The 232,449-nt window shown below is 40.2% G+C and overlaps 11 protein-coding genes and 1 long non-coding RNA gene across 32 annotated transcripts; 5 read left to right on the top strand and 7 right to left on the bottom strand.

The window, feature by feature from the left end:
- The first annotated feature begins 1,043 nt into the window (after window positions 1-1,043).
- LOC131462248 (Na(+)/H(+) exchange regulatory cofactor NHE-RF3-like) lies at window positions 1,044-11,619 on the top strand. The gene is made up of 11 exons (XM_058633300.1): window positions 1,044-1,303; window positions 3,158-3,185; window positions 5,408-5,469; window positions 5,567-5,778; window positions 6,409-6,480; window positions 6,904-7,036; window positions 7,302-7,438; window positions 7,537-7,744; window positions 9,802-9,998; window positions 10,081-10,233; window positions 11,171-11,619. The coding sequence occupies exons 1-11, from the start codon at window positions 1,288-1,290 to the stop codon at window positions 11,201-11,203; spliced, it is 1,251 nt and encodes a 416-aa protein (XP_058489283.1). The 5' UTR covers window positions 1,044-1,287; the 3' UTR covers window positions 11,204-11,619.
- A 3,737-nt stretch (window positions 11,620-15,356) lies between these two features.
- nlk2 (nemo-like kinase, type 2) lies at window positions 15,357-39,067 on the bottom strand. Its single transcript, XM_058633298.1, has 11 exons — window positions 36,401-39,067; window positions 31,319-31,448; window positions 28,183-28,238; window positions 27,553-27,659; window positions 25,928-26,013; window positions 24,574-24,783; window positions 22,924-23,025; window positions 22,458-22,544; window positions 22,019-22,217; window positions 21,047-21,140; window positions 15,357-18,975 (listed from the first exon to the last, which is right to left on the bottom strand). Exons 1-11 carry the CDS (start codon window positions 36,946-36,948, stop codon window positions 18,921-18,923), a joined length of 1,674 nt encoding a protein of 557 aa, XP_058489281.1. The 5' UTR covers window positions 36,949-39,067; the 3' UTR covers window positions 15,357-18,920.
- A 6,985-nt stretch (window positions 39,068-46,052) lies between these two features.
- On the bottom strand, window positions 46,053-47,730 carry LOC131462249 (uncharacterized). Of its 2 annotated transcripts, XR_009240864.1 has the most exons (3): window positions 47,579-47,730; window positions 46,633-47,397; window positions 46,053-46,347 (listed from the first exon to the last, which is right to left on the bottom strand). It is a non-coding gene; the product is annotated as an uncharacterized LOC131462249 (long non-coding RNA). The 2 variants fall into 2 exon arrangements; XR_009240863.1 differs by having other exon boundaries at window positions 46,053-47,397.
- Window positions 47,731-48,419: 689 nt separating this feature from the next.
- Window positions 48,420-107,800, top strand: nf1a (neurofibromin 1a). 7 transcript variants are annotated; one of them, XR_009240851.1, is made up of 58 exons: window positions 48,420-48,666; window positions 52,880-53,023; window positions 54,154-54,237; window positions 54,916-55,106; window positions 55,814-55,920; window positions 56,627-56,694; window positions 57,396-57,471; window positions 58,606-58,763; window positions 58,875-59,048; window positions 59,475-59,603; window positions 59,744-59,818; window positions 59,911-60,042; window positions 61,184-61,321; window positions 61,519-61,632; window positions 62,571-62,650; window positions 64,006-64,129; window positions 64,314-64,560; window positions 65,109-65,182; window positions 65,276-65,359; window positions 65,894-66,283; window positions 66,821-66,960; window positions 67,338-67,460; window positions 67,584-67,667; window positions 67,755-67,871; window positions 68,394-68,575; window positions 68,662-68,873; window positions 69,042-69,203; window positions 69,292-69,389; window positions 70,195-70,330; window positions 72,114-72,176; window positions 74,379-74,537; window positions 76,009-76,106; window positions 76,341-76,487; window positions 76,604-76,750; window positions 77,406-77,516; window positions 91,706-92,138; window positions 92,265-92,605; window positions 93,265-93,467; window positions 93,962-94,155; window positions 94,233-94,373; window positions 95,941-96,220; window positions 96,324-96,538; window positions 97,330-97,391; window positions 97,486-97,627; window positions 97,784-97,885; window positions 98,462-98,602; window positions 98,789-98,915; window positions 99,459-99,590; window positions 100,145-100,280; window positions 100,954-101,111; window positions 101,222-101,344; window positions 101,424-101,542; window positions 101,641-101,741; window positions 101,985-102,127; window positions 102,219-102,265; window positions 103,935-104,151; window positions 105,008-105,176; window positions 106,800-106,926. XR_009240851.1 is itself a non-coding variant. In XM_058632989.1 (57 exons), the coding sequence occupies exons 1-57, from the start codon at window positions 48,607-48,609 to the stop codon at window positions 106,940-106,942; spliced, it is 8,325 nt and encodes a 2,774-aa protein (XP_058488972.1). In that variant the 5' UTR covers window positions 48,420-48,606; the 3' UTR covers window positions 106,943-107,800. The 7 variants fall into 7 exon arrangements, 6 of the variants coding, with proteins under 6 accessions (XP_058488972.1, XP_058488970.1, XP_058488971.1 ...); XM_058632989.1 differs by lacking the exon at window positions 105,008-105,176 and having other exon boundaries at window positions 65,897-66,283; window positions 106,800-107,800; XM_058632987.1 differs by lacking the exon at window positions 105,008-105,176 and having other exon boundaries at window positions 65,897-66,283; window positions 103,935-104,180; window positions 106,800-107,800.
- omgb (oligodendrocyte myelin glycoprotein b) lies at window positions 79,254-84,162 on the bottom strand. Its single transcript, XM_058632993.1, has 3 exons — window positions 83,715-84,162; window positions 81,684-81,890; window positions 79,254-80,563 (listed from the first exon to the last, which is right to left on the bottom strand). The coding sequence occupies exons 1-3, from the start codon at window positions 83,720-83,722 to the stop codon at window positions 79,585-79,587; spliced, it is 1,194 nt and encodes a 397-aa protein (XP_058488976.1). The 5' UTR covers window positions 83,723-84,162; the 3' UTR covers window positions 79,254-79,584.
- Window positions 87,050-88,793, bottom strand: LOC131462080 (protein EVI2B). 2 transcript variants are annotated; one of them, XM_058632994.1, is made up of 2 exons: window positions 88,669-88,793; window positions 87,050-88,180 (listed from the first exon to the last, which is right to left on the bottom strand). In XM_058632994.1, the coding sequence occupies exon 2, from the start codon at window positions 88,134-88,136 to the stop codon at window positions 87,063-87,065; it is 1,074 nt and encodes a 357-aa protein (XP_058488977.1). In that variant the 5' UTR covers window positions 88,137-88,180; window positions 88,669-88,793; the 3' UTR covers window positions 87,050-87,062. The 2 variants fall into 2 exon arrangements, with proteins under 2 accessions (XP_058488977.1, XP_058488978.1); XM_058632995.1 differs by having other exon boundaries at window positions 87,050-88,177.
- Window positions 89,572-95,049, bottom strand: LOC131462081 (uncharacterized). 4 transcript variants are annotated; one of them, XM_058632998.1, is made up of 3 exons: window positions 94,583-95,049; window positions 91,468-91,566; window positions 89,572-91,038 (listed from the first exon to the last, which is right to left on the bottom strand). In XM_058632998.1, the coding sequence occupies exon 3, from the start codon at window positions 91,030-91,032 to the stop codon at window positions 90,379-90,381; it is 654 nt and encodes a 217-aa protein (XP_058488981.1). In that variant the 5' UTR covers window positions 91,033-91,038; window positions 91,468-91,566; window positions 94,583-95,049; the 3' UTR covers window positions 89,572-90,378. The 4 variants fall into 4 exon arrangements, with proteins under 4 accessions (XP_058488981.1, XP_058488980.1, XP_058488982.1 ...); XM_058632997.1 differs by having other exon boundaries at window positions 94,587-95,049; XM_058632999.1 differs by having other exon boundaries at window positions 94,591-95,049.
- A 3,883-nt stretch (window positions 107,801-111,683) lies between the features above and the next one.
- On the top strand, window positions 111,684-113,859 carry lyrm9 (LYR motif containing 9). 5 transcript variants are annotated; one of them, XM_058634171.1, is made up of 5 exons: window positions 111,684-111,755; window positions 111,883-111,949; window positions 112,942-113,075; window positions 113,467-113,559; window positions 113,643-113,859. In XM_058634171.1, the coding sequence occupies exons 3-5, from the start codon at window positions 112,950-112,952 to the stop codon at window positions 113,655-113,657; spliced, it is 234 nt and encodes a 77-aa protein (XP_058490154.1). In that variant the 5' UTR covers window positions 111,684-111,755; window positions 111,883-111,949; window positions 112,942-112,949; the 3' UTR covers window positions 113,658-113,859. The 5 variants fall into 5 exon arrangements, with proteins under 5 accessions (XP_058490154.1, XP_058490157.1, XP_058490156.1 ...); XM_058634174.1 differs by having other exon boundaries at window positions 111,688-111,755; window positions 112,945-113,075; XM_058634172.1 differs by having other exon boundaries at window positions 111,711-111,810.
- Window positions 113,860-114,143: 284 nt separating this feature from the next.
- ift20 (intraflagellar transport 20 homolog (Chlamydomonas)) lies at window positions 114,144-117,788 on the bottom strand. Its single transcript, XM_058634169.1, has 5 exons — window positions 117,645-117,788; window positions 116,376-116,513; window positions 116,206-116,291; window positions 115,786-115,889; window positions 114,144-115,499 (listed from the first exon to the last, which is right to left on the bottom strand). Exons 2-5 carry the CDS (start codon window positions 116,500-116,502, stop codon window positions 115,418-115,420), a joined length of 399 nt encoding a protein of 132 aa, XP_058490152.1. The 5' UTR covers window positions 116,503-116,513; window positions 117,645-117,788; the 3' UTR covers window positions 114,144-115,417.
- A 1,120-nt stretch (window positions 117,789-118,908) lies between these two features.
- tnfaip1 (tumor necrosis factor, alpha-induced protein 1 (endothelial)) lies at window positions 118,909-127,075 on the top strand. Its single transcript, XM_058634168.1, has 7 exons — window positions 118,909-119,074; window positions 120,383-120,756; window positions 123,145-123,314; window positions 123,705-123,788; window positions 124,624-124,676; window positions 124,801-124,996; window positions 125,538-127,075. Exons 2-7 carry the CDS (start codon window positions 120,510-120,512, stop codon window positions 125,760-125,762), a joined length of 975 nt encoding a protein of 324 aa, XP_058490151.1. The 5' UTR covers window positions 118,909-119,074; window positions 120,383-120,509; the 3' UTR covers window positions 125,763-127,075.
- Window positions 127,076-128,400: 1,325 nt separating this feature from the next.
- sgsm2 (small G protein signaling modulator 2) lies at window positions 128,401-193,450 on the top strand. Of its 4 annotated transcripts, none has more exons than XM_058633863.1 (24): window positions 128,401-128,638; window positions 142,575-142,650; window positions 159,319-159,487; window positions 163,817-163,984; window positions 165,390-165,457; window positions 167,471-167,619; window positions 167,735-167,869; window positions 168,119-168,240; window positions 168,410-168,477; window positions 168,949-169,112; window positions 169,513-169,645; window positions 169,850-169,987; window positions 174,082-174,256; window positions 176,698-176,762; window positions 180,949-181,094; window positions 183,417-183,545; window positions 183,624-183,806; window positions 184,535-184,921; window positions 185,921-186,045; window positions 186,811-186,893; window positions 188,081-188,190; window positions 188,284-188,380; window positions 188,984-189,151; window positions 189,700-193,450. In XM_058633863.1, the coding sequence occupies exons 1-24, from the start codon at window positions 128,579-128,581 to the stop codon at window positions 189,786-189,788; spliced, it is 3,207 nt and encodes a 1,068-aa protein (XP_058489846.1). In that variant the 5' UTR covers window positions 128,401-128,578; the 3' UTR covers window positions 189,789-193,450. The 4 variants fall into 4 exon arrangements, with proteins under 4 accessions (XP_058489846.1, XP_058489844.1, XP_058489845.1 ...); XM_058633861.1 differs by having other exon boundaries at window positions 168,116-168,240; XM_058633862.1 differs by having other exon boundaries at window positions 128,402-128,638; window positions 168,116-168,240; window positions 169,853-169,987.
- Window positions 193,451-194,639: 1,189 nt separating this feature from the next.
- On the bottom strand, window positions 194,640-232,011 carry tpst1 (tyrosylprotein sulfotransferase 1). Of its 3 annotated transcripts, none has more exons than XM_058634068.1 (6): window positions 231,811-232,011; window positions 219,398-220,433; window positions 210,062-210,260; window positions 196,362-196,412; window positions 195,752-195,818; window positions 194,640-195,095 (listed from the first exon to the last, which is right to left on the bottom strand). In XM_058634068.1, the coding sequence occupies exons 2-5, from the start codon at window positions 220,252-220,254 to the stop codon at window positions 195,783-195,785; spliced, it is 1,143 nt and encodes a 380-aa protein (XP_058490051.1). In that variant the 5' UTR covers window positions 220,255-220,433; window positions 231,811-232,011; the 3' UTR covers window positions 194,640-195,095; window positions 195,752-195,782. The 3 variants fall into 3 exon arrangements, with proteins under 3 accessions (XP_058490051.1, XP_058490050.1, XP_058490052.1); XM_058634067.1 differs by having other exon boundaries at window positions 231,807-232,010; XM_058634069.1 differs by lacking the exon at window positions 196,362-196,412 and having other exon boundaries at window positions 231,807-232,009.
- Window positions 232,012-232,449: the final 438 nt, after the last annotated feature.

Genomic DNA, 232,449 nt, shown 5'->3' with positions numbered 1-232,449 from the left:
AAACAGCCAGTTATTCTGTTTCTCTGATCTGTTGTTGATTTTGAAGCTTCTTGTACAGAAAATATTTTGACTCTAAACTCTGGTCCTAAATGTCTTCTAGTTTTGTCCTTGTTTCATCGATGTCCACTGTTTATTTTTGACTTAAAGCAGCAACAACAGCCACAATTTAGGCAAAACAGAACATGACTGACAGCATTTTAAACTAGGAAGAGATATTAGTAATACATTTTGACTAAAATGTGGACTTGACGGTGTTGCTGAATGATGATAAGTCAGGTAATGCACCTCATTAACTCACTCTGATGTATGGGGGCTAAAACTGCCAAAATTAAAACAAAAAACAAAGTAATTAAATACAGGAGTAAATAGGAAAATGCATGCAGTTCAGTGATTAAAAAAGAGGCTATTTCTGTGTTTCTGCATTTAGTTGTGCACTGCTCACACTCATTTATTAATTTATGCATGTATTTCAACAAGTATTTACATCAAGGCACTTTACATCATAATAAGGTGGATGTAGCTGAGCTTTAGAGACAATTGAATAAAATAGAACTTTATTGTTGCAGCACCAATTAAAAACAGTTTATCCATCTATCCATCCAACCTTTATCCTCCACATGAGGGTCCCCTGTCAGGTATGATAGTTTTGCTTGACTGAGCTGTTTTCAGATGAAGGACGAGATATGCCAATAAAGTTACGTTGTTTCTTTCCACAAAGGCCAAACAGAGGCAGGATAATAATAATAATAACAACAACAAATATCACCAAACGTGACACCAAATATAGAAATATAAATGAGGGCAGAAACACATAGTCTACATATATAAATTCATGCTGAACTATATCAATGAATGAATGAATAAATTACAATATACAGTCACCAAACTTTGTAATTGTAATTTACAAAATGTATGTTGTGATTAACTCATGGACATTTTGTTAATATCTGCATATTTATATTCATAAATGTACATTGAGTGCCCGCTCCTGGGGTTAAAGGGTTAAGTTGTACTACTATAATTATCATGAGTTGTCTTTGCTTTGCGACACCATGTGCTGTTCAGTGTTGACTGAAGCTCCGGCATAACAGTGCAGGCATCCATCACTGTTGTGTGACACTCAGCACACAGTTTCAGGCACAGAGTAAATGTTTAACCGAGGGAGCTGCGGAGTAAGGAATCACCTCCTCACCTGCTGACACACTCTTTTATTGTCTGTATGTGAGCTGTGAACCTCTGTCCACGTCCGCGTCTCTGTCAGAGCAGGAACTCGCACTCAGGGACTCCATGAGCTCGTCCACAGGTAAGACTCTTTTAAACGCACCACTTGCCATGATTTGACTAATCAAAATGTTAAAGTGTCACATTGCTCTGTGTCACCTGTGGACAAGTCTGCTTGGCTGTGGTGTCGTTACTTTACTGGAAGGTGTGTCTGTTCTACAGAGTATTTGACTTTGGTCTGAAAACAAGTGGAGTCCACTTGTCTCTCTATAGTTAAGCACAGTTCTTGGGTAGTTACTTGTTATTCTTAACTGTAGACCTGTGGAGCGATGACTGGGTTCTGTGTCTCTTACACACACCCACTGACACACACACTCACACACAGTAAACAGCCTTGGGATTAGTCATCTCATTTAAATAGTTTTTGGTCCACAGAACTGTTGCTGGCTGTTGGTTTATTTTTCCAAGAGAGAGTTTCTGGTATTGATTTATCTATCTTGACTTACTTGTTGCTGTGGTGGAGTATTTTCTCCAGCACAGTAGCTAAAGTTGACACGAAAGGTCCCACACAAAGTATTATTATACTAAATGTACTGAATATGAAGGCAATCTTTGACACAGTTGGCAGATTCGTAAGTGGAGCATTGTACCAAAGCACAAATATCTGCCAATACATTTCTTCCTTGGGACATAACCTACATTTCCAGAAAGTTTCATCACAATCTATTTAGCAGAGGTGGAAAGTAATGAATTACTTTTACTCGCGTTACTGTAATTGAGAAGGTTTTTTGTCTACTTCACATTCATTACTGAGTAAAAAAATGAATGATGAGGACAGGTGAATAAATGATGAGGACAGGTGAATAAATGATGAGGACAGGTGAATAAATGGTGAGGACAAGTGAATGAATGATGAGGACAAGTGAATGAATGATGACGCCAAGTGAATAAATGATGAGGACAAGTGAATGAATGATGAGGACATGTGAATGATGAGGACAGGTGAATGATGAGGACATGTAAATGATGAGGACAAGTGAATGAATGATGAGGACAGGTGAATAAATGATGAGGACAGGAGAATAAATGATGAGGACAAGTGAATGAATGATGAGGACAGGTGAATGATGAGGACATGTAAATGATGAGGACAGGTGAATGATGAGGACAAGTGAATGAATGATGAGGACATGTGAATGATGAGGACATGTAAATGATGAGGACAGGTGAATAAATGATGAGGACAGGAGAATAAATGATGAGGACAAGTGAATGAATGATGAGGACAGGTGAATGATGAGGACATGTAAATGATGAGGACAGGTGAATGATGAGGACAAGTGAATGAATGATGAGGACAGGTGAATGAAGGTTTTAAAAACAATTAATGTGAGATTTGTGTCCCCTTGTCCTTTTTGTACAACACAAGAAAGAAACTTGTAACTAAGTAACTTTCACTAAAAATTCACTAGTAAATTTTAAACAAGCTACATTTTTACTTTAAGTTGAGTACATTTTTAGACCAGTACTTTTACTTGTACGTCAGTAAAATTTCATCAATATAGTGGTACTTTTACTGCAGTACTCTTTCCACCTCTGCTATTAAGTGATTTTGGAGCATGAGTTCTGTGTATCCTCTCAAAGGAATCATGCAATAATCTTCATATTGTGTGCACACTGTAAATGAACCACCTAGCATCACAACAGGCTGCTCAGAGTCAGACTTCAGCAGCATCTCTGTCCACACACACAGGAGGTTCTGGTGCTTCTTGGTCAGGTTTAAGTACCTTTTTTAAGGGTGGTTGAGTTAGTAAATTATGATCAACATTTACAACAAAGGCTCAGCTGCTCTTTGTACTCCTGGTCCTGATGACAGAACAAGGCAACAGCTGAGTGCAGCCGCACTTTCTCACTGTGTCACTGTCGTTTTCCACAGGCTGTCAGGATGCCGTTGAATTTCCACGGTAAGTTCAGCGTTAAACACAATGTCTCGACACTAGTTGTTGCTTTTAAACACGACCCAGTGCTTTTTAAAAGGACCAGGTCTGTGTTTCAGACATTCAGTTATTCAAACATTCAACTTAATTCATCCTGAAGTGCAATGCTTTATACTAAAAACTAAGTGGTTTTGATTGTATTGTATTTTGTACTTTTTTTTTATGATGACTGGTCCTTTGCCTGGCTATAATCAAATTTCCCAAATTGGATAATGAAGTGGGATAGGGTAAGGGTTAATGGCTCATAAAGAACACAGGGAAAAAGTTCAGCATGTTTATTGCTGACACTGTTTGAGTGCAGTGAGAGACTAGTGGAAAGCTCACATGAGGTCAAAAGACAATCCAGGGTCAGAAAAGAAGGAGAGCAAACCTTAAATACATAAGGAGACAAAAAGACACAGGTGCAGGACATTAGGGCGAAACAAGCAACAGAATGTGGGCAATGACACCAGACTACCAGAGATGAAACAGAAATCCTTACAAACATGCTGTGTCCATAGGTTCTTTTTTCTTTATTCCTTATCAGTGAAATTCAGTAAGCATGTGGCGGTAGTTTCACACGAGTGACACAAAACACAACGTCTAGATCAAATGACCACTGAGTGTCTAGTCTGGTCACAAAAAGGAAAAAGGAAGTGTTCAGTAGAGTTTAAAATAACATCACAATGTTCCGTCATGGTGTCACAATAAGGATATTTGTGAAGACACAGAATTTAAAAATGAAAGTCTTTGTTTTGATATGGAATGATATAAAGGTCAACATATTTATGATGCAAAATGGATCAGTAAATTTAAAAAAGCAACTGAGTTTAAGACCTCTGGTCTCGATGAATCAGTCATATGTTGACAGCTATATAGTGGTGGTGACATAACTCAGAGAGCGTGAAGCAGATAAAGATTGACTGTGAGTCATCAGATGTTCAGGACTCCTTATCTCTGCTGATACTGTCCGAGACCTTCAGGAACCTTAAAGGTGATGCACGTAATATCTGTGCAAAAATAACCTTTAGCATTTTAAACAGCTACTGAACTCCCACTTAGAAACAATGCATGAGTTGCCAGATTAGTGAATTACGTAAATAAGATGCTGGTGATGCACTGGACTCTTGAAAAACACAACTGTCCCCCCCGCAGTTTTTTATTTTTATAAAAATGAAACGTTTCAATGTACATGTGTTAAATATCCACAGACAGAAGTGAAGACAGAGCTAACCTTAGCCAGGAGGAAAGTCTGTTGTCAGCTTCCTCTCTACTTCCAGTGTTGCAGACATTTTTGAGAAGGGCACATGGGCTTTTTCATTCTGGTATAGTTTAATATTCCTAAGGCAGCTGGCAGCTCGCTGTCCTCTGCTTACTCTGCTGGTATCTGGTATAGTTGAAGTGCTAATAGCTGTGTTTTTGGGTGGGGCAACAGACCAAAGCACAGATTTTTGTGACCCGCAAATAACAAATCATGGTCATTTTATGACTTAATATAATGCAATAAGGAAAAGGTTCTTAAACAATGTTTTTTAAACACAGTGTAACACTCTGTCGCTTGAAAATTCTGGACAGATTTCAAGACTTTTTTTTACATGCAAAGTTCTTGAAATTACAGAGCCCCAGACATGACCTGGGGCATGAAAGCTCAAATTTGTGGCCACAAAATAGGTATAACCCTCACCCTGTGCATGAAATTTGGATTTGTGTAATAATTTGTTAATAATGATATCTTTGTAACTCATTCCCATATCTCTGTCTATCGTGCAGCTTCAGCCCTCAGCCTATGGCAAGTTGTTTGAGACAGGATTTCCATTAGCGTTATCTGCAGTGTTATTCTTACGAGTCAAAACTACACTGACAGATACAGACAGTCAAAATGACATCACTTTCTCAGTTCTATATCATATCTACCATGTTATTATGACTAGTCAATAGTTCAAGTTCGAGATCTCTTTAATTCACCTCATTTGATGATATCTACACTGTCCTTTTAGATATCTTGAATTAAGTTTCAGATATCTCGAACTGGACTTGTGACTAGTGATTATATCTGTAATGGTAACTCCAGATGGTCAAACTTGGTGATTAAAATACTGACACTCGTGTTGATCATCTACAACACTAATACAATGCAGCACCGACTTCAAACCACTGGTTTGGTTCTGTAATAAGTTTATTATAACACATTTAATTTCTCCTTCCTTCAGTTTTACCTTCAATCCAAAGGAGGGGATTGATAATCCAGCTCTGGTCATCTCTGACGACCCTGGTGACGTTTCATACGCACGCCTTCACATACACGACTTTCCAAACCCTCTCTCTCTTCAAATCAGCTGATGGCTTGTACCCTCTGCTCTGTTGTGTAGAGCCGGATCAGAGTGCCGTGCCCAGACTGTGTCATCTGAAGCGTCTGGAGGGACAGAGCTTTGGCTTCTACCTGCGAACAGACCACAGCAGCCGCGGCTTTGAGGTCAGAGACGTGGACTCATGGAGTCCTGCAGAACGCAGCGGCCTCAGAGACGGAGACAGACTGCTGGAGGTCAACGACGAATATGTGGCCAACATGGACTTCAGCACAGTGAGTGTCCAACATTTAGCAGATCATTTTGTGTCCACAGTGAGAACAATGTACAAAAATAATAACTCCTGCAGTCACAATAGGGTCCTTCACACTGTATATCCTTGGTTCACTACTAGGAAGCACACCTGATTCAAATGTTGCAGAAGCCTGATAACGAGCTGTATCTTAATCAGGTGTGGTGGAGCAGGGCAGCATCTAAAACATGCAGGGCCTGAGGACCAGGGTTGGGAAACACTGTATTAGTACATATACAGAACTTAAACATGGAGTTGCTCCCCTTTCTCAGCTATAAGAGCTTCCACTCTTATTGGAAGACTTTCCTCGAGATGTGAGCATTTATAAGACCTGGGCATTAATGATGAAAGACTGAATTCTGAATCTAAATACCACCTGAATAATAAGACACAATATAGACAATAATCAATACAGATAGCACAATGTTTCTCAATGCACAATGTCACTTTAAAACTGCATCATTTGTCACTGCCACTGATCACGTTAATTCACTTTCATTTTACAGTCTCAGAGCGACTCAGGGTTGCATTTCACTGTAGGTTATATGAGTGTAACGACGCATGTGACAAATAAAATCTTGAATTCTCTCGTGTGTCTGTGTTTCCCTGACAGGTGGTGAGGAGGATCCAGTCGTGTGGCTTCCACCTGTTTCTCCTGGTGCTGAGGAGAGACGAGTATGAGCAGGTACTGTCTGTATGAGGATGAACAAACATGTCACGGGCAGCACTACCTTTTTCCTCAGCTCACATGGTGGTATAAAAACAAAAGCTTCTTCTTGGAAAACACTTCTTCTTACTGATATTTAGTGGCAGACAGTGATAACCAGGCTACCACTGTCATTCCCACTGACAGTGACGGCTGCAATAATCTCAAACATAGAAGTTAGGGCAGGTTCCAAGACTGAAACGGTTACACAAAGTCTTTCACCATCTACAGTTCATATTATTGCAAAAAATGCAATTTCAACTTATGTATAAAGGAAGCCATATATCAATTTGTTGCAGAATAGTCTTTTCTTAGTCCTTTGTCTAATAATAATGTGGTTTGTATTATTGTATAATTATCATACATTATTATATATTGTCAGTATTTGTATTAATATTCCAGGCCGTGTCTGTGGGTGAGGACCTGAAGATGCTGGCCAGGCTCTCCAAAGGGGACGGCTGGTCCAGACCGAGACTGTGTCACATCAGCAGACACCCAGAGCATGGTCTGGGGATGAGCATCGTTTCAGTGGAGGGTACGGCGGACACACTGTCTGACACGATGTGGATAACTCATTGAAAGCTTCCCTGTGGGCTGAAGGATATGTAATGACACTCCATTAATAATTCACCTCCCGCCACAGAATGTAACCATATTACTGATTTACAAGAGTGTACTGAGACAACACAAGACCAAAATTGTACTGAAATAGCAAACTAAAGGATTAAGTTGAGTTAAGTAATTATTTATTGTTGTGATGATGATGATGATGATGATGATGATGATTGGTGTGTCCCCAGGTCAGAAAGGTCACTACATAGTGCATACAGTTCCTGATGGTCCAGCAGAGACAGCTGGTGTCTGCAATTGGGACAGACTGATCTGGTTCAATGGAGTCCTGGTGTCAATGCTCCCAAACTCCACTCTCAGCAAATGTGTACGAGTCCAGTCTCCACATGTCACCTGTCTGCTTTGTTAATCTGAACACGTGTGTGTGTGTGTGTGTGTGACTCCTGCAGTGTTTTTGCTCCTCAGGTGAAGAAGAGTGGGAACGCAGTGACTGTGCTGGTCACTGACAGAGAAAGTGAGGCTTACTATGTCCGGAGGAAGATACCCATCCTGCCTGTGGTGGCTGAATGCAGCAGTCTCCCCTACGCTGCCAAGACCATGCACCTGAAGAAAGGAGACGATGGCTACGGCTTCCTGCTGAGACAGGAGCGGCTCGTAGGCCAGACTCAAACAGGTGAGTCTGACGAACACTGATGAAGACATGACAAACACCTGGTGGAGCTACATTGGAGTAGCATTGGCGGAATAACATTGGCACAACAGCACAGCAATCTGAGAACACGATTAACTACATCAATACTACGTCCAGCATCCTGCCAGGAACCAAGAGATAAACTTTAAACCTTGTGTCAGTCAATAATGCAATAAAATGTTATATTTATACACCGCAAACACAGACACCCATGTTCTTCATTTATTTGTCTGGTTATGCTTAACTCTAGCCTCGCCTATACTACCTATTAACTATTAACCATTTGAGCACTAAACGGTGGAATTATGTTACGCTGAAAGCTCCAGTGTAGGACTTATATCATCCACTGTGGACTTCTGAATAATAACCAGAAGTAAGTAAGTAGCATGACTTGGCCTAACTGCATCCAAAAAATGTGGAGCTGTGTGGTGAAGGTAACAGCAGAAGATGTGACACATCTGAGTTAAGTAAAGTAAAGTTTTTTTTTTTTTTTAGTAGTAGAATCCACTGGCATTTTCATCCATAGTCCAACTTCCATCAGTCATAATATAAAATGCTGCACAAAAACAAAACACTCTTGTTATGAGAAACACAGAGAGAGCCATGGAGCTCTGATCAGCATAGTGTGGCAATGGCTTGGATATAAAAGACATTTGCATGTATTTAAAAGTTACACTCTACAGCTTTAAATCACTGTTCCTCTGTACAGTAGAACCAAATCCTGGTCCCCAACCACAGACACTGTGGGTGGGTTTTAGTATTTGTATATATAGTATTTTTAAGTTTATACAGAATGTCACTTAAAAACTGTAGAATTCATAATGCACATAACGTTTGATAATGTATGTTAATTGGGATACGTGTTGGTAAGAACGAAAGCCTTTTCCACAGACAGACATAGAGCAGTTAATGCTGCACAAAGACAAGGGTCAATGTCGGCATTGTGCATGATGTCACTGGTGTTATCGCAAGTTCAACGTCGTTCGAACACAACAGATGTGTCATAAAGATAAACTAAAGAAAGCACTGACTACTCTCACTCACGCAGTTATACTGCTCACAAACAGACAAACATGGCCAACATTCACCAGACAGTCATTTAATTACATGTTCATTATTATTAATTCTATCAGAGTCCCTGTCACGTCCATGTACATGTTAATAATAATGATAAACTTTATTGGTAAAGCACCTTTCATACAAGGATTGCAGGTCAAAGGGCTTCACAGTCAAAGGAAAATACAATTTAAAAAGCAAATAGATGCAAATAAAACAGTAGAATGCAACACAGAGTGGTATAAAAAGGAGCTAGTTGAGTTTTAAGTCTTCTTTTAAAATGTTAATGTTAAATGTTGTCATTAGAATCTGATTGTATCTCCGTTTTGGTACTTTTCTACACTGTCATAAGTGACATTTAAATGGATTTTATCGAATTAAACATGTAGAACTGAAAGACTTTGGTTAACATAACAACAGGAATATACCAGCCTTTGCATGCAGCTGTTAAATGAACAGGAGATAGTGGTAAGAATGAGGGGAAACAATACCTCGTTATCCTATAGATTCTGCCTTCATCCATGTTAAGATTTCAAATGTTACAAATGTTAGCTGGACTAAAAAGCAGGTTTTATAAAAAGGTATTAGGACCAGGCAGTAATATACTGTACATTATTAAAGCACAGTGTTTTATCCTATTTTAAACTAGGAAGTCCCTGGAGATATAAATCTCTTTTACGAGGCAGACAGATTATAAATTACAGTTTAAAAAACATAAAACTGAGAAGACAGACAATAAAAGTGTCAAGCAAACTTGAGATGCAAGGACGTGTATATACAACATCACTTCAAAAACCCTAAGCTATCACTTTAAGGCAGGGTTTCTCAATCCTGGTCCTGGAGACCTTCATCCCTGCATGTTCTCTTGACGGGCAGCAGGTCTCCAGGACCAGGATTGAGATACCACACTTTAAGGAACCAGTCTTACATTGATTTTTTTTTCCTCTTTTGCTCTCTCCTTTTTTTAACTGGCTGTGACTCAGTTCATTTGCTGAGGGAGGTGGATGAGGGAAGTCCAGCTGAGGGTGTAGGCATGGAGGACGGAGATCTACTGCTGGCCGTCAACGGAGAACCTGTGGAGTCTTTGGAGCATGAGGATATCGTCCAGAAGATTAGACGGAGCGGTGATGAAGTCATCCTCGCTGCTATATCCATACCAGGAAGAGACTTTTATAGAATGGTACATACATTGACAGACTCAGTGTACACATGCAGTATATTGTCTCAGGACTTGACTTTCATTGCTCTCTGTTCTCCTGCAGTTAGGCATTTCTCCCCTGATGTTCTCTGAAGTACATGCATCACAGGATGATAAGGGGTCCACTGTCTCTTCTTGCACCAAGAACCAGAGGAATGCTCCTCACACAAATGGACATGGAAGCTCAGCTTTGCACTCAGGACCTTTAATTACACAGGTATGATGACATTCGTTCATTTCAACACCACAGCCATCACATGTATACCTGTACCTTCAAGTGGTAGGGCCCTAGTTTGAATCCGGGGTTCAGCCGAGGGCCTTTCTGTGTGGAGTTTGCATGTTGTCCCTGTGTGTCCGTGGGTTTTCTCCAGGTTTCGTTCCACAGTCCAAAAGCATGCAGAGGTTAATTGGACTCTCTAAATTGACCGTAGGTGTGAATGTGTGAGTGAATGGTTGTCTCCATGTTAGCCTTGTATTGGCCTTGGCCTGGTCCACTATGTTCCCCATCTTTTGCTCAATATCAGCTGGGTTTGGCTCCAGCTCCCCATGACCCTCATGTAGTGGATGAAGCGGTGATGTAAACATGCTGCTGATAATCTGCTCTTTGTTGAACAGAATCACAATCTTGTTTATTGCCAAGTAAGTTTTCACACACACAGACTTTGTCTTGTTGTTTTTGGAGCATACCAATTAGTAAGAAAGTGCAATTGTGAGGCAATTTTAAGAGTAATATATATTTTGAAAAAAATACAATTAAAAAATTATCTGATTTTATTCCCCCTTAAAAAAAACCTATTAGTTTCGATTAAGTTACTAACATGGAAAACTCTCATACCTTTATTTAATTCTACATTTTATAATCTTGTTAGAAATGTTCTTATATATTCTTCCTGTTTGTTAATGATGTATCTGTTTATATCACTCTATGTTAACATATTGACATTTAGAAATAAATTGATTTAAGAACAACTGTATATAAAAGTGTTCTCGCGCTCCAACACACCTGATTCAAATCAATGGGTCGTTATCAGGCTTCTGCAGAGCTTGCTGACGAGCTGATCATCAGAATGAGATGCAGAGTTTAAGTTATGTAGCCTATTGTTCCAAAAAATACCCCATTGTTTTACGATCGTTGTGACTTTTGTGTCTTTCAGTTGCCAAAGAGAACAAGTGATGCCTTCTTGTGATGTGAATGAACACGACAAAAATCACCCAAACCAGCAGTAAACAAAAAAAAGGAAATGAGTAAAGGTTGTCACACACAAAACCATCACGTTGTAACTGGAGCATTTTTATAACTATAATGATTGTTTTTCTGTTAATTATATAAATGTTATTGTGTGTAGATTTCCTCTCATATCCTGTATGCTCAAACTGTGAAATATTTGACTTCATGTATGTATATATATAGCTTTATATAGTGTTGACCACAACTCAAACATATAGAAAGATTGTAATGTAAATAATTGCATATGTGTAATCTGATTAACTGTAACATGAACCTCTGCCTGAATGTTTCAATTCATATAATGAAAAAAAATGTATGACCAGTTCAAATATTCATTAATGTTATACATTTTCTATAATAAACTATTTGTATGTATGAATGTCACTTTTATGTGATTACTTTATATATATGTATAATATTTGCTATGAAAGTCTTCTCTATTGTGTTTATGAATCAAAGTTGTAATGGCGTGTAGGGCTGCAACAGTTATTCGATTATTAATCGTCAGCCATTTTGATAATCAAGTGTTTTTTCAATAATTAAAACAAGCTTTCTGATTTCTCAGCTTCATTCAAACTGAATATTCGAGAACATCATCCTTTCCAGGTCTGTGAAAACACTGATCAGAATTTTCTGATTAATCGGAAATATTATCAACTCAGGTCAGTTGCAGCCCTAATGACGTGTGGTCATGGACTGTGTGAGGCTGTCATAACAGAGAATTAAGGACCACAAATTCTGGCTTTCTTTAAATGTCACATTTAATGTTTTCATCACTATTTTCCAGCTGGAACCTTTTTGTATAGACCTCACACCTTCTAAGACAACTGTTACCTAGTCATTAGCTTTGATTTACAGTGGCAGAATGCAGAGTTCAATTGATACATTTATATACTGCAACGTTTATTCAAATTACAATGCATCTGATTAAAACATCAAATACACAGACATGGTTTAGTACAGCAAATTATATGAATCCAAATAGTTCCAGTAGTTGTTGACTTGAGTTAGTCTCTCACACAACACAACGTTTCTCAGTTGTTACTCTACATTTTTTTTTTCCAAAAATGAGCATCATTTCATTCAAGTACTTCATTTCAACAAATAAAATAAAATAAAATAAAATAAAACATACAGGAAACAACTACGTCTATACAAAGAGTAGATGCTGGTGATGTGGAGGGAAAGTGATGTGCACCACTGCAAGCTGTGTTCATTCCTGAGAAAAGTCCCGTTTAGTTGCCAATCAACAATCATCTGTTAATTTCTTCTTTTCTAGATTTGCTGTTCAGAGATGGTCCATAAGGTTTGATAGCACAAAGTGTCACATAAGACTAATATATGACTTTTAACCATGTTGCCTTAGGAGTAGGACTGAGAGAGCTCAGTGCACTGAAACCTAAGAGATAACTAAAGTTGCAATGTTGTAGAATGACTTTTGATATTTGAACAGAACCTTAAATGCTCCTCCACCCCTACCATCATTCGAGTTAAGGGAAGTTCAGATGTAGCATCTTTTGTAAGAGATTATTTTGATTTATTATACGGACCACACAGTGGCGCACGTGGCTAGCACTGCTGCCTCACAGCATGAAGGTTGCTGGTTTGTATCCCGGTCCAGGCTTTTCTGTGTGGAGTTTACATGGGTGCTCGCCGGGTTCTCCGGTTTCCTACCACAGTCCAAAAGCATGCAGAGGTTAATTGGACACTGTAAGTTGACCATAGTGTGTGAGTGAATGGTTGTTTGTCTCCGTGTGTGACTGACGACCTATCCACAGTGTAACCCCGTCTTTTTGCCCTATGTCAGCTGGGATTGGAACCAGCGCCCCCTGCGACCTTCAAGCGGTAGAAGATAAATGAATGGAGGATATGCATGCTCACAAATAGTGTTCACTAATTGCAATGCTTTTCTTCACGTGACAAGAATTAACCAATCAGCAGCACAAGATCTGGGTCCATGTGATGTCAATTTTGTTAGTCCACGTTAACTGTGCGCACGACTGCTCATGCTACCATGCTGCACAACGCTTTCCGGTCCAGTTGGTGGCGCACTCGTAATCGTTTTTGGTGAAAAAAACTACATTACGTAAGGAAGTCCGCAGGTACCTAAGAAATTGCTGCTTCTGGAATTATATGTGAGATGGAGTAGACGAACGCGGGACCTCATTTTAGTATGAACAGAACTGTGGGTATGTAAAGTATAACCCGACCCTAAACGCGTAGGTCTTGATTGCTTGGTGATGTCAGAAGAAAAGAAAAAGAAGCTACATCTGAATAGCACCTTACACTCACAATATGAACAACACTCATGTCAGGATCTTTTTTTATTCCTTCAAAAATAGCGCCAATAATCTCTAAATAGGTTATTTGGCTGACATTTATGTCTTTCCTTCTTGCTCTGTGAATGTTCTGTTTTGTTTTGCAGTGCACTGACCTCACGGAGCCACTGGAATCGACCATTGGCACCATCTTTTTAGAAAATGTACTCCAATGACAGAAGGAGCCACAGTCCTAACCCTTTTTTCATTAGTAAACCAGTGTCCTCAGATATGAAACTAAAGTTTTAAGTTAAAATCTGTGTTAAATAGCTCTATATTGGGACAACTCTGATCGCTCAGTGAAGGAAAACAGCCAAAAACAATCTTAACTGAAAAAGCTATTCAGAAGATTTGAAAGGATTTGGTTTCAAGTCTTTAGTCTGATTATCTACTACTGAACACTTTCAACTTTTCCAACCCAATAAGAACCAATAAAACGTACATGTTTTTGTATGAATTTGGATTTGTTGACACTGTGCTTTGAACACAACCACTGTGGTGGGAGCAGTGACTTGCCCTCCCCATCAGGTCCTACTCTATCAAAGGCTGAAAAGTGACTAACAGTCAGGAAACTCTTGGCTATAGGGCTATGTAGTACAAACTTGTGATGATTCGAATGATTTACGCTTGGTTAGTGCAGGAGAGGTCGGTGGGAGAGGGTGGGAGTGGTGTGGATGGAATATATATATATGTTGTTTTGTTTTTTTTAATTATTATTTCAGTATAAAAGCTTGAATTCAAGTGTTTTCAATTCACCCCCCCAAGGGAAATCAGAAAAGTATGGAGGTAAACAAAGCCAAGTCAATTAGGCCAAGAGGTAGAGACCAACATGGTGAATGTTTTATATACATATTCACACAGTGTTGCAGTGATGAAATCATTAACACCAACGATGAGAGAGAAAAAGGTTTATCCTTAGATCAACACGTCTGCTGTATAGACAAGATACAGTTAACATGACTGTGTGTTCTTTGAGTTGTTGTCCTCTACACGCCCTAGTTGCAAGTTAAAAATCAAGAAAAATATATACATTTGTATGCAATTTCTAAAAAATAAAATTAAACTTCACCGCCTTATAAATGTGCAGGCTAATACAATTTCTATACAGTGGTATAGTTGTTATAGGTCGGGTGTGTTGATCTGCTTCTCTATTTCACATATGTACAGAATCATACTTTGAGGTGTGAGAAGAATGGCATGCTATAGGACACAAGAGGAATAGAAAACAATTCTAAAAAATATATTAAATATTTGACTTCAAAGCTCTTTCTTTACAGACGGTGTACATGTACGAGGAAGAGCGGGGGGGTGGGCGATACTGGGGGGGGGGGGGGGGGCACTTAAGTGCTGGATTACCATTTAGAAAAAAAACCCACCGAGATGAGACCATATCATAATTTGTACACCATTCATTTGCTACTTCTTTCTGTTTTATGATGATCTGAGTCGGTGGTTCACGCCAAAGCGCACACAGAACTGAAGACTGAACACAGCCGAAGAGTGATATTGCTGGTTTAGTTTAGTTTTTATTTCACCCTGGTTTTAAATCTGTTTTCTCGATGATATTCTGTTCAGAACAGGTTCTGTCATTCTGTCTCGTTTTACCTCACACAGAGAAGAACAAGGAGAGCAGTTGAGGAAAAAGGCAGACTCAAAGGGGAAGACTAACCGTCGCCTTCTGTCAGCTTCCACAGCCACACACTCTCTCTCTCTCTCTCTCATATATATATATATATACACATATATACAAATATATATATATATATATATATATATATTTGTATATATGTGTATATATATATATATATATATATGTATAGGATATACTCATTTCTTTGAAACACCTGGACAACAGCTGTCACTGCAACAAAGCAAATCCTCACCACGTCATAACATAAGAGTTCTGCACTGGGTCACTTATAACTAGGGCTGAACGATTTGGGGAAAGTATCTAATAGTGACTGCAATTGGCCATTACCACTAAACACCATCAAAACATTAAGTAACGCAACGTAGCCGCCTCCATGGAAGAGGAAGGTCAGGAAAAGCTGCTACACCATTAACTACTCTATAAGTTTGAGACATTTATATGTATATATATATATATATATATATATATATATTCCTAAATTTGCCAATTATGTTGTGTTCGTTTGTTCAGCTCTAGATACAGTATAAGTGCGGATGCCGGACAGGTAACGCTACACTGGACGCAGAAGCATTGCAACGTCCACTGCGTCGCTCTCTCTCTCGCTCGCTGCTTGTGCTTGTGCATGTGCAGGTCTGCTCATCTCCTCCTCACTATAAATAACAAACGTGTGTGTGTGTGTGTGTGTGTTCTATGAAGCAAAATTGAGTATACATTTGATGTAATGGTCATAAACACCGCATAGATACAGTTCATACAGTGAATGGAGGAAGATAAGATACACAATTTTCCATTCATCAGAATTTGACCATTTATATCACATATGATAGAATTTTGGAAAAGATGTCGGGGGGGGGGGGGGGGGGGGGGTTGAGTGCTACTATATAAATTTAAGTTGTTATTATTATTGTTATTAGGTGATCAAAGCAGGTGCTTCAGCATGGCACTCATAAAAAACATGATTTGTTAGTATGGTTACTGTATGAGGGGCTTTGCTGCATTTGCACATACAGTGTGGCTCCGGCCTGGACCTTCACAAACGGTTGTCTAAAATGTAAAAGATGTATTTATATAAATAAATTTTGATGGGTATGGGGAAGAACAGTCTGAATACAGACATGCAGTGGGTTGAAAAGTAAGTTTTTGTCTGGATAAATTATGAATTTAAATGCGATTACATGACACCCGGTCAGAAGTTATTGTGAAAGCTTATGACGCAGCTATATTGTGGTTAAAATGTGTGTGTGACGCCGGTCACAGTCCAGATTCGACTTGATTGAGGGTTTGCAAGTTTGTAAAACCTAAGCGGTGCAGGAATTGGTGTCATAGTCAGAAGGTTCCTGGAAAGAAACTAACTCCTATCCCTCATCAGTCTGAACACACCTGTGCTGTTTATCGCTCCAAAGTCAGACTGAGCTTTTTAAACAAACTTTCGATCCCACGTGTGACTTGGACATGTACTCCACATGTCCCAGCTACTCTGGCAAGTCTCCACTTGTTCAAAATGACTAAAATCCCCTTAAAATGTGTGGAACATGACTCAAACCTTGTCATTTATTAGCTTTTCAACTGTAAAACATTGGGAATAAGACCAAAATATCCACTTGAGAGGTTTACCGTGTCATTCTTCTGCTTTGCACAATGAATTGGCGAGCTACAAAGTGTCAAACCGCTATGACGTCGCACTATTTACATCACCATCCAGTCCACACGCCCACTGTGGAAACACAAGCCAGATCGGGGTAAAACCATTCCAAATTGAACTGTAACCGCCTGGTGAGAATGAGTTTTTAGTGGAGCCAATGGATGGATCTAGTTACTGACGATTTCCATGTTCTCCCGACTCTTTGGATTAACGTTTGCTTAGTTTGGCTTTGGAACAGAAATATTTAAGCAAACAAGGGAGTGGCACTGCGGAGGTCACTGTTAGTTTTCCGGCACTTTTGATATTAAGTTAAAGAGTTGCGCAACTAAACTTTAATTGAAGTTTTTGCTCGGTCAAAAGGTTTCAGTCGTCACTATAGTAACCAAACATTATCCTCCAGCCTCTGTATGTACTGTATGTCTGTGCTACTTTGACTTCATTTTGATAACGATAACAGATTTGAATTTATTTATACTGAGAGGACAATGAGAGTGTACGGAACAGAGGTGGCTGTGTGTGTGTGTGTGTGTGTGTGTGTGTGTGTCAGTTTAAACCATAAACGGAGCAAAAAGAGAGAATATGTGTTGGTCCTCATGAAGACTGTGACTAACATTGAGTGGAAATTCAATAGGTAAAGAGGAGAGTGATGAGCGACACTTATCTGCTTAAAATATGTCATTTCGATTGCTTGGAGAATAAATTAGGTTTAAGTCAGTGCATTCTGGAGATTTGGTCAAGATTTGAATCATCTTGTTTGGAAGCAGGATGTAGTATAAGTATAAGGATAACTTCTGATCTGGTTTCCTGCTCTCGTAAACCTTCACAATTCATGTCGGCCACAGCTGAACTGTTAAACCTTTACTTCCAGGAATATACAAACTCAACAACTTAAAGCCATAAACAAGAGGATTCTGCATTATTTCCAAAACAGACACAAAGCATTTGTTGGCATTTCCAAGGGAAAACCTGACTCTTCTTTTACATATTGAGACCGGTTTCTACTTCAGTTCATAAATATTGCGGGGCCTTATGTAGAAACACTTGCATACATTTGTCACTGAAACCATGCAGAAAATGTACTTGCTCTAATACAGTCCCATGTATGTACGTGGACATACACGGAGTTACGTTGCATTACAGTCATCTAAACGTCTTTTTTCATACTTCATTCTGCATCAAGTGCATCTTTTTTTTTGAACTTCCAGTGTTTTTGTTAAAAGTGAGTAACCACTTGGTCCAGGTCTGCTTCTTCAAGCCAGACCACTTGGAACAGGCAGTGTCATCAGATGACACACTCAACCTTTGTCATGTGACCTGACGTGTCCCTCTGAGCATAAATATGTCAAATATGTGCAACTAAAATGTGCAGATGTGCACACAATTTGAATTTTTTGAGCTTCATTTATAAATCAGGCTAATTGTCATTGGCAAATGAACAGTTAAATGAGTGAAAACATGGCCAAATGTGCAGGGAAATACTGTTAACATTTTGCTTTCAATAAGTTAAAATATCTTTATAAAATAGGGAAACTTTCAATAATAAAATATTGTGTTTAACACAATTACAATCGATTGTCTGAACAAGACGCATAAGTTGGGCTAAACTGACCAATGTGGAGATGAAGGTGGACATAGCAAAGCGGACAAGTCTACCTGTATGTTTAATGAGAGAAGAAAACTTTAAATAAACATCTTTTCTTATATGTATTATTATATAGAAAACACAAATGTACTTCATATTATAGACGTGTTAAATCTAAGCTACCTGGAAGTGAGCACATGGGTTTGTTTCACACATTCTGATTTGGTCTTCAGAGCTTTTCTTTCATCATTTGCACACCAAACCGTCTACGACACACCATAAAGCAGTTACCAGTGGACTTGTCCTTGTTTGGGTCACACGTGGGCCAAACACGCGGCACATGTGCGAGTCCTGCTCTCCAGTGAAATGCTACACAGATTATAGGAGGACGCTGAGATGCTCTCTTGTTCCCAGTTTAGCAGCGTGTCAGTTGGGACAGATGATGTCATGCAGCAGCAGCAGCAGCAGCAGCAGCAGCAGCAGCTATTCCCACACCAGCGGAGACGGAGGCATTTCAGACGGCTGAGCCACTGTGGAGCTGTTCAACAACTTCATGTTAGCCTTTCATGCATCTGCTTACTATAGACACGTGAATCGCTGTTACATACATGTCACGCTTCCACAAATAAAATGCAATCATCCCAACTCAATGTTGAGGTTCTTCGACGTGGGGCTGAGATTCACCAAAAACAAAATCTACACCTGTTAACTTAGTGACACCCAAAGATTTCTGTTGCTGAACCTGAAGAGTGTACACCACACTCTCTCCCTGCACCAAAGAGAGAATCAGCGATTTCTCCACGTCTGTACATACTCCACAAGAACAGAGAAATGTGTTCTCTCTCCCAGGGCTGCGAGGAAAGAATGACGTCATTATTTTCTTGCAGCCCTCGTTTGGGAGTTCTTGCCGCTTGTTCTTGCGTGTTGTCCGACAACTATTGAGTGATTGGCCAGAAATTGGTTAATGCAGAGATGTTGTCATTCCCTATGAGAACTTCCCAGGCACTTGGGTTTCTCGTCAAGTATGAAATGTCCTGGCCAGATCTAACTTTTTCTCTGTTCTTGCAGAGTACGCACAGGCCTTTACTTCCACTGCTGCCTAAATCGGTAAGATTAAATGTGCTATTTTGTGACCAGTCACCAGTAATCCGACAACGCCTCTGTCCCCTGAGAGCTAAAACCACTGATTTTCTTAATGGAATTTGGTGTGGGAAAATGAACGATGAGCAAACCTCTATTTCCAGACAGAAAAGTCTTACAGTGACTTAAAGCAGCAAACATATTCTTAAGATCTCATGGACTGTGGTTCCTCAATCCTGGTCCTGGGCACCCACAGCCCTGCATGTTTTAGATGCATTTAAATCAGGTGTGTTAGCAACATCTAAAACATGCAGGGCAGTGGGTCTCCAGGACCAGGATTGAGAAACGCTGCCATAGACTGAAGCAGGCATAGATTTAATTCCGTGAGTCTTTTGTTAAGTGGCTAAAAAAATCTGTTTTTCTCATGCTGGCAGCCATGTTACGAGTGAGAGCCAGTGTCTGGTTCCCAGAAATGGCAGCGCCCTCGGCAGTGAGCTCACCTAAGTGAGTGTTGATAATGTCTCAACAGCTCATGCAACGTTATCACTTTGAAATGTTTCAAACCACATCCAAACTCTTAAAGATTCCTGGTGGGAGTTTTAACTGGGCATAGATATTAGTGATGACAAAATATAAACAGAGCCGCTACAGCTGGCAGCAGAAGAAACGTTCCCAAATAACACGAGCCACATTTCGACCACAAGTAGCAGGAACCTGGAGTACTATGAATTCTTTGAAAGTATGAAATGCTTGCATTTCCGTTATTAATTGAACTCTCTAAATTACCCGGGGGTGAGAGTGAATAATTGTTTGTCTCTATATGTTGGCCTTGCGATGGACTGGTGACCCTCATGTGGAGGATAAAGCGGTAGACAATGAGGTATACATGTTCTCCCATTGCCAGTGGAGATCTTTCTCCAGTCAATAGTGTTCAAAGAAAAAAAAAAAACAGTGTGGTGGTGATGATGATGATTACACTTTTATATCTTTTACTTCAGTGCTTCTTTGCCATGCAAAAAAAAAGTTGCAGACACTGTGACAAGACTGCCAAAAGCAAGTAGTAGGAGCAAAATCCCTCAAGTGACATGGAAGACATGCGTCTATTGTGATTACCATCACAAAAAAAAAGTGATGATAATGGTGAAAATAAAGGAGTTTCAAATTAAACTGAAGCAACAAAGCAAATTCAAATACTAGACATTTAACACGCAACGCAAACTCCTTTCCCAAAAGGTTTTTGAACTTTCAGAAAGTACTACTCCTGCAAACAGTGAACTTTTTGGTGGTAAAACATATAACAAGCACCTCCATTTAGATTCTGGTCCCTCTGGTGGAAACACACACAGTTCCTGTGCCCATGGTCGAAATGCAGCTACTATTATTATTATTATCAGAAAGTAACAACATTACACCTTACCAACATGTATGTCTTGTCACCACACACATACATATTAAACATATACATCATTATCAAGTATACGACCTTTGATACTGTTGTATTATGAATAAAAAGAAAAAGACTCTCTAACCTGATAAAGCTTTTGAAAGCAGCCGACTGAGGGTTAATGCAGAGTGGCACTCGACTCCCCTTCTGCTGCTCCAGAATGAACTGATGGATGATCTCTGTGAGGGAAACAGCACAGAGCAGCAGCAGCAACAACATTAGAGACTTGTTCACTCGATTTTTCACATTTATGGAAGCTAAAATGTATCTTTACGACTGCCATTATCAAACATTTGTGTCAACTGACTTGACTCGCGTGCATCCGAGCAGCAAAGAGTAATCTGCACTGTGAGCAGCAGTTCCTCATCTCAACTGACCTTCACTTAATGAGCCTAATAAGCTTTAGAGGTTCCCTGTAGTGTTTTCAGTCTACTGCTAATGCTTTTTTTTAAAGGACTCCCTCCTGTTTTGTTTGTATCATGCACATACATGAGGATCCATGATCCTTGTTGATGGTTTCCCATGATCAGTGACCTCACAGAGCACACGCTGTTTTGTGCTGCTTTAAAAATCCCATGTAAAACTGTAAAACACAGGGGATTTTGACAAAGGAAAAACGGCAACAAACTCATGAGGACATGAATTAAATTTGTAACAGTTCCATTTTCATTTGTGCTTATATGACCTTAAATGTTTCATAAGCACCATAAAACTGTAAAAACTGCAGAATTAGACAGGTTTTTTATTTGTATCCCACCTGACATAGATATAGTTAGTATATGCTGTACTCTGCATGTATCATTACATTGCAGGGAAACCCTTGAATGAACGTTGTCAGCACAGGTGTAAATGTCAATTTACGCACAGATATGATATTAAAAATGTATATAGTATATATGGAGTTACATACACAATCTTGTAGGATTTGTGTTTACAACTGGTTTTATTTCTATTTTATTTTCCCCCAAAACAACAGAAAACACTGATGTACAACAGATATTTCACAGTGTTGCTTTAACACAGGAACACGGTAAACGTGAGCAGCAGACAAACTCACCTTTGACCTGTCTGACAGAGCTCAGGTTCTTCTCAAAGCCATCGTCGAACTTGAGATTCGTGACAGGCTCAAAGTCACTGGTGTAAACCCGGCCGGAGGACGTGGTGTAGCAGCACTTGCACATGCACGTGTGGTAGCGCAGTCGACCCTCGTCCAGGTACGGGTGAGCCAGGGCGTCCTTCGCTGAAATCCTTTTTGACTGGAGAGCGCACGCACAAACACACACACACACACATGTAAGCAGGCGGAGTTTCCTCACACCACAAACAACATTTATCTGAAAATGAACATTTCTCGCTCTGTATTTCCAGATGTGTGCTATTTTATACATGTGATGAAAACATCAACCAACCCTAAACTTTAGCCCATTGTTTACATTTTGGTCTGTCTTTTATTTTAAGCGTATATTAAATATTATATTATATTTAGAATGACTGACCGGATCGAATACGAGCATCCTGCAGAGGAGGTGGACAGCTTCGTGGGTTGCTTGGCTGGAAAGAGTGTAGAGAACAGGAAGCGATGGCTGCAGACAAAACAAACAACAGATGGTCAATGGATCTGTATTTAAAAGGCACTGTTCTAGTCTGTTCTAAATGACCACTCATTCACCCACTCACACACATTTATTTCATACAGTCCATCTACAGAGCCTGGTCACACATGATATGCAAATCCCTTCTACTCTGTACAAAGGAGGTGGCGGTAAATAAAAATAAAACCACACTGACTTTGCCAAAGCAAATCTGCATCAAGTTTACTTTTCATGTGAAGTTCAACTTTGGCAAAGTCACAGCCAAGACATAGACTCAAATAAACAAACGTTTGAACAAGTCAAGCTTTCGTTAAATGTTGACGATTATGGATCCATTTTTTCATCACACAAATCTGAAGAGAGTGTTTACCTGTTTGTGAGGTCCTCTAAGAATGTGTGCACGAGCACCTTCACATGCTGTCCTCATTGCCTCCATTGAGGGAGTTCCCAGCAGGTCAGTGATTAAATCAAGCTACGAAACACACAGACAAAAGCAATTTAATGATATAAAGCTAATTACATTTAAAGGCTGGATAAAAAAAACTTTTGATTGTCCCACCGATTTCAAAATAGACTGTCCAGCAGAGGGAGCTGTGAGTGCAGCTCGGCCTCAGATCCACTTTGGAGTATTAATAAATGATGTCATGACTTTTGTGTGTTTTGGTTTTTTTTTAATAGTGGAATAAATATCTTCAAAGGCACGGAATATTTGTTTGAATTTTCATCCAAACCAATCTATTTATAAATCACATTTTAAAAAAACAGTATTGGACCAAAGTGCTGCACAGTAATATTTAAATAAATAAATAAAAACATTACCTAGGACAATAACATCTCACCCAGATAGTGAAGAACAGCAGACTCACACTGTCTCGAATGCAAAGGAAAACAGGTGGGTCTTTCAAAGAGATTTAAAATTAGAAAGTAAATGGACCTGCCTAATGTGCAATGGGAGGGCTGCAACTGCAAAAGCCCCTCTGAGCTTCAGCTGCGGTTTAGGAACAACAAAGACCAAACTGCAGAAGAACATTATGGCAGCAGCAAGTCAGAGAGGTAGAGCGGAGCAAGGCCATTTAGACATTTATACACGTCTGTGTGTCCTTGTTAAAACGGCGAATGGCAGCATTATGGACGAGCTGAAAGCGAGAAAGGGAGGCCTGGCTAACCCCAGCATAAAGGACAGTACAATAGTCACAGTTGTGATATCGGCTGAACCTATTTAGTGTTGCCTGACTGGGATTTGAATGGATCGGAGTGCAGTCCTTGTTTATACTTTAAATATAAAGCCCATACTGTAAATATTCTGGAAACTGTCAAAAATGTACATTCTATTTATAACTTTTTGTAGTCGTATTGTTAATATCTTTCTATATTGTACTTTCTTGGAAATGCATGTTTATTATCTATAATCTGTCTGCTGTGACAATGTTAATTTCCCCACTGTGGGACCGATAAAGGTCTTATCTTAAAGAGAAAAAAGCTACAAGGAGCATTGTGCGGGCCCTCGCAGCCACCGTGCTGCCAGCAGGTGGCGCTATGCCTATTTTCATGCGTTGGTGATTTCTGGCCAGGTCTCTTATGTCACATATACTGTAAAGTTTTGAGCCGATTGATGGTGAAGTTACGGCTCACTTCCTGTTTTGTCCGTTCTGATGTTTTTTGAATCTGCAAGACTGTGTTTTTCATGTTTAAGATAATCATACTCCCAAGAGTTTGTTCATTTAAAACCTGCAAATCGCCAAGATGGACGCCAAATTCAAAATAGCTGACGTCCTGTTGAGTCGAGGCCATGGTTCCACATGTTTCCACCAAGTTTCATGAACTTAGTTTCAACTTTGGGGGCGCTATTGAGTCATTTTGCACCACTTTTATGCATTCCCCTTACTTAATAAAACATTTTCATCAGTCCACTAGGTCCTTGCACCACTGTGTGAGTGTTCAGGCCCTAAAAACACTGAGGTGTGTAAAACTGTTCCAACTGCCTTCAGACCAGGTTATTAGTGGTCAAAGCTGGCTTTACCTGCTGAATGGGACTTTGGGCTTGAAAGAGGATGCGTCTGCCCAGCAGCTCGGCGAAGATGCAGCCCACAGACCAGATGTCGATGGAGTTGTGGTAGTGGCGACTTCCCATGAGTATCTCCGGAGCCCGGTAGTACTGTGTCACAACTTCCTGAGTCATGTGTCGTGACTCGTCCGACTCCTCCACTCGAGCCAGACCAAAGTCACAGATCTGAAAGACATTTTTCTCAGATTTCACAAATACTTTGACACCGTCTTCTCATCTTCTTTTTAAATGTGACACGTCTAAGAAAACATCTCCATCTTGCTTAAAATAAAGCGACTGTGTTACATCATAGCTCCCACACAGGCTATACTGGGAAGTTCACCCATGGATATCAACAGCCTACATTTACTCTGTCCCACACAAACAAAGGTGAAAGTCAGAATTTACACGGTTGTATTTTTGAGTAGCGGAAATGTCTCATCATGACTGAGTCACAGTATATGTAGAGACTTTAAAGTTTAATTTTCACGCTGAAAATAGGTCTTAATCGACTGAACTACACAGTTACAAGTATTCCTCGTGTGGGATTTGAACATAAAGAATTTAGCCACTGTGTCAGTGAATGTGACAGAATGTGACACAGTTTACAATTACAGGTGAAGAAGCTAAATCAGCCTTTTTGGATTGTTTGTCATCCAAAAATGATATGTTGAATGGAGAGCTGGGTTCCAAGTCAGACTCAGGCATGATTAGTGCCAGACCTGTTCGAGTTAGACATCAATTAAAGCTGCAGTGTGTAACTTTTGGTGATTTACCGTTACTTGTATGCTGGGTCAAGCAAACCTTTTAAGTCCTGACCGAGGGAGCATTTGTTTGTATACAGCACCCATGCAGGTTGCGGGTGGGAACGAGAAGCCTTTATCATGTCAAACTGCTGAACGAGTGAGTTTTTTGAGCAGGAGAATTAACTTTGTGGGCACGTCTTTGTGTTTTCAGTCCGATTCCAACCTGTTTGTAGCCGTCTTGCTTTACTAGTGCAAGAGGTGGCCTCTGTCTGTCTGTCTTGACATAAAATTAATCACTTCGTTATCAGCCATTTAAGATATTTGAATAGCATTCACGGGAGAGCTGCACAGCACAACTCACTGCTAACCAGACATGGACTGTTTGTCTGGTTAGCCCCATATGAGAAATAATATGAATGAAGACTCTGATATGAGCGACAAATCCAAATCCACCAATAAGGCTTTCGGTGTCAACATAGCAAACACTAGTAACCACCAAGCTCCCAGCAGAACTAACAGGCTTCAGTTACCTCTGAGATTGAAGATTGAGTCTCTAACACACACACACACACACACACACACACCTTGAGCACACAGTTGCTGTTGACCAGGAGGTTGCCAGGTTTGATGTCTCTGTGTAGAATGCCAGCAGAATGAAGGTATTTCAGTCCTGGTGGTTGTCATGGTGGATGAGTAAGAGACGAAACAAGGGGAGATTACATCAGACATCACTTGTGCAACAAACAGGTTCAGTGATTTTACTGGTGATTACAGACCAGCGGGCAGACATTAGACTACAGCTGTTATTAATGACGGTCCAGAACAGTGCAGTCAGTGTGGTGTGTGTGTGCATGTGTGTGTGTGTGTGTGTGTGTGCCAACACGGGGGTGAAGACGTATGAGGTGAGGCAAATTGAAATTATAATATATACTCAATAACGACAAGTCTATTAATTGGGCATAAGCTAGATCCTCTTGATCATGGCAATCGATGTCAATCGGCACTAATTGACAAAGTTCAGTTGATGGAACTGATGTTAGGTCTATGGCTTCAAGGGATAATTCAAGTTTTCTGAAGTGTGGTCGATTGAGGAACGGACATAATCAGCATCTTACAACCAGCTGACAGTGATGTGCACATATCCTGTGTCTGAGAAAACATGGCTGCCAAAGAGACACCAGGTAGGACGGATTTTACCAAATAAAATTCACACCAGCTGAAGTGTATATGAATGTGCTGCCACATTGTCTCTCCAACCAGGCAACCACACCAAAGTCCATAGAGAAAATCAAAGATTTGACATCACAGCACAGGGATTTGCTGATCCACTGCAGCCTCCATCAGCACATTCAAATTAGATTCATTTTAGATTATTACATTTCTTGATGTTTTCACTTGATGCTCCAACAAAGGTTTTAACTGAACACCTCCAACCGGCTTTTACTGTCACCCTGACTGATTTATTCTTACATTCACTTGGTTCATTTTCTCCATGTCTGTACGTATGTTTCTATGTTCACACGGAGACAGTGACTGACTACCAATCACACTGTCTGCCACAAAAGAAAAGTCTAGAGGTGAGCGACACAAGCAAAGTGTCAAGATATGGGGCGTACAAAGCATAATTAGACCTGAGAATGTGTCAGTTACTTCATATAATTACATTCAATAATGTAAAATCCTTCATCTGTAAAGATCCTGAATTATCCCTATAAGAATAGGCTTGTTAAATACCAGTTGGTGCAACTGGCCCCAGGTGACTTGGACCAGAAATATCTATGAGGTTTAAACAGGGTGAGAAAGCTTATTTGACATTTACAACTCAGAACATATTTATTTAAAAGGTCGCCCTATATTTAACAACCACAATTTGTGCCGCCACCACAAGTAAATTCATTTTTAAACACACATCTGACAAATAGTCTTCTGCTAATGAAAAGAAATGAAGGTTCAGTTCACAGTTTGAATCCTATTTTTTCTGCAGGGCTGAATATTACATGTAAAATTCAGTCAATTTACAATTGTGTGCATGGTTCATTTGTTCACAAGTGATCTGATTACAAGTGTCCACAAGGAGACATTCATGACACATTAATGCGTCACGCTGACACCAGGTTTGGACAGGACATTGGTTGTTGTAAAAAAAAAAAGACCATTTCATGGACTTCAGTAAATAAATAAATGGAACATAAATGGGAAAAAAACATACCCCGTAGAATCTGATACAGAAAGACTTTGGCATGATCTGAGCTCAGAGGCTGCGGTGATACGATGATCTTATGGAGGTCACTTTGCATGAGTTCAGTCACCACGTAGCTGACCAACGGAAATTAAGGATAAACACATGGCAAAGCACACCAGCATCATGACAAAAAACACAGGAAGGTAAAAGCACCGACAGAAGTGTGGGTGACTGTGACTCAGGAGGTAAAAGCAGCTGCCAACTCATCACAGGGCTGGCACGTCAATCCCAGGCTCCTCCAGTCCCTATATAGAGACGCCAAACCCAACACTGTCAATGATGATGCACTGACCACATCTAAACATGTGAGATAAGGTACCTGGACATAACAGCAACAGCCTTGTCAGTGCAGTCAGTCCCTTACTCTGGCTCTAATCGCCATCTTATTGGAAGCTTTTCAGCCAAATCAGCATAATAGATGGGCAGCAGAGGCCAGCAGCAATTAGTGAAAGAGTAATCCTTGAGTGAATTACAGCACACAAAGGCAAACAAATGTAAATGTTACCCTGGTCACCTCTAGAAGACAACGTTTTAAAAAGAAAGGATTATGATAAATTACTACTGGAATCCTTTTTATCAAGCACTGATAAAGGATACATTTCCTCAAAGTAGTCGATGTGTGGAGGTTGTAGTATGTCCAGAGCAGAGAGAACCTGAGGAGGAAGGTAAAGCCATAGTCAGTGATTCTCCTTCATACTTTTCCTTGTGCCATGTGCAAGCATCATTCATGAAAGACTTCATTCACCTATTTTCTCCTATTTAAAATGTTCTTTCTGACATGAACATGAACATTCACGGTTACAAAGTTACTGTACTTGAAGGACAAAATTCACATATCTGTACTTTACTTTGTTATTTATATTTCTAGTAACTTTTACTCCACTAAATTTCCTCTAACTGTCTTTGTTGTTGTTTCTAGTCTTGATGAGGCATGGGGTTAAGTGGCTCAAGGTGGCTACTTATTGTAAGTCGCTTTGGATAAAAGCGTCTGCTAAATGACATGTAATGTAATGTAATGTAATGATATGTAATGTAATGATATGTCAAGGACACATAGACTCGCAGAGCCAGGAATTGAACCCACAACCTTCCCCCAACCACTGAGCTACCATTGGTCTATCCGAGCTCCTCACTTGTAGTAGTGAGATCATTTTATATCAGAAAATCACTTTTGACACTACAAGTACAGAAAATGTCATATACTTTAAGACTTTTACTTAAGTAATATTAAGATAAAAAATTACTTCCTTTTTAGGCACTTTATACAAGACTGCTAATGGAATGTAATACACGCATTGCAATTTTGAATAAATACATCAGGAATCATTATTAGTGAGAATCATTTAAACAGAATATTGAGAGCCAGGATACTTTACAGGAAGCGACTTAACCCCGCCTCCACCTCGCTGAATGCATGCGTGCTCTCCCGCAGCAGGGGATACAAATCCTGTCGGGGATAACACCTTTGCACGACAATTTGCAATGCCAAGCTTTGGAGAATATCTTTGTAACTCAATCCTGACCCAAAATAAAACTCTCACACTATCTCTGTCTATCATCCCGCACTTTACTTGTGCAGCTCTCAAGGTAATTCATTAGAATGTTATTAATATTATGTGGCATCACTCACACAGTGTGCACATTGTACAGGACATGCTGTACTTTATGGACTATTTAATACTCTTGCTCTCTAACAATAACCTGCTGTAAATGTGAAATTGTTTGTAGAGCTGAAACAATTACTCGATTACTAAATGAATCGTTAACTATTTTGACAATCGATTCATCGGTTTGAAGCTGTTTTCGTGATTAAAACAAGATTTCCGATTGTTTCAGCTTCTTAAATGTGAATATGTTCTCCTTTATTTGCTCCATATATCTCCACAGAAATCATTTAAACTGAATCAATTTGGTTTGTAGACAAAACAGGACATTCGAGAACGTCATCATTTCCAGGTTTGACAAGCACTGATCAACGTTTTCTGACATAAATAATCCACAGTAATAAAATAAAAGTAATCGTTAGTTGCAGCCTGAATGTCATAATCAGAGTTCAGTATATGTTCATACATTGGCCTCATGTAAGATTTTCATTTTCTTATCTTAAAATTTTCTTTGCCATTCAGCAAATGTGTCTACCTTCAGTAAAGTGTGGAAATAACGTGTATAAACATGAAGAATGTGTTCACAAGGATAAGTTTGCTCATAGACGACAGGTGGCCCTCTGGTGGACACACAAGAGAATACACATTTCAGTCACTTCTACATTGGCTTCAACTGCCAGCCCCAGAAACTACATTCATTTTAACATACAGTCTACGATTGTGTGTCTCATGTGAAAGGAAATGATCTGGACTAACTGCAATGATGAGCAATATGACATATTCAGTGTCAGTGGTAAACCTGACACTTCACATGGATAGGATGACAACTTCCTGAGTGGTTTTCTTTGTGTGAACGCTGCTGCCTCACACTGGATGTGTGTGACGCACGCCTTGGTCTCAGTGCATCTCTGTTATTTTATAATCTGGACAAACATGTTAACTAATGAGACCGTTCACGCTGCCCGCGTGAAATGAGCGGAGCCAAGCAGCTATTTTTGGGAATAGACCCATCACCTATTATTCACACCCACATGAGTCACAGCAAAAATTGAAAATGATCTTTTATCACAGTTTCAGCATTTATATCTATATCAAATGTCTTGTTCATGTTTCAAAGTAAAAGCACAGGGGCATTTCAGTTCCTTGATTCTCAGTCGTACCTTACAGACAGACTTTCTCATATATACTTCCTATTACACACAACTCAATTTATAGACCACTTTACCCCATCAACACATATTTACATATTTACAGTATTTTGCAATGCCTCAACACAACAATGTGTCTGGCTTTAAACGCGACCATTTCCATTCACCGTCCTGATTAAACTGCTGTTCTTTATCCTTATATTTATGTATTTCAAATTTGCATTTTGTATGTTCTTTTAAACTGATTTATGTTTTTACTTTAATTCATCTGTTAGACTGCTCCATAACTTAACCCCCGAGATTGAAACACACATGCTTTTTAAAGTTGAGTAAAAGTCCAAGTATCTTACCAGAAAATGACTTTGGTAGAAGTTGAAGTCACTTTTTTTAATATTACTTATGTAAAACGCTAAAAAGGTATATGACAAAAAGTTTTACATGTAAAAGTATTAAAAATGCAAGGAGTTAGCCATGATAGCTCAGTGGTAGGGTGCATTGTCTTTCAACTGGAAGGTTGTGGGTTCAATTCTTGGCTCTGCTAGTCTATATGTGTGGATGGGGATGAATGATCTTATAAAGAGCTTTACAGATGCAGACCACTTCCAACTCTTCTTCTTCTAGTAGTAGTGAGTAAAAGTACAAGTTGCTAGAAATACAAATAAAGTACAGATACGTGAATTTTGTACTTAAGTATAGTAACAAAGTATTTGTACTTTGTTACATTACAACACTGCTGACTCTTTAAGTGGGTATCTAAAAGTATATTTTATTGATTTCAATGTTAAACTCCATGTTGCCTTTGTTAGGTGAGCAGGAGACGTGCACCCAGTCTGAACACAAGACTCCCAGCAGACGCAGCAGACGCAGCACTGCTGCCGTCACACACACACACACACACATCCAGGGCTCAGGACTCACGGAACTTCACGTCACGTGAGAAGCGAGTGTACAGATGTGTTGGCAACACTGCCGCGTACTTACGTTCTCATGTTTGAAGAAACACAGCATCTTCAGCTCCCGAAACACCCTCTTACAAGATACAAGGTTTTGGAAGACATTGGGCATCTTTTTGAGAGCAACTCGCTTTCCATCTCTCGGGTCTGTCACTGACCTAGATGAAGAGCACAGACATCAGAAGTCAGATAGAGATAGAGGGACTTTCATGTAGCACTGGAGCTGTTCACTGTGTTCACTGTGTTCACTGTTATTACAGTGTGTATAAACGAACTTTAGCCCACACTAACATATGTGGTTAGATAGGCAGAATAGAATGTCAGGGACACAGGTATGCCCTATGTCAGCTGCACATCAAGTGGATGGAGATGAATGAATGAAACAAAAATAAATATATAGTAGGGTAAGAACTCAGCTGCACTTTTTCTGTGTCCGATACATAACCTTGCATTTCTTCTGATACAGACTTCTTTGTACCTCTTTTAGACACCTTGGCTGTCAAAAAGATATTTGGGCTGTTGCATTTACGACCTACCTACAGTATAACCGGCCATTTTTTTTTGTATTTATTTATTGTTTAATGTGGGAGCTCTTTCACGTGTCTTTTTGTAGAGCTGTCCCTTTCATTTTACCTTGAGTGATTAACTGAACTTTCGAACAAAACAACTCACTAGTCTTTGAAGATACACAGTCTCTGTAATAGATTACTAGTGATGACAATGTCCATCAGATCAAGTCTGATCCCCATGTGTTTTGTGTACTCAACCCATTTTAACCACATCCTCTTAAATGTTTCCGTTTTACATATTTCGTAAATTATTTTAAGGCAGTCTTAAGTTACAAACAAAAAAGTAATATTTTCATTAAGTATTTCTCAACCTTAGTCTTAATAATCTGCGTTACCGTACCCATATACATTGTCAAAGCATCAAATCTCTTCTGAGCTAACTTGAGTTAAGAGTTCTGTAAGCCTTTATGTAATCTTGATATTATTTTACATCCGTTCCCTTTCTCTGACATTTGAAGAACCAAACGATTACTCCATTAATCAAGAAAATAATTGGCAGATTAATCGACTATGGAAATAATCGTGAGTTGCAGCCCTAATCCCAAGCAATGAAGCTGCATATCAACTAAGTGCAGTTGAGCTCGCCACAGTAAGGTGTGGAGGGGGAAACCCCTATTTCTGCTCATGGGTGGGTTAGACTGAATGGCAATAGTTTCATCAGGTATGTAAAGCATGGCATCATGCAAGTGTGACACAGTGACACACACCAATAAATTCAACAAAGAGGAACGTTTAAGCTCTCTGTCTGTCATAATGCATCTCTGGTGACCCATGGACAGCCTGCAGTATTTCTAACTCTGACCTTTAGGTGCTTGACCACCATAGGTATCCCAACAGAAGGATACAAAGGGTGGGATGGTAGTTATTTTGCAATTTTATTAACAAATACATAGTTAAAACTGATTAATTTTGGTTTGAGAACACTAAGGATGGGGGGGGGGGGGGGGGGGGGGGGGATCGAGTGACAATGAAATATCGCAATATTTTCTTTTTCGGCATGTAATTTTTTTTTTTACTAATGTTCCAAATAAACATTAAAGTTTCTGTGGCTTAGCATAAAGAAATATCAATTGACATTTTAGTCCACTAAGTGTTGCTAAGTGCTCACTCTAACTAGAGCTGTTGTGTGAGAAAATCGCAAAATATGATTTTACGTATGTACGTAGTACATCGCAATGTCGTGATAATATCGCGCCATGATTTAAATATCGTGATAATATCGTATGGTGGTGCCTCTGGTGATTCCCACCCTTAGTGACCACAATAATTGGGAACATTTGGGAACATCATCATTTTGAGAACTGACCAACATTTTTCAACATTGTCCAACATTTTGTGGACCAAACACTTGATTAATCAAGAAAATAATGAACAGATGAATCATCTATGAAAACAATCATTAGTTGCAGCTCTAAATAATAGTTGTATAGCTTTCCAAATTGAACCACTGTGCAATTAGTGCTTTAGTACCATAGAAACCACTGGAACCTGTATAAAAATGTACTGTTTTCAAATCAAGAGTCCATTCATACACTTCCCCGTCATATGTTAAGCTCTGAGTTCAGGATGTCTTTTACGTGACTTCCTATGTTGCAATAGGGTTTACAAAAGTGTCAGGATGATAGCAACTAGGGCTGAACGATTTTGAATAAATATCTAATTGGGATTATTTTGACAGTAAATGCGATTGCGATGAGAGCTGCAACTGACGATTATTTTATTTTCGAAATCTGTCATGAATATGTCAAATATTGTCTCGATTAATCGAGCAATCGCTTGGTCCATAAAATGTTTTCATTGGAATAAATACATGATTACTGTGTGATATTTATGCAGATTGGTGAGACACAAGGATATTATCTTCAGTCAGTAGAATAAGACGTGTATAGATCAAGACAATAATTATCCTGAAATTATATTTTGACACACATTTTGGCTTTAACAAAGTAGAAAGTAGAAAATTGCAGTAGGCTGTATTGAAATTAACTCTAGAACTGTACTTCCAAAGAAATCCCCTCTCCCTTTGAACATGAAAGAAACAGTTTTCATGCTCTTATGGCATGAACGACACAAGCACCATATCACTATCACATTTGTTTTGGTCCAACAGTCCAACACTTGGTAGTTGAGCATGAATTGGATGAAAATAAAAGAGTTTGACGAGGAAAATGTGACGATAATATTAGCCTGTGCTGGGCTTTGTCCGAGTAGCTCGTCTGGTGATTAGAGAGGGAACGGTAAAGTGTCGGAACGGCAGCACGAGAGCCGCGCGAAGAACACAGCAGGTTTTAAGTAAGAGCATTTCAACTCCAAACACCAAAGCCCTTCGACTAAAACCTTCAGTGAACCGCTTCAAATTGGATCAGTGAAGAGACACAGATGGCAGAGCACTAAGCTCAGTCTCACAGACGGACGCTATGGTTTATATGGATAAACTGAGGGTTTCCTTCTGTCAATTTCTAGCTTTTGTAATTGTTCCGTTGTTTATTGCCTCAGTTTTTCCGTTGTACTGTAAGTGTAAGTGACTGTAAATCATGAACGTTTATAATACAAAAGCAGCTTTTCTGCCACGTTGAGTTACATTTCCAAAGCGCTGATTCCATCGTCATCCTCATTAACTACACTTGTGTCATACACAACACTCTGTTATCATTTTGTAGACTGTTGTGCTGGTATTTAATAGTTTGTGTTAGTGGTTATTCAGTTACTTGTGATGACTTTTAGTTTTGTCATTGTTTCTAAAAAAGTTATGAATGTAAGTAGGTTTTCACAGTAATTCCAGTAAGACACCTTATTGCATATTACTTTCACACTCTAGTTTTTATAGACAGTCTACTTAAAACAAACGAAGCAGGCAAAATGCCTGTTTCCTTAGAATGGTGTCATTAAGCAGTGACTCAGAGGAGGAGTCACTTTTTTTTGGTGCCCAGAGGAAGTGTAGAGGTGTCATTTTCTCTGAGATCAATTCATTTACATTCAACTGAAAGGTTATTATGGAAAACTGATCAATAATGACAAAACACCCTGCCTAGTGTACCTTTATTTGTGGTTTTAAACGTCTCTAGGGACCGATGACAGCAAACACTTAAGATTTCACACATCTGAAGCTAAACATTCCGAGTCATTACGTATTATGTGTTTTATTACTGCAGCAAGACTTGTTTTGAAAAACTGGAAGAACGCCACAACCCCAGAACTCAGTGAATGGGTGACATGACTGAAACTGCTTCTGTGAATATTCAATAGCGAGAGTGAATAATGTACCAGGGGGACACATAAACATGTCAGGCATCATTTCTTGCTGTACCTCAGCGGCACAGCGCACTTAAGGACTGTGAGAGAATCTATTTCAGATAATAATTTAAGTTTCCTCCCATTCTGAGTCTGTATCTTTGACTATAAACTATTTATATATAAATGAGAAAATCAACAGAAAACTCAAACCACAAAAAAGTGAGTGATAATCAAGTGTCTTAGCACGATATACAAACATGTTATGACCATTTTATTAATACAAATATCAGTCAACTACATGGCAGGGACTCATTTGTGCACGTGGACATGGTCAAGAAGACCCGCTGGAGTTCAAAACAAGCATCAGAATGAGGAGGAAAGGGGATTCAAGTGACTTTGAATATGGCATAGTTGTCGGAGCCAGACAGCTGGTCTGAGTATTTCAGAAATGATCTACTTATCTACAGGGATTCTCATGCACAAACACCTCAACCAACAGTAAGTCAACCATCCAGTCACTATAGGAGAAGGAGACCATCTCTGAATGCACAACCGTGTTTAAAAATGCAAAGGAAAACTAACTGCACATTTTGAAGTCTTGAGTTTTGCTATTTGACTGCCGTCATAACAGTTTTTACACCCAGAAGTTTGAAGACTTGCAACCAGGCACCTGTTGGATCGCAGTCATATTTGCTTTGCTGTGTCACCTATGTCCGCCTAACGCTGAACATAATTTACAAAACTCACACCAGGTTAGGTTAGCAGGCAATTAAAGAAGACCAGACACTAACAGCGGAGACCACTATCTCCTCGGGAAAATGTTTGCTGACATTATAAATCAAGTGAGAAGTAGAAGCTCATTTCCACACCATCGCACTTCTTGGGCCTTAACTTTTAAAACCAAAAGACTACGTCTATTTTTAGACAGTCTATGTTTGAACTGCGAAGCAGAAAAACACAAGTTATAAGTCACAATATACCTTAAGAAGTGAAGAAAATCATATAATTGCAATAGTTATTAACTCTGCCAAGAGGATTGTGTTTTCAGCTCCTTGTCTCTGTTTGTCTGAGAGCAGCATAACTCAAAATGTGTGTGGGAATGTAGGTGATGGCCCGAAGAAAAACAATGGTGAGGTTTTTGGTGGGGATCTGGATATTGATCCAGGTTCAGGGATTTTTTTAAATAGAACTGTTAACCCTGTGGGATAGGGGAGTGCACTGTCTCTGTGGGAAACTGATATTATATTATATATATATTATTCTAGCTGATATTGAATTATTTCCTGGCACTAAAGCAGTGCACTTACCAGACAACACCAAACGCTCCGTAGCCGATGGGCCTGTCCGGCTCTATGTCCAGCTGCGGCTGCTGCAGGTGGTGTGTGTGTTGATGCTGCTGCTGCTGCTGCTGCTGATGCTGCTGCTGCTGCTGCTGCTGGTGGTGATGATGGTGATGATGGTGATGGGCTTTGACAGCAGCGGTGGCTTGAACCTGCGCAGGAGCAGCAGCAGCCGCCGGCCCCGGGGCTTGTCCCGGGGCGGGGGAGGGAAAGTAGGGCTGCTGCTGGCCCGGGTTGAGCATCACTGCTGCGGCTGCAGCGGCGGCAGCAGCAGCCGTGGATGTGTGCTGCTGTTGCTGCTGGTCCGTGTGCACGGCGGCGATGGCGGCGGAGCCCGGATGCTGCTGCAGGTGATGCTGGCCTGTGTGGTGATGGTGGTGCATGTGTGGGGCTGGGAGGTGCTGAAGCTGGTGGTGATGCGGGTGTGGGTGATGGACAGCCACGGCCGAGGAGCCACCATTGTAAGCGGCCATCATTTTTGGAACATTTGCAGCCACTGTGCTGCAAAGAGCCATTCACTGATGCTCACACAGCCCCAGTCAGTGTCTGCTGCTGCTGCTGCTGCTGCTGGAAGTGATGCTAATGACTAAGCTCAACACTCAGGAAACTTGGAGACAACATAGTTACAGAAAACACTCACAATGTCTATGTGGTGCAGCTGCTGCTATTTCCTTAAAGAAGCCACTATATCATAACACCAACAAGAATGTGACTACAGCTGCAATGACCAATAGATTATTGATCGATTACTGAATTAATTGCTAAACTATTTTGACAATCATGTGAGGAAATTTGTTTTTATGAAATAAAACCTAAAACTTTATCTCCATTTGAGGATGTTGTCATTTTGACGTTTGGGAGACAATGATTATCACTTTCTGACATGTTTGTGGATGAAGCAATAAATCATTAAATCTAAACAACAAGGAATATCAGCAAATGAGTTGCAGGCCTTAAATGTGACCCACTTGCTTTGCCTAAAGATGATGATGATGATGATGATGATCCAAAACAAACTAAAATAACAACCTGCACCCCCTTCAGAAATGAAAGCCAGTTGCCCCTAAATGCTCCTCATGATACCGGAGGCGCCCTCCTCCTTCCTTCTGATAGAAGTGTGATGTGGGGCTTGTCACATGGGAGGAGGCAACATCTTTTTTGATATGGTCCAAGCTGGCACACACTGCTGCTGCTGCTGCTGCCGCCACCTCTAACACCTCCAACACCACCAGCTCCAGCAGCAACGGGGCTGGAAATCTCATCCAAAGTGAATTGTCCCTGTCAGTCAGCCGTGTGCTCTGTAAACAAGGCTAATCTCCGGGGCCGTAATTACCACTGCTGCTGCTGCTGCTGATCCGCTGCAGAGTGAGGAGGTGTTTCCAGCTCAGGCCACAGTACAGCAGGCAGAGGCGGGCACACAGGGAGGCCCAGGCCGCGGCAGGTCCACTGCGCTCACATATTACTCCAGCTGCGATCCTCCAGAACACAAACCAGCCATCACTGACACACAGAGGCGGCGAGAGAAGAGCTCACACACACGAAGGCTGACACACAACTTCTAATCCCCATGGACAGAGTCTGTGTCCTCCTGCAGATCACTTCCACGGGAGGAGGAAGAGACGGAACAAGAAGAAGAAAGCAACAAAGTTAAATCCTTTCGATGCGGAATAATCTGTGCCAGGAGGACCAGAGGAGGAGGTGGTGGTGATGGACCTGACAGCTCGGAGCTAGCAGAGAGAGAGAGAGCGAGAGCGAGAGAGAGAGAGAGCCGTGCGCCGCATCAACACAGCCAGGCCTGCGGGGTTGAACTCACCGCTGCGCGTCACTTTGTGTCCCACCACTTTCCCCCTGTCTGCTGCTAACGCTAATGCTAACGCCGCCGCCGCTGCTGCTGCTCCCTCCCCGATTCGATCAAACTATCGATCACAAGGCATCGATGAGCAGAGGATCCAACATGGTGAACAAATCGCGAGCTACTCGGAAGTGAGATTATGCGCGACGGACAGCCAATCAGCGCGCGCCCTGCGCTGACATCACGGTCAATCTGTGTGATTGTCACCGCGCGCGGCCAGTGTTGCTGCTGCTGCTGCTGCTCCCTGTGCGCACGCACACGTTGTATTTGTCATTATTATAATCCATTACATGATGATCATTATGAGTACTTCATGTTATTATAATAACTGGTACATTCTATATTCACAACCAAATATATATAATTACAGGTTCCTCCACAAGTTGCATCTATTCTACTAATTATTTAATCTGTGATGGTAAATCCAGTGTTTACAGTTTATCTATTTATATGATTTCTTGAGATTAAACTATTTTTAGTCCAATTTGGAATTTATCAACGGGGTTGCCAACAAACAACTATCACACACAGAATATATTACTTGATCATTATGAGTATTTGCTAATTGTATTATAATTTCTGGTCAATTCTGTCTTCACAAGCACATAATTGCAGGTTTACTTCTATTCTACTAATTCCTTAATCCAGATGTCTCAAACTCACATGCTGCCCCCCAGTTGATATTCTGTGGTCCTACACTTACTTTAAAGTTATAATGAAAATTGGCCTGTCAACAATATTTCGTAATAATAATAATAATAACAATAACAATACTACATTAGGTTACATTCATCACATTATTAAAATATGTTATTATATACAAGCTTGTCTAGTGTTTAATTACAACTGCCTACATGTTATTATCGATAAGAAGAAAGACCATTTAGATTGTATTTTATTCCTGATTGTTTTTTTATTTATAGATTCATTTTTGCATCATCATCATTATCATCATTGTGTTGTTTTTTGTGAACTATATCTCAAAACAAACACTTTTAATTTGCAATATCATGATGGATTATCAAGATACAATGTTAATGTAAAATCACTGAATAGTTAATTTTTCCCCAAACTGTTTTTCAATTGACCAGCCCTTCTTTATTTTTATTTCAGTTATTTATTTATCTTTCTCTTATATTCTTTAATAACTGTGATCACTGATACATTTATTCTCATGCTTTCAGTGCTTCAATCTTGGACTTAATTTGTAGTGACCTCTAGTGACAAGACTGCGAATTGTAACAGAGAAATGCTGCCCATGCTCAGTCCTCACTTTCCTAAACACTTCAGGCAACGATACAGTGGACCGGCAGGTGTAGAAACATGGTCGTGTAAGATGGTGGCCTTTGTAAAGCAAGCCCCTTGTCTTAAGTACATTTAACATACTAACTGTAAGGATACAAAAACCAAACATTTTCAATTTTAAAGTGATAACAAACTTTCTTATTGGTGTGTGTGGTGTAGTGTGGTCAGTTTGTCAGTTAAAAACAAAGACAATATATTTCAACACGACTAACAATGAAGTCCGACAGATCTAAAACAACTGACTGTGTCTCTTTCTCTTTCTCTGTCTCTAAACGTCATTCAGGAATACTGACATGTAAGATTTGTTTAAAGTGACAGTTATAAAGTAAAGTCTGGTGGGCCAAATCTCAACTCCTCCTTGAGATTTGATGATGTTGTTGATGATTTGCTATAGAAGACTACATTGTTATAAGTCAGCTGAACATGTTTGAATCTTCACCAACCTCTATAGGTGTGAAGACAGTATACTGCTAAACAATATATTCAAAATTCAGGTATTGTCACAGCTTCACCTTAGTGTACTCCATGAAATTGAACGAATCCCCCTTACATTTGGTCAGGGAGGCCTAAAGACCATAACCAAACTTCAATATGAAGATTGTGAATTTTTGTCAACTGGTTCTCCCGTGATGATACGGCAAATTTCAATCCTTCACCACAAACAAATTACACACTCAAACTTTAAAGTCAATTGTCCAGATATTCTGTACAGAAGTACAATGCCTATTGTAATATGGTAGTAGGAGCAGGAGTTGGAGCCCTGGAGATTGGGAGGTTTAATCATGTATACTGTGTATATAATATATAAATATAATATAATACAAATAATCTGTAACTTTTGCAATACAGTTAAATGTCTTGAAATATCAGATTAATCAATATTGAACCTTTTGGGTGCTTCATAATCCGTGTATAATGACAGGTGTAGTCAGTGTCAAATGTAAATTTAATTCCAAAGGCACCCAAGAGTGTTAGCTGAAGGCAGGTCCCAATTGGGCTTGACTTGTACAACTGACTGTTTGAATTCCTCACTCACCAAGGCAAGGAAGAGTTGTGTAAATAATAATGTTTTGCACATTTATTTCCACTTGCCGTACATACAGGTTACATTTCCATTATTTACTTAATTACTCCATTATTATATCCAAGCCTCTCTCGGATCAACAACACATAGAAATAGTCCCTTGATGTTCCAGGTTGTGATTGACGATTTATAGATTTAACAGTTACATAATGCTCCAAAAAAAACAACACTTTTTAGACCAACCCCGGACACGTCCCAACGGACACGTCCCAGATGCAAATTAGCACATTATTTTCTCGAGAAAATCTACCTATCCCTCTATCATCGCTATCAAATGCATCAAGGGTCCACGGTACCTTTTATCTAATAACTTATAAGTATTTCCTCTTTACTCTCTTAATTAGGGCCAGTAATTTGGGTAAAATATTAAATTGAGATTTGCAATTGCAATATACAGTATATATATATCTATATATATATATATATATAGATATATATATACACATATACTGTTATGTATATATATATATACATATACACACATATATATATAAGTCATGCTTCAGTTCAGTATTTGCTGTGTTGACATATACTATTAAAATGGCAACTAAAACAAAATGTATCTCAAATTTGTTTTCAAAAATGTTTTTTTAAACAATTCTCATTGTTATTATTATTAATAGTGTTATTATTATTACCACTACTATTACTATGTTTTATTTTGGAGGGCTAGGCCGGAAATGTCCATGTTGTCTTCACAGTGGTTTCTCAGCAGCTCGCACACTGACTGCCACGTCGAGCTACGGAGGAAAAGCGGCGTTCTGACCGACTTGGTCCCGTGAGGAGACCGGGACGTCACCGTGAGAAGAGTCGAGGAGCTGTCTGAAACACTCTGACTCCATCTGTAAGACAACTTTCCATGCCTATGTCACTTCTTACTGACCCTTCAACAGTGGTAATGTCGGCGCTGTACTGTAGCTCACCTGCGTCTCTTAAGTTAGTACGTGCTAACTAACGCAAAGATTCCACCGGATACACGAGCGTAACATCCACCAACTTGTTTAGCAGCGTAGTTTTGGACGTGAAAGTCCAGCCACGAGGCTCTCTAATAATGTCTGTCCAGATTTGACTGGTCCCCCAGTAAAGTCAGCCACTGCCTTATTTGAGCGGGTGTTGGGTTACACACAGGCTGTCGTTCGGCAGCAGTAACAACTTAGCCTGTAAATTAACTTTATCATGGTTGAGCAGATTAAAGGAGCGGTCAGCAGTTTGTGGAAGTCAGGTCAGGTGGTGCTTCACCCTCTTCCTGTGTAGCTAAGACCATAGTTTCACACCTAATCAAAATGGTTATGGTTTATGATATTATTGAGGTAATTGTAAAAAATAAAATGGCTGTAATGTCTGGTATACATTGCATGATTTTGGGCAGTTCCAGGCTGAAGGTAATTACAACTGTTGTCATTTCTTTGGTAGTGACTACTAAACAGTCCTACCTTCATACCATGAAAGGTTCAAAGATGACTGTTATGTCTGAGAACACTTCCTGACAGTGTCAAACATATTGGTGACTTCATAAAGTTTACAGCAATGTGCTAACATTACAAAATACAATTAACTTCCTGTGTGTTGGGGGAGGAGCTTTGACCAATGGACTGACAAGAGTGGTTTAGACTTCTATTGCTAATTGAGCTGTGGATGTTGATGTCACTCAACCAAGGTAACACCTCTGACCGCCTCCCTGGCAGGAAACAACACGGTTCATCTCACAGATGTATATAATATATTTCCTCAGATAAATCAGGCAGTTTGTTTTCATCATAAAAGTGAAGATTGCAGGTAGCTTTTGTGCCATAACAGTCAGAGACAACCGACCTAGTGTTCACTGACTGTCCAGTGACAACAATGCTATTTTTAGCTGGTACACTCAGGAGTTGAATGTTCATCACAAAGCCAGATATCGTCCATTAGTTTCCCTCCAGGCTCTTGTAAACTTTCAGTAAGATGAATGGAAGCTAATGAAGAAGTTGAAAATGTCAGGATACTGCAGGTCTGTAAAAGTGTGTACAGGTGACCACGCCCCTGTGCTGCTCCTCACTGCTCCTTAGTTTCACAATGATCTGACAGTATGTTTTTAAACTTCTCAGGGCCCATGTACTTTGTAGCCGCCACCACCACCACCACAATACTAAGGCCTGATTTGTTATTTTGTTTTATGTTACAGCTGCATGTGCAGTTTGATTAATGTAGCCCCTCTAGAATTTTCTCTGTCTCCTGTCACTTGAGCAGTCACACCCAGACACAATTACGAACACCGCAACAGGAAACATCTGTGCAGTCAGACTGGTTTAAAAGCATCAATTGGTCTTCACATTTGCATATAGAGCGAGACAGAAGTGAGATGTGCCCACAAGTAGTCAAAGGAGAAACATCTGCGATTTATTCCCCATGACATAAAAATCAACATTTTATTGTCTTAATCACATATATGTGACATGAAATGCCACCTAAATAATCGTGTCCAATCTAATAATATTAAAAAAGGGCGGTTCATCCAGCATTCCTATTGGATTTTAGAAGTTGTTCTTGAATCTGCTTTGGGAAGTTTTGATGACTCATATCCTACTTGGATATTACTGGGAGTACATTTATTTTCATCCAATTAAGTGCTGTATGATTCTTTTGATGCCCTGCCCCACACCAATTTGACATACCATCCAGATACATGAGCTCCATAATAGGTATGAGCCTGTGTTTCTCCAGCCTCTTCAGCAGCTCCCCAACAACACACATCACGGGATGTGTTGGTAAAGCCCTGGCTCAGGCTTGTGTTTTGACTGAGAACAGTACCTAGTACCTAGTTGGTAGGTGGAGTGTGAGCTGTGTCTGATGACTGCGTCAGCAAGATACACGTAGTGTGACGTCATACTGGATGTACTGGTCTTGCTCCGCCTTCACTTTACTGTATTTTACTCTGGTACCCCAAAGGAAGAGTGGCACAAATGTTATGTAGGGGCTGGTTATTTAGGTACTATTCCTCATAGAAACACAAAAACATACTTACCATACTGTGCCAAATCGAATCGTTCCACTCAATGGAAACACGGCTTAAGGGAAGAGTTGCTTTGCAGCTGTTTTCATCATGGCTTGAAATCCAACTCATTGTGGTGTTTCTCTTTTGTCAGGTTTCTTTGAGCAAGCTGCTGCAGAGGCATCATGAGGCAACTCAAAGGCAAACCCAAAAAAGAAACCTCCAAGGACAAAAAGGAGCGTAAGCAAGCCATGCAGGAGGCACGCCAGCAGGTGGCCACAATTGTCCTGCCCACACTGGCTGTGGTGGTGCTGCTCATCGTGCTCTTTGTTTATGTGGCCACCAGGCCTGATGCTATCGAGTAGACCCTGTTGATCTACTGAAGAGACATGGACTACTCGAGGACTTTGACAAATTGACAGCGGCTTCACCTAAAAGACCATGTGGCACTCTCTTAACGGGGCGTTGGCCAGTGACAGCCCACCATTCGTCTTAATTAAAGCCTCCTCCAAAGAAGATGACCATTGTCATTAGTATCATCAGCAGACTCATGTGGATGTCTCTCAATTATGCAATATGTGACGTACCAAAGGACTTGTGTTCAACTTGCCAAGTGTGTCCAGAAGTAAACAGTCCTCATCAGTTGTGTCATGTCCTAGTGTGACTAGGTGCTGTTGTTGTACATACAGTATATCAGGTCACTGCAACATGATCCTGGTGTCAGACTAAAAATATGAATAACGTGCATGGAGACAATGTTAGAAGAATCCAGTTTTTCCTGACGAGCCAGCTTTTTGAATTCAACACTCAAGTATTTCATTGAATGTCACTGAAGACTCTGTCCATGCATGATTTAGCTGCATTTCTTCACATTGTATTTTGAAAAATGCCACTTCAGGGGGCTTTCATCGTCCTACTTGTGCTCACACAAAGTCTGCTGGCTGCTGAGATATTATCTTTCCATACCCAATGCTGTGTAAAGTATGTCAACCTTTGCCTATTGTTTCATGGAATGGGTTCGTACAGTTAGGGCTGGGTGATATGGCCAAAAACATTGCTGTAATAGAAATGTTCTATTTTCTAATCGATATTGACAATTATCTTCACGTTTATTGCCAGATATCTTTTTCATGTGATTGTAATTTTGGACAAAAACGACAAAAGCTTCACACATTTGAGGTCAAATTAAAAGGAAAACACTATTAAGGAAAATGTATTTTTGCTACAATTTTACTACATAATTACCCAGCCCTATGCACACACCCTATGAACACCTGCAGTTCTTCATCCGTATTGTCACTGTTGCCTTAAATTATTGTAAACCATACCTTTGAGTCTTTCATGACATCTGTGCAGAAGGAAGTGCCTTACCAGATTTTCAGCTGTTTATTCAGTTCACTTTATTTTTTATTAAAAAACAATGGAAGTTTGGTTCATTTCAGTTTTAGAATTCTTAAATTTCCTCACATTCTTTTGATATAGTGTCAACAAAACTGTACCCCACTGCATATAAATGAAATGTATTTGTATAGTATATCACCACACTAATCTTTACAACCACACAACAAACAGTGGTTCGTATTCTTGCCCAAGAACACACTGACTAGAGGAGCTCAGGATCGAACCGCCAACTTCCTGGTCGAGTGGACGACCACTCTACCTCCTGACTTTGAGTTTCTGTGTTTCTTCAGATTCATGTGTGCTGCAGTTTGCTCTGTGAAGAATGTGAATCAATAGAAACTGATGGGTGTCGGAAGAAAACCGTGTCGCTGAAAAGTCCAACATGCAATAACTGAGGGACGCTGTCATTGCCGTGGTTGCATGTCAGACCAAAACAAATGTGAGGATGACATCTAATGCTCATGTCCTGCTGTATTAAAATAAAAACGTGCCCACTTTTACTCACTGGGGGAGTCACAGCTTTCAGACAACCCTAACCCTAACCCCCAACAGTGAATCTAAAGTGGGAGTTTTTCAAATTCACAGACCTCACTTGCATCCAGGCGCTGATGGATGATATCAACTGCCAGTTATATTTGTGTCCACTCATATCTATTTTCCTCTCAATGGGAACATGACTCATCACTCTTTACCCACATAGGAACATCATTTACAAAACTGACATCATGCCCTACAAACGAAAGAAAACCTGGGACTGAGACCATTAATTCCTTAGGAAAAAGCTTACTGATGTTATAAATCAAGTGAGAAGTAGATTCATTTTCTCCAGATATTACTTTACTTTCTCTTACTTTTTTGTAACCAGCAGAGTCGCCCCCTTGTGGCCATCTGCTATGTTCTCGGATTCAAAACTTCATACAACTACATGTTAAAAAAAACTGAGCTATCACTTTAATTTACTAATGAGAAAAAGTATCAGGCAATGAAACAAAAACTTAAAAAAAAAAACTCGGAAAATCATGCTGTAATTTATTATGATCCACAGACAATGTGATTTGTAGCATTTACTGGTTAATAATTATTGATAATAGAAGTTTTCCTCGGTCTTCACTTTGTGTGGTTGGTTGTTTCCAACAGTGTGACACCTTGAGTGAAGTCTACAGCCTCTGACTTAACGATATAAACAATAAAAATCCCTCGGAAATGAAAACATTACGATGATCCTGATCCGATTTGACGCATGCCATCCAAGCGCGCGGACAAGCGGCTGCAGTTGTCTCCGTTGGCGGCGGAAGTAAAGACCACTGCATTTCAAAATAAAACCAGAAACACGTAATCTCACACACACCAAAGAAGATTATCACTGAGTTCAAATGTGTTAATGCACACGTCACTGCTGTAATAGCTTTAAAGGCAGGGCTTTGTATGATAATGTAAACTGTTTGAAATACAAGTCAACTTTAACCTTTTAAAAGGTGCCAATATGATCTACCATTTACAGTCATTACAAACATTTGTTGAAGGGAATTGTGCTTGTAATCGGGGGGTTGCTGGTTCATTACTCATTACAATCACCATTACTCTCTTACTGGTCTGTAGCCTGGATGAATGGGATGAATGGGATGAATGGGATGGGTTGCATCAGGAAAAAAATCTCTACCGAATCAAATATGTGGGTCCTCCGCTGTGGCGATCTCTAATGAAGGAGAAGCTGAAAGCAAAAAAGGTTAATGGACATGGGAAATATTAAACAAGCAGCAGTAACAAATAAATACATACATGAAATCAATAAACAATAAAATATAATTTTAAAAAAGAGAAATTAAGGAAATTAATAGAAACACTGATACTGTGCACAAATTCCTTGTAATCATGATTTATATCGTGAACTGTGTAGCAATGGGTTGTCATCCTTAAAGGTCCAGGTTGTAACATTCAGCAGTGTTTATTGACAGAAGTTTGTTTGGATAAGCACATAAAATAATATTTTTTCATAGCCTTCAAATTACCATTTTCTATGTACTTTTGTCACGGGTCCTGCTTTATGGAGTGTGCCACTCACTTTTTTGAAGTGGAAGTTTGAAATGCAAACAGAAAACAAGGCAATCAGAGATAGCAGACTTCACCCCATTCATGCAACATGCCTCTGTCGGCCTCTGTTGGTCATATTGGCAAGTGCAAGTTTGGAAGCACAAACAGACAGACACACTGAGCCACTAAAAACAATACTTCACTCCCACTCTGTGGGGTTGGTTTCATGAGGATGAGCAGAGGTGTCCTCAGTTGGTTGCAATCTCCAGCAGAGATCTCAAACTTGCGGTCGACGGGCCACATCCAGTTCTCCAGTTTATTTCCTGTGGCCCACCACTTAATATGAAGTTATAATGAGTTATTTCTGTATGTTTAATTTTAATTTTTAATTTTATGTTATAAATACATTTTTATATTTACATGTTGTTCAATATTGTCTTGAAATTCTGTGGAATATCATCAAAAATATTGCAATGTGTTTGATATAATTGTCATATTGCTCACCCTTACTGAACAGTTGCTTTTTCCCAAAAAGTTGGACTTTCTTGACTGACCACGTCCTGCCAGACTCAATGCTCATTGGCCTCCAGGTCATTTGAGTTTGCAACCCCTGATCTACAGTCTGACCCAGAAAGTAAAAAAATGTATTGAACAGCCACCAGGGGGCGATTCCTCTGGTTGCAAAAATAAATCTAAATTTAAATGGAAGTCTATGGGAAAATTACAAGACTTCTCACTTGATTTACAGCATCAGTACACATTTTTCCTGAGGAGTTAATGGTCTCAATGTCTAGTTCTGGGGGTTCTTCAATAGCATATGATGTCCATTCTGTAAATGATGTTCACAATTAGAGAAGAATAAATGATAAAGTGAGTGGACACCAGTGTGATTGACAGCTAGCATTGTCCAAAAGATGAAGTATGTGAATTTTAATTGTAAAATCTGACAAATCGCAAAAATCTCAAGGCTTCTTAACAGGAATTCAGATAGTAATGGGTGATGTCACTACCGGCTGCTACTTAATCTTACCACTAGATGTCACTAATTCTTACATATGGATCTCGCAAAAGCGGTATTTATCGTCCTGATTAATCATTAATTTATATAACATTATAATGTTGAATGAAAATATTAAATTTGGAGCACATGCTTTGTGTTCATAGCTTTTCCGTCACAGGTAGATAACATTTTGAAAGGCACAGAATGGGGGTTTGACTAAAAAGTAAAAAATACCAACTATTTTAATCTGTGAGGATTGTTTTTGAAGATTTTCCCAGGAAGCTGTGCAGCTCTGTCACCAGAGCCAGCTTGACTGTGATGTCCAACACCGCCCACCAGTTTCTCTGAAGAAGACTTCCGGTGGTGTGTCATGGCGGTGGCATGGTGAATCTAACAGAAAAGGAAAAATACTCGGCCCTGTGCTCTTCTCCTGACTAGCCAGGGCACATTTTCATGCGGAAATAAGAGTGTCAGCTGCGGCCTCGCACCTTGGATTAGTCAGCGCTGCGCTGCGGTGTCCCTCCGCCCGGCCATGGCGGCTCATAAACCCGTGGAGTGGGTCCAGGCCGTGATTACTAGATTTGATGAGCAGGTAAGACTGGCACATTCAGGGGCTGGGTGTAGCTGCTGCTCAGCTCTCACTGGTCGCTGTTGACGATACATTGGCTCAGATACGGCCCTCGTTATTAAAAGGATTCAGGGGAGCGCTTGTTTTGCCGGCGGTAACAGCTCAAATATCTGTGTGCTGTTTGTCTCAGCTGCAGAACAGTGAGGAGCGCTTTTAGCTGTCGCTGCCTGCACCGTCAAATAACACACTTATCCCACATTTGATCCGGGCGTTGTAGGGACAGAGACGTCAGTTCATATAAACACACTGCACTGGCTCATGTTAGTAGGATTTAAACCTGCACATACACACGTACACACACACTTCTCTCTCTATTACACGGTGTCTCTCTGTGTATGTGTGTGTGTTTGTATATATATATATATGTGTGTGTGTGTGTGTGTTCAATTCCGCAGCTGATGTCTCTTTCACGGCAGCTAGGAAGCTAACATTAGCAGGCCTAGCTGTCCAATGTAAACAAATAAGACGTGAGTTAGTTGGCGTCATGGGAAGGTTAGTGGAGCGGCCACCCGGACACAGTCACAAGGGGTTCAGAAGGTCAGGGAGCCGGGGCCCGTTGTTGTGGCTCTAGGGCCAGAGCCCCTGTTAGCATTTCTTAATGAAAGTAGCAGTGCTTGTATGTGTGTGTGTGTGTGTGTGTGTGTTTGTTTTTTGCCACCTCTGTAGCACATTTTCATTTCTTAACTACAATCTTTAGCTATAGCACTAAGCATGGTCACAATGAGGTAGAACCTAATATCTGAAATGATGAAGTTTAAAGGTAAGATTCGAGGTTAAAGTTGGGATTAAACATTACCTGGTAATGGTCAAGGTTGGGGACAAGGTTTTGGTTAAACTGTCCAAATGAATGGAGGCCAATACAGATTCCTAAAAGAATAGCTGTTAACGCTAAAGGACATTTGCTTGTATAAATAAACATTGTCAGGACCTGTACTCCCCTTGGAGTACCAAAGCCCATTTTAGGTTAAGTTAATGTTCAGGTTAGACATGAACTGGTTATGGTTAGTTGTGGTGAAGAATAAAGGTTTGGTTATTGGAATCAGTTTGGTGTCCTATAGCAAACCTGTGTCTTTCAAATCCATTAAGCCCATGCATATACTGTAGGTTTATTTATATACTGTATCATATCCTGTAGGTTTAGTCATATACTGAATGGGTAGTTATATATGGTTTCATATCCTGTAGGTTTAGTCATATACTGTATCATATACTGTATGTTTAGTCGTATACTGTTTCATATCTTGTAGGTTTAGTCATATACTGTATCATATACTGTAGATCTCTTGGTGAGCTACAGACATGAGTTCAGATGATCTCATATGGTAAAGAAAATGTTGTTCTTCCTGTTACTTTGTCATTTTCTTGATAGGTGACATTTCCCGTGATTTTTCTTTACTGCGCATACGTCCTGGATGGATTTATTTATGATAATTATCATATATCGACAGTGTCAGAACGTGTTCAGAGTTATTGCATTCATACTGTAGAGTTTCTGTTGCGTGGCAGTCAGGTATTGCTGTAAAAGTGCTAGGTGCTCGCTCTTAATTAAGGATAATGACACTGCATGTAAATTGAGTCGGAACAAGGTAGTAAATTAACACACTTGATTATAAGGCCCCCTTCTACTGTATTTTGTAATGTCCTGTCAGGTTTTGTGCATTAATTTCTATGTATTTTGTGTATTTGTTCTGTTCTCCTCACGTGATGTAATGAAGGTGTATTGTTGGTATGTTCCATTTTTTTCTGCTAAGAGAGAAATCCATCTGGCAGTTTGTGGTGTTGGGTCAAAAGTCTTTGTTTCTGATGTAAGTTGTCACAGATCCTGGATTGTAGTCAGGGTTTAGCAGCTAAGCTTGGATTATTGCAGTCAGAAGAAAGTGGCTTTAGTCGTTAAACCCACTTTTTGGTTATTGTTATCCAAGCCAAGTAATCCCTCATGAAAATGACCCAAACCAGTCCAGTTAAGATGGAACTGAGGTGTTCATTCAACCCATCGCTCCCATAAATAAGTGATAAGTATTGTTTGTCTTTAAATGTGTTGTGTGATTGGACTTGTCTTTTCAACTGTAGAATAAACCAGTGATAAAGCAAAGTTTATTCAACGTGATTATTCGTTGAATATTTTAATTATCACGCGCATACACACACGCGCACCTGCACACGCACACACCGGTGAGAGTGCACACACCTGCAGGCCAAAGATACACATAAATTGATTGACGATTATTAATCGGTTCTAGTGTTTTTTTTAAAAGAATTAAAACATGTTTTCAGATTGTTCAGCTTCTTAAATGTGGATATTTTCTGCTTTATTTTCTCCATATAACAAACAAATCATTAAAACATGTAAGACATGTGAGAACATCATCATTTCCAGGTTTGAGAAACACTGATCAAGATTTTTAAACATTTTCTGACATTTTGAAGACCAAATAAGTACTCGAAAAGAAAAAGAAAAAAGAAAATAATCGACAGATTAACTGATAATCGTTAGTAGTAGCCCTTAGTAGAAAAGAGCCACTCAACAGAGTATGTGAATATACAACAGGGCATGTTCCACATGTTTGCTCTCTCTTTGGGGGAAAACAAAGAATTAATACTCCAGCCAAGCCAACCCGATACACTTAAAATTATGTTTCTACATCACACATGATTTTAGCGGTGGGAAATTCTCCTGCAAACCACAACAAACTCAAACAAATTCAAAATTCCTTTTACGATGGACTCCCAGTCTACTGAATACTGTGGTGTTCTCAAGCAATAATATTTGATATAATATTTAATCTAAAGTTTATCTCAATTAATGTCACAATTTTTAGTTTGTACTGAACCTCTGAGAAACAGTAGTCAATCAACCCACACAAAATGGGGAACCACTACCAGTTTGGTTGGGGTCATCACTGGTCGTCTCACCCTGTTGGTGACAACAGAAAGTTATATATTTCTTTACAAAATGGATTTGATAAAAATAGGCCTGCAACTGATGACTTTGTACATAATCAATCAATTGTTAAATAATCAAAAAATGTTGATCAGTGTTTTTCAAACCTGGAAATGATGATGTTCTCTAATGTCTTGTTTTGTTCAAAAAACGGTTAAGTTTTTATGATTTTTTTTGTTATATGGAGCAAAGAAACCAGAACCACTGAAAAATCTTGTTTTAATTATGAAAAAAAATCATAATTAATATCATTGTTGTGTCATTATATCATCAAATAATCGAGTAATAGGTTCAGCTCTAGATAAAAACAGTGAAGCAAGTGTCAAAAGTAGCCAAGTCAGGAATTGAACAGAACAAAGAGAATTATAGGTACAATCATAGGTAATTTTTGAAATATCTTAGTTGCTTTTTTGATACAGTGTCAGAAAAATAGTAACATTACCGCCTACTTTATTGACGTAGTCTTGACACAGACGTTATGACGATCAGTGTCACGGCAGCAATCTGTTCTTTCACAGCTGACTTTGAAAGAGGTTAAAGGTGAAAATGAAACGTATGAAAGTTTAAACTCTGTAACAACACATTCATGACATTTCACATGACTCACTTGGGGGGGGGAAAAAACGACAAACTCCTACTTGCTTTGGGAAAGGAATCAGTCGTGCATATTTTATTGACACATTTTGACCTTAAAGTAGGAATGACGGACCTGGAATCAGGGTGAGCTTAACGGGTTATGTTCTACATCAATTAGAGTCACTATTGGATCTGTGCTAACAGTAAAAGTTGTGGGTTTGGGACCTGTCATGTACTCACTAATATCAGTATTGGATACAGACTGTCCTACATTAAGGTGAAGCCACCAACTGGAAGGTCTTCGGTTAAGTTTAATAAACACATTACGGACATAAGAAAATGCCATGCGTTGTGTTCACCACTTGTGACATGTTAAGAAATAACAGCAGACTATGCTGTCTGTGTCAAACACTGTAGACACAGTGTAGAACTGACTGCATTACACAAATCTATAATGGACACATCTTTTGAAGGCTTGGTCCAAACTTTGTTCGATGTGCAATTCGAGATCTGTAAAATAAACAAACGAGTGAATTGTTTTGCACAACTCTTTATTGCAGTTATCATAAATGTATTCTTCAATTTTTTTTTCGGTTTTACACTTTGTGTGTGATTGTTATGAAGTGCTTCATCAACATCTTCCTTTGTCCTTTCCCTCAGCTTCCCATCAAAGTTGGTCACCAGAACACTCACACCAAAGTCAGCACAGAGCACAACAAGGAATGTCTGATCAACATCTCCAAATACAAGTTCTCCCTCGTCATCAGTGGTCTCACTACAATCCTCAAAAATGTCAACAACATGGTGAGTGGGCTTCTTCCTCTTTTACTTTGCTTAGAGGTAGATTCTTTGTCTTTACATTCATTACTCATTAGTACTGGTACACAGTCTCTACACGGTGTTGTTTTGTTCCACCGTCTGTGTTGAGAAAGTGCATCTTTGTGACCACTCACAGTTTTTACACTGTAGTTTTACTCCTTACCCATTCACATATGCAACACTTTTTCTATCCCAAGTCTTTCGCATCAATTTGGGGTTCAATGTCTTGCCAAAGGACACACTCAGTGCGTTTGCATCCGCAGTTTATTTGAGCGTAATCCGACTAATACAGGCAATTGGACAACTTCCCGTGTCTTGAGTATTCATGCGCAGGAGAAAATCGATTTAGTGTGCGACTGACTCCGCCTCCATAGGATCTCTCTATAAGCTAGTGCATATTCAATCAGTTTTCTGTTGACGTTTATGTCACAGAAAAACAAATGGTGACAGTGAGATGTATCATGCCGTGGTTCTGAATGTTTCCAACCTGCTGTACATGTTAATCGTGATACAACATAGACGGAGCACGGCTCTTGTGGTCTGCAGCTTATATGTCGTCTCCTTCTACTTCCGCGTCAAAGACCAGGGAGGAAATGTTGGTGCATGCATCGAATGTCAAGTCTGACTCCAGTCCAACTAAGAGTATACATGCAGGAGTAATGAGACTATGAATTGCATTATCCAGTTATGTTGGTCCGATTGAGACAAGCTCGATTATAGTCGGACTAACGTATTTACATGACATTAAAAAAACCAAATCCAACTAAAATCAATGAGTCATTGAGTCGTGACAGATCAGAACCTATCAGGAAGCCAATGCAAACTTCCAGGAAGTGTGGATTATATCATAACTGTTGCAGTTCTGAACATTTTAAATCAGGGCATTAGCTGATATTGTCTGACATGGGCAACTCTTGATTTTGTTTCCAATACAATTGAATCGAAATGTTAAATCTGTTGATATTTAGTGGGTTATTTTTTTTTTTTTAAATAGGAAAACCTGAGTCCATGTCCAGAATCAACTTTGACTGAGTGTGAATGAGTTCAGTTCGAAGTGATTGCAGATCTTCTCCAATGTTGAGTTACTGATGTTAAGACTGTAATTCTTTTCACAGCGGATATTTGGAGAAGCTTCTGAGAAGAACCTCTACCTCTCCCAGCTCATCATCCTAGACACACTGGAGAAGTGCCTGGCTGGGGTGAGTCTCACCCAGTCTGAAACACATTTAACAATTGATCTGATCTCTTGACGTTAGGAGTCGGTTGTTATGTCCCATCCTTTTGCCGTCAGTGTAATCTAACCATTAAATTATTAAGTATCTATGCTGCTGTGTTTTTCCTCAACCAGACACTAATCTCTGGTAATGTACTTATCATCCATCAATCACACTCTCCCAATCCCTGGTAGGATCCCCAGATTTATTTTCAGGCATTTGGTAGTAGTTATTTCTAGTTTCCACATTACCAGATGGAAGCCAAGTAGCTGCCTGAGGTTGGTCTTACTGCCCTGCCTTTTCCCTGTTATGCCAAACAATTGTTGCAGACTGTATTTGTGAGGAGAATCTATTTATCTATATATATATCTATCTATCTATCTATCTATCTATCTATTATATATATATATATATATATATATATATATATATAGTTAAAAATAACCGTCAGTATCATATTGGGCCTCATGCAAGAATCATTTGAGTGAACAGCTTTGTTCTTGAGTTGCGTGTACGTATGAATGATTTAGGAGAACCATTCCACACCTGCATTCCTCGCCATCACTTTTAGTTTGTTGCACATTGATGGAGTCCCTTCTCATTTCCAGTGTGATTCAGAGGTCATTGTCCTGACTGTCTCCTCCTCATCTGCACTTTTCTCAGCAATCAAAGGACTGCTTGCGTCTGGATGAGACCATGCTGGTTAAACAGCTGCTGCCGGAGATCTGCCATTTCATCTACACGTACCGTGACGGCCACCAGCACGCCGCTGAGCTCCGAGCCTCAGCCTCAGCTGTCCTTTTCTCTCTGAGCTGCAACAACTTCAATGCCGTCTTCAGCCGCATCTCCACCAGGTAGCTCTTGCAGTAGGACTCAGAGCAACTTGTGGTTTTCTCTGCGAGAACATCATCCAAATCATATTTTTTTCTCAAATCTGTGATGTCTTCTACAGCAGTCGTGTCTACCTCTGAAGTGACAATTTTAGTTGTAGACTAGAGCTGCAACTGCTGTTAACATAAATTACCTCAAATGACAATGTTTACCTATGTTAACGGTGGACTCACGGGTACACGTCATTTTAAAAAAACATTGTCAATGGGGGAGAAAACCCTTGTCAGCCCTTGTTGTAGGGCTGTGCTGTGTTTGATCTAAATGCATAAACTTGATTTGATTGGCTAGCACCTGTGTTGGTGCTGCATTCAATGTCATTGCTTAATGTCATTGTTCGGTGTTGTGACACCAGTATGTCTTGTTTTGTCCACAAACCAAAATGATTCACTTTTAATGATTTCTTTGTTATGTGGAGCAAAGAAACCAGAAAATGTTCATATTTAAGAAGCTGAAAAAACCCCTCAAAAATCAGCCAATCAAATCAAAATAGTTGACAATTGATTTAGTAATCAATTAATAATCGAAATAATAGCTGCAACCCTACCACATATTCACAAATTACATTTTGCAATGAAGGGCACAATCGGGTGCGACACTCTGTGTATGTGTAATATGTGCTTGTGCGCGTGTGTGTGTGTGTGTGTGTGTGTGTGTGTGTGTGTTTGATCAGGCTCCAGGAGCTGACGGTGTGCTCGGAGGACAATGTGGATGTTCATGACATAGAGCTGATGCAGTACATCAACGTGGACTGCTCGAAGCTGAAGAGGCTGCTACAAGGTTTGCCCCTGATGTTCTTAACCCTAACCCTAACCCTAACCCACAGGCTCAGAACTTTAGAAAGGAACCCAAAACCAGAGGGGTTCCCACCTGTAACTGTTTTAGACCCCTGACACCAACCTTCAATTGTAAAGATGAGCTTGTGGAGCTGCAAAGAAAACTGGCTCATGAAAATCGCCCAAGCTCTAAAATGACAATTTGCATTGCGTTCCAGTCGAGTAGATGTCATATTGGAGCTAGATTTAGTGCCCAGTTCTATGGAAGACATGTTACGATGCTGAATGTGGACAGATGTACTGATCGCACTTTGCCATTACACAGTAGTAGCATGGCACGCCTCGACTCTACTTGTTTTTTTTGTAATAGTACCTGGTACAGGCCACTGGTCAGAGAGTGTCGTTACTGGAAGAGTCATGAGCGCGACGCCAGACACAAGAATCAAACCGAACAATGCCGAACTGTAGATCAGTTAAAAAGATGTACAAATCCCGAAAACATGCTTTAATCTTTAACATTTAGCAAGGAAATTTCTAAAATCTCAGTATTTAACAGAGGAGTCTGGTGTATTTAGCGACAGTATTCATAAACGACCCAAACCCTGATTGTTGTAGAATGAAATATCATCCGTTAGATGTAAAAGGAATCTTGAAGTGATACATGTGTTTGCTGTCTTGTTTTTGCCTTAATGCTGTTTGTTTTCTTTCAGAAACTGTACTGAAGTTTCGAGCTCTCAAGAAGCCTGCTCAGTTAGCAGTCATCAACAGTTTAGAAAAGGTAACCGTTCTACCGTCCCGACTCTCTTCCATTCATTTGAAGGCTCTATGGAGCTGTATGTTAGAATTGTAATTCATTCAGTCATAAAATGACCACAATATGTAATAAGAGATCAGGGAAGCACGTTAACCTGAAATACTAGTTTCACTGATAACAATTGTTTTTTTCACAACCAAGAAAATAATTTACATCCTGCTGTTAACGTTTATTTTGATTTAGTGGAAAAGAGCTTCAAGAGTAGCTCCTCATAGATCCAGGGGATCTATGAAGAGGGGATATAGGGGGGACAGTGCTCTCCAATATTTTTTTAAACTGTAGTTGCATATCTTGCATATAACCCCTTTCATCTTCTTGGACTTGAACTTGTTTTTGATCTGTAACTTTTTTGATGACTTTGACATGAGGATGATGTTCAGATTTAGTGATTTTCTTTCCAGAGCACAAATCAAAAAACGATTTAGAATATTTTTTTCAAGTTCATCTAACTTGACAGCTAAAGCTAACTTGGCTATGTTTCTAAGAAATACCACGCCAGAGTATACACCGAGTCTTCCATTTGATGTTTTTGAGTCTGTTGTGATTGGTCATTTAAAGTTGACCTTTTGCAGCTCTAACATTCTTTTTCCTAAACACTTACAGCTATTTTTCTATCTCTAAGCCTCTATGTTCTTACACTTACTCTTCTGCCTTTGTCTCTGTAGGCATTTTGGAACTGGGTGGAGAATTACCCGGATGAGTTCACCATGCTCTACCAGCGACCACAAGCGGATATGGCAGGTATAGCTGAATCTGTCCGTCCGTCCATCTTTCCATCCAACCAACATTTGAAACATATGAATAGGTTATAGAAGCAGCTGCTGTCCTCCGAGTAGAACAGGCATCCTCAGGACGTATAGAGATGGCCTCGCTTCTTCGTGCCCATATGTTAATCTATTTGTAGACACCGCCAGAATTTTAACACTGATCGTCACACACCTACACACCCCCAATGTAATGGCCCCCTTTACACCTAGCATTAGAATGCATTCTCTGTGATCACATAGCGATCGGATAGCACTGCACCTCTTCCATTTACACCTGGTATTAACGTGCATCTCTGGTGTCCACATCAAGATCCGATTGCTATCAGTTCACAGTCATCGCCCCTTACGTCGCCGCCCCCCTCTTCTTCTGCAAAGACTTCCAGCGGCAGTCTACAGCGTCACGTCCTGTGCACGGCCATATTAACAACAACAGCAACAACCATGTTGGCTGCACATCAAATCGTGTTATTGTAGGGACTTGTATGTACAGAGGGCTCTGTGCAGTATTGTCGCCGCTTTGACGTTAGCTGCCACAGTCGACGCTAATGGAGCCACACAACGGATTTAATAGATGACGGTGCAGCCTTGAACGTTTGATTTTCTCCTCCTCTTGCTGTTCTCGGCTCACACTAACGCTGTATTGTTAGGCTTCTGTTTCGTTTCCATCGCCGCTAACATTGCGTGACGTGTCATTCCTATCTTGACATTTAATTGGACAGCTAGTGCTGCGTTCATGAACGTGGGGGAAAAAAGTAGTCAATAATAAACACAGTTGTGCACACAATCCAGTCCGTGCAGAATCTATTTAATTATATATATATATATTTATATATATTACGCCCCCAAAGTGTGTTTTTACAGTTAGGTCTGGCCAGATATTTAACAATCTATTTCCAAACTCTACAAACTTGATTAAACTACTGCCATTATTTGTTCACATGTATGGTATGTTGAAGGGTTTAGAATACATAGTTGTCTTATAGGTCATTTTTTTGTTTATGAGTTTCAGATTTGTACGACATTTGTGATAAAAATAATTTTTCAATGTTTCATGAGAAAGCCGCGAAGTTGGCTGTTACTAACTTGGAGTGTTTTTGTGTGTGTTCAGAAGCAGCAGAGAAGTTGTTTGATCTGGTGGACAGCTTTGCAGAGAGTGCCAAGAGGAAGGCAGCTGTGTGGCCACTGCAGATCATCCTCCTCATCCTCTGTCCAGAAATCACACACACCATCTCTAAAGACACTGTGGAGGACAGCAAAGCTAACAAGGTGGGAGGAAAGAACTGACACACACACACACACACACACACGCACGCATGTACCCAAAATCACATGCTTAACACAGGAGATTTACTGACTCCAGATGTGTTGTGTGTGCAGAAACTGTTTCTGGACAGTTTGAGGAAAGCTTTAGCCGGCCAGGGAGGCAGCAAGCAGCTGATGGAGAGTGCCGCCATTGCCTGTGTCAAACTGTGTAAAGCCTCTACCTACATCAACTGGGAGGATCACTCCACCATTTTCCTCCTGGTCCAGTCCATTGTCATGGATCTCAAGGTCTGACCTATTCCTTAAAATTAGATTTTTTTATTTTTTTGTTGTTTTTTTAAATCTATATGTTTACAGCAGCTACAAAAGTCATCAGTTCACTCTGCTCATATTTATAGATAAATTCTGCTGTTTTGGACAATAAAACAAATATGAATACATACACTATACATTTTAGAAGTTAATTCATGTCAATTAATGTAATTTATAGGGTTGTTTCTTTATTTTGTCATTTTACACTTTTGTTCCTCTATAAATAGTCTAGTCTGGTTAGCATTGGGTTTTTAGGCCAGTTACTTATCAATGTTTCCAAGCTTATAACAAAAGTCAATAATACAGTTAAAATAGTTATATTTCACACTTTTGTAATATATCCACCTGATATATGCTTTTGAATGACCCTGCTTTTGGATTGACCCTGTCCCCCACCACCAGGCTCTGCTCTTCAACCCAGCCAAACCTTTCTGGAGGGGGACGGGCAGCCAGAACGCTGATGTGGAGCTCATGATGGACTGCTTCGTCTCCTGTTTCCGCATCAATCCTCACAACAACCAGCACTTTAAGGTGGAATTAAAAGAATGCAATGTTCTTTTAATGTTTGTTATCTTCTTCCATAGTTACCAGCATGGAGCAGGTACTCGAGCAGCAGCTGTGTTTGATTCTCATGAACATTTTTCTTCCTTTTTTTTTCTTCCTCCTTGTAGGTCTGTTTGGCCTCCTCCGCCCCCTCCACCTTTCACTTTGTCCTCGTCAACTCATTGCACAGAATAATCACCAACGTAAGTGACCACAGCCTCTCCACATATTACTGATAAGCTGACTTTTTTGATGTGTCTTTTGTCATTTCTCATCCTGTGTTGTCCTCTTATAGTCCCACCTTGACTGGTGGCCCAAGATTGATGCGGTGTACTGCTACTCTGGGGAGCTGCGCTTCATGTTCTCAGACACGCTCAATCGGGTGATTCAAGGCGCTGGCACCCACGCTCCAATACGCATGACACCGGTGAGTGGACAGCAACAAGATTAGTTATTACATGAATCTTTAAGTTTGCCACAGAGGGATATATAAGTTTTAACTCTTAAAGGATTGTTTGAATGTATAATATTTCAGCCATTTAAGTATAGTGAACACATCTTTTCCTTTTAACACATGAATAAGCCAGAAGTGCCAAAAATCTTTGTATTCCTGTCACGTCACGTCTTAGATCTTGGTTAACTACATATTTTAAATTAACACAATATAAATGTGTTGGACGTGCTGTTGCTGTAGCAAACACACCATAATGAAACCAGATGTTAGATGACTTCTCGCTCTTTAACTCACTTCAATGCAGTATTAGCCCTGCACTTGTTGGAACTGATTATAGCCATTTGAGTCTCTGACTATCATTAAAGCTGCTATCAGTGAAATACTGAAAGTAAAAAGATGAGTGAAATTAAACGTGGATAAACTTGCTAGAAAAGGCAATTGACTCCATAGAGGAGTGTCTTTCTGTTTTTTTTGTTCACTCCCACAAAATCACTGTAAATCACCCACATTAAAGTACAACAGAAGAAAACAGCTTGGGTCCCTCTGACAGTTACACTTTTTTTTTATCTATTACTTTAGTCCCCCTTTCAAACTCTGCAGCTTCTGCATGAGACCCACCAGCAGTAGATGGTGGGTGTCATGTTTGCATCACTGCTGAGCCAGAGCAGATGAAAACCTGCGTTTATTGCAGAGTCATTTGACCTGGGAGTGATTCAATTGTTTCTATTCCCTTTGCAGACAAAAAGCCAGATGTTTGTGTTGGATGTTTTTTTTTAACCAATAAAGAATTCCATACACTGCTCTGCCACAACAGTTAAATCACCTATTTTATTGTTGTTTCACTTCTCCTCTGAAAGGCTTCTTCATTTCCTGCTTGCGGTTTAGTAGAGAGACCTCCTAGAAGAAGAGTATTACTTATTGTACATATAAGTAATAGATTTAATATAACGGATAGTGCAGCTACCACTGTGATCTTTTCTTAATTTTCAGTCAGCACCTGAGATGGACTGGAGATAGGAGACATTACAGTTTGTAGAACTGTCATCATATTCTCTGGATCCTCTGATTGAGTGTGAATCACTTACCTGATACACCTTATGTTGTCCTTCTGCAGAGTCTGACATTCAAAGGGAAGATGACCACCAGCCTTAAATTCAAAGAGAAAACCACAGACCTGGACACTCGAAGTTACAAGTGCCTCCTCCTCGCTCTGGTCAAACTCATCCATGCAGACCCCAAACTCCTGTTGCATGTGAGTCTGCACAATGATTATGTCGAGTCTTTTCCTTGATATCATGTACAATTTCTACGCTGACTACCTTTCTTACACATATGATCAGATGCAGCTGTTTTTTCAGTGTTCATTTGTGTCACTTCATTTGTAAAACTGCAATGACGAAAAGCTAATTGAACTTGATTGTGTGCGTTTGTGTGTTTGTGATGTGTTAGAACCCAGTGAAGCAGGCTCCAGAGATGCAGAGCAGCACAGCAGAGCTCATCACTGGCCTGGTGCAGCTAGTGCCTATAACCAACACCACACAACTCTCACAAGAAGCCATGGAGGTCAGAAACCAAACACAACACTAACACTGAGAGTGCTGCAAAAGGTTCACTTGAAATTCAAGAAATAAAAAAAAATAAATAAAAAATTCCAACTTGTATTTTCACTTAACATAATGGACATTAAGAGGATAATTGCACTCTTTTAATTGCATCTTAATGGTTATAATTCTGATTGCAGTTTCTGTACAGATAGACTTTATGACCGATAATAAAAACAATGGTAAAAACTAAAGCAGTACAGGCTGAGATCTCCTGACTTATTTCAACACTTCCTGCAAATGTTGTGTATGAAAACCAGGAATGGAAGGAATTGAACAGCTGAAATACAATTTATTTAAGTTCACGATGAAGATTCAGTAAACCTAATAGTGATTTAAAAACTGGTTTATTTGACACTAAGTAAGTGTACATTGTAAGTATGTGGAAACAAAGCCATTATTTGTGTTCTAAAGTGTGTTCCACGCAAACAGAGTATCGCATTCCTGTTTGTTTGGAGGCATTTAGAGCTGTGGAAACTGATTTATGGTCAGTTTTGTAAATATTTACAGCAAGAAGACAATAAAAAGAGCTGCAGCTGCTTAATAAGACACAGTAAAATAAACTTAATGAGTGCACACATTGATCTGTCTGATTATCTTTGAAATTGAGGTAAATATGTGCATACATTATTTATGTGATAGTTTTTGAATCACGATTGTATGAGATACTGACACATAGTCAACGTTGACTACCCTGCTAGAACCAGCATTAGACAGGCAGGTATGTTCTCACTGTCTAAGAGTGCCCGCCTCTCTAAGACATTGAGCCCTGACTATGTTTCAGTAAGCATATAACCGCACTTTTTTTAAAAATTAAAAATGTACACCTTCTACAAAGTGTCTTGTTTGATGTAAAACGTTGTTTTGTTTGTGTCTCTTCTTCCTGATTCTGTTTTCTAGGCTCTGTTGGTTCTTCACCAGCCAGAGACCATAGAGCTGTGGAATCCCGATGCCCCCATAGAGACGTTTTGGGACATCAGGTACTCAAGAGTCTTTTGTTTCTAGATAAATACTTTTAACTTGATGTATTAAAAATTCAAGTAAGGCTGGGCTGTTCAACGGTTTGACTGTATTGGCGTATTTCCACCGGCTTTACTCGCCTCGCCTCACCATGCCACAGCACGGTTTAAGTACCGTTACCACTAGAATAGCACCTGGTACCAGGTACTACTTTTAGTACCTGCTCGGGCGAGATTCCAAAAGCGTGCTGAGTAGGTACTATGCGATGATTGGTCAGACTGCCGGCCACTGACTGGCCAGAGTGCCGTCACAGGAAGAGACGTCCCCCTCACAAATCTACAGTGCCGAACTTTAGATCACTTAAAACTATTTAACAATCCTAAAAACCTGGCTTAATCTCCAACACCTACCAGGGAAATCTCTATATTTAACAGAGGAATCTTTTATAGTGGAGTGGTGTATTTAGGGACAGCGCTGGCGATCACGAGTGGCATCACAGACCACTGCCGCTGTAGTCTGTGGAGTAGGAGGCTGTACTCCGGAGACGTGTGGACAAAATCAAGCCGAACAATGCCGAATTGTAGATCAGTTAAAACTACTTAATAATCCTAAAGACGTGGGTTAATCTCCAACAACTACAGGAGTCTTGTGTAAAGTCACTAGTCACTCGTGTGTGTCACATATAAAACGAAGTCACCGCAGTTTCACTCAGCCGTGCAGGGATGACTCCGCCCACGTTAAGTAGGTACTTTTTGTAGTGGAGATGCAACCTAATCGTTCCTTGTCGTGCCGAGGCGAGGCGAGTAGAGCCAGTGGAAATATGCCAAATTATGTCTGCATTTCTCAGTACAACTTTGTTCCTGTTTATTTGCCCATCTTGACCTCCTCAATATGGGAACCTCTTTTAACTTAATCAGACTTGTACTGCTTCCTTCCAGCAGAGGGAGTTGTTTACATGTGTAGTGAGAGACAAATGGCAGGAGCTCAGAGAACAATGTAGGATGTTTGTAATTATAGTCGAGAGTCATGTTTCCTTAAGCATTGTTTTAAACTATGCGCTTTGTCTCTTTGTCATTCCATTTCATTCGATACGGTGTCAAAGTTGTTGTGGATTTCTGCACTAAAAAGTTGGGGCTGCTGCTTATCATTGTGCTAAACCACCATTTGTTTTCTGTCAGCATTTGGGATCAGATGACACCAATTGTTGAAGTTATAAAAGTTAAAATCTTTCCCTTGTTTGATAAATATACTAGAAGAACAAATTGGTGTTGTAATTACCTCCCCACCACACCTTGTTACAGTTGTGTGTTTGACAGTTGCCATTTGCCAGGTGATATGTCATCTCCCATTGACTCTTGTATGCTTCTTTCTTCAGTTCACAGGTGCTTTTCCTTATCTGCCGTAAACTGATTGGCCAGCAGTTGGCTAATGGGACAGAAGTTCTGAAATGGCTAAGGGAGATCCTCATCTGCAGGAACAAATTTCTGCTCAAAAACAAGGTGTGTGGACCTGTTCAAGCTGCTTTTCTGATTATAAACAGTGATCGGACAGACAATGTGTCATCGCAATCCCTGTTTTGGCCAATCTGTGCAGTCACCTGCGCGCCGACTGAAGATTAGATGTGACCACTTTCTGTGAGAGGAGCAGCGACTAAACTCTATATCGTGTTCTCGATCGTTACAGGAGTGTGCCACTATGGGCGGTGGGATTCCCATTTGCCGACAGGCACAGACAAAGCTGGAGGTGAGTCTCTACATGTTCCTGTGGAGTCCAGACACTGAGGCGGTGCTGGTCGCCATGTCGTGTTTCCGCCACCTTTGTGAGGAGGCTGACATCCGTAGTGCTGCTGATGAGGTGCCTGTCCAGAACATGCTGCCCAACTACGCCACCTTCAGTGAACTTGCCTCTGTTAGCAACATGATGGGAACTGGTAAGTATTTGCCATTATCACAGCATTCGACCCAAGAGCTTATGCTTTCCCCCCTTTGATAGAACTAGATCAGAATAAAATGTTCACAACATCTCCAGTCATACCATTTTTTTTTACAGAAATTACAAGGAAAATCAGCTCAAAAAAAAATTGCGATACAAAGATAGGAGGTTGTAACTTAGGTCTTTGTAATATTCATATTGGTCTTTAAAAAAAATAAACTCTGCCTCCTCACAATTTGTAGTTCTATTTCTGTGCATTTGTACGTCACTGACACAGAGGCCGAGCAATGTGGAACCATAAATCAGGCTTAACACCATAAAGACGGCACAGCATATTTATTCCTGGGAATATTGCATTTCTTAGTTTGGTTACTTGAATCATTAAGAAAATCTTATCACGCTGTTCTTAATTTAACTGCTCAAACCTACTGCTACTCTAACCCCCAGGATGAGTTACTATATAGAGTTTGATAATGAAGGTGTATTATAATATGAAAATTGGAAGCTAGGCATTTCTTTTAATGATGAAAGCCTTTTCCTCCACAGGACGATCCACTTTGCAGAAGAGGGTGATGGCCTTGTTGAGGAGAATAGAACACCCCACACCAGGAAACATTGAGGTAACGTTCTGTCCCAGTTGGTTTTTACATTAAATGAGCTCTTTGTTTGTGCTTTTGAAGTGACTTTGGGTTTTTTGTCCTTCTCACCTCCAGGCTTGGGAGGACACATATACTAAATGGGACCAAGTCACTAAACAGATTCTTAACTTTCCTAAAAACAAGGCTGATGATGGGCAGGTAAGAATGGCTCAAGTAGCTGGACAGTAGCTCACTTTGCTTGTCAGCATTAGCTTGATAGCTTTGATTGTTGTGGGTTAGCTTCAAATGGGATTTTGGCTTTAAAATGTTGGCTTGAACGTGTCATTTTGATGTAAAAACCAATGGTGCAGTTTAAGAAAAACAACACCGTCTATTTATATTGGTCCCTCATACGTTTGGCTTTGACTGCATTATTCTCTTTTCCTTTGTGATGCAGTTTTCACTGAAAACGCTGACTTGTTGTAAGGTGCCAAGGCATAGCATTATTCTGTTTCCAAGTCAATGAAGAGAATAGCATTCACCTTGAATCTGTCATGTTTTTCACACAGGGGTTCTAAATTATTATGACAGAACACAACACCTGCTGTGTCTTTACAAAATTGTCTGTTGCCTTTTAAACTCTGAACGTCTCATTGTGGACATAGACTGTGTTGAATGATACTTTTTGTCGTATCATCTCACCGGCACTGTGCTGCTGCTGCTTGTGTGTGTGTGTGTCGTCGTCCCCCACAGCAGGAGTGGATCAACATGACTGGCTTCCTTTGTGCACTGGGCGGTGTGTGTCTCCAGCAGCGCAGCACCCCAGGCCCAGCCACCTACAGTCCACCAATGGGCCCCATGAGTGAGCGCAAACCCTCCATGATCTCCATGGGCCCCTGTGAGATGTCCAACGCCATGGCCTCCGTTTCATCCTGCTCCTCATCGGCCTCCAGCGAGACGCCTGTCAGCCGCTTCGTGGACCGGTTGTTGGCCCTGCTCGTGTGTGGCCACGACAGGGTTGGCCTCCACGTTCGCACAAACGTCAAAGACCTGCTGGGGCTGGAGCTCAGCCCCGCCCTTTACCCAATGCTCTTCAACAAGTTGAGAAACAGTATTGGAAAGTTCTTTGACACACAAGGACCGGTGAGTTTGTATTAATGTAACAAATATTCATACTCACAATACTAAGTGTAATCAGTGTGAGAAGTTTTTTTGTGCAAGCAGCATTAATAGAGTCCTTTCGTTGCTGTGTGCCTTACAGTTGGGGGGTGATAGGTTAGAATTCTCTTCTGCTATTTTCAGCCCATCAAATGTCAACTGACAATTTATTCCGTCAACAGACTTTTTTTTTCCAGACAAAAAAGAGAACAGAGTCTTGTTTCATTTCACTCTTTCTATTTATGAAGACCAAGCAATGTTGTTTTCATCCAGATGACAGTGATACTGTTTTTGTGAGGGAGAACATGAGCTAATGGAGTAAGGAAAGACTGACTGAAATCTTCTTGAATATCTAATATTATATTATAATATATTCTAATAGTACATATTCTCTGACGATGGCTCGGAATGAAGAAGCTGCTATATTTATTGTGATGATTACTCACTTTCCTCAATGCTGCTATATGGAACTCTGGTTAATTAATTTTTTGGAAATGCACTCATCGGTTCTCATCTTTCCAGGTTCCTATCAATGACACTAACACCCAGTTTGTGGAGCAGACCATAGCCATCATGAAGAACCTGTTAGATAACCACACAGAAGGCAGCTCCGAACACCTGGGACAGGCCAGCATCGAGACCATGATGCTCAACCTGGTCAGGTCAGGACCTTTACTGTGGACCAGGAAATGTCTGAATTGTCTTGATAGGTATTATATGGCTTCCCCATGTGGGTCTTGTCCACATGAGGGAACCAGATATATTATGTGACTGCTAACCATCAGGGCGATCTTAAGTGACTGGATATTGTCGACCCGTTTAGCAGGAGCCAGAGCTTACGGCTGCAAAAGAAGAAAAAAGATTGTACAAGTTATAGCCTAATACAGCACTGAAGAGCAGGATTTGCGACTCAACTGATGATCCGAAAATGACAATGCCACTTTTAAACGTAGTTGAGTAACTAGCAAGGAAACCTGACTTTCACTGTAGAGTGACATAAAAACTGACGTGTATCGCTGTGCTCCTTCCCTGCTTTCAGGTATGTACGTATCTTGGGTAACGTGGTCCACGCAATCCAGATCAAAACCAAACTGTGCCAACTGGTGGAGGTCATGATGGAGAGAAGAGATGACCTTTCGTTCTGCCAAGAGATGAAGTTCAGGTCAGTGACAGCAGCAGACCGTGAGGGATTCACACTCATCTGGGATATTGTAATAAAAATTCAGCTCAGTGTGACAAGTGGTGATTATTATCTCACATCGGATACTAATTCATTCCACTGTAGGAACAAGATGGTTGAATACTTGACGGACTGGGTGATGGGAACTTCCAACCAAGCTGCTGATGATGACATCAAGTGCCTGACGAGGTAACCTTTCGAATCATGTGCTCAATTGTATTGTTGAGAACTTACTCCTTGCAATTTTTTCACCTGTGTGCGCTTCTGTGTGTGCAGAGACCTGGACCAGGCCAGTATGGAGGCAGTAGTGTCTCTCTTAGCTGGTCTTCCACTGCAGCCAGAGGAGGGGGATGGAGTAGAACTGATGGAGGCCAAATCTCAGCTCTTCCTCAAGTAAGAACATACCTGCAAGTAATTCTGCTCACGGTTATGTGACATAAGGTTCCTCATTGTCCACATGAACTGGCCTTTTAGTTTCCAGCCTTGAGGAATACAATTAAATATGTGTGAGCAATGTCATTTACTGACTCTATCATTCTATGAGGGAACCTACTGTCCTGTTTGCTATAAGACTGTAGACTGTAGAAGTAGTGCACTCACTGCAGGTCCAAAGTCATAACCATTAATCATAAAACAACATTTGAACAAGTCATGAAATATATCAAAGAATTGCTTTCACTGATATTTATTTTATTTATTCAAACATGATCAAATAATATAAATATACAGGCAGCAAAATGGAACAAAATAGAAATAACGGCAACATCTTTTAAATTGAGAAAATAACCTTTCAAGTTTCACAAAAGTGTAGGATTACCATATTTTATTCCTACTTTCTTTGTAGCCGTTAACAGTGGTCAATTATCTGCATAGACAAAACTTTTGTGATTCAGTTATCTTTTGTTGTTTTCACAGGTACTTCACTCTGTTCATGAACCTGCTGAATGACTGCAGTGAGGTGGAGGATGAGGGCCAGGCAGTTGGGGGCCGAAAAAGAGGAATGTCTCGTCGCCTTGCATCGCTCCGCCACTGCACCGTCCTGGCCATGTCTAACCTGCTCAATGCTAACGTAGACAGCGGCCTTATGCACTCAATTGGTAAGTGATTGTGAGGAACCTTTTCCCATGTCTTGTTTCAATGCCTTTTTTTCCTCTAATGCCTGTGTAAACTCCTTCCTTTTCAGGTCTGGGCTACCACAAGGACCTGCAGACTCGAGCCACCTTCATGGAGGTGCTGACCAAGATTCTGCAGCAGGGAACAGAGTTTGACACGCTGGCAGAGACTGTGTTGGCTGACCGCTTTGAGAGGCTGGTGGAACTGGTCACCATGATGGGAGACCAGGGAGAGCTGCCCATCGCGATGGCTCTGGCTAATGTGGTTCCTGGATCTCAGTGGGTGTGTGCCACCTGTTGATTTAGCATCAGTTCTAAATATTATATTGGTCGTAGGAATGCTACCTGACAGTGCATAGGATATGTAATCAGACCTATGTACTGTGCAGTTGAAAGTCCTTTATCGCCATATCATAAAGGTGTTTTTTTTTTGCTTTCCTTTTATTCCCAGGACGAGCTAGCTCGAGTCCTGGTGACGCTGTTTGACTCCCGTCACCTCCTCTACCAGCTGTTGTGGAACATGTTCTCTAAAGAGGTGGAGCTGGCCGACTCCATGCAAACACTCTTCAGGGGAAACAGCCTCGCCAGTAAAATAATGACCTTCTGTTTCAAGGTAGTGCAACCCCTGACATTAAAATAACTTTGAAAGACAACGTTTATCAATAAATAAATCCCTAAACCCTCTTGTTGTATCTCGCAAGGTTTATGGTGCAGCATACCTGCAGAAGCTTCTCGAGCCTTTATTACGAGGGGTTATCACTACTCCTGAGCACATCAGCTTTGAGGTGGATCCCACCAGGTGAGTACCAACATCACTGCTCTGAGTTCTTTAATTCATGTTGTCAAATGTTATGTTGTAAGACGAGCACTTACTCTAGACTATAATTTCTGTTCAAAGATAATATTACTATAGGTTTTTTAAACTTTACTTCATTTGCCTTCACTGAGGTAGTGCAACTCATGCAAGAGAAACTAAAATTGATTAGGCAAAAGGTTCATAGATTTAGGAAATATTTACATTTTCAAACTATTGATACGTCCAGCCATATATTGTAGAGGGAATCTTGTTCACCTGTATAAAATCTGAGTAAACTTAAACAGGAGAAGGATGTAATTAAACAATTTATCATTAGTAAGGGAGTAGGAGGGGAGAGTAGGTGTTGTGTGTCTCCTTTTGGGTTTTTTTGCAACCTGTAAAGATAATGACAAGTCTGTTTTAAGTTGGAATACAACATGTTTCATCATCTTCATACAGGGCTACAGTGTGTTCTGGTTTCACACGCATTATTTAATTTCTGCCACTAGGGGGTCACATTCAAAACAATAACAGAATAACCAGTTGGATGATGCCAAGAAGCAGTGTGGGATCATGGGAAATCCGTTGTCATGTTGTCATGTTGTCATGTTGTCTTGTTTGTTTAACCTGTACGTTTGCGCTTTAAGACAAGACAAACTAACTAGCTAGAACTCTTTGATTCACAAGTGGCTAATTTGTCCTCAGAGTTGTATCCCTCCTGGCCCACATACACCTTATGATTTATCCATTCTCAGCTGTTGTCTTTGGAACGTTAGGACTGAGAGGAGCTGCTTACTTTTCTCCCCAGGCTGGAACAGGGTGAGAACTTGGAGGAGAACCAGAGGAACCTACTGCAGATCACAGAGCGGTTCTTCCAGGCCATCATTGGTTCCTCCAGCGAGTTCCCCCCACAGCTCCGCAGTGTTTGCCACTGTCTCTACCAGGTAGAGTCCCCACCACATCCTTTATCGCACTCAAATATGGCCCACACCTGCTCGCCTACACGGTCAAATCTGGGTCATTAATATTTAGGCCTTGTAAAGTGATGTTCGCCAAAAGCTTCACAGCCTGCATTTGTGTATCACCACGGGATAATTTGTGAGCATCACTGCACAAGCTGGAAATGTTAATGAGCCTTCTTTGATTCTATTCACACCAGCCTCTGTCCTTTTATGTGCATTGTCACTCACACATTTCAAGCTCCTGCCTCTTTACTCATAAGGTCCCCTGCTTTTCCACTCACTGCTCGCTACATCACACGTACCAGTGCACAGCCGGGCTGAAAGATCAACTCTATATATTCTGCTGAAGTGATACCTGAAGGCTTATTTTTTTTTTTTTTTTTAAGATGAGTGGTTTACAGTGCTCAACCACGTGCTCAACCTTTACAACCCAGAATATTAGAACAACTGAGGCCCAACAGGATTCTGAAACATTATAATGCCATTCAAACAGAGACGCTTGTTTTTCTAATTTTTGCCCTCATGAATAATTCATTGTTGACTTCGTTCAACTTAACCACTATATTTCACTGCCATCCTGCATTACTTTCACAGCCCACCAGGGGTCCGGCACTCACACTTTAGGCAATATTGACAATATACAATCCAAGTATGGACAGCATGTAATTGTTAAATGCCCATCAGAAACTTCTTTTTTTAGTAACTCAAATATACTCCGTTTACTGGAATCAAAGACTAGGCGCAGAGAAAATACTTAATTTTAGAAACTTTATTAAGAAAATCTTACGACTTCTTCCTCTAATTTTTCTCACACATTTTGGGCAAGTGCACGGGCAAACACACTTGCCCAAAATGTGTGAGAAAAGCAGAAATGGGGCATGCATGATATGCACTTGACATCATATAAACAGAATTTGCAGGCTGTAAATTAGAATTTAAAATGTGAACTGTCTACTATTGTTATCAGTGAAACAAGTATTTCAATTTAACACATTTCTTAATCTCTGGTTACACATCATGATCATTTTACGACTTGATACTCATACGTTAAGTGCAGACCCAACATGTTTTGTTACTCGTTACATCAAAATACAGTGTGTATGGTGATGTCGGTAGGTATTCGTGGTGGATTTGGTGCCATCAGAGCACAGCAGGACAACAGCTAACTGCTCTGTCGCAACAAACATATCTCCTGATAATATTCCATGCACAACACCTCATCTCCACTGAACCCCGAGTTTGCTGTTGCTTTTTACCTGAATGTCTGAGCAGCTTCACTTTGCTGCCACTGCCACTGCCGCTGCTGTGCCCTCACACTTCTGTCTGCTCACACAAGCAACTCGGTGAATAAGAGTTCTTCATACACACACCTAGAACACATGGTGTGTGTATTATCATTATTATTATTATTATTTATTTATTTATTTTCATTAGTAATGTAGTGAGATTTTTGGTTAAATCATTATCCATTTTTGATTTCTGCTTGCAAACTGTGTAGATTTACACACGCACACGCATATGCACTCACTCACACGTAAATAGCCTGCTTAAGTAGAAACACGGCAGTGCATGCATGGACACGCTTAGAGTCCTCCGGAGAAAAGACAACACTCCTCTTACAGCAGTTTTAATTTTTTTCCTGTGTTTTCAAGATGTGAATGTGTTGAAATGTTGAGGTGTAAGAGTGCGCGTGTGTGTGTGTGTGTGTGTGTGTGTGTGTGTCACTGGTGCTGTGACCATGATTGTGCTCATCTCTGTTCTGTAGGCTACTTGCCACTCTCTACTGAATAAAGCAACAGTAAAAGAAAAAAAGGAAAACAAAAAAGCAGTAAGTTTGGAGAATCTATTTTCCCTCAGACACTTTACCCCTGAAGCAAAAAAGCCTTTTTTGCATCTCATTTTATTTTAAATTTTTTTTTCCTTCATTTCAAAATTATTTTTTAAATTTGGTGTTTCTCTGGAAATGTTTTATTTTTCTCCATATTCAGCCTTGTCTACAACCTTCTTTTAAATCACTCTACTAATACTGGCACCATGTAACGTCAATTAACAGTTCCCAGTGAACGGAGGCATTCTCTTCTCTTTTCTCTCTCTGGACTTTTGTTTGCACATAAGGAGACATTTTCTTCAGAACATTTCATCACGCCCCTTCATCTTATTTGACTCATTTCAATCGATCGGCACCCACCGCCCAAAACACAGACATACTTCAGTATTAAAGACATGAATGGTGTTGAAATATTCTGATCATCAAGCCTCCCTCTGTCATGGGTTGGATTCTTCAGCTGTATTCTTCTTCCATAATTAAAGACAAATGTCTTTAATGATTTGGGAACGTGGTTGATGACGGTCACGTTTCTTTACTCCCTCAGATTCTTCTCTCTCTCTCTCTTTCTCTCTCTCTCTCTCCATACATACTGTATACACATATGCATGCCGCATAAACACACATAGATACACAGTATATGTGTGTACAGTGTCATTGCGTGTGTGTTTATAGTATATGTGCTCTATACCTTTCATGTGTGTATACATTTTGGTGGATATTCATGTTTATCAGGGGTTGTGAATTTTGTGGATTTTACATGAAAGTTGAAAGGGTTAATAATAGTTCACTGTTGAAGATTTATAACATTAACACATGGTCTTGGTTAGTGGCACATTACGTGGCGTTAATGTAAAGTAATCACATAAGATGGTAATAAAACAATGAAACTCTGACACAGGTAGTTGTCGGGCACACAGAAAATAACCTGCCTAACGTGGGGAAGTGTGGGAAAAATTTGCGTCTTACCAGTTTATACTGCGGTTTATACCCAAAGTGGAGAGTTTGTTGCTGTGGAAGTTTTTTTTACTTCTTCTTCCTCTACTTTTTTACCTCTGTTTCCATGGTCTTAGATGCTCCACAAGCAGTAGCATCATGGCTGTAGCCGTTGATGGTATCTTGCTATTTTGCAAGTGTGTTGATAGATTTGTAGCCACCGCCACAGTATTAACACTGATCAACACATGATTCATTTGTTCAAGGTAAAATCTCATCACCTAGTATTAACTGATACATTGACAATGGTCACAACTGAGCAGTCAGAGCTGTTAAAACATCATTAGGTTATACATCATGTATCTATCAAAGTTCTCAGCCATTCAGATAATTGTAATCTTGAGGAGTTACCTTTCACCTTCCATCCAAGAAGCATTCTTCAGCTCTGGACAGTTGCCTTATAGCCAACTCCTGAAAATAACGCTTCATACAGCATGACACGGCTATGTTAACAATTCTAGTCATGCAAAAGCAACAGTGCTGCGCTTTGGGCTGCAAGAGTGAGCAAAGACGACACCTTTACACAGGAATACACTGACCACAGTGTCTCATCCAGGACACTTACAGGAGCACCACCAACTTGTGGATGGCATGACATAGACAAAGTCAGTTGAATGTACTACTCGTAATGATGTATATGGACATAGGGTGAACTATGTGCATTTACCCCCATGTGACCCACACAATCCCGCTTTGGCTTAAAGCAGCATGTGATATGTGGGTTGGGATGTTTCTGTGACGTCACTTCTACAGCTCATCCTCTGCTTCACACATTAACCCAGCTCTATTTCTTCCATCTGTCAGATGCCTTGTTTTTTTTGTCGTCAGGAGTTCCATGTTTCATTATTCGGGAGCAGAGAGGGAGTGGCTGGGGTCCTTGTCTTGTTCTTGTTTTTCCTTCTCATCTATTTCTTGGGTTGTTACTTGAGTTGGACCTTGTCTCACTCCTGTTACAGGCCAAAATGAACTGGGATTTTCACTCTGTGTGTCTCCTTTCACTGTGCCTCTTCCTGAGCCCAACATCTTCACCTCACTCCTCTCTTAACATGTTGATAAATGGATATTTGTCTCTTCACCATTCCCCCTATGCTGTTAAATTAAATCAATTTCCAATATTTTCTTTCCCTCTGCTCAAACATTTCTCCTCTTTTTATTTATTCTACATTTCTTTTTTCATTTCCCCTGCTCCCTTCATCCTACTTCATGCAGGTGGTGAGTCAGCGCTTCCCACAGAACAGCATTGGTGCAGTTGGCAGCGCCATGTTCCTGCGTTTTGTCAACCCAGCAATTGTGTCACCATATGAGGCAGGCATCTTGGAGAAGAAGCCCTTGCCCAGGATAGAACGTGGTCTTAAACTCATGTCTAAGGTAAGACTGGTGAATATAATGGCTTTATGATTCAGCTGACTAAAGGGAAACACAAATGGATTTAGTTGTAGTTTATGACACTTAAGCCCTTTTCTTGAAATATTAACCAGGAATTCTTGCCCCAAAGGCAGAACCTTAGGATTGTCAGTTTTTGTGTCCTTATAAGACTCCTTTTGAAGGATGTACAATAGTATGTTGAGAGCGAGGTTCCCTCCAAACTGTGTTACAACCGTGCTACTTCTCAACTGTTCACAATGTTCACAGTTTGTCTTTGTTATTAACTCTTAGTTATGCGGCACAGATCTGTGCTGCATGTGCATGGTAAATTGCTGTGGGAATGATAGGCAACTCCTTATATGGACATCCTGGTGGGTGTGTTTATAGGTCGTTTAGGTAGTTTTTGCTCAGGTGTGTTTGTATAGTTGGTGAAATTTTTAAAAAGTATATAAGACACTCTGTATTGCACATTCTTATAGTCTATGTATATACTTTACGTTTTAACATAGTGATGGAAAAAAGCAGCCAAAATGCTCTGTGTTCTAAGGGTTAAATGCTATTTAGAAAAGTTGGATTAAGCATCAACCAAGGTCAATTCCATACTAAGGGAATTCCTACAAACTTGGATTAAAATACTTATAATTTGTGGCATCCTGCACTGGGAACACACTCAACCACCATAAAACCACTAACCTCTCCTCTTCCACTTGAGCTGTAAACAACGCTTGGACTAGTCATTGAGACAGGAAATGTGATTATGACCGTGGTATTTACAAAGCAAGACGATTCAAATCTTTCTGAACTACAACAGTATGTAGGATGTGGCTATGGGTGAAGTTGTGTATTGCAGCCTAACAAATCTGGTGGTACAATGTGACATGAAAGAGGACTCACACTGGTTTAATATGAAGTACTCGTTCCACGCTAACAAATTTACAACAGCTCTTAATAAAATGTTAATAAATGAAAACATTATTTAGATTTTCTGGTGGCAGATATTTCCCCTCAATTGTACATACTGGACCTCTGAAGTAGCTGATCCCAATTTTCTTCAGACGTACTTGGAATGTTTTCTGTATTCCTTTCAGAGTAAAAGCACTCTTTTCACTTTTGAAGCAAGGCTTTTATTGTGAAATGTTTGTAGGACCAGAAGTTACACTGCTTCATCAGGCCTTGACTTATAGTTGAGCCCATAGGCATATGAAAATTGTTATTTATGGCCAAAGTCAAATCCTATATATACGTGGCTCAGTAGCAGCTGTGCAAACACATCCATGCTTTGCTAACGGTGCTGTACATCTGCCCTCCATTATAACTCATTTTGGAATACCACTGACATACTTAATGGGAACACGTAGGCATACATACAAATAAACATCCATCAGCTGACTCATGCTAGTTGTAGAGGAGGTAGAGAATATGGCTTACATTGGTAGTGAGGATTCTTTTTAACATTCACTTTTTTGTCCTTCAGATTCTACAGAGCATTGCAAACCATGTTTTGTTTACAAAAGAAGAACACATGAGGCCTTTTAATGACTTTGTGAAAAGCAACTTTGATTCAGCGAGGAGGTAAGAAATTGCCGATTAACGTCATAACAACTAATCAGTTGTACACATATTTTATGTCACTTTGGTTATAATCACAGCTTCAAAGATATGAACACATGACTCTGTTGACCCAGTGCTAATATGCTTGATTCCTAAGTAAGTTTTTGATTAGCTGTGACAAAGCATGGAAGGGGACAGTTATAAAGGACTTTATGGCTTTAGGTGAAATATGTCCTCTTGTCTCCTTACTCCAAGGTTTTTCTTGGACATAGCATCTGACTCCCCACCGAGCGACACCGTAAACCACAGTCTTTCTTTCATAAGTGACGGTAACGTGCTCGCCCTCCACCGGCTGCTGTGGAACAACCAAGAGAGGATTGGCCAGTATCTCTCCAGTAACAGGTCAGGGGTTGTGACTTAATCACCACATACGACAAAGTGATTTCTGTTGTAAGATCCCAGTGGTTAACTTGAATACCTCAGCCATCTATGTCATGATTTGTGATTTTCAATTTCAGGGACCACAAGGCTGTAGGTCGGCGACCTTTTGACAAGATGGCAACTCTACTGGCTTACCTTGGACCTCCTGAACACAAACCTGTGGCAGACACTCATTGGTCTAGTCTTAATCTGACAAGCTCCAAGTTTGAAGAGTTCATGACCAGGTAGGTTTCCTACCAGCCTTTAATATTATGTCTCCAAATTCCTTATTAGTTCTTCAGAATCATTGTTTCAAGTTGCCCTCTTCCACACGTCCTAAACAAGTGACTCAATGTTAGGTCATCTGCTGAGTATTGCCTACAGTTTTCTTTATGTGCTTATAAAAATGTATACATTGAAAATCAATATCAACAGAAAGTAAGATCATAAAGATGCCACCAGTGACATCATTTCATTGCAATATAAAAGAAATAAGGCACTTCTGTTAGCTGTTCTGCATACAGGTCCCTTTAATGGAAAATCTCTACTCCAGTACTGGCAACAACTGTCTGTGTTGCAAAGAAACCTAAAAAATGAAATAATCTCAAAGATGGTTGGACAATGCAACAAAACATCCCCAAAATTAGTATTATAAAATCAAACTTGACAATGAACTGCTTTTCAAGCAACCCTCCCACTGCAGCTTTGAGAACTGGGTGCAGCCCTGCTCTGAAATACATATTTACCAACTCTGAATTGATAATATTTGTCTAATTCTATTGACACATTTTCTCACTGGGATGTTTGAATGTATAAGGTAATATTGTCATGCTTCACTGACGACAACATTTGAGTCACAAATCCTGTTTGGTAAATAAATGTCTGTGGTTTGTTCTTCAGACACCAGGTCCATGAGAAGGAGGAGTTCAAAGCCCTAAAGACCCTGAACATCTTCTATCAAGCAGGAACCTCTAAGACTGGAAACCCAGTGTTCTACTACGTGGCACGCAGGTAAGACTTAAATGACTTCATGTTGCTGTGTGATGTGTTTGAGATGCATAACAGTGCTTGTTTATTTTTATGCATTTCTCTCAACATTATAGAGGTTTTAGCAAAGGCTACTTCTGTTTGAATACGTCTAATGCAAATGGCAGCTTATGTAAACATTTATCATACCTCGTATGTGGCTAAAAGAGTCAAAAGCCCTGTTATTGCTTACTTGCTTTTTAAGGTGAAAGAAATCTGAAGTTCATAATGATGTTCAAACACACTGATTAGTGAGGGGCAAAGCAGTTGTTGTTTTTGGTGTACAGAATCATTACAATCAGTCAATTAAAAATGATTAGTTTAGTACTTCCTGCATGACCGGTTTCGGTTTGATTCTGGTGTCAGACATCGCGCTCATGACTCTTCCAGTGACGACACTCTCAGTGGCCGGCAGTCTGTTGACGTCACACTTTAGTAATCGGCTCAGCTCGCTTGGAACCTCGCCAGAGCATGTACCAAAAAAAGCACCAGATACCAGGTACTATCCCTAATGGAAAAGCAAAAAACGAGCTGAGCCACGCCGTGCTAGAACTGTATAATGGAAAAGCACCATTACAATCAGCTTTGAAATTTTGTACAGTATAATGAAGATAGCTCGGACTATTTGTTCTTTTATAATCACCAGTGTTTTGCTGTGCTGCTACCATTGCTAATTAGCTGTCACCTGCACTCTCCACACAAGTTCTCCACACTATTCATTAATGTCTTTAATGAATAGTTTCAAGAAGCTGCTAAAACACACATGCATCTGAAGCAATTAGCAGTTTTATTCTTTATATTTTAGTCTTTATTGTTATTTTCTGTCTGTCCATTCTATTTATAGTTGTATTTGTTGTATTCTGCCTTTATGGTATAGCTTCTTGTGACTCTTGTCCCATTAAGAGGTGCTTTTTAAATAATAATCAGTCATTTTGAACAAGAGCATTATTTACCATAAATGTTAACAGCTGTCAATGGTTTAGAATAAAATAAATGATAAAAGTTGATTAAATGAAAGGGAATGTAGTGCCTCAGCTGTTCTCTCCAAAACCCTTCATCGTGCAATAACTTTAACTAAGGATTGAGTCTGTTTTGGCCACACAGGCTCCTCATTTTCAGTTTACTAAAACTTTTACCCAATATCCATCTGTTGTGTTTTCAAGTCACTACTTGAAAGAGGATGCTTTGAAGTTCCGGAGATGTATTTATAAAAAGAAATGCCGTGCAGTTCTCTTCCTCTTTTCTGTTTTGTGCTGAATACTTTAAAAGGTTTGACGTGCAGCCACAGACCAATCCACACCTTTAATCCTTTTCACATCATGTCCAGTATAAAAACTGGAACACAGCATATATTGTGAGACCATTTTCGATTTTAAACGTTTAATTGCATTGCAATAAAAGTAAAATAACAGCACCAACATTCTGATTAAGAAACACAGATGCAGTCCAATAAATAAGCAAACTTTTCTGAACTATATTTTTTCTTTTGCTCAAAGTCAGATGGGTGTTTTTTTTTCTCTTTTCAATATGATTGGCTTTTTTGTGCTTTGCTTTCTTAGAATTTATTTTGTTGCATACTATGTTACATCGTTAGGGAGAAATTGCATCGTACTGCTGTAGTTCACAGAGTTTCTGTTAATCTACCTTGAACAGGAACAACTATAACTACTTGCTTTGTTACCCCCCCCCCCCCCCTAAATAGTAACATTAAGCCATGTGAACAGTGGAATGGTAGATAAAGTATATTGAGAATCTGGTGTTAAGTAGTCCAGCACAAGCATCAGGATTATGAGGAAAGCGTAGAGCACATCAGTCTCTCAGTTTGAATGGACAGAGGTTAAGGGTTGGCATTGATAGTAGCACGTTTTTTTTTTCTGCCATGTTTCTTTACAGTTTCTTTGTGTTCAGAAATTCAAGACATTGTAAACAGTTATAGTGATCCACTCGATTGTAGTGACAGAAGAGAGTAACAGTCATAGGTAAAATGGAGATGCAGTGTGGAATCTATGAAATAATCCATTATTTAGCATCTTTTGAGTCCAGTTAGGGTGCTTCACAAGAAGTTGAATGCAGCAGTCACTACTAGAATAGTCAGAGTAGCACTTTGCTGAAGCTCATCAAAGATACCGTGACCTTTACTCTGTGTGTTAGCTTTTTCGGGGTTCTTGGCCGAAGACAGTGGGCGCGCTGTTGTGCTTGTGTGTGTGGAGAAACTGTCAATATGTGTGGATGTCCAGGCAAACACCATAGATTTGTTCCCTTTTCTTGTTTCCTGATATATTCCTGTCTCAAAAAGGGCAGCTTTGTCTTGTAAGCTGGATGTGACCTCTACAGTCCTTGCAGGCGATTGACCGTCACGCCCCACACTTCTACTGTCCACCCAGAGTGGTGGCTCTGTGAACATTGCAGAATGCCACTCCCTCCCCGGTGTTGCCAAAAGGGTTTGCCCACAAATGGGTCTTGTATAACAGGGACAGCCAAAGATGGTTGCACGGGTTGTCTCAGCCCATTTCAGTAGCCTCGTTATGTTTTCTTCCTCTTCACAAGCCCAGGGGTTGTCTCCGAGAGTCATCACCTCCAGGCCTGTCAGCTTGTCAAATACTCCTTCAAACAACCAGGAGAAGCGATTAGCATGCAAGTAGAAGTAAGCCAGCCTGGGCAGCCGGTCCAGTGATCCAGGCAAGATCTGCACCAGATAGTTATGTGACAAATCAATGCTCTTGAGGTTGTGTGGCATATTTGTGGGCACAGTCCAGAACCTGTTGTGACTGAGATTGAGAGCCTGGAGATTGGACAGTGTGTTATTGATGAAGACCACTCTCTCCAGTTCGTTGTAGGACAGATCCAGTACTTTCAGGTTCCAGTGGTATGCGGTGTCATTTTTGTCTAGAGAACGTATGGGGTTCCCTGTCACTCTCAAGTCCCATAGAGACCGTGGCAAAGCAGGGGGTAGGTTCTCCAGGCGGTTGTACGACAGGTCCAGGGTTCGTAAGTGCACATAGTAGCTGAGCTGGCTGTCCGCACCCTGCAAACTTTCAGAGGAATGTCAAAATGAAAAGCACATTAATATATGTATACAGTCAGCTAACAATTGTTGTTCTGACACATGATGTTTATTCAGAGAGCTCCTACAACAACAGCCACTGTGGCCACAAATGAGTCTTAATGGGCATTCGCACCGAATGTGAAGCAAATCTTCACATCGCATTACTCGCTTGAGTGAGGTCACAAGTAGGGATGGGCATTTCAAGCAAAAACGCTATTCGACGGCTTTATTCGTCGAATATTTTAATGCTCTTAACTACAGTGCATGAGGGCTAGTGAAAGCAATGCAGGGTTCACAGCATGTTGAGCTAAAAAGAGCTGCTTCAAATTTTGTCACTTCTGCAAACACACATGCAGTTCTCTCAGACAAAATGCTTGCTGCTACCTTGTGATAATAAATGCTTCACAAACTAGGTAGTCATTGGAGGAGAACCTTTTTTTCTGTCCATTGTTTTTTTGAATTTGGTATATGAAGTCACAGTAAATGATCAACTTTTTGTATCCAAACAAATAGTCAAATATTCATGCCCATCCCTAATCAAAATATAATTTGTTACTCAAGTGACTAAACCCATCCCACAAACACTCACCTTGGGTTAATGCTTGAGTGATGTTCATGGTAAGTGCGACCAATAGCTTGAATCAAGTAACACACACATATTTTAACAATTTACCAGGTAGGCTAACTTCCTCGTTAAATTTCTCTGCTTTTTTTCCCCAAGCATTGCAACAACAAAATGTTGTCTTACATTTCTGAGTCCATGTGGGGGACCTTAGGAGAACAAGCTTCACTCATCTTTGCTTTGACTTTATACACCAGACAACATGAAAACCATCAAGGAAAAGAGATGCCACTGTGTTTCAGCCATTTTAAGAGATCCAAATACTTTCTCATGGTTTGCATTTATAATTTTGCATTTTAGAATCTTAAGAGTGGAGATGTTTGAATCCGTCTAATCCTAATCTTGTTAAGAAATAATTGAATATTGTATTATTATTATTATTATTATTGTTACTTTTATTACAACATTTTGTTACCAGTTACATTTACAGAACTTAGTAAAAGTCTGGAAGCAGGCCTGATAACATGATCGTGAAGCTGCTTACCTGTTAAAAGAGAGATTGAGAAACCAGATGTTGTGCTGCAGACCCGGTGGTAGCTTGTCTAGCCCTCTCGACGAGCAGTCCACTACGCGGTGTCCCCGGCTGCACGAGCACACAGAGGGGCAGATGGAAAGCACCCAGTCTCCCAGTAGCCCACACAGTAGCAGAAGGAAGAGCACAGAGGCAGAGCTGGCAGGCATGATCAGGAAACTAGAGGTTGAGAGAAGTTTGTTTTATGCATTTTTTAGGGACGCCAGTAATTTAGGTTGCCCCATTTTCTACTCCATGTCCCAATTTGATAATTTTGTGTGAACTGGACTTCTCTACGTGTCAGTTTAACCCTGCAGCACCTTTCACCGTCATTCTCATCGCCTAGCCAGCTTAAATACAACTAAAAACACTTTTTTACAATTTATGATTCAGAGATACAATATTTCTGTCCTGCTTCATTGTGAGATAGAAAATTATTACTTTCAAAAAAATCAATTCCGTGATATACAAGCTGCCAGCAGTGTTGAATGGGCCCTCGCACTCCTGTTCATGTCAGAGATGCAGGTTGGATGTGGGCAATGATGATCGTTGCATGAGGTATTCTCCCAGCTGTAAGTGGATTGTGGTGTAATCATGTCACAATATTGGCATGTAGCCAGGGACCTGTGAAATCTTAGGAAGCTCCAGCAGTACGCTTTTGAGCTATTGCATATTCCTGTACTGTCTCATGATGTTTTATGAGAAGGGCCGTGGCCCCTGTGAGCTTTTTTGTAGCTCTTGGTCAGTAAATGAGTCGACAAATTTTCATATTTTTGGTGAAATGTGCAGTTTGGACCTATTTCACCACACTCAATCCTGAAGTAATCCTGTAATTTAAAAAACCCCCAGCTCTGACACAAGTTTGGAGCTTCAGAGCATGTGTATCAAGTAAGTAAATAAAATGACCACTAAGACAAATTACTTTCCAAAACTTAATTTCCTAGAACCAGTTTTTCGTGCTTATGTTCAAATACATATTCTTCATAAAGTAACATGATTTTCACAGTGTGCTATGGCACAGTCTAGCTTTGGTTTGATATCTAGTTTTGGAAAATTGTAGCACATTTCTATAAAGCATCAAATAAAATGTTGCTTAAACAACTAATAATGATCCTGCTGACAAATTTAGCATCATCCATACTGAATGAACTAAACATTCACTCTTGCAGTGATCAAGGGTGATCTTTATTTACGTTATCGATTAATCTATTTTTTTTCCATAATCCATTATTTTTAGATTCATAAAATATCAGAAAATGGTGAAATTGATCCAAAACATTGAACGGATGACATTCTGAATTGTCTGCTCCACAAATCAAAAAATCAAAGCTATTAACCTCACATTTTCACTTTTAAGCAGCTGAAATTCTAGAATTATTTTTTAGCATGACATCGTTAAATATGCTAAATTGGTTATCAAAATTGCCATCATTTGTCGATAAATGGAATTTTGCCTCCCTTGTTGTCATTAGTGGTTGACTGATGGCCATTTTTGACCTTTTTTTGACACAACAGCTTCTTTCATTTGGCATCATTTTAAACCAGGGCATAGTTATCTGGTTATTTTGACACCTGAATGCATTTGCAGCCATGCTTGTCAAATGACTTGAAACTCTGCCAGTTGGACTGGAGTTCACATTGCTGCAGTGAGACCATTAATTTGAAATTAAAAGATAGTTTCCTGAACTGCAGATACTCTGATCTAAAGATTACATGGAGTATGTTAAAGTACATTACAGGACATTTTTGGAGAATTCTTCTTGCTTTTTCATTTTGACTTGATTGTTGCAGTGGGTGCTCTGCTGTCCTTGTCCCTAAAAGGACCAACCTCCTCTCTTTGAATGCTGTACTATCACTTCTATCTGCATAATTTCAGAGCTCATCATGAGCCAGCACTGCATTACACTGTAGTTTACAACATTACCAGGATTCTTACTGCCCTGCCCATCAGGCTAATGTCGGTCGAAAACATTTTCCCTTCTCTTTCCATTTGTAGTCGCTCACCTCATCATGTCATCGCTCCGTTTCGTCTTTCGTCTCCACCTCCAGCTGTTTTTTCTTCAGTGTCTGTGTTCTGTGTTATCCAAAGATGATGGTGTCACACTCTCACATGCTGCCGGCTCTTGCGGGCGCTTGTCCTGCCTGCTCACCGCTCTGCAGGCTGCCGATGCAGCTAGAGGTCCAGGTTAGGAGAAGGAGAGACACTAAGGGGAGGAGGGAGAGAAATGCAGCAGCGAGCCAGCACAGTCTGCTGCTGCTGCTGTTGCTGCTGCTACTGATGAGGCAAGCAGGAGCGAGAAAAATCTGTGTGTTTGTGTGTCCTGTGCAAAGACAACAGCGTGATTTGCTACAGCAGCTCCTGTTCTCTCTCTCTTCATGCACATGCATTATTTTACGCAAGTTCTCTGCCACCACAACAGATTTCTCTCCGTCAGTTTCCCTGCCATCAAAACATTTAACGCGGTTTAAGTATTTTTGCGGAGGACCCGATCTCTGAATGCAGCAGACACTGTAATGACTGAGAGAAGTATCTCCTCTGACTTTGCTAAAAAACATGTTTCTAACCACCCTGCCAATTTTGAAGGATTAAAAAAAGGCACTAAGTTTCAAATCATCACCAGTCAATCATTGTCTGCTATGAGACACTGGGGTCGTGTCTGCTTGACCAGTCCGAACACACACACACACATTTCTGCTTTAGTGGGGGACCAAAGCAGCTTAACGTTGCCAGAATATAAATGTAAACGACGCGTAGAGAGACGTAACATTTTCACTGTTTTGGTCACAGTTTAATAACATGAGTTGCTTTAGCTACAGTCCTCTCTGTCTCGCCCTATTTCTTTATCAGTGTTACCTGCAGCCTCACAGCAGGAGTCTGTTCTTACTACTTTACTTAATTTCCTCATCATTTATGGATTTCAAATAATGAAGCAGAAGAAGAGCCAGGGAAGACACATTTTCAGTACAAAAACATCTCGGCTTGCGAGCTAACCAAAGGCACTAGAGTAGCAGCAGGTGCCGTTAGAATAATAATAATAGAATAATAATAACATCAACGACAAAAACACTGTAAATAGAAATGTCATTAGAAGTTATATTTGACATGGTTTTTAGGTAGTTATTTTATTTGGCTAGGTTACCAGTAGGGGAGGGAGTTGGCAGAGACCCCATGATACGATATTATCATGATATTGCAGTATGCTGGGTTTTGCGATATCTTTTTGCGTGATATATAGGGAATTATTATCATCAATTGCAAATCATGGCCACAAAGAAAACAAAAAACAAAAACATTTTTTTTTCAGATTCAGTCTATTCATCTCCCTCCAGACATTTGTTTTTAACTTTTAACGTCTCCATCGTGTTTATTTTCGCCTCTGGCCAAAAACAGCTCTGGGAACACTTGGCACCCTCTTGTGGACTGAAACATCGATTGATGTTTTTATTCTAATACACAAAAAGGTTAATGTTTTATTTGTAGCGTAAGTTAAAAATGTATGTATTAAAAATCAGTACTTGGTGTCTCAGAAGCGAGACCCCTAGCTACTAGGTGTTTTAAACTTTTATACAGTCAGTTGGGTCGGATTTAAGGGTTAGGGTTAGGGCATTTTCTTACTGCAGGTCCTGGACTTGTTTGTCTGTCTATAAGTAGCGTAACTCACAGAGTTATCAATGGATTTTAATGAAAGAAGGAAGAAATTGTTTGATTATGGGTGTGATCTGAAGATGGTCTTAGTGTATTGACACTGTGGGAAAGTGAGTGGCCTTGACAGAACATTGTGTCCTCAGAGTGCTTTCTCTAGTTTAAGATATTTTTCTAAGGCACAAGCAGAGAGATGTTCTAACAGTTTTGAAGATTTCCAGTAGAAAGACACTTGTAGTCAGCAGCAGGTGCAGCTGGGAGCTGAAAAGTGCTGAGCTCATGGAAAGTGGCACACAAGTGTTTTTGTGTGCGTCTGACAACCATGTAGCCAGTGATTTCTTTTATGATGATGCTGGTTTTCACACCGTCATACCAAGAGAGAAAACAGTTTCGTAAGCAGATGGTTGGCTTCTTATTGAAAGCACTTGACAAAAATAGTTATAATAATGAGCCAAAATTCTGAACTTTATTTACACAACACCAAGAAATGAACACTTACGCTAACATTAACATAAAAAAACTGAACAGTGAATAGGAAAAAACAATAAAAGGACAAAAATATGATGAGCTGCATTATAAACATTTCTTGAACTGTTTCTTAAAGTTCACACCAGAAGCTGCTCCTTCTAATTTGAAGGTGGATTATGTTTGTGATAGGATGATATGTGACTATGTCACAGTAAAAAGCACTGTGTGTGTGTGTGTCTGTGTGTCTGTGTGTGTGTGTCTGTGTGTGTGAAGATCCAAGGACCCAAAGAACATAGTCAAAAAATTCCTAATGTGTGAAAATAAGCCAGCGCTGAAAACAGTTCACTGGCTCTCGTCATGTACAGAAAAACACTTCCTTTTCTCTACACTGCATTTCCTTCTGCTTTTGCATCAGCTCCAAGATGAATGCAGCAGTACCCCTTTTCCCCATACAGTTATATTGTCTGCAGCAGCAGTGTGGAGGGCAGACATCATTTAAATTGACACTCTGGTGATAAATGAAATCCTGCAAGGGTGTGGTGTGAGAATCTGTTCAATGTTTGATGTGTTGAGACGCTGTTGCCTTGCTGACAAGTGACAACTATAAGGTGCAAGCAAGTTGATAGACAGTGAAGGTAGCACTAATACTGACATGTGCATCACATGATTGCTCCCTTGAAAAGTCAAGACAATAAAAATTGAGACGGTCCACATTCGAAAAACTTTGCCATCCCACTTTTCTGCAAACCATGGAAATGTTGATTTTGTATGTTCTGTTTATTAGCTGCGGTTTAACATGTGTTGTTTGAGGCAATATTTATCAGTCAGAGTTACAGATGTCTGCCAAGCAGCTAAATATGAGGTTTAGACCAAACGCTGTGTATGAAAGGTTGCTATGTAAGCTTCTGTAAACACACACTCTGGCTGACTTGTCTGCTGTAGAAACATGGTGGCACAAGATGGCAGCCTCCAGGAAGCAAGCACCTTGCCTAAAGTACATATAAAAGGTTCTCCACAAAAACTTTGTAAGCAGTTATACACTTATGCAAACATACCTAAGTTTATCATCACCCTCCTTTCCGAATGTCTACCAAAAACCTCACAAGAGGTTAAAACCTATTATCTCAGTGATGCACGTCTGTCAATATGTAAATCATTAACGTCACTTTGTTTCAGTAACGTGAACTCACAAGCATCTATGGAAAGCTACAAGTGCAACATTTGCTGATATTTAGCGGTTATCAAACCTGGCTGTTTGTTTGAGAAGAGGGCACTGGGACAGTCTCTGCTACATCTTCTTTGCTTTTTGTTTCCGGAACTGCAGGTGCAGCAGTCTCTTTACTTTCTTTTACTTTACATCCATCCACCTGGTGAAAGGATGTGTCCCCTTGGTGCTTATCTCCAAATGTTCCTGGTGTCATGTCCTCTAACTCCTGCTGTGTTTGCGTCAACATGGAGAACCTTTTAGACAGCCTCTGAGGCAGGAAGCTGTTCATAAAAATTTGGTTAGTGGACCTCAGCTCTACGTTGCCAGTGTCCACTCCATCCTGTAGAAATGGTGTTGGCCCAGCCCAGTCTGTAGTTGTCATCTGATGCTTCTGATCGCGATGCTTCTTTATGAAGATGACCAGGAATCCTACCATCATCAGTACCAGGGCTCCACCTATGATGCCTGCCACTGCGTTGGTGTGGTTTGTCCCCTTACTGGACTTTGTTGTTGTACTTTTCTTTGTGCTGAGGATGTGTATAATTGATATCTTTGTTGCAGTAGGTGACGGTCTGTATGAACTTGAAGGCTTTATAGGGTCACCATCTGTGACTGCACTTGTGGCTAGAGTAGAGATGAGCTGTGTAGATCCATGGGTATTTTCCTCGCCCTTGATTGTGCTTCCTGTGCTCTGGCTTAGGGTGAAGCTGCTTGATGCTGGTGGTATTGTAGTTGAGGTTGGGTTGCTGGCTCTATTAGTTACAACAGTTACAGTTGTTGATTTTGGGACTTCTGTTGTGGACATTGCCTCAGCTGGTGAGGATTTTAACTGAGACCATGTGGAATTTGTTGGGTTTGCTGTTTGGGTTTGGGCCATTTTCAGGAGAGGTTTACTCCGTACCTCTGGAACTATAATGGACGGTGTGATAATGAGCGCATTCGAGCTGGATGTCTCCTGTGTTGTTGCACCGGTCGTCTCAAAATGATTTGAGAATGTTACATTTCCAGTCGTCACATCAGTGAAATTGTGATGCGGAGTTGTCAGGGCACCACCTGCTGTCACTGGCAGCAGCCAAATAAAAAAAAGATTGAAGGAATTGATGGTCATTTTTCTTCTTCTTCTGGTTCTTGATGGTTGCAGTCTCTTTCCTGCTAGAAGTGAACAGAAGTGAAGAATTTACTAAGGAAGTGCCACAGTATATAAACTGAAGCAGTAAGAAAAGGGAGTGTTGTGAAATACAACTTTGTGTTGTCATCTTTTCAAAATTCAACTGAACATCAGACATGTTTCAATCCGTGCTCTATCGTTTCATCTGACTTACATTCACCTCCTCTGTTCTGTAGTTATATTTTACCATATTGACATAATATCAAACTGAAGGAGGGCTGAAGTTAAGAGCTTACATCTTTGAATCAACATCATCATTGTTATTTCCCAGTCACACATGGCTCTAAATGTTGATTTAGCTGTCATTGTCAGTTCAGTTTAGCTGTCATTCATTAGTTCACCAGAAATGCACAAATGTTCCTCCATGTTGTGTTTTTTACACACTTGCCTCTGTTTTAGCTCCATTGTCAACCCATAGCTCTTTGAATATTGCACAGATGAAATCACATTCACACTATTAAAATGTACTCACCAATGATTTTACGCTGACGGCCTCTGTAAACGTACTTGCTGTGTCTCAGAGTGGAAAAGTTTTAGAAACACTCTTGGCAGTCCGGCAAAATGTCACTGAAATAAAAGCAGGAACTAACTAACTAACCCATGAAGGGCTGCTCTCTTCTGAAATTTCAAGTGCACCAAACTTGCCTCACAGGAAGCGTGATGTGACTGTGACTCATGAGTTAGAGCAGGTCATTTCCTAATCATAAGGCGTTAGATCCCCAGCTGAGCGCACCCACAAATAGCTCTTTTGGATGAGTGTGAATGATGTATTGGTGCTATAAAAGTGCTATGTTCCAGCATACAGTTTATACGTTCACCGTATCAATATGTGTAAATAGATTAACAGGACTCCACATACTTCTTTTTTTATAGTGCTAAATCACAACATACATTGTCTAGATACACATAACATATTATTAGAGACTGACTGAACAGTATTATAGTATAAGAAACCCAGCCGTTCCTATAGTTAGCAAACATTATGAAAAGTGTAGTGAACACCATAAGTTCACTTTTACAGTAAGCAAGCTTTAAATAGCTTGCTTACAGGAAATAAACTGTTTCGTGTTTATTGATTACAATCTAAGGGCTGGGCCATGTGACCAACATTTTTGATCATTTTATTCACTGGTTTTAATTTCTTTATGGACTGAGAACAACACTTTTTAGATAGAGAAACAACTCACACATATTCAATTCAGTATATAAATAAATTGGGATGTTCTCCAGGGTGTGACCCCACCTATCGCCCCATGTTGAGATTGGCACGGCTCCCCCCGTGACCCTCATGGGGGTGGGGATATTATATTATAACACTATGACACAACTGTTAAAGCTTGGATAATGAGGATGAATGAAAAGACTAAAACATGACTCAATGCAAAAATCAATTTATTTAAAAACAGACATTTAAAAAGACTTGTAAGACTTTTTTTGTGTACAGTCATGAACTGTAGAATTACAAAGCCAGGATCAGCGGAGACTTAGTAATGAAAGGACTGTTAACAGACATTGCACCAGACTCTTTCTACCATAACATGTGGCTGTAGAAGCACATTAAGTGGCAGGAGTTACATAAATCCTTGGGTCCAATTAATAGTTCTGTTAAACACAAGAATTGAGCCTAAAGCAGTCTCACAGAAATTATTCAGCGTTCATCAAGTGGGTAAATATGTAGCTTGTAATTTTTAGATTTAAAAAAAAAAAAAAGATATGTTAAATTAACTGACATGAGAAATGTACACTTTGATTATGGTTGAGGTTGGCCAAGAGAAATAGTTTGATACATTTGATGCAAACTACAATTATGCTGTAAAGTAACACATTTTTCAACACTGTTAGAACCATACACAGAATACTGTATATATACACATTGCTGGGACATTATATAAACCTCAATTGTCTTACAATACTGTCCCATAGTTCCTTAATTAAAAGCAGTAGGTTTTGTTGAAATGTTTTCTTCCTATTCTCGAAGGATGGTGTCCAAAAATATCTATAATCTATTGTTTTGGTACTGTACCACAGCTATTGTAGCATTGGTGTTCCAAATGTAAAACATTATATTTTTGTTTTATGTTTGAAATAAATTGTGAATGTAATTTGAATGAACAGAATATGCCAATTTAAACTTAGTGTATGAGCTGAACTGAGGGGCAGATCTGTTTCTGAAGTGACTTCCTCACACAACAAGAGGCATGTCCTCCAGATCCCTGGAAACTTCAAGACAGTAGTCCCTGGAGCTTGGCATCTGACTGGCCTTCTCTTCTGGGTGGAAATCCATTGCTGTGGCCCCTTCTTCGAACCCTGTCCTAGCCTCCTCCTTAACCTCTTCTGTTTTAGCTTGTCTCTCCTGCTCCGTCTTGTTATCTGAGGTCACCTCCTCAAGAATGACGCTGGTGTCACATGGCCCAACTACCCCTCCGGCATCTGGCTGGTCTGTGTCCCAGTAGCTCGCACTGCTCACCAAGTTCATGTTGGACCGGGAGATTCGGGGCGCATAAACTCGATTCTGAAGGTGACAGACCTGGCATGCCAGTACCATGACTGCAACAAGGAGGCAGACAATCAGCCCTCCAGCTGAACCTATTGCAATCAGACCCATCTCAGTGTCAATCAGGCAGTCGGCACGAGTGCCATTGGTGTCTGTATCGGGGAAGTCTATGTGCTCAGTAGAAGTGTGACTGGACTCCATGGTAGAGGGTGAACTACCACCGAGATCTATTTCATATGTGGTCATCTGCATGGTTGTAAGGACTTGGTCTGCATCAGTAGGGCAGAACTGGAGCTGGTTGAGTAGCAGAAACAGGCATAGAGAAGTTGTTGTCCCTGCCATTGTGTCCTGGAAACAAGACAGTTTAACAAAGAGAACATTTTTTTATTAGTGCTGTATAATTTACAGTTATACAACTCTAAAACAAACAACAACCCTTACTAACTCTCTTCTGTGGTTAAGAATTCACTGCTGGTGCTATATTGACCTGTATGCAGAGCACCTACTTCCTCTCTGAACTGCCCTGCGATTGGTCCGTAAACAGCTCCTATACGAGGTCCATAAATATCTCTCTCTCTCTCTCTCTCTCAGATCACTTGATTTACATTATGCTGACAGGGTATTTTGAACTTATTGAATAACATAGTCTAAAAAGAAATCCTACCAACTGTATCTTTAATACCACATACAAATACAAGCAATTATACAAATGTATATCCAATAAGAATGGGTTTTACTTATTTGTTTGTCTGATGATCTCTTATTTATTATACTTACTAGAAGGAGTCTTATGGTATTTGTCGTGGTTTAGAGTTGGGGTGAATCAGCTGCTGTGGACACGTTTTGTCCCCTCTTTCTTTTACAGGTCTGGTTTGGCTGAAATAGGAAACAGATAAAAAGAAAATTGGTTTCTCAGAAATCGAAATGTGTGCAATTTGCAATTTTGGGCTAGCTTCATTTATTGCAGAAGGCTTGAATTTGACTTAACCATGTGTTATTTGTCTGCTATCTCTAGGTTCAAAACAGGACAGATCAACGGTGACCTGCTCATTTATCACGTCCTCCTTACCCTCAAACCATACTATGCCAAGCCCTATGAGATAGTTGTTGACTTGACCCATGTCGGGCCTAGCAATCGCTTCAAGACCGACTTCCTGTCTAAGTGGTTTGTGGTCTTTCCTGGCTTTGCCTACGAGAATGTAGCGGCTGTTTATGTCTACAATTGCAACACATGGGTGAGAGAGTACACCAAATACCACGAGCGGCTTCTGACAGGCCTGAAGGGCAGCAAGAGACTCCAGTTTATCGACTCTCCAACTAAGATGGCTGAGCATATCGAACCTGACCAGCAGAAGCTGCCTGCCGCCACGCTGACCCTAGAGGAAGATCTCAAAGTGTTCCACAATGCCCTGAAGCTGGCCCATAAAGACACCAAGGTCTCGATAAAGGTAAGGGCACAACCCTAGAAGTTGTACTCGAAAGAACTCACAACCTGGACTGTGTCCTAAGTGTCATATTAAACTAATATTTGTTAGATTCTGTTCCTTAAACTGCCACATTCTCTTGTCGATTAGGTGGGCTCAACAGCAGTTCAGGTGACCTCAGCCGAGCGCACCCGTGTCCTCGGACAGCCAGTTTTCCTCAATGATGTCTACTATGCCTCAGAGATAGAGGAGATTTGCCTCGTGGATGAGAGCCAGTTTACCCTCACCATGGCCAATCAGGGCACACCACTCACATTCATGCACCAGGAGTGTGACGCCATTGTCCAGTCCATCATCCATATTCGGACACGCTGGGAGCTGTCTCAGCCCGATTCTATCCCACAGCACACCAAGATCCGTCCAAAAGACGTTCCAGGGACTCTGCTCAACATTGCTTTGCTCAACCTTGGCAGCTCTGACCCCAGTCTCAGGTCAGTCATGTGGGGCATGTAGAAGTATTCTAACAACTAGCCTCACCAACTTTAATTAAGTGGTAAACAAGTAGCTATTGCTGAAGAAAGAATGGATTCGATTGAGCAGCAATGTTTTTTTTCTTCACTCAATTCTATGGCTTGTCTCTCTTATAATCTTAGGTTATGTACTTAATATCAGCATATGTTGGTATCAGGCTCTCAAATTTCCTCTGTTTGGGGCAGTCCATGTTTAAGTTCCTCATGTACTTTGATAATGCATATATACAGGTTGAGTTAGATCATTCTAAATGTTCCAAGGTATGTGAATCTGTACTGAACGCGAGAGGTGTAATGGTTTTTGTATTGATGCCTTTCTGTACAAGTTCATATGATCTAAATTAATTTTGATTAACATAAAAAAGGGACATTTGTTACAAATTAACATACAAACCAAACAGGATCCAACACACCAAACCTGTGTATTGAATGATATTGCACCATTATGTGCACCATTACACTGCCACTGGACATGTTTTTTTTTTTTCGATTAGAGATGCTTTTTCTCTCTGCCCATTTTTATTTAGAGGAAAAACAGTAATAGCAAAACTTGAAAACACTTGGTGCTCTATTCTGGCCAGACACCAGACATTTGACTTGTTGTTTTTCCCCACATCCAGGTCTGCAGCTTACAACCTGTTGTGTGCTTTGACCTGCACCTTCAACCTTAAAATAGAGGGCCAGCTCCTGGAGACATCAGGTCTCTGCATCCCAGCCAACAACACTCTCTTCATAGTCTCTATCAGCAAGACTCTGGCTGCCAATGAGCCCCACCTGACACTGGAGTTTCTGGAGGAATGCATCTCGGGCTTCAGCAAGTCCAGTAAGTCCTTTCAAAAAAGCTGCACCTATAACTTACCTATAAACTGTCACTTTGTAATATATGGGTACATCTCTAATTGTTGTTGGAATTAATTTCTAATCTGACAAAATCACCATAACATGAACTGTTTCTTGAACTGAACTAAACCTAACATGTCATTTGTGTTCATGTGTAAAATGTAAATGGTTAAAGATCGTTCTCTATTGTAGTTTGTCATTGGTAATAAGACATTTATGCCTCTTCTTGAGGTTTCTTACATTTTTTCCCAATGGAGTTTTTGGTTTCACTGAGCTGAGGCTCTAGGAATAGAGGAAACAATGTCATGTACTCATTGTAAAGCCCACTAAGGTAAATTGTGATTTCTAAATTTGGGCTGTAGCATTTTGATTTGAAAATCTCTAGTTTCGGCATTGACCCAGCGCTGACCTTGGCTGTATCATGGGCTATTTAGATAACCAGGAGTTGTGCTAAGTCCCTGTGTTGGCTCTTTGCAGGTATTGAGCTGAAGCATCTCTGCCTCGAGTACATGACGCCTTGGCTGCTCAACCTAGTCCGCTTCTGTAAGCACAACGACGATGCCAAGCGTCAGCGTGTCACCGCGATTTTGGACAAACTCATCACCATGACCATCAATGAAAAGCAGATGTATCCGTCTATCCAAGCCAAAATATGGGGAAGCCTGGGCCAGGTGAGCGCTTTTTACCAACAGTTAACTGTTAACATCTGGCGTGGATTTGGCCTCTGACTTTGTGGCTGTGTCTTCAGATAACAGACCTGTTGGATGTAGTGTTGGACAGCTTTATTAAGACCAGCGCTACAGGAGGCCTAGGCTCCATCAAAGCGGAGGTCATGGCCGACACTGCAGTGGCTCTGGCTTCAGGGAATGTCAAACTGGTCTCCAGCAAGGTGAGACTGTCCTAGATTTACAATTTCAATGGGTAAGTATCTCCATCAGCTACCCAGTGTACTGAAGTTACTTTTATATAAATAAAATCCAAATGTCAAATTCCACAACATTCATACATATCACAAATAGGGAGAATAGAGTTTGTTTAATGCCATAAAAAACAAACAAAAAAAACAGATAAGGTGAGCAGTAAATAGAGAAAACTTACATACACACTCACAGAAGAAATGAATCCAACGCTGTAAATGTCTCCAGACTGCAGAATCCAAAGAGAAAACCTCATTCACTCACTATCCATCATCTGCGTGCTTGGGATCTGAATTCAGCCTGCTACTTTAGAAAAACAAACACAACATAGACATTGAGGCACAAAAGAAAAGCCAGGCCCTTGCTCCTATTATGGCCACTGAATAGTGGCTATTGTGAAGATTGTTGGCTGAGAAAGGACAGTCAGTGTTTATGGTGAAGTGCTGCTGCTCTTTTCACTGATTTAGTCCAGTTTTAAAGTGTTGTTCTGTTTTCAAGGATGTCAGATAAATTAGTTCTCATGTCTGATGGAACATTTATGAGTGTTTACGTCGGTATTATCAACAAGGTTACCCTGTCATGTCATGGCAGGACAGCCCACCGGGCACAATGCACCATTGTCTGTGGCTCTTGAACTCTGTGTCACCCAAGGGTTGAATAAATGCTAATCGTCTAAGATAGTGAATTTGTCGTATAAGACGCATGCACAGTGTTCACTGAGGGATCCTCACTGTGGAATGATGATAAATCTCACTTATTTAATAATCATGATACATTTTTATCTGTTTTGGGCTTTTAACAAATGCTCCAAGACATTTTACATAATTTAAAACAAGCAATAAAAGCAGTAAAATACACATACAAATACAAAACATTAAAAAGACATACAAATTATTTACAACAGCACATTAAAAGCAGCTATGGTGGGTTTTTAAATTGAGTTGGTGCAGCCTTGAATGTGTTAGGGGAGTGAGTTCCAGTTTATCAGTGACATCCTTTAATTAATGATTGATTGATTTTTTTTGCCATGCATAGAAAAGATCCCCATCTTACACGAGCTTACAAGACACCATTATACAGACGAGTAAGCCAGAGTAGAATGTAAATAACATACTATTAAAAAAAATGACCAATTTTTCATGTTATACACACATTAACAGCCAATTCTTCATTCTGTCTGTTATCATCAGTATCAAGGTGTTCATAATTGATGATAATAAGAAGAATACAGAAAAAAGTGTGAATCATTCTCAATTTCACCAAATCACACATAATTGCCATAGCGTATTTTCTTCCTGAACATCTTCACAGCTACCAGCTTCTTGGATTAAAGTGGTTGAAATTGACTACTAGCATTATTATTATTTTCATGTTATTACAACGTAGTTAAAGTGTGACACTGTAGCACTCTAGTCAGACAGTTTAATTTGTTTCAGTTGTCATGGGGTTTATTGATTTCCATCAGCGGACGTCATTCAGAGAATGATATAAGAAGTGGATCTTTGTCCCCGCTGTTAAACGTTTTGTTCTTTGTGACAGGTCATTGGTCGTATGTGCAAGATCATAGACAAGACCTGCCTGTCGCCAACACCTACACTGGAGCAGCACCTCATGTGGGATGATATAGCCATCTTGGCACGCTACATGCTCATGCTGTCCTTCAATAACTCGCTGGACGTTGCTGCCCACCTGCCCTATCTGTTCCATGTGGTGACCCTGCTGGTAGCCACTGGGCCGCTGTCACTCAGGGCGTCCACCCACGGTTTGGTTATCAACATCATCCACTCCCTCTGCACCTGCTCTCAGCTCAACTTCAGTGGTGAGGACTGACATTAGCTCCTTGTTTAGGCTGGCAGCAGTTTGCATCAGACTCGTGTCCTGTCTAAATTAATACATATGTATTTGTGTTGAATGAATTCCAGAGGAGACAAAGCAGGTCCTGAGGCTGAGCCTGACTGAGTTTTCCCTACCAAAGTTTTACCTGCTGTTTGGCATCAGCAAAGTCAAGTCGGCTGCGGTCATCGCCTTCCGGTCCAGCTACAGAGACCGCTCTTTTTCACCGGGCTCCTACGAGAGGGAGACATTTGCCCTGTCCTCCCTGGAAACTGTCACTGAGGCCTTACTGGAGATCATGGAGGTCAGCAGACAAAGTCTAGACATAAGTTCCCATCCATAAGTTCCCTCCTCCTCTCTTCCAATAAAGCATTTATTTTACCCCATGTATGCGAGTGTTTTGGGTAGTACTACTGTCTGGGAGGTTTTCAGCTAAATTTCAGCTAAATTCAGCATCATACATTCAGCTAACTGCAATATGCAAACCCTCTCTACCTAGAACTGGCCACTGGTCATTTTAACCACTTAACTAATGGCTCACCCAATAAAAGCTATGCCCACCTAAGTTAAAGCATTCTGGAGAATATGTTTGCCCTTTTACAACTGGAAACTGAAGTTTGTGACGCTTTCTACATTTTTTATTCCCTACAATATAGTCAGTAGAGAATATCAGTGTTTTTATATCAATACTTATCGAACAGCAAGATAAGATTGTGAGCATATTTTAGAGAAAGCTTGCATATATATATTATTAGCTGAGCCTTTTGTAAATTGCCCAGAAGCATTTTTATTCCTGGTGTCCCAGCTGGCAACCATGTGTTGATTAAAAGCATATCTAATGCTGGTTCTACTTGCAAGGGGGGCGTGCACAGCTTTGTATGATTTTAACCATGTGTCAGCTTCTAATGCAACCACTCATCAAAAAGCTCTTTAGGGTCCTAGTTTATTGTAATTTACCTGTGGTTGACCGCAAAAGTGAGAACATGTACACATTTAATAGAAGTTCACACTTTTCTGTTGTTTACACTTTGTTTACTAAAGGTTTTTCCAAATATCTCAGGTTTGTATTTTCAGTTTGTTTGCTCTGTTCCTCAGGCTTGTATGAGAGACATCCCAGCCTGCAAGTGGTTGGACCAGTGGACAGAGCTTGCACAGAAGTAGGATCTTCATCCATTCTGTTTTAATCCGTGCTAAATTAACACCATGAATTACGCAGTTTGGTTCATATTTGTTTGTGTGTTTGGATTTCAGGTTTGCATTCCAGTATAATCCGTCTCTCCAGCCCAGAGCGCTGGTGGTGTTTGGTTGCATCAGTAAGAGAGTAAGCCACGGTCAGATCAAGCAGATCATCAGAATCCTCAGCAAGGCGAGCCCTTTGCTCAGCATAGACCGCGTAAGAGTCCACATTCACCATGTTCTTGTCAATTCAAACTACTCGATCCTCCACCAGGTGGAGTCCTTTTTTTTTCTTCTTCTCCTCTTTCTTGTTTTTCTCTGGTGGACTGGCATTGATTTCCCATTCACTGATGTCCCCATGTCACCATCACAGGGCCTGGAGAGCTGTCTGAAGGGACCTGACAATTACAACAGCCAAGTATTAATAGAAGCCACAGTCATTGCTTTGACTAAGCTACAGCCTCTGCTCAGCAAGGTAAACCAAGCGCTCGTAGCAGCACTCCTTACTTTTATAACTGCTGTATTTAAAGCAATCCGTCTTTTCTTGTTTCTTAAGGTAGAGTGGTTATTTTAGGTAAAAGGGAGATGCTGTGTTGTTCAGTTTTGTCCAATTTAGAACTGAAATCTGAAGTCTCACACATGAAAGAGTGAGTTTAGTGAGTTGAATCTGTGAATCTTGTCTCTGTCTGATGGTTTTTGTTGTCCTGATGACTTGTGAAAATCAGAAGGAGCTGGGTTTGGTATCTATATTGATTCCCTTCTATAGCACCTACATGATATGCACGAGGTGTACACTGTAAATTTTCGACTGAGGGTCAAATGATTAATTGGTTGTTTCAAATAGAACGGACAAATGTATACATGATAGTGATATTTCCAAAGGATTGATTGCATTTTGCCACAGTAAATGACAGCAGAGTGTCCCTGAGCCCTGGCTCTTTGAATAGGGGTGACATCAGCTGTTGTGGATCCATTGCTTTACTTTGCTTGCCTTTTGTATCGTAAAAGTTGAGCAACTTTCCAATGAGCCCTCTCTGTATTTAATCTGCAGGAGTCCCCCATGCACAAAGCTCTGTTCTGGGTGGCAGTAGCTGTGCTGCAGCTGGATGAAGTCAACCTGTATTCTGCTGGAACTGCCCTTTTAGAGCAGAACCTTCACACTTTGGACACAATGCGTATCTTTAACGACAAGGTAAAAAAAAAACACCTAACACTAACCCCAGAAAGTCTCCTGTAATTACCATTTTTTTCTCATTTTGTTGCCATGTAAACTAAAAGCCACTACACTTGTCATTATACAGTTGATGCAGTGAATCTTTTAGTTGTCATGGCCCAGGATACTTGTTCACACACTGTTTCTTCTGACTTCTTTCTCCAGAGTCCAGAAGAAGTGTTCATGGAGATCAGACGTCCTTTGGAGTGGCATTGTAAACAGATGGATCATTTCGTGGGCCTAAATTTTAGTGCCAATTTTAATTTTGCACTGGTGGGCCACCTGCTCAAAGGTACAGTTTTGAAAGGCAAAATGTTTACGGCATACAGTGTGGTTCATGTTAGTTCACTGGTTTAACATACATGGTTCACACTTGAAAACAAAAGTTCACTTGATATGCTTGTGCATTGTCCAAACACGTTAAGATATAACATATTATCCCTAGAAAATATTTCAATTCAGGTGTGTTAAATGTTTCTATATTTAATAAGTGTCTGTTTTTTTTTACACCATTACATTAAAGCTGCTGTCGATTTAATACAGTAACTATAGAAGTAACTTTTATAGTACCCCAACACCAACTGTCAGAACTCCACAAAAAGGCTGTCTTATCTGCTTTTTGTCGCTAGATAAATGCTCTCCTCCACCAAACATGTTCATGCAGTGATGTAGGAAGGAGGGAGGGGGAATCTAAAAGCTGTAATTGAAAGGAATGAAGCAAAATGTTATTCACACGATGGCCTCACTGACTGCAGCCTTGAGTATTAGCACTGTGTCTGCTTGTGCAGTCTCTTGTTAACCTGTGACTGACTGTCGTTTTGCCTCAACACTCCAGGCTACAGACATCCATCACCCACCACGGTAGCACGGACAGTGAGAATCCTGCATACGCTGTTGGCGCTCATCAGCAAACATCTCAAATGTGACAAGTTTGAGGTCAACACACAGAGTGTGGCCTATCTGGCTGGTATGTAACAGACTTATTGTAATATTGTAATTTAATCCTTCATCCATTCCAACAGTCTATCATATTTCTTACATCATAGCAGGATAGCATTAAGACTTAAATAGTGGTATGCCACATTTTACTATGTATCTGAGAATGTGGAGGCTTTGAATTAGTATTTATTTATGTGCATCCAGTCTCCTGGAGAGCAAGGGCTGGATTTTAAAATGTATTTTTTGGTATGTAATGAATATTTGAATGATCCCATATTAACCAATTTTATTATGTATTCCTTTTGAAGCTAAGCTCCTCCACTTAGGGCAGTGCCAAACCTAAAGACAAATGTCTGGTTTCCTTTTCGATTTAAATATTATAAAGACAGAAGAGTTGGATAAGTGGGTTCTCTGAAAATCTCCTTCATATCTGGTAGCAACACTCAGCCCTGGACGGGGCCTTTACTTAAAAGCTTCAAGTAAATTTGTGAACCGTTAGCTGTTCTTGGTTATGGTGTTGTGGTTGGTCTGGATCTGATGTACTGTTAAAGTTCATCACCACATCCCTCTTGTGTGATGCAGCACTGCTCACTGTATCTGAAGAGGTCCGGAGTCGCTGCAGTCTAAAACACAGGAAGTCACTTCTGATCTCTGACCTGTCCATGGACCCAGTCCCAATGGAGACCTACACCAGTCATATCACTGATCCCAGCTGCAGGTGAGCAACTAAGGCAGAGGAAAACAAAGGTTGACTTCAAATAGAGACATATTAACACAATGATGAGCTTCTTTTTCAGTAGTACTACTAGTACTACTTTTCTTAACTTATATTTTAGGTGACTTCAGTAGGGCACGAGGTACAAGTTTAACACAGCTACTCATAGTTTTTTTTCCCTGCTTTTTCTTCTTCCTGGTCTCTGTGAAGCTAAAAACCTACATTTACAAACTTTAAAACACCTATATTGGTGCCCTGCTGCAAAAAACCCTTGGTTAGGGTTAGCATTTTTATGAATTTATGTAATTCCAGATCTGCAAATAGTAACACCTTACCAACCTATTAACCTTAGATGTTGAACGTGGTAAACAGATGTAAACCATATACCTTTTTAGCATTAGCACGTTAGCATTATTGTGTTGAGCTGAAAATTGCCACCTCACACAGCTGCTAGCATGACTGTAGAATATGAATGGGGTCAAGGTCATCTTAAATGGACCAAGATATGTTTAAGTCATGCATCTTCCAGCATTAAATTTTAAGTCAGTCATGGTGACAACTGCCGCATTCTGACAAAAGCTGTGCGTCTTTGTGTGCTTACAAAAGTAAGAATGAAAGGTAGTCAGAATCTGTTGTAGGTTGGGGGTTTCACATTGTCCGTTCATGTTCCACTCAGAACTCTCCGAGAGACTCAGCCGTGGACATCGCCGCAGGTGTCGGAGCGCTACCTTTCAGCTCACTACCCCACAGTGGGACAGATCAGCCCACGAACACGAAAGTCCATGAGCCTTGACATGGGTCAGCCATCACAAGCCAACACCAAGAAACTTCTGGGTAGGATTCATTCTGTAGCTCTGTACTTTCCTAAAGAGGAGTGTCCATAAAAAAGGATGCACAATGCTCTGGATTGTGAATGTATTTGTTGTTTTTTGTGTGTTGACCAGGCACCAGGAAGAGCTTTGATCATCTCATATCAGACTCTAAAGCACCAAAGAGACCTGAGATGGAGTCAGGGATGACCACCCCTCCTAAGATGAGGCGTGTGGCTGAAAACGACTATGAGATAGGTGAGTGTTAAATCTTAGCATGTCCTGATGTGGAGATGGTGGATATATTTAATGAAATGCCTCAATGTTGTAATTGCAGAGACGCAAAGAATCGGAAACTCTCACCTTCGTAAAGTCTCTGTATCGGAATCAAACGTCCTGCTGGACGAGGAGGTGCTGACTGACCCAAAGATCCAGGCTCTACTGCTCACTGTGCTGGTGAGGAAAAGCAACAGCCTTAATGACATCAGATGCTACTTTTCATTTCTTAGTCACTGAGTCTGTATTCGAACGCACTGTTGATCTGCTTTTTCCAGGCAACCCAGGTCAAATACACAACAGATGACTTTGACCAGCGGATTCTATACGAGTACTTAGCAGAAGCTAGTGTCGTCTTCCCAAAGGTTTTTCCAGTTGTGTAAGTACCCAACGAACAGCTCCTGTCCGCACCTACGTTGTTTTCACCTGTATTCACCTGTATTCCCCTGGAAGGTAAACAGTGGGCAAAACCTAACACACATGACCAAATCACACATCGTAACTCACAGATGTAGATGCTGCTCCAACAGCAGAAAACCACATTAGTCACTTTATTATGTATTATGTGGACTAAAAGAAGTGTCCAGTGAGTGTAAAGTGATCGGTCACGTCTCATCCTCAGCCACAACCTGTTGGACTCAAAGATCAACACGGTGCTGTCCATGTGCCAAGACACCAATCTCCTAAACCCCGTCCACGGCATCGTCCAGAGTGTGGTGTACCATGAAGAATCACCCCCCCAGTACCAGCCATCCTACTTACAAAGTAAGAGACACCAACACTAATCACCTTAAAACTGTGACTGTGATATCTGCATTTTATTTTATTTTTTTCACACATTCCTCTGATTTCACAGGCTTTGGCTTCAATGGACTTTGGAGGTTTGCTGGACCCTTCTCGAAGGTATGAATGATTCTTTCCTCTGTGTATTTCCTCTCAGAAACACTGGAACAATTCAATTTACCAAGTTATTACATCACAGTTCTGCAACCAGCCAGCCTTCATACCACAGCACTTGGCCAGGGTGGAGTCGCCCTTCGAAAGTAATAACGTGATGGATGCATCATTGAATGTTATCAGGGCCCAAGGACTGAATAGTGACAGTATTGATCCTGTTAAATTTCATCTTGATGCATTTTTAGGGCCTAATCTTGCTGAGAAGCTCTTAGCACCTACAGTTTGTCCAGTGCAGTCTGGCAAAAGATTCTCTATCCTGTGGGTCTCAGACATGGGAGTGAGGTGATGGAAGTTTGATTTCCTCTTTGATTTCCTCTCTTTACATTTCACAAAAAAAAAAGTCTCCACTTTTACTTTAGTTTAAGTAGGCACATCTATTCCATCATGGAATCCACCATTTTGATGTCATATAAATGCTTAGGGTAATTTTTTTGCAATGCACATTTTGAATCTTGGTCTGAGCACATCAAGTTCTGTCACAATGCCATCTAGTGGCAATAAGAAATAGCTGATTTTACGTTCTGTTGCCCTCCTTCAAGCAGCTTTCTTATATTCATCCATCCATCTTGTACTGCTTTATCCTCCACATGAGGGTCACAGGCGGGAGCTGTGCCAATCTCAGCTGACATAGGGTGATAGGCAGGGTCCACCTTGGACAGGTCTCCAGTCCGTCACGGGGCCACAGAGACAAACAACCACTCTCACACCTACGGTCAATTTAGAGTGTCCAATTTACCTAATCCCCAAATCTGTCCACACACATGTGGAGAACATGCAAACTCCTTGCAGAAAAGCCCTTGTTCTGACCGGGTCTTCTTACTGCAAAGGCAAGAGTGCTAACGGCTTTCTTATATCCTTAGGAGGAAATCTATGACCAGGTTGTCACTGTGCTCTTTATTTGGACATTGAGGCATCAGTGTAGAGTCATATAATGTCGAATTACAAACTAATAGCAAAGAATTGTAGAGATATTAGAGTAAAGTAAATAAACCCCGGGAAAAGGCAGTGCATGTGAACGCCTGAGTAATTCAGTCAAACCAGCAGAAAGACAAGACTTGAGGAGAAGCAGCTGTTGGTTCTCTAAACTACACAGAGTGCTACATCAATTATTTAATTTGGTCAGAAAAGCCTTAAGATCTTATGTATTATGAGTATTTTGTGGGCAACTCCTTTAATCAGTGTGTAAATCAAATATGTATGTGGGAGCAATTACCATTTAGAGCCCTGTAAATTATTAGTAGGACTTCAAAGTGAATTCTGTATTCTACCAGCAGCCAGTGAAGTGTTTTTGACTAGACTGAAGTGTTGTGTTCTCCTGGCTGCTGCATTTTAAATGAATTGAAGTCTTCCTATCGTCTTTTTAGGAAGTTCTGAAAAATGATCCCGTAGTTCAGTCTGCTGGAGATGAAAGTGTGGAACAGTTTTTCAGTGTCAGACTGGGAATGAAATGTCCTAAGTTCGGCAAATATTTAGAAAGTTGGAAGTTGTCTAAGGTAGTGATGCTACAAAAATGATCGTGACCCATCTAAGAGCACTGAACCCCATTTACAATCTGGCAGTTTGAACACAGTTTCCAGCAGCAGTGTTGACACCGTCTTCTCTGCTATCCTTTTAGCAAACACAGATACCAGACTACGCCGAGTTGATCGTCAAGTTTCTGGAGGCGCTGATTGACAGCTACCTGCCGACAGCTGATGAGGAGCGAGGGGAGGAGCAGCTGAGGACGCCCACCTCACCCTACCCACCCACCAGTCAGAGCCAGCTCAGCATTACTGCCAACCTCAACCTGTCCAACTCCATGACCTCACTGGCCACCTCGCAGCATACACCAGGTCTCTCTCACACACACACACCCACACAGGTTTGCGCAGCTATTCTTCTTAAGGCACTGAGTTGACTCCCATTGATTTTAACACTTAAGAAAGCATTATCCCTAACTTAAACCATAACCTGTTAACGCCTAACCCTAACCTTAACCTAACCACAATTCAAATCTTAAATCGAAACTTCAACCAGATCCTCAGAATTGAGGTTCTGCCTCAATCGGACCAGGTTTTGTTCTCCATGAGGACTACTGGTCCTGATAAAGTCAGTGTTTATGAAAAAAGTACATACGCAAACAAACCGATCCATGTCCGACTCTGTGCCTGGCATAAGTGGAGGGATCACATCGAGTCACTGATGCTGCTGGGTTTTTTTTTTTGTTTTTTTAAATTTTATTATTATTTTGCTGTGCATGGCCTTGGAAACTACGATAACTCTCCCAGGGACACGTCCTGGGCCGGCCCACATTGTGAACCCGGGAGAGTTACCGTAGTTACCAAGGCAAGACGCAGGCGTTGCAAAGCAAAATCAAAAAAATAACGGCCGTCCAACACAGTGCTCAGCTGCAGACACAACGCAACGGAGAGATGACGTGACGATTGATTGGCCCAGTAGCTTGTGGCTCAATGGCTCTATGACAGGCTACAGAGGCCCAGGAGTCCCACCCGCACACCCCTAGCCCCCCTCATCTAATCATCTTGAGTAGCAGGCTCTGATAGAGAGACAGAGCTAGAGACACAGAGGAAAAAAATGGAGATTACAAGTAAAAAACTAAATGGTAGCGCTGAGAGAAAAGATAAGAAAATCTGTAGTGGCACAGGCTGCCAAAAGTAAAAAAGAAAATGACAGCGATGTTTGCTGCAGGGGCCGGCATGGCGGGGACCAGCAGCACCGACGCGGCTGCTTTAGCTAGCCCCCCCCACAGGAGCAGGCGTCGAGTTACTCTGGCCTCCCGACACTAGTGCAGGAGGAGAGTGAGGAGGAGAGAGATAAAATAGACTCCCCACCATGTGAAGGAGGTGGTGATACTGTGGTAAGTAAGCTGGTGTTGCCTTCCAGCATGGTGTGAATAAGCATTAACTCAAATTAATGGTTCACAACATTTTATAACTGTCCATGAGCTTCACTTGACATAAGAAATAGCGCACTGTGCATGGTCTGGTGTGTTACAACGATCTAGTTATCTAAAGTATTGGAAAACAATAACCATATTCATATACTATTGTATTAAGCCCTGTTTTATACTTTCATCTCATATACTTTCACATAAAATTGCAGATCTACACGCTTACAATTCACATCTTGCTATGTGATGTGTTTTGAGTATGTAGATCTGCTATTTTCACAGTGTTTGATCATTTCAACCTATAATGAAATCTCCCAAATCAGGTCACCGGAGTTAAAGTGTTTAAAGTGTCAACATGCACCATTTCTAGTGCCCACAGTCCAATTTGGTTCATGAAGGACATTGATCTAACAACTTGAATAATATATGCTATAGATGTATGCTTTACATATTTTTTTCAGTCAGTTTTTATGGTTTATTGTCCTTTCAACAGTTTCACATTATACACAGTAGTTAGAATTAAGAAAAAACATTGATTCACTACCGTTACAATAAAACATCTGCACATAATATGCAGATATATTGTCAGAATTCCAAGTGTTTGTCCATTTTTCAGATCATTATACTATTGTTTTCCATACTTTAGTCAACTAGCCAAAGTTCTGATTGCATGCAGACTAATTCTTTTGCATGTAATCTTGTTCAAACTTAACCTATTCCACACTATTCCTCTACTTTTCATGTCCAGATTTGTGATAGGCAGCAGGCAGCTGTGTGATAATGAGTGATAAATAAACACTCGAATCTTAAATCCTTTCTCTAGTATCCTTCTTAAGAGCAAGTACAGTAAGCAACGCACTGTATAGTTATCATTTATTTATTCAAGGCTCCAGAATATAAAGGGATATTACTCAGTATAGTGGTGTTATTAAGGGCTTGTGTGTTTGTATCTATTGGGCGTGTTGGTACAGTATCTATGCACAGATTACAGTCAGGGGCCAAATTTTTGTCCCAGTCCACCCCTGGCTGATTGTGAATAGTCTCGTCTTTCAGGGAGCACAAAATAAGGATATCATGTCAGTGGAGCCACGGTGCAGAAATAAAATTATATTAAAGCACTTAACTGGATAAAATACTGATGTAAAGGTTTTTCTCTTTTCTGTCCAGTGTAAGTAAAATTAACCACAATGACACATGTAAGTAAAATTGACCACAATGACACATGACAGAAATAACATTGCTAGGCTACTTTTTCCCCTAAAATTTCACTTCCTCTGTGACTAGACTTAGTTCAAAGTGAAGGGTTGACTCATACGCATGTGACACACCAAAAATAAACTGGCAGTCAGGGTTAGGAATAATTCTGCTAATTCAGGATTCTTATGTTAAATTCTGATATGGTTAAAAATGCTGTCAAAATCTTTAATTTTACCTCAATCCTGATTAGACTTTGTGAAATTGTGTGGTTTTAACCCGTGTGACATAAAATTAACATCTGCGGTATTTGTGTCTTTGCATTGATGCATGGTAGAGAATGAGAGCCATATTCAGTTTTTTAACTTGGTGTCGTCCTTCACTGTGGTCCTCCAGGTGTGGACAAGGAGAATGTTCAGCTGTCCCCCAGCTCCGCTCTGTCCAGCGGGGGTCGCACTCGCCACGGTTCAGCCAGTCAGGTCCAGAAGCAGCGGAGTGCCAGCAGCTTCAAGAGACCCAGCATCAAGAAAATAGTGTGATCAGCCGGAGAACACTGTCCCATCCACACCGCGGACCCCCTCCACCACCTCCAGGCTGCCAGGCCTCATGCCGCACTCAACTTGGTTAACATTTCCTCCGCCTTCAGGCCTGTTGCTTTGGCCAAAGACGAAGTCCTTCTGTGTTCTGGATCGAGGAGAAATATTTCCCACCTGAATTCTGTGCTTCTTGGGATTTTTTTCTTTTTTTTCTTTTTCTTTTTTCTTCAAATCTTTCATTTGAGCCAACCCATGGTGGAGAAGGTGAATAGTTAGTGAGTAGATTCTCTTTACGTCCGGAGTCGGTGTCAGAGCTCCTCCATCACATGTGAAACTACACTAAAACACTATTGGGAATAACTCTGGATGTGAAAGTTGAGTTGATGACATGGACTGCTCACACATCCCTTGGACTTCCTCATGACTCAACACTCCTTATCAGTGAGATGGACCAAATAACAGCAGCACGAGCAGCGGTGGTGGATTATCTGTGAGACGGGACCTTTACTCTACTCCCCTCTCCCAGTCTTGTACATATTTTACATATACAGATAATGTATAACCCGTCCTTAGTGCTTATTTGGATGTTGACGTTTTCTCCATGGTGTGCCTTTGTCAGGGTTTTTCAGTGTGTACAATTTGTAAAGTAAAAGTCAAACCTTGATGAGGACAAAGAACAGGTACTAATTATGGAGGCGAGCCGTCCATATCACCACAAGGTCACACAAGCTGCGTCATGACTGGCCTCCAATGATCGTCAAATATACAATCATCCATATACCCTGTTGCCTGAAAGTATTTATCCTGTACAGCTAGATAGTGCTACACCAATTTTCTTCTTTTTTAACACTTTTAAAGTGTCATGAAGGTTTCAAAACACTAGGGGAAACACAACAGTGTAAATAGCTCCAAGCTTCTTCTTCTTTTTTTTTGTTTGTTTTGTTTTGTGCGATTGCTTTTACTCCGCAGTTTTTGTTGGTTCTAAGTAGTATAAACTGTATGTTCAGCAGCATAACATTTTTAATTTGTTTACACAGTGAAAAGGAAATTACGGATTAGGCAACAATCCTTAACTCTTGTGTCAACCACCGGTTTTGTTTCTTTTATTTTTGTTTTTGTAGGGGGCAACATGTCACTATGTCAGTTTTGTGGAATATGATGCCAACTCCAAGTTGCCTTTTATCATAGAAATTTCGTTTTTACGACCTTTTACCTCCAGTGACCATGTGAAGAGAAAAGGGGCAGTGGATAGTATGATGTTTAATCCCACCTCCATCTTTCTGAGCTTTTTCCTGAGCGTTCCTGTCCTGTGGGCTCTTGAAAAATGAAAAATCCACCCTTAAAGAAGCTGACTTTTTGTTATGGCCATGTATCCTTGGGCATTTAACTGTAGCTGAGACGGTTTCGATAAAAGTGTTTTATTATTTACCAACGTCAGCCAGTTTGACTCTCTCCCAGTCAACGTCGTGAGTGGTTTGGGTCACAATACCACTCATGACATGTGGTGTTCAGCTCTGGGAAAGAACACTGTCACTTCAGTCAAAGGCGTTCTCACTCAATCAGGAATTACCTGTCAATACTTTAAAGCTGCAGTGTGTAAGAAGCGACACCTCCTGGTGAGACTGCAGATTGCAACAAACAAAGTGTGTCAGGGAAATACGGTGGCCTTCACATACCGGAAAGGATGTCTTCGTACAGTTGTCCGTCAGTTCTCTCCACTCTCCCCCACACACTCCCTCTGTTTTCTTCTCCTTCATTGATTCATTTGTCAGGAAATATGCAGACTCCAGCCCTGAAAGGCTCCGCCCACATTGACACATTTCGTACAACTCACCTTTTTTTCAGGTTGATTTAATTTATTTACTGCAATTTTACGTTATTCTGTTTATTCATTCAAAGAATATGTCCAGGGAGACAGGTGTACGTCCTACTAAAAATTAATGGAGAACAGCTAATGATATAGTCGATGTGGATGTTGTGAACTTTCGATCGAGACGGTCAGTGTTTCCTTAGAACTGTGTGTGTCTGCCGTGGGCGGGGACTGTTGTGGAACAGTACTGTGCAGTAGAACAATACAAAACCGATGAAGTTACAGTGGAGACGCGTTGAGTGTTAGACGTCTTAGGAAGAACCGTTTTCCATCAAAGAGTATTTTTATTTCGTACGCTGCTGGTGTCGCAACTAAGTCGCAAGTATAATTGTTTACAGTTGTGACTCATTGGGGTTTTATTTAGAAAGCAGGAAGCATTTCTGACCATCTGTTCTTCAAAAACAAACTGATGAGCCACAAACTTAAAACCACTTACCTGTTTTATGAATTAGTCGATCGTTGTACAGTATTTAACGGAGAACACTCGAACGAATCCATGACTATCAAGAGTTTGTAGAGACATGTTATGTCTTTGTGATGAATCACATGATCGATTTGGAAGTTTTGCTGAAATAACAATGTTAACTTAGAGAGCGGACGGACACTGGTACTGCTGTACAGTGGTCATGTGGGTCACACTGACACATCGTCATAGATTGGCTTCTTTACTTGAACGTGTCCACAGTGAGACTTGTGCATCACTTGCACCCTACGTCCATACTCCAGTCTGGGTTGCTTTGTTGAAACTCTTCTATCCTGCCTTATCATCTATGCATGGCATGAGTTAGGTATTGTTGCACAACTCTGAACTTTTGTGTGTTTTTTTTTTTTTGTTTTTTGTTTAATGTCTCAGAGAAGCAGCTCCGGGCATCTGCTGCTCAGATGCTCACATGTTTTGTGTGTCCACGCTTTTCGTCTTAAATCATCAGTATCAGTCGATGAATGCCATTGAAAGGGACATTTAACGAGACAGAATCAGAAATCTGTTGTTCAGCTCTGAAGGATGGCGTCAAGGGAAATGCGAGTTTAAAGCTGTAGTGCGTAGTTTTTAAATGGAATCATTACATTACATTCTTCACACAATGCTAATCCGCTCCACACGACTCTCTCGCTGTTTTTGATTCTATGGCAGTGTTTAGATCTGGTGTCGCTTGGGGACATTCCCATGCTGCACACAGGAAGTCATTGGTTAATATCAAGACAATTGGAGGCAACACAGCGCTAGTAAAGTGAGATGTGTTGGGAGTTTGACTGAAAACACAGAGAAGCACCAAGGAAATTCTACCGGTTTCAAAAACCCCAGTCATTCAGCAGTTTGACAGGATAAATATTTTTTTGACCCCGCCCATCCCTGTATTGCAGGTGTACACACACAAATGCACCCTCAGTCAGGTTTGATGAGGTTCATGTTTTTTTTTTCAAATGTTTCATCATTTCGGTTTATCCAACAGAAGTTACGCACTGCAGCTTTAACACCAAAACCAAATGAACTCACAGGTTCTTCTTTTCTGAAACGGATCCAGCAGACGTTTTGTCATCGTCCTCCATCTCTAAAAGTTGTCACTGAGAGATGAGTTTTAAAAGTGAATCAAGACCCAAACACATAATAATGTTTTCTTCCACTGGTGAAACATCGGAGCGTTTCTTCAAACGATTGATATTGAACACATGTTTTTGACTCTTTAACGCAGATGCGCTGGACCACACTGACCAGCTGATGTGTCACTCAAAGAACCATCCGCCCCCTGCACATGTAAATAAGCCGAACCCTCAAGTCACACATAGTTTCATTATCTGTACTCTGTCAAAGACACACATTCTAACACACGGGGGTGTTTGTTTGCAGCAGTTGTGGAAGGTACAGAGTTTCTCATGAAGGACGTGTTAGGGCTGTCGAAGGCGTAAAGCTATAAATCCCACACAAACATCTCGTCGTGCGACTCCATCCGTCGTCTTCTCTGCACTTTCAGCTGTCTGTCCTTGAAGCTACACTCCTTGATTTCCTTTAAAGAAGTGTCCACGGCGTCTGAATAACACAATCAGTGAGTGTACCTTTAACCAAACACAGTCAGGAACAATCTGAAGGCAAGCTTTATTCCAGCACCATGTTAGCAGTTGCCATTTTGTTTTGCAGGTTTTATTTGAACTTGTGCGTGTGAATGGAAATATTAAGGATCACGTATCCATAACCTCTTAAAGAAGTGGTTGACTTGCACTAATTTAAAAACAGTCATAGGTTTGTAAAGATGAAAAACCTCAAAGTGTGGCATGTTTTATTTGATGTTATGCAAAATCTAATGTCTTTAGAGTATAAGTATTAGAAGTTTTGTTTTTAATGCAGTATGTGTGACAATTGTAAATACTTTGTGTACAATTTGAGATGGTATATTTACTACACTGTATATACATGTGATATTGTATCATTTTGTTTTTGTAAAGCAGTTAGTTTCTGTATAATAATATACAAATTGAACTATTCCAGTGTTAGTAATAAAATGTTTTGCTCTCCACAATGTTTGGATCTGTGTGGTTCTCCAACACCTTGAAATAAAACCCTACCCTGTTTTTATTTATTTTTATGAAAGTTATATGTTGGAAGGTGTTTTTTTTTCTATTTCAAATATCAGATTGGATCAGTGATGTAAATACTGTTTTTCCTGCCATTCGGTTCCACTCTGGGACTATAACTTTTATAGTTTTTACATACTTTTCCAGCCTTGCACCTTTTAGAGCTATTTTCCTCTGAAACACATTTAGACTTGTTATTCCAGTAATAACTTTTTTCCCCACTCAACTTTGGTCCAAGTATGTAGAAAAAAAAAAACATTCCTAACCTGTAGAGGGCAGCATGACGCTTTGAAGTGCGCAGTCTGCCGGAAAACTATTAGAAGAAGAAGACGAAAGATGGCGGAGAGTTGTTGACAACCGCCGTCCGTCATTGCTGCAGTAAGTAGTAACAGCAAAACCACGCTGTTCAGTGTACTGCGTGTTGGACGCCACGGTGAGGTTCAGACGCTGAACTCGTCTAAGTTAATAACTGCATTTATTTAACGCCATATTTCTTTCCACACAGTGGAGTTTAGCTCGCTAATTACGTAGCTAATGTAACCGAGCGTCCACCGAAGGATACACACGCAAAGGTAAGGACATTAACATCCGGTTTCCAAAATAAAACACTGAGAGCAACGAGTGGACGTTTATAAGCACATTTTTCAATTGAAAATAATGAAAGTCCTAATAACTGTATAAATAACTTTGAGCAACTGTTTAAAGATAGTTCTCTAAAGGCTCTGAATAAGAATGAAAATGGATATCTACTAGTGTACAGGATATCGGACATTTTTGCTGTACAATTTTAGAGAAAATTAAAGTTTAATACAACATTTTTTTTCCAAGTTCTGACTAATTTTAGAGAATTTCAAATGTATTACTTTAATTAATTCAAAAGGAAATGTTCCACACTGGCACTTTTTTAAAGATGACTTCAATTATGGTAACTAATGAAAGTGAATTGACTGAGCAATAAGTTTTAATTTACAAGTCATTTAATTTTTGACTAATGAAATGTGACCGTTGCATTAGTACGTGGCTTATCAGCAGTGTCGGATTCTTCATTCAGGGCATGTTTCTCTCTGAGAGCCCCGGCCTCAATGTCCTTACAAATCAGCTAGATGCATTGGATCGCAGGCTTTTTACCGTAAAAGCCTTTGTACGAAGGGTGTTAAAATTCAGCATCAGATAGTTTGACAACAGAGAAATGTGTGTCAGATGTTGGTGAGGTTGTATTTTATTGCAGTTGAATATCCCTGACCTTACGTTTTCCATCCAAGTGTGTCGGGAAAACTATAACCTTCAGTTAACATCAAAACTCAAAAAAATGCTTAGTTTGTCCATTGTGAGCTCAAAAGTTTCACCTAAATTTTACACGTGGACCTTTAAACAAAAACGTAAAGCTTTCTGCCTTTGCTCCTAATTCATAAACAATTGAAGAACATTGCGAAACAAATGCAAATAAAGACGATAAGATTCATATTAAAATGATATATACAGTAGACGGTGATCCGATATATTAACCATTCATTATTATGTTGTTTTTGCACTTTTTTAATGATGCACACATTTTCCTGTGGAGGAGAAAGAATGTCAACTGTAGGTGGAGCTGTCTTGATCCAGACACCAGTGCAGCTCTATCGATACCTGCGCAGATGTTGCAGGCAGTTGCCGACCGCAGCCATGCAGCAGCACTACAAACATGCCATCATACAGGTGAGGTCCGTCATGAGTGCAACAAGCGCTGGATCAAATAGCTAGTTTAACTATTCAAAACAATATTGGTGAAAAACATTTTTGCACAAATTTGCTCAGAAGATCACAGGGATAAATAACCAAATTAATAAGGGCTGAGTTCCATTTAGCTTCCTCACACTGTCCTGATCATCGCAAATGTTATCAGTAACACCTGTGCCTTTTTTCTGCAAAAATGAACTTCATTCTTTATTTAAAGTCTTTATACACTTATACAAACATACTTATTTGACCTTTAAACCTGTTTTATTTTGTTTGGCTCATTCAAGTTGAGCTTTTCACAGTGGACCCTATTTTTCTGAACTTTCTTTAAAAAAAGAGGAACTCTAATGCTTTACTTTTTTGTTTTAAGGGATACAACAGTCACTCGGATGAAGACGACCCCGAGCGAATACAAATGATAATTCAAAGAGCTTTAGTGGACGCCGAATGGATTCTTGATAAAGTAAGGATGAATGTAATTTTAATATTAATAAACCAAAAAAAAAAAAACACAATTACATTTTTACCTCTCACTTTCATTTACAGTACACAAAAAAATAAGTGAGACTCATCAGAATCAAGTGTGTCTACTGCAGTGGACCTCACTGTCCTGCCTATGGACACTCCACCATCTGGACTGTAGTAGCTGGAGATCTAACCACTGGCCTTTGAATCCTGAATACAATAAATTATTAAAGTGTATATATTTAACCTATGGCTGACATTATTTGTTATTTTTTTAATAAAGTAAGTTTCAATGACAGCAGCTCAGTTGTCTTGTTTGTATGATAAGTCTACCAGACAGGAATACAGACAGCCTTTAAAACACAAGTTGATCTGTTTATATTAAGGTTAGAAAGGATATTGAGTTAGTGTGCTGTATTTAAAAGTTGGCATTTCAACCCAGCAAACAAGTAACAGTGACCACAACTTCAAATATTTACATTTTATATAAAAACATAATCTTCCAAAGGGCACTACTCAAAGACGAGTCACTATTTGTGTTTTCTTGTTTGTATAAGACCAGAAAGACCAGAGAGAGTGGGATCAACTGAGCATCAATATCAAGTATTTTTTATTGAAACAATACATAATAGCACAATGTAAAAATTTGCTCCCCTGCCTGTCAGGCATCTTTACGGCAAAACATGTACATACATTGTGCGACAATATTTATTCAAGTATAACCGTTTGTCATGTGATTAATGAATGAAAAGACAATACATACAACGGAAAGAAAAAGAAAAAAGGGTCTGTACTCTTCATGTTTTGTGCCCTGATTTGTTTTACCAGAATAAGGAAATAAAAACAACACAGAGGATCAAATGAGAATATTCAGTCTTTTAGAACCAGGACACATTTACAAATGCATGCACATGCAGAATTTTGATTCATATAAAAAGTAATAAAACTAGATATCCAGGGTCATATTTAAGTATAAATATTATAAATAATATTGTTTTGTATAAAATGCTCCATCTTTAGTGTTGGTCTAAGATGTTGAGATATTAAATGTGAACAAAACAATTCAAGTTTACAACACTGAAAATCCTCAAACCTGCTGACCCGGGCACAACACCACTTTGAGAGCGACAGGATTTCTGTACATGAGTCTACTTATCAGCTGTTCATATAAACACACATGAGAAGTGACACAGGGAACGATGCACAGAACCAGGCTTGATAGTGCATTGCAGTTGTACATGGAGGTCATTCCATTTCAGTTGGAATGCTGACAAAAGTCGCGTTTTTTAAGCCACCAACTTGTTGAATCGAAAGTAAATAAAAGTGGGAAGTTTAAAAAAAATAAAAAAAGGTTGGTGTGTAATTTAACATGAGGCCTGTTTTGTAGAACTGACATTTTGTTGTGTTACTCTCTATTCACTAAAAGAGCGAGCACAGTGAATTGTAAAGCTACGTGGAAACCAGTACTTAACTTTTATCCACGTGGAACAGGAGTTCCGGGAGCCTTGCATTACAGCGCCACATACAGGTCTGGCATTTGGAGTCAGGTTTTGTGTGTATGAGGACAGTTCTTAAAACAATTGTGTGTTTGTGGAAATCCTTTTAAGAACGGACTTAGGTTGGCTTCTAATTGTAGACTTTGTCAATGACCAGAAAATCCGGTTGTAAATCATGTTGTGTGAAATAGGCTGTAAACGGCAACAGAAAAAGTATATAAATAGAATATGTAGGTGTTCTGTTGTAGGTGGAGCTTGAGACGGGTGCAGCAGAGCGGTTCTCTGATGTAGGTTTCATCCAGAGAAATGAGAGGACAGGCACTGCGGATATACACATCTTCTGCTGTCTCAGTCACATCATTATTTCTGCAGAATAAACTGGTCGATGAACTCGTTCTGCTCCGACTCCACCTTGGACAGCGCTTCATACTCGATGCGATATCTGAGTAAAAACAGACAGCCCATAATGAACAAGTGACCCACAGGAAATGTGAAGACAGAAAATCTTTTCTGATGACAAATAACTAATAGTTAAAGAGATCGACAGTGTCCTGGGTATGTATTGTAGTGCTTGTATTCATCGTGCAGAGGAGTCGATGTGATGAACTGGTTCATGTTTTGTCAGACTGCCTGTGTTAACACTTAAGACTTTGCACTTGTGGCAATATCTACTGTATTTCTGGGACTCATTGCTGTTGCTGTTGTTGACACACACACAAACAGTTTACCTTTCAAGTTGCATCTTTTTCTCTGCAATGAGAGCCTGAAGCTGTTGCTGTTGAGCCTCCCTCTGCTTCGCCACTGACTTCAGCAGGTTTCTGGCTCCTATTGCCTGAGGGATAAGAACACATGAGTTATACTCTCGCTCTGGTGAGCAAACAGAGATCTGGGTGGCTTTTATGTTACCCAGTGGTAGATTAATTTTGTAGTATTATACAAAAAATAAATAAAGCTTGGCATCCATAATATTGACATAACAATTATCATGAGAACACTGAAAGAAGGTGGACAATAAATCACCAAAGATAAAAAATTGTGGTATATCTTATCTTTGGTGATAATGATCTGTTTTTGTCCTTCATAACTTTCCAACTACAAGACAAAGAAGGCAAACAACTATACACAGCTTTACTCTGTTCCAAGCTTACTTTGATCTTTTCAGTCTCCGCTTCTTTTGCCAGCTCATCGACCAGCTCAATGAGGCCGCCTACTATCTTCTGAAACTGGCCAATTTCTGCAACAAATAAGAAATTCATTCAGCTGTTGATATTGGGTGGGGGAAACAGATGAAGCCAACAACAAAATCTTCAGTGCTTACTGTCCACAAATTCTTTACACTCCTCCTTGAGCTCCGAAGTCTTCTGGCTGACATCGGGCTCCAGCACTCGAAGCTTATTGAGTTCATCAAAATAAAAGCCTGCCTCTGATAACGGGTCTTTAGCCATGGCCACAGGCCCTATTACAGAAGAGACAAGAACAACGGGTAAGACAAGTAGACAACCCCCACAACTTCCAGAGTAAAAGGTAAAAATATAAAAGGAAGAACGAATTTATAAAATAGCTTTACATCTGAAACAGACATAGATAGATAGACTTTAAAGCAGACTTAGGTCCACAATAAACATAACGACAGAAAACACAACAAGAAATAAAAGCAAACAAAGCAAAAAGACCCCTAATATGTTTTCAGAAAGCGGTTATACCAGTGTTTCCAAAGCTGGGATGTGCAACATGTGTCACTAATAGGTAATGCTTGTCTGGATTAAAATAACTCTATTTTCAGACTCACTGAGTGGACAAATACATTTGTACATTAGACTTCATAAAACCACTTATAAGGTGTTGACTCAGCAGTCACAAACACTTCACTAGTACTAGTCCATCTGGGCCTTAGACTCTAAGGCTTAGAGCATCATTATAGGTAACTTTCAGGCTCTGAGGGCATCCTTTTTTATAATTAGACCATAGATTTGCAGTATATAGTGTGATACAACATGCTTTAAACAAAGAGAGACTCGCTCCATCAGTGCAGGAACCACATTTGCGACGCTGACCACAAATATCCTCATCACCTGACAGTTATTACTGTGTTTGTTCTGCACCAAAACCCACGAGCAAATGTATTGTATATTACTGTCTACTTGGCAATAATACAGATGTTTAATTCTGTAGAAACTCACAGATAGCACAGTAACACCTGGTGACTATGACCCAGCTATCGCACAGTTATAAGACATGTATGGTAAACACTGACCTCTGTCCCATGACGAGCATATGGTAAGACGAGCGAACCGGTGCGTGTAAATGTTAGCATTAACATGGGGTTGTTGTTTAAAGAGATTACCGAGCTATTAGCAGTAGTGTACATTTGTTCGTGTTAATAACAGTAAGCTCACGAAAACGTGAAATTTCATTTTGTTTCCACTATCCGACCTCACCGAGCCATGTTAATGACAGCTTCAGCGATAGCTACTTTTCGTTAGCCGGTTCACTAAAGCCACTCGGGCGCCTACAAACACACACTACCCACGCCAAGCTTACCACTCTCACATTCAAACAAAAAATAAACATTAAATGTGTGTCTTACCACTTTGCCCTGTCACCACTGCCTGTGTTGTGTGACTATGTGGCACCACAGTAACTAACAGTAACGCAACAGAGCAGCTCCCCCCTCCCCTCCGTGTTTAGGTTTTAATGGCGGCTGACAAGTGCATTACCGCCACCTACTGGAATGGAGTGTATGCCTGTATATCATCCATGCTGTATATGCTCTGTGCATATATATATATATATATATATATATATATATATAGATAGATATAGATATATATAGATATAGATATACATATATAAAATATGGAAACATGTACAATAAAATAAAATAAACAGTAATTTAAAAAATGTTTTATTGGAAAAAATATTTTTTTTTTTAAAAGGAAAGGAAAACTGAAGACATTCCTCCCATATAGTGTACCGATAAATAATATATAAAACCAATAAATACATTTGGCTTTGTTAGTGCATATGACAATGATGAAAAATATGAAAATGTCCACTTCCAAAAACCTGCGACATTACAGAATAATATATATTTCTGCTTTTTTTCTGCAAAGATCATATTCAGTCCTAAACATACAATCATTTTGAGGGTTTTAACCCTTTAAATCCAATCCAATCTTTAAACGTCAGTTTGATTACATTTAAAAGATTACAATCCTGTTAATTATCCTTACAAAAGCAGAACAAATTTAATGTGTACTATTTTTGTATCAGTTTTTGGAAGTGGGAGGGCATTTTTGTCCTTTTTGGAGGACAGGGTCGTCACAGAGTAGTAGTACATCTTAAATCTTAAATGCATCAAAGCCAATATATGTATATGTATATGTATATATAGATATATATGTATATATATATCTATATATATATAGATATATATATCTATATATAGATATATATAATATTACAACAGTGACATCAAGTAATCAAACTGGCACTTTTACACATTTATTGAATCTATTGACACAATTATTGAATGTTTGAGAGTTTAAGAAATATTAATCTGTAATTTTTTGGAAGAGAACATTCTTGCAATAAATTAAACTGATGCCTGAGGGTTAAAATAATAAGTGACTACCAGTTTAGGTATAATCAAATAAACTGTATACAAAGAAACAATAATACATGTTTAGATGAACTGATAAGAGGAATAATTGTTCTAGACCTTATTGAGCCCCGCCTGCAATACCTCAAAGATCCACCAGTGGGCCACACTCCGCGGAACACTGCTCTGTAGATGTGGGTGGGTTCAGCAACTGGCAGCGCGCATTACTGCCTGCGGGGGGCAGCAGAGTACTCAATGAGCCGTACATTAGAAGGAAGAAGAAGATAAAGAGGAGAGAAGTTTTAATGAATTCTTTTTAAATAACTCTTCTTGTAACGGTTGTGGATTATCTGTCATGAGGCTTTAAGGAAATGTTCATGTTGACTTCAACAAGAGCAGACAACTATGAGCGCTCGGTAAGTACATGTCGAAGGTCGGTAAAGTGACGCCCCGCAGTTTAAATTACATTAACGTAGAGGCAGAAAATTGTCATTTCTGTTCAGTCGAATAGACGCAACTGTATTTTAAACATTCTGTAACTGCTAATAACGAATTATACTTTTATTCATTTCAAAATCCGCACTGAACTACATTTGTAACTATCTTTGGCTGCTTTGTTGTCTCGCTTTCACATCGAAAATTGGTCCATTCTTCACAACATCATGATCTGACATCAGCAAAATAAGTGAATGTAGCATCATCACAGTAATATACTGTTGTGGTGAAGAATGTGTAGATAAGAGTATTGACGACACAGAGTGGTCACAAGTCTGTAGTGACGAAATTAGCTAAATACAAAGTTAAGCCTTTAGGAGCAGGAAATGAACTATTAAAGAGGCATGTTTTTAAGTTCGGTCTGTAACATTTCTGTCACTCTGTTTACTTTCTAAGTAGGCTAACATCAGGGTTTTTGCATTTAGCTGGGTGATTTATAAATACGTTCTTCAATAAATATGGTCTTGTGTCATGTCAAGTAAAACACAACCACTGCCATTATAATACAATATTTAAAAATGTATATCCATAATTAGTGATCTACAACACATGTCATTGGTCCACATTTACTGGACCTGTAGTGCCATAAAGGTTAGAAATTCATCATCAAACACTCACATTGTCGCTGATTTATCAGTTATAGGTCCAGGTCCATAGAGTATAGGACAGAGGTCTCAAACTCATGGCCCGCAGGCCACTTGGCCCCCCAGTTAATTAGTCATGTGGCCCTCCACTAACCTTGGAGCTATAATGAAAAAATAGTGGCCCTTGACCTCCTTCCCAAGTGTTGTGTTGTTATCAATTGGCATGAACAAACAGTGAACAATATTCTTATAATTATAACACATTTATCACATTATTAAATGTATGTATTACATTCAACATTAAATTATATGAGTGGTCTAGTTTTTGATTACAATTGTCTACATGTTATTATTTCTGTAATTTTTTGTCATTTATAGATTAATTTTCATGTTTGTTTTGTGAGCTGTATATATCATTCCATATCAAAACAAAGACTTGTATTTTGAAATGGTGTGCAGAATTATTATGAACAGTACTTTTTCTCCCAAACGTTTGGCCATCTTTTATATTGCCGGCCCTCTCCTGACCAGAATAGGAGTTTTCTGGTCTTGCTCACTGCAGGACCTTATGGACCTCATGTCAGGTCCAAACCAACATTGACCTTTTCTGTATAATTTATAGCAAAGTTTTCTGCTCCATTCCAGGATTTCAAGTGTTGTCTGGAATGATCTGTGGCTGTGATAAGTTGTGGTGGCCTCATCAGTAGCTGTCACCACGGCGGGGGACCTTCGAACCTCCGTCTGCAGGGTGATCATCTTCCTCCAAAAGGACATGTCTGGAGACAGCTGCCTGCCCCAGCATCACGCCCAGTCCGACTCCCCCTCCCCAACCAATTCTCTGGTCTCCCCCAAAAACAAAACTTGCAGTTATGGAGGAGCAGTTGGCCTTGGTAACAAGTATGTCCGGATTAATGTTGGTGGGACCCTGTTTTACACCACACTACAAATACTGACAAGGCAGGACTCCATTCTGAAAGCCATGTTCAGTGGAAAGAAGGAAGTGTTCACTGATAAAGAGGGTGAGTCATCTGTGAACTTCAGACACAAGCTGACTGTTCTGTATCCATCATGACTATAATTCATACTATAATCAAAAGTTTAATACTTTAACTTAAAATAAGATTTTACAATTAATCAATACGAAACTGTGATACTGATGTTTAGAGAGTAATGGTGGCAGACATATGACTTGTTTAAGACCCCATACAGACCTGCTATTCTGACCTTTTGAGATCTGACTGCACAGAATTAAGTTGAGTGGTTCACACTTTAAAAATGTCCTGGATGTGTTTCCTATGACCATTTGTGACCACTTCTTACTTTCCCCACTTAAAATGCAAATACACATAAACCTAAATTCTGACCACAATGGCCAAATTATGTTTTTAACCAGTCTAGATTGTTTGTTTGAGTCAGTGTGAGTTTCAGGTAAAGAGAGGGATAAGTGTATTGTGATGTATGCAGCTGAAAATACATTATATTGAGTGGTGTTTATATTGTGGTCGTGGCTCCAAATAAAACTTTTAGGTCACTGTGACTCTGCAGCAGGTCAGAGGACATCAATGGTTAATGTGTCCTGATGTCAGACATTAAGAGCTGAAACAATTACACAATTTGTCTATTATTAATTGTTTACTAAATGAATCGTCAACTATTTTGTTAATCGATTAATCGTTTGAAGCTTTTTTCATGATTAAAAGAAGATTTCTAATTGTTTCAGCTTCCTCAATGTGAATATTTTCTTCATTTCTTTGCTCCATATTACAAAGAAATCATTAAAAGTGAATAATTTTGATTTGCGGACAAAACAAGACATTTTAGAACCTCATTATTTCCAGGTTTGCCGAACACTGATTAACATTTTTTTAACGTTTTCTGACATTTTATGGACCAAACGACTACTCCATTAAGTGAAAAAATAATCGTCAGATTACGATACGATACGATATAATGCGATATGATATGATATGATATGATACGATATGATATGATATACTTATTGTCCCACAATGGGGAAATTCCCAGTATTACAGCAGCAAAGAGATAGTCACACAGCAAAAGAAAGTCACACAAATGATATAAACGTTTGCACAGCAAACAAGGAACAGCAACAACAGGTGCACGGTGGAGCATAGAATTGTCACATTGGATGAAAAATTGAATAGTGATCACAGTGGTGACTGGGTCTGCTGGGAGCACTGCTGGTTGTTGTAAAGTCTTACAGCAGCAGGAAGGAAGGACCTTTGATATCTCTCCTTCACACACTTGGGGTGAAGGAGCCTGTCACTGAAGGAGCTGCTCAGTGCTGTGACAGTGACCTGCAGGGGGTGGGAGTCATTCTCCATCAGTAATGTTAGCTTTGCTGTCATCCTCCTCTCTCCCACCACCTGCACTGAGTCCAGGGGGCAGCCCAGCACACAGCTGACCTTCCTACTCAGTTTGTCCAGTCTCTTCCTGTCAGCAGTGGAGATGCTGCTGCTCTAGCAGACCACCCCAGAGAAGATGGCTGATGCTACCACAGAGTCAAAGGTCCTCAAGAGTGCTCCTTGCGCTCCAAAGGACCTTAGTCTCCTTAGCAGATGGAGTCTGCTCTGGCCTTTCTTGTAAAGTGTGGCCGTGTTGTGAGAGCCGTTTTTGTTCAGGTGAAAACCCAGGTACTTGAGTCCACTCTCTCAATGTCCAGTCCCTGGATGTTCACCGGTGTCGGTTGGGGGTGACCTGGCCTGCGGAAATCCACCACCAGCTCCTTGGTTTTCCCCGCGTTGAGTTGGAGGTGATTCCACTGGCACTAGTCCACAAAGTCCTGGATCAGTTCTCTGTATTCCCTGTCATCGACATCCGTGATGAGTCCGACGATGGCAGGGTCGTCAGAGGAGTTCTGCAGGTGGCAGGTGGGGGAGTTGTGTTTGAGGTCAGCCGTGTACAAGGTGAACAGGAAGCAGCTGTGGAACTCTTTCCATCTTCAGGCTCAGGTTGAAGACATGCTCCACAATCCCACACAGCTGATCTGCACAGGACCTGAGGAGCCTGGAGCTGATGCTGTCGGGACCCGTTATTGATTATGAAAATAATCATTTGTTGCAGCTGTAATGAAATGTTGTTACATCTCACACGTGTCCCACATGTCCTCCACATGCTTAGTGCAGCATTATCCCTGTACATTCAGGTCCGAGAGAATGTTACTTAAAGGTTAATACATAATAAGGCTGTGGATGTGTCTATTTTTTTTCTATATTTCTACCACGGTCATGACTGAATGTCTTCATATTTAACAAAAATGTCAGACACGTGTTTTGAGAAATTGATTTTTTTTAATTTATGAGATCAGTCAAATGAAAACTCTGCAGTATTGACTTGAAAAAGGGGATGGTGACATTCCATTCTTAACATGATCTTTTTCTGTTTAGGTTGGATCCTGATCGACCGCAGTGGGAAACACTTTGGCAGCATCCTGTCCTACCTACGTGACGGCACAGTCTCCTTACCCAAGGGCTGTCATGCTGTCAAGGAGCTGCTCTCTGAGGCAAAGTATTATCTCATTGAGGGTCTGGTGGAGCTCTGTCAAAACACCCTGCAGGTCAGTTACACCCACACTTACAGTAAGTTTTCTCCACAATATCCACACCTGCAGACAGTAGTGTATGTTTTCTCGTCACACAAACATATGAGGGTCTGCATGAGCAGATGTCCATGACATAAATGTTGATGATTAAAAATATTTGCATATAAATCTCTTGTGAAGTTCCCTGAAATAGTGTTTTTTAAAAAGAAAAATATAAAGGACAGGAGAGCTGTGCAACGTAATCAAATGGGACATTTGACCTGTTTATTTAGTTAGTACTTTTCTGATAATGTGAGAATCAATATTAATGTGTGCTATACTATCATATACATGTGCTTTTCTTAAAATGCTCTAATTAGGAAGGATACCTTTAACTGTCAGTGTATGTTGATTTATGATTGACAGGGCAATAAAGAGCAGCCGCTGTGTGTTATACCTGTGCTGACCTCCAGGAAGGAAGAAGAAAAGCTAATCCAGACATCAACCAAGGTAAATATGAGAAAATCGTATAATAAGTGAATCTGAAAAATAATTTGTGAATCTGGTCATTTGTTCTTGATAATTAAAAAAAATTATTAAATATTATATATATTGCCACAAAAAATTAGCAGTGGAGTAAGTGTGCAAACTTTACCTCCTTTGGCAAATTTAGAACAGATACAGATCATTTTACCTTTATTTAGACTAGGGCTCACAATATATTATAATATGAATCTGAAATCACTGATGTTTTCATTTAATGATTTACCAGACTATCAAATAAGTCCCTGATTTATTTAGTTGTCGATCACTGCGTTATAGAAGCCTCTTTGGCATCGGACACCGCTTCAAGCCTCAGTTAAGTCTCTCCAAGTGTTGCACACTTGCAGATTATCTCTTTCTTGCAGTGAGAGCCTCCTCAGTTCTGCTGTAAGCTAAAATCAGCAAGTCTGTCCTCAGATGATTATTTGGGTTTAAGTTGGGCCATTCCAGGACAGTCACAGATGTGTCCTGAAGCAGCGCAGCAGTGCTGTCTCGAGTATGCTGCAGGATATTGAGCTGTCTCCCCAGTGTCAGACCATATGCACTCTGACATTCTGTTGGTGTGACTGATTGGATCTTGGTCCCTGCCAATTTCTAGACACATCCCATGGCTAATTAAAGCAAAGAGTGTCTTCCTTACTATAGTTTTTAGTGCTACAGCAGAAAATAATGTTTTAAATGACTTTTAAAAATGTCAGAAATCAAGTGTAGGTTCAGGTACATCCCTTTTTTGCTTTGTTATGGTTGTATAAATGTATATGTGCAATGAGATCCTGATCATTTATCGTTTGTTCTTTAATAGCCAGTGGTGAAGTTGTTGTACAACAGAAGCAACAACAAGTATTCTTACACCAGGTGAGAAAGCCACAGCTTCCTTCCTTCATTAAAGACAATTGTCATTTTTACTTCTTCAAGATCCCCAGTGAGGCTCCACAGAGTGGAGTAAACAATGAAGCTCTTCTGTTTGTCGCGTCCACAGTAACTCGGACGACAACCTGCTGAAGAACATTGAGCTGTTCGACAGGCTGTCGCTCAGCTTCAATGGCCGCGTCCTCTTCATCAAAGACGTGATCGGAGATGAGATCTGCTGCTGGTCATTTTATGGTCAGAGACGCAAACTGGCTGAAGTGTGCTGCACCTCCATAGTCTACGCCACAGAGAAGAAGCAGACCAAGGTGACCATTTCTGTTTTTTAATAAAAGCAAAGAAGACTTTATGTTTTCGTTGTCAAAGCTTTACCTAATTTGAAGGTGTCAAATCAGCCCAACCCTGTGTATTTATTAAACTGTATAAGAGGGAGCTCCCTGTCTGAGGGAGCGTTTGTGTGTATACAGCAGTCGTGCAGGTGCGGGTGGGGACAAGAAGTATTTATCCATTCAAACTGCTGAATGACTGGATTCATTGTGCTTTTCATAGGTTTGCAGTAATACCCCCAACCAAAGCACAGTTAAAGTAAACTAGGATGCACACAAAAGTTACAGGAATGAAATGATCAGAATGATTCCTAAATGGATTAAAAAATGCTGTGCAGATTTACAGTATCTATTATAAATCACAATGAGAAGTCGCTTCCATAGCTGTGAAATTCGACTGGCTCTGTATCAGTGCTGATTTAGTGTGATTGGTGTTTGTTTTTATGTTTGCGCTGCACTTTTCTGTGCCGTCACCTTATTCACATTATAGGAATGGTACATGTGTGGTCTGTGTCTGTCTCAGGTGGAGTTTCCTGAAGCTCGCATCTACGAGGAGACTCTCAACGCGTTGCTGTACGAGACGATGCCGCTGCCGGACAACACCCTGCTGGAGGCCACTCGTCGGAGCTACAACACCTGTGGCTCTCTCAGTGAGGAGGAGGAGGGACCCGGAGGAGCCGAGCACCGTGTCCGTCGAATCCACGTCAAGAGGTATAGCACATACGATGACCGGCAACTGGGACACTGAGACTGAAACCCCAAAGCACTGGGCTAAATTCAGCTTTTCATATTGACGAACATTCAAGTGCCGATTCTCATGTATTTACCACTGCTATCCAAAAGAATTTCAAAATATGGCAATTTATTAAAGAGTTATTACTATTGAAGGAATCACAGCAGATACTTTTTCCACTTTACGTGTACTTCATTAGTGTTGAACAAAGTAATATTGTTCATAATCATAGCACTTAGCATCTGAATCAGCTGCAGCACATGTTTCACACGATTGTATTTCCTTTTCTTTTTTTTTAAATGACACATTTACATTTACAACAGGCTTTTGTTTGCCAAACGAAACCGTTTTAAGTTTGACCAGAATTGCCTCCAACATGCTTGAATGCATGTTACCATTATGCCTTGTTTCTATTTGTGAAGATGAAAGTTGTGATATTTCAAATATTGTTTGACTTATGTGAATTTTCAGTAGACAGGAAGCTGCAATAATAGGAAATTAAACCAGCAATACTGGTGTTTCACTTTATACTAGGGCTGCACCTAGTGAGTATTGTCATTACTGATTATGTTCATTCATGTTCATTTATTTGGCCCAGAAAATGATGGAAAATGTTGACCAACTAAAAATGACAATGTTTTTTTTAAAGACGCTCGTATCACAGCACTTTTCGTAAAAGAAACGACAACAAAAGGTAAAACTGGTTAATAAATGATCAGAGTAGTATTGATGGTTGCTAATTGATGAATTGTTGCAGCCCTACATTACAGTGTAACAAAATATCTGCTCACTGTGACTGTTCTCTGCTGTTCCTCTGCTGACCTCCACGCAGGCCTGCTCTGCAGCCGTCACCAGATTAACCAGGTGAACCAGTCTGATTTAGCACCACTGGCCAACAACAGGAACCAGAGCCAAGTTAGCATCAATAGGCTAATTTTGTCTGGAGGAAATCATCAGGAATAAAAATAAATAACCTTTCTTCCGTTAAGAGCAACGCAACTCAGAATAGGACTGTCAGTATGCACTCAGTTGAGATATTTACTGGATGTTATTGATTGTTCTGAGGTTTAATTTGTTGTTGTTTCCACATGAGTTCTAACACATCCAGTAAAAGAAATACACTCTTTGATCTTGGTGCCTTAATACTAAAATGCAGTGGCCTTAACAAGGAAACACATGAGTGGACATCCCTGATCTCTGATGTGACCACTTCAAAAATTTCCATTTGTTTTGCACACTCACATATGCAGTCAAACCTGTATATACCTTGTTAGATTAGAGATTGTTTGTTTTCAGCCTTGATATCTTATAAATAAATGTTTCTTAAACATAAAGACTGATGATGTGGTTACTTCAGTTATAGTTCATGAAGCTGCTGTCATTTCACCCACAGACTCACCTCGTCAGCAGAGAGCACCAAGTCTTTGTGGAGCTCTGGCTCCTGATTGTCGCTGTTTGTAGCCGTTTTGCTTCAATGTTGCTTCAAAGTACAATGTTGCTGGTGTCTTCTTCTGTGTGTAGGACAGTGGCGACAGCCCAAATAACAATTTTCGGTTCCCAGAATGTTCTGTGAATGTTGCCTTTTAGGACTTTCTAACGTTCTCCTAACGTTGTCTTCTACTGGCATGAGGGCGTAATAATTCGAACTGAGTGGATAAGGACAGTTAGACAACCTTGATTAAATGATTACTCCTTAAAGATTTATTTTCATATTTATTAAATTACTACTATTTCACCAGCCCAAAAAATACAAATCAAATAATAAATATATTCCTCTGTGGTTCATATGTACAATTGTCTGTAAAAAAAAACAAAAAAAAACAAAAAAACATTCTCAGAACGTTTTTAATTGTAAAAATGTAACCAAAAAAAACAATCGTACAAGAACGTTGTGTGAGAACGTTTCAGTTTTTGGTTGCCTAGGCTTCTTCATAACCTTGAGGGAACGTTAGTTGTTGGTTCTGTGTCTAACTAACGTTAAGAGAACAATGGGCTGACGTTCAGAAGGGAGAGAAACTCAAAAACAGCGGATTCTGTTGGTTGCATGTGCAGCTTCTGTCCACACGGGGGCACAAGAGGGACGTTTAAGAACAAGGACCACCAACATACAGCAGGATTATACTGTAGCACGAGCTATTTTGTGTCATGTTGCTGTGACGTCATTTATTTTGCAGCAGGCCCTCCTTGACTTCAGGATGACAGATATGTTCTTCACAGGAGATTATTATACAGTAGCATCTTCACTGATCAGCTGCAGCGCGCGCGCGCGTGTGTGTGTGTGTGTGGTGTCAGGCCTTTCATTTAAGAGATCTGCATTTGAATGAGCTCATTAAATGTAGTGACGTGTTTCCTCCTTGAAGAGCTGTGTGTGTGTGTGTGTGTCTGCTCAGTGAGCACACCAAACCTGTCTCTGCAGAGAGTCACACACACACACACACACACACACACACACGACTGAAGGAAACAAAGGATGCTAAAAATAACTTGCAGGCTCTACAGGTTGGTGTGTTGGATGCTGAGAGCCTGCGGGCCGCAGGCTGGGGCGGGGCGGGGCGGAGCTGGATGCTGCGTGAGGCTCCACTGATTTCCTTCCTTCCTCCTCCTCCTCCTCCTCCTTGTCTCCCATTGATCAGTATTTGTAAGGAAGGCGGACCCGCTGACGCTCAGCTGCGTCAGAGTCTAGTCGAGGGAAGGAGGCGAGGAGGAAAGGAAAGAATAAAAAAGGAGGCAGGGTGTGAGAGGAGAGGCCGTGGAGAGAGCGGACTGAGCCAGTGTGTCAGTGACAGCGCTGAGTCGTGCTCACCCTGACTGACCGCGGCGGGTGGACGGACATGGAGGGATCCACGGAGGAAGAGTTCAAAGAGAAATTACTATGGACCGTCAAGAGAGAGGTAAGCGCTGCTGCTGCTGCTGCCGCTGCTGCACGCTCGTTATTTTTTATTATTATGCCATTATTTCCCTTCCAAGTCACGACGTGTTGCATTGACACGGAGCTTGTCACATCACAGTGTGGAGGCCTTTCACGTTTGTGTTTGTGTGGCTGCATTTTTGTTTCCAGTTTGGTAACAAGAGTTAATCACACCGCCGCTGCTGCTGCTGCTGCTGCTGCTGCTCCTGTGCTAGATTTTTATTGTAATGTGTTTTTATTTAATTTAATTATTATTTATTTAATAAATGTGCTCCTGTTTGTTTCATGCAGCAGCAGTCAATCAATCAATTAATCAATCAATCAATCAATTTTCATTTGTAAACTCCCATATCCACAAATCAGTTTTCTTCACAGGTTTTAAAAGGGTTGAAAACCTTCTTCTGTCCTTAACCCTCAGCAAACATGAGGCAACATTTAACAATAGAAGTAGTCTTACTATACCAGAGGTCTGCAACCTTTACTAGGAAAAAAAAGCCATTTATCTTCCCTCTCCACCCAAATAAAATGAATATCTGGAGCAGCAAAACCCGTTTGACCCATAACATTAACATCATATCACATATAAGTGTTTTTATACAGATGTACTGTAAACAAAATAATGATTGTATGTTGCATTAAGAACTACAAAAAGAAAACATTTCATTGCTGTTTATAGTCAACCTTTTATAAAGTGGAGGAAAAAAACCTACTTTGAAATCAAACACAGAATTATGTGCAGTAGACCTAGTCCTTCTATTGTTTGTGGAAATTAATGAAATGAAAAGTCACTCACTTTGAAATAAATAAATAAAGCAATATTTGGATTTTTATGCAGTTCATGCTGAAGAAAAACCTGGCCGGCATAAACAGATGGACAGGACATGTTTTGTCATGTGTTTGAGTCTTCAGTGTCACACCTGGCGTCGACACTGGATGTGAGGCACAAAATATTAAAACACTTATTTATCACCACATGTGGCTCGAGAGCCACAAGTTGCAGACCCCTGTACTGTTCTGTTAATACTTATTTTAATGTAACGTACTTCAGTGTGTTCACTGAATCTTCATCAAAAGAACCAATAAAATGAGTTGTGTTGCAGTGGTGGAACTGTAAAATAGGCAAATGCTACAGTAAGTAAATGAATAATAAATACAAGATAAAAGCATTTTTAACATTTTAATATTTAATTAGAATAATTACACTGAATGTTAGAAGTCGTTATTGCTCATTTTCACGTCACGGCAGGGATATCGCTGTCTTCGAGTGTCTCGTGTTTACGACACAGGAAGAGTTTTGCCTGGGGGGGGCTTTTTCCGAGAATGCTGTTGCTAGGCAACAGCTGTGCCAGCTAGCATGTGGGTATGTTTGATGTAAAGCAAGGAATCAAGAAGACGGAGGGAAAGAGAATCCATTTGGGAAACATTTCTTTAAGACAAATTAAGTTCTATTATAAAAGTACAACATATTAAGTCACCAGCTGCTGAAAGATACTCTTTAAATGAAGCTGCCATTTTTGTTAACATCAGCAAAAATGTCACAACTTGACTGATGATTGTGTTACAGAGGGGAGGATGTTATTTATTATTTACATTGACTTAATATCTGTTTAAGTATGGACATGTTGCTACTTCTGTTATAACATTCAAGTGATTTAAGTTTATTCTGTATTTATATCTGGAAAGCACTTGGTGTCGCGTGTAACTTCTTTTTAAATGTAAACAAATGTAGATTCCAATCACTGTCAGATGACTTCTCACAATGGTGAATGAGCACCACACGGGCTCTCTCCGTGTTTCTCAGCATTGCAGTGTTCAGGTTTTTTGTTGCTCGGCGACATTCCCATGCTGCACACAGGAAGTGATTTGTTTTGTGTCCAGACAGACGGCCGAGGCGACGGCAATGTTGAGCTAGAAAAAAGTGAGACGCCTGCAAACAGGTCGGAGTGGGACTGAAAAGTTTCACAAGTGAATTCCGCTGCTCAAAGGACCTGGGGGATAAACATTTATTGCCTCTGCACTGCAGCTGTGTGCATGCACACAAACACTCTCATGTCTTCAGTTGTTGTTGTTTCATCATTTCTGTTCTTGAAAACAAAACAATATGATTAGAACAATAATACATTAAGTGCTGAAATGCCTTTATCCTTCCTTCACGACAGCATCAGATGGTTTTATCCAAATGTGACGTATGTTGTTGTGACATGACATCCTGTCTGCAAACATGGAAGCTCTGCTGGCGTCACGGTCCTCTCTGTGTGAAGTGTTGGTCAGCAAAGTCTGCTTTTACCAGCAGGATCAGTGTCCACAGCTCACTCACTGCTTCAGGCTGTTGTTCCCAGTGATTAATGTTTCACATCTCTCCAGCGAGCAGTAAGCTATTACTCCTTTAACCTCTCTGCACCCACTCCCGTCACAACCCTGATGCTTCCCTCACACAAAGCTGCGACCCGCAGTCTAACGTGAGTGGAGTCGGTGAAAGGTGTGGGTTTGTGTCGCCGCCTCAGTCTGAGCGAGTGCAAATGTACGTGCTCGCTCCGTCATTATAATGAAGAGGAAAGGTCATACTAAAAATATCAGGCCAAAAATCCATCTGACAGTGGGGCAGGGGGGAGAAAAGGCAGAAAATTAATAATCAGTGTTGCGTGAACTTTAAGGATTCCAGGCATCGCCTTCACTGGCTGAGCCGTCATTAGTTCTCATCCATGGCTCTACTGTAATCACAGAATTTCTTTTGTTCCATGACCAAAGAAATCAGACACGGTTACTAAAGCCTGCACATGTAAAGAGTAAGGCACCACTTCACATTAATACTACACTAAAGGATTTGTTGCATTTCATTTTCTTCCCTTCTCCCATAGAAGTCACCACAGTGGATTTTTCCTCTTTCCATTGTTTCAGTAGTACACTGTTGCTCTCCTGGTGGCTGGATTAGGCAATTTGAGATTAAGTGTCTTTCTCATGGGCATAATATTATGTCTGGACTAGAGCAGTGGTTCCACCTGAGAAAATACTGAGCTCTTTATCACCATTATGGCCAACGTTAAAAAGCAGTTGTGTAAATCAGTCGAGCAAAGTCAGCGACAGACTTCTCACAGGAGGCAGATTTATTCCCAATCAGATCATTTGCTCTCATCATCTTCCTCCTCTTCCTCACATATACTTCACACACTGGTATAGTGAAATTAGAGTATCATTATTTTATTTATTCTTTTTTTGTTGTTGTTATTTGTTTCATTTTCTACACACTTAATGGTTTACGATGAGGTTATTCATCAGTTTGTTGAGACTTAAAGTAAATAAATAAGATGTTATAACACATTAAATGAAGTGTGACTGTGATTTGCTGCTTCCTAAATTAGTGAGCCCATATGTCTGTGCACTGTTAAGCCTGATATGTTATAGATTACTCAGCATCTGCTCCAGTGATCTTTATACTTTATAATAAGGCGTTTTTTCTTTCTTTTTTTGCAATTTATAAAGAGTAGTTCGACTGAGGTCCTTTTTATGTGTAGGTTTTGGCTCCAGCTTCCCTTTTTGACCCTCAAGTGGAGGATAAAGTGATAGAAAATTGGTAACTGGATACATTGTTTAATGTATAATGGATACCTTATATATACCAAAATCATTGGGTATGCCAAATCATACATTTTTTAAACATAGGTATAACCCTGCTGTAAAAAAACGACTGACTCCTTTCCCATTGTCAGGAGAGAAGTTTAACTTTTATCCAGTGAGTCATGTTCGACATCACACATGCAGCCGAGGTCATAAAATTGCCGATTGTATTTATTTACATTGCAGACAAAAGCCAGATGTCAGTGAGTTTTTTCAATCAGGAAAAGGAGATAAAGAAAAGCAACCAGAGTTTAAGTTTAGAATAAAAACACTATTCAGGACACTTAATGAGGTTTCATTGTGGTTTGTAGTGAGAGCAATTTGTGCTGGAACGACACAATCTGTCACAGTTTTGTATTATTTTCCAAGACCTAGACAAAGGCTGTTCTAATACCAGTGACAATTAGACAAATCGGAATCTAAACGCACCACAGGGTTGAGAGAAACTGCTGTCAAAGCTCCGTCCCGACAGAGAACAAATAAAACCTGTGACGCGTGAAGCCCCCTGGACGGAGACTAGCCTGAGTTTAAATCACACACAAGAAAGAGACAACCTCGTGAGCTGAGAGTCAAAACACCAGTGACATAGTGACACGTCTGTGGCAAAGTCTGGAACAAACAGCACCCAGAGGAATATACACGCAAATTGGCTAATGTGTGTGTATGTGTGTGTGTGTATGTGTGTGTGTGTGTGTGTGTGTATATATATATATATATATATATATATATATGTATACATATACATACATACATATATATATATATATATATATATATATATATATATATACACATACATATATACATATATATATATATATATATATATATATATATATATACACATACATATATACATATATATGTGTATATATATATATATATATATATATGTATATGTGTATATATGTATATATATATATATATATATATATATATATATATCCACATTCTGGGAATGAGGTCCCGTCCCCCTACGGGTGGGTCTAAAAAGTGCAGAATTAGCACTGCAGTTTCATGCCTCTGACCTCGGCTTGGAAGTGTCACTGGTGGACACGTAACAAAGAAAAGAATGAAGATATTTCTCGACTGAGGTTGCAGCACATTTTTTCAAAAATACTCCTATTCTGGTAATACAAAGCTAAATGCTAATCTGTGAAGTATTCCTTTAGGGGTTATGTGCAAAACATCTATGAGCTTTATTTATTGAACTTATTTACATGTCATTAGGTATTTATGAACATCTTTTTAGCCTGGGCAGTTTATATTCCGTGTATTTTTAGTGTACTGTATAGCCACATGCCATGTAGTGTTTCCTCATGCACTCTGGATTTTGTGTTTCAGTGAATGGTTGTGTGTGGAGTGGTGAAACTGTGGAAACTGAATTACCCTAAAGGGATGAATAAAATGATCTGTATCTGTATCAGATTCCCCGCAGTTTAGGACAGTGTTCACAAAGCAGCGTCAACAACATGTACGTGTACCTCATGCACAGTTATAGCTGATGGTGGCAGTGTGAGTGTAGGCTCTGTACTTCTCTGGCCCATCACACAATCACCCACTGGTTTTGGCACTTAAATATTTGAATCATCTCGATATCTGTCAGGATAAAAACGGCTTTCAGTTCTGCGGACGTATCTTTCATTCTTTGTCTTTGGTGTTTCACAGCAGTTGGTTTATTACTGCCTCGTTGTCCTGTGTCCACCGCACACCTTGTCTTCCACTGGCTCAGTGTCTCACTCATTTGGCTTCAAATGCTAGTGAAGGTTACAAATCACTGTTTGTTTCTGTAGCGTTTCTCAGCATCACATTTATCTTCTATCTTCTGTCTCTACATTTTCCTTACGTCTTCATTCTCTAAATGTGTTTTATTTTCTTCTCATGTCGAAAGCTTCCACGATTGGTTCCAGTTAATCTGTGAGATGCTTCAGTCTTTGGGCTGACATCGTAAAGCAGACCGAAATGTACAGTTTAAACAAAGCTTGTGTCGCTTTAAGCAGCACTCGGCTATCTCAGTATTGCTTAGCAACTGAAAGCTTCAGCATCTCCCAGAGAAGTTAAATTGCATCAGTTGGTGATTAATATCACAGCAGTGAGGCAGGTGGTCTCTTGCACTGAAACCAAAAGTGCCTTTTGGTATGAACCTGCTGTCATCACAATCCTTTTTTAGGATGCTGTGGTGATGGGATGGTTACCACACTGGTTACCATCCCATCACCACAGTTATAGCTAAGCACAGAAGAACAGAACTGTTTCTCTGTATTTTCTGTTCAAGAAATCATATAGAAAACAGTTTTAAATCCACCAAGCAGATCTAAATGTACAAATGGAACGGTCGGAGCATTTCAGAGACATTCATTGATTCACTGGGTTATGCATTATTTTGGTTGTTGAATGATTAGTCTGTTTAGTCAGATGTTTCTCAAAGTCGCTTGCCAAGAAATAAAGAAACATTTCAACTTTCACAGATCTGAGTTAAGTTCCTTCAGTAAAAAAGAAGCAGTGGGGCTGTATGTAGATCTGGCTTTTATTTTGAAGGATAAGATGGGATGTGGTTGCTGTGCGATGCAGACAGTTTACTTTGTGGAGCGATGAACAGTTGCCTTCTATTCAAGTTTTTTCAGTGTGTATGATAGTTTTTTTTACACTTGTCAGTATAAACACATAAAATGTTATTAACACAATCAACAAACAGGGAAGACAGCCACTCCTATAATTCACTGCACTGGACACATTAGCAAATATGACTAATTACACAGCATGGTTGAATACTTGATTGTAATTGGTCAATGGCAACATTCAGCGGTCTGTTACGTCTGTATAACAGACTGTGGTTAAGTGGAATGGACTGTTGCTATGGTCTTATCACACAGAGAGTCCACTCATTTTACCAGTGTGTAACCCATCAGAGAATATTAAACTGAATATAGGAGACATTGTGGTCTTTTATGCTTTTACTGTGAAGACCGTAGTCGAGGAGCACATAGGAGACGTATAAAACACTCCAGGGCCAAAGTGATGGAACATTTCAGGGTTACCCTAAGACACATTAACCCAGCTTTTGCCTGGTTAATGTGCAGTCTCTAGTGACAGAAGTCTCTGATACATGATTTAGTACACATGCATAAAACACTTGACTGATGCATAACCTTGTTTAAGTATGAATGAAACTGTGGGCATGGGAAAATACAGAGCGGCTCTCACATTCAATTGTATGTGCAGCTTTCCACACCACAAGACATATACACTGCCTGCTGTAGGTTTGTCTATCTTTATCACTATATTTATATTTTCATAATATCGTCATGGATTAACTGTTCAGAAAAGAAATTATCACAACATTTCACATTTTACATTTTACCCTTACAAGGGTTTTTGTGGAGTTATCCTTACTTGATGTGAGGGTCTAAGGATAGATGAGGATAGACGATAGATGAGGACACTTGCTGTGCAGACTGTTAGGTAATTTGAGGCAAATTGTGTTTGTGATGTTGGGCTATGTAAATAAAATTGACTTGACATATCTTTCTAATATTACTGATGACATAGTTAGTAAATGGCATGTACCAATCAGAGATCAGTTTGAATTTGTTTTAATTTAAGGATGAATTGATTTAAATGTATATATGGTGAAAAGTTTAAAAATGAGGATACTTGTTGTCCCTAATCTAAAGTGTTACCAAGTATTCTACATGATCACATTGCGTCAAATCACATCAAATCACCAAATTTTTGTTTAAATGCCAATAGCCACTAAACAAAAGCTTCCTAAGATTCATGCAGTCTTTGAGATTATTGTGTCTGCACATATTTTTCTCCAGATACCTTCTTCAGGACTTGACGCTCGATAAAACTTTTCTGAACCAGTCAACATTAATATTCGGACCGGGGTGCTCGGAGCCACTGCCATAGGTTTCCATTTTTCTAATATTATTTCCATTGTTTACTACCGTGAATTGCCTGACCTGCCTCATTGCGAGTCACAGGTAAACAACATTAAGGGACCACTTCCCTGAAGAAATATTCTGCCATTATCCAGCAGAGTGCTGCATAACTTCTCCTTCTGCACAGAATCATTTCTCCGCTCACACAGTCTTATTTTTATGACAGTTGCTCCTAGAGCTTGAGCGTCTAGACATGCTCTGCAGACTGCAGTGATACCCACTTGATATTTTTGTGCTCTGGGGTCAAATGTTAATTTCCTCTCCATTTTCTTGACAGGAAAAGTGGAGCATTTGATTCCACACAGGATGTGGCACTCTCAGGGGAAGAAAATGATAACTGAATCTGAAAATGATACATTTCTTTTTGGTGAGAGCTGCTGCAGACCTGCGAGTGACAAGTAAAGACAAATTGGTGCAAACTCCATTAACTCATCCTTCACAGTCTGCTGTCACCACACCCTTCTCCCCATCCGCCAACCTGATTCTAGCCCACTAAGGCATGAAAATGACCTCATTAATGACTGTCACCTAACCACAACTGATGAGTGCTCCATGATTGGTCGAGGTCTCCTGTGATAAAGGCAAAGACTGTGAACAGAGGAGGTGCAGAAGTGTCATTTTCTCTTTTAGAATACAAGATTTACATTATGCTGAAAGGTTATTATGGAATTATTGATCAATAATGCCTATTTATTGTACATTTATACATCCAATGTATGGTATGATGTAAGTCTGAATATCAGTGTGTGTGTGGGTGAGAGAGAGAGAGAGAGAGATCTGTTATTTTTATCCATCTTCTACCAATTTGGTATCGCAGTGTCCAATTTGCCTACTCCCCATATCGCATGTTTTTGGACTGTGGGAGGAAACTGGAGAACCCGGAGAAAACCCACACACACACACACACACACACGGAACACTTTGTGTTTTCAGTCACACTCCAAACTGTTTGCAGGCGTCCAGCTTCCTGTGTGCAGTGTGGGAATGCCACTGAGCAAATATAAACATTGTTGCTATACAGACAAACAGAAAATCATATTCAAATCTCAAATTTGTGCATTTTTCCCCAAACTTGCTTGAAATAAATCTGTTCCAGATCAGTTTTTTATCTGGCATGATACAGGATTGTGAGTACTGGCCAAGACAAAAAACTAACTGTCTGAATAAACACCTTATTAGCGTCACTGTTGTTTGGTCCAGTCATCAACATTAGACGAATGGGGGAAAACAATTGTGTCCTCATGCAGCTGACAGTTGGCTAATGAGCTTTTCTCTAGAAACCATTTACCTCAGGATTCTCAGAAGTGTTTCGCCGTGAGCCATCTCCACTCAACCAACTATATTTGTATATTTAAGTGATATCCTAGTTACTAAGTGCTTGGTTTTCTACAAGATAAATTGTTAATCAAAGTGTGTGTTTGTGGCTGTCACCATGTTGTTTTCCTACCTGAATCATCAATTATTTAACGTACATATATGGAGTTACAAAAAACAACAAAAATGACCTGTATCCACATGTCTTCCATAGAATTGTGTGTCGTATACATCACTGTTTCTCAATCCTGCTCCTGTGGCCCCCTGCCCTCCATGTTTTAGATGTCTCTCTCTGCTCCAACACACCTGATTCAAACATATATATATATATATATATATATATATATATATATATATATATATATATATATATATAAACATATATATATAAATATATATATGTATATATATGTGTGTATATATATATATATTAGGGCTGTCAAAGCGATAAAATAATTTAACATAGTTAACGCAAGTTTGTTTACTTCTGGTGTGCGCTGACCTCTGACAGTATCTGTGCGAAACAGTCACTTGCCTGCAGTCCTCAGATACTGTAGGAGAGCTGAAGATGGAGAGAGGTGAGCGAATGATGGGCAGAAGCTGAGTGACTAAACCATCGATGAAACTAAAGTTTTATGACGACTATCTGGGTGTCACGGCACAATTTATTGACAGTGAGTGGAAGTTGCCTTGAACACCTACCCTGCATGGTTGACTCGTGCTCTTCTCTCTCTCTCTCTGAGTGTCTGTGTTACTAAGGACATTCTCGGGTGGATTTTTTTGTTGTGATGCTGACGTTCTTGTTGCATATATATTTTCTGCTCGTCTTTTCCAGTTTATTATTGTTGACCTGTTGTGACATCAAGGAAGAAAAAAAACAGTTTAGAGTAGGCACAGTGGTGTCGTGGTGTAAGATTTCTGGTAGCACCCATAATGATCTTTAATATCTGTATGAAGTGAGAGACAAACTGTAGTTTTGGGCTAAAGTGAATTTCACTTACTTCCATCAGTATGGAGGTTTAAGTCTCCCCCCCCAAAGCGGCACCAATACCAATTTTTAAATCAATTACCATACTGTACCTATGTAAAATTAATGATTGTCTGTGTAGGTATGGTGGATCTGTATGTGTGATATCTATTGTACTTTATGTATTATTAGATTACTGTCTGCAAAACAAATGGTCTCTCAGGGATATGAAGCTGAACTCTGCTCCACACACAGATATGAAGCTTGTCGTTTTGCTGTTCATCACGTGAGTTGTGACTTCTCGGGGGGAGGCAGAGAGCAGGAAATGAATTGTGTCTTTAAAAATGAGGTATGAATTGCAATGATAAGAGTATTAAAGTAAAACATGTGGACAGAAATGGGAGCGTGGACAGCTGCAGATAGCATTTTCAGAGCCACAACACTGTGAAAGAAAGTTACATGTTGCCTTTAGCCCAAACTTGGACATTTAAATGTAGCAAATGAGTGATCAGGCATCAGGGTGGAGCTCTGCACAAAGACACTACCTCAAACTGACGTAGTACATTTGTAAATAGAGCCACTAGGGATGATGAGGAACAAGAATCCAATAAGTCAATTTGTTAAAATGACTGACCAATAGTAGTGGAGAACATTAGGAGAAGCAATGGAGCGGTGAATTATTTTTGGTTTGCAACATTGATTTCTTCAGCCTTCTTGGTCCATAATAGTGCCTAGTGTTTATGCAACAACATATGAATCCTTTGTGTAGTTGATGCTGTAAAAAAAAGCACATTGGTGTATATATTTTAATCACAAGCTCCGCAGTTTTAACGTCAACACCACTTAAATGACATTGTTTTATTCCTGTTTGATTGAATCAGTTCTTACCTTCTTTTATCTGCTGGTAGGAGTCGCTTTCTTTTAAAAATGTTCTTACACCTCCATGACCTCGTTCAGGTCAAGTGTGTAAAAAAAGGTGACTGTAAAGTTTAAACCAAGATACCTTGAACTTCTTTTAACAAATTTACATTCACCAATCAGTGATAAAAGTAATGATTTCCTGCTCTGGATGTAAAATAAAAGCGATGAATGAGAAAAGCAAACAAAGTAAAACAGAAAACAGTCCAAAGTGCAAAAATAATAGGCTCATAGGCTTTGACCGAGTTCAGTTTGGAGTGACCCGCTGAGCATCTGCTGCTTTCTGTGTACAACTCATTAATGAACACGTTAAGATGCTAATTCCTCTTAATATACTTCAACACGCATGGCAGAACGTACCAAAATGTTACCCACCATCCCTGACGGCTTGCACTAATTAAACCGCTTCATTCACTGCACGCAATCAATGAAGCATCACAGTTACTTTACCCAGGTGAAGGTATTGACCCTTTGACCTACTGCTGTTCCTCATTTCCCTCTGATTCACTGGATAGAGCTGCAGCTCCATGTAAATGGATGTAGCTATTTGCGTCTCTCTGCGTGGGCTGTGGTCACACACTGACTGACCACTGCGCTGAATCATAATCATAACACTACTTTTAGACATAAGGGTCTTCTAGAAATCTGATTGAAAAATATTTATATTTATATTTATATCTGAATCTCTGTGAGTTTTCTGACAGTGTTCTCCACAAGTGCTGCTGACATGAACACTTGTTTGAGGTTATCTGAGTTAGTCTGCACCCGAACGTACAACTCAGCACTCATAGAATCAAAAGGACATACAAATGAGGGTAAACTCTTGGTGTGAGACTGAGTATATGCATGTATTCATGCTGATGCGGGCGCCCATTTTAATATAAACGGAGCTGCTGCTCTGTATGCGCATGTAGAAAATGTGAAGCGACTCCCTGCAGATATGGAATGTGGAAAGTACTGAATGTCCTTGGCCATAGACTGACGCATGTCTGTGTTCTTTATTATTCTCTCCACCATCTCTTGAATTATTATTTGAAATTCCTTAGTTAACCTACAGTATATTATGTGTAACGTGTTTCACCACAGACATGTAGTTCACATGTGTGGTCTCTTCTGTCGGTGAGTGAACTCCAAAGCTCAACATTGAGAATTAAAAAAGTTCCTCCACAATCCAGGAACACAGTTTTCGAAAAGGCTTTTTATTATCACACAAGCGAGCAATTAAATTCCTCTTGTTTATCAATTACACCCAAACAAGACGGAGGTGTCAGACAGGTCCCGCATTAATTACTGGCAACAATTAGTTCTACAGAGAGAACAAACTTAGACAAGCGAACACTACACTAACCACCAGAGACACAAGAGACAACAGCACACGGACTCATGTGAACGTTTCCAGGATGCTGTGATGGTAATTAGAAGTCAGTGATGCAGATGTTTGGGGGAGATTATCTGAGACTGTCTCACTTGTCTGAGACTAACCACGACTCAAATATCGAATATATATATTGGTCCCCATGTAACATTTAAGAGGATCTATTGTCAGAAATTGAATATACTACCCATAAGTGTGTATGTGTAAGTGTATATCACTTTAAAATAATATTTTTTTGTTATCCTTCTATATTATTGGCAATTTCTCTAAGACAAGTGAATCTCAGCGTACTCTAAAATATTGTCAAATATGTTCTGTGTAGAATCAGCTGTTTATTGTGGATGAAGGATCATCTTATGTGATTCCCGTAGTCCCGTAGCAGCCTCTGTTCACTGTTCTCTATGGGACGGCACAGAATAGGTTGAGCTCCACGGTGATTGGACAAATGCGGCAGAAGCGTTACTTCCAGGGAAGCTCAGCTTCTCTAGGAGTCAGTGGAGCAGTGTGCAGGCGCGGATGCTGGGCTTCTGCATGATGATTGGAGGAACTGTATGAAAGGCGGAACCAGTTTCTGATTGACGGCGTTGCAGAAACATACACAACAGTGGAGCCTTTTCTGCCTCAGTCCTGTGTGGATTTCTTGAGGGAGGTCTGTAGACAAATAGCTGCTGGTTGTGTGTTATTTGTTCGGCGATATAGCCCATTTTTGTTAATTATCGTGTTTCCTTGTTCTAGTTGTTCATTTGCAGAATTTATGTGAGAATTAATGTATAAATAACTGGGCCTGAAATGAGCTTCTCCTGTTTCAAATACCAGCAACCTTCACTATTCTATATGTACTGTAAGAGCCTTGCTTTTTAGAGTCGGCCATCTTGGGCTGCCATGTATCTACAAATGTGTATTTTGCATTTTTAAGCAGAAACTCACTGTACAAATGAAGAAAAATTACATCCTTTCTGGTAGGTTAAGGCCACTGCACTGTAGTTCCCTGATGCACTGGATGTCAATAAGTCTTACTCACTGGATCTTTAATGAGTAAATGTTGAAAATAAAGTTAGAAAAAAAATCCAGTGTTTGCAGCCCTTGCTGTACTGTACTGTGTTTAGATTGAACAAATTGACAAACAATTGATTGAACAAATTTCAAACAACAAAATATTTTATTGTTTGAAAATATCCCTGATTTGTTCTTTGCGCTGTGGTTTTTTTGTTTCTGACCATGGGCGGGCCTTAGGAAGCTTGTTCCCCTATTTTTGCCCGTCGACATCCGACAAAATAATTGTAAGTATCTAACGTTTATCATCTGACTAAGGTTAGATACTTACAATTATAAGTTCCAGGCGGACAGCGACTCCAAGCCAGTGACTATTCTCATCCATTGAGCTGTCACTCCAAAACTCAGTAGCCAAAAAACCACAGCACAAAGAACAAGTGTATTGTCAAACATTTTTGAATGATTAAATCGATATTTTATTTGCTTCTTAAAAAGTGTTGTTTGCTTCGCGTCATACAAACACAGGTAGCGTGGCCGGAGACGAATGTTAATACCAGGTGTAAATGCATGTGGTGCAGCACTATCCGATCACTATCTAATCTATCTATCACAGATTCTAATGCCAGGTGAAAACAACGCTTTCACAAGCAATTTATATCCCTGAGCTTAAAGGAAATGTTTCTGTTGAATCATTTCCTTTGATCAGTATTTTTTTCCTGTATCGTCATTATTAGGTAAAGACGGTGCCTTTGACTGCAGTTACGTTAACTAACTTTGAGTCTTTTGTGTGCAGGTGAAGCAGATTATGGAGGAAGCAGTGACTAAAAAATTTGTCCACGAAGACAGCAGCCACATCATTGCTCTGTGCAGTAAGTACGCTCTTCCCCCTTTCACATGCACGCACACACACACACACAGTCTCTCTCTCTCTCTCTGTCTTGCTCACACACTTGTTGAACTCTCCAGCAGGTGACTCTCCATCAAGGACATTTCTTGATGTCACTGCCTGTGACTATGCTGCTGCATCAATGGAAAGTTAATAATCACTGTGCAGCTAATGGAAACTGATTTCTAAGCCCTGTGAGTGTGCATGTGTGTGTGTGCGTGTGTGTGTGTGTGTGTTCATGTGTGTGCGTGTAAGATGGATTGCCACTCCTGTCCGGATGCTTGAGCTGCGTGAGTCACAGTCTCCAATGCGTCTCAGAGAGATGAATATATCTGTAGCCACAGATGAACCAAATGACCAGCAGCGCAGCCTCTTGTCTGTTCGATGACATCATGACACATTACTGAATGAAAACTACAGGAAACCAGAGATAACTGGACCTGGGTCTTTTTTTTTTTTTTAAACACATACACTTGGATATATTGATTATGCTGAACAGAGTTGTGGTGATTAGCACGACTGTCTCACTTTGGAAGTGTAAATCCCAGTCCTGTGTGTGTGTGTGTGTGTGTGTGTGTTATCTGCAGGTTAAGAAAGTACTACCAACGAGAAAGAACGATAGTTAAGAGTGAGAACATGGGTTTCTCTTGTGAGACGCAGAGGTGAGAAACTGAAAATAGTGTCAATGAGCTTTTCACTCACAGCTGATGATTCATGGCTGATAAGAATAACCAGGAAGTGAATCCAGGTAACACTCGTTGTTTTCAAAGGTCTCTGCTTTTGCTTTTTGCTTTTGTTTTCAAACTAAAAATGGAGTCAGCAGTGTGTTTAAGCTTAGTAGAACTTGTGAGTTTTTACATGAAAACAGAGTAGTATGAATGTTGTCAGTAAATGTGTGTGTAAATGGTCATGGGTCTCTGTATGTTAGTCCTGATTGGTGACTTGTCCACTGTAAACCCTGCCTTTCACCCAGTGTCAGGACTCGTGGTACAGGATGTTACTCGCATATTGTGGGTAACACTGATGACATGTCAAACAGTGCCTCTGTCAGCACATAGTATGAGTTGTTGAGACTTTATTCACATTGACTGTATTGACTTCTGCTTTGTTGCCTTCTTCACCTTCTGATTAATCTGTATTAAGACCGGTTTACACAAGATTACTATTGACTGGAGAGAAGCATTGATTTTGAAGAGAGCATTGGAAAGCAACCCTCTCTGTTTAGTATTAGGTGGCATTCTGATAAAAACACACCCTGTAACTTAAAAATAAGAGTTCAATATAATATTACATACAATTTTCTTGTGACTCACTGGATTATCAAAAGCATTTTTTCCAATATTATGTTCTGCTTATTGTGCCTCCACGCTGGCAACAGAGCCTAAAGGAGGCACAGGTGTGTCATTCCTCTGAAGACGGTACACTCATCTTCCTGAAAAATTCATGAAACATCCTGTGTACTCTACAGTACAGCAGGCCGTCCGTAATAGATATTAGATACAAGCAGATTCCTTTGAGACTCGGTCCCTCTATTAAATGCACATCTTACCGGTGCAGTATCTGTTCCTTTGCATTTTCTTATCACCGTCAAAGTTGGCACTTTGTAAGTCACCTGCCAAGCTTGAAGCCTAGTGAAGGAGGAGTGACCCGGGTGACCCTGGTGACCCTGGTGACCCTGGTGACCCTGGTGACGGCCCAGACAGAAAGACTGACAAATGTTGTATTAATAAGAAATATGTTCTCCTCATCATTTGTGCTGTTATCGTATCAAATCAATAATGTTGCCTCATATAATACGTAGGTTAAGGGTTTTTGCACTGAGCGCCTGCAGGTGAACCTGATCATGATGTCACTGTAATGCAGTCACATGATCAGACTCGTGGAGGGAAAGGTGAAAGGTAAAAGGTCATGTGATAATGATAAGCAGTGACGTCATTGCAGGGATGAGTCACCAGCAGCCTGCTCCTCCTCAGCGTCGCTCCTCATACCTGCTAACTCTGCTACATCTGCCAATGAAGGCCACACTATTTCCGAGGAAAAGCCAGTATTACACACTGGTGTGTGGTTCTCGGTTTAGATTAGAGACGAGATTAACTTCAATATGTTAATTTGTCGAATCAGCAAATTACACTCACACCTTGTGTGTGTGAAAAGTTGGAAGGAAATCGTCAATGCAAAGACTTTTCCAATCATACGTGATAATAATATATAACAACTTTGGATCATATGTTGCCATGGTAGTTATTTACATGTCTACAGATGTGCATAACTATGAGATAATGTTGCAAGAGCTTGAGGCGGTTTAGGGAGAAATGAGGAAACAAGTGTAAAGATAAGCATTTCCTGGTCACGAGAACAATGTCCTTTCCATACAAACACAACAGAATATCTTTGTAACAATGCAACAAATCTTCTTATTGTCTCTTCATTGTCTTTGGTCTCATGTGTTGGTGACTGGTTGGATAAACTGGTTGAGAATCCAGTCCACATCCACTGTGGAATCACTTTGATTAACGTACTGTATGTAATGTCACAAGATTTATTTCAGTCTATTGATTTCAGTATCAAGATCTTCATGCTGGTAGTGTTGGAGGTTAAGGTCTGAACTCTGTTGGAGACGATCCATGTGTGAAAATTATGATTTATGCTCCCTGAACCATTCCTTCACAATTTGAGCTGAATGAATCCCGCAATCGTTATCTTGGAATATGCCCCAAAAAGCTGGTCCTTTAGTACAGGATATGTAGGAGTCAGAGTACTCACAAAATAACAGAACTAGCACATATGTAAGTATTGTTATTATACTATATTGTATGAATATGGTATGGTAATATTCTCCTTTTTCCTGTCACATGAACCAACTCATGAGTATTTCAGCTCCTCCCAGAATGGTATGGCAGACAGAATACCTCCCCCTACACCTTTATACTGAACTGTAAGCAGAGAGGCTGTAGGTAACATTTTTCTCATCTCCGGTATGAAATGGCCGTGGGCTTGAACCACTGACTTCCCACTACAGAAGAGACCCCTATAACCACTAAGTCACTTGTATAGTCATGTGTTTCTCAGCAAAGTAAATGTATTGTTTTTCCCCAAGGATGTATAAAGCATATATAGGAAAAAAGAAAAAGTGAAGTGGGTTAACCCTCCTTAAACCCATAGTGGTCTGGGGCCTTCAGTCCAGTTAGAGGCTCACCCTTTGTTCTGATTTCCTGGAAAAAAAAAACGTTGTTTCACTTCACACATTGCTTTCATCCATATCAATAACAGTTAATGGAATAATAAAATGCATCTCATTACTCAGTTATTGATTATTAAAATCACTGTTTTCAATGACATTATAACCACCTGAATCACTGTCGAATCAAATCATGAGGTACGTAGAGATTCCCACCCCTAAATCTAACCTACTCATTCATTCACACTTGTTAAGTTAAAACTGTAACTTCAAATGAGTTCATTCTGATAAATGCCATGTAATTCTCTCTGTGTGGTGTAATTCATTTTATTTCAACAAATGTCTCTTGTCCCTGCCCATCACTGTGCTGCTGCTGTATACACACAAACGCTCCCTCAGACAGGCCTGATAGTATTGCTTGGCAGAGCATATGTTCAGATGAAGGACACAGAATGAAAGTGTTACATCATTTCTATTCAGGTGCTCCAAACAGAGGCAGTATGATAACATCAACAGCAACAAAAAGGTTACACACTGTAGGTTTAATGTTTCAGTTTTTCTATAAAAACTACAGTAGCCTAAAGACTGACCTGATTTCATGTGGCCTTACACTGTATTCACACTCTTCCGGCTCCATCACGTCTTCAAATGACAGAAAGTGTAGTTGTTACATCATTTTAAAACAACCCTGCATTTCTACACTGGAGGAAAAAGAGGCAGGAAAGGGGAAGACAGGGGTGATAATTGATCTCAGTGACTGGGGGTTAGAAAGAGGACATGATTTGATTAACTGAGAAAGTATGGAGGAGTAGAAGAGTGGAAGGGGAAAGATTGGTGAGTAAGAGAGGGAAGGATGGCCTGAAGCAGCTAATGGGCTCATTAGAAAACTCGCAGTCATGTAATGACCTGCCACAGAATGGACATCTGGGCCAACATGCACTGCAGACAGATGAACAGACAGGAATAGATACAAAAAAGAGGAAAGACGAGGACATAGCACAGGATGAATTATATATATCTAGTTATATTTTTAATTTTAATATATATTTCATTTTAATAATGAAGAAGAAATGATGAACGGGCTTTATACGCAGGAGGTCCACATCAGAATGCCAACTACAGCAATTATTAACTATTTTTTCAACATGCAAACCCTTTTCACCATGAATGATAAAATAGCTTAATGACCTAAGTGAATGTCACTCTGCCAGAATCCAGGACTTGAACCAGCTTAACCTGTTTCCACTGCATGGACACTAATTAACTGAACTCTTGGTTCAAACAAAGATATACAGATTTTACTTTTGCACAATTAAAGGGCAGCACAGTTACAGAATGATTTATAACTCCATTTGAATACAACTTTTTTTTTTTTTTATCACTTACCATTTATGTCATTGTTGCACTAAGTACCAAAATAAAATTTTAATGGTGTAAAAAGTGCTGCATATACAGTAGATTCACTGTATGAATGTATGGAAATAGGTTAATGGTTAATGACAGTGTTAAAAAGAAATATGAACTGCTTTATACAGTAAACAGAGACCGTTCACTATTACAGTAATTGTAGAAGATGAAAAGTGAAATGTATTTGAGCTAAATTCAAATAACACACTCACAAGAGTGAGTTTGTTCCAACAAACATTAAATGACAGGGATGTCATTAGTAATCTTAGTTATATTAACTTTATTCATGTGGTACCTTTTTAAAAGAGTTTACAAAGTTCTTTCACAGACAAGGTTAATAAAAAAGCCAAACAATTAACAGCTTAGCTAACAGATGAGTCGACGTATTTGTTACTTCCTCTCTTATTTACTCCGCTCAGGAGGACGCTTTACCTCTCTTTTCACAGCAAAAGGTGAAAAGGTGGAATAACTTATTAATAAGGAAGATACACATTTATACTGTAAATAAAGCAGGAGGAATAATAAGGTATAATGGAAGCACATCACAACAGGTCATAATGTTTAGAATAAGTGGTGATTGAACATACATGAGCATTAGTAATTCATCTCCCGTTTGAATTATCTGGGTTTGTGAGAAGTTTAGTACAGTTTCAGACTGACATGTTAACATTTATTTTAAAAGTTTAAAAGTGGACTCACACAATAATTACATTACTGATTGAGGAGGTTATGTGCAGCAGGATGTTGGTGCTGCTAAATATTCAAGCACAACACATAAGACTTGAGGTATTGGGGAATGAATGGTTTTAGCCAGTAAAATGTTGTCCTTGATGTCACAACCTGTTGACCCTCCACGAGAATACAACTAAATTACTCTTAAATGCAATTAAAAACAAGCACACTCTGGATTTTGTATCCGTTCATCCGTTTGGTCCCTCTTAACTCCCCTCTTTCGGGGCCTTGCAGAAAACCTTTTGGAAACCACTCAGTGGTTCTCTAACTTTTCATACCAAGCACCACCTGAGAAAATATTTAGCTCTCAAAGTAAAAGCATTATCACCAATGTTAAAATACAGTGGTGTGAATAGGTCGGGCTAAATCAGCTGTGGACTTTTCACAGGAGGCAGATTTACTCTCAGTAAGATCATTTGCTCTCTCGTCATCCTCCTCTTCCTCACATATACTGTACTTCCCACACTGGTATAGTGAAATTAGATTAAGATGGAGAGAGAGATAAGGTGTAACTGTAAATATTATTATTTAATTTATTATTATTTATTAGAACAGTAGAACATTATTTCTGATTTTCCTCCAAGTACCACAAGAGGAATCTCGCATACCACTGGTGGTGCATGTACCACAGTTTGAGAACCATGGCACAACACCAAACTAGTGGCTGAAAAAGCGATTGCAAAGTGAGTTGCAATGTAAGTTTTCAAGTCGCGCTTCAAGTCAGTATTTACTGTGTTACAGATTTGAAACAAGATGGATCATTATATTGACTTCTATACTGTAATCCAAGGATGAGAATGTTCATCAATTTCATTTTTATAAGAGGTATAAAATGTAGAACATTAAGAAATGTATCCATTAAATTGCAGCATTTGGGATTTCCTTGTTTTGTCGTTTCAAACAATTATTTATTTTTGAAAACAAATGATCAGCCCTACGCCATACACCAAACCACATGATATATTAGCATTAACATTTTCTTTTTGAAATAGAATTCAAATAGAAGTGTGGCAGTGTTGGTGCAGAGCTTGATTCTAATGAAAGCTCCCAGACACAGACATGAAGTAACAGTGGAAAGTAGTCCATCTGCCGTCCATGCCATTAGACTCTTAACAAGTTTATTATCTTTGTGTCGTGAAACTGCAAGGCTCATATTTATTACACTATCAGTGAAGAACACTTCTCGTAATACAATTGCTTGCCTGCATTTTATTGACCTCTGGGCTTCAACGCAGATTTAATCAGGTCCATGTGTTGCAGTGTAATAATAAGGCTAACATTCAACCGTGTATCACAAATGAAAGCAGTGTGTGTGTGTCTGTGTGTGTAGCACCCGTTGGTTTGTGTCTGTGTGAAGAGGAGCATCACTAAATGATGCACACACACATTTAGGAAAAAGATGACAAGATACAGTATTTCTCCCACATCTTAGGAACCACAACTGGAGCTCCTTCGATTCCTTATTCCCTTCACTCCTCCCTCCTTATGGCCTTTTTCTCTAATGTCCACCGTCTCTGGTCTCAGGTCAGCACCACACACGGTATGATTAAATATTGATTGAGTCTGACCACCCATCACCTGTTCAACCGCTCATCAAATATATAAGAGCAGGAGCGCGGAGGGGAGAAGAAGTGTTTATCTTTGGACTTCAGGGCCAGAAACAAGCTGTGCCAATAGTAATCAATTACTGAGCACTATGGATCATGTAGAGGAGAACTTATCTCACTGTCACAGGGTGTCTGTCTCACACACACACACACACACACACACACAGGTTTGACTTACATTCATCTGGACAAAGCCTTAACCATAATCACATAATTTCAGATCTTAACCTTAACCTAACCATTGTTCAAATGTTAACCCTAAACTTAACCAATTTCCCAGAAATGAAGTTCTGCCTCATTAGGACCAGGTTGTGGTCTCCTTAAGAACTATTGGTCCTGATACTTTTTCTATTAAGAGAAATACAAGTGCACATGACAAGTGTCTTCTGCTGCTGTAGCTCCTCTGCTTCTAATTGAGACTTGTTTTGCGTTCACTGGATATTTTGTCTTTTATCAAACCGTTCTCTGTTATCCCTAGAGATGGATGTGTCTGAAAATCCCAGTTGATCAGCAGTTACTGAATTACTCCGACACCAACAATCCTCACCCATTAACACATGTATATCACATCAACAACATTTGTCAATTTCTTGAATTATCCAGATCTTTACCTGCTGTGTTCTCACTCAGTCCCAAAAAGGAATGTCCAGCGTGACTCTTTTGCATTCTCCAGACAGTTGTTGGACTTTATTTTACTGCAGCTCTACATACATTCCCTGCTTTAGGTCTCTCTCTTCTTGTTTGGCAACCAGGTGCATCGGGTAATGTTCTATATGACTTGGTTAGTAGCCCAAGCTCATGCTCTACTTTACTGTACATCATGAATTATGGGAAACCACACGTGCACTGAATTAGAGTCGTTCCGATTCCAATACCGGTATCGGAAATGCCTCCGATACTGCCGAAAATGTGGACATCGGTATCGGCGAGTACTGGAGTCCATGCACCGATCCGATACTATGTAATTTATTAGAGCTCCGTTAGCTCTGACACGGTTCTTCTTCGCCGCTCTTGAAACAGGTGCACTTTGCTGTTTTAGAGGTGTGAAGAAGAACTGATCACCTGACACCTGTAGACAAGACAATCATGTTGGCGGTTTGGCAGTATTTACCAGTTAGCTCCGTTAGCGCACCTACAGTCAAACGGGAGCGTCCCGTTTATTAAACAAAAAGAGCAGTGCTACAACTAACCAGCGTACCTGTGTCCTGCGTATGTATGCCTCTGTTTTTAAAGTTTAGCGTTACTTCAGAGACTAATTTTAACTGGAGACAACAATCTGGAGTCATGTAAAAACTATGGCACGCGTGTCCTTTCCTGGTCAGTCGTCATGGAAACATCAAGCTCTGCCAGTGCTGCATTGTTTGGACCAGAGTCAAAACAAACGTACAAGCTGAAAAACGAAACAACACATCACTGGTAAAAATAAATGGTGTATGTATAATGCTCTATTCGTTCATGTTTTACAGAGGGTTTAACCTGAGCCAAACCTTACCACCAATGATAATCATATCACAGTCATGCAGGCGTAGTATGATATTTTTTTTTTATAACACACTGGTATCGGTATCGGTACTCTGTATCGGCCGATACCCACAGCACAAGTATCGGAATCGGTATCGGGAGGGAACATCTCTACAATGAATAGGGCATAATAATTCCAGCTACACATTCAGGCGTATTTTAAAGTTATGGTGAGAGTCGAAGAACGTCAAAGGAAGGTTCGCTCTGTGCGTGCATGAATGTGCTGCGACGAAGAACATCACTTATCGTTTAAATTGAGTGACGAGATGTTCAGGTTCCCCTTGTGCTGTTGAGAAAATACTCTGCTCTCTTATCCTGTCACTGTTTAGTCACGCTCTCTGCCCACCAAAGCTCCAATTGAGCACAGGCAGTCTTTCCTGGAACAGAGCTCAAGAGAGCGATTTGAACGGAACACCTCATTCTGTGACAGAGAGTCAATTCCCCTTCATGTCACTATTCCAGTGATAATAGTCTGATTCACTTAAAGCAATATTTTGTGTGAGCCACCTCCCACCCCACCACCCCATTATACGTATCTGTGGGTACAACTATCAGCAGCTAAGACTCAGGATTTATTCAGAGACACGGTGCTCGGCAGGCTGGCACCAGGAATCTTCTTGACCGCCTACAGAGATGAAGCAGACATCAGGGTGGAGGCTTGTCGGCTCGGAGAAGGTTGTGAAAACCTATACCTGCTTTTACCTCTTCCTCGCTTGTTTTAATCCCTCTGTCTCCCTCTGTTCTCGGTTCTCCTTCACTGCTGGCAGCTGCGAGTGACCTCTGTCACTCCCACGCAAACAACATGGATCCTCTACCTTCCACAGTGGGTGGGAACACCCGATGAGAAAGAGACAAAGAAACAAAAATTTCAGCATGTGTTTTGAATTGGTAAATGGTAAAAGGTTTGTATTTATAAAGCACTTTTCTAGTATTGATATGCTTTACACTACAGTTTTACAGACAGATTACAAGGGAGTCTGTTCTTCTATCGCTCTAAAGTTCATTCAGGAAGATTATTTATCGTACACATAGTATCACACAACACACACTTATAGCACTTTTCCACGATACAGTTCTAGCACAGCTTGGCTCGGCTTGACTGTACTCGTGTACTCGCTTTTTTTAGTTCCAAGCGAGCTGAACCAATACTAAAATGTGATGTCAACAGACTGCCGACCACTGATTGGCCAGAGAGTGTCATCACTGGAAGAGACACAGGAATCACACCAAACGATGCTGAACTGTAGATCAGTTAAAAAGACTTAAAAATCCTGAAAACATGTGTCAATCTCCGACATTTAGCGAGGACATTTCTAAAATCTCAATATTTAAAGGCCAGACCACAAACTCTTTTGGAGACGGTCTCTGTTTAATTTCTGACAGAAAGAGCATCAAACTAATAGAAAACACCAGTCAGACATGTGGAATAATAAAAGTAAGTTAACCCAAGTATAAATAAGGAAGCTACAGCACAAAACATAACATATGAAAAAGTCATGTACCTCTTTGTCGCACACATCATCTGCATTACAGCAGAAAGGGAAGAGGTAATGCAGGTGACACACCCACAAAAACAAACACATGGAAACAAACAACGTAAAACAAATGTTCCACATGTCTGTCAGGTACAAACATTTAATTTGTGGAAATATACATATTATTAACACATTATCACAATAATAATAATAATAATTGGCATTGTTAAAACAGGAGCTTGTGGTCTGAAAAAAATCATACGTTCTCTCTCCCATCATGCACCTGCGTTCACTGAGCCTCACTAACATGACGTGTGACACAAAGATCCATTACATCCATTACATCTCCATCATTGTGGTAGCAGCCACAGCTGGATATGATCTGTGTTTTTATTACGCTGCACTCGTCAGTGTGACACACAGCACCGCAGTCGCCGTACGTCTCCAGTGCTTAATCAGCCCCGACTGTCTGTGACAATCACCATGATTAGTGCTGCTCTCCACACTTAATGAGCACATCTGTCTTCTCACAAGAAAAGCATTGATCCTGCGTAGTGCGACTCGTGTCATAGAAGAGAAAGACCTCTCTGAATGATGCCAGCCTGCTGCAGCTGTGGCACCAGGGATGCTGATGTGGATGTGAGGTGAAGGATAGATTAGGCGGGGTTACTACCAGATGTATATCCTGTGTGCGTCGTGGAATGTCTTGCTTTTCATTTAGGAACACGGGTAACTGGCCTGTGATGTCGTCACACTGCCGTCACAGGAAGAGGCACGAGCAAGACGTCCGACACAAGAATCAAACCAAACGATGCCAAACTGTAGATCATTTGAAAAAACTTCCTGAAAACTTGCGTTAGTCGCTGTCATTTAGCATGGAAATGTCTAAAATCTCAATATTTAACAGAGGAGTTTGGTCTATTTAATGACAGCACTGCTGATCATTTCAGTTCAGTGACTGTCAGACGGAGTCTGTGCTCCGTTCATGCAGGAAGTACTGAACAAATCTTTTTAATGAACTCATTCTAATGATTGAAAGTCACTAGTTTGTGTGTGTCGCGTATAAAACGAAGTCACGGCGGTGACTCCGCCCAGGTTGAGGAGGTACTTTATTGTAATGGAAAGCCAACCAAACTGTGTAGAGTCATGTTGTGGAAAAGCAGCTTTAGAACAGCCAAACTGCCGGCATGAGATGCTGGGAACTGGGGAAACTGGGTGAAGACATGAAAGTTTAACTAACCTAAGCCGAGAGATGCCTCTCTTTTCTTATTTTGCAATTATCACAAATAAATGAATACCTTGTTGAAGAGGAACCTTGGAGATGAAGGTGCCAGAGCATCTGCACAAAGCAGACGTTTGTGTTACCTTTTTTTTACGAGCCCAAAGATGAGTTGTGTTTATTATTTCTGTGTCTTTCATGTGGAAATGGACGATATCTATTAAAACTGATCCATGTGTGCCGCAAACGTGTAGTGAAAGAATGAAAGAACAAAAAGAGTGAATTCTTAGCTGCAGGAAAGAGTTAGATTTTTCGGCCTCTTTTTGTTGTGTAGGCTTTATTTGACTTTGTGTGTAAATGATTGAGCCCACCACATAAAGCACCCCAACCTTGGTAAATCCTACTTTTATCCCTTGGATCAGCACATGGATCTCCACACACCCACTCTTTGCACTGACTCTATCTCCCTGGCTTTTCTTTCATTTTACATCCTACTTTACTTCTTTCTTTGTTTGCTTCTCCTGCACCTTGATTTCCACTCTCACTCACCTCAGTCATAATTGCATTTAACTAAGCCTTGCCGTGAAACCACCAATCCCTCTTATATCCACCGCATCATGTGACTAACAGGAGCACAGCCTCACACCAGACGCTGCAGAGAAGCGTTCGTCCCCATGTGTTCCGCATCTCCGACCGCCATGGTTCAGAAAAGCAGGCTGAATTAGTCGTGCTCAGGCCAATCTCTGCACACGGCCGCTGCTTTAACGGTTCATTTCCAGCCGCAACCAAATGCAGATGCAGATTGGTCGCCATGCCAACCTGCCTGACCCTTTGACCAAATCGCTTGTCTATACCTCCCACCCTCCTTTTTCCTTCTACCATCCTTCCATCCCACACAATAGAGCAGAGAAAGGCGTGAAAGGCAGAATGAGTCAGTTCAGAAGATCCTGATCCATTTCCACAGCCCGTGCACACACACACACACACACACGCGCGGGAAACTGCTGACACTGCTGTTGATTTCTCTGACTTGTTGGAACATTTATCTTCACAGAGTAAATATCATAGTCCTCTAATCACCAGTTCCATCTATGCTTTCTTGGCTCCCTTTAACTCAAAATGACAGAGAAATACCTGACGCAGCAGCTTCCCACGAGAAGTCTGTGCAGCTTCACGATCATCCTCGCAGATTAATTGCATCCTCTTGCTACTGGAAGCTGAAGTTCTTTAAAGCTGCCACCGTCAATAAAATACTAGCAGATTCTTTTAAGTCAAGTAAAAAGTCTGTTTATTAAAGCCGAACTAGACAGTTTAAATCTGTCGTTATGTTACATAGTGATAGATGTTTGTGGTTCCTCTCCTGCTGCTTTCTTCCACTTTTGTCAGTGGACTGTGATGCATGGGAGTGAGTGGTGACACAAACCTCTATTTCCTGTTGGAAAAGGCCGTCTATCAGCAAGGTGTGATCAGTGACCACGCTTTATTTCTGCGACCACATCATGCAGCTAATGCAAAGTATGTGACGCTTCATCAGACGGTCACGCACAATATGAAGTATAAAGCAGAGGAAACAATTGAGTGAGGCGAAATCTGCCACAATCAAGCTACTGTGAACATACAGAGAACTTTTCAAGCTACTGTAAATCCTCCAGCCTTTTAGCACTTCCTCTACTGCTCCGAGATGAGCAATAAAAGCAAACTATTAAACCCATAAAGCACAGTTTTTTTTCCCCCAGCATAATATACAGAGGAAAAATACTGGCATGCAGCTAAAAAAGCTCCGGCACGATGTGAAACGCTGTACGCGGTGAAGACGAGCTTTTTGTCCAGACTTCATTAAGGTATTCTCTGTGGTGGCCTAATGTTTGCAGAGAGAGACATTTTGCATGAACGTAATCCTTTTTTCATTTGTAAGCAAGAACATTATTAACACTTAGATCACTGGAACTATCAGAAGACGTGCAACAAATGGGAAAAGAGGTAAAAGCATCTGTTTGTATTTGCCTGAATAATCAAGTTACGCTGTTGCTTTTACCATCGGATCTAAAAAGCTCATTATAGCTGAGCGTTAATGCAACAATTACAGAGGGAGAGAGGCAGCTAATGGATCACAGCCAGACTGTTTGCCTCCATTTCTCCCTCATTTTCTGCTTAATAGTCGACGCATTTCTATGGGACACTTACTGTATGTATGTCTTTCTGCCACAATAATGCACTGTGCTTTGGCGTAAACATGTCTGTGTCCCGTCCACAGTCCAAGATCAGTTTGACAGCAAACTTCAGGAGATTTCATTTGGATTGTTTGGGTGATTTTAGGACAATAATGGTGTGTTTTTGTCAACAGGATGTTGAAATGCATGTAAATCAGTGTCATTTTGATTTAGGTAAAATATCTTATGTGAAAAAGTTTGGGATTCTATTTTAATGCTTTAACACCGAGCGTATGGCCAACGACACGTTGGAACAAGCGCACTTTGCATTACCGTAGTTACGCAACGGTTTGTGCTATTGTAAAATTTGCAACGGTTTCTGAAAGCTGAGAAGTTGCACGTCAAAACCAACATGTGGTTATTACAGTTACTTCACTAGTGCTGTTTCAAGAAGCCGGAGAATCAGCATCTTTGTTGCCAGAGAGGAGAAAGTGGGAAGAACACCTGTACATAGTTTACACGGTTTTTTACATTGAATAAAAAAAAAAAAAAAAAAAAAATGTTATTGTAAAGATGTTTCATACAAATTTAACATGCAAAACATTCAGTAAATTGTAAATAACTGCCAGATATTCGAAGTTATTCTGGAAAAATGAACAAAAGCACACGTTACAGGACATTCTCAGGTCCTTTTATGGTTAAATTAAGCAAAAAAAAATGTGTCCAGACGGACATTTCAAGGGTAAGGTGTTAAAAGGTTAATGACCAAGGTACATTGTCGGGTGAAAAAAGAATGCCGGTTGTGTTCAGGGGCGTTTTTCCTGCAAGTAAATTTAGTTTTCAGGATGTCGACTCCTTTGTTCCATACTGTACATAATAATAATAACAACAAATATATAGAGAAGAATATAAATAGGGAGTGAATATAAAAAGTGAAAGGGGATCTAGTCTTCCAGAGCCAATATGAGGCCAACCAGGAAATGACTCCACTGGTTTTTGTTTGTTTGTTTTTTTGAATGAAAGACTATTGGAAAATGAGTCATCGGTTAACATTTTCAGAGTCAATGGTCTCTGCTGCTAGTTTCAGATTTTCAGATCTTCTCTGAACAGAAGATGATGTCAGTTTTTGGAAATGATGTTTAGAGCAAATAGACGACAAAGTATTTATGTATTACATAATTGATGAGTGGACACTAGTGTGATTGACAGCTGGTATCGTCCAATAGGAGCCTGGTTCTGAATTTCGGGTCACAAAGTATCCCCATGGTGTCAGTCAAATCATGAATCTGGAGGCTTTAAAACAGTGGTTGCCACCATCAGTGGTTTTCTTTCAACAAACAAAAAATACAATAGGATACAGAAATGCTTCTATTGCTAAATGACACGCGATGTCAAATTGTCAAGTGGTCTAACTTTTGTGACCCATACTATTTTTCTGTCTCTGTTTCCTCGCTGCAAAGAGCCAATTTCCCACTACAGAGATCATTAAAGTTTTATGATGTCATCGTTCCCGGTAATGAACGGACAACGCGGGTGCACACAGTGTGAAAGGGTACAATTAGTGAGCAGCTGCACTAGGTTACAAACTCCACCCGTCTAAATATTTGAAGGCGTTTGCTCGTCACTTCTGTTCGAGGTGATGGTGTTGGTTCTGATTTAATAAGTGACCATCACTATAATGAGGTACAGAGAGACAAGCACTCACTAATACAACGCTGTCTGCACACATGCGGCTCCTGCAGCGGAACGCGGAGGAAGCTGCTCTGTGAAGTTTGAGATGCACAGAATGTTATGTGCTGCTCATTTACATATGAATGCATACAAAAGTAGTCTTCACACATACTGCTTTTTATTGATCTATTTTAGCATTAAATAAAGAAGAAAAAAAGACGACAATAACTAAGAAACGGCACAGAAAACCATGTAAATAGACAAGTGGTAGTGAGTCACATTAGCATTATTGTTGTATACACAGTTTTAAGTTCATGTTCTACTTTCACTTTCTTTGTTCTAGTTAGAAAACAACCCCTCTTACCTCGGGATTCACAGCCATCTCTGCTGTCCACTCACCTGCTGAAAGTTGCTGGTGAAGAGATGAACCGGTGCTGAGCTGAACAGTGATTTCTCACATCCAGAAAGAGAGAGTTATCTGTGATTGTGTCAGCTCAGATTTGCTGTGGCTGTCGTGCCGGTCCAGCACAGATCAGGACTTCACCTGACCTTCTCGAATTGCAGCTCTACTGTGGCACATTCTGTGCTTTAGTGTTGCAATGGGATTTAAAACATGTTTTGTCATCTGAAGTGATGAATTTTTAGAGCTTGACAAACTGAAATTCTCCTGGAAAAAACAAGAAGGAACATTTTTACAGTACATGACAACCATTTATTGCCCATTTCAACCAGTTCTTTAGATCTTAGATCAGGAATTGAGATCAAGATAACTGACGATATTAGACTTATTATATGTCACATCATGTCTGTACATGTGTGTATGTATAATGTGTGTGTCTTGTTAATTATGACCCATTCCTTCTCAATGATTGTTGAAGAGATGAGTTGTTAATGTTGAGATGTCTTTTCTCCACATGTGCACTGGAGCAGTCAGGATCTGTTTATGCCTAACTTATAGAGCCAGTCTATTCAAATGGTGGTCCGTGGACCACATGCTGCCCATAATCAACGTCTGTGTGGTCCAGCCTGTGGTTCCACCAGATACAACTGAAGAAATAACGAGAGGAACTCTTGTTTCACTGTCCCTCAAAGACTCCTGCAGTAGTCTGATAGGTCTGATAGCGGTGTTAGTTCTGTTGTATTCTGTTAAAGGCACTTTGAGATTTTTGTCCAAAGAGAAACCAATGCTAATATTGTGCACCTTTTGGATTTTATGCACTTAAAGATGCACCTGAGATGACAAACACGTTTATTTGTTTAAATTTAAAACAGTTACAGCTAAGACCTGACCAACTGCAGCAACCCCTTACCTATTTGCTTAGTTAAATCCAGATGGCAACTTTTTTTTTGGCCATACAGTGTATTTGTGTGCACTGCAATAAAAAACCTTAAATAAAGTGGAAAAAACCTGCTTTGTATTGATGTTCGAATTTTGCGAAAAAATACCTTTTTTTATTTGTGTCGCCTTCCAGGGATAGAATATCCCAAGACAAAGAGAAGACTGAGTATCTAAACATGTGAGATTTCATTCTGAGCCCTCCAGCCGTTTTCTGACAGCAAACCTCCGTCTTTTTAGTTTACTAATAACCCGCCGTCCTCATGTTGAATATTTTACGACGCTCAGCCTTTCTCCTCCACCCTCACTCTTGTCAGCATTAACTTAGCCTCCGTTTGTTTTCCTCCTCCTGCAGCTGCGATCGAGGCATGTCTGGGTCACCAGCTGAAGAGACGGGCGGCTGGCTTCCTCCGCAGTGACAAGATCGCCGCCCTCTTCATCAAAGTCGGCAAAGTTTCCGACACTGCCGGTGAAGTTTGCCGTAAAGTGCAAGAACAGCTCCAGCAGCAGGCAGATCTCACCAGGTTGGTTTCACAGCAATTCTTTTTCCTGTTTTCTAATTACAATTACATTGATTTTATATTTTAAAAAAACACAACTGACACAACAACTGCGACAAAGAGGAAGAGCTCACTAAATCCTGTTTAAGACCAAGGATTAATTTCAGGTTTAAGTTTCAATGAATCACTTTGTGATTGGAGTGTCGCCCCAAGGGAACATACCTGACACCACAATCAGAATTGAATTTGCTTAAATTGAGTGACTGGGCCATCTTCATTAGAGAGGAGGAGACACTCTTCTCCATTACAGCTGTCTTTGTTATTGTGGATAATAAGACTCACAGTGTAGATTTAATTATTCACCAAGTCAGATACAATGCACATTACTCCACTACCCTGTGCCCACTGGTCACAAAACCTTGTTTTATATATGTGATAGTAGACAGTGTATACAGTTGTTACCAAGGCTGGGATAGACGTTTATTATAATAACTATTATTTAAGACCAGTTTCATTGCCAAGCTGCAGTGCATATTGATTTACTAATTATGTGATTGTCATTGTTAGGGTGATGGCTGATGTATATCACATTGTGTAGTCACTACCACACCCTGCACCACACACACGCACACACACACACAACAGTTGTGAAGTCACTGCTGCAAATATATTGTTTATCGTTTGTTTATTAATCTTTTCTGCTCCTCACCAGAGTCAGGCTCAGTGCCGCTGTTGATGCAAACACACAAGAGAGTCTGTTTGTATATCGTTAATCACCTTTATTATTTTTAGTATATTCATGATTAATGAATTATTAAAGAGCAACACATTGTGATAATTATTATGGATTTTTTGTGCTTTTAATATATATATATTTTTTAGTATTACTCATTGCACTTTAGCTCAACGCAAACTCCTTTATTTTATTGTATGTCAATATAGATGTAATCCCATAAATATTTATTTACACTTTCACTGTCATTCTTTGTTCGTCAGGTCATTATCTCTCCCTCTCTCTGTGTGTGTGTGTGTTACTGTGTGTGCGTAAAACACACAGTAACACACATTATATGACACCTGCAGACACACTTTCGGGCCAGTTTCTGAGCAGTGTGTGCACACACACTGTGATAAGCCTCGGGCTCATGCATATGTATTTCACTGTGTTTGTGTGTACATCCAGAGTATGATAAATGGCTTTATCTGCAGGCACTTAGGTACTAGCCCAGCTGTTTGCAAGCCCATTAATTGTCCATTAGCCAGAGCCACATGGCTACCACACATCTCTCCAGGGCTGCGCCGCAGAGGTTGAGACATGGAGGAGGCAAAGCTTTGAGCTTCAGAGAACACGCCTACAGTACACACAGTAACGCACGCGTCCGTGTAAATGATTTACGGAGAGTCTGGCAGTGAGGCTGTGCGGTGAAACGGCCGTGCTTCTTCGTGTGATGTCGGTTAGCGAAGATAAAACGGGTTTGAGGAAACTCTCTGTCCTCATATCAGCCACCATCTTTTGTTCATCTGTCAAATCTCATTGGCCTTTATTTCCCCAGACAGACTGCACACAACATTACAGGCTATTATTACTACTGTGTGTGTATGTAACCACGAGAATGCATATGACACACACACACACACACACACACACACACACACACACACACACACACACACACACACGGACACTCGCACATAAACAATCATACACACTCACTGCCCCCCACCCTCCCTCATCCCCCACCCACCCATTTTGTCATCCCATCTCAGTGCTCCAGAGCTCATTTACCCTGGTTGCCATAGCAACATGGTTTGTGCCACTGGCAATAAGAAAACAGAGAGCATGATGGGAAACAAGAGACGGAGTGAGAGAAAGAGAGAGAAACTGTGACCATGACATCAGTTTCAGCGGTGGAGGGAATTATAGGAACGGCATGTGTGTGTGTGTGTGTGGATTTGAGCGTTTGCACAGTTAACTCTGCTCTGTGTCAACAGATTTTCTAAAATGTTTTTTTTATTAATTATCATCATCATCATCATCATCATCATAAGGAATATGGAATATGGGGGTTACTATGGTCTGGCAGCCTTTGACTTCACACTGCATTGAGCTACTCTTGAGCAGTGGCAGCAGCTGTGATGGATTATGTGAATCTTAAATTGCAAGGAATTTGGAAAATATAAAAAATTAATCAAATGCTCTAATTATTTATTTAGCCTTTTATTTATACAGGTCGTCTCATTCTCAAGGGAGACCAACAAACAACAATTAGTTGCGGACAGACAGAAATACAGGTACAAGAGGTACAGTCAAATCAGAGATCCAAGCAGAGCACATTCAAAAGCTAAGAACAGGAACACGTTTCCAGATCATTTTCATCATTTCTTTATATCGGATGTTTTTATTCTGAAAGTCCTATCAGCAACAGCAGCACAGAGACACAGGTGACAGGTGAGCAGTGATTTAAAAACAGCCAGTGGTGCTACAAATAATCAATAGTGGACATTTAGTGTTTGTACCATTTTTTCTGATCTGTCAAACTCACTGACACTTAAGAGGGAACCAGTGTTTTTGCCAAGATGCCGCAGCTTGAGTTGAAGTGATTAGTTGCTTTGTTTACCTCTGAGGACACAGGAGGCCGTATCACTGTTCTGTGATACAAAACCCAGCTCGTCATGACAACTGAATCTCACATCACACACACACTGAATCTCCACGTCTCAACGTATTCGACATACTCCTTTTCACAATCGTGTGTATTTGTCAAGCGTGTTGACATTTGTTGACGATTTCATATTTGTAAAAGAGCAAAAGACAAAGCAGAGTGTGAATGACAGACAACAACGTTTCCATAAGAGAGAGAGGAATTTGTGCTCATGTAATAATATATGCACGCTGGATCAGCACACATGTTCACTCACACATTAACTGGTCAGACTTTGGTGGGCAAAGGTCACGGCATCAAAATTGGCCTCGTGAACGTTACATGTTTCTCGGATCGCCATGGCAACAAACAAGAGTGGGGGGCTATAACAAACAGCCACAGCCTTCTTTGGTTCATGAGAAAGCAAGTAGTGATCTGTGGATTGACCGTAGGATTTAGAGATTGGTGATTTATGCACACGGTGGGCTGACGCAAACAACATATCGATCGAGGGAAGCGGCTAAATATAGAAGATACATGAGCTTCACAGATATTCATGGGCTGCGGTATTTCAGGATTTAGAAAGAGTCCTCCACTAATCAGAGGGTCACGGGTTCAATTCCTAGACTCAGTCCACATATCTAACTCAACTTTACTTCTATAGCATGTTTAAAAAATGTTTTACACGCTAAAAGGTAACTTAAAAACGCAGGAAATCTGTCAGCTATTGCTGTTTTCTTTATATTTCCAGTGTGGCTTCCCTGTGACATATTCACGTGTAATCAGATTATTTTTTGAAGTCTATAATCATCTTGTCTGTGGGCTAATGAGACGTTAGACGTTAGAAGACATTAGAGGACAGATGAGGAGATCAAGATCTTTCATCCACCTCCTCAGTATTTAAATACAGTGGAATACAGCGTTAATAAAGAGCGACACATGACACAGGAAGAAGTTTGAGATTAGGCAAATCCAAAGAGACGTTTCCCTTTAAAGTAACACTGCAACAAAGTGGAATAAAGAAAAGAAAAACCCTGTCTGTTTTACATTCTGTCGTCTGTCGCTGACATCATCTTGGTGTATCCTCCAACACACACACACACACACAGGAGGGGAAGACGAGGAGAGAGGGAGTGAGAAACACACTTAAGAATATTAGCGGACTGCAAAAGTCGTGACTGGAGACTCGTGATATTTTACACAAACGCACACCGGGATATCTAAACATCGTGACTGTTTTTCAGCTGAAGTGGGTGTGCGTGTGTGAGTGGTTGCGTCTGAAGTGTTATAGGTCCGACTTGGTCTGGGATGAAACTGCTCCTCTCGCTCCTCTGCCACCAAATATTTCACCCACCCATTTCATTTCGTTTCATCTAAGATGAGAGATGAATGTGAGAAGACACTACAGTACATAGTCACGTATTGTCTTCTTGTTACTTTTTATTTGTTGAAATAAGCAAAGCGTTCCAAATGAACACCTACATACAGATGCACCTGTGCAGTATATTTATCTACATATGTGTGAAATGCCAAAACTACAGAGCCCCACACGTGACATGAGGAAACCAATAGATTTAGACTGGGAAGGAACGACAAATATATCCTCAGATACATATCCTCAGGTTGTGTTCAGAGCCTGAGCTTGAAATCTGCTCTAATAAGTGCCATTCTTTCACTCATCCTGTGCTGACGTGTGCTCTGTGCCCTGCAGGAGAACTCAGAGTGTGGGACATGAGCCTCTGAGGAGACAGGGCTCCTCCACCACCAGCCGCCCCCCTCAGCCCCTCTCCGCTCAGGCCATCAAACACATCTGGGTCCGGACAGCGCTCTTCGAGAAAGTGCTGGACAGGGTAGTGCAGTACATCGTGGACAACTCCAGGTGATTTGTTTTATTCTGTACTCCCCCAGCACGTCCACTTCAGGCTTTGTTATGTGTGATGTGATTAAGTCAGGGTCAGATCAACCTGGGCAATCTGATTGGCTAATGGGCATCACATTACAGGTAGTTACACAGAACAACTTGTGACTGTTCCTGCGACAAAATAGAAATATTTGACATAAACTTTGATTTGATTTGACTGACAATGACATCGGCTGTTGTTGATTTCAGCACCACGGACAGCGTCAAACACTTCAAGTCACTGTTCTGTGAAATTGCAGGTTAACAACTGAATTTAAACAATGTGTTGTCAGTGTGAATTCCCTTGTGTGTCTATATATAATATTTACTTATATTTGTTACCTCTTTAGGACATTTTCTGGCATAAACACTGTCCTTGTCCAAACCAGTAGTCCTCATGGAGACCAAAACCTGGTCCGAATGAGATTTGAATTGTGGTTAGGGTCGGTTTAAACCTTAGAAAACAGGGCATTTTGTCTGCTTTTTCTCATTACTATGTTTAAACTTACAGTATGTACAGACTTATATTCTTTTTTTCCAGCACAGCCTAGGCAATCTGATGAAAAAGAACATTTATTTTCACCAACTATATAAACACTCCTGAGCAAGAAGTACTCAAAATGTTTAAAATCAGTTTGAATTTGTGAAATTTGGAAGTACGTCACAGTTCAAAGTTCAATCGGCTCGTTTTTACTGTATATCACTACTAAAAATGTGATTAATCATAACTTTGACTCAACAAACACATAAGAAGACGGAAAAAAACCCAACATTTTAAATCCTGAATATGTGACCTATAAACACACACCCCAGGATGTGCATATAAGGAGTGCATTATTCCCACGGCAATTTACCATGGGTGCACCTGCGGCACAGATCTGTGCCGTGTAGTAACTGGTTATGGTTAAAGTTAGGGATTACACTTTATTTAGGCTGTCCAAATGAATGGTGTGTGTGTGTGTGTGTGTGTGTGTGTGTGGAGAAGGATTGTTTGACTGAATGAATCACCCAACCCTGTTACATGTGACAAATAAAAATGATTGGTTGCTCAAAATAAGCTCTGTTCGTTTTCTTGGAAATCTAATACTTTTACTCAGAGCACAGCAGTGTACTATGGGATGCATTCAGGTTAGAGGTTGCTATACAATCAAACTGTTTAAAACAGCAGCTGGATAACCTGTTAATCTGATTTTGTAAGTCAGGTCACAGGTAAAATGTTTTTAAGTAAAAAAGTGCAGAATGAACATTCTACTCATGATACTTCACAGCCCACACTGCATTAAAAGCAGTCACAAGTTTTAAAGTTGTAATGATTATAAGGACTCATCATTAGAAACTAATGACAGTTTAATCATGTCTTCTTCCTGTGTGTTTATCACTGCAGTAAATACTACGAGAGAAATGCTCTGATGCATGACTCAGTCTTCGGGCCCATCTTGGCAGCCCTGCTGGGTAAGTATATCAGACTGTGCTTCAACTGCCAACAGTCAGTAACAGCCAGTAAAAGGTGTACAAATCTACAGTACCTGGAACAAACTCGCGTGAAAGCCACAATTAGGTAAATGCATTACAGTGGTCGCAGGAATTGACGTCATAGAAATGAATGGATTTGGAACTGGACTATTATGGAGGCAACATTTAAGGTGTAGTTTTGGAAACTGAGATTTTCCTCCACATGAAAAAGTGAAGCAAACACTGTTTGGTGCCATTAAAATCATACAAAGTCAACAGGTGATGATATGACTGTAACTGTACAGCCTTGTCGGCCAATCAGAAGGCAGACGGACAAAAGAAAGTAGAGCAAAGCAAAGGACAATCATTTGATTGGACCAGTAGTGAAAATGAGCTGTTCTTCAACATCACACTGGAATAAAAAGTGAACAAACACATGAAAACTTTGACTTGAGTGCTGTTCTATTCTGGGGTTTTGGGGTCATTTGTTTTCTAAGGTAAGATAAGATAGACTTATTGTCTTTAAGGACATTTGTCTTGGACATGGACGTGTTTTCAAAGGTCTTCTTTTTTTGCCCAGACTAAAACACTGCTCTGGACTTTTCAAACATAAACAGAGACAACAGCATATTTAAACTTCTCCATTTTAAAGGCTCTAATGGTAATGGTCTGTATTTATATTGTGCTTTTCTAGTCTTGATGACCACTCAAAGCTGCTTTACACCAGGGCTTCTCACTGCCCTGCATGTTTTAGAAGTCCAACATTATCATTATCGTAAGTGGATCATTATCAGGCTTCTGCAGTGCTTCTGCTGATGAGCTGACTTCTTGAATCGGGACCAGGATTGAGAAAAACTGCTGTAAAACAACGGGGGAATTTGTTTTTTAAACAAAAATGGACGAGCATGGATGTAGCATGAAAGGCATCTCTGCTGACAGCAGCAGCAGGAAACTGAGGCCAAGAGTCGTGACACAAAGTTTAATAAGCAGACAAACCGAAACATACAGGCAGTCAAGCAGGAACAGAAAAAAAGTAGGAAGATTTAACCAAAGAAGACAAGATGAAAATACAACACTACTGTACACTCACACGACTGCAGAGGTGAAGACTTGCTGCTGCTGCTGCTGCTGCTGAGGGAGACAGTAGCAGATGTGTAGAGCGAGCTCAGTTTATCAAAGACACCTGGTGGACAGGTGAGGTGTTGCTCATACACTAATGTGTGTAAATATTAGACACAAGTGTTGTGTACTACCACAGTTGGTGTCGTGTGGTTAGTGCTGTTTCCTTTGCAGCAAAAAGAGCAAGTCGGTGGGTTTTCTCTGGGTTCTCCAGTTTCCTCCTACAGTCCAAAAACATGCAATATTCAGATTAGGTCAATTGGATACTCTAAAATGGCCGTAGGTGTGAGTGTGAGAGTGAAGGGTTGTTTGTCTCTGTGGCCCTTTGTGATGGACTGGTGACCTGTCCATGGTGTCCCCCTCCTTTCACCCTATGTCAGCTCGGATTGGCATCAGCAGCCCGGTGACCCTCATGTGGAGGATAAAAAAAGTAGATAATGAATGAATGTTGCGTACTCCTCTGTTTTTTTTCAACCTGTGACACATTCAATTTTAAATATATTTCTAATAGGGTTTCAAAAGTTACAATTATCAGTTTGATAACAAAGAGAATCTATCCAAAGTGTACTTTTAAATACACATTGTTACATTCAAACCATTGTCAGGTGAGTTCACAGAATGCTGATGAAGTCTCTCAGCTCCACACAACGTGACATTCCAGGCATTTTATGACAGAACAGTGGTCACAGGTGTGACTGACCGCTAGTATTGTCCAGTAGAGGCTGGTTGTAGGTGACATCTGTGAATTCATGGTTACAAAACCTCAACAATTGACAATCTTGAAGCTACAAAATAGGAGCTGACATTTATGGATGACGTGACCACTGGTCGTCACTTGAGAACACTCAGTAACCACGTTGTGATGATGTCTGGATGTGTTTGCTGTGTTTTCAGTCGGACCTTGTGCTCTTGAGTACACCAAGCTTAAGACATCAGACCATTTATGGACTGACCCCTCAGCCAACGAACTTGTCCAGCGTCACCGTATCCATGGAGCCCACAGAGGTCAAGACACCACACCCAGCCGCCGACCTGCTCTGGGGGTGAGTGGAGGCTGATCGGCCGCCTTAGTCCTTAGGGATTGATGGAGTTTGGTGGTCAGAAGATTTGTGGATGAGTGGGATCATGGGAGTTTTTGGAAATGCTTTGCTATTTCAGATCCGCAAGAGACAATCCAGTGGCAGCATGTCAGAGGACAGGTTTGCTGCATCAGCAAGGGAGTATGTGGAATCTCTACACCAAAACTCCAGAACACACCTTCTCTACGGCAAAAACAACGTCCTGGTGCAGCCGGTACGTTACATACTCCAAAAAACAAAAACAATCGTGATATTTTCTTGGACTCAATTAGATGTTTAAAGTCTGAAAGCCTTTGCATATGAATGGGGAATAATTAGCATGACACGTTAAATTACCTACATAAGGCATGACATGATTGAGAAATAAACTTCACAGGATGAAACAGGTCACTGGTCCCCTTAAAAAAGGGCTGTCTTGTCACATCATGTCCTTCATCTGTCCTCTTCCATCTTCTGTTAGAAGAAGGACATGGAGGTGTTGCGGGGCTACTTGTCGCTCCACCAGGCTGGAGATAACCTGACCCTGAAGTGGACCCCCAACCAGCTCATCAATGGCACGTTAGGAGACTGTGACCTGGAGAAAAGGTAACACTTAAGTCTACAAACAAAGGTGTATTAAGAGACTTTAAGGCTTAAAATTCCTGGCTTTTCAAACCATGTCATAATACCCCAGTCTAAACATGACTGGCATTAACAGGCATGCAGTATTTTCCTCCTTGTCTGACTAATCCAAAACACGTTTGTTCCCTTTCAGCATCTACTGGGATTATGCACTGACTGTTCCTCTGCGCCAGATAGTCTGCATCCACTGCCATCAACGCTGTGAGTTTACAGCCATTCATTCCCGTTCACACGGCATGAGTCAGCCCAAAAGCTCTGGACACACCGCCCTGACTGTCGTCCTTCGGGCAGTTGATGACCGTGCGTGGTCCTTGTCTGCGTCTGTGCTTTTCAGGCATCCATCAACGTGAGATGGATTAACTGCATGTTTAACTGCAGCCAATTAGAAAACAACACACAGGAACGACAAAGCAGACAATCGATTATCGCGAAGTCCTTTCGTCTGTGTAATGAGCGACTGTACTTTGTTACCTTATCAGCAGTGTGTGAGAGAGCAGTTGGTCATTGTGCTTTGCCCTCAGACAACGATCAGGGTGGTGTAACCCCGGCCAAAGTCAGCATCAACAAGCCTCATAGAACTGTTTTCTTGTCTCTTTCACTTAGTCTTAATAATGAATGCCTAACACCACGTTTTTCTCTCTCTCCGTCTCATCCCTCTGTAATCTTTTCCAGTGGATTGTGGTGGCACGCTAGTTCTGGTCAGTCAGGACGGTATCCAACGGCCTCCCCTCCACTTCCCCCCTGGTGGTCACCTCTTGGCCTTCCTCTCTTGCCTAGAAACAGGTCTCTTGCCGCGGGGTCAGCTAGAGCCTCCTCTCTGGTCACAGAAAGGCAAGGTGTGTTAGAACTGCACTATAATTAAATTACAAAATCAATTAGTTGACAGTTACATTATTGTGAACCCTCGATGATTTGATTTGATTTGATTTGAAAGTTTATTTCAACAAGAAATAACAAAACAACAGTGAAAGAAAAAAAAAACATAAATTAAACTGACACATGTTCAAAAGGAGTGGGAAGAAGTCTAGATTTATAAAATCCCACCTCATTTTCACTCATTTATTAATATGTTTATCTCGCTACCTTGATAATTAGTGCTAATTCTAATAATACTAACAATCATTTTAATAAACCACTTGAAGTACACATGATCTAAACGTGCACTGTTGCAATAACCTCTTCTTTTGTTGTTGCTTAATGTCTGTGTGTTTTTATAAATACGTGTGTGTCCCATAGGGAAAAGTGTTCCCTAAATTAAGGAAGAGGAGCAGTGCTGCCCGGCTCATTGACCAGGACAGAAATGGTGAGGAGCAAACAGCTGCTGACTATGTGTTTCGCATTGTCTACCCGGGATACCACTACGATGCCAGTAAGTAACATTTACATTGATATGCACACTGTGTCACATCACACAAAACAGAAATGATCATTATTGTTGTATGTTGTCGGTTCAACCTCATACTGTATGACGTATTTCCAAAAGTATGGGTGCGTATCCATCCACAGTGCACATGTTGAAGCGTGTAGGACGTCACTGTTCTAACTGTGTTCTCTGTTGTCCCACTGGTGCAAGCAGTCACTATAAATTACCACCACACCACGGGCAGCCGCGCTCCCTCGCTGGACGATGACGAGGAAGAGGAAGATAGGCTCCATGCTATGATCTCAATGATCTGCTCGCGGAACCTCACAGATCCTAATGTCATGAAAGGTTTTTATCACCTTAACACACCCACCCAACCCCAATGCCCTTCCCCACTCGTGAGACCTCACACTGCTTTTAAACATTCGTCCCCTGCCTCCCTCACCATCGCTCTCTCTGGTCCTCTCCCCTCCTTTCCTCCCAACCTCACTCCCACCAGCTTTGTCTGCCTATGTGTGTGCTGCCTGACACCGAGCCCAACAGTGCCAAGCATCTTGGGGTTGGCGTTCTCAACTAAGTAAAAGGGAGGTTCAGGATGAATTACAAAAATCTGAAATGGGGAAACTTTTTTTTTAATGATTGTCATATTATGAGCAGGGAAATGAAGCTAATGATCAGTCGCTAAGATAACTGACGTCCTCTAACTGTCTCTACTGTTGTACCATGAGAGCAGGTAATGACATAGGTAGACGCTCTTAAATAAAAAACAAACCTAGAGGGGTGTCAAACTCCTTTTAGTTCAGGGGTCACGTACAACGCAATTTGATCTCAAGTGGGCTGGACCAGTAAAATAATAGCATAATAACCTATAAACAACAATGTTTCCCTTTGTTTTACATTTAATGAAGCATCTTTTTACAAAATAAGTGCAATTTCAACACTTTATGCAAAGGTTTACCATTTACACGTGTGCATAGCAACTTACAGATCACATTTAGCCCCAGGTATCTGAAAAATATAGTATTTCACATTGTGATAAGACTGTAATTGGACCCTCAGGTGGGCCGGTTCTGGCCCGTGGGCCGTATGTTTGACACCCCTGGGCTGGATTATACTGTACATGTAAGACGTACCTGTAGTGGTTCAACACTGCTGTGAAACCACATTATAAACATAGTAATGACATCACTGTGTTGTATATGAGTTGTGTCAAGTTTGGCTGATTCACCCCTTTATCAACCAGTGTTGGCTCAGTCAGTCATTAGATGGAAATGGAAAGCTTTGTCCAAAAAGTGACTATATTTGTCACTTTTTTTCACAATAAATTTGCTAAAGGGACGGAAAAGTTTGGAAATGTTGGAACCAAGGTGATACATTGGCAACATCTCCTGTAAACAGATCAACAGCCAATGGAAAAATGTTACCTCCTGTTTGTTGGAACATGTGAAGGTTCCATTTCTCATCAGAGACTGTGAAATCCGACTGAAAATCACGTGAAGTGGGATTAGAGATAAAGAGACCAATGGTTGGTGGAGACCAAAGCCAAGTGTAACGGAAGTGAACAGAAACACGACACCTGATGAAAGCAGGTGTTGCTCTGCGTGTGCTTTGTCAGGCATCTGGAACATGTTTTCATGTCCCAAGTGTTCAAAGAAAAACGCAATTAGTGAAAATGCCACGTGTTGCACTTTTTTATTGTACATTCTTCATGAATTCATGCTTGCTCAGTAACTTTGTAGCCACATTACAGTACATTAAGACATGATTTTAGTCCGTTTAGTCCGTGTCATCAAATCCTAATGCCAGATTTTATGTATTAAGAGTAGCAATGAGATGCTAGTACAATTCTGGACATAACACTTAAGTGACGATAACCTTAGGGCAAATCTTACATTGCGCTGACTGCATTCTAGCTGCAACGAAAGAGGAGCAACATTAACAACCACACAAGAAGCTTAAAGCCTGATAATCCATTCTGAATGTATTTTTTAAGACTTATATTGTAGGTTGTGTATGTGGCTCCTGCTTCCGTGTCCACTGTGACCCAGCTGAAAGGGAAATACAGTAGAATTCATCACAGATAGGGGAGTTACAGGGGGTTAGACAAAGCAGGCAATTTGGCTGTGGCCCCGAGCTGAGCGGGCTCCCCGCCAAGAACAGCTCATTACGTTAATCCACAGCAGTGACAATTTTTGTGAGAGTAATCATGCTGCCAAACACTTCCTAATTTCAGAATGGTAACCCCAAAGCACACATTCAAATAAGTTTCCTGTCACTTCAGGTTGATACATTGTGCATCTACATTGTGTTTCCATTGTAAATGATTGATACGAGAACCCAAATAACCGATGTGCGATATTTCTACTAAATAAAGCGCGTCCTCTTGTGATAAACAGCTGCATGTCAAAAAAGAAAGAACACAAAAATGCTGGATGTCCTCCATTGCTGCTCCTTGTTTACTGTGTTGCAATTTTGTTTGTGGGATTTACACAGTCTAACTCTCACTACCCAGCTCATGGTGAACGTTTCCTAATCAAGCTGAAGTGTACTGTGCTACGTGATGCTAATGCAGCCATAAAAGTGTCCCAGACTGTCCCAACCATTCTCAACACTACCCAACATACATTCTTAGCTTTGTTGTTGGATACATTTGCTGTGTGTTCTTCTTTTTGCTGGTGAATTTCAGCTGCAGTTGAAGGTCGAGGACACTTTGAAATGAAACCGTCCCCTCTTGAGACGATGGCGGCTTTGTCGCACACACTGGGGGCAAAAATCAAGTTGAAGCTTGAGCTTGACACACTCCCTCCACCCTCCACACTCTTTGTCTCTTCTCTGTCTTGCCACCACTCAGACACACCATATAATTCATGATATTTGGCAGTGATCCTCACGCGAGCCTGTGAACGCACACTGTCAGATAGACAGGCTTGTCTGACACCTGGTTCCATCGCGGATTCACAATTCCTGAAGGCTCATCATTTGAGTGAAAGCCTCTCTGGCTTCTTTGTATTCTGGGACTTGCAGCGCCGACTGCCGAACAGTTACAAATGGAGGGTGTAGTTTGTGAAGCATGCCCCGGTACTGTTGGGTTTGAGTTGTCGTGGCCAGGAACTGCTTGGATAATTTGCTTAGTGTTGTTTTTTTTTGTTTGTTTGTTTGTTTACTTTTCCTTCTTTTTTTTGTCCTTTCATTTCTCACTTGCAACATGCTTGACAGTTTATGCATGGGAACTATGCACCCTTCTCATTGTTTTCTTTTTTTTTTCTAAAGGAACGATTGTGTGTTTCTGCATATGTGTGATGGAAAAAATCCTTTTTGTTTCGTTTTAATTTCTGTCTCTCTCTCTTTCTCTATCTCTCTCGTCCGACTTCCTCGGTTGTTTCTCCTCTGTTTGTGCAGTCGTTTGCTGCGATGCTGTTCACTGTAATTCTTCACTAAACCTGCCACCCCTCTCCCCCCCCCCCCGTGCCCCCGTCCTCCACCCCTCTCATTACGGTCCTGTGGGGTTCCGCAGTAGTAGAGACGTGGAGTCCTTGTGTGAGCGGGGTCGCAGTACTGACTCCAAAACCCTTGTTGATCACACATAGTCCTAAAGTAAAGAGGGGGCGGGCCAAATGTCGGTCTCGCCCCAGCATTTTTTCTGTTCGCTTTTTCCTTCTTAATATTATTTGTTTTTTTGGGGGGAAGGGGGTTATTGAAGAAACGTAGCACAGCTTCATATTTATGACAGGTCATCAGCTCCAACCTGAAGAATTAAGGTGAAGAGCATTTATTTAATGTTGACGTTTCTATGATTTTTTTCTCCCCTGTGTGTGCCCTTGTACTGGTGTCCATTTATTTTTGTTGTTTGTGAGATGATTTCTTTTTGGTGTCTCTTGTCTTGTTCTGGCTTTTTGCATCCTGCACGGCCTGAGCATCAGCCTCACTCCTGCCTTCTCCTCTCTCTTTCTCTCTCTCTCTCTCTCTCTCTCTCTCTCTCACTCTCACTTCTCCTCCTCTTGCTCTTCTCTTCTGTGTGTCTGGAGTGTCCCTCTGAGCTCTGCTGTCTCCTCTCTCCCCTCTGAATGAACTGATCCAGCATGGCTTCCCTGCATCCTCTGCCTGTCTCTCCCACAGCACCGTTCCTGCTTCCTACAGTGTCCCCCCACCCCACAACCCCCCCCACCCCTCCACTTTTGGTTTCCTCTCTACACTTGTTTTTTCCAGCTCTCACATGTAACATGAGTGTCCATTCATCACTTCATCTCCTACTATCATGAATAACAAGGTGGAATACATGGAACGATGTATTAATGGTTGAGCTGAGGGACCTATGTCATAATATGTAAGACTTCAAACACAGACAGTGTGACAGTGTAAACGCACATGAACACAGCGTCGTGTGGTTTCTCTCACAGCACTGAGACCCCTTTGTTTTCTCACTTTCACTCTCTCTGGTGTAGACCACGGGGATATGATGGAGATGCAGGCTTTCGGAGGAAGCCCATTGTCATGGCAACAGGCTGAAGTAACCACTCATGACTCCCTGTGCCAGTCCTGCTCCACAGCTGGCAGCAATGTGTCATTCGAATACCCGGCCGGCTGTACCTGCATTCACAACACGGCAGATATTCACACGTATGAACTTTTATTCCACGTTTAAGTGTTTTGTTTTAATACTATAACTTACTTTTAGCAGCTGTAGAAAACATCTGACACGCCTCTGAGTAGAGACTTAATTTAAGAAAAGGGAATAACATGACATCATAAGGGAAGGGGGTGAGTCTGTGGCCCCCGGGCTCTGCATAGATACCGCTGAACATGTCATGATATTCCCGTCTAAAGTAATTGTTATAACATTCAGTGTAAAAATCTGCTTTAGTACATTGAGAAACAAATGTTCAGTGAACAATAAGAATCTTAATGAAGAACCAAAGTGCTGCACAGAATAAATAAATAAATAAATAAATAAAAGACAGAATAAAAGGCACAAATGCTCATACATGACAAAAAAATCTTTAAAAAAAGACATAAAACATGGGTAAAAGTAACAGTCATACAATGAACCAGAATATAAACAAATAAAATAAATAAAAACATAGTTTATGGAGTTATTTATAATTTATTGCTATAAATCAGGTGGTTCAGTGATTTATTGAGGTTCTGGAATCACCCGGTCAGTGACATGTCACATGAAATATTAATGGATTTTCCTCATACATGATGATGATCTCAATCATGGAAATTCATCGCCGTCACTGTATTACGAGTGCTTTTCATCACAGTGCATGGTAAAATTGGAGATGATCTCGGCGGATTATAGTCACAGCAACCTCTTGGTTGGCAAATTAAGATTATACCATCATCTGTTTGGATTAGGGAGAATTGTGTAGTAGAGAAACTGCTGTGCTGCTTCTTAGTTTTTAAAACCAAACAGAAACTCTGCGGTTTTGTTAATCTCTCTGTGTGAAATCTAAATTTGGTTTAATTGGATGAAAGATTCACTTGCAACTGCCGAGTATTTTGTTGCTATGGTGACCAGTGCCTCAGGGGGAGGGCACATACACAGACAAAGCTCTCACATATTAATTATCCACCCCGCACCAATAATTTTCTTCAATTTAGAGACCTGCACTTGTGCTGATATTTCACGACACTTGTACCGGGGGGATTGTGTAAGCACTGATTAAAACTCATCAGTTATACATTAAAAAATTCTGCACCATCAGCATCACGGAGCTTCTGTGACGGCAGTGACTCACTGCTGTTTAGAGTTTCCGTCAGTGCTCGCTGTACTTTCAGGCCATTTAATGAAAAAACTCTGAGGCGTGTGACAGCGAGAGCAACTCTGGCTGACAGAAGACACATGTTGCTGCTTTGTGACGTATAAATTGTCTGTGTCGGTTGGAAAATGTGGGAACTACAAGAGGTTAGAGGTTCTTGTGGGAGTGGTTGTGATGTCATGCATTCTCGCTCTGAATGGGACAACACATACACACTCATTACAACATCGGATTATGATTTTGTGCAAATTCTAATACCGAGTTCAGCTTGTAACCTGTTTAAATATCAGGCGATGACTGTTGATATGACAACATCAAACATTATCCAACATTAATTAGTGGCTAATTAACATGTATATTAAGAACACATAGCCTCTTTGCTAATTATTATAAAGCAATTGATAGTATGTGACAAAATTGTGTATAAATTAAAATCCCAATACGCTTTCCTGAGTATGGGCTTCATGAGGTAAAGTCACAATAAGAAAACACTAAAAACTATGGTCTTTTCTTAAGGTCCAAAAATTAGAATACATAAACAAGAAAACATACAAGAAAGATAATAAAAGACACTAATAAGTCTGGTATAAACTGTATACCACTAAACCTGAGGTTTGACAGCAGCAAAACAATAACATTCACTGTTTTATCTAGTCGACAGATACATTTGTGCGTCGTGTTTCACAATAAAGCTTTAAAGTCGTTCACTCCTGCTTTACACAATGCATTACTAGCACTGCTGCATTCACAAGGACTTTATCACATGTTGACACAACACACTTCATGCAGAACACAGCATTAATCAGTGCCTTATAAAGGGACACTAATGCTCCCAATGTGCGTCTCTGTAAGCACTTCATTAATGGTTAACATAGGAATAAAATAAGGAACATAAGAACAGGATTTTGTAGCTTTCTGCAGCCATTTCAAGCTCTTAATGGTCACTTTTCATAAGTCTCCAAACAAAAAAACATGAGCTTAATATTAAATAAAGGCATATTTATATGTATATATATATATATATATATATATACAGTATATATTTGATTTGATTAAATTAAATAACCGCTCATGCATTTTTTCAGTCAAAGTTAAAGTAAAGAACACAAATGAAGCATTGTTGGGGTTTTTTAAATCACAAAGTGCACAACGAACCCTTGCTGCGTCTCTCACATTTCCCATGTGACACCGTTAAAGGGTCCAGGGTTTAAGGATTCAGGGGAAATATTGAGTTTGGGCTGAAGAGTGATGACAGTGGCTACCATGATGCTAACAGTGACCTCCCCCCACCACCAGTGTTCCTCTGAAGATGCTCTGCCAGAACATGAAGAGACAGATCGTCTCCAGAGCCTTTTATGGATGTAAGTACTCCCATCTTTTCATTTCATATATATATATATAAATGTATATATATATATATAAATGTATATATATATATGCTGTATATAATATGTACTGCTACTGTACGTCAGGGGTGTCAAACTCATTTTAGTTCAGGGGCCACATACAGCACAAGTTGACCTGAAGTGGGCCAGACCAGTACAATAATAGCATAATAACCTATAAACACCAAGAACTCTGAATTTCCTTTCATTTGTTTTACATTTAATGAAGTATAGTTTTACAAAACGTGATATTTCTTGAGAAAAATAAGTGCAATGTCAACAATATTATGCCTATAATTGACCATTTACACATGTGCATTACAGCCGACAGATCACAGTGGATCTACAAAGGCACAGACATTTAATCACAGGTACTGTATCTGCAATTGAAAAATATAGCATCTCACATTATGATTAGATTCTAATTCGTAACAAATTCATCTTGTTGGCTGGATAGGACTCTCTGGAGGGCCGGTTGTGGCCCGTGGGCCAGATGTTTGACACCCCTGCTGTATTCATTTTAAATGTTACATTTTATATCCTGCAGTTTCTTTTGATTTGTTTGTGCCAAGTCTGTAATTATGTGAGAGTTTTTTTTTTTTTTTTTTTAAATGTAATTTGAGTTAATCTTCATAACACAGTGAGGTGAAGACAGCAGAACATTTGACATTCTATCAAGTGCATTTTTTTTATTAGACACATTTATTTTCCTGTCAACAACAGAAGCTGACAGCACGCTGTAGATCAATGTTCCACCTGCAGCTTGTGAACTTTCAAACAGTAACAACATTCTGTTGTTGGATAACATTTAATTACATTTTACTTATATGGGATCAAATCACAGCACATTTCTTTCAGAGCACACGCTGAGTTCTCACAGTATTGCAGAGAAAAAGCCAACACTTGATGTATGGCTCGCTGCAGTCGCTGCTCGACGGAATAATAAGTTTGAGGGCTATAATATAATATTGCACAAAATAAATCAAACTTGTAATTAAACTCTGTAATAGGACTCTGTTATAAGTTGGCGAGTAATTTAATGCATTTAAAGTGTTATTAAAAGTGTTTTTTTTAATCACCAGTGCAGCCTAAAGTAAAGAGTTTGTTAATTGTCTTTGACATAACAATATGAACAATAAAACACAGCTGTAGGTGATAAAGCTGTGACTGTGGTCTCCTCTGCAGTGTAACCCCACAGCCTTTTTGTTTTTAATCATCTTTCTTTTGAGTCTTTCTTTCAAATGTTTCTTAGAGGAGCTTTATGAAGAAAAGAGGAGTGGGAGACAAAAAAAGCCATAAAAAAGCTATAATGCAACGCAAATCACTTAATCAATCACTTAATCACAAAGTGAGCAGATGTCATTATTCAACTAGTTTTTGTTTTGGCTGAGCGAGAGAGAAATGGCATATGTGTGATTCATTTAGCCCTGTCATTTCCACATGTACAGCATTACTTACTGTAAAGACAATCAGCCAAAGGCAGAAAATGACAACCAACAACAGTACTGCCTCAGGTGGAACAAGTCGAGGAAAAAAAGTGGCACTCACACGTACCACATCAACCCCAGGTGATGAGCAACCTGCACGTAGGTCCTGCACCTGGGCTGGAGGGCTCCTGTCGATGTCGTCGGTTCTGTACACACTTGACGCTCATTAGAGTGAAGTCACTGAATCTATGGTCTACTGCATGTCGGCTGTACATGTCGAACTCACTCAGTCCCATAGATACATAAGTGTTAGTGAGGTTAGGGTCAGAGTTAAAAAAAAAGAAAGAAAAAGACAGGGCTAGGCAGTAAATTACAGATAATAAAAATAAATGAGCGTGTCGCATATGTTTGTAAGTCTTACCTGTAACCTGTGTGACCACACCGAAGTACAATCCTAGATCTGTCAGTAGAAACCTCATTGAAGCTTCTTGATCACGACACACCAGATACCAAATTCCTGTTTTATGTTATTTTAAAAACGTATCTATGGGTCGTAATTCCTGCATACAACTCATAATTATGTCTCGAAGGTCTTGAGTTCAGCCCTCATGGGGCAATTGTCTTGTTGTCACTTCTACAGCTGCATAAAAAAAGTTGAGAAGTTTGTAGATTTGATAATGTGGAGATGTTCGGGGGCCAATGGTCACTTCACACATTTTGTTAACAGTAACTTTTACATACAAATGCACTGTTTAATTAAAATTAGTCATCTAACTATGAGATTTTGGTGACTTTTTGGACGACATACGGCATTTTTATAAAATTTTGGACCACATACTAAACTATGACATTTTTATCAAATTTTGGACGACATACTAAACTATGACATTTTGGTCAAATTTTGGACGACATACTAAACTATGACATTTTGGTGACTTTTTGGACGCACAATAATTTTACCCTTGGGTACCAATAAAGAAACCTTGAACATACTAAACTATGACATTTTTGTCAAATTTTGGACGACATACTAAACTATGACATTTTTATCAAAATTTGGACGACATACTAAACTCTGACATTTTGGTGACTTTTTGGACCACATACTAAACTATGACATTTTTATCAAATTTTGGACGACATACTAAACTATGACATTTTGGTGACTTTTTGGACCACATACTAAACCATAACATTTTTGTCAAATTTTGGACGACATACTAAACTATGACATTTTGGTCAAATTTTGGACGACATACTAAACTATGACATTTTTGTCAAATTTTGGACAACATACTAAACTATGACATTTTGGTCAAATTTTGGACGACATACTAAACTATGACATTTTGGTCAAATTTTGGACGACATACTAAACTATGACATTTTTGTCAAGTTTTGGACGACACAGTAAACTATGACATTTTTATCAAATTTTGGACCACATACTAAAATATAACATTTTGGTCAAATTTTGGACCACATACTAAACTATGACATTTTTATCAAATTTTGGACCACATACTTAACTATAACATTTTTATAAAATTTTGGACGACATACTAAACTATGACATTTTTGTCAAATTTTGGACGACATATTAACTATGACATTTTGGTCAAATTTTGGACAACATACTAAACTATGACATGTTGGCAAATTTTGGACGACATACTAAACTATGACATTTTTGTCAAATTTTGGACGACATACTAAACTATGACATTTTTGTCAAATTTTGGACGACATACTAAACTATGACATTTTTGTCAAATTTTGGACGACATACTAAACTATGACATTTTGGTCAAATTTTGGACTACGTACTTAACTATGACATTTTGGTCAAATTTTGGACGACGTACTTAACTATGACATTTTGGTGACTTTTTGGACAACATACTAAACAATGACATTTTTGTCAAATTTTGGTTGACATACTAAACTATGACATTTTGATGACTTTTTGGACGACATACTAATAAATTATGACATTTTACTCTGAAACCTGAGTGTTATGGTGGCGTAGTGGTTAGTAGGCGTTAACTCTGTTACTGTTGCAAGCATGTGTTGGGTTCAATCACAGGTGTGGGATATTTCTGTGTGCAGTAACATTGATTTTTCATGTTGTACTATACTGTAACATTTTGGAGTATCAAAAACATCATGTGTTTAAAAACACAATCTGTTTTAGTAAGGCATAGGAGCGACAAGGAGAACATACAAAATACACCGCCAACATTTTTGGACGACATACTAAACTATGAAATTTTTGTCAAATTTTGGACGACATACTAAACTATGACATTTGACAGGTTAACGATATAAGCTTTAAAATGTATTATCAGATATTGGCTAGATATGACTTATGCCTAAAACAGTATAAGCTGCTACCTCCTTGACGTCTATGCTGGTTCCCTCTCTAGCTTACTTTTTTATGTTTATTGATTTTGCACAATGGAGAAAATTTATATTTATATTTCATGCGACATGAGTATTCAAAGTATTATGTTCATTCCACTGCAGAAGAGACTAAATGACCTCTGTAATTGGGCACAAAGAAAAATGTATATTTATTGGCATTGGCATATAATGGACAAAATCGTGCCTCCCTATTATAAATTGTGGCAGTGTTGAAGTCATCGTTTTGTCTCTAGTCTCTGTTTTGTTTACATGTTATCACTGCTTGGTCTCAGCTGTGTGTGTTTCTGTGTGTGCGTGTGTGTGTCCATCAGGGCTGGCCTACTGTCGACACCTGTCCACTGTGCGGACTCACCTGTCGGCTTTGGTCAACCACAACATCGTTCCTCCAGACAGACCCTGCGAGGCGTCCGGGGGCCTCAGCAAAGAAGTGTGGAGCAAGTACCAGAAAGACTGCAAGGTGAGGGCAGACGCCACGTTCCGTCTGAGACAGGACTTACTTTGTGGTGAGCTGCAAAAATTACAGCCACACCACAGAAACTTTAATCTTCCTGCGACACTCTGACACTCCTCCACCTCCCACAGGCTCTACGATTTAGAAGCCAGACATCTGAGCTTTGCCAATTCATTGTTGGTATTGATCAGTGCCCACAAATAAATCATGGTCATTTCATGCTGCAGGGAACCAGTGTGAGTGTTATTTAATGCTATGTTTTATAAAGTGAGATAAACTGTCACCCATCCTGGAACTCTCGCTACATCATCTTGTGACAAATTAGCCTCTGGGGCGGACCTTTAATTTAGATCGAGGACATCCAAGCGAAGACTTGCATTTGCACTGTCGTACATTGTTATCAGTCGACCAAGTGAGGCGAGACGCGAGAATGGAGTGGTTTTATGGTCTGTAAATGGTCTGTATTTACAGTAGAAAGCATTCAAAGCTGCTTTACACCCCATTTTTGCCATTCACCCATTCAGTCACACGTTCACACAGTGCATCTCTGTGCACTGTGATCTATCATACCCATTCACATGCTGTTTGCACAGCCATCAGGAGCAACATGGGGTTAATTGTCTTGCCCTGGGACACATGGCAGGTGGACTAGCGGAGCCAGGGATGGAACCCTCACCCTTCCTGTTGAAAGAAGACCCTCTCCACCACTGAGGCATGGTGCCCCTTTTTTAAGTCATTTCTACAAACAGCTACTTGCATATGAATGCAGATCAATGAAAAAAGCAAAATAGAAGATGCATTTCTGTCAGTGTTTTCTGCTTCCTTCGCTCTATACATGGATTGTTTATCCGTGGGCAAACAGAGCCCACTCAAACGTGATCGGTCAAATCAGAAATAGAAACCAGAAGGCAAATATTGTCCCTCACCTACAGATTATTGATATTCAGATCATAAAGAATCTCTCTATAGAGACAAAATGTTCCAAACAAGGAACAAAGGCATCTGTTAGGCATGAGACGTACACCGTTTTTATATAGCTCATATTCATTCTTCTTTATGAAGAGCAGAGCCGCTGGAGTCACTGATGTCAAATGTGAGAAGTGTTATGAAATGTTAAAGGAAGAAAAGCCTCCGGTTTATGTTGTAAGTGGAAGAGATTTGACGGAAAGTGACATCGCTCTGCTGGGAAAGTAACTCACAGTGTGTGAGTGGCCTCAGTGTTGATAGATGACTAAGAAACAAACATCTTCTCTGTAGATGTGTCTACTGCTGTGACCATATTCAGCCAGGCAGTGACCTTTTTGTTCTTATGTGCAGCCGTTTACATCTTATGTACTGCAGCAGTTGATCACAACAAAGTGACAGTCTGGAAAATGATAAGCAGATAAACGGCGGGTTTTTTATTCCACCGCTTTACCACACAGCACATGTATCTTCTAACCCAGTGCTATTATATTATAACCCCCAAGAAAGACAAGAAGGCCTTTAATAGCACACTGAGCACAATATCGTCAGCACTGCACACAGGAAGTGGTTCGTCTTAACAGCAATACTGCGCTTGTCAAGCAGGGTAGCTGATGACTTGGTTGGAGTATGACTGGAAACACAAAAAAGCGCCCATGAAAAGTTTATTCCATATTGTTTCATCCAGTTTCATCCATATTAAAATTGTGTAACGTTATAACTATGATCTTAACGTCATGTAACTTTTCTCTGATGCTGCTGTTAGGATCCGCCTCCTTACATCACTTCATGAACACGTGTGGTGTGGTCATTTATTCACTGACAGACTCTGTCGAGCCTCATGAGCAGAGAGGATCCTGATTGGATGAGTGACAGCTGTCACAATACACAGCTATTTCACACAGGTTTAAAAAAAGAGCAGCTTTAATAAACTCTTCATAGACACGTTACGTGTACTTTTATTAGCTCATAGATGAATGAGTTTCTATACCTCATGTTTATATGACACCCTCTGCTGATGAAGATGAATATTAATTGCTCTATATTATGTCAAAGACCATGTATGTCGCCTGCAGGCTCCTCTCTCTCCTTTACTCTAATGAAAGTTTAATGCATCTCAGGGAAATGAAGTCTCATTAATGAGTGCAGTGTGATACTATCATAAAGCACCGCGGTAATAATTTATCAGCTCCAACAAAGTCATCATTACTAATTCACTCGCTGCTCATACTTGCGTCCTTTATCTTCGTCTGGATCACAATCACGCTTCTGTCTCCTTCTATTATTCATGCACTTTCTCTACCTCTTGCTCCTCTGAGCACTCAAACCCAGCTCCTTCTTCTTCCTGCGTGTGCGTGTGTGTAGAACTATAAGGAGCTGGAGCTGCTGAGGCTGGTGTATTATGGGGGAGTGCAACATGATATCAGGAAGGAGGTCTGGCCTTTCCTGCTGGGACACTACAAATTTGGCATGGGCAAAAAGGACATGAGCCAGGTACAACACACACACACACACACCTGCAGAGTTTGGTCTGTCATAGCCTAAAACATCTTGTGTTTGCCTCCTGTACAGATCGATGCAAAGATCAGTGAGCGTTACCAGCAGGTAATGCGGGAGTGGAAGGCCTGTGAGGTCATCGTCAGGCAGAGGGAGAAGGAGATGCAGTCGGCCATCTTTGCCAAGCTGTCGTCAGGCAGCAGCATTGACAGTCACGTCCTGCGACTGGTTCACAGAGACTCCACACTCAGCAATGAGGTGAAGGAGCTCAACATCTGCAATAAACACACCAGGAAACACACATCTGGCTCCTGATAGCGGGGCTTCTTTTACCAATGTCATGTTGACGTATACCGTATGAAGCAAAGCAAAGGAATAATCCTAACGGTACAAAAAAAGCACAGGAAACAATAATTATCGCACCATTAATGTGAGTCCTGAGTCTGTTTTCTAGAGACAGTAACAGACACGGCAGGTTTTTGAATATTTACCTTAACTCGCAGACTGTTTGTGATACCTAGACAATTAAAAAACTTTGTACTGGTGATCTGTCCGGGGTGTGACCCCGCCTTATGTCAGCTGAGATTGGCACAGAGCACCCCCCCGCGACCCTCATGTGGAGGATAAAGCGTAAGAAGATGGATGGATACCAGAAAAATAGAGAAATAGCTTTGTCACTCACTCATTGAACATATTTTGACAATTTTACAGCCATAAAATCAAAGTAAATCCAAGTGGCCTGATTATCATGATGGTCATCAGAGGGTTAACAACCCCCTCGTACTTTACTTGTTTTATATACATGCTACAGCATTTCCAACAACACTCAAATTGCTGGCCCAGCGACACACGGAAGCGTGACCTCACATTTGTTCTCTCGTGTATAATAATGACATACAGTCGGTGATATTTGTTTCCTGTGAGGCAGAATGTTGCAGAATGAACCTTTAATGTTGCGTGTGTACTCTTCATCACCGCATCCTCAGGTGTTTATGTCGGTGGATGAGCCAGATGCAGGGAGCCAGGAGACTCCCAGTGGAGAGGACATCACTCCCACCATGACCACCTTGGTCCCCCCGGCCGCCCTCCCCCCCGAGGAGCGTCCTCTGGTGGAGTTTGACTCCCCGGACTCGGGTCTGCCCTCCTCCAGGAACTACTCAGTGACCTCAGCCCACTCCCAGATCCTGTCCAGCATAGACGACAGTCAGAGCATGGAGGAGGAAGGAGGGGGCGGGGAGGAGGCCAGGACTCTGGGTGTGTTGGGGGGGCGTCAGGACTCTCTGACCGAGGACCGGCTGTGTAGCCAGCTGGACAAACTGGTGACCAATGGAGCGTCTGCGGAGGGGATGTCACCATCACTGTCCAAATACACAGTACGTGTCTGTTTGTTTCACCTGAGCGAGTAAGTTAGTAACATGACTTATATTTAACTTTAAGGCTGAAAGTGAGGATAAGGTGAAGTGCTGAGGCTGACCCTGATCAGCCTGTCACACTTCTGATTCTACTGTTCTGAGCAGCATGGGGCTTAAATGTTTTTTGCACCAATTAACAATAAGACTACCGATATAAATAACCTTTAAATCATTTATAATTATTGTTACCATTAGCTTCTCAACTATTTAATAAGTCTCTATAAGTATATACCTTTGTTTGCATAGCATAGCTTAACTGAAAATGTCATCTTTCAAGAATAAAGTCATAACATTACGAGAATAAGGTCATAATATTAAGAGAATAGAGTCATAATTTTACGAGATGCCTCATGAAATTCTCCGTGTTTCTCATCTTGACCCAGGTTACAGCTGGTCATCCGAGATTTTGCTTGAATAATAATGACGACTTTATTCTCATAATATTACCACTTTCTTCTTGTAATATTATGACTTTTTTAATATTACCACTTTATTCTCGAGATTTGGCCCTAATGCTCCGTCATACATATGAATGTGTGACATATCACTTGGCTTTAGAGGGTTATTCATTTTTACCTCCACCAATCACCATTACCTGTCCGATTTACTGATTACATTTTCTGGTGATGTGCTTTTTACCCAATGAAGAAGATTATGATAGTGCTTGGCTAAGGATTCAGGAATTTTAACCAAATTTTAACCGTACCAGATATGGGTTAATATAGATATTTGGCAATATTTTTGTTGAAAACTTTGCTAAAAATGTCAGTGTCATTTATAAGGGTAGTTTTATTGTAAAGTGGTGTCCATGTTTTTGTGGAAAGTGGCCGATGAGGAAAAGTCCTGTGTTCCAAATGGAAGCTAATTATTTGATGTGGACCACACGCTCTCTAAGACCTGAATCAAGCAGATGTACAGAGTGAATTCAAAAACCACAGGAATGTTTCCTTTTTTAATCAGATTGAACTGTTGGACATCGTCGCCCTGAACCTCCACAGGATAGACAAAGATGTCCAACGCTGCGACCGGAACTATTATTACTTCACCTCTGCCAACCTGGAGAAACTACGCAACATCATGTGCAGGTGTGTGAAGATAATGAATGTTTTATATGAGCAATGGTTCAAAAACATCATGATCAGAGGAGCTGCTAAAGGCAGTGGAACATTCAGCTGCTGAAAGCTGAATGGTGTCGCTCAGTTTGTGTTTACAGGTGGACAAAAATAACTATTTTACAAGTTAAAAGCATGCATTTAAATATGTTATTAGACTACTTAAAGTTGGAGTGGGCAACATTCCTAGTTTCCATTTTTCTGCCCGTTTTTGCACATTGAGACAAAGACTCACACATATGTTATTTTAAATATGTTTTACACTGAGCAAATTTCAAAATCTGGTGTTCATGTACAACCACAGTGATATTTCAAAAACTTTTTGTTTTTCTTCATTTTAAATTGTTAGTGCACTATTTTAACATGCATTAAAATAAATTGTAAATAACGGCCAGATATTGAAAGTTATTCTGGAAAATGGGCAAAAGCACTTACACTCACAGGACATTATATGGTTCAAATAAGCAAAAAAAAAAAGTCCAGACAGACATTTTGAGGCTTAAGTGTTAAAGGGTTAAAAAAGAAAGAAAGAAAAAACTGAAATGATCTATGTATGCATAATAAACGTTTAAGTAGCTGCTTAATGTAGAACATGTCACTATTTAATGTTGAAAGCATCAGTTTTATCAATCTGAGCGACAAATAACTGCTGAGTGAGACAAAAGATAATAATCTAACCTAATGTGTTTGTGTGTGTGTGTGTGTGTGTGTGTGTGTGTGTGTGTGTCCTGCCTGCAGTTATGTGTGGGAGCATCTAGAGATGGGCTACGTTCAGGGCATGTGTGACCTGCTGGCTCCACTCATGGTCATCCTGGATGATGGTGAGAACTAACACTCACTACGTTTACAACACGCGGGTGAGCCTCAACTCAGCTGCGTCGTTTAACTGGACGACTGTCCTTACTTAAGACGGGGGGGGGAATCAATTTATTGAACGTGAATGTGAGCGACTCTGCTACGCTTAGGTGCCCCCGTCATGTAAGTGTGTGCACATTTGTTTTAATATTCAGTTTTAGTCGAAGGTCCTCTCAAAATGATTATGTATAGATCAGAAATAGATGACGAGAACATCACTTTTTATTAATTACACTCTTTTAAGAAGAATGAGCACTTCAATTAATTATCCAGAGTTTTACAGACATTCTAGGTCTAAGTTGCAGTGCCAAACACTCTCTCAGTGGACACCAGTGCAGGAGAGTATTTCCATATTCCAGTATCGGATAGTATTGAAGTTGAAATTGAACGGGATCTGCAGAGAACCTCATAGTCTGTTTGGAGATAGCTCTAGCAGTAGCGTAAGGACATGTCACATGATGCAATCGACTTTTACGGACTTTGAAGATGGCGTCACACAGGAAGACAACTCGGGGTAAAGTACTGTCTTCATAAACAGTCTTATACAATATAATATATAATATAATATAATATAGAATCTGTACACTTTGGTTTGTCTGTAGGAATCCTCTCTGCCCACTACCACACACGTGAAATGTTGTTTTGAGTCTGACAGAGGTTTTAAAAATAGTGATTTTGATGATCAGGTGAGACGACCTGTGATGAGTTAAGTTGAAAGATTTTGTCGAGTAGAACTGAGACAGTACCTGACATCTGAACAGTGAGGCAGTGAGCAGCGTGTCAGGTCTGATACATGTAGTAAGTAAGCCTTGAGATAGTGTATCCAGTCCAGATGACCTGGCACTTTGGTATCTAATGAAGGAACCTTGAAAGGCGTCTAGTTAAGGCCGTTTATTCTGGACACCAGGTCTGGTTATAAGAACATGTGAGCAATTAAACTTAAAGTTGGCAAAACACGACGAGTATTATCCTTAATAGACCTAGAAAGTAACTCTGAATTTTTCCTTTAAGGCATGAAAAAACATTTATAACGTTGTGTCACCCAAATCACTGCAAATGCATTTATGTGTTTTTTAGTAATCACTGTTCACAGTGTCATCTCAGTCACTTCTCTCTCCCTCTGTCTGTGTGTGTGTATGTGTGTGTGTGTCAGAGTGCCTCGCATACAGCTGTTTTACTCAGCTAATGAAGAGGATGAGTCACAACTTCCCTAATGGTGGAGCCATGGACACACACTTTGCCAACATGAGGTCACTGATCCAGGTGACAGATAACTCTTATGTGTGTGTCCGTGTGTGTGTCCGTGTGTGTGTGTGTGTTGATACTAACAGCTGAACTGTGTCTCTGTGTTGTCAGATCCTGGACTCGGAGCTGTTTGAACTGATGCAGCAGAACGGAGATTACACTCACTTCTACTTCTGTTACCGCTGGTTCCTGCTGGACTTTAAGCGAGGTGAACGAGCCGTACTGTGTGTTCTCGCACTGACCTGAATTCACTGGCTGTATCAGCCTTTCTCCAGCAGCTGGTGGCACTCACACAGTAGTTAGTTGAAGGTTAGGTCATACTAAATTGTCCACAATGTGGAAAATTGAATTTGGGTCTACTTAAATTACAATCGATTGAAACAAAGAAGCTTTTTGATGTAGAACTTTAGTTTGTGGATGTGAGGATTTAAAACTGTGAGGAAGCAGTGGATGCAACAGACCACTTATATCAAGAGCTCAGCTCAGTAATAGCATGGTTGTAGTGTGTATGTCATTGGGATGTAATAATATCTATATTGTAATTTTGCTATAGGCTTCTATTGATGTAATACCTTCATATTAAATCACATCACAGTGTTTTCCCTTAAATTGGAAGTAGTTTTAAACTAAGCACCAGAGTAAATAAATCCTGAAACTCCAGTCAATGTTGATTTGTCATTAAACAATGATGTGGTCACATGAGCTGCTGCACAGCTGTTTAGTTTACCAATTAAAAAGAGAGAGAAGAAGGAAGTCAGAGCTGTTTTTGAGTGGACAGAGGACACTGACGTGTGTGTGTGTGTGTGTGCAGAGCTCCTGTATGAGGATGTGTTTGCCGTGTGGGAGGTGATCTGGGTGGCTCCCTGGATTTCCTCCAAGCACTTTGTCCTCTTCCTGGCCTTGGCCCTGGTCACCGTTTACCGTGAGATCATCATGGACAACAACATGGACTTCACTGACATTATCAAGTTCTTCAATGGTAAATCACACACACACACACAGGCTGAGTGTGGACTCTTGTAGATGTCTCACCATCCTGTGTGAGTGTCATTCACAGTGATACACAGCACCCTCTGGTGGACACGTGTGGGGACAACCCTCTGCAGTTACTATACTTTCCTGAGTAAACTTTAGAATACATACAGTGTAAAGGTCTTGGCTATTAGTAATTTTATTGTTGTCCTTGCTAATGTAAAATGGAAAATTATCATTTTATGTCTGTCAATTTCTGTGATATTTGACATTTTGATTGGAATGAATGTAATAGAAAGTTGGTTTTATAAATGATCTTCCACTGAGTCAACACTGAGTTTGTAATAGAACATTTTCACAGCAGCCATGTATGGCATTAAATAGTAGTACAAATACAAGTGTTACCAATGACATTGGAGATTATATACAGATACTTTATATTGATGGTTAAATATCTGCCAAGAAAACACACTGTACCTCTAACTGATGCAGTGGAAGTTTCTTTGTGTCCCTGCATGTGTCGCTCTCCTCACTGACAGTGTGTCTGCTCCACAGAGATGGCCGAGCGTCACGACGTCCAACATATATTAAAGATAGCGCGTGAGCTGGTGCATAAGGTTCAGTCTCTGATGGACAACAAGTGACCGAGGAGGAGCAGGAGGAGGAGGAGGAGTGGGAGGACATCAGTGCTTCCTCTCATCCCTTAGAGAGATGTCAGCGTGTTTACAGACCTCCACCTGTCCAGAGAGAGTCCATATGGTCCATGTCTCGTCCCTGGCCAGGTGAAGGTGAGCGCGGGGCAGGAGTGCTGCTCAGACGGTCCGGCTCTGGAGCTCAGGCCTGGATCTGTTTACATTTACCTTTACTTGGAATGCTCATGGTGTCCGTTCAGACATGTGGATTTGTCTGCATGCTTGTGAGTTTGACCACACTGTGAGGACATTCTTGAGTCTCCCCAGTCTTGCAGAGCTTGTGTGTGTGTGTGCATGACAACACACAGACACACACACATATATACAAATACACACACTCTATATTAACTCTTGTCAGTGCTCCTATTTCAAGAGTCGCACCCTTTTCTCCAACGCTTGAAGCAGAACATATTGGATGCCTGTCAGGAAGTGTTTGTTCCTCCAGTAGAGGTCAGTAGAGTTCAGGATTTTACCCACAACATTGCCAGAGGAGCGGAAGACTTTAGCCACGAAGAAGTTTTCATTAGTGACCAAATGGACTGTGCCAACTACCTTTTCATGAGTGTTTTCTACAACTAGCATGTGTGTTTCTACCCTTTCACCACTGTTTGTTTTGTTTTTTTCTTTTATTCATGGAAGTTTTATTATCACACAAATGTTGCCTTTATCAGTAAGAGCCCAAGGTACTTAGTTGCACTTTTTTCTGAGGGTTTCCTTCCTGGTGCCTATGAAGGCCTCGCTACAGTCAGCGGAGGCTGGAGTTGCCACAAGAGGCCAAATTGTCGAGAAACTCCGGATGAATTGCAGCCAACTTTTCTGAGCATGTCAGTCAGTGGTTAGGCCATGTTTCATCCTTGCTCCAAGATGGAAGAACTAACAGCAGAGCACAACAGCGACGACAAAAGCACACTGGATTGTTCATCTTTAACGTTTGTAGTCCCTTGATTTTAGTCCAGGCGTCAAATGAAGACACACTTTTACAGTTTTCGAGCACTGAATTGGGAATCACAATTACAAGTTTGGTTTTGAAGTCGTATTCTGACATTGGTGGAATAAATCTAACCATCACAGGTTTTTAAAACAGTATTATGGCATACATTTACAGAAAACACAATGAAAATGATTCATGGAGAAATATGAGGTGAATTTTCTAAGAATTCTATTTTTTAAATTGTCAGCTATTTGATTCAAGCCAACCATTCTTGAGCTTAGGAACTGGCTATGGCGGTGTTTCAGATTTAAGTTGTACAATTACTGATGTAACACAGAGGAAGGAGACATGAAAGAGGGACAGGAAACAACATTTCAATTGATTCTATTCAGTGACGTCTACAAGTGGAGTTAAAAATAAGGCTGGTGCTACTCTGTTTTATTATTGTCAACAGATCCCATGAAAAGACCAAAACCAGCAACACAAGCAGAAGTCTGATCACTATTTCCCCAACACGTGGTGGTGTTACAGTGAGTTTTTACAGCAGCCTGACTCTGGTTTAACCCAAAAGCAACAATATATTAAATAGACACCAGGGGGCGACTGCTGGTTACAGAAAGTTTCTGTTTCTGTAATTTTCTCATGATGTCTATGAGAAAATGAGCCTATTTCCCACTTAGTAGGAAATTAGAGAGGAGTTTATGTGTTTCTGTTACAGTATGTACCGTTTGTTTACACTCAGTCACAGCAGGAGATTCAGGGTTTGCTGTTCACTGTCTAGTTTTGGGGGAAAACATCTAACTGTGATTTCGATTTGATTTGGAAAACCTTCAAAATCAAGTTTTCATTGTGTTCATAGATTAAAAACAGCAAGTTGTAATAAATAGAAAAAAAAAGAACAGTTCCATTAATAAAGCCAATTGGAACGTATAGTTGTTATTCACTTAACTTGTAATAATTTGCATCCCTCCATATCGTCCATATCATCCATAATTGCATGTCTAGATTGTTTGAATAGACACAGCCCTTTATTTTGTGGCTCTCACTGACGTCCTGATTGGCGACAGATGATTTTACATCTACACTAGTTAGTTCTCAGGATGAGCTCGAGGTGGACCGTGTTGACAGTCACGCAAGATTTTACCCCATTCTAGAATATTTGAAGGGCTGTGCCTCTACTGCAGTTACAGTACAGTGTTACCAGCATTACAGCCAGTGTTGGTTTGGGTCTTTTCATGAACTACGGTGACAAACTCTTCCCTTTAAATTTACCCACACTTTCTTTAGGAATGAATGGAATGGAGTCAAACATGCCCACTGATCTGAAGGCAACCGCTTTGTGTTGCGTTCAGTGCTGTTAGGAAAAAGTGGTTGCAGTTGTCCATGTGGAACCTGATTAATCCAGCCTCTGAGGAGAAGACGTGGCTGGAGTGTGTTGGTCCGAGTTCACAGGTTGAACAAAAATACCTGAGACAAAGCTGCTTTTGACGCCAACCTTTGTGGAGTGTTCAGTGAATCAGTATTCGGATGGATTCGGCTCAACCGCAACAGCACAGAGTATAGTTTGTGTTTGTACCAGAAGGGAATCTGGTTTACAATCCCCTTCATCACTTTGGCCCTTTACTCCCCCCCCCACCCACCGTCCTTGCCTCCTTAAAATGTCCAAAACGGCTGCATATGATTGGTCATCCAGCACTGACCCACACCTGTGATTCAAGTGCCAAGAGTCTTCCCCAATCCTGAAGTGTACTGTAGTCATCTGGCTCGCTGATTCGCTGGTTTGATCCCAGGAATGGGCAGTGGTGTGGATGTACCTTGCTACGGACTCTTCCTCTTCCCCACCCTGCCTCTACAGCGACACACGGGGGCCGGTAAGGGAAACCTGGGCCCATAGCAGAGCCTTTTCTTCCAATCAGGACATTGCGTACCAAAGCCTTGAAACTAGAGCCCGACTGATACTGGATTTTCGGGGCTAACCCTGCTTGCATTTTTTTGTGTCACAGAATAAAGTAATCCTGAAAAGTTCTTAACCTCTATGATGAGTTTCACTCTGGAATTGAGCGTCTCTGATCCTGTTCAAGCTACATTTTGGCACAAATGTTTATAAAGATCTATGAAGGTTTATAATGGTGCACATGAGATGACATAATACTCATGCTACAGGTCTACATTGGCAGATAAAACTGATATATCAGTCGGGCTCTACTCAAAACAGCCCCCTCTGTGGCATGACAGCAATGTGCAATTTCATACTGCATCTTGAATACTGACTGTTTACTATGTGTGTAAAATATTTTTGAAAATGGTGATCTTGAATTCTTTGACTACAGTGTCATTCCTGTTGTTTGAGAAAACCCATTAAAGTCTATATTCCTGTACATACGAACCAAAACCCAATATTTCTATGAAGACAGTCAGAACATATAACTTATTTTGAGATCTATTTTTATGTTGGTTTTAGCGGCACTTGTTGGAGGTGTATACTGTGCAGAGCTGCAGAATGTGTGCAGACCATGTACACGCTGACTGTTAAGTGTTTCTTTCTCAATGTCGTGCACTGACTTCAAGATTTAAAATTTCTATTTATTTAGAGAGCCAGTGATTGCATTGCTGAATATGTACTAGTGAGGATGTATCATTTGCCTTGAATGTAATGTATTATTAAACAAAGGGTTGTTCAGTAGTGTGCTGCTCTCTTGGTTCCTTCTCTACCTTTTCTCCACAGGACATGACGAGATGGAGCTAAAGGTGCTAAATCTAAATAACTGTTTAATATTATTAAACTTAACTTTACAGTAGGACAATACCAAGTCCTTGTCTCATTGTTTACCGTTAATATTACCATTACCATTTTAATCCTACTACATTTTATAGTAGGATATTTTGGCAGAAATTAAATACCATACGTTTGAATAAGTTTATAAACCCTTTTAAATAAAAACATCATAGCCTTATACTAAGCCTTTTATGTCTACTTTAGGTGAGTAATTGCTTTACTGCTTTTACTGAACAGCCAGAAAGTGTGTATTGTGTTGTAAAGTTCACCCGTAAGCCTCTCATTTATTTCCATTACATTCAAGTCTTTGAAGCAAGACAAAAATAAGTGTACCATTAAAACCCAGTACTCTTTTCATAGCATTTTCACTGGACTCACTAGAAATCCTCAGCTATCACACTAACCATGATAAAGACAGAAAGAAAATCACTATATTACTTCAATGATACTTAATGATTCTTTCCGCTTCTCCATTTAGGGGTTGCCACAATGGATCATTTGCCTCCACCTTGTTCTCTCCCCTGTGGCCTCTTCTGTTACTACCTGAATATAATATTGCACAATTCGAACAAAAACATCGTTTCGTAATAGGCAAGATAAAAATGCCCCGTGTCTGCCCCGTTACAACCACAGGTTTGCGTTATCCCTTTTCCTTGTGAGTGTGTGAGTGTGTGATGGGTTGCAGGTGTGCATGCTTGATTGAATGACGTGTGCGAGTGTCGTGTTGGTGAAACCAGGGAGCCGACTCGTCGTGCACAGGAGGCCCAGTTGCAGTGGACTTCCCTTGAACCACTCACAGATAGACTTCAAGTTGATAATTTGACAAATGTTTAAAATGGTTCATTTAATGTGTTGCTGGTGGATTATTGGGAGTAGGGAAGAGGAAGTCTCCTTAGGTCGTTTGCAAAAAAAAGTCAAAAAAACTCAAGTGTTAAGGACTTGAGCAACAACTTAGTAGACTTTGATAAAGAAAAAAAAAATCACCTTAAACTGAATCGTTGTTATTCTTCCCACATCATACTTGTCCCACCTTTGATTATATTGTATTTGTTTGACTGTTTCTACATAAGAAAAAAAACCCAGACGGACAACAGGCTTTAAAAAAAGCATTATTTATCACGGTTGATACTTAAAACTGATCAGTACCCATGACATTGCACAATACAAAGGCAAGAAAAAAAACTTTAAAACATTAAAATAGGTATTGCATCTTCCAAAAGCTAACTTTTCATTCATAAATACTTCTTGTGATTTCAGTTCACGGCAGTTTCTTACAACAGGATCACAAAGTCGTTTTCTAAATAGGCAGAGCTCACTTCTAAGAATCAACGTGTGATGTGACACCAAAATAACATTCAGCAGACATTCTGTGGTTGAGACAACCTGTGGGACCTTTGTACAGTCGTTTATCGAAAAGGCCAAGAGTTCACTGGAGAAGATTACTGGTGGATGATACTGTCCCACTGTGGTCATGTGACTTAAAATACGCCAAGCCCCCCGATACAGATGGCTGAGATGACGTCCATCATTTTCTGTCGCACTGCACCGATTCCTGTAGGAAACATGACGATATGATGTTAGACACGTTCTGTAAGGTCAACTATCATCAGGAACCCCCTTCTGATCCATTTTGGCTGAGGCCCATCAAGTGTCTTGAAACGCCCCTGCTTTATTGGCATCTCTACGCTGCTGTAAACAGTTATTTGTTAATGTATTAATCCATAGAAATCCCTGCATATTCAAATAAAATTGCATAACCAATATGAGCATTTTAACTTTTAAAGAATAACTGGCATTGGCAGATTAATATTTATCCCAGAAACTTGATGATAGTTCTTTTTATTATAATTCAAAAATTCAGTTTTTGATTACCTGTTCCATGTATGTAAGTTGCAGACAATTTTGTGTATCATTTGCTAGTAAAGCTGTAATCAGATGGAGGGAAAAAATATGAAACGCTGAGCTTCCTGGTAAAAAAATAAGTCTGTATTGTCTATATATCATCCTGAGATTGGCATTGGCATCTGCCATAAAAAAAAAAAACATATCACTCAACTTCTACTAAACATCAATTTCCCATTTTTTTGGACACATAACACAGCTGAAGACATCCTTGGCTGAGGTAATAGCTGAACTCCATTAATAGCAACTTAGTCAACACTCAGGTATGATACCTGAGCTCCAGTGTGTTAGTCATGTCACAGGTACCTGCATGTTGAGCTGACGTGCGCCCTCTGCTCTAACTGGGGTTGGATCTCTCTGCAGATTTCTGGATCTGTGAGGAGGAACAGAAAGTGGAAGGTTATAGTAACAACTCTCAGTGTCACAGACCGTCTCCAACAAGACGTCCAAACGGCAGACATCGATTTCACTTGCTCAATGAAAAATAGAGTCTGAATGTGTTTAATAAAAAGTGCATCATAAGAAAATAAAATAAAAAGACGACACGCTTCAGAAATGAACAACATATAGATGTAGATGCATCAAACTACCAGAAGAGGGCAGATGTGCTCTTCAGCCAACATCAAGCTACTGAACCGAGGGGCAGGCGACAAAACAAAGAGACTGACAAACAAAATAACCATTTAAGACCAGACACAGGAAGAGAATCAAGAAGCCGGGACCAGAAAGCAACAGGCTTCATTAGATGGCAAGAAAATAAAGCCAAAAAAAACAAATGATGAACTGTGAGCTGATGGAAATCTGTAATGTGATCTTCCGCTGAGCTACAGATGGTTTCACTCAAATCAGACACTTGAAAAAGGCTGAATTTGAAGTTGAGGCAAAACCTCAACGACAGGCAGAACTGTTACTGTACCTGTGGTTGTTCTTTTAGGAAATCTGGAAGCTGAAATTCACCTTTAAAGACCTGGAAAAACAAAGGGCCAGCTTTAGAACTCCACAAATCCATCATTTGAATTACCATGCTGGAGAACTACTGGATTCCTGTCATGACTCATTCAGGAAGTGAGGTTAAGGCATCATTCTGAATGTAAAACTCTATGAATAACATCCAGCACAGTGTCACAGACAGATTTAGTGACACTGTGTCAAATCCGGTGGAGAGGTGGAAGCTGCTTAGCATGTGCCAAAAGTCTGACACTACTCCTGGTGTCAAATACACCCACCATTCACTCACACTTATTGTACCACCTTAGCTTTTTACACAGGACCGGACGCAGATGTGACAGAGAGCAGACAGTATATGTCAGCATTCTGGGATCAGGACTGTGATGTAATAAACAACAGTCTGCCTCCTGTCGCACTGCTCTTACTCTTCCTTTAACACAGCCATGGATGGTGCTGGTGATACTTCAGCAGTACAGCAGAAGGCTGTGTAAGAGTGGTTAGTTCACTCCAGGAGGCTGATTCTGGATCAGAAGAGTCAGGGAAAGCTGGCTGGGCTGGAGGTGCTTTCAAAAAGGTCACATCAGAGAGAGGGGGAGGGGGGATCGATATCCTATAGAATATAGTGGGGTGTACCACAAAGCAAAGAGAGAATTTAGTCTGAGGGTTGACAGTACTTTTCCATTTTTCCACAGAAATGTAACTGTATCTGGACAGGAAGTCTCCTCCTCCTCCTGCTGCTCAGCAAGCCAGAGGAGAAGAATGTGGAGGGAAGGCTATGTGATGAGTAACAGCAGTTTGATGATGGAGGGAAGCTCAATGTCAGAAGAATTTACCAGATAAAGACACGGAGCAGTGAGCAGGGAGACGGTTCTGTTCAGTCACTGTCTGGTGTCAAATAGACCCAGTTACAATATTAAAAAGGTACTACATACAAGATATGCATCTAGAGTTTAAAACCGGTACTGCAATGTGTGTGTGTGTGTGTGTGTGTGTGTGTTGGTCCTGCGATAGAGTGGATTGAAATACATTTATTTTTAGTTTTACCAGCAGTATTTCAGTTTAACACGTTTCCTTAAACTCTGATGACATATTGTGATCATTTTACCACTTTAAACATTCCATTTCTTGCTTAACTTTCTTAGTTTCTGTCCATAAGCCAATAAAGACAGACATTTCTAATGTGTGAGTATTAATTGTATATATGTATATGTATATATATATATATATATATATATATACACACACACACACACACACACACACACACACACACACACACACACACACACACACACACACACACACACACACACACACACACACACACACACACACACACACACACACACACACACACACACACAAACACACACACACACACACACATAAAAAACAATCACAGACCAACTTAACATTTTTGGTTTTTAATCTTATTTCACCTGTTTTATTTTTAATCTTTTTTTCATTAACAATATAACCGTGCTAGCAGTACTACAGTGATGTAATCAATGAAGATTTCATTTGAGGCTGAGCTGGACCTCCACAGAGAGGGAGTAGTCTCAAGTCCCGTCCTCCTTCTGGGTAGCAGCGATTAAAACGTCCCCTTAACACAATTCATTCTTTACACACCCCATGTGCCTTTGTGCATGCTTGTGTGTTTGGCTGAAATCAACAAAGGAGCAGAACGTGAGTGTGACCTCAAATGATTTCCAACAGCAGACACTATGAGGCAAGCGTATGTTTCTGATCAGTCTACAGAGGCTCTGCTGTGAGCCTGACCAAAATCCCCTCAGAGCATGTCTGAAGGACATGTGGCGCGCAGTGTTTATACACTGGCTCACACACACTTATAAGTACAAGTGGTGTAAGATGAAGAAAAAAACATGCATGCATGTCACAGATCCATACATTGTTCGTAGTGGAAACAGACAGGAATGGGGGGGGGGGGGACCAGACGTCACATCTGCTTGGTGGGAAACTGCCATAACATGAATCCAGCGTCTGACCTTGAGCTCTACAATTTTAGAGTGATTTGTTAAAATGGTCATGAAAGGAGGAGGAGTGTTCTCGTGGTGGAAGATTTACAGACGAAACCAGATGAAATACGACAGTCTGATAAAAAAAGAACCACTGACTGCAGACCTCGGTGGTGAGTCAGCCGACTCACTGAAATACTGTGTCCCACTCTGCTGTCATCCTCCCAGAGCAGATCGACAGGCAGCTGACCTCTTTTCAACTAATGAGAGGACGGCACCAAGCAGCACTACGCTGTTCTTCTGACTAGATACAGTAACTGATTTTCTAACATGTAATTATGGTCAGAGTTCATCATTATACATTATTGTCATCATCATATACAGTCATCGACTGCCATGTTTACAGTCATGTTTAAAGTCATGAAATCAGAATCAGCTGTTTATCCCAGATAGTCTCATGCAATTTTCTTCTCATACATTCCCACAGCAGCACGGCAAATTAAAACCAGTAGAAGCCCGGCTTCAATTGATTTCTTTGAGACCGCACAGAATAGCTTTTTTTCATTGTGGTGGGTGAAACGGTGATTGGATTAATGTGACAGAAACACAACTTCCAGGGAAGCACAGCTACTCTGGGAGTCAATAGAGCAGTGGGCGATCCATGATGAGTGGAGGAACTGTCTGAAAGGCGGAACCAATTTTAGAAATATACACAACACTGGAGCCTTTTCTGTCTCAGTCCCAGAAAAGTGCAGTTTGCGATTGAAGCCGAGAAACACATATTATGTATAAATTACACACCGTTAATAAAAACACTGTTATAGCTGGTGGGAAAGTGGGCAAGAGAGAGCCATGACCTGGAAGGACATCTGGACCATAAAGGCACACAGTTCCTGTTTTGCTGCTGATGTTCTGCTGACACCATCACACATGGGGGCTAAAAGAGAGCCACAATTGCCCACTGTGCAGAAGAACCTTGAGCGTGTTCTCTCCTTATGTCATACAAGCCTGGCAGACGGGAAATTTGGTGGAGACATGACCAAATCCTAAACCAATTGGCTGCAGGTCTGGAGGAAGCAAGGAAGAAGAAGCCAAGACAACCTTCTAAAGGCCCCCAGTTCATCACAACTGCAAGAGCAACATTTTAGAACCAACAATTCCACAGAAAAAGGGTTCCAATCAGAACCCCAATCACCGAGTCATGAACAACTGTTGGTGTGCAGGAACCCTGAGAAGCTGACACAGTGTGACAAAGCAGAACCAGACAAAGTCCAGTTAGGGAGGGACCAGCACAATTGAGTCAGCCAAGCCATCTGCTGGTACACGTAGCAGGTCTAAGAGCACTGAATCACAGTTGACAGCAGAAAAAATCTTTGAAAGCAAACTTTATAGTGGGTAACAAAATATTTGTATCTCTGCTCAGCTTAGAAAACACACCTATGTTGCGACAGTCATTTACACAATTCAGTATCAAGAACAAAGGGTTGGGAGAGTTGATGTCCAATACTGCTACAAATCATGCAACATGGAACAATTATGCAAGCTATTTCACTGTGGCGTGAGAACAGAAGTTGCTTTAAAACTTGAATTAACACACAGATTCATGGATATGAAAAGCAGGGTCGAGAACATCCCAAAACCACACAGGTTTCACTGCAGGCATCTTTTACCATTTCCCCAACAACAGCTAATGTGTTGTCTGTGTTTCTCACAGCTGCTATATGATCACTAACATGTTCCAACTGCTATAATAAAAGCGTTTTATATCTATTCAATTACACTTAGTGTAAAGATCTTTGCATTTTTTGCTAAATAAAAGCCACTGAGAAGAAATGTTTTCACATGCCTCTGCTTGATAAGAACACAGACCACATACTGGTCATAGTGTAACCACACACACGCAAAACACGCAAAAAAAACGCATAGAATACTTTAACGATTCCCAGAGCTCTTAATCACCCTGTGGCTGATTTCTGCCAAGAGGCCTGAATACACGCAGTATACTAACACAAATACACTCACTACCCCCCACGGTGTACACACGTGTGTCTGTTCAACACACTATTGAAGGCAACTTTTATTGAAAGCATGGTTGTCTATGGGCCACCGGGTTTCACTTTCCACCCATGTTGTTTCACTTTGTTGTGTGCACATAGAGATGGAGGGCAGGTTTGAGCCTGTCTGCTTTTATACAGTGTAGTAGCGGTGCTCAATCACTGACTGGCACACAGACCACCTCCTTGCACGGAGTTTCAGATGCAGTTAAGATGATTTAGAAAGCTCTGTGTTATTAAGTGCACTGAGCCCATAAGCCTCCTCTGTTTAACTGCAAAGAAAGCGTACCGCACAGCCTATTTGTCTGACTTTGTTACCCAAAATCCTGAAAACAAATTTAAGTCATAAGACTACACTCTGTGGACATTTTACAAGAGGCTTCTCAGAGAAACTCTGGCTTACTAAGTCAGTTTAAAATGATTCTGTTTGCTTAAACATTTCATTTTAAGCAAACATTTCATTTAAAAAAAACCCAGACATTTTCTTCTGTCACTGCTCTTGTAGCCAAAGCTTTCAAGAATACGTTTGTGATGAGCAAAGACAAAGAGCACCATGGTGGCAAAGCACCTAGGACGGCCCCGAGTCAATATGATGTGATTAGCCTTCACATCATTAAGTGTTGCTGCAGCAATATAACAGAGGAGGTGCAGCCACAGACATGAAGTACAAGCTGCTTAATGAGGAGCTTCACAGACATTTGATTCTCAAGCCTCCACTCACTCACAATATTATCATTATTATTGTTGTTGTTACCATGAACAAACTGAGAACTTATTGATCCCAATATCCATTTCTCACCAGGGATCAGAACAACTGCACAGCCACTTAAAAACTATTGATTGCAGCTCAAAAGGAGACACCTCATTTATAGCACACTGCCACAACCTCTGCTGACCAACAAGAAGAGACGATACTGGAGGGGGGCGGTGCTTCACGTGCCCCCCACTGGTGGAAAACATACATGAGTGTTAGGTGCAACAGCGCTGGTTCTATTGATATGCTCTAAAGATGAGACCTGTCAACACATCTCTAAAACCACACCCACAGAAACTAATACTGTATTTAGACCCAAACTAAGATCAGAAACTGAGAACACAAACCACACTAATGCAAAAATATTAGCTGTCCGCACCTGCGTATAAAATATTATGGACATGCTACTGATGTGTCAGAAAAACACAAAGAGGAAGAGATTATTTCTTAGGTATGTCCTGATATCACTTTTTTGTGTCCAATGCCAATAGCAAAACTTGAGTATCTTCCTTTGAGTTGTGTGAGTCAATGGAAGTCATCAAATTTAGTCAATTACATTTGTCTAGCACCAAATGTACCTTATCTCAGGACATTTTACACAGTAAGGCCTAGACATTACAATACTATAGAGAGAAAGAGACACCCAACAACTCACACAATGAGCAGGGACACTGTTACAGTGGAGAGAAAAAAACAACAACCTTTAAACCTCCACTGGTTGGGGGTTGCAGGAGAAAAGGGAAGTAGATAAAAGGGAAAACAGGTGAAGTTAAGAGAAAGGCCCATCAGACAGAATGTATTATTTATTATGATGTCACTTTAGATTTGAAGCTTAGCTAGCATAGGGTAAGTATCAGCAGAAATCATTATCCAATGGAAATGGGAAAATACAATGCCTGTTTTGTATCAATGAATTGTTTCCACAGAGAGAGTAAGATTCAGCTGATTGGAAACAGTGTGATGCTCTCTGGACTCTCATCTAAGAGAAACATGAGTCCGAATATATTACGAGACGTCACAGCAGTGAGCATTTAAATGTAAATTACGTTGCTTACAGCCACTTTGTTAAACTGTGGGATGTGTATTTGTATAGTCGTGGGATTGCCACTCTAAACTCTGGACACAGAGACAAAGATTCAAGCAGACTCAGTGTTGCTCACTACAGTATATTTATGAATGATGTGTGTTTCAACTGAGGATGCTGATACTTTACAGCTATTGTTGCTACTGTTAGCAGTAGCAACAATAGCTGTAATGTATCTGGGTTACTGCTGTTACTGCAACACATCGAAAATTGCACATTCTTAAAGAGTGACTCCATGTTGCAGTGAATGTTTCATCATGTTTAAGCTGTTTCCTCCCTTTCCTGAAATGTCCCAGCTATTGATGTTTCATTTTGCAGTGACGCCATCCTTCCTTCACAAACCTACCCAGACTTTAAGAGCACACGTTATCAGCCTTTGCTCACTATGTAAACAGTCATGTCTCCTCTTCAATTTTGTTGACATACTGCACAACTAATGATGTCAAGTTAGGTTCATGTAGCAGGTCCTAGCAGACGAACAGCACAAACAGACTGACAAACACTCACTGCAGGAGCACAAATTTGTTTGTAGTGAAATTCTCAAGTTCAGTTGAATGTAAGATTCTTGGAACTGGTTCTTCATACCTAATCCTTATCTCAAATGCAAACCTTTTCCTGTTTATCTTCAGGGTTATTTTTACTTACATCATATCATTTCAAATTCACTGAAGCATTATGGGTTAAATCAATACAGACTGATGTTTATGAGGTGATATGCATTAACTCTGTTAACAGCTTTGACCACAGGGTTGACACAGTTTAGAAGGCTTCAATTCAGTCATCGCTCGTAGAACACAAACAACGTGCATCAAAGCACCGCTGAGATAAGGCTGCTCTCCACAGGTCAAGCTTCCTGAACCGTGCACACTCTTCCATCTCCACAGTACAAACATGATGTTCATCAAAGTGCCTCCTAAGCGTTTCTCTGATGAGCAGCTACATCCAAACTGCATAGTCTAAGGCGAAATCAGGCCTGGAGGAGAGATGACACACTGACACAGAAGACAAATATTTGGATGGAGCTTGGAGAGAACACAACACACTTCTTCCTTTTAAAAGCGAGAGTCCACTTTTTTATTTGCTATTTACGTTCTGATTAGCCATCAATAAATAAAGTTGCCATGGCACAAAAGTCAAATAATCTGGCACCAATCATTTCATTCAGACCACAATTATTAAACCAGTAACATACCCGTTCTAAACTGACTTGCTCAAATATGTGCTTAATGATAATAAGCTTTTTTAAAAAGTGATTTAGACATAATGTAGTCAATGATAACAAAGCTGTTCTCCACACGTTTAGTGCAGAATCAAGTGTGTCTCAACATTGAACATTGCAACTAGTGCAGGCCTGTCACACATACATAAACAGGATATCTCTTAGATAACAGTGGTAAGTAGGGCCGGGTATTTTCAAACTCACAAGTCAACAACATACCACAACAATATTTCTTCCAACTATGCAATTAAATGAAAATTCACTTTATTTCTGCAAACTTTTCCTTGAACTCGATAAGCCAAACTTGTCAAAAGAAACTCTAAAATAACACAAAGGAAGTATATGGGACATTACTCTATTTAAAACAGAAAACTGACCTCATTTGCAGTAAACACTCTCTGTAATGAGTACACTCACTTTATGACTCCATTATCCTGTGCTGCAAAGTTATGTAGACTCCCTTTATTTATTTATTTTGAATCACAGGCGGCCATCTGCATCATAAAATAACAACTGTAAGCCAAGCTGAACTCTTTTGTTCATTACCAATGGATCCAAATTATTATATGAGAGGGGTTGGTGGTTGTGATGAAATCACCAAGATTCACCCACCAACAGCCTTTTATCACAGTGTGGATCACCATGTAACTGTTGCCTCTACATTCAGAATTAGGCAAACTCTGGAACAAAAATATTTTAATAAATCCCCTGAACACTATCTGCCAAGTACAAATTTAGCACTTGGCTAATAAATCAAAAACCAGACACCACCAAAACGAAGCTTAAAAAGGACAGAGGAGTCTTATGCTACATCATCATGAGAATACTTTCATTTTAAAATGCATCACATCAGCTAAGTTTACACCCTCGGCCAACAGTGCCGCACAGTTTTGGAGCCCCCAAAACAGAGAGGTTAAAAAAATGCTCCTGGCTCCATTACAGTTGAAAAACTGTGGGGCTGCTTTTAAGTCTGGACAAGCAGAAACTGAGACCAATAGAAATAACATCAAAGTTACAGACATTAACTTCCTGATTGGTTCTTTCACACTGTGAATATGAAGCACCATCAACATTTGAGTTTAATCTCTGCTCTTACTTTTCACAATTCTTGGTAGTAGCATTTTCTGAAACAAACAAACAAATTCTGAATGAAGCAAACAAATGCAGAGGAGATTTGGTTACTATTTACTTCCACACGTCACGTGATATACTTTTTTTGTTTAGCTGCGACAGTATGCACATAGATCACTCCTCATATGGAGCTGAAATGCTCACCTGAAGACAGATTGTTTAATAAAACATAGAATGGGTGTAGTCGTACACACTCATGGTAAGAAGCTTTATTATAAACATTAAAAAGAGCATTATCTGCAGTGCCTTTGGTAACTGACTCAAAGTTATTAATCAAAACCACAGGCACATTTCACACTGCTGAGGTTCAGTGCCCCACCCTGCAAGAAAATGAATAGGACTGGATGACGTCCACTTCATGGGCATTGTAATGCTCATTCAATAAAGCATTGCAATGGCTGATGAAATGATGTGGTGAAGACTAAAATGATGTCTATCTGCCATCAGCATCAGCCTCACCCAGCTGTCCAACTCTATGAATATACTCACAAAGACAAAGTGCAGACTCTGCCGAGTTGAAACATCCCAATCTTGTTCTGAAGCATCTAACATGAATAAGCAGCAAACTGAACACAGGGCCCTTTGTAAGATAGCTTGTTCAGTTGGCTACGGGTGGTAGAAAGTCCTTTTCTGTATGCAGAAACTTGGTGGCCCAGAAGGATGAGGGGGTGGGGGGGGGGAGAGGGCAAGTAAACAAAAATATCAATCCTACAGCTGGATTTGATGCAGGGGAGTCACTCTAATAACCTACAGATGTACACAAGCATAAATCGGAGCAAACGAGCGTCAACATGCCCATGCTGTCAACAAGACATGAAAGGTAATGGCATAAGGAGGCAGAGGAGTAAGCAGCACTCAGATTTGGATATCAGCTGCGTCAAAAGCATGTAAACAGGACCACAGGCATATTTGAAAAGTGTTCCCATACCCAGCACGGTCATAACATGGATACATGAACAGCATGAGGATTCGATATGTGCCCAGCACTGTGACATATGTCATTGTCAGAACAATGGTAATATATACAGTATAGTGTAATGTGCAAAGTCAGTCTTAAGAGGAACAGTCCAGCCTTTTGGGAAATGTGCTTCTTTGTGATCATCTTACAATGAGACATTGTGGTACTTAAAGCAGCTGATTCCAACACAATGGAGCTATTGTTCACCAGCGGTTGTTTGCTATTACTGTGAGCAGCATTTTTACAGTCCTGCAACCAGGTGCATCATCACAATGTATGTCAAATGTATAGACGCGAGTATACACATGGCTCTATAAAAAACTCAATCACTGTGACACTGTGTAAAAGTTCATCGACCTGATTTCCACTCATTCTCAGTCACTGGTTTTTACGTTAGTACTGCAACACAGAAAGAAGCTAACATAAAAATGTCTCTGTGTATGCATCTAAAGTAAAGATGGACACAAACAGCTGACCATTCTGGGTATTTGTTCTTTTAATTTTGTGATTCTTATATTCCCCGTTTTTACATTTCCAATTGCAGGTTAGTAATAACTTTAGTTCTTAACCTATGTATATTAATGATTTAATTATTGTATTTTTAAATCTCTACACATTGCAATACTTCTTCATGGAAAACATTATTTTCTAGCTTTGAACTTGATGAATTTGATGCTTGCAACTGCAGCTGCAGCTGCAGGTTTGCATCAGTTCAGTGATGTAGTGGCGCCAAGCCCCAAGGTTGGCACATTTTCACCGTCTCACTGAACACAGTGTGAGCACAAAGCTGCAAATCAAGACAAAAAAACTTATTTTTTAATTGTTTCACAGCAGTTATGAAACACTCTGCTGTGGCAGAGACTCAGCTGTGAGGGAGACAAACTGCTGTCAACAGAGAGACACAAACAACAAAAAGTATATGGGAAGATGTTTTATATTATACTAACTAAGTTATGTCAACAAAACACATTTTTCAAATAATTTCTTGGCCAACAAGAGGGAACATCTTTTATGGCCAATAATCCGATAACTATGATCCATGTTTGAACCTCAGCACCTTTCCACACAACAACTACACCAATTGCTGCATTTAAATGCACACAAAATGCACAAATAATACACTACAAGCAAAACTTATCCTATCCTATTTCCAAATGAAGCTACAGAAAATTGACACTCAGCCACTGAAAAGAGGGTAAACACTTGGTCAGTAGTCTTGAAATGTAAACAGGGCGAAATTAGAGCCATCCATATTTGAAATCCTATGGAAATCCTGAAAAGGAGCATTCCTGCCACCTTGTCTGTACTTTCCATCCCCGTTTGTGGTCAGACACAGTTTTCCGAAGAATTCCCCTGTCCCCTCACATCTTACACACTGAATGTTTTCCATTTGACTCATAACAGTCTTGACAATATGATGAATTGTGCCAAATCCATTCTGTATCCTCATTTTACGTCTGTCTGGACATTTTTTTATTTATTTTTTTGCTGAAACTATTAAGATGCTTATGGATGGTTCGACCATTGGGATGACCATCAGTAACAACTTAAATGATCCAAATCAGAGTACATCTATCTGAGTATCAAAATCAAGACCGAAATAAAACTAGAGAAAGACGCCTAGATGTGGCTGGTATTTGTTTTTTTTCCTGCAAACTGTTTAAATGCCTGTGTTGTGTTCCACTCCTCCCCCACGGCTAACAGTCTGCCATGGCTATTTACGTTTCTCTGAGTGTGCAGTTTCATGCCCATGGGTGTCGTGTCTTTATGCTGATCCACAAGCCACTGTTTTATGCGACCAGGGAGACACTTCCTGCTTGAATGAGAGACGTCAAGATGATGCAGCAGTGATGTTTCAGCAAAGCTGGACTGAGAGAGAGGGTCTCCTGGTCACAACACTTAAACACACACACACACACACACACACGGCACAAACCAACACTGCTGACGAGATCCTGAGATTCCAAGCTTGAGCTTCTCTGACCATTGCCCTCATGCAGTGTGGCTGAGGCAGAGTAATACTAGCTGTTACAAGAACACAGACCTACTCATTAGGCAGCCGCGGTTATGGTAAGGGCAAGTTAATCAGAAATGACTACAAGTCCTCAAAATTTCCTCATAAGTGGCCTGTAGATGTGTGTTTTCTGTACGAGTATTTTAGAGCAGGTTGTAAAACAATGTTTCCAAGTTTATCAACTTAATAGACTCAAAGTTTGAAACTCAGGATGTTGATTTACAATTGATTGCTAGCACTACTGTATTTACTGTTAGTCTGTTGTAATGCGACTGTATTGGTCGGTACTAAATTTTAAAGAACCTTTATTTTATAAATGTGTGCTGGAAATCTAACTTGGTTTAACATGAGCTCGTGACAGCAGTTATCTCTTCCAGACAGGATCAGCACATATGTACATTTCATGCACATCAGTAAAGAAAATGGTATCTGTACATCTCTATCATCAATTAGAGGAGATACTTCATTTCAATGTATAAATTGAGGTCCAGCAGAGACCTGGTAGTGTCATCCTGTAAAGATGCTCCAGTATATTTGGATACATGTTATGCTTAAGTACTATTACTAAAAGTTTTGTGTGTACTATTAACAGCCTCCATGACTAAAAAGACATTAAGTTTCAACACCAAAAAACCTGGAAAAGTCTCCAGGCTTCGTGCTTGGGAACAACAAATCAGCCAAAAATATTTGGACAGGAGTCCAATGGGGGAAAGGTCAAGCTTGGAGAAAAACATGCTCACCATCAATGAACAGACATTCCTCAGTCTGCAAAAGCAATACACTTCTAATGCAGCTGCACACAACACTTAAAGGGGAAGTGTACCATTTTCAATTTGCTTTTTTGTCAATGATAATTTCATTACCACTTCAGTGCAGCAGTGGAGAGCGGCAGGTTTGCCGTCAAATCATTACGGGGGGAAATTACAGACCCGTGAAAACTACAGCCACTTCTCTTAAACATCACCATCTTGACAGCTTTTGTAAATGTTTGATTTGCTTCCATTTTTACTCGTCTTACTACGCAGACGCAAGCACATTTCAACATTTCTCCACATTTTGTCAACATTGTTATACACCAACAATTTTTTCCCAATAAGCAAGTCTCCTCCTAAATGAAAAAATAAGGGACAAACACAGAAATTTGGGAGCACAATAAAAATGTATTGTAATTCATATTTTTTTTTCTAAATGCTGGCAGCAATATTACATAAGCACTGTAACACTGCATCCACACTGTATCGCTAGACAGTGGGTGTGCTTTGTGCTGGAGGTGGCTGTTGGAAGTCAGCAGAGCATTGTTTGTTATGGCTGGCTTCACGGCAAAATTAGCTTAGGTTGCTAAAGTGATGGTGACATGGTATCTGCTGTTGTTGGGTGCACTTTGTCTGACAAATATTCTGTTTCTGTATTGCATAATGCACTTCTGAGGTATAAAAATATAAAATATATCGCCAGTCCGTATATTGTTGTTTTCTGCTCATATCACCCAGGCTTTAAAAGCCAGGATTCTAAATCAAGTGTATCTTCAAACTATTCAGTATGTGAATCAAAGAGCAGAGCTGTAGATCACATCACCTGATGGCTCAGTCTAAGAAAAATTTTTAATAAAACATATTCCGCTGCAAAAATAGCAAATGTCTTCCCATGATACGAGGAGGATTTGACATCTGGCAAGGACATAACTGCTGAGGCAAAGACGGCTGTGCTCATGCACAGAGTGGATGTAATGTGAAAAAAAAGGGATGACTAATACAAGGCAGGGTGATGGTTATTCCTACTTAGAGTTTAACTGCAACCAAATGTGTGAGTATGGAAAAAACGTAATCCCACTTTGGACAAAAGCATCTTAAATGCTGGAACTGCCATCATGTAATGTGAAGAAGTAACACCAGGAGTGACTGCTCTGTCATAGTTTTAAACTCCCATCATCTCTGTTTTGTGAGAACGGTGCGTGCATCTCTGAAAGAGGTATAGCAGTCGATCACAGGTGATTTGAGCATCTCGGTGGTTTGTTGAGTTCACAGTTAGTAAGATAGGAGGAGCTGAGTGTGTCATTGTGCTACACGCAGTTATATATTGTTCTATATTTAGGATAAGACACTATTCTTATCATACTTTGCATTATATCACTATCACCACCATCAGGTGGCACATGATCTATGTGTCAACGAAAGTGTCACTGTAACAGCTGCTCCGTCTGTTTCAAAACTCAAATTTAAAGAAAGTGATAATCTTATTGAAAAAATCTCTTTCAGTTTCTGGCTCAAATATCGATATCACCACACCTCACATTTGTATGCTTAATATGAATCTACAGCCAGAATACAGTTAGCTTAGAAGAACATAGGTAAAGATGCACCTCGGCTCTGTTCAGTAATGATACCCACCGTGTAAGACCTCTAAAGCTTGACATTATAATTTTTTGTTAATCTATGCAAAACCAAGGAATCATATTAGTGGGCAATCTTCCCAACTCACCCTTCTGGTGTTGTCTAGGACTTTAGCGTCAGGCCGACCATAGTTGGGAGGGTTGGCATGAGGATCGTAGCCCAGTCTGGACAGCATTGGAGCGATGACAGCCATGTCCCTCACCACGTCTGCTGGGATTTTCCCCACCCACTTGGACAAGGCCTCCACGTTGACAGGTTTGATGACCTGGTCTGTGGACCTCTCCACCCTAACGAGACACCAAAAAAAGGAAATGTTGATTAAAGCTGTGATTTCAAGCAAAGGGAATGCTAACAGCAGCAACAGACAATATTTTAGCCAAAAGACATCACAGACAGCAGATTTGAGTTATGGCCAAACACCATTTCCATGAATTAATACTGTTCCACCACTCTTTATCTCCAGTAGTCGCTGATATTTTTTTCTTTAGGTCATAAGTTGACCATAGACAGCTGAAAATATTCTAAATTTAGTGCATGGTTAGAATGTGGTTAATTCTTTGGCTTAGTCTTCTTTTAAGTTACATTTCTGGCCGTCTCACCACTATACAGTGTGTGTGAATTGCCTTTGGTCTCCCAGTCTCGCCCTCCAGGCAGCCAGTGCACTGATGGCTTATACCGTGTGCATCACACCAGCTATGGTTCAGTACCTCTCACACCCTGACTTCAGCAAGTCTTTAAATTATTTATTATATGAAATTAAATATTTAACAAGCAAGTGCACTGGGGCAGCTGGACTGAGGCTTTTTTTTTTCCTGAAATGACCAAATTTCACCACCTTTGGCCAGCACAAGGGACTTGATTTCAGGTTTATGAAGGTGTAAATACGACCACACTACACACACAACTGGAACATTTACCAATAATGACATTTCACTTTCATGGTCCTTTTCAGATAAAACAAAACTGAGCCTCATAAGAAATTTTGAGAAATCATTAAAACCTACAGAATGATGACATTTGCTAATTATGTTTTCATAATATCTATTTTTATTCTTGCTAACATAAAAGGTGGTTTAGTGAAACCAAAACATGCACTTCTTTAGAGCTAGACCTTTCAGGTCACACCCTTTGCCCACACATCAATGTACCATCTGTAGTCCAGCGTCTCCCTCCGTATGTTTCCTGTCTGACCCTATACCTCAATCTGGCAATTCACTTTCCTCTAATCCATTTACTTTGCAATTCAATCTTTACACTGCACGGGTATGGTCTCCTGCATGATTAATAGAGTGAGCTGGTTTTGTCATCTCAGGAGGATGGTGGAGATGGTTTCAGAGAGACGGGCCGCGATCCAAACATCCACTCTACAACAAATAGGTAGGGAATCACTTTAGGTAACTCCATCAAGACTCAAGAGGCTGCTAAGTGTTGATGGGGAACATAAACTGATAAAGACAAAGACAGAGTGTTGCTAATACAGTTCAACGTCACTATCATGTTTAATATGGTTAAACATAAATGAAAGGTCACTTCTGTCAACATTCATATTGACACACAAAGGGGGATTGTCCATTGAGAGTTTGTTAGGGCCAATTCTTAGTTGAGGTACACATAATGAGAAGGTCTTTATCCACCCATGTGCTTGATGGTGCAAGTAAACTGCAGACTCCTATGCGTACATAAATGTGCCAAAAAATTTGTGAAAGCACAGAAAACAGAGCGATATTAGATGTGTCCAATGCCAAATCTTCATTTAAGTATGAATGAAACATGTATCTGTAGTGTTGGGTACTAACCCAGTACTTTTAATGGCACTGGACATGTTTTTTTTTCCTATTAAATCAATTGGTACCATTGGTATCTGAAGGTTCATCCAGTGGAGAGAGTAAATTGAACTCTGAGTAAGAAAGAGTTGCACAGCTGTTTCAGCTTCAAGTGTTACCAAAATCCCTCTCTGCAGTGACAGAATGCAGAATGTAGTATTTTTTTTCTTATCTCATGGCAAAGGGAAAATAAATATCTAAATATTTTGTATTATTAACCAGGCATGACAGATAATGTGATGAGATTATTCAGACTTTGGGAAATATTTATCATTCTCTTGCATTTCAACAAATTATTTACAGATATTAGGCAGATTCTTCTACCGTAAACATTGTAATTCCTTGCCAAGTCTTTGTAAGACTAAAGGGTAAAACATAACAGTATTGTCAGTCATCACCTGTGGTTTAGGCACACACACAGAATCACTCTATAAACTATAACAAGCTTCATTTACATTATGAACTAACAGAATTAACATTATCAAGGATACAATTCATATTTCATCTGTTGGAAATAAAGAATTGCATTTGTTTTAATGTGATGTGACAAAAAACCTTTCAATCCATCACATGACCACTTCCCTTCAGGCTGCTGCTCTTTATGGCCTGCAGCTTGTCAATTATTCATTACTGGGCCTCCTTTACCCAAGGTGGTGTTCTGTATCACCAACAGCTGATAACAGAGAATGAGACAGAGACATCAAGATCACAAATGGTACAGAGAGTTAGGGAGGAGGGATGGAGGGATGGCTCCTTGTTCTGGGATAAATGATGGCGCAAGTCTCTTAGCTAGACAGGGCCTCCACTAAATAAAAGCCAGGTAATTGATGTTAATGCTAAGAAGAGGACGTGCCGTGGGACCTGGATGCCCGCTGACTGAGATTTTCATCTAGATAGAAACCCAAAGCTGTGGGACAATGCAGTTGCAGTGCGCAAAAAGCCTGCCATGGGGGGTTAACTTTAACGCACCAACAGCAAAGTGCTTGGGGCAACATTTTTAATGATAAAAAGGTAGCTGGGCTGCCATGACGGCTACTTGTACTTGATGCATTATTTCTCCTCTTCTTGTTACTATTATTTTGTGGTGGTGGTGGGTGGGGGGTTGGGGCATCTTGTAACTATGTAATGACAGAAGAGACCAGCAGGAAATATGGAGAAGAACAAAAGCAGGAAAATGGTTTTCAGTGAAACATTCTATCAGGACTGGTAAGGAAGTCTTATACAATACATCATGATATCTATTTAACTGAAGATTACAAAATGCCGCCCCCCCCCAAAAAAAATGCAGGATTTCGAGGACTTGCATCCTGTCCTCTGTCATCCCACTATCAACTTTTAAGCATTTGTGTTACCTTCATTCATATAATGAACACCACTGTGAGGAGTTATAAAGTAGCTAACACTTACAGTGACTTTTGTGGTGATTGAAAATAAAATTATACAAAAAAAAACACACGTCACTGCTGGCTTTGTTGGAATTGTGGAGAAAGAAAGTAAGAAAAAAACTTGTGTTACAATGAAAGAAACTACTTTGTAACAAATTTTAGCCTGGAAATCTAAGCTGCATCTTGAAGAATCATAGACTTTCTGTGTGACTGTGCCTGCTAATGCTTGTTATTAGACATAGAAATGCAGTCCAAGGCAGTGCCTCCATGCACATCTTTTCTGCTCAGCTCAGTAGGCTCTGTTTAAAGTCCCCATGCATTAATATTTGATGGAAATCAATTTGTGGAGGGGTGATGTGCTCAATAAATGAAGAAAATCTGGAATTGAAGAGCCAATTCACTCTCCCTTTGTGTTTTCATCAGTTTCAGCCTCACATTTATTTTTCTGTTAAGCATTGTAGGAATGTACACTTAGGGCAGGAGGTTAAACACAAAAGGTCTGTTAAATAAAAACACGACCACTGGAAATTTTCCAGAGTCTGGACACAAGTGAGAGACAAGGACACTTTGGTTACAATGAGAACCTCAAGGGTTCTTACAACTGAGGCATAATGGTCTAGCCTTATAGAACTAGATATGAGAGCACTTGTCTGTGTCTCTGCCTCTGTCAAAACACAATACACAGCATCTTGAAGTCTGTATATGAAACTAAACTTATGTATACTAAGCTAAACTAAACAGATTTGACTGCCTTAAGCTGTGGTATATGTCCGTCTTGCTGCAATGTCCTTGCCTCACTTAATTTCTGGTGGATGGAATTAGTCCTGTCTGTAAACACCACAGGAGCTGGGATTTGTTGGAAAGACAAGAATTATAATTGTTCCATTTCTCAATCAATTATATCTTTACAGATTGAGGATCTAGATAATAAAATAAGTTTTGTCACTCGTTATTAAGAATTGTGATTGTTAGACCAACCACATACCCACACACACAAACATGACAACATTATTTATTATTAGATGTGAGGTGGAGCACTTGTTTTGCTGTGTGTCTGTGATGCCTCTTCTGCTGCTTCCTGCAGATGGCACTTCTACATACAGTTGCAGCTGCACCATGGGCTTCTGGGCTGCATATAGAGCTGAAACGATTAATCGATTACAAAATTAATCAACAACTATTTTGATAATCGATTAATCGGTTTGAAGCTTTTTTCATGATTAAAACAAGATTTCTGATTGTTTAAGCTTCTTAAATATGAATATTTTCTTAATTTCTTTGCTCTGGATAACAAATTAATCATTAAAAGTCAATAATTTTGGTTTGTGGACAAAACAAGACATTTGAGAAAATCATCATTTCCAGGTTTGACGAACACCGATAAACATTTTTTATGGTTTTCTGATATTTTATGGACCAAACGATTAATCGATTAATCGAGAAAATAATCGACGGATTAATCGATTATGAAAATAATCGTTAGTTGCAGCTCTAGCTGCATATTTTGAAATGAGCTACATCTGTGTTGTCTATCCAGTCAGTAACTGCTGATTTACAAAACTAATTGACACTCACTCTGACACATATCATACTCCATAAACAGAACAGAGGGTTGATTAAGTTGAGTTAGTGTGAGTTACAGTGGTGGCTGTAACTCAAAAGGTAGAGAGGGTCACACTAATCAGGTCAAGGGTCATCATTGGGCAAGACTGAACAAATTGTTACTGGTGGCTAGAGATGTAACGATATGAAAATTTCATATCACGGTTATTGTGACCAAAATTATCACGGTTATCAATATTATCACGGTATTGTTAGATGTGTTCAAAATGTTCCAAAAGTACTGAACACACACACTGAAATCTTTTAACCAAGTTTTATTTAAAAAAAGATATTTTATATTATATGATTATTATTATTATTATCATTATTATTATTATTATTATTATTATTATTATTATTATTATTAATAATAATTATCATCTGACTGACTGACACACACACACACACACAGGTCCTCACTCTGTGTCGGATAATAATTAAGTAGCAGCGGTCGTACACAGCATAAAAATTAAATAAAAAAACACAGAAACAAACACATTTTGGTCTGCTACGGTATGTGTCGTCTGCACACTACTCGCTTTGCGAGACAAACCATGACGTTTCCCACTATTCCGAAATCCCGTTTTTGTTGACTTACCCGCTGAAAAGTTGTGTGTGGTGGTCACGGAGATGGCTCATCATATTGGAAGTGGCTTCGCGGAGATTTTTATTTTGCATTTTCTGCACAAGGATTGATTGTCTTCAATTATTTTACCCTCAACATCCTTTAAAAATACAAAATATGCCCAGACTTCTGATCTTACGGGGGGGTAATCTCTGGAGCGCAGATGGCTTCAGCCGTGTTGTCGCTGGACAGACAGTGCAAACTGCGCATGCGCGCCCGCTTGAGCGAGTGCCGTTCAGGTGCTGCTGCTGCTTCTCCAGGAAATGAGCAGTATCACTGTGAGTTTTTCGGTAATCAGTTGCGGTAATCAATCACGGTTTTAACAATAATTAAAATTTGAAACGGTATGATAACGGTCGGGAATTTTACCGCGGTTTATCGTCATACCGGTAATCGTTACATCCCTACTGGTGGCTATGCAGATAGTGTATAGATGTGTGATTGAGAAAGTGTTACCAGTGCACCAGTACAGCAATCTTAAATAAACCAATAGCTTCACAAGCTTGATAGACATTCAAAATAAACAGTCAGTTCTTTGTTAATGGTTTAGTACAAAAATGATTTTAACATGCAACACAAAAGCACCCGAATAAACCAATAGCTTCTCTAGCTTGGTCAAACATGTAAAAAGAGACAGGCACAAAACCTCTTTGAAATGGTTCAGTCTGTGCAATTAGTGAGTCATTCATTAACTCTCATCCAGCCAGCGTGCTGTTAAATTTAAAGTGACACAGGGGAAATGTCAGAGCTCCAGATATCTGTAGTGAAACTCAGAGCTTTGACAGCTTTTATCTTCTCTAATATGTGATTGTACACTTTACCATGCAGTTCAGGTAGAGCCATCTTAAATATTTTCGGCTTACCATGTCGTTACAATGAAGTTCAGAATCCTCTCAGTGATTTTTGTTGCCTGCACACTATTAAGTGGAATTTTTTCACCTCTTTCCTTCATCTCCTTCAAAGTTAGCTGCTTGATACCGCCTCCTTTTTGTTTATTCAGCTCAATGAACTCTGCATGCTCTCTGGCGTGAAATTTCTGTAGGTGCGTTTTACAACCGCCCTTCAGTATTGCAAGTAGCCGTCGAGTTTGTCAGCTGAGGTAGTGTGAAAAAGTTCCAGATAATTGATCCTTTCACTCACTCTAGAGCTGCAACTAACGATTATTTTCATAATCGATTAATCTGTGAATTATTTTCTCGATTAATCTTTTGGTCCATAAAAGATCAGAAGATAATAAAAGATCGGTGTTCGTCAGACATGGATATAATGATGTTCTCGAATGTCTTGTTTTGTCCACAAACCAAAATGGTTAACTTTTAATAATTTCTTTGTTATCCAGAGCAAAGAAATGAAAAAAATACTCACATTTAAGAAGCTTAAACAAATCAGAAATCTTGTTTTAAACATGAAAAAAGCTTCAAACCGATTAATCGATTATCAAAATACTTGTCGATTAATTTAGTAATCGATTAATAATCGATTCATAGATTAATTGTTTCAGTTGTAGCTCGCTCCATATTGTGGGCTTCTGTGCGGCGTGTTGCTTGCGTATGACTTCACTCACAGTGCACAGCTTATAATTAGACTGATTAGATCGGTTCAGCCCATTGCCATCTAGAATTTTCTTCAATATCAGGACCGATGCCGATACAAATATCGGATCAGTGCACTCCTAGGTGAAAAGTACCGAAAGTTACCGATGCTGCACAGTGAATCCGTGTTCATTTAGCGTTGCTGTACTGAAGGTATAGCTTCGGACGGAAGTCTGAAGAAAGGGGCCTACCTTTAATTCAGAGCATAGAAATTAAACAATCTCAGTTCCTCCCGCAGAGGCAGCAGTCAAACAGAAAAGTTGACATTCAATAAAAGTTCCTAAAGGTAAAAACTGCAGTACCTGCATTGCACCTTTATAGAAGAAGCCTTGAGACAGAACCTAACATACTGTCATTTACTGGAACCCTTTAAGCCCTTACTTACTCCTTGGAAATTCTACTTCTACAGCTAATTTTATACTTGAATGAATTTTCACTACCATTATTATATAGATTAACGCCACAGTAGTACAATTCCACCCCTACCATTATATTAAATAAAACAAGCCCAACGTAATTATGACCTCATCTCCACTGCCTCTTTGTTCTTCAAATCGAAGTCATTAAACACTAGAAGGAAAACAGAAGGAACTAATTTCAATCTCTTTTTTTTCTCCATTGCAAATGGGATGTGTTCATCGAGTGTGCAGCGAAGCCAAAAGGCATTTAGAGAGAAAACTACTCAATGGAGGCTAAAAATGTAAAAAAAAAAATAATGGCTTAAATCATCTCCAGAGGCAATGGAGTGTTCTGGATCAACGTGGCAGGAAGAGGGGGCTAACAGAGGGGGTTAGACAGAGAGCAAGGAGTAGGGTTGCACCCCTTCAGCGTTTCCTCAACAACTTCCAGAGACCACCCATTCAAATCACTGAAACTAAAACAAGTTTGACACCAGGCACGGCCATTAGCAGAAGCTACTTACAGTTGAGTATTGCAAACATAATCTCACGTGTTGTTCAGTCACTAATGAGTAAATTCCTCACTGTGTTTAAGGGCAGGGTGTTTCATTTCCAAATGAAATTTAATGATGGACTGTCTCAAGGCTATGTGAAAACATAGGGAAGAATTATTTCATGCATTTTAAAGCCTTCAGTAAGTGAGATTATATGAAGAGTGATTATTCCCTTCAGCTTGACACACTGCTTACCAACATGTCATTTCTCTTCAGGATAATAGCCAATCTATACTTTCTCTCCCCTCCAGGCTAAGTAGTTAAAGGCTGAGTAGGCTTGTCCAAGCTCATTTCTGTTGCACTGGGAATGTGATATATGGTAGGCCCAACTTACCTTGTGGGGCTTGTGAGCCTTGTGGATATTTCATATTTATTCCATCAACACTGCAGTGGCATATTTAATGAACCTGGAAGTGTAGAGAATGCATATAGTAAAAGAGAATGCTGTGTAATTATCGGGGTCAAAATGGAAACGTTAAACTAGGATGACACTGCCTTGACTTGTCTAGTTTCAGAATCACAGGCATTTTCATAAAATTTAAATAGTGGATTAAAGATAAAGTCAGAGAAATACTTTATTTAAATTATATACTATACATATTCTTTGTTTGCTTGGTAGGTACATTCTTTTTTACATCATTATATATTGATATAATGCTAATGCACTGTGCAAACACATTTTGAGACATTTCTGTGAATGTGTTTTCCCTAAAAATGTTTCTCTGTTTAACAAGTGTTTGTTGTTTTCTGTCCATAAAGAAATAAAAAAATCAACAACAACAACAACAACCCACAATTAACTGGTTTCACTCAAGAGCAAAACTCAATTTTTAGTTATTTTATATTTCTGCTCATATTGTACAGTCTCAATGGCATCACCACTGTAATATTATAAAAAAAAACCTTCACTAGAAAAAAAGAGGTGAGCACTGTTTCTTTGTTTTTGAGTGAAAAAACTATTTGGACTAGTCACTGTAAAATCCAGGGAGGACCCCAAACACTACAGATCACTTTTCAGAAACTGCATTCCAAAAGTGTCTAAAATCACAGGATGCCACAGTGACAGATGGTGGTTCAGTGTGTTGTCACAGGTCGTTACTAAGGGTACGGGAGGCAACTAAATAGACCCTAAACTCAGTTTAAACATAGTGGGGAAACTGACATGAGTACATTGACCCTCATATTACAAGGTTATATACTCAACACTGATGGAGCCACTTCACCTTAAAAACAGAGTTTGAAGAGAAAATCTAACCCTGAAAGGCATCACACAGGCCTATGTTGTAATTACACCGAAATCAAAGAGCTCCGTCTAGATGAACCAAAGTAGAAAGATTTCTTCCAAAGATATGAAGCAAGACATTTACAATGGCCAGAGTGAAGTTTTACTCTCAAAACTACTACAGTAACAGGAAAGAGGAAATGGAGAAGTCAGCATTACTTACTTGGAGAGGGACACTCCTCCAGCTTTCCCAATGAGCTCCTCATGGTGGAGAACAGCATCATTCCAAGGAATGTCAAGGAATTTAAGTAGTGTCTTCATCCATTTTTCAGGATGGAGGACCAACTGTTCATAGTGCACTGGTAAGCATTTATCAGTTGCCTCCAGGCACTGAGTGTACATGGTCTCTATAGCCCGGTTCCACTTTGTCAGGCAGTCCCGGTAGCTGCCAAGATCAAAGCCTGCAATGGTCACCTTCCGTGAGATCATGGAGTGGACTGAAGCCCGCCCATCACGAATCATGAGTACAAACTTGGCATGGGGAAAGATTTTGGCCAGGTAGGCAAGTGACTTCAGGGAAAAAGGGTCCTTGTTGCACAGGAAGTTGGCAGGCTCACCATGTTTGACGATGATTTCCAGCAAAAAAGCCTGCATGGCAGCGTCCAGCACCTCATCCGTCACACCTGCCTCATCCAGGCGCATCTTCTCCCGGCCTGAGCGGCTCCACATCTGCTTCATGGCCAGGATACGTGGGATGACACGGGTTTCCTCTCCACAGCGTACTTCTGGGTGGGCATCCAGCATTGCTCGCATCAGTGTAGTTCCACTTCGCGGCACACCACCGATGAAGATAAGTGGCATGTCTTTGTTGTAAACGAAAGGTGTGCTGAGATTCTGTCCTGTCCGTAAGGTGGTCCTCAAGCTGCCTCCCAGTGCTGACAGAGGCAGGATTCCAACTGACTGGCTGCGCTCCTCGATGCGATGATGGCACTCCATGGCATGGCGGCCCAGGTAGAATACTGTGATTGAGCTGATGACCAGACAGGCCACCAGCAAATTCTGTTTCAGCTTGCCAATCATACTGCAGGCTATAGACAGCACTGGACAATATTTCCCTGGGGGCAATTTAGGGGGTGGGATGGGAAAAAGGAACTGAGAGATAATTTAGGTCCCCACCGTTTACGGTTGTTTGCTGGGAACCAGGCATGGATCAAGCTCCCTGGTGCACAATAGGTGTCGAGTTCCCAGCTCCATGAGACCTGGATTGTGGAACAGAAGACAGAAAAAAAGACATAGTTCATATTACACATCCAGTACAGTTCGCAAAGTTAACAGAAAAACTGAATCAAATGTACCTTTATATAAATAATATAGACATATTAATAAATTAGTGTAGAACACTGAAACTTCAGTGGGTCAGAGGGCGTCAGAGGAGAAGGCAATCTGTAGTCCGTCCAGAGGTCAGATTGCTTTCATGTCGGCTCAGGAATGTGACCACGTGCTTCCTTAAACCACCTACAAATACAAGCATAATCCCTAACTTTAACCATAACCAGTTAATGACTAAACGTAACCTTATCATAACCACAATTCAAATTTTAGTCTTGAAATTAATCAGTTCATCAAAAATGAGGTTCTGTCTCATTAGGACCAGGTTCTGGTCTCCATGACTACTGGTCTTGACAAGATCAGTGTTTATGCCATAAAAGATCCTGAAGAGGAAACAGGGAGATTAAAGTTATTCGAGTAAAAAGTCCATTCAATTACTAATAATAACTAAAGATGGACTAATCTCAACCTGGAAACCAGGCTGAAATATCAGTGTTTCTGATCCTGACTCTCATGAAGCTGTTGTGTCGAAGCAGTGGTAGCTTCACTGTCGGTGTGCTTGTTTATTTGCTGTAAATTTGCGCTAATATTTCTTCCTCAAGTATTTCTGTTTGTTTTGAGCCTATTGAATTCATAGTCGGAGGCAGCCCTACTGTCTAAATGTAATCAGGTCACTCAGGACTAGGGCCACAATGATTATGGGATTATTTTGATAATCGATTCATCGGCTTGAGTCTCTTTTCAATAATTAATACAAGCTTTCAGATTTTTCAGCTTCTTAAATGTGAATATTTTCTGGCTTCTTCGCTCCATATAATAAAGACATCATTAAAACTGAATTGTGGTTGGTTTGTGGACAAAGCAAGACATTTGAGAACATCATCAATTCCAGAATACTGATCAACATTATTCAACATTTTCTGACATTTTACGGACCAATTAAGTATTCAATGTATCGAGAAAATAATTGACAGATTAGGATGGATGTTTAGACCAGGTCCAAACGGCATCTTAGAGAAAATATACCATCCAGCCACGCAGTTTGTGTAATACTGCCTCCATAGTGGATTCAACACACCTCTTCACATCTTGTTAACAAAAATGCTTCAGTTAACCTCCATTTGGGAGCTCCTCCATCAAACACTGTATTAAACCCTCCACATTTCTGGATAAACTGTTGTGACAGGCCCAATGAGTTTCAGAATGGACATACATAAGATGTCAAAATAGAGGAACCACTGCAGTTTCTTTAAAATCGACAGGCTTTTTGATCTCTAGAAAGAAATAAAGGAACTATGTGAGAGATGGTAAAGAATTCAGAGCCTACACAAAGATAAATGACTGAGACAATCAGAGGACAAGACACAGTGGAGGTACAAATCTATTCATTTAAGCAAGAATAGTTGGATTTTCCATCTGGCTACACATCAGACTGTCTTTGTAGCATATAAATCATCAGTGATGCCTCCTGCAGTGGGCTGGCAAATAGCTTTTCCTCTGCTGTTGGTGAGTAAAAGCTGAAGGCTTTCTCTGGGGTGACCCTGCAGCCACAGTCAGCCTCCTGAACAAACAGCTTTGTTGGGAGAGGAGTGGGTGACAGATGAGGCCACAGTAGCTTGGTTTATGGTAATGCTTTACTTGAAAACCACATACTTATCTGGGTGTGAGTTTATTACCAAGTTAACCTGACCTGGATTGCCAAAAGACAATTCAACCAGGTCATTTTAAATTATGGTTTGGGCTTATAAGAGACTTCATAATCTCACCGAAAATATGGCTGCAAATGGAAAAACAGATCTCAGACCACTTAACAAAAGATTTACCTATTGTCTGAACACACTGGTCCATTTATTAGGATCATCCATCCTTAGTTGTGCAGATATCTTAGTCTAGAACAAAGTAATGACAGACAGACATGCCTTCTCTGTGGCTTTTATTCGAATTTAATAAATTAGGCAATGCCAGTTTTGTATAATCGTTGTTATTTTTATGCCCATTACCAATTAGAGTCCCACTCATTCGGACTATGTTGCGCTGCTATTGCTAAATGAGCCATGTTGCTGCTGTTGCTTTAAAGCAAACACCCTTCACTGCTACCTCATTGTTTAACAAGCTAGGAGCATTTCACAACAAAACATTACTGCTAATCTTTGCATTAGCCTCCCTGTGAGAGGGAGCTTGTTCCAGACTAAGCTTCAGATGAATGCTCCAATAATTCCCTCTGCTCTATGCCTTGGGAATGAAACAAAAAAATATGTAGAAGGATTCGTACAATAAAGCATCTGACAATGTTTATTTCTTCCTTTCTTTTCATGCGGCTTTGCTTTACTTGTCAGCCCACCCACGCAATCTCACCACTGTGTTCGCTTCTTAGTGACTCAGTGTTAACAGGAGGGGGATGTCACAAAGCGTTCCAGGCTGCCAACACCTCAGGTCTAGTATGAGACGACAGGATTGCCATTTCACCAAGACTGCTACCACTGCCCTTGAGCATAGTTCACACTACACAGATATCGGCTTAATAATTCGGTCACAATGACATTGACAAGTAGCAGCTAATCGGCATGTGATCGGCATTCACTCTGTGAAATACGTAAAGATGAAAGAAAAAAAAAAAGACCTAGTCATAGTGAAACTCATTCAGGAATACACTGGTTTACTAGAGATACAGAGAAGAATGATGTTGGACGATGTCAAAAAAGGGTTAACATGAATCACAGAGAGCACTTCTATAAGTTCAGTAGTCAACCTGTAGACAGGAAACTGAGAAACTGAAACCCTTTGTCACTTTCTGTGACCACAATTCAGAGCTCCTCCTAGTGAAAGTTTGTCACTCAACCACAATCTGTGAATTCGCAATGACTATAGAGAATCACCAAGACTGCTCTGCGACAACAAGCTGCTCCTGGTAAAAACATGTCACAAGTGTGAACTCAGCAACTGCACAGATTCCCAATCACAGAACAGCACATGGTACTAGTGTGGTGTGCATAATTATGCTTTAACGCTCTATAGTAAAGTGAACCGACAGTGCACCACAGCAATATCAATATCAATCTAAAATTTAGATATTAGATAAAAGTTAAATATTAATAATATACTAACTTTTAGTCCAGTCACAAAAACACAGGAAATGTCTACAGGTCAATCTCTGAACTTTTGATCGCTGTGTACAAAATGTTTCACTTTCTGATAACCCAGTGTTGCATTGCTGTGATTCCACACAGACTCAGAATCTGGTAAATGCTGGAAATCACAAAATACAAAAGTGCACTTTACTGAGGAGAAGTAAAGTGCAGTCAGTACGTCTTAGTAGGTCTTTTTTTTTTTTTTTTTTTTTTTACAAAATATGTACAGGTTATCTCATTATGTATGAAAATCATTTACCCAATAAGGAAAGGAAAACTGTCAGAAATGAGTAGATACAGTTTCTTCAGAGGTGAAGCCTTATGCATGGCTGTGGTTGAGATTCAGACCAGTGTCGTGTTACACCTTACACCAGGGCTGAAATGTGTTTGTGTTAAATTAATTGCTGCTCTTCTCTCCTGTTACGGACACTGTATCCTCCTTGCAGCGCATTTCTCCCATTGATCTGTTGGGGAAAAGCAGTTGAGGCTGATGTTGTTCTCCACGGAGCAACAGTGATACCCAACCACATCAAACGTTAATAACAAGGGTGGCACCTGGTGTTATGTGTGAGGTGAGAGTTTTGTGGGTCCATTTCCATCATGTTGAAAAGGTCAACCACGTCGTTTTGGATGAACAATAACTCTCCTATAAGAACACAATGTAACGGACAATGTATACTTCCTCTATCTCCTGTTTTGAAAGACAGTGTGACCTTGAGATCTTCCTCTTTTATGTGAAACCATGACATCAGCACTAATAAAGCTGTAGAACATTGTTACTATAACAGAAATCTACAGCTTCGTTGTACAGCTACATGTTCCAATATTAATTCTGTCTAATAAAGGATCATTTGCTTTTTATGCAGAGTCCAATGTATGTATAAAAATAACTAAAGTATTCAAAATAAGACATGTGACCACACAGCCATTTGGAGCAGCACACTGCAATGCAACACACACAAGACCTGCATCACCATTCTGCAGCAGGAGAAGAGAGCAGAGCTGCTTTTGTGTTACCAGAATAAACACTGGCACTATCTTCCTACACTGAATGACTACCATTAAAATACTCAACACATCTGTCCATTCTTTCCACACAGTCCAGCTGAGGCATCGATGGCAAAGCAGGTGTTTACTACAGATGCTGGTGAGCAGGGAAGGAAGGAAATGAAAGTTGACAACGATAAATATGAATGTGCTGCTTTAGCAAGGATATATTATTTGGGTACAATAATGCAATAATTACTGATAGCAATAGAGTTTTTTTCAAACATTTAATATATATTCAATTTAAATATATATTGTACAAACACACTTATGATATAACGTATATATAGTCACTTTGAATGTTTTACCTCAGATGAAACAGTTTGTAACTGATTAACTGGTTTCTTCAACTTTCAATCAGGAGAAAGAAAATGTATCTTCAATTATCTGCTCTTCAGATTATCAATATTAGCATATTTTTTAATTTTGTCCAGCCCATCAAACAAATATGACACTTGGTACATGTCAGTAGCTTCCATGTAAACACGTGAATAGGCAATAACTGTGTAGCCAACTACTGACAGCCTTCACTGCGATACAAGTTGGAATTAGATACCCATTATTTGAATGGATGAATGTCAACTTTGATGTTAAGCACTTTAAATACTCGTCAAAACCAAAAAAATAACAAGGTAGTCCACTTAACTTACAATGTTCCAGAGAAACAGAGTGGCCACTCCTCGTCTCCAACTGTCAACCTTTTACAGACAAACAAGTACAAGTTATGAGGCTTCCGATCTCATAAGCTTCCACACAACTGCAAGAACCATCAACAGGTCATGGCCATTGCCCTGCCTGTGACCTCTGCCCCTGAGGCTCAGTCATATTATTCCCCAATGAGTGAACCCCTCATACTCTAGCTGGACTGTATAACAGATATAAGACTCATTTCAGCAGGCATAATGCAGCCTGGAGACATGCGCTTAAAACATGACTACATCTAAACATCAGATGAGCAGCACAAATGGTCTTAAAAACACAAAAAAAAATCATAGACCCAATGAGTTAGACAGTGCACTCATTAGAGCTGTAGTGTGCAGTCAGTATTGGCAAACAGTCCTATATGCATCTGAACATCCTGTCTCAGTGTAGTCAGCACAATCAATTTCAATATCCCCTGTGAAAGCAAAGAAACACTCTAATAAATCAACTTCACCTGGTACAGCAGACCACTCAGCAACTGCATATACAACAATGAATGGCACTACTAATCAGTAAAGTGACAAGCTGAGAATCACAGATGAGTCAATCTGCTTGTGACAAGACGTGGGTGTTCTAGGCGGAGCTGAATCTGTGTACGTAAGTGCTACTGGTCGACATCAATTTGTGGGACAAACGCAACACCACGGCTATCAGTGTTGTTATCTCAGAAGACATGTCAAATGAAGTTAACATGTAGGTACGAACCTCAGTTTGCTTGCTCGGAAAGTCTGGTTTGTTTGGGTAGCTGTGAATGTGCAACCGAACTCTGATGCGCACCAAAGAAGCGAACTCTGGTCCGCCTAAAATATAAGTCCTGGTTCGCTGTGAGTGAACCAAATTCAGGAAGAGGACTACAATGCAGGGCACTGTTAGTAAACACAACCAAGGCATATGCGCATGTAGAACGATAGCCGGGAGAAATGGCTGAGCCCACTGTTGCAGTGTATGTGTCATATGTTCACATAAAACGATAAGATTTGATGCAGCTCCATATTTTGCTCTTATGTGGCGGAAACAGAAGTTGTCCTGCATTAACCAATAGATGAGTGAGTTTTCTTGTTCATTGTTTGTCTTGTCTTCTCCTTCAGTAATTCTTGATGTAACGCCGCCTCATGCAAGGAGGGGAATACGTCATTCAAAAGGTTCGGTTCGTTTCACTTGAGTGTAAAAGTGTGAAAGCAAACTGGGACCGGCTGAATGTTGCAACCCCCAATCGTACAGAGTCTAGCGGACTATTAGGTTTGAAAACGACCTTACACAGCAGAGGATGCACATTAACCAAAGGACAAATATAATTAGCAAGTAAAGAAGTAAAAATGCCCAAGGTAAAGCAAACTGAAAAGGCCTCTGAGCTGCACCTTCACTGGGACATACTGCTGTGACTCAGGCAGAGGAAAGAGCAGCTTCAGCCATGACGCTACTGCTTGTGGAGTACTACTCTTCACATTCATCCAACAGTGCTGAAAACAGACATACAATAGAAATATTTCTTCCATGACAGATTCTCTCCTTTGGTTACAAACCTCAGTGACTGGTGGGAAGCGAACCATGTTTCCTGTAGTGAATTGGGTTAATATCTGTGTATCACACCGAGATGACACTCACATCTGAGTCAGAATTTAAACTGCAGCCGGACTTGACGACAGGCACGAGCGTCTATTTCAAGCAACAGCCTCATTGTTTATTGGGTTAACATAAGTCATGTGCCACTAATGTACAATGTTTCAAGTTTTGACAAAGAAATATAAATGTATTACTATTATTATCATCATTATTATAATAATAATAATAGTAATAATAATATCAAATATTGTTATTAACTAATTCAACTAACGGTTAAAAAAGTTAATTACAAGTACAAGTACACAAAATTAGCATGCTAAAAAGCCATCCCAGGTTTGTTTCATGCCATAGTAACTCAATAAGCGATAATGGGTCACTGCAGAGTCAAGTCTGACCTAGGGCCGTCACTGTAAAGGAATTTAAAGGAACGTTAAAGTGATTTAGAGTGGCTTAATAGCCAGTTTGCGACATGCGGCACTATAAGACACTATTTTCAGTGGCAAAGAAAGAAGTTATGGTAGTAGACATACACATTATATGACAAGTGTTTCAGAGATGAGTTAGGGATCCTAACTGTTCTTGGCTATCAAAGCTTATGCTGTCAGTTGTGCAAGGAGCTGTCTAAACTAGTGTTATTTAAAGAAATGGCAGACTCAACAAGTAAACATTCCTATGTCTTTTTTGTTGTTGTTCTTTAATTATTATTAACAAAAGCATAACAACTTCAATTCAATTTTCAATTAAATCAGAGGACAGCCAGTGTAAATAAGACCTACCCAATGTAAACATCATGCTACCTCACAAACAAAATACACACACTGCTGTGTTTGTTTAACTAAGCTAAGCTTTTGTGCAATCAGCTACAGTGGTTGGGAAACACTAAAAGTGCGTGTGTGACACAGTTTCATATCTACGTTCTGATTTGGGGTTGGAACTTCACAGAGAGTGCGTAGATTGCTAAACTGTGAGGTTGTTGTGCATTAATGAGGGCTTGCAAGCATCCTTTTCTCCGTAGTAACCTTCAGCATACATCCAGACTCAGTTTTTCTATTATGTAATTGAGTTGCCTGGAGCCAACCCAAGGACTCAATTATTAGAAGGCAGGTAATTCATTAAAAATTGCAGCTGTCAATCAAGATGTTTCAGCTTGTGTGTTGTTTGGTCCATGGTCTATCTATGTCTATGTCTATGTGTGTGTCTATCTATTTTTTTTTTTTGTAATTTGTGTGAAGCAACAGCATTACTCAAACTATGTTCCTACAATGCAATGCATTGTTCTAAAAGCTTTTGTGAATAAACAGCAACCAAGTCTTGTGGGTAGTTCTAGAATTTAGACCCATCCCCTATGACAAGTTTAGAAAAAATTTAAACTTGTGATCTTAAAATTAAATATAATAGGATACTGACATAGTAGTCATCATCAAGATGACTGCAATACATGATCGACAAGAGTTTCACGTCTGGGTTCAGTTAAAATGTTTGGGGAGAAAAGGAGAAACCCAGAAAAACAATTCTGGATGCAGCATCCCGTTCCACTTTGCTACTATACAATAGGTCCACTCTTTCCCTCCACACAAAGAAGACACATCAAGTCACCAAGGAAACGTGGCCAGTGTGTGTGGGTGGTCACAGAACCTGCTGAGTAAGAACTCGGCTGTTCCTGGACACTGCTCATGAACAGCCATTTTTCTTGTTTCCCATCAATAAGGATTTGACTGCATATGTCACATTAATGACTACCTATCAAGGTAGGTAAAATGAAGAAAACAACCTATCTGCAAGCTGTCAACCTTGTTCTATTTGTGGAGGTTTGATGAGTATAGGCCCCCGCATCAGGAAGTCCTTGAGTAGCATTCTCTTTTTGGAGGGATCCAATGAATATGGGCCTTGATCTCCAGTTGAAACCTTGGCTGGCCGCAGCAATGAGACAGCTGTTTGAGTCTGTGTAATAACTGTGATGCAGTGCTGCATGTTCTTTTCAGGCAAGGAAATGAGAGTGTAAGTGAGCTGGAGTCCAGCACTGATCCAGCACTGCAGCTGTGGAAGCCAATCCACTGAGAAATACTGTGAATTCAACTGCATGAGAGTATTTTTCCCTTCAGACCACCTGCACAGAGCAGATGTGCTCCTGCCACCACCACAATACAAGTCCATGCCTCTCTTTGCACACTGGAAACTTCCCCCCCCCCCACTTTAAGACAACTGATACAAAGCGTTTTCTTTTACACACGAGCCAAGTATTTACAATATTTACTTAAAATACTAACAAGCAATTATCATGTCACTGAACAATTTGGGATGTTGCAGTTATAAAAAGTAACACTATTATGTGAAAATAATAGAGTAGAAATATATATATATATATATATATATATATATATATATATATATATATATATACACACACACACACACACACACACATATATAGCATATATAAAAACACATTATACAAGTAATATGCACTAAATTTATAGCACATTTTTATGTGCACATTTTATAGCACATATATACATGTGTGTACATACACACATATATATATATATATATAGATCTAACCATGGAAATGCAACAATTAATCGATTAGTACCGTAATCAACTACTAAATTAATTGCCAGCAATGTTGATATACGATTAATCAGCACGGATGCATTGATTCAATATTTGTATCAGTATCGGTCCTGATATTGAAGAAAATCGGGTAGATCGGGTATCGATGACAATGGGCCAATCCATAGCGGCCGATCTATTCAGTCTAATTCTATGCTGTGCGCTGTGAGTGTCGTTGTGCGCAAGCAACGTGCCATGTGGAAGCCCACATTGTTTTCAAAATGAAGCGAGTTAGAGGATCAATTAGCTGGAAATTTTTCACACTACCTCAGCCAACAAACTCGAATCAGCTACTTGCAATACCTGCGCAGTAAATGTTCCGAGGGACGGTGGTAAAACTTCAGGTTATAAACACAACCAACTTAATCAAGCACCTACAGAAATTTCACTCCAGAGAGCATGCAGAGTTCATTAAGCTGAATAAACAAAAAGATATTAGAGAAGATAAAAGCTGTCAAAGCTCTGAGTTTCACTACAGATATCTGGAGCTGTGACGTTTCCCCCGTGTCACTTTTAAATTTAACAGCACGCTGGATGAGAGTTAATGAATGACTCACTAATTGCACTGACTGAACCATTTCAAAGAGGTTTTGTGCCTGTCTATTTTTACATGTTGTTTGACCAAGCTAGAGAAGCTATTGGTTTTATTGGTTTATTCGGGTGCTTTTGTGTTGGATGTTAAAATCATTTTTGTACTAGACCATTAACAAAGAACTGACTGTTTATTTTGAATGTCTATCAAGCTTGTAAAGCTATTGGTTGATTTAAGATTGCTGTACTGGTGCACTGTTATTAAATAAATAAGTATTTCAGGACATTTATCTGTTTATATGGTTTTTTTTTTTTAAATAGGAAAGAAATGTTGAAGTCAAGTCTGATGTTGCCTTGCAGAAAAGAATGATCCCAGTCTTTTCCACACAATGAGACATACCGTTCGGTATGGGCCAATTCTAAACCTCAGATATCTGTATCGGTATTGGAGGTGAAAAAGTGGATCGGTGAATCCCTGTTAATCAGTTCTGTGATTGTGCATGTTCAGATTTCTTTGCTCTGTGACATTAAAAAAAAAAAAAAACCTTTGTGTTGTAATGTAATGTCATGTCATGTCAACTAATCCACTAATCAAGAAAATAATGGACAGGTTAATGGATAATGAAAATAATAATTGGTAGTACGACTGGAAAATTATTGAAAATAATGATTATCACAATATAATATTCTTTAAAAGAAAGATTGCAGTGATTTGTAGCCAATTATGTTCAGGCATTATGCAAACACACTTTGACATTGAATGTTTTACCATAGATGTTTCTGTGTTTTCTGCCCACAGACGTTTTACCTGTCTGACAAAATATCAAAACTATTTTATCATACTGATGTTTTGGCTCTACTGTTGTATGTGGAAATGTAACGTGTCACTATAACATCCTCTTTGGCATGAGCTCGACCACTGTGACGACCTAAGTCTGCGGGAGTAAGACTGCATTCACAGGCCAGAACAGTCACACCGTCACATTAGACCACATTAGTCCACATTAGAGGAACCCTCAGACCAAAGTAGTTAAATACTGTAGTTGAATCAGAGTCAGGAAAAGAGTATATGTCATTGTAAGTTAACTTAATGTTATTCTGTGTTTAACTGCATCACTAAACCTGCACATTTAACTAAAAATGTTAGGAGCTAATAAATAATAATCACCGTCATTAGTATTAGTGTGATTACCATTAAAGCACTAAATCAAAATGTACCATGACCGGAGTCATTTGGAAGGAAAAGGTCGGTTGAGGACACGTTAGAAGTTGAATTCCTCTAAAATGTCGCGTCTCCAGTGGAAGAGTTACATCTTTAAGATGATGAAAAATGTCTTGCTATTATCTTCGAGATACGATGGTGGATAAACGGAGCAGATTTGTGTCGGACAGGCACCGAGGGCGGCACGTAACGGTGCTATCTGTCAACACACATTATGATACGGAGTAGATTCATGTGAAACGGGCTCCACTGGTGTGTTTTTCTATGAGCCTCGTACATTTCACAGCCTTCACTGCCAACATGCCCAACACCAGCAATTACATAACAGTCACTAAAAAAGGAGGAGTAGCTGTGTCCAAGCTAAAAAAAAAACAACAGAAAACGACGAATTGGGCTTTTCCAACAGAGTCGTGCCACAACGTACGTTCACAGTCGCTGCTCCTGGGCTAAAGGGAAGGAGAGGAACATTGCAACAGAACCACAGCGTGAAAAAAACCTACCCACTGCTGCTGATGCGGCGCAGGAGACTCGGGTTTCTCGGTGAAAAAACTTCCAGGGAAACCAGTGCGAGCGCCCGGGCAGTCCCGCCGTCCTCCACACTTACTTTCCGGGCATTTTCTCTGCACATTCACGGCGTCAGTTTCACTGAGGGCAGGCTTGTTGAGCTCCTTTCACGTACGGTCTGTGGTGATAACGATATGAAGCAGACGGCTACAACTTAATGCTCTCCGGTGATGAAAGACGTGCTGTGATTGGTCCAGATTCAGAGGGCGTTGTGTGTCGGAGATGCTGATTGGTCCATACGGCTTTGGGCGGAACAACATTAGATTTAAAAGCACAGTACATTCAGGTTCGCTATGTAACATTCAATTAAATCATCACCTCTGGAGATATTGATTTTAATTAAAACGTTATGCAAATAAATAATTTCGACTCGGTGATTTGTTAAAGCTATACCATCAGAGTTCAGAGAAACCATCAAGTAAACAAATCCTTTTGTAGACATCAGGAAAGAACACCCGTTTTGTTTCCATTTTCCACGAATTGAAGTAAAAGATGATTGATTTCTTGCGTATATGCAAACAAAATACCTATCAGTTTGTGTATATGTGAGCTTTAATGCCAGATGTATTCAATCTGTCT

The sequence above is a fragment of the Solea solea genome, chromosome 7, assembly GCF_958295425.1.
Source record: "Solea solea chromosome 7, fSolSol10.1, whole genome shotgun sequence".
Lineage (NCBI taxonomy): Eukaryota > Metazoa > Chordata > Actinopteri > Pleuronectiformes > Soleidae > Solea > Solea solea.
The sequence above is the reverse complement of the archived record's forward strand: the minus strand, read 5'-3'. Positions and strand labels throughout refer to the sequence as shown.

What these genes read in the sequence shown, in the direction of transcription:
- LOC131462248 (XM_058633300.1), top strand. An exon ending in GAGCATCGTTTCAGTGGAGG is followed by an intron (nt 7,037 to 7,301) that starts GTACGGCGGACA and finishes GTGTGTCCCCAG; the next exon opens with GTCAGAAAGGTCACTACATA. An exon ending in GAAGAGACTTTTATAGAATG is followed by an intron (nt 9,999 to 10,080) that starts GTACATACATTG and finishes GTTCTCCTGCAG; the next exon opens with TTAGGCATTTCTCCCCTGAT.
- nlk2 (XM_058633298.1), bottom strand. Translation starts at nt 36,948, where the DNA reads ATGGCTCTTTGCAGCACAGTGGCTGCAAATGTTCCAAAAATGATGGCC. An exon ending in TCTGTATCAGATTCTACGGG is followed by an intron (nt 26,014 to 27,552) that starts GTATGTTTTTTT and finishes GACAACCACCAG; the next exon opens with GACTGAAATACCTTCATTCT. An exon ending in ACAGCAACTGTGTGCTCAAG is followed by an intron (nt 24,784 to 25,927) that starts GTGTGTGTGTGT and finishes AATGTCTTTCAG; the next exon opens with ATCTGTGACTTTGGTCTGGC.
- nf1a (XM_058632986.1), top strand. Translation starts at nt 48,607, where the DNA reads ATGGCGGCTCATAAACCCGTGGAGTGGGTCCAGGCCGTGATTACTAGA. An exon ending in TCTTTGACACACAAGGACCG is followed by an intron (nt 66,284 to 66,820) that starts GTGAGTTTGTAT and finishes TCATCTTTCCAG; the next exon opens with GTTCCTATCAATGACACTAA. An exon ending in GGTGGGCCACCTGCTCAAAG is followed by an intron (nt 98,916 to 99,458) that starts GTACAGTTTTGA and finishes TCAACACTCCAG; the next exon opens with GCTACAGACATCCATCACCC.
- omgb (XM_058632993.1), bottom strand. An exon ending in CTCAATCTCTCTTTTAACAG is followed by an intron (nt 80,564 to 81,683) that starts GTAAGCAGCTTC and finishes TTCCTCTGAAAG; the next exon opens with TTTGCAGGGTGCGGACAGCC.
- LOC131462080 (XM_058632994.1), bottom strand. Translation starts at nt 88,136, where the DNA reads ATGACCATCAATTCCTTCAATCTTTTTTTTATTTGGCTGCTGCCAGTG.
- LOC131462081 (XM_058632998.1), bottom strand. Translation starts at nt 91,032, where the DNA reads ATGGCAGGGACAACAACTTCTCTATGCCTGTTTCTGCTACTCAACCAG.
- lyrm9 (XM_058634171.1), top strand. Translation starts at nt 112,950, where the DNA reads ATGTCAACTGTAGGTGGAGCTGTCTTGATCCAGACACCAGTGCAGCTC. An exon ending in ACAAACATGCCATCATACAG is followed by an intron (nt 113,076 to 113,466) that starts GTGAGGTCCGTC and finishes TTTTGTTTTAAG; the next exon opens with GGATACAACAGTCACTCGGA.
- ift20 (XM_058634169.1), bottom strand. Translation starts at nt 116,502, where the DNA reads ATGGCTAAAGACCCGTTATCAGAGGCAGGCTTTTATTTTGATGAACTC. An exon ending in CGGAGACTGAAAAGATCAAA is followed by an intron (nt 115,890 to 116,205) that starts GTAAGCTTGGAA and finishes CTTATCCCTCAG; the next exon opens with GCAATAGGAGCCAGAAACCT. An exon ending in AAAAAGATGCAACTTGAAAG is followed by an intron (nt 115,500 to 115,785) that starts GTAAACTGTTTG and finishes GTTTTTACTCAG; the next exon opens with ATATCGCATCGAGTATGAAG.
- tnfaip1 (XM_058634168.1), top strand. Translation starts at nt 120,510, where the DNA reads ATGTCTGGAGACAGCTGCCTGCCCCAGCATCACGCCCAGTCCGACTCC. An exon ending in AGTGTTCACTGATAAAGAGG is followed by an intron (nt 120,757 to 123,144) that starts GTGAGTCATCTG and finishes TTTTCTGTTTAG; the next exon opens with GTTGGATCCTGATCGACCGC. An exon ending in TCTGTCAAAACACCCTGCAG is followed by an intron (nt 123,315 to 123,704) that starts GTCAGTTACACC and finishes TATGATTGACAG; the next exon opens with GGCAATAAAGAGCAGCCGCT.
- sgsm2 (XM_058633861.1), top strand. Translation starts at nt 128,579, where the DNA reads ATGGAGGGATCCACGGAGGAAGAGTTCAAAGAGAAATTACTATGGACC. An exon ending in TCTGGTCACAGAAAGGCAAG is followed by an intron (nt 169,113 to 169,512) that starts GTGTGTTAGAAC and finishes TGTGTCCCATAG; the next exon opens with GGAAAAGTGTTCCCTAAATT. An exon ending in GCAAAAAGGACATGAGCCAG is followed by an intron (nt 183,546 to 183,623) that starts GTACAACACACA and finishes CCTCCTGTACAG; the next exon opens with ATCGATGCAAAGATCAGTGA.
- tpst1 (XM_058634068.1), bottom strand. Translation starts at nt 220,254, where the DNA reads ATGATTGGCAAGCTGAAACAGAATTTGCTGGTGGCCTGTCTGGTCATC. An exon ending in GGAGGAGTGTCCCTCTCCAA is followed by an intron (nt 210,261 to 219,397) that starts GTAAGTAATGCT and finishes GTGTCTCGTTAG; the next exon opens with GGTGGAGAGGTCCACAGACC. An exon ending in TCCTAGACAACACCAGAAGG is followed by an intron (nt 196,413 to 210,061) that starts GTGAGTTGGGAA and finishes TTGTTTTTCCAG; the next exon opens with GTCTTTAAAGGTGAATTTCA.